At 45.7% G+C, this 288,358-nt stretch overlaps 2 protein-coding genes across 4 annotated transcripts; one reads left to right on the forward strand and one right to left on the reverse strand.

Annotated features, from left to right (window-relative positions):
• Positions 1-11,560: 11,560 nt before the first annotated feature.
• Positions 11,561-55,374, forward strand: eif2s2 (eukaryotic translation initiation factor 2, subunit 2 beta). Its single transcript, XM_043710876.2, has 9 exons — positions 11,561-11,727; positions 26,155-26,338; positions 28,411-28,505; positions 30,816-30,942; positions 33,834-33,934; positions 38,760-38,908; positions 46,375-46,431; positions 53,245-53,330; positions 54,422-55,374. The coding sequence occupies exons 1-9, from the start codon at positions 11,713-11,715 to the stop codon at positions 54,595-54,597; spliced, it is 990 nt and encodes a 329-aa protein (XP_043566811.1). The 5' UTR covers positions 11,561-11,712; the 3' UTR covers positions 54,598-55,374.
• A 5,695-nt stretch (positions 55,375-61,069) lies between these two features.
• Positions 61,070-189,563, reverse strand: raly (RALY heterogeneous nuclear ribonucleoprotein). Of its 3 annotated transcripts, XM_043710875.2 has the most exons (10): positions 189,417-189,516; positions 170,804-170,921; positions 112,735-112,999; positions 104,512-104,584; positions 102,904-102,954; positions 95,229-95,389; positions 93,577-93,690; positions 91,310-91,473; positions 63,979-64,023; positions 61,070-62,581 (listed from the first exon to the last, which is right to left on the reverse strand). In XM_043710875.2, exons 3-9 carry the CDS (start codon positions 112,988-112,990, stop codon positions 63,982-63,984), a joined length of 861 nt encoding a protein of 286 aa, XP_043566810.1. In that variant the 5' UTR covers positions 112,991-112,999; positions 170,804-170,921; positions 189,417-189,516; the 3' UTR covers positions 61,070-62,581; positions 63,979-63,981. The 3 variants fall into 3 exon arrangements, with proteins under 3 accessions (XP_043566810.1, XP_087850841.1, XP_043566809.1); XM_043710874.2 differs by lacking the exon at positions 170,804-170,921 and having other exon boundaries at positions 61,072-62,581; positions 189,417-189,563; XM_087994715.1 differs by lacking the exons at positions 63,979-64,023; positions 170,804-170,921 and having other exon boundaries at positions 61,071-62,581; positions 189,417-189,563.
• Positions 189,564-288,358: the final 98,795 nt, after the last annotated feature.

The following is a 288,358-nucleotide window of genomic DNA, read 5'->3' on the forward strand; positions in this document are numbered from 1 at the left end:
GGAGTGGATGCTTATGGATGTGGTGTCAATCAAACAAGCTGCTTTGTGCTTGATGATAGCAAATTTCTTGAGAATTGTAGCTGCTCCCATGCAGGCAAATGGGGAGTATACCATCATACTTGTGCCTTTTAGATGGTAGACAGGCTTTCTGGAATCAAGAGGTGAATTATTTACTACAGAATTCCTAGCTTCTGACCTGTTCTTGCAACCCCGTATTTATGTGGTAAGTACAGTTCAGTTTCTGATCAATGGTAACCCCCAGGATGTTAACAGTGGGGATTCAGTAATGGAAACACCATTGAATGTCAAGGAGTGGTGGTTGGATTATCTCTTATTGGTCACTGCCTAACAGTTAGGCGAAAGTGAGGGCTGCAGATGCTGGAGATCAGAGTCAAGGTTAGAGTGATGCTGGAAAAGCACAGCAGGTCAGGCAGCATCTGAGGAGCAGGAAAATTGACAATTCGGACAAAAGCCCTTCAGCAGGAATGAAGCGCTTTTGCCCAAAACGTCGATTCTCCTGCTCCTAGGCCTTGCCTAACCTGCTGTGCTTTTCCAACACCACTCTAATCTCGACTGCCTGACAGTTGTATCGTGAGAAAGTTACCTGCCATTTGTAAGGTCAAGACTAGATATTGTTACATTTGGATATGGACTGCTTCAGTATCTGAGGAGTCATGAATGGTGCTGAACATTGTGGATTCATTGGCGAACATCCCCACTTCTGACCTGATGTTGGAGGAAAGGTCATTAATGATATACAGGGTGTTCCTTATCCTCACCCTTTTGATGATATAATTTTGACATGTGAAATCCAGAGTATCTAACATGGAAAATCACTTTTCTAATCTTCCTATTTACTTTGTAGGGATTACTGAATCTCACTTTCAAAGGTTCACTTCATATTCAACATTTGTCTCCTGTTTGAAATGTTCTAATTATAGTACGTTTCTTTGCCTATTTTTTCATTTTGCTTGTGGTGTTTTTGAATCGTCCTGCACTTTATTTTGGTTATCATATGGGATATGGGCATCACTGGCACAGGCACTATTTTTTGCCTTTGTCTCATTGTCTTTGAACTGAGTGGTTAGAACTTAGAATTCCTACAGTGTGGAAACAGGTTCTTCAGCCCAGCAAGTCCACAGTGATCCTCCGAAGAGTAACCCACCCAGACCCATTCCCTTATTTCTCTACATTTCCCCTGACTAATGCACCTAACACTATGAGCAATTTAGCAAGGCTAGTCCACCTAATCTGCACATCTTTGGACTGTGGGAGGAAACCGGAGCACCCAGAGGAAACCCACGCAGACACGGGGAAACTGTGCAAATTCCACACAGACGGTTGCCTGAGGCTGGAGTCGAACATGGGTCCCTGGTGCCGTGAGGCAGCAGTGCTAACTACTGAATCACCGTGCCACCCGATCTCTGGGCAATTTCCAAAGGCACCTAAGAGTCAAATCTATTATCATGGGTCTGGAGTTATGAGTACCCCAGACCAGGTAAGTCTGTACATTTCCTTTGCTAAAGGACATTCATGAACCAGGTAGGATTTTACAACAATTGACAGCGGTTATAAGCAACTGACTCAGTGCCAACACATTTGCTTCCAGTTTCTAACGTCCAGCCATTGCTATGCATTAATCTCAGAGATCTCTACAGTGGTTGGAGTAAGGCAACGTAAGTTTCAAAGTCACCACCAGATTCGTTTTGAATTCCAGACTTTTAGTGAATTTAGTTTTCACTATCTGCCAGGGTAGGATTCAAACTCATGTGCCCAGAGCATTAATCTGTGTCAGTTTCAGTTTGAGTTCTGAGAAAGGGTCATCTGACCAGAAATGCTAACTTTGATTTCTCTTACAGAAGCTGCTAGATCTGCTGAACCTTTTCCAATAGCTTCTGTTTTGGTTTCTGATTTACAGCATCTGTGTTCTTTCGGTTTTTATTAAATTGTGTCACTGGTAATCCAGTGACATCTCTGCCTCTCCAATGCTCCTGAGAGTCTCTCTCTCTCTCTCGCTCTCTCTCTCTCTCTCTCTCGAGAGAGAGATAGACATGCACACATAATGCAACATTGACGATTTGTCTTTTTGACTTCAAAGCTTTCCTTAATTAATTTCAATAGATCTCTTTTACTTACCCTTAGATCAGGTCGATTTATTCAGGAAACCTCAGGTCGCAAATCACAATCAACAATCAACAACAGTTTCATGGTCATCTTTAGACTCAAGTCCAGAGTTTTCTTGAATTCAAAATCCACCATCTTCCACAGCGGGATTTGAACCCTGTCCCAGAATATTACCTGGATCTCTGGGTTAATAATCCAGCGGTGATACCACTGGGTGATCAAATCCCCTCCTATTCTATCTCAAGCTGCCTCAAACCTTTTTCATGAGATACTTTAATTCTTCTTCATGGTCAAGATATTTGACTCTAATTGAATCCTTCCTAATTTAAGAGACACACCAACCTGTGTATCTGAAGATGAGTTCATATAGAACTCAAAATATCAAGTCTGCTTTTCTCCTTACAGGTGCTGCTGAGTTTATCCAATACTTCTTGTGTTTGCTTCAGATTTGCAGCATCCACAATATTTTGCTTTCACGCTGCATATCAGTTCACTCTTGTATTTCTACCAGTCCCAGATACTTTGACAGTACTTCAATTACCTCTTACTTCTTATTTCTGACAGGGAGTTCAACCCCTGATTAATTTTTCAATCCTATCAGCATGGTTTTTGTTAATTCTTGTAAATCCATCAGGGATGCCTGTTCCAACTGCAGGATCGTTTTAGCTGCTTCTACTACCATCTTATTTTAGTACAATGTCAAAGGAAGCACTCTACAGCGAAAAATTAGATTTTGGGTTTGTTATCTTGACATTTTGGATTCTATATCCATCACAGTTGTAAAGAAACACTAATATTGCTATTTTTAATCAACTTATTCAGAAATGTTTTGATTAGGTAGACACCACCACTTCACTACAGGATGCCTGACATTCATGTATACTGACCACAATCTGCTACCTTTTGTAGAGAACATTCTCTTTTGCAGAGAAATATAAGACTTGTATAGTAAGATTACTCCAATTGAGCATATTGAGTGAACAAGTTAATGTGACAATTGTTCACATTGCTGGAAAAGATAATGTATTAGCAAAGCTTTATCAAGAATGTGATTGTGCTGGAATACTTTAAGAATTAAGGGGGACAAATGATGGGAAATTATTTAAAAACTGAATGAGGAATAAATGAATGAATGTAATTTTCTTGTGCTGTATTGTATATATTTTATGATGCTTTGTGGTGAAACGCATTTAAACCAGTTATTAATCTCTTTAAGCTTGGAAGTACGTAAGGAACCACATATTTTCCTTTTTGGACTATAAACTAATATGGAAGCTAGACTGCTATGTAGCTGAAATAGCCAGAGTAAGTAAATCAAATGTGCAAGTATCTTGCTCTGCAAGACAACATTGCTTTCAATGATCTTTGGACATGCACAGCAAACTTCCTCTGGTCCTCTGTACTTCCAAGGATCCCACCACTCAATGTGTACTCTCTTGCCTTGTTGGTCTTCCCAAAATGCACCACCTCACACCTTTCAGGGTTAAATCCCATTTGTCATTGTTCTGCCAGGTGATCAGCCTGTCTATATTGTCCTGTAGTATAAAGTTTTCCTTCTCACTATTTACCACAGCAATGCTGTGGTTTGTTCGCCGAGCTGGAAGTTTTTGTTGCAAACGTTTCGTCCCCTGGCTAGGCGACATCATCAGTGCTTGGGAGCCTCCTGCGAAGTGCTTTTTGATGTTTCCTCCGGTGTTTATAGTGGTCTGTCCCTGCCGCTTCCGGTTGTCAGTTTCAGCTGTCCGCTGTAGTGGTTGGTATATTGGGTCCAGGTCGATGTGTTTGTTGATGGAGTTTGTGGATGAATGCCATGCCTCTAGGAATTCCCTGGCTGTTCTCTGTCTGGCTTGCCCTATGATAGTAGTGTTGTCCCAGTCGAATTCATGTTGCTTGTTGTCTGCGTGTGTGGCTACTAAGGATAGCTGGTCGTGTCGTTTCGTGGCTAGTTGATGTTCATGTATGCGGATTGTTAGCTGTCTTCCTGTTTGTCCTATATAGTGTTTTGCGCAGTCCTTGCATGGTATTTTGTACACTACATTAGTATTGCTCACGTTGGGTATCGGGTCCTTCGTTCTGGTGAGTTGTTGTCTGAGCGTGGCTGTTGGTTTGTGTGCCATTATGAGTCCTAGGGGTCGCAGTAGTCTGGCTGTCAGTTCCGAGATGCTCCTGATGTATGGTAGTGTGGCTAGTCCTTTTGGTTGTGGTATGTCCTCGTTCCGTGGTCTTTCTCTTAGGCATCTGTTGATGAAGTTGCGCGGGTATCCGTTTTTGGCGAATACCTTGTATAGGTGTTCCTCTTCTTCTTTTTGCAGTTCTGGTGTACTGCAGTGTGTTGTGGCCCTTTTGAATAGTGTCCTGATGCAGCTTCGTTTGTGTGTGTTGGGGTGGTTACTTTCATAGTTTAGGACTAGGTCTGTGTGTGTGGCTTTCCTGTATACCCTTGTAGTGAATTCTCCGTTCGGTGTTCTCTGTACCATCACGTCTAGGAATGGGAGTTGGCTATCCTTTTCTTCTTCTCTCGTGAATCGGATTCCTGTGAGTGTGGCGTTGATGATCCGGTGTGTTTTTTCTATTTCCGTGTTTTTAATGATTACAAACGTGTCATCGACGTATCTGACCCAGAGTTTGGATTGAATTTGTGGTAGGACTGTTTGTTCTAACCTTTGCATAACTGCCTCTGCTATGAGTCCCGAGATTGGTGATCCCATGGGTGTTCCGTTGATTTGTTCGTATATCTGGTTGTTGAATGTGAAGTGTGTTGTGAGGCACAAGTCCAGTAGTTTAAGTATGCCGTCTTTGTTGATAGGTTCAGCGTCCTGTTTTCTGTTATGTATGTCCAGTAGGTTGGCTATTGTTTCTCTGGCTAGGGTTTTGTCAATCAAAGTGAACAGTGCCGTCACGTCGAATGATATCATGGTTTCTTCTTTGTCTATGTGTATATTTCTGATGATGTCCAAGAATTCCTGTGTTGATTGTATAGAGTGTTTGGATCCGCTGACCAGGTGTTTCAGTTTCTGTTGTAGTTCTTTGGCCAGTTTGTATGATGGTGTCCCTGGTAGTGATACTATGGGTCTGAGTGGGATGTCTGGTTTGTGTACTTTAGGTAATCCATAGAATCTGGGGGTGTTGTTGCTTTCCGGTTTCATTCTTTGTAGGTCAGCTCTGGTTATCTGTCCGTTTTTTTGTAAATTCCTTAGTGTGTTATTTATCCTGTTGGTGAGTTGTGGTGTGGGGTCAAATTCCTTCATTTGGTAGGTGTTGATATGTGCAAGTAGTTGTTGTGCTTTTTGGATGTAATCAGATTTATCTAGGATGACCGTCATTCTGCCTTTATCTGCTGGTAGTATGATTATGTTCTTATCGTTTCTTAGTGATTTCAGTGCTTCCCTCTCCTTGGTGTTGAGGTTATGTGTTTGTCTTTTCCTTATTATCATAGGTACGACAGTTTGTCTCACTGTTTATTGTGTCTCTTCTGTCAGTCCATTGTTCCTGAGTGTGCATTCTAGTGCTGCTAGGAAGTCTGCTGTCTTGGCGTCCCTGTGGTTGTAGTTGAGTCCCTTGGCCAGTATTGTTCTTTCCGTGTCTGTGAGCTGTCTGTGGGAGAGGTTTTTAACCCAGGTGTGTGTTGTAGTGTCCTCTTTGTTGTGTGTTAGTTTGGCCATTATTTCTTTTAGTGCCGTTTTTTTGCGGTGTGTTGTCCTGTTCTGTCCTATGGTGACAGCCTCTTCTATGGTCCTGGTCCATTCCTGATTCGTGGTTTTTGAAATTAACGACTTTTGGCGCGCAATTTCTTGTTTGTACTTGTGGAGTCGGTTGTGCGCGTCTGTGATCATTACCTGGATCATCCTGAATCCGTTCTGCTTGGCTGTTTCCCTGGCTTGTGGGTTGTTGACTGGTGGTCTGTATCTGACACATTGTGGAACAGATTGCCGAAGAGAAAGACCACGGAACGAGGACATACCACAACCAAAAGGACTAGCCACACTACCATACATCAGGAGCATCTCAGAACTGACAGCCAGACTACTGCGACCCCTAGGACTTATAACAGCACACAAACCAACAGCCACGCTCAGACAACAACTCACCAGAACGAAGGACCCGATACCCAACATGAGCAATACTAATGTAGTGTACAAAATCCCTTGCAAGGACTGCACAAAACACTATATAGGACAAACAGGAAGACAGCTAACAATCCGCATACATGAACATCAACTAGCCACGAAACGACACGACCAGCTATCCTTAGTAGCCACACACGCAGACAACAAGCAACATGAATTCGACTGGGACAACACTACTATCATAGGGCAAGCCAGACAGAGAACAGCCAGGGAATTCCTAGAGGCTTGGCATTCATCCACAAACTCTATCAACAAACACATTGACCTGGACCCAATATACCAACCACTACAGCGGACAGCTGAAACTGACAACCGGAAGCGGCAGGGACAGACCACTATAAACACCGGAGGAAACATCAAAGAAGCGCTTCGCAGGAGGTTCCCAAGCACTGATGATGTCGCCTAGCCAGGGGACGAAACGTTTGCAACAAAAACTTCCAGCTCGGCGAACAGAACCACAGCAACGAGCACCCGAGCTACAAATCTTCGCACAAACGTTTACCACAGCAATATTTGTGTTATCTGTGAAATTACTGACCATACCTCTTACCTTCATGTCTAGATCATAGATATACACAACAAACAGCAAAGTGACCGAGTACTAAACCCTGTGGTATGCAGCTGGACACAGACTTCCAGTAAATACACCCTTCAACCGTCACCCTCGGCTTATTGCCACAAAGTCAATTTTTGGATCACATTTGACAAATTGTACTGGATTCCATGGACGCTTTGCTTCTTAAGCAGTCTGCAGTGTGAGACCTTATTGCAGTCCATGTCAACAACATCCCTCACCCACACACACAATCAACACATTGAAAAATTCAAATTTATCCAATTGCAACATTTAAGAGGCATTTGGGTGGGTATATGAATAGGAAGGGTTTGGAGGGATATGGGCAGGGTGCTGGCAGGTGGGACTAGATTGGGTTGGGATATCTGGTCGGCTTGGACAGGTTGGACTGAAGGGTCTGTTTCCATGCTGTACATCTCTCTGACTGTATGACATGGTCCCCTCTAACAAAACCGTACTGTCTATCATTGATTAATCCTTGCCTCTCAATGTAAAGATTTATTCTGTCCTTAGAATTTTTTCCAATAGGTTCCCTAGCACAGATGTTAGCTTCACTGGCTTGTAGTTTTCTAGTTAATTCCTACCATCCCTCTAAAATAATAGTACCACATTGGCAGTCCTCCAATCCTCTGGCAAATCCTAAGATTTGATCATTGATGTAAGAGACCTTGCACACACATGCTTTCTCATCTCCTGCAGCAGCCTGGGATACAGCTCATCTGGGCCTAGGGGTTTATCCACTTTCAAGCCTGCTAAGACTACTAATACTTCCTGTTTCTCAATGCCAGTTTGTTCAAGTACAGCACAGCCCCGCTCCCTAATTTCTAGACCTGATTTTGTTCAGTATTGTTAATTCTGAGGAAATGTACTCATTTAAAACCTCAGCTATTTCTTATGGTCCCGCACAGATTGCCATTTTAGGCCCTAATCTTTACCTGGTTATTCGCTTGCTCCTAATATACTGATAAAATGTGTTTGGATTTTTCATACTGTGACCCACTCATGTTTTCTCATGTCCCCTTTTCGCTATCCCAATTTATTTTTAAAGCACCCCACCTCCGCATTTCCTATACTTTTCTCAGACAAGCGCTTTTTAAATGTCTACCACAAGCTTCCTTTTTGTTCTTATTCAATTCTGTACATCCCTTGACAATAGAGGGTTCTCTGGATTGTTGGTCCCACCCTTCACCTTTACATGGACACGTTGGTCCTGCACTCGCACTATTACCCTTTTGAATACATCTCACTGCTCTGACGTGGATTTTCCTGCAAGTAGCTACTCCCAGTTCACTTTGGCTAGATCCTGTTTAAAACTGATCTTCCCCCAATTCAGAACCTTTACTTTCATCCATATTTGTCCGTATCTATAATTACCATAAATATTACTAAATCACGGTCACTATCACTGAAAGACTCCCCCACTGCCATTTCGATCACTTTTCTGACTTTGTTCTCCAAAAAAAGGTCCTGATCTTTTTAAAGACTTCCTTTGTGCTGGCTCAAAATAGCTTACTTGGAAACCTTTCTTAAATGGAGAAAGTGAGGACTGCAGATACTGGAGATCAGAGTCAAGATTAAAGTGGTACCGGAAAAGCATAGCAGGTCAGGCAGCATCTGAGGAGCAGGAAAATCGACGTGCCTGATGAAGAGCTTTTCCAGCACCACTCTAATCCCAATTTTTCTAAGATGTCTGTCCTCTAAGCCTTACCTGCTTTGTCTATTCCATTTATTATTGGGGAAGTTTAAATTCCTAACTACTATTACCATATTATTTCTGACATGTCTGTCGAAAAATGTCGATCCATTGAACTCTTAGATTTACGGATGCACTACTGTCCTCCAGCTAACAATCAAGCTTCAAAACCCAGCACTAAAACTGATCAACCACGGTAATTCCAGTAACTGTGGTCATCCAGACTGCCAGGTCTATATATAATTTCCCTCATTGAGTACTGAAGACTGAGAGCCCTCAGGGAGAAAATCCTTTCCTCATCTCTGTGTCCTATTTCCTGGGTGTATTTTGGTGTCAAATACAATTCTGACATTGGAATGGGAATTAGATCATTATCTGCAAAGCGAAAAAGAAGCAAACAAAACCAGAAATTGCTAAAAAAGAAAACACACAGCGGGCCTGGCAGCATCTGTGAAGAAGAAACAGAATCAATGTGAGTCCAGTGTCCCTTCTTGAGACCTTTCTGCAGCATACACCTTTAAAATGCCACAAACAGGCACAAGAAAATAATCAAGAAGGCTAATGAAATTCTGACCTTTATATCTAGAGCATTGGAGTATAAGGATGCAGTTATACAAAGTCCTGGTTAGACCCCACTTGGAGCATCAGCGCATCACACCTTTGGAATGATACATGAGCCTTGGAGGGAGTACAATGTAGTTTAAAAGAATGATACGTGGACTTCAGGGGTTAGGTAATGGAGGGACATTGTACAAATTAGGTCTGTTTCCCACAGAATTTAGACGGCTAAGGAGTGATTTAATCAAAGTCTTCAAGATATTAGCAGGAAAAGACAGGATAAATAAACTACTTCTAGTGGTTTGAGATTCTAGATCTTGGGCCATAGTCTAAAACTTAGGACCAGACAATTCAGGAGAGATGTTAGGAAGCACTTCTACAACCAGTCCCTGAGTTGTGAATGTGTTCCATTCTTGAGGCCATTCACAAGTTGGAAAACAATGCAGGACAATGGGAAGTATCTGTTCATAAGAATAGGAAATGTCCATAAAATCACAACCACGTATGGGATAAGTACAAGTGTTTATAAGTTAGATGTTTGTAAATTGGTGACCCCCATCTCCTTACACACAAAGGACAGTAGAGGTTTGAAACTTCTTCCATAAATGGTAGGGAACGCATGATCAGTTGTTAATTTTAATTATCAGTTACATTTTTGTTAAGTCAAGGTATTAAGGGACAAAATCAGAAATTGCTGGAAAAACTCAACAAATTTGAAGGCATTTGTGGAGAGAAAGCAGAATTAATGATTTGGGTCCACTTCTTCAGAACTGATTGTAGCTGGGAAAATCTTTGTATAAATGCTAGAGAAGGGATGGAGGAAGGGTAAAGGATAAACTATAGCTGGAGATGGACCTGGAAAGAGAGAATAGTTGGGTAGACAAAGGAATGCATGAAGGAGAAAGTGAGATCTGCAGAAGGAATGCATGAAGGTCAGCCTGGGATAATGATTAGCTAGGAGAAAGTGAGGAGTTGCTGGAGATCAGAGCTGAAAATGTATTGCTGGAAAAGCGCAGCAGGTCAGGCAGCATCAAGGGAGCAGAAGAATCGACGTTTGATTAGCTAGCAAGTTTTGACAAGATTTGTAGCTCACGGGCGGCACGGTGGCACAGTGGTTAGTACTGCTGCCTCACAGCGCCAGAGACCCGGGTTCAATTCCCGACTCAGGCGACTGACTGTGTGGAGTTTGCACGTTTTCCCCGTGTCTGCGTGGGTTTCCTCCGGGTGCTCCGGTTTCCTCCCACAGTCACAAAGATGTGCAGGTCAAGTGAATTGGCCATGCTAAATTGCCCGTAGTGTTAGGTAAGGGGTAAATGTAGGGGTATGGGTGGGTTGCGCTTCGGCGGGGCGGTGTGGACTTGTTGGGCCAAAGGGCCTGTTTCCACACTGTAAGTAATCTAATCTAATCTAATTTGAGGTTCTGAATGTAAATTAGCTCACTAAGGTTCCATCTCAACAAGCAAAATTACATCCATAATGATTAGCTGCTAACGGGCAGTGTTTGGTCATAATGTGGAGGTGTCGGTGTTGAACTGGGATGGACAAAGTTAAAAATCACACAACACCAGGTTATAATCGAACAGATTTATTTGAAATCACAAGCTTTTAGAGTGCTGCTCCTTCAATAGGTAAACCTGTTGGACTATAACCTGCTGTTTTGTGACTTTTAACATTGTTTGTGGTAGCAGCCCATTTGTGGATTAGGGGAATGAAATGGGAGAAGGTGCTTGGGCCCTAAAATTATTGAACTCCATATTTTGTCCAGAAGGTGTCAGGATTTCCGAGTGGACAATGAGGTGTTGTCCTTCTAGCTTTGATTTGGAGATGCCGGTGTTGGACTGGGGTGTACAAAGTTAAAAATCACACAACACCAGGTTATAGGAGAAAGTGAGGACTGCAGATGTTGGAGATCAGAGCTGAAAATGTGTTGCTGGAAAAGCACAGCAGGTCAGGCAGCATCAAAGGAGCAGGAAAATCGACGTTTCGGGCATGAGCCCTTCTTCAGGAATGTTTCGATTTCGAAACGTCGATTCTCCTGCTCCTTGGATGCTGCCTGACCTGCTGCGCTTTTCCAGCAACACATTTTCAACACCAGGTTATAGTCCAACAAATTTAATTGGAAGCACTAACTTCCGAAGGGCCGCACATTCATCAGGTGGTGGTGGAGTAGCTTGTGCTGGTATTAAGGGATATGAGCTATAGGCATGTATATGGAGTTGTGCCAGAGATCAACCATGATCATATTGAATGGTGGAACAGGGCCAATGGGCTGAATGGCCTATGGGCCAAGCCAGAACCGGCGTGTGCACGAGGACCGCGCGTGCGCACTGGCGGTTAGCTGATGCAATTCTGACCCCCGAGATGGGCGGGGTTAATGACGCATATATTGACAGACAGTGAGTGTGACTAATCAGAGTGAAGGGGTCTGTGCAGGACTGGCCAATAGTAACGGTTAGGGGGCGGGGTGTGTCCTGTTGGCGGTGACAGGGAGTCGGCGAGTGAGCAGCGCGGTGCGGCAGCTTCTTTATTTATACCGAGGGAGAGGGGGGAGAAAAATAACAAAAATTAATAATAGCTAACACAAATCCTCGGCTCGATATCGTACATTTGGAGTTTACACAGCCCAGAAAGTCGCCATGTCTGGAGATGAGGTAAGTTTGAAGTTTCACGCTGATGGAGGGAATGCGCCTCGGGCTCGAGTTCGAGCGGCGCCCGTCCTGTGTGAGGCAGCAGCCGGCGTCTGCCGGGCGGAGGGTCGGGGAGGAGCCTGAGGCCTACTGGGCCCCGCCATGCACTCGCACTGAATGGCTTTGAATTTAACTGTTTTACCACATTTAATGGGTGAAGTGAGAGGTAATAACGTCTGGGGCGGAAGTTTACTATCTTTTACGTTGTTCTCTTTTGTTTCTGAGGTTTTGGAATCACAGATTCCCTGCCCCACGTTTCGTCTAAATGCCACAGGCTGTCCCGCTGCAGTGTGCTTCATATTAGACCTGGTCCTTGTCCTAATGTTCTGTAATGTCAAATCCCGATGTATAAGTTCTTGATTTAAATTCAGCAACTGTTGCAGTTAGAGTTACAAACTCTAAATGTTAAATTCTTTTAAATGTTTTAAAGTGAAAGGAACTTTGAGTAGCTTTCAGTTTTCTCAGTTTCCAGAGCTGTAGTCTTATTTTGCAAGAATTTGATTGATTAGGTTAGCTTCCCTACTGTATGGAAACAGGCCCTTCGGACTAACAAGTCCAAACTGATCCCCTGAAGAGTAAAAACAATGACTGCAGATGCTGGAAACCAGATTCTGGATCAGTGGTGCTGGAAGAGCACAGCAATTCAGGCAGCATCCGAGGACAGGCAAAATCGACGTTTCGGGCAAAAGCCCTTCATCAGGGCCTGATGAAGGGCTTTTGCCCGAAACGTCGATTTTGCCTGTCCTCGGATGCTGCCTGAATTGCTGTGCTCTTCCAGCACCACTGATCCAGCCCCTGAAGAGTAACCCACCCAGACCAATTCCCCTACCCTATATTTACCCCAAACTAATGTACCTAACACTAGGGGCAATTTAACATGGCCAGTTCACCTGACTTGCACATCTTTGGACTGTGGGAGGAAACCGGGGCACCCGGAAGAAACCCACGCAGATATGGGGAGAATGTGCAAACTTCACACAGACAGTCGCCTGAGTCAGGAATCAAACCCAGGTCCCTGACGCTGTGAGGCAGGGGTGCTAACCCCTGTGCCGTCTGTAGAAATTCTGACTCATCCGGGATCTGAACCCAGAATCTCTCTCAAGTCTGCAAAGTTGAAGACCCAAAGCAAGAATCATACCTCTAGACCAACAAGCCACACTGCATCACTTGAGTGATGCATAGAGTCGTACAACATGGAAACAGACCCTTTGGCCCAACCTGTTCATGCCAACCAGGTTTCCTAAACTGAACTAGTCTTATTTGGCTGATATCCCTCCAAACATTTCATTCATGCTCAACTGTCTTTTAAATGTTGTACTTGTATTCGCCTCTACCATTTCCTTTAGAAGCTTGTCCCATATATGCACTACTCTGTGTGATAAAGCTCCCCCTCAGGTTCCTTTCAAATCTTTTTGTTTTCCCAGCAGATTTTTAACATTTCGGGTGTAGTAGCAAATTGAGGGGAGGAACCTAGAACAAAAGGTATTGCTAGAGAATTAATACCAGGAAACCAGTGAGATTGTAAGGGCTAAAATGTTTCATGGAATGTAGATGGTCTGCATCTTCAGGTCTTTGTATCTGTGAAAGAAATATTAGTTATAATCTTCCAAATTTTCCTAGAATTTGAAAAGGTCCTAGTAGAATGATACTGCTACCCAAGAAAGGAGGGAGGTGGAACAAAAAGTAACTCCGTTCCATTTTTCTAGCCTTTCCCCAATGTCCTGCAACTTTTATTTTTCCACATTTCAAATCCAGTTCCCCTTTGAAAGCCAGGATTGTTGCTGCCTCTGTCATTTTCTCTGGTAATGCATTCAGATGCAATCACTTTGTGTGAAAGTAATTTTCCTCAAGTTGGCATTCACTAGAAATCAGTGATCTTTGATTGTTGACTGTTCTGAAAATGTGTTGCTGGAAAAGCGCAGCAGATCAGGCAGCATCCAAGGAACAGGAGAATCGACGTTTTGGGCATAAACCCTGGGTTTATGCCCGAAACGTCGATTCTCCTGTTTCTTGGATGCTGCCTGACCTGCTGCGCTTTTCCAGCAACACATTTTCAGCTCTGATCTCCAGCATCTGCAGTCCTCATTTTCTCCTTGTTGACTGTTCTGCCAATGGCAACATTTGACATCTAGTACTTGATACTCAAATTTCCTCCCAACTGAACATTAATAAGAGTGATTCTGGATTAGTGGTGCTGGAAGAGCACAGCAGTACGGGCAGCATCCAAGGAGCAGTAAAATCGATGTTTCGGGCAAAAGCCCTTCATCAGGAATAAAGGCAGAGAGCCTAAGGTGTGGAGAGATAAGGTAGAGGAGGGTGGGGGTGGAGAGAAAGTAGCATAGAGTACAATAGGTGAGTGGGGGAGGGGATGAAGGTGATAGGTCGGGGTGGGGGGAGGGAGTGGATAGATGGAAAAAAAGATAGGCAGGTAGGACAAGTCATGGGGACAGTGCTGAGCTGGAGGTTTGGAACTAGGGTGAGGTGGGGGAAGGGGAAATGAGGAAACTGTTGAAGTCCACATTGATGCCCTGGGGTTGAACTGTTCCGAGGCGGAAGATGAGGCATTCTTCCTCCAGGCGTCTGGTGGTGAGGGAGCGGCGGTGAAGGAGGCCCAGGACCTCCATGTCCTCGGCAGAGTGGGAGGGGAATTTGAAACGTTGGGCCATAGGGCGGTGTGGTTGATTGCTGCGGGTTTCCAGGAGATGTTCCCTAAAGCGCTCTGCTAGGAAGCGTCCAGTCTCCCCAATATACAGGAAACCGCATCGGGAGCAACGGATACAATAAATGATATTAGTGGATGTGCAGGTAAAACTTTGGATGTGGAAGGCTCCTTTAGGGCCTTGGATGGAGGTGAGGGAGGAGGTGTGGGCGCAGGTTTTGCAGTTTCTGTGGTGCCAGGATGGGAGGGTGGGTTGTAGGGGGGCGTGGACCTGACCAGGTAGTCACGGAGGGAACGGTCTTTGCGGAAGGCGGAAAGGGGTGGGGAGGGAAATATATCCCTGGTGGTGGGGTCTGTTTGGAGGTGGCGGAAATGTCGGCGGATGATTTGGTTTATGCGAAGGGTGGAAGGTGAGCACCAGGGGCGTTCAGTCCTTGTTATGGTTGGACGGATGGGGTCTGAGGGTGGAGGTGCAGGATGTGGACGCGATGCGTTGGAGGGCATCTTTAACCACGTGGGAAGGGAAATTGCGGTCTCTAAAGAAGGAGGCCATCTGGTGTTTTCTGTTGTGGAACTGGTCCTCCTGGAAGCAGATACGGCGGAGGTGGACGAATTGGGAATACGGGATGGCATTTTTGCAAGAGATAGGGTGGGAAGAGGTGTAATCCAGGTAGCTGTGGGAGTGGGTGCGTTTGTAAAAAATGTCAGTGTCAAGTCGGTCATCATTAATGTTGTAAGTTTGCTTGCTGAGCTGGTGGATTTAGTTTTCAGACGTCTTTGTCACCATGCTAGGTAACATCATGAGTGAGCCTTCGGTGAAAAACAGCAGCGCTTCACCAGAGGCTCACTGATGTTACCGAACATGATGGTGAAACGTCTGAGAACAGATCTACCAGCTCTGAGCAAACTTACAACCTGAACATAAAGAAATTTATTTATAATTGGAAGTGCAGTGGACAGCAAAGAAGGTTACCTCAGATTACAACGGGATCTTGATCAGATGGAGTTTAATTTAGATAAATATGAGGTGCTGCAGTTTGGGAAAGCAAATCTTAGCAGGACTTATATACCTTTTAATGGTAAGGTCCTAGGGAGTGTTGCTGAACAAAGAGACCTTGGAGTGCAGGTTCATAGCTCCTTAAAATTGGAGTTGCAGCTAGATAGAATAGTGAAGGCGGCATTTGGTATGCTTTCCTTTATTGGTCAGAGTATTGAGTACAGGAGTTGGGAGGTCATGTTGCGGCTGTACAGGACATTGGTTCGACCACTGTTGGAATATTGCATGTAATTCTGGTCTCCTTCCTATCGGAAAGATGTTGTGAAACATGAAAGGATTCAGAAAAGATTTACAAGGATGTTACCAGGGTTGGAGGATTTGAGCTATAGGGAGAGGCTGAACAGACTGGGGATGTTTCCTATGGAGCGTCAGAGGCTGAGAAATGACCATATACAGTAGAGGTTTATAAATTGTGAGGGACATGGATAGGATAAATTGACAAAGTCTTTTTCCCTCGGGTGGGAGAGTCCAGAACTAGAGGGCATAGGTTTAAGGTGAGAGGGGAAAGATATGAAAGAGACCTAAGGGACAACCTTTTCACACAGAGGGTGGTACGTGTATGGAATGAGCTGCCAGAGGAAGTGTTGGAGGCTGGTACAATTGCAACATTTAAAGGCATTTGGATGTGTATATGAATAGGAAAGATTTTGGAGGGATATGGGCCGGGTACTGGCAGGTGGGACTGGATTGGGTTGGGATATCTGGTCGGCATGGACACGTTGGATCAAAGGGTCTGTTTCCGTGCTGTGAATTTCAATGACTCTATGCTAAATAAATACAAGTTGATCTGCCTTCTCTTCAAAGTGCAGACATGATCAAACATTGGAGAAGAAATTGAGAAGCTGTTTTTTCACCTAGGTTTTCCTAAACGTCTATAGGTAGATGGTCAGTCCTTCCCATCGATTGGCTGATCAGAATAAACAACTTCAGCTGTTTGAGAGTACAGGTGACATTCAGTCAACCCATGCTTGCAAGCCCCATACCAGAATGTCTACTGTTACATATGATCAATCCTGAATGCTCTAATAGCTACATCAACGGCAGTTGTTCAAGGGATCAGTCGAGTTTGTAACACATTGCTTCAAACAGAAAGTGTAAATGAACCATAGATATATGTAGGGATCGGGATGCTGCAAATAAATGGAATATGTTTAAGCCTTGAGCATCTCTAGAATTGCCCAATGTTTGACGAACCTAATGTGTGAGCCTGAGATTGGCAGAGGCACTACTACAATCAATTTGCCAACTGATGAATGCCCTTTCCTATTACACGAATTATGATTGTTTGAAATTTAGCATTCTTGCATTTGTCCTGATGAGAGTAAGGTGAACAGCTACAGCAACGTCTCTCTTCACCAATAATTCAAGTTCTGTGATACCAGCTGGTGCAGAACATAGAACGTCAGAAACAGTGAAAGCTTTTCATTTCCACCCAATGTCTCTAAATCTGGCTGTATATCTGAAATTATAAGCACTTCTGCGGGGGGTTGTGTAAAAATGGAAGGAAAAGTTTGGACTTCTGGATCTGTAGTTGCCTGTCAGTTTCAGAGAATCATATAATCCCTACAGTGTGGAAACAGGCCATTTGGCCCAACAAATCCACACCTACCCTCTGAAGCATATTCCACCCCTACACTACGTTTGATCCTGACTAATGCATCTAACCGACATATTCCTGAACACTACGGGCAACTTAGCATAGCCCATTCACCTGACCTGCACATCTTTGGATCGTGGGAAGAAACTGGAGCACCCAGAGGCAACCCACGCAGACACGTGGAGAATATGCGAACTCCACACACAGTCGCCTGAGGCTGTAATCGAACCCAGGTCCCTGGCTCCGAGGTGCAGCAGTGCTAACCACTGAGCCAACGTGTTGCCCCACAACTGTGAATTCACTTCCCTCAGGATCAGAAGTGGAGGGCTGTACACCAGACCATTCCAATCTGATTGAAGGTTGCCACATGGGTAAAGTAGTCTCAGCCATCTAGAGGAATGCACAGCACTGTAGGAAGAATATTATGTCTTTTATCGACATCTCCACCAGGGTAAGGTTGACAATCTTCTCTCTGATACCTCACCCACTTTCCACTAAGGCTCATGATCTACTACACTCACTATTGCCTGCAACGTCTTCCCCATTTGCCCTTGCCCATTCCAACTCTCAACACCTCTAACCTTGTATGCTCTCTGCACTGTCTGCTCACTCGCCTGGAAAACTTTGTCACCTGCATCTACAGTAACAGGTGTGTCACCCAGTTTTACTCCTGTAATAACTGCTCTCATTCCAGGAGGGAAAACCCATAATATGGCAAAGAAAAGTCAAGATGGATGATATGCTTCCTATCACTCTGCTCCTCACCTGTTTTGATAGGATACTGAACTGATTGAGTTTTTTGAAGAAGTAACAAAAAGGATTGAGGGCAGAGTGATCGATGTGATCTATATGGATTTCAGTAAGGCGTTTGACAAGGTTCCCCATTGGAGACTAGTTAACAAGGTTATATCTCATGGGATACAGGGAGAACTAACCATTTGGATACAGAAATGGCTCAAAGGTAGAAGACAGAGGGTGGTGGAGGAGGGTTGTTTTTCAGACTGGAAGCCTGTGACCAGTGGAGTGCCACATGGATCGGTGCTGGGTCCTCTACTTTTTGTCACTTGCATAAATGATTTGGATGCAAGCATAAGAGGTACAGTTAGTAAGTTTGTAGATGACATCAAAATTGGAGGTGTAGTGGACAGCGAAGAAGGTTACCTCTGATTACAACAGGATCTGGACCAGATGGGCCAATGGGCTGAGAAGTGGCAGATGGAGTTTAATTCAGATAAATGCGAGGTGCTGCATTTTTGGAAAGCAAATCTTAGTAGGACTAAATGGTAAGGTCCTAGGGAGTGTTGCTGAACAAAGAGATCTTGGAGTGCAGTTTCATTGTTCCTTGAAAGTGGAGTCACGGGTAGATAGGATAGTGAAGAAGGTGTTTGGTATGCTTTCCTTTATTGGTCAGAGTATTGAGTACAAGTGTTGGGAGATCATATTGCGGCTGTACAGGACATTAGTTCGACCACTGTTGGAATATTGCATGTAATTCTGGTTTCCTTCCTTTCAGAAAGACGTTGTGAAACTTGAAAGGGTTCAGAAAAGATCTACAAGGATGTTGCCAGGGTTGGAGGATTTTGAACTATGGGGAGAGGTTGAATAAGCTGAGGCTGTTTTCCCTGGAGCATCAGAGGCTGAGGGGTGACCTTCTTGAGGCTTACAAAATTATGATGGGCATGGATAGGATAAATAGACAAAGTCTTTTCCCTGGGGTGGGGGAGTGCAGAACTAGTGAGATGGGAAAGATATAAAAGAGACCTAAGGTGATATAGGCTAGCACAGTTGCAACATTTGAAAAGGCATTTGGATGGGTATATGACTAGGAAGGGTTTGGAGGGATTTGGGCCAAGTGATGGCTGGTGGGACTAGATTGGGTTGGAATATCTGGCCGGCATGGATGGATTGGACTGAAGGGTCTGTTTCTGTGCTGTATATTTCTATGACTCTATAGCAGACATAGTCATGCAACACGGAAACTGACTCTTTGCTTGCATGGATTAGTTGGACCAATGTTCCCAAACTACACTCGTCCTACCTGCCTGTGCTTGGCCATATCTGTCTAAACCCTTTCTATTCATGAATTTATCCAAATGTCTTTTAAATGTTGTACCTATATCCACCACTTCCTCTGGCTGCTCATTTCACACATGAACCTCTTGTGTTTTGAAAAAAAAAGTTGCCTCCATGTCCCCTTTTAAATCTTTTTCCTCTCACCTTAAAAATATGCCCCCTAATTTTGAACCCCCCTCCAAAACCCCTAAGGGAAAAGACCTTTAGTAGTCACCTTTTTTATGCCCCTCATGATTTTATAAACCTCTATATGACCACCCCACAACCTCCTTGGCTCCAGTGAAAAAAGTCTACCATGCAGAATCTTGTCAAAGACTTTAGTAAAGTCCAAGTAAGCAACATCTGCCATCGTTAGTCTTTTTGGTTACTTACTCAACCAGCTCAAATCCAGTTTGTGAGACTCGATTTCCCCAGCACAAAAGCATATATCAATGTAACTGTTTCCCTAATCGTTCCTTGCCTCTTCAAATGCACATAAATCCTATTTTTCAGAAACCCCTCCAACAACCTACCCACTGATGTCAGACTCTCTGGTCTATAGTTTATAGGGTTTTCCTTAAATATTCCAGAAGCATGTTTTTATTTAACTAAATTATTAATATATCCATCGGCATCTAAATTCCAAATGGAAAATTCTGAACTCCTGCAACAAAAGTTAAGCTGAAGAAGTTTTTTTTTATTTGCACTTGATTTATGTTTAACATTCAGTGGACTTTTCCCTCCTATGTCTTCTAGATCTAAAACCTCATGCTTTGTTCTTCAGGCTCAGGACTGTTTAAGCCAAAGCATTGATTCTCCTGACCTTTTTCTCAGTCCGTCCCGATTTTTCTCCCCTCCCAGTTTTCATCCTAAAGTGCATTGTGAGATTATATGCAATTTGAACCAATTCCAAGTTGGTTTGGACATTGCGGTTGTAGGAGGGGATTAGGGCTTCTGACAAAGTGGAAATGTCACTCGCTAATCAAAACAGAGTACCAGCCTAGTGGTGTGGGAGTGAGGGCTCAAACGCCACCACATGAATAGGTGAAATTTAAATTCATTAAATAAATAGAGTTTGTATCTATTGCTGATTTTGTTGTAAATACTAGATAATGTCTTTAGGGAAGGAAATCTACTTAGTTTGGCCAGCCTGTTTGCTTCAGGTGTAGATAACTGTTGTTAAACAGTATTAATCCGCACTCTGGCAAAGCTACATGGTGGACTGCTGAATATTGGTAGCTTTGAGGTGGGAGGGTGTGCATCTGTTGATTCTGAGCATCGAGGACTGAGGGATGACCTTGCAGAGATTTATAGAATCATGAGGGGCATAAATAGGGTAAATAGACAACGTCTTTCCCGGGTGAGGGAGTCCAAAACTAGAGGGCATAGTTTCAGGGTGAGAGGGGAAAATTTTAAAAGGTACCTAAAAGGGTAACGTTTTCACAGAGGGTAGTGCTTTTATATGGACTGAACTGCCAGAGAAAGTGGCAGAGGTTGGTACAATTACATTTAAAAGGCATCTGGATGGGTATATGACTAGGAAGGGTTGAGAGGGATATGGGCCAAGTGCTGGCAAATGGGACTAGATTAAGTTAAGATATTTGGTCAGCATGGATGAGTTGGACTGAAGGGTGTGGTTCTGTCCTGTACATCTGACTTTATGAAATGACAGTACGGATATAGTCTTCTGAGTCTTGGTGAGCACTTAAAGCTCTGCATTTGCTTTAAATTTATGTGGAGAAAGTGAGGGCTGCAGATGCTGGAGATCAAAGTTGAAACTTTATTGCTGGAACAGCACAGCAGGTCAGGCAGCATCCAGGGAACAGGAGATTCGACGTTTCGGGCACAGGCCCTTCTTCAGGAATGAGCAGAGAGTGTTCAGCAGGAGAAGATAAAAGGTAGGGAGGAGGGACTTGGAGGAGGGGCGTTGGAAATGTGATAGGTGGAAAGAGGTCAAGGTGAGGATGATAGGTCGGAGTAGGATGGAGGCGGAGAGGTCAAGAAGAAGACTGCAGGTCAGGAAGGCGGTGCCGAGCTGGAGGGATCCGGCTGAGACAAGGTGGGGGGAGGGGGGATGAAGAAACTGGTGAAGTCCAAGTTCATCCCCTGCGGTTGGAGGGTTCCCAGTCGGAAGATAAGACGCTCCTCCTCCGACCGTCTGGTTGTTGTGGTTTGGCGGTGGATGAGTCCAATGACCTGCATATCCTCGGTGGAGTGGGAGGGGGAGTTGAAATGCTGTGCTACAGGTTGGTTGGGTTGGTTCGTCCGGGTGGCCCAGAGAAGTGAGCTGGTCCTCACCTACCACCCCACCAATCTCCATGTACAGCGCATCATCCGCCGTCACTTCCGCCACCTCCAAACAGACCCCAGCACCAAGGATATATTTCCCTCCCCTCCCCTATCAGCTTTCCGTAGAGACCACTCCCTCCGCGACTCCCTTGTCAGATCCACACCCCCCACCGACCCAACCTCCACTCCCGGCACCTTCCCTTGCAACCGCAGGAGGTGCAACACTTGCGCCCACACCTCCCCCCTCACTTCTCTCCAAGGCTCCAAAGGAAACTTCCATATCCGCCACAGATTCACCTGCACCTCCACCCACATCATCTACTGCATCCGCTGCAGCCGGTGTGGCCTCCTCTATATTGGGGAGACAGGCCGCCTACTTGCGGAGCGATTCAGAGAGCACCTCTAGGCCACCCGGACGAACCAACCCAACCAACCTGTAGCACAGCATTTCAACTCCCCCTCCCACTCCACCGAGGATATGCAGGTCATTGGACTCATCCACCGCCAAACCACAACAACCTGACGGTCGGAGGAGGAGCGTCATATCTTCTGACTGGGAACCCTCCAACCGCAGGGGATGAACTTGGACTTCACCAGTTTTTCATCCCCCCTCCCCCCACCTTGTCTCAGCCGGATCCCTCCAGCCCGGCACCGCCTTCCTGACCTGCAGTCGTCTTCTTGACCTCTCCGCCTCCATCCTACTCCGACCTATCACCCTCACCTTGACCTCTTTCCACCTATCACATTTCCAACGCCCCTCCTCCAAGTCCCTCCTCCCTACCTTTTATCTTCTCCTGCTGAACACTCTCTGCTCATTCCTGAAGAAGGGCCTGTGCCCGAAACGTCGAATCTCCTGTTCCCTGGATGCTGCCTGACCTGCTGTGCTGTTCCAGCAATAAAGTTTCGACTTTAAATTTATGTGCTGATTTGAATTGATGGTCTTAAGGAGGCTTTTGTAGAATGGTGGCAGTGTCCATTCCACTGGGCAAAGTGGGCTAGGTTCAAGTCCCACCTACTTCAGAGGTGTCAACACAACCTGACAGGTCAGTTTTTATTTAAAACGTGTTGCTTTGATGGCCTTTGACATAGCCTTTTTATTCACTCTTGGATGGCACTGACTGGGCCAACATCGGATGGAGACTCTTGGTTTTATTTCTCTTCAGTTTAATGTTACTTCAAATATTTCATTTAAATTGCAATATTGAAGTATCTTTCTAATATCTCATTCCTTTTTCTGTTTTATTTTGCTAAAAATGACAAATAGTCTGAGCTGAGCACACCCTTTGGTCCAATTCATCCGTGTTGACAAGATAGTCCCATTTGCAAGCACTTGGCCCATATCCGTCCAAACCCTTCCTGTTCATTATACCCATCCAGATGCCTTTTAAATGTTGTAATTGTACCAGCCTCCACCACTTCCCCAGGCAGCTCATTTCACCCTCTACATGAAAAAGTTGCCCCTTAGGCACTTCAATTCAAACAGCAAAGGCAGTAACTGTGCAGATTCACTGCTGTGTCAGACAGCAGTGTAGGTTTCTTTCTCTCTCTGACCATGTGGTCTCTACCTTTTTTTTGTCTTTTTTTTAAAGTGCTGTTGTTTTTGATCTTTTCTTTCCCCATATGTTCCGAAACATGCAACAGCTTATAATATAAAGTTAAAAATCACGCAACACCAGGTTATAGTCCAACAGATTTAATTGGAAGCACACTAGCTTTTGGAGCGACGCTCCTTCATCAGGTGATTGTGGAGGGCTCGATCGTAACACAGAATTTATAGCCTATAAATTCTGTGCTACGATCGAGCCCTCCACAATCACCTGATGAAGGAGCGTCGCTCCGAAAGCTAGTGTGCTTCCAGTTAAACCTGTTGGACTATAACCTGGTGTTGTGTGATTTCTAACTTTGTACACCCCAGTCCAACACCGGCATCTCCGAATCATGGCTTATAATATAGTAATTGCTACTCCTGGAATTCGCGAAAATCACCTCCCAACACCTAAACTACCTCAAAAAAAAACCGCTTTTACAACCACAAGTTTCCCCCCCCCTCCATCTTGGGTAACCTAGAATTCAGTCTCCAAACCCTTTTCAAATTTTGATCTAGTTCTAATCCTTCCATGATATAATTATTTATTTGTCTTTCTTCCAGATCATTCATTGGTATTAACTTAATTGATTCCTTAAATACCCAGTTGTATCAACTGATCTGCAGTTCTCCCAATTTGCCAAGAGTCACTTATCAGCAGTCAGGATGACTTGGTAAAAATGTGATCATGACTTCAACCCATAACAAATCCAGGAAGTCAATTTTTTTTTGTTTTTGTTTCATTTCTGAGCTGTGTGTATACTACTGACAAGACTGACGCATTTTGCCCATGTCTACTTGGCCCTGTGAAGGTGATCATGGGCCTTCTGCATGGTCTGTTGCAGCTTGTGTTCTGATGGTATTTCCACATAATAGAAGGTAGAGTCTGATGGATTTTCACCATAATGAAATAATACCAATGCATATCTAAGTTGGGTTCGTGTGTGCCCTGAAGGGGATTTCCATGTGGTTCTGTTCTTGAGCGCTTCTGAACTTCAGCTCTACTGAAAAAAATCTTGGTGAGTTGGTGTCTTGCATCTTATTAGGTAGGTCACTCCATCATTGGCAATCATTGGAGTTGTATCATAGAATCTCTCCAGTGGGGAAACGGGCCATTCCGCTCAACAAGTCCACACCTACCCTCCAAAGAACATCCCTTCTAGGCCCATTCCCCAACATTTTCTCCTAACTAATGCGCCTCTGATCTCCATATGAACACTATGGGCAGTTTAGCAGAGCCAGTTCACCAACCTTGCACATCTTTGGACTGTGGGAGGAAGCCCATGCAAACATTGGGAGAATGAGCAAACTGCACAAAGACAGTCGCCCAAGGCTGGAATCCAATCCGAGTCCCTGGCACTGTGAGGCAGCAGTGCTAACCACTGAGCCACTGTGCTGCCACTGGCGTGGGTGTGTGGCTGTTTAAGCAATAGATTAACAATGTAGCAAGCGGCTTTGCCCTCCTAGATATTTCACTCTCTTCTAGCAGTTACATGATTTCCCCCTCATTCATTTCCTGTGTGTGACTGTCATATTTTGGCTTACAGCATAGTTGTTGACATTCTGAGGGCTCAAACCTAGCATGCTGCTGCCTAGTTCATGTGTTGCATTTTCAGAAGTCAAAGGGATTTGTGAAGCAGGACATTTTCTTGTAGTCAGTGCAGGCTGTTTTGTTATTAATAGTTTAAATTATTTGACAAATTACAAAATGAATGCTGTGCTACTTCAAAATCAAGCTTTTCAAATATTATGGTGACTTAACCCAGGAGTTCTGATTCTGGAGAGTGTATTTGAATGTCAGTCATGATCTTTGTGGATCGAAATGATATCCATGATGTGGAGGTGCTAGTGTTGGAGTACGATGGACAATGTCAGAAGTCACATGACACCAGATTATAGTCCACCAGATTGTAGTCCAACAGATTTATTTGAAATCACACAAGTCTTTGCAGCACAACCCCTTTCTCAGCTGCAGAGAGATAGCAGGGCACGTGGTCACGGTTTATGGGCGAAAAGGTCAAAAGATCATGCAACTGGTGTGAATGGAGTGTCTGATAATAAAACTCTACATGTGACCAAAAGTGTTAGACCGTGTATAAAGTGTTTGTGCAATATGACAATCGGGCAGAACAATAGGGATATACAAAAGATGACATTTCTGGTCAGACAGTGAATTGTAGGTGTGAAGGTTTGTTCAGAATGTGGCTCCATTTTAACCTAGAATCGGGTTGGTTTTATTTAGAAAGCTGGAATTTATAAGATGCCATATTGACTGTGACTACAAATTGTTTTTTGAACAAAATAGAATGTATCTGCAAATAAGTGTCTTGGATGAAGTGATTTATAGATTTAATATAGATTTATATGTATGTGTATAGGAGTGTGTAATAATTCAAACTGTACAAACTAAGGTAGAGAGATGTGTGTGAGGGAGAAAGAGTGTGTGTGATTTGTGCTTGAGAGAGGACCTGTGTTTGTGAGGGTGTGTGGTATCGCAAAACATAATTTATGCTTTCTTTTCAGTTTGGCTCAAAATATTAGAAGAGAGCAGGGTTTCTAAAGATATTTTTAGTAATGTCCCTAATACTCCCTTATTTTGTGGTCAAAGCATTAAAAACACAGTCCTCTAATATGACTTAAGTTTTTTATGTTAACTGATCACAGCTAACAGAAAACAAAAACATTTTGTGCCAGTCTCCCTGGCATTGCTCACTTCTATATTTTTGCAGCTGCTACATTTGTCCACAAAATTTGAGCAGTTGACTAAAGGTCACTATTTTGGGAATAGTGCTCATTTTGGGTCAAAAACCATGGTTGGAATACTTTTTTTTTTGAGACTCGGCATCATGAAGATCACTTTAATATTTGCACTGGAGTCGAAACAGTGCTTGAGTTTGAAGCTGTCATTTGCTATTCTGATGATCTAGTTGTGAATGAACAGATTGTACTTAAATAGCAATTGAAACTTACAGTCCATTCAAGAAAATAATTCTGGGCTTGTGTGCAAAACTGCAAGTATTTAGTTTTGTTTCTCAGGAGCATATTTTGAGCTAAATTCTATTTCTTGAAGTGAGCAATGGAGAATTGAGAATGTAACTTTTAAATTGTGCTAACCACTATCTGATCCAATGTTTGCTGTTTCCCATGAAAAGATGATTTTCGATCCCACAATGACCAAGAAGAAGAAAAAGAAGAAGAAGCCCTTCATGCTGGAAGAAGATGGGATTGAACAACCGACCGAGGAGACACCAGCGACTGAATCCAAGGAAACTGTCATATCAGAGAACGTGGAGGAGAAGGTTACAGAGGCAGATGAAGAGGACAATAAGAAGAAAGGTACCTTGGTTCTTAACTATATTCAATTTGTTTTGACTGGAATTCCGAGTCATTTTGGGAATTCAGTTTGGGAATTGTGACTTGTATTGATTTAGGAGATGCACAAAGATGACTTGAATCTTGTCTTTTAAGGTTATTTCATTATTGTTCCAAAGTTGTAGTGAGAGGTTTGAGATTTTTCAAGGCATTACACATTCTAAAGAGTCCTTGTTGAGTCCTTTTGGCTTCTTGGACAACTCTAAACACAGTCACCGACCATTTAAACATTGTGGAGGTATTGACCTGCTAAATTTCCTTCCAAATATTTTATCTTTAACGGTTTGGGATAGAACTTCATGTGCTGAATTCCCTTGTGGCTGGAATGATTTGACATGCAGCCAATCAATGTAAAGAAAACACTACTCAGTTGGAGTTTGTACTACAGCTACTGGGCTAAAAAAGCTAAAAGGAGCACATGTGGAAAGCATCACAAGTTAGATTCATATAAAATGCTTTAAAGGGATTTTGAGTCTGCACACTTTGAAGGATGGAAGTGATGAGATCAGGCAATCTCTGGCAATGCACTGTATGATTTCTGTTCTCCCACCCAGGGAGAGAAACTCAGCACTTCTACTGTTTTCCCCTTGTTGTGCAGATGATCATGTTGTGAACAGATACTGAAAAGCACACTGATACACAGATCTCATTTGTTTCGAGTGACGGGTGGTTTCAGCAGAAGACACTTATCCAAACAAAGATCAAGTTTTCTTGAGTCATAATGTCAGGCGGATATTATGATCAGTTGTTTTCTATTCAGATCAGTCAGGCTTTAACTGCTTATCAGCGTTACAATATGTCTTTAATTCTTTCAGCCTCTAATGGCTCGCAATTTTAATGAAAAATAGCTGTTCAGTGCAATTTCCTTGCGGTATAGTCTGCTACTCATTAGTTATCAGGTTAAAATCCTCCTTTCATCTCAATAGAGCTTTTGTTCTGAGATGGTGAATCATGAGCAAAGCTAGTTTTGGGGTTTGTTGTATTTCACGAATATTCCCAAGTCCTTTTGTAGCTGAGCTGACAATCCAGGCAGTTTAAAGATCATTTAAAAGACCAGTACATTCAGGGGATTTGTGATGAAAATCAAATAGTCATAACCAATCTTATTTTCTGCATTCACATTTTGTGCTGTTATGTTTACATACAATATGAAATTATGCAGTGGAGTAATAAATATTTGTAACCTTTATTTAACCCTATTCACCTGGCACACATTCAGCAGCCCAACTCATTGTAAATCTACAGGGGTGGAACAAAACTTGTGTAATAATTGCCTCAGTTTCAACCAAGGAGACCTGCGACATTGCTGCATTTAATATCAGAAAAAAATAAGACCTGAGCTTGGTGATTTTTGTGTGGTATGTGATGGCTTTGTAATAACAACCATACTTGAGCAAATTGACATTGAAAATAAACGGATTCTATGTTGTCCTGGATTGCAAGAAAAAGTGAATATTGTTGTCTGGAATTTGTCCAGTAAGATGAAATTGATGCTATGAATTTACTCTTTGATGCAGCAGGTTACAGTTACAATCACAGATCACAGTATTAGCACCGATTGCAAAGATCGCTCTCTCTCGCATGCGTTCTCTCGTGCAATCTCCTTGGTTTAGTTTTGATGTAATGAGCACATGATACTTGTATCATTTCTGGGAATGGCACAAGTAAATGCACAAATGTTTTTCCATGTGGCTTAGCTCCTGTGATTGGGTTAAATCTTAATTTAACATAATGATAAAAAGATCATTTTAAGAAACATTATTCATAATTTCACATTGAAAAGGCTACTCTGTAAAATCACATAGCACCAGACATTTAAGAAACCACAATGCAACCAGCATAATAATTCCAAAAAAAATTCCTTGTAAATTGCTTATAAAAGTTGTTCTGTTATAACCCATCCAGTTTGTTTTTGTGCTAAGGGTTGTCATCTTGTGACATATGGGAACCTTGGAAGATCTCCTTTATACATAGTCCCTTACAAAGATTGTTCACTATTTCTTTTACCCATATGCATGAATTTGTCTCCTATTTAGATACAGCAGATGATTTAGATGACTTGGACTTCTTCAATCAAAAGAAAAAAAAGAAAAAACCCAAGAAACCTATTGGGATTGACAATGGTGTAAAGGTTAGTGTTGAAAGTAAGCAGGGACTCTGAGAACCTTTGGAATTTGCAAGAACTTTGCCAAGCTTATTCTCTCAAGTCCAAAATTGCAGACTATTGATAACAGTTGAAAAATTATATCTCAAAGGTGCAAATTGTCATAGCAGGAGGAGGCCAATCCTACTCTGCCATTTAATATGATCATGGCAAACGTGCTGACGCCAAACATTGAATTTTTTAGGTTAGATTACAGTGTGGAAACAGGCCCTTCGGCTCAACAAGTCCACACCGACCCGCTGAAGCGCAACTCTCCCATACCCCTACATTTACCCCTTACCTAACACTATGGGCAATTTAGTATGGCCAATTCACCTGACCTGCACATCTTTGAACTGTGGGAGGAAACCAGAGCACCCGGAGGAAACCCACGCAGACTCTGGGAGAACGTGCAAACTCCACACAGTCAGTCGCCTGAGGCAGGAATTGAACCCGGGTCTCTGGCGCTGTGAGGCAGCATTGCTAGCCACTGGGCCACCGTGCCGCCCACGAATGTCAAAAGACTCTCCTGTTAGAAATCTTTCTTGTCTATCTCTTCTAAGCAACCAAAAGCTGCACATTATCCAATTGAAAAATGTTTTTGCATTAATTTTTATTACTTCAAAGAGTTGTATGAATGTGTGAGATAAAACATTTGTCTATCAAATATTGGGTTTCACTTCAATATGACAACTCCAATGAAAATAATATCATAATACAATGGTAAATTCTGCAGATGCTGCCAATCTGAAATAACAAAATGCTGAAAGCACTCAGGATCAGGCAGCACTTGGTCAATCTTCTGTTGATAGGTCATTTACATGCAATGTTAACACTGTTTTTGTTAACACTGTTTTTCTTAACACGGTTACAGTCAGACCTGCTGAATACTTACAGCATTTTCTGTTCCTTAGGATTATAATGTGCCCTCCTTTCTCCAGTGAATTCAACTTAAAATTGATTTGGTATAAACTCCCATTAAAATGTTTTTCAAGAACTGAATTGTTCTGTTTTACTATCAATTGTACATGTACCTAATCCCCTGAAGAGGGTGTTCAAAGGAAGAAAGGGCTGAAAACTTGTGTGAGTTTTACTTACACAATCCATTCATTTAAACAGTGAAACTTAGCAGGCTCCTAACAGAGGAAAAAAAAAGTATCTATTAGTAGTGGATTTGCTATCAAAATGATTTAAAGCTGGGCCTTTCGGATAGGGGAAATAAGTTGCTTGGAGGGGACTTATGTGAGGGATGAACAATAAATCCAGAACATTTCTTCAAATTTAATTTATAACAGTGCACATTAAGATTGACATTTAAGAGTTGATGTATGCAGTTCCTCAAAATATGATCAACAGCTGGATTGGATGCCTGGCTGGTGCAGTTAAGTCAAAACACAAATCATTTCAAAAACAGTTAAATGCAGTATTTCCTCTTAAGATCTCGAGCCAAGCAGCAATCTGGAATATACTCTATTAAAACATATAAGTCACACTCAAACTTCTGAAAGTGGTGGCTTTTAAAATGTATAGGGATTTTGTTTTGTTAACTGGCAGTACTTGTGTGTTAGTAGACATTCAATACAAAGGTTTAGAAGATACATTGCTTTGAAGACTTTTTAATTCTGTTGGATGTGAAATAGACTGAAAACAAATGTGCTGCCTTCAACTACATCAAAATGGCCTTTTCACATGTGAGATGGGTACAAGGGGAATGTACCTCTACAATGCAACTTTCCTATCTTGCAAAAGTGTGCTAGTGAGAAAAGAACGTTTCCCAAATTAGCATTCTTATTGAAATTTAGGTTTGGGATAAAGTAGTGAACATCATTCTGTGTCCATCTTATTATGCTGTACCTGACTTGATTTTTACTTTTCTCTCTTGTCCATAGTACAATTTTCCTTCTCTGCATTCCTTTTCCAAATCTAGAGAATGGGCAACAAGATTGTTAATGGCTGTTCAAGTGTGTCAACTAATAGGGTCTCTAGAGAGTCTACAGTGATCTGTTCAGTGTCTGCCCTCTCCTCTTATGTAACAGCTGGCTACTTGTAGAACCCAGCAGTTTGTGAGCATAGCATCCTGTTCTGCTCACAATCAAGATGCTGTGTCTTTTGAGTGTAATGTTCTGGTTGCGTGCAGAGCCACTATATAGCAGGCACATATTGCTTACAGGTGTTTCCTGACTTTACCCTGGTATGTTTTCTTAAAACCAAAGTCTGGTTTAAAGAAAAGCATTTTAGCCTATTTGGTTTTCCATGCTATTGTGAAACATTTCACTAACAAGAACTCTGGTGTTACAGATTGAGACTGATGTCACTGAGCAGGGAGAGGTTGATGATGATGCCTTTGACATCAGCATGATGAAGAAAAAAAAGCCAAAACCTGTGACCTTTGTGGTTGAGGAGTTAAATGAAAGGACAGATGACAGTAAGTATTTCATATTTGGAAGCCATCTTTGGTTTGCCCCACACTGAGAAGTTATTGGATGAAGTGTATGTGCTGCATCAGTGGCAAGGGAGTTTAATGGATGAATATGGCTGAGATTTATTGGAGTGGGACAGTTCTTTTTGGGGAGTCGAGGGGGTTGGGGGGCACGTACTTTGAATGGGAATGAAGTAATCTTAACATCGAACAGCAACTGAGATTGCTGATTACCTAATTGCAGATTATATGGAATATGGTCTGATCATCTCTATGTACCTTTTTAAAAAATAATGCTGCAAAAATGTCTCTACTTTGTTTTTATTTTTAACAGCATCGTGAAATTATTAAATTATTGCTAAAGCATAATGTTGCTAGCATGTGTACTAGTGGTGTCTGTATTCCTGTACTTGTGGAAACAGATTTTAGAGATAAAAGTCAACCAGTGCAACTGTCATCTGTCTCCCTTTTTCAAAGGATAAAAGTCCTAAATGATATCTAAAGACTTCTATGAAGTACACTGGCTTGATCATAGTTTTGGAGTGTTGAAAGAAGAGAAATAAAACACCCAAAATTATTTTGGGAGATAGATTAATAAATTTAAACTAGTTGATGGCATTTTTGTTTTGGATTTCCATACAAACTTTTCATGTAACTTCAGTAAGTTTTGTTTGTACCTGCAGCTGCACATAGTTTTGAATTATGTAACTGCCCTGATATGCCAAGCCAAAAGCATATTTACTATTTTAAATATTGAGTATCTAGCAAACTAAACATGAATGTAGGAGATACGGCAGTAAATTTAAAGATGATTGTCAAAATTGGTGCATGGTGAAGACCATGGCCTTAGACTATGCGACAATATAAATGGTAAAGCAAATGGCATTTAATCCTCAAAGGTGCGAGGAGATGTGTTTTGGGAGGGCTAGCAAGGCAAGTGAGTACACAATGAATCCTAGGACCTTTGGCAGTACAGAGGATCAGGCGGACTGTGGTGTGCATGTTCCATAGATCCTTCAATGCAGTAGGGCAGGTAGGTAAGGTGTTTCAGGCAGCAAATGGGATACTTTTAGTTAAGACATTGAATCCAAGAACAAGGAGGTTGCGATGGAGCTAGATATAATGTTCGGCCAAATTGAAGTACTATGCAGTTCTGGTTGAAACACTATAGGTAGGATATTCTTCCTGACCTCTCTGCCCCCACCCCCAATCCGGCCTATCACTGTCACCTTATCACCCTCACCTTAACCTCCTTCCACCTATTGCATTTCCAAGTCCCACTTCCCTACCTTTTATCTTAGCCTGCTTGGCACACTTTCTTCATTCCTGAAGAAGGGCTCATGCCGGAAACATCGATTCTCCTGCTCCTTGGATGCTGCCTAACCTGCGCTTTTCCAGCAACCTATTTTCAGCTCTGATCTCCAGCATCTGCAGTCCTCACTTTCTCCTAGGATGTTATGATGTCAGGAGTGTTGCAGAGGAGATTCACCAGGATGTTATCTGGGCTGGAGTAATTCAGCTATGAAGAGAGCCTAGATAGGCTGGGTTGTTTTCCTCTGAGCAGAGAAGGCTGAGTGGCGATCTGATTGAGGTGTATGTAGTTGTAAAAGGCATAGACAGGGAGAAACATTTCCCCATTGGGGAGTCAATATCCAGGCGGCAAGGTTTTATGGTATTGAGTAGAGGTTGAGAGGAATTAAGGAAATTATCTTTTCCCCCAGAGGATGGTGGGTATCTGGACCCACTTCCTGAAAGGTAGTAAGGACAGGAGCCCTCAAGGCATTTAAAAACTATTTAGTTGAGCACTTGAAATGTCATAGTATTCCAAGCTATGGGTCAAGTGTTGGAAAAGGGAATCAGAATAGATGGATGTTTGATGACTGGCAGGCATGCTGGACTGAGAGCCCTCTTTCCATGCTATAAAATCTCTGTGATGCTCAAACTGTTCCTTGGATTTGGTTTTGTCCCAACTCAGGAGAAATGGGAGAACTTTGGTTATGCACACACTGTCTGAGCTTCTGTGACTGTTCTTTTGTTCAATACTGGCCATTAGCTGATTACAGGAACTGATTAAGAAATCGCAGACAGATTTAACTGCATTCCTGCTCAATATTCACCTGCATCTATAAATTAACTAGATTGTGAGAATAAATAAACAAGTCAGTTAGCCCATTCAGACGATGTCAGTATTTGTGTTCAATGAAATTCTACCTTCCCTGCTTCATTTAAATTATCTTATCATTTAGCAGTCAAAAACAGAGTATGGCTCTGTTTTTCCTGACCTCAAGCTCAGGAGTGCTAAGGCTAAAAATCATTGCACTGCTATTCTCAGTGCTGAACTTAGCATAGCGGGGAATTGAAACTGGTTAAAATTTACCTTTGGTAACTTTTAGCATGGCAACTATTGGAGTTAAAGCAATATCCTGGGTTTCGTGACAAATTGTAAATGGAAAAACAATTTTGAGCAAAATTCACTGATTTAATAGGGTTATAAATATGATGCGTTCATTCAAAATCAGCAGCCTTGGAACTGAGGCCCTGCTGAGTTTGGATTTTCCTGGATTTCAGTTCAGGTCAGTCTGGTCAAAGAGTTGCTTGTCAAGAGTGAGAATGAACCGCTGCTTGAGCAGTGTACCAGATAACAAGTCCAGCACCATGCAGTGCTGAGCGAAATGTAGAAATGCAAATGTTAGCCAATTTTAAAAAAAATCTATGCACAGCATTTTATAAAAATGTCTGTGTTTCAGACCTATCATTCTACTTCCTGATGTTTTTACCCACATGATGGGGAAAGTGCAGACACTTGCACTGTGTTGTATGAACTTTTGAGGAGGATGTGTATTTTGTATATCGATATAATTGGATCTCTTCCTCTCTGATGCTATTTACTTCTGCAGAACTTGATGATGATGAAAGTAAAAGGGATGATGGCATCACTTTTTCCACTCAGAGTGGTCCAGCCTGGGCGGGATCAGAACGAGATTATACTTACGATGAGGTAAAAATACAAATTGCATTGTGTGTGCATTGATGTGTGCCCATTCGCTCTTTGTTGTTTTTTCCCTTTTTGTGTTTTCAACTTAATACATGTAATTAATGGAATGAAGAGAAGAAATGAATATTTCCTCAGCAAATGTTTGTTGCAGACATTGAGTAGATATGGTTTTTAAACCGTTCGGTTTGATTTTTTTGCTACAGAAGGCCAGGGTCGTACATATTTTGCGCGCCATCTGCCATTCGAGTCCTAAACTATGCTGTGCAGTTGTTTGTTAAAATATTCAGTAATCTGAGTATCAAGTGAAGATATGTCCAGGGGAACCTCGATTATCGGAATGAGATGGGCGGGCACTATTTCATTTTGGGCGATCAGTTATTCGGTTAATTGGTTAAATGCCTTTCCTTTGGGGCACGGAGTTTTTAAAGTCTGCTCTCCGTTCAAGAGACTGCAGCAGCACGCAAGATCCTGGCCCCAGTCCAACGCCGCCCTCTGCCCCCCTCCAACACTGCGCGCCCCCCCCCCCCCCAAAACGTCTCTGTCCCCTCCCCCAACACCACCCCTGCGGGGCAGCTGGACTGGACGCCAACAACAAGACTGCTGCTCCTGCTGCCTTTGTGGGGTAAGTCTCCAAATTGTTCTCGCACACGCAATCCCTGTAGAACTCCAGGGAAAGTGGAGAGAGAGCACGGGGGTGGGAGGTCAGTCATTTGGAGACGGTGCCTGTTGAATCACTGTAAACAAAAGGCGCGATCACTGTTGGAAACACATCTTTGATGTAATGTTTCTATCAGGACCTCGAGATCTCCTTTGGATAATCCGATTTTTGGATAATTGACGTTCAGGTAATCAAGGTTCCTCTGTATTTCATCAAAGTAATGGCAAAAAAACTATGTCCCTTTACCCTCTCTTTATTGTCTCCATGGCAGAAACCCCACCATTCAAAGTCACTAGTGATGGCTTTTATGGCTGACCCCTTTGTCCAACCCAGTACTGACTGACTGTCTGTCTACCAAGATGCTGTTTCTCTCCCTCCTTTTTTTTTCTTTTTTTTATTGTACCGAAACATCTCAGTGCATCGCACCCATTTAATTTTTCTCCTTGATTTGATGTCCCCTCAAGACCATTGAGTATAGGAGTTGGGATGTCATGTTGAGGTAGTACAGGACATTGGTGAGGCCACCTTTGGAGTACTATGTGCAGTTTTGGTTGCCCTGTTATAGGATGGATATTTTTAAATTGGAAAGTGTTCAAGAAAGACTTACCAGGATGTTCCCAGCAATGGAGAGTTTGAGTTATAAAAATAGGCTGAACAGGCTGAGACATTTTCACTGGAGCATAGGAGATTAAGAGGTGACCTTGTCGAGGTTTATAAAATCATGAGCATAAATTAGGTGAAGAACAGAGGTCTTTTCCCTGCAGTGGTTGAGTTCAAAACTAGGGTGTATATTTTAAAGATGAAAGGAGAAGGATTTAAAAAGGACCTGAAGGGAAACTTTTTCACAGGGTGGTTTGTATGTGGAATGAATTGCCAGAGGAAGAAGTAGATGCAGGTACAGTTAGAACATTTAAAAGACATTTGGGTAGGTACATCATTAGGAAAGGTTTAGAGGGATATGGGCCAAATGCAGGCAAGTGGGCAGAGTTTAGTTTGGGAAACTTGGTCAGTGTGGATAAGTTAGACCAAAGGGTCTGTTTCTGTGCTGTCTGACTCTAAATCTATAGCAGAATTAGGTTGTTGACATTCACTGCCAGTTTGGCAGGTGCAGATGTAGTTGTCTTAATCAATCATTTTTTCTGCCCCTTTCAAATAAGACTTCCTAACATGAGGCTTTTTTTTCCCCAGTATGTATTGTTGCCGATGTGTATTTTGCTATTACTTTCTAATGAACATATCAGCTAGAGCGTTAGCAATATGGTGACATTTCTCATTCTCATTATTATCAGTTTGGGCAATTACTCTATGCTGTGCTCATGACTGTGTTGCAAGATCCAGAGCACTTCTACACTCCTGACTGCTTTTTTTTTATAGAAGACAATTATTCATAAAATAATGATTACAGCAGTTTTCTCCCACATCCAAAGATGTACAGGTCAGGTGAATTGGCCATACTAAATTGCCCAGTGTTAGGTGTATTGGTCCAGTGTAGGGGTGGGTTATTCTTCAAAGGGCTGGTTTGAACTTGTTGGACCAAATGGCCTGTTTCCCCACTGGGGGAATCTAATCTGAAAAAAAGCACTTTATTTAAATGTTGATTCAATTCTGTAGTAAATTAGCAGTAATTATTGCTATGTCATGCTCATTTGTTTCTGTTTTCATGATGTATAAATATTAATGAATTTGTACTGAGAAACTTAACACTACTGCCACTGTATCCCTCTATGCAAGCAGTGAGCCAGTCCACCTGTTTATCATTTCTTGTTGCAGCAGATAGGAGTATCTTGATGTTACTTCTTTACTCCTCAGACTTTTTAAAAATGTTTCAGTTCTGTCCAACATTTTGTTTCTGTATTTGTCTGCATGTTAATTACATGTTAACAGCACAATGCCCTGTGACATTTGATTCAAAGTTTTACACTTGTGTTACGTGGTTTTCTGTCTGACTGGCACGGAAATGTATTTTCCAAGGCAGCAACAAATCTCTTGTTCTCACCATTGGCTCTCTATTGTTGAGTGTGGCACCGGAAGAGCACAGCAGGTCAGGCAGCATCCGAGGAGTAGGAGAATCGACATTTCGGGCAAGAGCCCTGCTTCTCTGATACTGCCTGACTTTCTGTGCTTTTCCAACACTGCACACTTGACTCTGGTCTCGGGCACCTACAGTCCTAGCTTTCTCCCCATTGGTTCTCCATTGAGTAGATGTATCTATCTATATGTGTATTTTGAAAAGTGATTTCTGATGTTAATACCAAGTTCTTTTTTTTCCATGTTCGGTTGACTGCTGTATAAACAGTATTAACGATACATCTCACCACTCAGCATAAAAGCTTAGTGAAAAGTGTGATGTGTTATTTTGGGAATTAGCAATGTTAGGTGTGTCTAACCAACAATTCTGTCATTCTACCCTATGTACATAATATAACAAAAAACAGCTTGACTGTTTTATTGAATTTTTTTGCATGTATGTCTTCACAGCAGGAGTGCAGAGTTTACAGTGCGTGACTGAATTGATTAAAATATTTCTTGTGTACGGTTTTTCACAGCACTTCAGTTGGCAGCATCTCAATTTATCTTAATCTGATACAATTTTTATATAGGCATACAATTCATTATCCAAAATGCTTGGGACCAGCTAGCTTTCGGAATTCAGAATTTTTTGAATTTCAGAATAATTGACAGTTTGATGGTGAAATTGTTTTAAAATCTTATCACTAGCAGATGTACTGTGAGTAAAATGGGCCCTGAAGCAGAATTGCGGCCTGCCAGTGCTGGGCCATGCCCCCACACGTCGCATCTGTGTGACACTCTGAGTGGGTGTGGAGTTGGGTTAAGTCTTTGCACGCCATCAACCTTGTGAATGAAAAGAAGCTTCACGAAAACGCAATCGGACTTCGGACCTTTTTGAAATTTCGAATAAAGGGTTGTGTACCTGTTATGTGAAAAATAATCTGTTTTAAACACTTCTGCCACCTTATTTCCCTCCTGGTACTCATTTCCACATTTGTAATATAAACTCCTTTTATACAATATATCCAGTGCTTCTGATGAGTACTGCCTTGATATTAAAATGTGCATCCTTGTTTTCAAATCATGCCATGGCTTTGCCCCTCCAATCTCTAATGTGACAATAAATAGCTAAACATTTTAAAAAATCATTAAATTCTTCTGTCCTACACCTTTCGTGTCTTTGCATTGTTTCAGCTCTGGCCTGTTGAGCATCCCAGTTTTAATCTTTTTTTAGTTTTGCAACACACTTAATTGGTACTTAATACGTAGTGATACACGTCTGCAAGGTGCTTATGACTCAGGCTATAGAGTCGTAGGGATGTATAGCATGGAAACACACACTTCACTCCAACTTATCCATGCTGACCAGGTATCCTAAATTAATCTAGTTGCATTTGGCCCATAACCCTTCCTAATCATATACCCATCCAAATACCTTTTAAATGTCATAAATGTACTAGCCACTTCCACCTCCTCTGGCAACTCATTCCATACATGCATCACCCTCTGCACGTAAAGGTAACCCCCTTGGGACCCTTTTGAATTTTTCTCCTCTCACCTTAAACTAATGTCCTCTAACTTTGGATTCCCCTACCCTGGAGAAAAAGAACCTGAATTGTTTGTATACTTTGGTTCGGTTTGTCCAACCATGTGTTGCCGATTGTCCAGGATTAGTCTTGGAGTCTCCAAGGTTTAAAGATGAATCTCCGGTTTCTTTAAATCCCTTTTTTTTGGGGGTGGGCGCACATTGATTTGTTGTAATAGTGGAGGAATGTGAGTGGTAGCTGCCTGATGATTGGAGGTGGAAACCTTTCAAGTTTGTATTCAGAGTTGAGAATTGCATTTTTGTTGAAGATAACACTACCTCTTGACTACCTATACTACGTTTTCACAAATGTCCCTACATAAATTTTTTTTAAAAAGGATTCTCTAAGAAATGAACATTTACAGCTATATTTATTCCTTGAATGAAAGATACTTCCAGTTATACGATTGGACCTCAGTGGATCCCAGAAATATTTTATTCCTTAAGAGTTTAGTGAGCACTTCGTTATCTCCTGTACACTTTGATTTCAAGCTAATTATTACCTGTTCTTCATGTGTCTGCAAGTCAGGCTGTACTAATTATGTTAATGTGCATTCTCATCTCCTGTAATCCAGTTGCTGACTCGTGTATTCAACATCATGCGAGAAAAGAATCCTGATATGGTGGCTGGAGAAAAGCGAAAGTTTGTAATGAAACCACCTCAGGTGGTCAGAGTAGGAACCAAGAAGACATCGTTTGTGAATTTCACAGATATCTGTAAACTGTAAGTTTTCAGTACTAATCACTACCTCTGTGCTGTGTTAGTGGAGGTTTCCAGAGATTAGTAACAATATTAATCCAAAGAAGTAAACTCCAGATCATTAAACAAGATTTTATTTAGAGTCATAGAGATGTACAGCACAGAAACAGACCCATATTTCGATCCACAGAACATCAAGATCTACATTCTTATCCCTTATTTCTTGCTCCAAGATGGTCTTTGCCTTCATTTAGTTTTTAGATGCCTTGTGCTGCTGGTGTTTTGTCTTCTGTGGAAATAGACAGTCTTCACTTAACACATTTGGCATTTCCTTGCCCTTTAAAAATCATATTCTGTCTGGCATTCACCTTTATTACTTTATTTTTGAAAAAGTTTTGTCCACCCTTACAGTTCTATTCCCTTTGTTTCTTGTTGCTTTTTATAACTGTCCCACTACTAGTTTCTCTTTATACCACAAATTTTAGTTCAGTTTTGCCTATGGTTTGTTGGTCATGCTTGTTTAATGTGATAATGAAGTCTGTGCTTTTTTAGGCTTTGCACCAAATGCTGTTTTTAATGCTTCCCGCATTTTGAAAAACTGGTATTTTTAGAGCATACAATATGGTAACACTTCAAATATACTGAAGTATTTAAAAATATGTTCTGAAAGTTTTTGGGTTGCAATGTAATGATTAAAGTGATATCATTACTACCCAGTAAATTATGGTTAATTCCATAAAAGAATATTCCGTCTACAAAGTTTTATTGTAATGCAAGCCCAGTTTTTGTGTAAAACCTTTTTTTTTCTACACTTAGTTTTATCCCAGAATGGGACAATGCAGTGATTTTTTTTTTTAGGTTGCTGTATGATCTAGTGCATCTTAGCAGGAACATTATAAAACTAAGACTCAGGCAGCTTTCTTCAAAATGAAAAGATGCAAAGTATTTCCCTGCAATACTGGAAGCAACAAAGGTATTTGTTTATTTAGTGGGAGGTGGCACACAGGTTATTTGTGAATGTTAATTCTTCTATAGAGTCATAGAGATGTACAGCATGAAAACATGCAAAGATAGAATGATTTAGCTCTGAGGAATGAGATTTTCTTTGAACAGAAATTGCCGGTTTGAATCAAACATATACAAGTAAAGTCTTAATGCTTGTGAGTTGATAATTAGATAGAAATTTACTGTTACTTTAATTTGTGGAAATACAGTAAAATGTGTACAAGTTGCACCAAAAGCAGTGCCATTTAATTATACAATTTGTAAGGCAAAGTTAAGATTTTTTTGTTCATTCCACAGCCTCAGCCATTGGGTCACCATACTACAACTTATTAATAGCATGTGTTTTGCATGAGGGCCAAGAAGATATCACATCACTGTCAAAACCATCTTGAAATGATAGTTGGCCTTTTTAAAGTTTGGGATATGGAGGCTGCTGCTGCTGATGCAGTTGGCAGGGAGGCGGTGCAGGGCGGTTTTTTAAACTGCTGAATTTAAGTAAAGTGTATTTGGTTTTCTACTGGGTTTTTCAAGACCGGAATCAGGCCTGAGAATGGACTAGTCAGACCATGTCTGCTAAAACAAACCAAAAACCTAAAGGAGTCACAGAGTAATTAGCTCTGTGCCAGAACTCCTTGGCAGACTTGTTGCCCCAGAGCTCTTGACTTCAAAACTTCAGCTTTGTGACCCCATTTTGATGTAGTAGCTGGCTGATCTCGTCTTTCTGCGTTCCACTCTGTATTTTGCTGTTTGGTTTGTGCCATTTGTTGTGTTCGGAACCTTGCCTCCCCTTTCTTGCATGATAGTCCTTTCTCCATGTTCCTTTTTGTGCTTTGATCCTGTAATAGCTCTTGTGTCTGCAGATGAAGACACCTTTCTTTTGATTTTGTAACTAATAAAAGATGATGGAAGGGCAGAGTTACAAAATACGTAGTGGCTTTAGAATGTTCTGTATGCTAGCTATACAATAAGTGAACCCTTGTGGCAATTTGTATGGTTGTAATTAAACAGTCTCTCTTAAATGTCTGTAATACAGCTGGAACTTTTTTTTTTAACCTGAGCAGAGCCTCAGCATTGAAATGCTGAATCATGCTTACTGCAAGTTGTTGTAATACAGGACGTGGACATTTTATTTCCCTTAAACTGTACGCCTACTCTTTGCTTGTTCTACACTCGTTCCTAAAATTCCAGTTCAAGTTAAATTTCAGGGGGTGTCATCAGATTTTGGATGTAGATTTGCTCGCTGAGCTGGGATGTTCATTTTCAGAAGTTTCGTCACCATACTAGGTAACATCTTCAGTGAGTTTCCGGACAAAGCACTGCTGATGATTCCGGCTTTCTATTTATATGCTTGGGTTACTTTGGGTTAGCGATGTCCATTTCCTGTTGTTTTTTTCTCAGGGGGTGGTAAATCGGGTCCAAGTCAATGTGTTGATAGAGTTCTGGTTGGAGTGCCATGCTTCTAAGAATTCTCATGCATGTCTCTGTTTGGCTTGTCCTAGGATGGATGTGTTGTCCCAGTTGAAGTGGTGTCCTTCCTCATCCGTATGTAAGGCTCATGTCTTCTTGTGGCTAGTTGGTGTTCATGTATCCTGGTGGCTAGTTTTCTGCCTGTTTGTCCAATATAGTGTTTGTCACAGTTTAGATTAGATTACTTACAGTGTGGAAACAGGCCCTTTGGCCCAACAAGTCCACACCGACGCGCAACCCACCCATACCCCTATATTTACCCCTTCACCTAACACTACGGGCAATTTAGCATGGCCAATTCACCTGACCTGCACATCTTTGGACTGTGGGAGGAAACCGGAGCACCCGGAGGAAACCCACGCAGACACGGGGAGAATGTGCAAACTCCCCGTGTCTGCAGGTAGCCGTGAGGCAGGAATTGAACCCGGGTCTCTGGCGCTGTGAGGCAGCAGTGCTAACCACTGTGCCACCGTGCCGCCCTAAGTTCTTGCACAGTATTTTGTAAATGACATTAGTTGTGCTTGTTTTCTGTATAGGATCTTTCGAGTTCATTTAGCTGTTTTAGTGTGTTCAAGACCATCAATAATACGCTTACTAGCAGAAAATTCACTAAAGAGGAGGAAAACAACAAACTGCCATTCCTAGATGTCACAGTACAGTGAGCAACCAGTGGGGAACTTCAAACCAGCGTCTCCAGGAAAACAACACATCTGGATCAAATATTGAACTACAGAAGCAATTGCCTCAACATCCACAAAGCTGCATCAGAACATTATTTCAACAAGCCAACACGCTGCATCACAGAGGAACTACACAGAACAGTGTATTGAAAAAGAACGGGTATCCAATGAACGCAGTCCGCAGATTTCTCAGCAACATTCCCAAACAAGCTGACAAAACCCATCCAGAAACCCTAGCCACTCTCCCCTACATCAAAAACATCTCAGAAATGACTGCCAGACTACTTGGACCCCTTGGCATCATGGTAGCACACAAACCCACCAACACATTAAAACAGCTTGAAAGACCCTATTACAGACAACAAGCAGAACTAATGTCATTTACAAAATACCGTGCAAGGACAGTAACAAGCATTACATTGGACAACAAGGCAGAAAACTAGCCACCAGGATACATGAACATCAACTAGCCCCCTCTCACTAGTATCCTTACATACAGATGGGATGGGACAACACATCCATCCTAGGACAAGCCAAACAACGACACGCATGAGAATTCCTAGAAGCATGGCATTCCAACTGAGACTCGATCAACAAACACATTTGACTTGGAGCCCATTTACCACCCCTTGAGAAAAATAACAGGAAATGATATTACCACAGGAAATGACATCGCCAACCCAAACAAAAATAGAGAGCAAGAATCATCAGTGCTTCAATCAGAGGCTCACAGAAGATGTTGCCTAGTATGGTGACGAAACATCTGAAAATGAACCTTCCAGCTCAGCGAGCAAACCTACATTGAGAACCTCAACCTGAGCTACAAATCTTCTCAAAACCTGCTAAAACCAGATTTTATTGGTTCAGGGACAGCAAACTTATATTTCTTTTAAATTTTGCAACAAAGCAGTTGTATTTATATTTAAGCAGTACCTCTCACAGGCTCAGACTCTCCAGAGAAAGTTCAGCAGCCAATAAAGCACTTTAATGTTTAGTCAGTGTTGCCTTCGGTGCGCATGTCAGTCACTTTACAAGCTGAAGGTATTTTCTAATCGACTTGTTCAGAGATATAATCACACTTTTTTTTGGAGCAGATCAGACTTGAACCTGGCTCAGGTAGGGCCACTGCCACAGCTTCCCAAGACCCCTTCTAATTAACCTACAGTATAAATCCAAAGTCTGGTTAAAACACCTGGGATTGACAATGAATAATTGGGTCGCTTGAAGCATTTGTGGCTGTTGTGGGCCATACTGTCTACTTGTTTGGATAAGTGCAGCTGCAACACTCGGGTTTGTTTTTTATCGGGATGTGGGTGTCGCTGATCAGGCATTGCCCTTTCCTAATCACCTTGAACTGAGAGAATTGCTGGTTAGAGGATTTTGCTGTGGGCCTGGAGTCACATGTAGGCCAGACCAAGTAAGGATGGCAGATTTCTTTCCATAAAGGGCATTTATTACCCATCTGGATTTTTAGGACAATTGACATGGTCGCCATTAGACTAGCTTTTTAATTCCAACTTTTTAGTGAATTCACATTTCACTGTGTCCCCAAAATGTTACCCTGGGAGCCCAGACTGCTAGTCATGCAACATTACCACTGCACCAGTTTCCCCTGTGGCACTACTTTCACAAGCCTTCAGTCATTCCACCACCAATACTGAGTAGCAGCAGTGCATGGCATCTACAAAATGCAGTATAGAAATTCTCCAAAGCTCTTTAGACCGATCCTTCCAGACTTATGCCCACTATGGTCTCAAAGGACATGAGCAGCAGGTTCATGGGAACACCAGCACTTGTAAGTTGCCCTCTAAGCCATTCAGCATAGGATCATAAGAAATTGGAACAGGAGTAAGCTGGTCGGCCCCTCAACGCTGCTTCAGTAGGTTAGTGGCTGATCTGATTCTCCTCAATACCACCTTCCTGCCTTTCCCTATAACCTTTAGATGCTTGATCAGCAACAGAATAAATCTTGGCCAAAATATGCGCCAGGACTATGCCTTCAAAGTGGTCTGTGGCAAGAAGTTCCAAAGGTACTCAACCAGTTTATCTTAGTCTTAAATTAGTGCCCCTTTATTCTGAAACTCTGCCCTCTGGTACTAGACGCTCCCATGAGTGGAAACATCCTCTCAGCACTTAGACTGACATTCCCCTTCAGAATATGTTTTGATGAGATCCCCTCTCGTTCTTCTCATCTCCAGTGAGTAGAGTCCCAACCTGTTTAGACTTTGCTCAAAGACAATCCTTCCATAGCTGGGATCATAGCTGGTGAACTTTTCTGAACTGCCTCCAATAAATGATATCTGTCCTCAAATAAGGGAACCAAACTGCTCACATTGCACCTGTCTCCCCAGCACCTTGTACAGTTCCCCTAACAATTCAGTTGCAGTAAGACTTTCTGACTCTTGTACTTCATTTAAATAAGAGCCAGCATTCTGTTAGCCTGCCTTATTACCTGCTTCACCCATGGACTGGCTTTGTGTTTCATGCACAAAAACCCCAAGTCTCTTTTTATGTTGCAGCTTTCTCCAGTTTTTCTTCATTAATAATTTTTTTTCTCCCTTTGAAAATGAACATATACGCCATTTGCCGTTTTAATCTATCGATATTTCTCTCTGACTGTGTTTGTATTCCCTTCACAATCTGCATTTCCACCGATTATATTGCCATTCCTTCAGTGTTCAAAATCCTGGAATTTCCTCCCTAATGGCATTGTGGTCTATCTACAGCATATGGACTAGGCCAGACCACTCAATTTGTTTCTGTAAGTGCACAGTGAAAATTACCCGGATTAAGCTCGCTAGGTTGACGACTAGGTTTTAAAGCAGACAAATTTATTCACACAATTACATAATGAAACACAAAGAACAGAATAAAGAATCCCCGCAGAACTCAATCTATCCAAACTAGACTTAATTATGCTGTTTCCAGTATACGCAACAGTCCCAATAAGCAAGCCCCCTTAAAAAAAGTTTTTAAAAATGAAACAGTTGCTTGCAGGTTGAAGTTAGAAGGGCAGAAGGAGAGAGGGAGCCTGTTTCCGCACAGCTGAACGCCTAACTAGTTCTGGACTGAACCGTTCAGCACAGAGCTGACCACCCCCCTTTCTTTATACAGTTTCCTTCTAAAACATGACCACTTTGGCCTGAAGTCTCATCTGTTTACATACAAACAAAAAGGCCTCTCAATGCCCCTTTTTGGGCTCTGTACCAAACCAGTCTAATCGGAACCAGGAGCTGTTCATGACCCCTCTGAAAAGACCAAGGGCACCGTATCCCTGAGAAAAGGAACTGCTTGTAGAAAAAAGGGACCAGCTTTGTGACCGACTATAGCAATTAAAGAATGCAGCTCACCACCTTCTTAAGGACAATGATGCCCATATCCTTTTGGAAAATGGATTAGAACAGAGAACAGATGTTCTGTCAGTTTATTTTAAAATTATTTTGCTAAAACAAATTTACCTGCTGGTGTTATTGGAGGCCAGTCTGGGGATTTTGAAGATGGTTTGTTATTAAAGGTAGTTATACATCCCTGGATTATTAATTCCGATTCTGTTTGCTTAAACCTCCATGATATCATCTACTCCTCTTGTTTAAACCAATGTTCTCAAACAATTTCTATGAAAGGAGAGTATATTAAAAGTTAAACTATCTTTTTATATAGAACCCAACAATATGGGAAATATTCAGATTTGATGATGTCAGTGGTGGGAACAAAGTATTTTAGATTCCAATGCCCTTTCATCAAAACAAATGAATCTAACAAGCTTCTGATAAATGGTTATTGAACTGGTGTTTTGCGAACCTATTTTATTGATGTTGGAATGAAGAATTTCTGAAAAATACCAGTATCTATAAAGCTGACCCCCCCCCCCCCCCCCCCAGCTTCAGTTTTTTTTTAAAAAGCCTTTAATCTGCTGTTCATTTTTGACGCTTGTCAAGATAATCACTTGTCTCTCTGGGTATTTCAGAAATTCTGTGTCTAATGAAAACAATCGTTCGATGCTCGTGTTGTATATCATTTTCTGTAATATCCTGTTGTAATATCCATTTTAAACCTGTTTGGTATATGGGGGCCCTATTCTTAGGAATTATATTTTTGGCATTGACTACTGATGTAAGGAACCTTTTTTTAAAAAAAAAACTTTGTCTCATTCTGATTGAGATGTATAGTAATTATCTTTGCAACTCATTTGGGAAGGTATTGAAAAGTTCATTGACTCCTTTTAACAATGCATTATTACCTCAATTCAAAAGCAAACCTGAGTGTAGAACTGTAACTTGCAAGTTTGTATTTGACACCGATGCAATTCTGAATTTTTTAAAAAATTTCTGCCCTCAGGCTACATCGTCAACCAAAGCATCTTCTGGCGTTTCTATTGGCTGAGTTGGGTACAAGGTAAGAGGGGTTTTTTTTTCCAAGAATTATATAACTAAAACTAAAATGTATATAGTATAGAAACACCTCAGTTCTTTATGAAGGTTGGAAGGGTGTGTGGGGGAGTTCAGGCGAAGGAGGAGGAAGGATAGGAATCTAAAAGGTCCCTCTGCTTTGATGTGACTGTGAAAATGTCTAGTGGGCTGTTAAGTTCTGAAGTGCTTCAGTGCAGTTGGTTATTGAAAGAAGAAAGGGCAGCATGCTGGCTCAGTGCCAGGTTCGATTCTGGCCTTGGACAACTGTGTGTGGATTTTGCACATTCTCCCCATGTCTGCATGGGTTTCCTCCCACAGTCCAAAGATGTGCAGGTTGGGTGAATTGGTTATGGGGAATTGCCCATAGTGTTCAGGGATGTGCAGGTTAGGTGTATTAGTAAAGGGAAATGTAGAGCAATAGTGTAGGGGAATGGGTCTGGGTGGGTTACATTTGGGATGATTGGAGTGGACTAGTTGGGCCAAATAGCTTGTTTCCACACTGTAGGGATTCTTTGATTTTTATGAAGAGAAGCTACAGTGAAACAAACTTGCGTTATTTCTAGTCAATGGCATGTAGTGTATGGAGCGCTCCCCTTGTGATGTCCTAATCCTTCAGTATACATCTTCCAATGTGAGAGAGAAATCTGTTGAAACTAAGTTGAAATGTTAACAGCTGACAGAAGGCCTGTACAAAGTTACTACCAATTTACTTGCAAGGATCAAAATTTCTCTACTTTTTAAACTTTTTTTTTCTCCAGTTTTAATTTTCATTCATCAAGCTTGCAACAGGAGTATCCTCTCTTGAAAGAAAGTGAGTTTGAGGGTTGAATGCCAGTATTTTTCCACGTGTGTTGCCTGGTATGCTGTTTATGTACAAGGAGGACTCCCTGTTTTGCCTAACTGGCACAGAGGTGGGGAGTTGGACTGCTGAAGCAAGCAGATTCTGTCTCAATTTATTTCATTATGACTTTTACCATGTGGCAGCTGATGAATCAGCCTATCTGCTTGTAGCTGTGGTATCATTCTTACTGCTGCCCGGAAAATCACAGTTGAGTTCAGATACTGTGGAAACCGACAACCTTTTCACACAGAGGGTGGTACATGTATGGAATAAGCTGCCAGAGGAAGTGGTGGAGGCTGGTACAATTGCAACATTTAAGAGGCATTTGGATGGGTATATGAATAGGAAAGGTTTGGAGGGATATGGGCTGGGTACTGGCGGGTGGGACTAGATTGGGTTGGGATATCTGATCGGCATGGACTGGTTGGACTGAAGGGTCTGTTTCCATACTGTATATTTCTATGACTCTATTCCCCAATATTCTACAGTGATGATGCACATTAGTAATTTCATTTCATTTTTGGACTGTTCCAGAGCATTCGATCAAATTATATTTCCTTATCCTGTCTTTCCATTTGCACTTTACTGGGATTAGTCTCCCAGTTATCTTAAATTTAAAACCATTGTTCTGTTCCCCTTGTCTGAGTGCATTGTAGTTTTCTCCTATTTTATCTTGCAGCCACCACTTCCAGTCTTTTTGAGAAATGATTCCACTGCCTCCTGTGCAGCCTCAACGCTTGGTAGTAGACTGATTTAACTCTGTGGCGTGGAATACAGAGGCACCTCCATTATCTGAAGGACACTGGTGGGGTCAATTTTCTTCGGTTAATTGAACGCCAGATAACATTGTTTAGCCGAGCATTTGAACATGATAATCTTGCGGGATGATAATCTGATATCTGGAAAACCAAATGCCGGATAATCGAGGTTCCTCCGTAGTCTGCTGAAACTACTCTCTGCTCTCCTTCCCCTCCTCTTCCTCCTTTGTTCTCGCACACAGCAATTGAGTTGAAGCTACCAATCCATCCCTTGTGCTTATTCAATCTCCTGCCTGACTTGGCAATCCCTCTAGAAAAATGTTGAAACCACACACCCTCCTGCCTCATGATCAAGCAGTCTTAAGCATGAAGAGCTAATATAAAGAGATACCATGCTTTGAAAAAATGTAGACCCTTCCAAAGCAGCTAATATATGATGACAATTGAAGCATGTGGAGTGATCGAATGATTTTTATCACAATCGACAGTATTCACTCTAGAAAACGGCAATGTTGAGGAGAATACTGAGATACAGGCTACTAGGCTGGGGGTGGGATTGAGGTTCACAAGGAAGGGGTATTAAAAATCCTGCAGAGTGTGAAAATAGATAAGTCCCCTGGGCCGGATGGGATCCTCTGTGCAGCCAGGGAGGAGATTGCCGAGTCTTTGGCATTGATCTTTAAATCGTCATTGTCTACAGGAATAGTACCAGAAGACTGGAGGATAGCAAATGTGGTTCCCCTGTTCAAGAAGGGGAGTAGAGACAACCCAGGTAATTATAGACCAGTGAGCCTTACTTCAGTTGTTGGTAAAGTGTTGGAAAAGGTTATAAGAGATAGGATTTATAATCATCTAGAAAAGAATAATTTGATTAGGGATAGTCAGCACAGTTTTGTGAAGGGTAGGTCGTGCCTCACAAACCTTATTGAGTTTTTTGAGAAGGTGACCAAACAGGTAGATGAGAGTAAACCGGTTGATGTGGTGTATATGGATTTCAGTAAAGCGTTCGATAAGGTTCCCCACAGTAGGCTATTGCATAAAATGCAGAGGCTTGTGGGAGATCAAGGAGTTTGGATCAGTAATTGGCTTGTTGAAAGAAGACAGAGGGTGGTGGTTGATGGGAAATGTTCATCCTGGAGTCCAGTTGAGTGGTGTACTGCAAGGGTCGGTATTGGGTCCACTGCTGTTCGTCATTTTTATAAACGACCTGGATGAGGGCGTAGAAGGGTGGGTTAGTAAATTTGCAGACGACACTAAGTTCGGTGGAGTTGTGGATAGTGACGAAGGATGTTGTAAGTTACAGCGAGACATAGATAAGCTGCAGAGCTGGGCTGAGAGGTGGCAAATGGAGTTTAATGTGGACAAGTGTGAGGTGATTCACTTTGGTTGGAGTAACCGGAATGCAAAGTACTGGGCTAATGGTAAGATTCTTGGTAGTGTAGATGAGCAGAGAGATTTGTGTCCAGGTACACAGATCCTTGAAAGTTGCCACCCAGGTTGACAGGGTTGTTAAGAAGGCATACAGTGTTTTAGCTTTTATTAATAGAGGGATTGAGTTCAGGAACCATGAGGTTATGCTACAGCTGTACAAAACTCTGGTGCGGCCGCACTTGACGTATTGTGTACAGTTCTGGTCACCACATTATAAGAAGGATGTGGAAGCTTTGGAAAGGGTGCAGAGGAGATTGACTAGGATGTTGCCTGGTATGGAGGGAAGGTCTTACAAGGAAAGGCTGAGGGACTTGTTTTCGTTAGAAGAAGATTGAGAGGTAACTTAATAGAGACATATAAGATAATCAGAGGGTTAGATAGGGTAGACAGGGAGAGCCTTTTTCCAGGTATGGTGACGGCGAGCACGAGGAGACATAGCTTTAAATTTGAGGGGTGATATAGGAAAGATGTCAGGTAGTTTCTTTACTCAGCGTAGTAAGGTTATGGAATGCTTGGCCTGCAACGGTGGTAGATTCACCAACTTTTAAGTACATTTAAGTCATCATTGGGCAAGGATATTGATGTACGTGGAATAGTGTAGGTTAGGTGGGCTTCAAATTGTTGAGCTGACCAGTCATACCATTGAGGGCCGTAGGGCCTGTACTGTGCTGTAATGTTCTATGGAGGCCATTCAGCAATGTACCAGGTCTTTGGTGGTATCTGTTTTAACCCTTTCCTTTTGTAGTTTGTCCTTCATGGTGTGAGCAAATTTCTACTTAGAATTTCAGTTTCCCTTTGGAAACCTGCCATGAAATTCACTTCTACTACCCTTATAGAAATTGTCCAGGACCAATAATTGCCTGCATAAGAGGAGAGGAGAAAGTGAGGTCTGCAGATGCTGGAGATCAGAGCTGAAAATGTGTTGCTGGAAAAGTGCAGCAGGTCAGGCAGCATCCAGGGAACAGGAGAATCGACGTTTTGGGCATAAGCCCTTCTTCAGGAATGAGGAAAGTTTGTCCAGCAGGCTAAGATAAAAGGTAGGGAGGAGGGACTTGGGGGAGGGGCGTCGGAAATGTGATAGGTGGAAAGAGGTCAAGGTGAGGGTGATAGGTCAGACTGGGGTGGGGGCGGAGAGGTCAGGAAGAAGATTGCAGGTTAGGAAGGCGGTGATGAATTCGATGGATTTGACTGAGACAAGGTGGGGGGAGGGGGAATGAGGAAACTGGTGAAATCCGAGTTCATCCCTTGTGGTTGGAGGGTTCCTAGGCGGAAGATGAGGCGTTCTTCCTCCAGCTGTCGTTTTGTTGTGGTCTGGCGATGGAGGAGTCCAAAGACCTGCATATCCTTGGTGGAGTGGGAGGGGGAGTTAAAGTGTTGAGCCACAGGGTGGTTGGGTTGGTTGGTCCGGGTGCATAAGAGGAGAGCAAAATCACCTTGTTTTGCCTCCGGACCTTTTGTAATCACTTTAAATCTGTGTCCTCTGGTTACCCATTCTTCTGGCACTGCAAGCTGTGATGGAGCAAGGTGAAACAAACTGGGAGGATGTAGGCATTTGGATCATGAATGCTGTCATGGGTCATTGGGGCAATTGGCCTGTTTATGCTGTAACTTCTTGGCAATTCTTTAACCAGTTGTATGCCATGTTAGGTCTACTCCAATGACCATTTTTAGTGGTTGCAAAGTTGACATGGTGGTATTGAAACTGAAAATAGTGTGCTGTTTTCATTAAAATTGGTTAGGAATACCTGTTTTCCATTGACTCTCAATTCACTTGGGCATGGGCTCTCAAAGTTTTGTTGTGCCTGAGCTCTTACCAATCTGTCTGGTTGCATTGTAGGAATTGATGCCTGAATTGGACTCAACAGCAGATGCTACCAGAAATTATGTGCACTCATGCTTATTTTTTGTGACAGAATCATTTTAAGAATAACAAAAAAGACTTCCCGATAATGCTAGGAAGTGTTTTATAAATTTAATCAGGGTGATCAAAGAATTGGGATTGAATTCCTCTAAACGAACCTTGGAGCATTTGAAAAGAATTAATTTGATGAGGTAATCAACTGTTTAGATATTTATACACCCTGCAAGGGCTGTGATTTTTAATATAATTTCTGTAAAATGTGAGCAGTTGACTGCATTGAATGTGAAAAAGGGAAAAATATTTGAACAATGCTGTGATTGCAAGCTTTTGAGTAAAAGTGGGAGAATAGGGCTAATTTCAAATCATTCAACACATGCAGGAAGGACAGTGTGGTCTTGTCCCATCTTTTATGCTCAGCTATCAGAACAGGAATATGTCTCTTTAATATCTTAAGAGATGATCTTCTAGCAGTATTCACATTCTCTTAGTGTCTATTTACCCTTTTTTATAATATTTTTGAGGTAGGTCCAAATATGACTTAGCCCAATCATTTGAGGAAGTAACATGGAAGATTTGATGGCATGCAGTTGATGTAGTCTGGTAAGGATTTTGCCAAACTCCACATGGCAGATTCATTTTTTTTCAATGAAATGGGAAATCTAGCAACCAGGTGATGAAATTGGCTCATTATTAGAAAGGTCGACTGGTGCTTTTGCAGTTGGAGAACTATTTCCTTCTGAGGTTTGCCATTAAGACGCTTTGTTGATGTATACGTTCATGATTTAGATGTAGATGTTAAGGCATGATCAGCATATAGATCAGACAAACTGGCTGTCTGGTTGGTACTGAAGATGGAAAGGTTATATTGCAGCAAGATTCAGTGGGTTGATCAGATGGTTAGAGTAGAAAGTGAGGTCTGCAGATGCTGGAGATCAAAGTTGAAACTTTATTGCTGGAACAGCACAGCAGGTCAGGCAGCATCCAGGGAACAGGAGATTCGACGTTTCGGGCACAGGCCCTTCTTCAGGAACATTCCTGAAGAAGGGCCTGTGCCCGAAACGTCGAATCTCCTGTTCCCTGGATGCTGCCTGACCTGCTGTGCTGTTCCAGCAATAAAGTTTCAACAGATGGTTAGAGTGACAAATGAACCTCCACTCACAAGTAAGATCTAAGGCACTTAGGGAGATCAAACAAGGCAAAGTAATGGCATGGTGTTGAACTGGGGTGGATAATTATAAAAAATTAAAAATAAGGTGGTGCTAGGAACAAACCAAGTTAGTGGAATCACATGATGGGTGTAAGAGTTGTATGCTGAGAGTCTAGCCAAAGTAACAAGTAATCCAAAATTGCACACATTAATTAAGGTGGATTCTCTCTGCCTCAATTAATCAGATTCCAGGTCATCCATTCACTTGCTAGTCAGTTGTTGACACTTTACTCACACTGTATGATAATCTTGATCATCTGCTGAGGCTGTTTATTCAGCCTGTCGACTCTCCATTCAATCATCTTATGTTATTTTGATCGCTCTGCTCATACATTCTGTGCCTGTGGACTTCTCTTCATTCCACCTAATGAGGGAGCAGTGCTCCAACCGCATGTGATTTCAAATAAACCTGTTGCATTATAATCTGGTATCGTGAGACTTCTGATCATGGTAAAGTAATTCATCATTAATGGGTGAACAGAGGTGTTAAGGAAATGAGGACATTGAAGATAGCAGGACAGGTTGATAAGGTTACCCAAAAGGCATGTCAAGTCCTTTTAACTGAGGTATGGAATACCAGAGCGCTCTTCTTGCAATGACTGCTGTATTTGAGACTGTGTAGTCAGTGCGCATCTGAAGCATTTGTGATAAATTTAAATGCTAACATTTTACTTGACAGAGCTTTTTTATCTTTTTAATAGTGGATCCATTGATGGTAACAACCAGCTTGTAATTAAAGGGAGGTTCCAGCAAAAACAAATTGAAAACGTATTAAGGAGATACATCAGTGAGTATAATGGATTGTTTATCATGTGGAGGCACAGAAACTACTAGGAAAATAAGTGATGTAAGGATAAATTATTGACCAGGATAAATAAGGCTCTGAGGGAACTTCATTGAACTCTGTAAAATAAAAACCAATTGAAAAAAAATGATTTAATGATTCCCTCCTAATTCCTTCATGTTCATCTCTTAACCTGTTAGTTTACTGGTCTGGGCTCACGTCTCCCTCTGTACTGAAGTAGTGTTGCAATATCGAAGGTGGGGTTAGAAATCTGTAACAGATATAACATTTGACTCTTTTTGAACAGCTATGAAGTTTATTTTGAAGTTGATCATAAAATATCCTGGCTTCTTTGTGTCCCACAATAGATTGGGCAACTAAATAGCTTTTGTTTCTTCGGCTTGCTCTCCTACTGTGCAAGCGCAATCAAATATTAAAGCAAACAACTGCGGATGTTGGAAATCTGAAACAAACGCAGAAATCGCTGGAGGAGCTCAGCAGGTCTGGCAGCATCTGTAGACAGAGAAGCAGAGTTGATGTTTTTAATCCAATCATGGGCCTTGACAAGTTAGCGCTGCTTCTCTGTCGACAGATGTTGGCAGACCTGCTGAGTTCTTCCAGCACTTTCATTTGTACTACAGTCAGATATTTGTTGATCATCTTTATTTTGCTCCATGCCTCTTTGGCATCTTTGACACTTGCAACAAAAGCAGAAAATGTTTATAAACGAAGCAGGTCTGGCAGCATCTCTGGAGTGAAAACAGAGTTAACTTTTTGGGTTCAGTTATCCTTCTGTGGAACCATTTTGAGAAAGGTCACTGGACCTGAAACTTTAATTCTGCTTTCTCTCCACAGATGCTGACAGACTTGCTGTGTATTTCCAGAAATTTGTTTTTGTTTCTGATTTCCAGTGCTCACTATTCTTTTGATTTTTGTTTTAAAAAGTCTTTGACATTTATGTTCTTTTAGATGAAAAATGAACCTAATAGAATTATTCTGGATTTTCTGTGCAATATTTTCTAACGTGCATTTGTATTTTTAATCCTGTTCTCTCCCCCCTCTTTCTCCACCCCCACCCCCCCACCCCATTACAGAGGAGTATGTAACCTGCCATACTTGTCGGTCGCCAGACACCATCTTGCAAAAGGACACAAGGCTGTATTTCTTGCAGTGTGAGACCTGTCACTCTCGCTGCTCTGTGGCCAGCATCAAAACCGGCTTCCAGGCTGTTACCAGCAAGCGTGCACAGCTCCGTGCCAAAGCACATTAACCTAAACCTTAACCACTGGAGAGAACAGGAACTGGGAATTTAATGTAATTAGGACTGTTTTACCAAACAAGGGGTGGGTTTTAAGCAGGTTAAAATACAACAATAAAATGCTGCTGACTCGGGAGGGTGGGGAGGAGGAAAATAAACTAATGGTGAGCATTGTTCTACAAAGTCCTCCTGAACCTCAGTGTATTGTAACAGTACTGTTGCACTGCTCTCTGTTCATATCCTGTCCAGTCAGCAGTATAAATGCAGGAAGAAAATTGCCTTTTATACCTTTAAGGCTGCTGGAGGTACAGCTCAATTTCCTGGAGCTTGGAAATGATCCACTGAATGTTGTTAAAGTGTGCATAATTTCTTTTTTGATTATACCTCACCCTGGCTGGTTATTTGCTGTCTGGCTGCTGTATTATTTTTTTTAAACAGAGGGTGGGGAGGAGGGGAGTTGACCAAATTACGCTAAATAAGTTTAGAAATTTATTAAACAAATTCCCTGAAAATATTTAAAATTGTGGACTTTTTAAATTGATTCCATCTTTAAGTCGAAATCTTTCCAATGCCAGGGTGAGGTCGGAGTTGCAAAGCATAATCTATGCTGATTTTTTGCAGTGGTGTTGAAGGTGTATCCTTATTCAGCCGTGGATTGGTTTGGAGAGGGTTTTTAAAAAACGTGACGCCTTGTTGAACTGATTACAGGCTCTGGATTGTACACCATCCGGTGACGAGAATGCAAGAAAAAAAAAGTAATAAAATAGTAAAACTAGTGGTTACCAGCCATTCTCCTCTGCTTCTGCTAATGTTTGACCCAAGCCTGACTTTTGTCAAGCTGGTTGTGACCATCAGCCACTTCTAGCATGTTCAAAGTGTAGGTACCAACTTGAAGGCTAGCAGCAAAAGGTAAGGTCTCTCTCTTGCAGCCATCTAGTCTCCAAACTGCTAAAGCACAAGGAGCCACTTGCCTTTACACAACGTAGGCAGTGTGTTTCATGTTGGTGAGGAGTGGTGGGAGTGTCTTTGTGTTGATGCTGTTCAGAAACCTGTGCAAAACAGTCCTTTTGCTGGCTGTAACCATGAATTAGCTGGAATGTTGGCTGAATTTTATCTGGGACACTGCCCTCTATTGAGGCTAAACAGCTCCCCATTTCAAGGATGTTGCAAAACCCTTTGACAAGTTCAAAGCAAATGTTTAATTGTGGATTTGGTTTCATGGCATGATTTGGAAACTTGAAAGAAATTACTCCATAAGACTTGGGCCTCAATCAGAATTATTTGATCCTTGGTGCCTGGATTGTTTAATGAGTTGCCTGCTATGTCTGTTCTCATTACACTTCTCTTGTAAAAATACCCCATTCACACATCACTCCAATTGAACGTGGTTTGTTTAGTAGGGTTTGCCTTCAGGAAGGGTAATTAGAAAACGGCTGTTATCGAGATCTGCTCCCCCAGGGTACATGACTGACAAGGCAGAATATTTGACGTGATTTCAAGGACAAATCCCATCCTCCAACCTTTGATTAAAATGGCACCTGACTGGAATATGACTTGTTTTTCAATTGGATACATGGTCAAGTCCCACCAGTTTTCAGATCTGAAGAGGATGTTGAATGAAACATATGTGAACCTGCTCTAAATTTGTTGTTGGATCCTAATATCAAATTCCTCCACCCAGTCAGCAGACACTTGGATTTGAGGGCTTGAAATATGTTCCTGTAATATGTATTCCTGCAACAGTACATTGGATTTGATGTAAGCTAAGTCAGGTTCACCTTTCTTGATTACACCAGCAATATTTTGTTTCTGTAAAAACTGGTGAAAACATTCATGTCTTTTAACACTTTGAGTTAGTAAAATCTAGCAAAGATTGGGCTGTTTTTCTGGTTGGAAAAGAGTGAAGAATGTAAGTCAAAGTCTGGGATGTCAGTGGTAGTCTTTGCTACATTAGCAAAGTTGACCATTTTACAGTGAGTTTGCATGAGCAGACTAAACATGTTTACAGTAGAATCAGTTTAATTTGCTCTAAAATAGAGATTGTATGGATTGGTTTTGAATTGACTTACTGATTGTTAGTGACATGAATCCTCTGAAGATCTAAAAGCACTAATGTACTTGTGACTGTTGAGGTGAACCACATGCACATACATTCCCTGCTCAGTATTTTGAGATCTTTTTGACATTTGAGGCTGTTGAGACCTGAGAATGGTTTTCCCTCCATCCATTTTCAAGCGAGTACATGAGGATGCTTTACTAACTTTGTTTTTGCTTTTTCTTCCTAAAACTGACACTAAAATGTTATAGGTGCGGAATAAAGTGGTTTTTGTAACTTCAGTGCAGCACACCTGAGTTCAGTTATTTTGAAGCAAGCTGCTACATTCTTCCCAGATCATGTTGTACATAGTCAAAATAATCCACTTGACATAGTGTTTAAAAAATAAATGAAAAGACCTTTTGTTGACTGGTCTGTTACAATTCAAAATAATTCTAGCTACATCAGAGTCTTCAGCTTGAAGTTGAATTGTATTGGATGTGAGTGGAGTTGGATGGAATGTAAAGAGCACTCGTGTGATTTTTGTTTTTTTTGGCTGTGAATTAGTGAATCAACATCATTTTATGTTGTGTACGTCGTTGAGAATAATACATCTGGAACACATCGCAGAGCAGAACAACAGGAGTAGCAGGGTTGAATTCACTTGACTACAAATACTGAATTGCAATGACTACAGCACAGAAGGTAACTGTTCTGGGCCTCTGAAGGAGCCATTTGACTAATGCTGCTCTCTGAGTTTCTCCATCTCGCCGTGAACGTTTGTGCTTTGCAAAATTTCCAAAGTCATAAGTGAGCCAGTTTAGTAATGGCCATGTAGGAGTATTTGGGTAAAAGTGTTGTTCTAGTAACCAGGAGATTGAGAGTTCAAATCTTAACAGTGCCTCAATCTACGTCTCTCAATTAAAGGCTTTTAAAACTTTGGTGCGAGGTGCGCATCTGTGATGTTGGTGAAATTTTGTCACAATTCTGTAGTAAAGAGGCTATCACGTTCTCCTTGCGTGTGAAAGATTCCTGAGCAAAAGCATTATCAAATTGTATGAACATTTGCAGAAAATTAGCATGCTTCTTGTGGTTATGTTAGTGCAGACTGAAGGGCCTTTTCTGTGCTATGAGTGTAACTCCTGTACCAGCTTTACCACCATCACTTTTCAGGGAGTCCCTCACCAGCATTCGGGCATCTCTGAAGCAATGATGAGCACCAGCTTTGTCATTGTTAGTCCTTCATACAGCTTGGACGAACATTATTTTGCACTTCGAGCTGCATTAATTCTGGACCCTATCAATAGCCAGTGCCATCGTTAATGTCTCACCAGGGTCCTGCATAAAAAGGCACGTGGTATTGTCAAGTAAAGGATTGGGAATGTTTACTGGCTGTGGGCTTGTTAGGTCTATTTGGACACAGTAATTTAAAGCCCTCTTGCTGAGGCAAGAGAACTTCCAGGTCTACCTATTGCAATTCAATCCTGTGTAAAGGTGTAGGTAGTTATGGATTTTTAAAAATCTCATTAAGCAGCTATTTCCTAATTTAGAAACTAATAAATCCCTAGACTGCTTATTTTAAGTGTATGCTACTGACTACAGACCTGAAGGTGTCTCCCCTGAATGCACTGAATTTTCTAGTCATGTGATTCAAGGATATAAACCCGTTATAGAGGACTCTTGTGGTGCAATGGTAATGTCCTTACATCTGAGTCAGGATGCCCAGGGTAAAATTCCACTTGTTTCAGGTGTATCTCATTATGTCTGAACAGGTTGATTAGAAAGTATCTGTAAACTGGCCACAGGTACTTAAGGAAGTTAAGGATCAGTGAAGTGCCACAAGGATTGGTGCTGGGTCCTCTACTTTTTGTCATTTACATAAATGATTTGGATGCAAGCATAAGAGGTACAGTTAGTAAGTTTGCAGATTACACCAAAATTAGAGGTGTAGTAGACAGTGAAGAGAGTTACCTCCGATTATAACAGGATCTGGACCAGATGGGCCAATGGGCTGAGAAGTGGCAGATGGAGTTTAATTCAGAGAAATGAGGTGCTGCACTTTGGGAAAGCAAGTCTTAGTAGGACTTATACACAATGGTAAGGTCCTAGGGAGTGTTGCTGAACAAAGAGACCTTGGAGTGCAGGTTCATAGCTCCTTGAAAGTGGAGTCGCAGGTAGATAGGATAGTGAAGAAGGCGTTTGGTATACTTTCCTTTTATTAGTCAGAATATTGTGTACAGGAGTTGGGAGGTCATGTTGCGGCTGTACAGGACATTGGTTGGGCCACTGTTGGAATATTGCGTGCAATTGTGGTTTCCTTCCTATCGGAAAGATGTTGTGAAACTTGAAAGGATTCTGAAAAGATTTACAAGGATGTTGCCAGGTTTGGAGGATATGAGCTACAGGGAGAGGCTGAACAGGCTGGAGCTGTTTTCGCTGGAGCGTCGGAGGCTGAGGGGTGACCTTAGAGATTTACAAAATTATGTGGGCATGGATTGGATAAATAGACAAAGTCTTTTCCCTGGGATCAGGGAGTTCAGAACTAGAAGGCATAGGTTTAGGGTGAGAGGGGAAAGATATAAAAGAGACCTAAGGGGGAGCTTTTTCAAGCAGAGGATGGTACGTGTATGGAATGAGCTGCCAGAGGGAATTGGTGGAGGTGGGTACAATTGCAATATTAAAGACGCATTTGGATGGGTATATGTATAGGAAGGGTTTGGAGGGATATGGGCCTGGTGCTGGCAGGTGGGACTAATTGGGATGGGATATCTGGTCGGCGTGGACAGGTTGGACCAAAGGGCCTGTTTCCATGCTGTACATCTCTATGATAGCGTCAAATTGAATGAAGAAAAAATACATCCTGGCAAGGATTTGTGGTGAACAGGAACTTTTTGTATTTGGTTGTCTTTTAAAAGGGTAGAAAATTGTAGGCAAAGTAGCAAGTAACATGAAAAGAGTTATGGGGTTAAGACAAGAAAATGGAGTTGACAATCATCGGATGGTCCGAATGGCCTTGGTCAGTGCCTACTGCACTAAGCTGAAGTCATTAATTCAGGGGCAGTTAGGAATGGGTAATAAATGCTGATCCATCCAGCAATATCAACATCCCATTTTTTTTTAAAACACATGTTCAGAATCCAAGAATACTGTGCAGAACAATGCTTCACTATCATGATGGAAAATGTTCACAGTTATAGATGTTTCTGGAACCAAATTCTGTTTATGTATAGATAGGGAAATTTGTGTTCAAAACCAAACAGTAACTTCCATTAATATAGCTCACTTTAAAATAATAAAACAGCTCAAGGTGCTTTCCAGGTATGTTAGCAAAGAAAATTTTGGACTCTAACATGAGATGTTTGCTGTGTTTGGTAGGTTGGATGACCTCCAGTTTGTGGAGGTGGAAGATGGGAGGCACTCTGAGGAAGTATTTCAATAGTGAAATCTTGCAGAAATAAATATCAAGTTGATGTAATTGGTTACAAATGCATTTTCTGGTGTGGCCCTTCCCTTTGGCTGCACGATTCTATGGATGTACAAATAGTTTGGATGCTTGCCAATTTAAGACTTCAATAAACTCCTGATCATTCTTTTTGGGGATAAGTGTGCAGGAATCTCTGATTTCGAATGGTCCCTGTTAGTTGAAGTGGGCAGATGAGGCAGTTTGTCAGAAAAGCTGGATATCAATTGTAAAAAAGCAAGACAAGGATGCTAAATCAGCCCCTTATCACCTAGACTGATAAACCAGTGGTTACTTTGAGTCTCTGATGTTTAATTACGATTTGGAGGTGCCAGTGTTGCACTGGAGTGTACAAAGTTTTAAAAAAAATCACAACGCCAGATTATAGTCAGGTTTATTTGGAAGCAATAACTTTCGGAGTACTGCTTCATCAGGTGGTTGTGACAGCCAAAAGCTAGTGCTTCCAACTAAACCTGTTGGACTATAACCTGGTGTTGTGATTTTTAACTATGTTCAATTACAGTTGCCAAGTTTCTACTTCACATTGACCCTAGCACAACCCTTGCCATTGGGGAATAGTTTTTTTAAAGTATAATCATAGAACCCCACACATACTGATCCACAGCTATTGTCTCCTTTTTAATTCCCAGCTCAAAACAATTTTTCTGGGGACATGGCTTTGGAAAATTTGGATTTAATAATGATCATAACTAGTTACTGAATTATTGCTACCAATTAAATTTACAGTGCAGACACTTCAGGTTTTGCTAAATCTATCATTTGTCGGACATAAGCAGTGCCAGCAAACCCAGCATTTATTGTTGTTCCTTAATTACCCTGGAGAAGGCAGTAGTGCGTCACTTTCTTGAATGCTGTATTTTGTGGTACACTCCGGAAGGAAGTCCCAAGATTTTGACTCAGCAGTAGTAAAGGAAATGATGACATACTTCAAAGTGAAAACTGATCTTGTTCCTCTGTAACTTCAGGAAGCTGCTGATTTGTCTGAAGTGTATCCTGTGCTGTCAATCAATGCAATTCTCTGGTTGTTGCCATAGCAATCAGTTTAATTTTCTGTCCATTTTTTTAAACACTGAAGAATATTTTAAAGAAAATTAATACTGCCAACTTTAAAAAATAAAGATACAATTCACAAATCACAATAGATTAATGATAAACTTATTCAGAACAATGGCAAGAATTGAAAGGTTTGAAGAGTTGATCGAGGCAGGGACAGAAGCAGTTCAGTAAAACAGGTCTGCAGAGTATAATGCAGTTTGCAATGTGCCAATTGTTTGTTTTAATGTCACGGGATGAAATTTCATTTTTAATTCTCTGAAAGCCTACCCCTGCTCCTACTTCATGTATGCTCATACAACTTACCATGGAGGGTCTTTGCAGATAGGTAATATCAGACAAGTAGGGCGTCCAGTTTTACTCTGGCTCACAGGGAGAAAGTTGGTTATCAACTCTCCACCATTACTCTGGAGTCTTCAGGAGCTACATCTCAGACAGAAAATAATGCAAACATATTTGTCGTTTTCTTTTGGTCACTTCTGTTTATTGGTTGCAGAAGGATTTGGGGTAGGAAGATACAGGCAGAGTCTTTGTTACCAGATTGGATTCCTTCCATGTTTTTTTGCTTTCCATTTGGCCATTGGGACGGTGGGGTACTGCAAGAGTGGAGGTATTGAACAGCCAATGACCAAAGTGAGGGGCCGGGCATGTTTGAAGGTAGTTATGTGATGAAACTTCCAGGAATATATCTGACAGAATTAGCAACCCAGTGAGATTGTGGATGGGCAGTTGTCTGGCGTTAGATTTATACACCTATCCCACTACAATTCCTGGGAGTCAGGATTGTGGGGTGGGGGTGTGTGATAAGTGGAATGATTCTGGCTTAATTTAAACTAGTAATAATGGTCTCGATGTCATTGAGCATTTAGGTGGTGAGTTCAGTTCTTGAACAGTCCTGGCAGTGAACATTTGAGTCAAGATAAGGTAAAGCTCTTAGATGGCTCAGATACTAATTCATGGGTAAAATGGTTGATGAGTGTCTTGGAAATGTTTAGGGGAGAAGGGCAAAATAAAATTTGGAGAAGGGAATTCGTTTCACAAAATATGTGACAGGGATTCTCGTGCGATGAAAGTCAACAGCAACATTTGTACTTATCAAGAAAGTGGGAGCAATAAATTTTCAATCTGAAACTTGTCACAAATCCTAGAGAGTTTGCTGTGATAATGAGCCCACAGTCTTGCCTGTGGTGTGTGATGTTTCTTGCAGCAACTTCTATGGCACACCAGCAGGTTTTTAACCTTTCTTCAGTGACGCAGGTTCAGATGCTTAAATGTTTTACAGATGTCCCCTCGTCCTCTTGGTGTAATTGAGCTGAAGGTAGCAGTAGTCTGTATTTTTTTTCTCTCTAAATTGTGTTGAGCTCCTCAGTTGGTTGCATGTGGTTTCCCCATTACTCAAAGCCTGCTGGGAACCACTAGTTTGCAATCTGTAAAATAAAAGACAAATGACAGACACTAACACATGAGGCAATATGTCTAATCTGGCAAAGGTTCATACTGTAGTTGAGATTCACTGGGAATAGCATCAAACACGTTCTCTCTCAGAAACCCTGATTTGACAATTTCAGGATTGACTCAACTTTTAGATCTGGTTTTTCTTGTTTTAATTTTGCAATTTAATAAAATCTGGAATATTAATTTTTCTTTTCAATCCCCTAACTCTGCACCTCAATAAGATCACCTCTCGTTCCTCCTTTCAGTGTAGAATAACCCAAATCTCTCCATTCTCCTTTAAAACAGTCTGATTACAGAGATTAATCACACGATGCTTTCCTAAATTGCCCTAACACCCAAATATCTCAGTCGTCTTTTGATAGGATACTACAGATGGAGTTTAAACTCTGCTCCTCTCGCTTCTAATTCTGTGGTTTTGATTGTGGGTATTAAACTGGATGAGTTTGCTGATTGGCACTGTCTTTTCTCCAAAACATTGCCAGTAAGTGGACATTGGTTACAAAATAATGAGCCATAAATTCAGTCTCAAGCACTTACAGTAGTAATTAATACTATTATCCTATTGTTTCCAAACCATCTGGGTATAGTGATGTCAAGATATGCTGCTACAATGTTGTGCAGATGAGTCATTAAGTACAATATAGTCAAATGTGGAACACAACGCAAAGCAAAGATATTGGGACCACATAGTTCAAGAAAGGCCTTCCAAAGAAGGTAGATAAAAAGGGTAATGGGTCTACCAGGCTTATACGTCTATGCTCTCATTACAGAGAGATGACCGGTGGTGGTTTAACCTGAGGTTCACCATGCCTCTGGTAAGGGGAGAGGTTGAGAAGGTGAGTCCTTCATGTTAATAATGAGGGTCAATAAATCTGACAAGTCTGCTAATTGCCTAGACCTCAGACATTCAGTAATTCAATCTTGCAGTAAATATATTAGTCCAAAATAGACTCTACTTATTGATTGTTGTAAAAGAGACCATTGGTTTTTATTCACTCCCCCACTGTAACATCTCTAACTCATTACTGACATCGTGAAATCACCATGTACTCCGTAATTTAGTTTATGAAAATCTACAGGGGACAGAAGTGTCAGGCAGTTGGAGGTAGGTTCAGCTGTGTGGTTGAGGATGTGTGAGAGTTTAGGTTAAGCTTGTGTATGGTGGGGTGTGGGTGGGGCTATGTGGGTGTGTCGGTGAGAGTGTGGATGTGAGGGTATCTGTCACTAAGGATGAGCAATGTTGGCAGTGCATTATCTCAAATTGCTAGTTCCTGACAAGTTGTTTGATGAGGACAACTGTGAAGTACAAGATGCATTCAAGGTCACAACAAGCCAAAATAAATTACAGAAAAGAAAGCAAAATCAATACCTTCTATTCTAATGTTGTCTCTGTTTCTGCTCTGTGATGGGTTTCCTGCAAGCAGAAAAGGGAAATGTATTGATCCTCATAATTCCAGTGCTTCTATGATGTAGAAATATAGAAGGAAGGGGCATAAATAGGCCATTCAGCCCCTTGAAACTGTTCTGCTATTTATTGTTGATCCTGTATCTGAATGCCATACTATGCTCTTGCCCCATGTCCCTCAACACTTTTAACCTCTGGAAATCTAATTCTTAAATATATTCACTGACTTAGTCTATATAGCTTTCTGTGGTAGAGAATTCCATAGATTCATCACCTTCTGAGGCAATAAATTTCTCATAAATCCTAAATGGCTTTACCCATCCTTTCCCCCAACTTTAGTCAGTTTCCCCCATGTCTGGGACTCCCAGCAGGGAGCCATCACCCTTGCACCTGACTCACAGCCCTGACAGATTGTTATGTCTCAATCCATCCAAATACAGATTCAGTCAGTCCAGCCTCATACAAGAAACCTGCAATCCGCAGGTCTCCGTCCCATGAGCATTTGGTGCACTCCCTTGATGTCATGTTTATCTTTCTTTCGCTAAGAAGTGGTTTCAATTCTTTTATGTTCTCTAGTGTTTCAACTTACAATTATAAAGCACTTTTAGTCGCAATAAAGCAATCCAAGGTGCTTCATATTACATAGTGTTATAAGGCGATCACATTTTCAGTGATCTGAAGAGCAACAGAGAGTTGGAGAAGCAGAGAGAGAATGCTAGAGATGAGGGCCTAGGTAGCTGAATGTACCGCAGTCAGTGCATGAAGTTAGGATATATAAGAATGCAGGAAATGGAAATTTCTGAAACAAATACAGAAAATGCTGGAAAAACTCAGCAGGTCTGGCAACATCTGTGGAGAGAGAAAAACAGTTAACGTTTCCAGTCTGGTATGACTCATCTTGGATGGTCATTGCATATTTCAAAGATGGAGGTAACTGGATTCTTGTTGGATAAAGGAATTAAGGGTTATCATAGGTTATTGGAAAGTGTAATTCAAAACACAATCTGACTTGATCTCATTGAACAGCAAAGCAGGCTTGATGAGCTGAATGGCCTATTGTGTTCCAAGTTCTTATGTTCTGCTGACAAGTGCCCATCATACCAAACATAGATAAAATGATAGCATCACACAAAAATACAGCACGGGGAGGCCACTCAACCCTTCAAATCTGTGCCTAATGTTTGGTACAGCATCCTTTCTGATCTACCTCCCCAAGGGACTTTAGACTAACATTTACAGGATAAACTTTAGGCCATGTTCTTGAAGATTCCCCTGGCCTCTGGACGCCATTAGCCATGCGGCTGTTGCAGCTGCCACCCCCATGCTGATTGATGATGTTGCTTCCGCCCCTGTCATGGCCACTCCCACAACCACTTCCGTTCCTCATACATCACACGTGACATCACCTCCGCCCCTCACATTATCACTGATGTCACACGCTCAGTGATTTCCACCACCCCTACTGCTGTGTCTGCCACCACTTCCACCCCCACTAGCGCCACACCTGTATTCTGCTGACACGCCCCCCCCCCCCCCCCCACAGACCCCACTGTCACCATTCCCGCCCCCAGAACCCTGAGGGGAACACCACCCCCGTTCATGACTCCGCCCCCCCATTCCCCTACCATCACACCCACTCTGGTTACTGGCTCTGCCCCCACTCCCAGCTCAACACCCACACCAGATCCCAGCTCCCAGCCCTGCCGAGTTTTCATCATTCCCTCTGACCTCCCCCTCACTGAGGACGAATGATCAGTCCTCAGCAAAGGACTCACCTTCATCCCCCTCCGTCCACGCATCAATGAATGTAATACACGCCGTGACGTCGAACACTTCTTCCGCTGCCTCTGCCTCCGAGCTTACTTTCACAATCAGGATCCCCGCCTACCTTCCGAGGACCCCTTCGCCCACCTCCAACACACTGCATCCATCTAGACACCCCATGCCAGCCTATTACCTGCCCTCAACCTCTTCATTTCCAATTGCCGCCATTAACTGCCTCAGCCTGTCTACCCCCCTCCCCTACTCCAACCTCTCACCCTCACAATGCGCTGCCCTCCACTCCCTCTGCTCTAATCCCAACCTCACCATCAAGCCAGCAGATAAAGGGGGCGCAGTGGTAGTCTGGCGCACTGACCTCTACACCGCTGAAGCCAAACGCCAACTCGAGGATACCTCTTCCTACCGCCCCCTTGACCATGACCCCACACCCCATCACCAAACCATTATCTCCCAGACCATACAAAACCTCATCACCTCAGGAGATCTCCCACCCACAGCTTCCAACCTCATAGTCCGGGAACCTTGCACTGCCCGGTTCTACCTCCTTCCCAAGATCCACAAGCCTGACCACCCTGGCCGACCCATTGTCTCAGCATGCTCCTGCCCCACCGAACTCCTCTCTACCTACCTCGACACTGTCCTATTCCCCCTAGTCCAGGAACTCCCCACATACATTTGAGACACCACCCACACCCTCCACCTCCTCCAAGACTTCAGTTTCCCCGGCCCCAAACGCCTCATCTTCACCATGGATATCCAATCTCTCTACAACTCCATCCACCATGACCAGGGCCTCCAAGCCCTCCGTTTTTTCCTCTCCCGACATCCTCAACAGTACCCTTCCACCGACACTCTCATTCGTTTGGCCGAACTGGTCCTCACCCTTAACAATATCTCCTTCGAATCCTTCCACTTCTTCCAGACCAAAGGGGTAGCCATGGGCACACGTATGGGCCCCAGCTATGCCTGTCTCTTTGTTGGCTACGTAGAATAGTCTATCTTCCATAATTAGACCGGCACCACTCCCCACCTCTTCCTCCGCTACATTGATGACAGCATTGGCGCCACCTTGTGCTCCCGTGAGGAGGTTGAGCAATTCATCAACTTCACCAACACATTCCACCCTGACCACTTCCGCCCCCATCATGGCCACTCCCACAGCCACTTCCGGCCCTCACATCATCGCCGATGTCACATGCTCAGTGACTTCCGCCACCCCTACTGCCGTGTCTGCCACCACTTCCGCCCCACCAGCGCCACTCACCTGCATTCTGCTGACACGCCCCCCACAGACCCCACTGTCACTATCCCCACCCCCCAGAACCCCGAGGGGAGCACTACCCCTGCTCATGCCTCCACCCCCATTCCCCCCACCATCACACCCACTCCAGGTACTGGCTCCGACCCCACTCCCAGCTCCACACCCACACCAGATCCCAGCTCCCAGCCCTGCCGAGTTTTCACCATCCCCCTGGACCTCCCACTCACTGAAGACGAACGATCAGTCCTCAGCAAAGGACTCACCTTCATCTCCCTCCGTTCATGCATCAATGAATTTAATACACGCCGTGATATCGAACACTTCTTCCGTCGCCTCCGCCTCCGAGCTTACTTTCACAATTAGGACTCCCGCCCACCTTCCGAGGACCCCTTCGCCCACCTCCAACAGACTGCATCCACCTGGACACTCCGCGCTGGCCTATTACCTGCCCTCGACCTCATCAACTTCACCAACACATTCCACCCTGACCTTAAATTTACCTGGACCATCTCTGACACCTCCCTCCCCTTCCTGGACCTCTCCATCTCCATTAGTGACGACCGACTTGACACTGACATTTTTTACAAACTCACCGACTCCCACAGCTACCTGGATTACACCTCTTCCCACCCTATCTCTTGCAAAAATGCCATCCCGTATTCCCAATTCCTCCGCCTCCGCCGTATCTGCTCCCAGGAGGACCAGTTCCACCACAGAACACACCAGATGGCCTCCTTCTTTAGAGACCGCAATTTCCCTTCCCACGTGGTTAAAGATGCCCTCCAATGCATCTTGTCCACATCCCGCACCTCCACCCTCAGACCCCACCCTTCCAACCGTAACAAGGACAGAACGCCCCTGGTGCTCACCTTCCACCCTACCAACCTTCGCATAAACCAAATCATCCGCCGACATTTCCACCACCTCCAAAAAGACCCCACCACCAGGGATATATTTCCCTCCCCACCCCTTTCCACCTTCCGCAAAGACCGTTCCCTCCGTGACTACCTGGTCAGGTCCACGCCCCCCTACGACCCACCCTCCCATCCTGGCACTTTCCCCTGCCACCGCAGGAACTGTAAAACCTGTGCCCACACCTCCTCCCTCACCTCTATCCAAGGCCCTAAAGGAGCCTTCCATATCCGTCAAAATTTTACCTGCACATCCACTAATATCATTTATTGTATCCGTTGCTCCCGATGCGGTCTCCTCTACATTGGGGAGACTGGGCGCCTCCTAGCAGAACGCTTTAGGGAACATCTCCGGGACACCCGCACCAATCAACCACACCGCCCCGTGGCCCAACATTTCAACTCCCCCTCCCACTCTGCCGAGGACGTGGAGGTCCTGGGCCTCCTTCACCGCCGCTCCCTCACCACCAGACGCCTGGAGGAAGAACGCCTCATCTTCCCCGTCGGAACACTTCAACCCCAGGGCATCAATATGGACTTCAACAGCTTCCTCATTTCCCCATCCCCCACCTCATCCTAGTTTCAAACTTCCAGTCCCCTTGACTTGTCCGGACTTGTCCGACCTGCCGAGCTCCTTTTCCACCTATCCACTCCACCCTCTCCTCCCTGACCTATCACCTTCATCTCCTCCCCCACTCACCTACTGTACTCTATGCTACTCTCTCCCCACCCCCACCCTCCTCTAGCTTATCTCTCCACGCTTCAGGCTCTCTGCCTTTATTCCTGATGAAGGACTTTTGCCCGAAACGTCGATTTTGCTGAAGCTCCTCGGATGCTGCCTGAACTGCTGTGCTCTTCCAGCACCACTGATCCAGAATCTGGTTTCCAGCATCTGCAGTCATTGTTTTTACCTCTTAAATTTACCTGGACCATCTCTGACACCTCCCTCCCCTTCCTGGACCTCTCCATCTCCATTAGTGACGACCGACTTGACACTGACATTTTTTACAAACCCACCGACTCCCACAGCTACCTGAATTACACCTCTTCCCACCCTACCTCCTGCAAAAATGCCATCCCAGGAGGACCAGTTCTATCACAGAACACACCAGATGGCCTCCTCCTTTAGAGACTGCAATTTCCCATCCCACGTGGTTAAAGATCCCTAACGCATCTCGTCCACATCCCACACCTCCGCCCTCAGACCCCACCCCTCCAACCGTAACAAGGACTGAATGCCCCTCGTGCTCACCTCCACCCTACAAACCTTCGCATAAACCAAATCATCCGCCGACATTTCCGCCACCTCCAAACGGACCCCACCACCAGGGATATATTTCCCTCCCCACCCCTTTCCGACTTCCGCAAAGACCGTTCACTCCGTGACTACCTGGTCAGGTCCACGCCCCCCCATAACCCACCCTCTCGTCCTGGTACCTTCCCCTACCACCGCAGGAACTGTAAAACCTGTGCCCACACCTCCTCCCTCACCTCCATCCAAGGCCTTAAAGGAGCCTTCCACATCCATCAAAATTTTACCTGCACATCCACTAATATCATTTATTGTATCCGTTGCTCCCGATGCGGTCTCCTCTACATTGGGGAGACTGGGCGCCTCCTAGCAGAGGGCTTTAGGGAACATCTCCGAGACACCTGCACCAATCAACCACACTGCCCCGTGACCCAACATTTCAACTCCCCCTCCTACTCTGCCGAGGACATGGAGGTCCTGGACCTCCTTCACCACCGCTCCCTCACCATCAGACGCCTGCAGGAAGAACACCTCATCTTCCGCCTCGGAACACTTCAACCCCAGGGCATCAATGTGGACTTCAACAGTTTCCTCATTTCCCCTTCCCCCACCTCACCCCAGTTCCAAGCTTCCAGCTCAGCACTGTCCCCATAACTTGTCCTACCTGCCTATCTTCTTTTCCACCTATCCACTCCACCCTCCCCCCGCCCCTGACCTATCACCTTTATCCCCTCCCCCACTCCTGATGAAGGGCTTTTGCCTGAAACGTCGATTTCGCTGCTCGTTGGATGCTGCCTGAACTGCTGTGCTCTTCCAGCACCACTGATCCAGATATTGTACTCTATGCTACTTTCTCCCCACCCCCACCCTCCTCTAGCTTATCTCTCCACGCTTTAGGCTCTCTGCCTTTATTCCTGATGAAGGGCTTTTGCCCGAAACGTCGATTTTACTGCTCCTTGGATGCTGCCTGAACCGCTGTGCTCTTCCAGCACCACTAATCCAGAATCTGGTTTCCAGCATCTGCAGTCATTGTTTTTACCTATGTTCTTGAAAAGCTCTGAGTTTTTTTTATTCGAGCTTCAAGCCTTGTATTGACACTGGGGACTTCAAGGGTAACATGACACCTCTTGTTATTGGAACACGACAAAGCTCCTTATAGTGAGTAGGGAGTGAGGATGTATCTAGCCATCTGTGTCTTGATAGCAGTTTTCACCTCCTGCTAAAGTGAAGTCATCTTTCATCAGGCCACTCAACTCAACACAAATGAAAAATATTATAAATTCAGGCAATCAGAAATAAAATCAGAAAAATGCTGAGCAGGCGTGGAGAGAGTGAAACACAGTTTCAGATGGATGTCTATTCATCAGACGGGCACAGATCTGCAGCGAGATTCCAATGTTTTATGGTGGTTTTTATTCAATTGAATACATTCTTCAAGGTGTTCTGCGGAGGTCAGGGATTAGTTAGGTCCTTTTGGTTTTCATCCGGATATTGTGCAAAGATACCTGGAATCATTGCTGCCTTACAGCACCAGGGACTCTTGGGCAACTGTGTGGAGTTTGCACATTCTCCCTCGTGTCTGCATGGGTTTCCTCTGGATGCTCCAGTTACCTCCACAGTCTAAAGGTGCTAAATTACCCACAGTGTTCAGGGATGTGCATCCTAGATGGGTTAGCCATGGAAATTGCAGGGTTATAGGGTAAGGAGTTGGGTCTGGATGGAGTGCTCTTTGAAAGGTCAGTGTGGACTTGAGGCGCTGAGTGGCCTGCTTCCACACTGTCGGCATTCTATATTATCACGAGGTCAGCTCGTGTGTTTTGGTTTGGGGGATTTTGCTGTGTGTATGTTGATGGTTAGATTTACTAAATGATGACATCTCACTTTTGGAGCCTAAGAACATAAACTCGGGGCAGGAATAATCGACCTGAAAAAAAACCCAGAAATTGCTTGAGAAGCTGTGGTGACGTCCAAGAGAAAACAGAGTAAATGTTTCGAATCCTTTACCCACCGTCAGGCCCTGTTGCCAGATGAGCTGCTTTCAGCTCACCCACTTACGATCCCCTTTATCAGCTTTTCATTGTGCGCGGGATACTACCATTCACCCCTTTATCTCCCTGTCTTTCTCTCTCTCTCGGCTCAATCTTCACTTACTCCTTCCCCACTCACCCCCGGGCCCACCTTTTCCTAGCTGCTATTAGTTCTGAAGAAGGGTCACTGCAGACGAAACATTAATTCTGCTTTCTCTCCACAGATGCTGCCAGACCTGCTGAGTTTCTCCAGCAATTTCTATTTTACTTCCAGTTTTCCAGCATCCCCTGAGCCTATTCCAGCATTGCATACCTTACCTAGTTCCTCATGGCCACTTTCCTACTCGCTTGACGTATCCTTTTGATTTCCTAAGAGCCTGAATATGTTCAAAGGTTGAGCATATACACCCCTCTGAGACCGAGAAGAAAATTTCTACTCCTCTCAGTTCGGAATAGTCAGCTGCTTAACCTTGAGACCGTAGCCCCACGTCCGGAGCAAACAATCTCTGTCTGCTCAGTCACAATCCCTTCAGAATCTTCAATGTTTCAAGGAGATGACCACTCATTATTCTAACCTCCAGAGAATATAGACCCTGTTTACTCAGTACGCGAAAGTGAGGACTGCAAATGCTGGACATTAGAGTCCAGATTAGAGTGGTATTGGAAAAGCACAGCATCCGAGGAGCAGGAAAATCAATGTTTCAGGCATAGGCCCTTCATCAGGAATTGTTTACTCAGTGTCTCATCCCAACACAGACTTCTCTTCCCAGAGGCTGCTCTAATCACCCTTCATTGATCCGCTTCCAAGACAGGGATATTCCTCCCTAAATATGGACCAAACACCACGATATTGCAATGTGATCCCAGTAAAGCCCTATATCTCCCTGTTCTTATCCAAACAATAAATGTTCATTGCCTTTGTACAGTTTTGCTGCTGCTACATGCTCGCTTCCTGTGCCCCTTTAAACAGACACGAAACACTAGGTATTAACACTGAAATGAAAACAGTTTTACATCCTTAAAACAATCTTCCTTATTTTTCATTGTTATTACCAAAGTGAATAACCTCACAGTTCCAACCTGCCAACTTGTTGCCCACTCCCTTCACTGCCATATCTTTTGCATGAAAGCAAAACACTGCAGATGCTGGATATCTGAAAGAACCAGAGAAAGTGCTGGAGAAACTCAGCAGGTCTGGAAGCACCTGTGCGGAGAAAAGCAGAGTTAATGTTTTGAATAAGATGGGACTGTTCTTCAGATTGTGAAGCAATCTAGAACAAGCGGACACAACTTTAGACTTAAAACAGAGATGATGTGGAATTAATTTTCTCAAAGAGTCCTGAATCTGTGGAATTCACACTCCCAGAGTGCGGAGTAAATTTGAGGAGGAGATTGATTTTAATTAGTAATGGACTGAAGGATTATGGGAAGAAGGCAGGAAAGTGGATTTGAGGCTGGGATGAGATCAGCCATGATTTTATCAAAGGTGCTGCAGGCTGGTGGGGCTGAATGGCCTCCTCTCAGTTGTTTACGGAAGGCACGGGGTGACTGCTTCGTGTTTAGAAAGGTCTCTGATTTATTAATTAAAAGTCACAGCCTGTAGCAACTGGTAAGGGGAAATAAATTGGTTTTCTTCAGGCTTGAGAAACATTTTATTGCAGAGGAAGAATAGCTCCTTCTCTGAGGTCAGATAGCTTCCCCCACACAGCTTCACACCCCCAGGCTGTTCAGCTACATGGTAGCCAATCACACTGCTGTTGTCAGGCAGAATCCTTTTGTCATTGATAACGGATCACAAATCCACAGACCAATCAACTGCTCGTTGCTGCCTGTATCCCCATTTGTACACAGCCATTGACTCCAGCTCATCTGCAAATATTCACGACTGTTTGAAGCACTAACTGCATAAACAGCACTGACAGAGTATGTCAGGTTACCTGCTATGAAACAGTGCACCCATCCTCAGTTTTTAAAACAGTTACTTTCCCATTTCAGTCCACAATCAAAAATACAGAAAAGTAAAAGACTTATAGCCCAAAAATTCTAATTAATTTATCAAAAACTATTCCCCATTTGTAAAAATGAATTTACTTTGTGTGGGCGTCCTTTGATTTTCTAAGTGCAGCGTGAATATTTTCTTAATAAGATTCCAACATTTTTCCAATGACTGAGATCAGGTTGTTTCTCTCTGCCTTCTTCCTTAACACCACCAAAGGGTGTGAAAGGTAGCTTTCACAAGTTCGGTATTATCCCTTTTCAGTTTTTAATGTAACCTCACATGTCTCCTGACACGAGCACATTTTTCAGAGCTGAAACAACTGGGGCTGAACTAAACAACAAAGAACTGCAGATGCTGGAGAACATCAACAAAAACAGAAATTGCTGGGAAAACTCAGCAGGTCTGGTAGCATCTGTGGAGAGAAAGCAGAATTTACATTTCAAAATGGTTTCAGAGTTTGGGGCAGTTTAGATTGGGTGTTTGGGGGGGGGGGGGAGACTGTGGGTGGTGGGGAGATGGATTACTGAATTCAGGACAGGGAACAATTCACTGCATCTTTAAACTGAATCAGGTGGAAAACAGTCATGCTGAGTTCACATAATAATGACATGGTTACAATAAATTAAAAACAGATCCTGTGTTCACCTCATTACAACCCAGCACAGATAAGTGGTTTCATGTCTTAATGAGATTTGTATGTGCCAACAAACTGCATTCAATTAAATACAAAACACCAGGCTCATGGGTCAACCAATTTGACCAAGATAGTGGTCTTCTAATGAACACGGGTATAATGAACAATTAGGACCTGGGAGCTGGGTTCAGCAAGAAAATGAGTTGAAGTATTCGATACACTTTTTACTTCCAGTATCAATGTAGAGTATCAATTCTGAACACAGTGCTCTTGTGTCTGACTCAGCTAACCGTCTCTTGATTCTCGGTGGTCACAGTGGTGTCCGACTGAGAGAATGTCACATTTTTGCTAGTTTAGAGACAAAAAACTTGCAGATGCTGGAATCCAAAGTAGACAGGCAGGAGGCTGGGAGTACACAACAAGCCAGGGAGCATCAGGAGGTGGAGAAGTCAATGTTTCGGGTGTAACCCTTTTTCAGGACTGGGGGTGGGTGTTGGGGGAGCTGCAGATAAAGGGGGTGGCAAGGTGGGGTTAGAGCACCCCCCCCCCCCCCCAACAAACGTAACGAAGACAGATTCCCCTTGTCCTCACCTACCACCAGTCTCTGCATCCAATTCATCATCCTTAAACATTTCCACCAACTCCAGTTAGACCCCACCACCAATTACATCTTACCCTCCCCACCACTCCCGGCCTTCCACAAGGACCAATCCCTTCAACAGTCTTTGGTTTGTGCCACTCTCCCCAGCCTCCCCACCCCCCCGATCACCCCTGAACCCCTGGTACCTTCCCCTGCAACCAGAAAAGATGTAAAACCTGCTGGTACACCCCCCCCCCACCCCCCCCCACCCCCCTCCATCCATGGCCCCAAACAATCCTTCCAGATGAGACAGAGGTTCACCTGCCTCTCCTCCAACCTGGTTTACTGCATCAGGTGCTCCCGATGTGGGGAGACTGAACATAAAGTTAGGGAACGGTTCACCAAGCATTGCAGCCGGGCCCACAGGGGATGACCGGACTTCCCAGTTACCGCTCATTTTAATTCTCCTTCCCCATTCCTTTTCTGACATGACCATCCTTGGCCTCCTCCAATGCCACCGTGAATCAGACCACAAATTGGAGGACCAACAACTCATCTTCCGCCTGGACAGCCTACAGCCCGGAGGACTCAACATTGAGTTCTCCAACTTCAAAGACCCTCCCTTCCCAGCCCCTCTCCCTCCCTTCTACTGCTCCCGGTCACCAACCAGACTCATTCCTCCCATTGACCAACCAGGTCGTACCTTCTACCTGTCTTCACCTATCCCCATCTCACCACACTGCCCTGCCTCCCCCTTTATCTGTAGATCCCCCTACACCCACCCCCAGTCCTGAAGAAGGGTGATACCCAAAACATTGACTTCTCCACCTCTGATGCTGCCTGGCTTGCTGCGTTCTTCCAGCCTCCTGCCTGTCTACATTGTTGCTTGTGCCATTGTTGGCTGATTTCTTGCTGAGTTAGAAACTTGTGGTTACAATTCCCATGACAGAAAGCTTGAGCTGACTATTAACTGAGTGAGTGCCGTTGTGTCAGAGGTGCTGTTTTTTGGTGAGAGTTTAAACTGAGCCACCGTTTGCTCTGTCAGGTGGATGTGGAAAGATCCTGTTCATGTGGAGGAGGGCAGCAGAGTGACCTGGTCAATGTCCATGCCTAATCCAAGCATTATCACACGACAGCTCGTGGGAGCTTGCTGTGCACTAGCTCATTTCCAACATTGGGAAGAAATGCTTGCACTGAATGGCTCAGTGGTAAGCACTGCTGCCTCACAGCGTCAGGGACCCGCATTCGATTTCAGACTCGGCAACTGTCTCCAAAAGAGAAAATGCTGGAAAATCTCAGCAGGTCTGGCAGCATCTGGAAGGAGAGAGAAGAGCTGACATTTTGAGTCTAACTGACCCTTTGTCAAAGCTGCTTTGACAAAGGGTCAGTTAGACTCGAAACGTCAGCTCTTTTCTCTCCTTACAGATGCTGCCAGACCTGCTGAGATTTTCCAGCATTTTCTCTTTTGGTTTCAGATTCCAGCATCCGCAGTAATTTGCTTTTATCAGGCAACTGTCTGTTTGGAGTTTACACATTCTCCCCGTGTCTGCATGGGTTTCCTCTGGATACTCCGGTTTCCTCCCACAGTCCAAAGATACAATTGCAACATTTAAAAGGCATCTGGATGGGTATATGAATAGGAGTGTTTTGGAGAAACTATTGGGGCTGAAAGGTGATAAGTACCTGATGTTCTACATCTAAGAGTGATAAGGAGGTGATTGTAAGAGGCAGTCAATGGATTAATAAGCACCTTCCAAGCAACCAGGGCAAGTTGCCAGGCTTTGTGTCTGCACTAAGCAACAGGGCAAGTCAAAAGTACTGAGAGTCTTATACTGTGGCTGAGGAACGTAGCACCAACAGGCAAGTCAGGGATACAGTGAATGTCCGGCCGAGTAAGTCAGGAAGCACTGTCATAGCAAACAAGCTACCCCAGACTGCGGCTTTGCTCAGTCCCTGAGTTGCTGCATGGCCTGTGCACAAAGGGTCCTTGTAGCAGTATTTATTTTTTAAAATTCCCTAAAGTATAGAAACAGGCCCTTCGGCCCAACAAGTCCACACTGACCCTCCGAAGAGCAACCCACCATACCCACTCCCCACATTTACCCCTGACTAATGCACCCAACACTATGGGTAATTTAGCATGGCCAATTCACCTGACCTGCACAATTTTGGACTGTGGGAGGCAACTGGAGCACCCGGAGGAAACCCACACAGACACGGGGAGAATGTTCAAACTCCACACAGTCAGTTGCCCGAGGTGAGGCAGCAGTGCTAACCACTGAGCCACCATGTCACCCCCAATTCCATCCCCGAGTGCCCCAAGACAATGAGGAAGTGGGTCAGAGATATGCCATGATGGTGCAGAGAGGCTGGAATGAGCCCTGAGACATTGGAGCACTTAGATTCTCCCAGAGAGGGTAACAGTGGGGGTAATGATGAGCACTGAACCCCGTGAGTACACCTCTCGCTGCTCAATAGCGAGAATCCTGTCTCAACACCTGGAGCTTGGTTGAAAAATGCAACTTGTTGCTCCCTACTTTGAGAAAGGTCTCACTCGGCTTCTCATGAGATTCTCGGCGTAGCCTGCATTGTTCAGGAAGCTGGAAAGATTCTAACTGTGGAGGCCAGCACATTGTATTCCCTGTCACCCTTCAGCAAGACTGTAGACAAGATGGCCACGGGGTTTGCTGCTGTGTTGGTAATGACTCTATTTTTCAATAGCAGAAAGATGTCAAAAAGAGGCACACTACCTGAATGCATGCAGGGGAGTGATTCAACAGCCCAGTGACAGTTCACCCAAAGGAACCAATCTGCCTCAGAGCCTCAAAGCAGGGTATGGCCAGCCTATTCAGCTGTGAGTGGCAACATGACAGAGCTCCGTTCCTTTTCATGAACAGTTGCCTGTGGCTCAGTGGATGAAGTTTCTTGCCTCTGAGACACACATTTGTGGGAACAGGTTCCATTCCAGAAGCTTCATCACAAAGCCCAGGCTGACCCTTGCATACATTTTGCTGCGGAGGTGCTGTACTGACAGAGGTGCCCTTTTGGATCTGTGTTTGGATGAGAGGTTCAACCAAGGTCCCCTCACCAGCTCAAGGATTTAAAGCTCCACTGGATACATCCGGAGCCAAAATTTATTCCTTAGCCACCGTCACTATAAAGAGGGTCAGTAAATCTGACATTTGTTGTTGGTGGGATCATGCTATGTACAAGTCATTGTAACAGTGACTCCACCTGAAAAGTATTGAATTGTGTGCAGAGGCAGTTCTTAAAGCTGTGAAAGGTATCAGTCATAGAATCCCTACAGTGTGCAAGCAGGCCATTCAGCCCATCAGGTCCACACCAATCCTGTAAGGAGCATCCCACCCAGGCCCGGTCCCCATCTCTATCCCTGTAACCCTGCATTTCCACCTGACCTGCACATACAGTCGTAGAGTCATAGAGATGTACAGCACAGAAACAGACCCTTCGGTCCAACTCGTCCATGCTGACCAGATATCCCAACCCAATCTAGTCCCACCTGCCAGCACCTGGCCCATATCCCTCCAAACCCTTCCTATTCATATACCCATCCAAATGCCTCTTAAATGTTGTCAGTGTACCAGCCTCCACCACATCCTCTGGCAGCTCATTCCATACACCCACCACCCTCTGCGTGAAAAGGTTGCCCCTTGGGTCTCTTTTATAACTTTCCCCTCTCACCCTAAACCTATGTCCTCTAGTTCTGGACTCCCCCACCCCAGGGAAGACTTTGTCTATTTATCCTATCCATGCCAGGGGCAGCACAGTGACTCAGTGGTTAGCACTGCTGCCTCACTGCACCAGGGTCCCAGGTTCAATTCCAGCCTTGGTTGTGTGGAGGTCGCACATTCTCCTCGTGTCTTCATGGGTTTCTTCTGGGTGCTCCAGTTTCCTTGTGCAGGCCAGGTGAATTGGCCATGCTAAATTGCCCAAAGTGTTAGGTGCATTAGTCAGAGGGAAATGGATCTGGGTGGGTTACTCTTCGGCAGGTCGGTGTGGACTTGTTGGGCTGAAGGGCCTGTTTCCACACTAATAAAAAAAAATCTAATGCCCCTTATGATTTTATAAACCTCTATATCCGACAATCCAGGGAAAACAGCCCGAGCCTATTCAATCTCTCCCTGTAGCTCAAATCCTCCAACCCTGGCAACATCCTTGTAAATCTTTTCTGAACCCTTTCAAGTTTCACAACATCTACCCGATGGGAAGGAGACCAGAATTGCACGCAATATTCCAATGTCTTGTACAGCCGCAACATGATCTCCCAACACCTATACTTAATACTTTGACCAGTAAAGGATAGCTTACCAAACGCCTTCTTCATTATCCTATTTACCTATGACTCCACTTTCAAGGAGCTATGAACCTGCAAGGTCTTTTTGTTCAGCAATACTCCCGAGGACCTTACCATTAAGTGTATAAGTCCTGCTAAGATTTGCTTTCCCAAAATGCAGCACCTCACATTTATCTAAATTAAACTCCATCTGCCACTTCTCAGCCCATTGGCCCATCTGGTCCAGATCCTGTTGTAATCTGAGGTAATCTTCTTTGCTGTCCACTACACCTCCAATTTTGGTGTCATCAGCGAACTGACTAAATACACCTTATGCTCGCATCCAAATCATTTATATAAATAATGAAAAGTAGAGGGCCCAGCACCGATCCTTGTGGCACTCCACTGGTCACAGGCCTCCAGTCTGAAAAACAACCCTCCACCACCACCCTCTGTCTTCTACGTTTGAGCCAGTTCTGTATCCAAATGGTGAGTTCTCCCTGTATTCCATGAGATCTAACCTTGCTAACCAGTCTCCTATAGGGAAGCTTGTCAAATGCCTTACTGAAGTCCATATAGATCACATCTATTGCTCTGCCCTCATCAATTTTCTTTGTTACTTCTTCAAAAAACTCAATCAAGTTTGTGAGACATGATTTTCCACGCACAAAGCCATGTTGACTATCTCGAATCAGTCCATGACTTTCCAAATACATGTACATCCTTTCCCTCAGGATTCCTTCCAACAACTTGCCCACCACTGAGGTCAGGCTCACTGGTCTGTAGTTCCCTGGTTTGTCTTTACCTCCCTTCTTAAACACTGGCACCACTTTTGCCAACCTCCAGTCTTCCGGCACCTCACCTGTGACTACCGATGATACAAATATCTCAGCAAGAGGCCCAGCAATCACTTCTCTAGCTTCCCACAGAGTTCTAGGCTACAACTGATCAGCTCCTGGGGATTTATCCACCTTTACCCGTTTCAAGACATCCAGCACTTCCTCCTCTGTAATATGGACATTTTGCAAGATGTCACCATTTATTTCCCTACATTCTATATCTTCCATATCCTTTTCCACAGTAAATAATGATGCAAAATACTTGTTTAATATCTGCCCCATCTCCTGTGGCTCCACACAAAGGCCGCTTTGCTGATCTTTGAGGGGCCCTGTTCTCTCCCTAGTTACCCTTTTGTCCTTAATATATTTGTAAAAACCCTTTGGATTCTCCTTAATTCTATTTGCCAAAGCTATCTCATGTCCCCTTTTTGCCCTCCTGATTTCCCTCTTAAGTATACTCCTACTTCCTTAATACTCTTCTAAGGAATCACTCGATCTATCCTGTCTATACCTGACACATGCTTCCTACTTTTTCTTAACCAAACCCTCAATTTCTTTAGTCATCCAGCATTCCCTATACCTACCAGCCTTCCCTTTCACCCTGACAGGAATATACTTTCTCTGGATTCTTGTTATCTCATTTCTGAAGGTTTCCCATTTTCCAGCCGTCCCTTTACCTGCAAACATCTGCCTCCAATCAGCTTTCGAAAGTTCTTGCCTAATACCGTCAAAATTGGCCTTTCTCCAACTTTTCTTCAACTTTTAGATCTGGTCTATCCTTTTCCATCACTATTTTAAATCTAATAGAATTATGGTCGCTGGCCCCAAAGTCCTCCCCCACTGACACCTCAGTCACCTGCCCTGCCTTATTTCTCAAGAATAGGTCAAGTTTTGCACCTTCTCTAGTAGGTACATCCACATACTGAATCAGAAAATTGTCTTGTACGCACTTAACAAATTCCTCTCCATCTAAACCTTTAACACTATGATAGTCCCAGTCTATGTTTGGAAAGTTAAAATCCCCTACTATTACCACCCTATTATTCTTACAAATAACTGATATCTCCTTACAAAATTGTTTCTCAATTTCCCTCTGACTGTTAGGGGGTGTATAATACAATCCCAATAAGGTGATCATCCCTTTCTTATTTCTCAGTTCCAACCAAATAACTTCCCTGGATGTACTTCCGGGAATATCCTCCCTCAGTACAGCTGTAATGCTATCCCTTATCAAAAATGCCACTCCCCCGCCTCTCTTGTCTCCCTTTCTGTCCTTCCTGTAGCATTTGTATCCTGGAACATTAAGCTGCCAGTCCTGTCCATCCCTGAGCCATGTTTCTGGAATTGCTATGATATCCCAGTCCCATGTTCCTCACCATGCCCTGAGTTCATCTGCCTCCCCTGTTAGGCCTCTTGCATTGAAATAAACACAGTTTCATTTATCACTCCTACCTTGTTCTCTGCTTTCTCCCTGCCTGCCCTGACTGTTTGATTTGCCTTTGTTCTCAACTGTACCAGTCTCAGATTGATCTCTTTCCTCACTATCTCCCTTGGTCCCTCCCCCCCCCACCCTCACCTTACTAGTTTAAATCCTCCCGAGCAGCTCTAGCAAATCTCCTTCCCAGTATATTAGTCCCCTTCCAATTTAGATGCAATCCGTCCTTCTTGTACAGGTCACTTCTACCCCAAAACAGCTTCCAATGATCCAAAGATGTGAATCCTTCTCCCATACACCAGCTCCTCAGCCATGTATTCATCTGCTCTATCCTCCTATTCCTGCCCTCACTAGCTCGTAGCACTGAGAGTAATCCAGATATTACTACTCTCGAGGATCTCCTTTTTCAATTTCTGCCTAACTCTCTGTAATCTCCCTTTAGAATGTCAACCTTTTCCCTTCCAATGTTGTTGGTTCCAATGTGGACAATGACCTCCTGCTGGCACCTCTCCCCCCGTGAGAACATTCTGCACCCTCTCGGAGACATCCTTGATCCTGGCACCAGGGAAGCAACACACCATTCTGCTTTTTCTCTGCTGGCCACAGAAACTTCTGTCTGTACCTCAAACTAGAGAATCCCCTAACACAATTGATCTCTTGGAAGCCAATGTACCCCTCCTTACATTAGAACCAGTCTCAATACCAGAAACTTGGCTGTTCTTACTACATGTCCCTGAGTGTCCATCACCCCCTATATTTCCAAAACAGCATACTTGTTTGAAATGGGGATAGCCACAGAAGACTCCTGCACTACCTACCTACCTCTCTTACCTTTCCTGGAGTTAACCCATCTATGTGACTGTATCTGAAACTTCCCCCCATTCCTATATCTGCCATTCATCCACATCCCTTGCTCTTGTAAATTCCTCATTCCCTCTAACTGTCTCTCCAACCAATCCGTTCGATCTGATAGGATTCGCAACCAACAGTATTTATTGCAGATATAATCCTCAGTAACACGTAAACTCTCCCTAAACTCCCACATCCAACAAGAAGAGCATATCACTCGACTAAAGGCCATTTTTGCTTCTTGCAATCTACAGACCCAGAAAATAGCCCCATCTTATTCCTCAATAAAACACTGCTCCAGGTTAAATTAATACTTATGGCTTATATTTTAAGTTTAGTCTAGAGACATAGCTCAATAAAACATATAATCAAGAAAGAACCCACTCTACTCACTACTGCAGATGTATTTTAAGGCCGCGCTTTCTGTGCTGTGACCTTTCCCAAACAGGTTCCTCCAAGATCAGTTGTGAGTTTCACTGTTCTTTAATTTTCCCAGATGCACTCCCATGTCCAGCGATACATGAATTCAAACAGCAAAGGCAGTAACTGCTAACTCTGTCAGTTAGCAGGGTGGGTTTCTTTTTCTCTCTCACTCCTGCACTGCCCTCACCATGTCTTTCCTTTGTCTGTACTTCTCTCTTTTAAAATTGCTGTCGTTTTGACTTTTTTTTCTCCAAAGTTCCAAAACAATGCAACAGCGTATAAAACAGTAATTGCTGCTCCTGGAATTCAAGGAAATCACCTCCAATACCTCAAAAAAGGAGCAGCTGTTACTGCCAGAAATGTTTTCCATCCTCCATCTTGGATTACCCAGAATCCTTTGTTTAGTGAATTAACTCCCTTGGTAGTTTATTTAGGCATTGAACTTAGTCACGTGCTTCCTTGAAAACAATGTTTGAACACACTACTCAAGATTGTATTTCTGGCCCACTTTCTATTTATGTGTTTAGGTTTCCTTGGGTTGGTGATGTCATTTCCTGTGGTGATGTAATTTCCTGTTCATTTTCTCAGGGGGTGATAAATGGGATCCAAGTCAATGTGTTTGTTGATCGAGTTCCAGTTTGAATGCCATGTTTCTAGGAATTTTCGTGCATGTCTCTGTTTGGCTTGTCCTGGGATAGAGTTCCGATTGGAATGTCATGCTTCTAGGAATTCTCATGCGTGGCTCTGTAACAAACACTACATTGGACAAACAGGCAGAAAACTAACCACCAATATACATGAACATCAACTAGCCACAAAAAGACATGACCCTCTCTCACTAGTATGCTCACATACGGATAAGGAAGGACACCACTTCGACTGGGACAACACATCCAACCTAGGACAAGCCAAACAGAGCCACGCATGAGAATTCCTAGAAGCATGACATTCCAATCGGAACTCTATCAACAAACATATTGACTTGGATCCCATTTACCATTCCCTGAGAAAAAGGTCAAGAAATGACATAATTGCAGGAAATAACACCACCACCGGGAATGACATCACCGACCCAAGGAAACCGAAACACATAAATAGAAAGTGGGCCATGCCAACAGTGCTCCATCCAGAGGCTCACTGATGATGTTACCAAGTATGGTGAAGAAACATCTGAAAACAAACCTTCCAGCTCAGCGAGCAAACCTACAGCCAGAACCTCAACCTGAGCTACCTTCTCAAAGCTCAGGAGCAGAGATGCCTACATGGGTCAACGAGGCTGATAAATCCATATCAGCTGTGCGGAGGTTAATGGTTGAACTGTTCCTTTTCTCTGCTTCTGAGTGCTTGTCCAGAAAACATGGTTGATACATTCTGTAGAATATACACCCCCCCATCTGAGCTTGGTTTGTATGTTTCATATTAACACACAGAGTACACTGGGCTCTGTCCTCATTTAATCACATTCCTACTTCACATGCCTGCTCAGTGCAGTTTGAACATAAGATGCCTGGTTAAAATATTTTCACATCCAACAAAACCTTTTCTGATGTTAAGGTATGATAAATTACTGCAACTTATCAGGAAACACAAGGTCAAACAAATATTAGAGAAAGCAAAACTCTCTGATTTCACTCAGGCTGTTTGAGGCAATATTAAGATAAAGTCACCATTGTTCCTGAGGACCATGGCATCACTCTCCTGTTAGAGACAGATTTGTTGGGGTTTAACCTGGGGTCACCACACCTCAGGTCGGGGGAGAGATTGAGAAGGAGAGTCCTTCATGGTGACCTCAGCCAGTGCAGAAGTTGAACCCACTCTGTTGGCTTCACTCTGCATCGCTAACTAACAGCCAAACACACCAGCCTGTTCCAGGGCAAATCCACCCACTGTCTGGCTGTAGATTGAAACAATTTGGATAAATCTCAGGAAATACAGGCTGATGGTGTCCCATCGGTCTGTTGGGTCTGTTAACTGCATTCCCAATTTAGATCTGCTGCTGGAAACTGAGTAGGTTCCCTTAGGCTGTTGCTTTCCAGCTACCTCACCCCACCCTCCTACTTATTTTTCAGCCCCGCTCCCCCCCCCCCCCGCCACACAGTCCTGGTGAAGGGTTTGTGCCTGAAATATTGATTCTCCTGCTCTTCGGATGCTGCCTGACCTGCTGTGCTTTTCCAGCGCCACACTCTCGACTCTGACTATCCAGCATTTGCGGTCCTCACTTTCTCCTTCAAGGCCGAGCACATGGTCGATTACTGAGAACTGGGCAATTTCCAGCAATCTCTGTTTGTGTTTCTGATTTACAGTATCCGTGGATCTTTAGGATTTTACAGAGAATTGTGCCTTGTTTCTGAAATCACTTTGGGAGCTCAGTTTACACTGGCTTGGCCATTCCTTGCCACACCAGCGCAAAAGATTGAAGAACTGCGAATGTCAGCAGGCAACCTGAATCACTTTTGTTTGGGTTTTCTGTGCGTCTTTACCCCAGCTGATGAATGAACTCACCAGAATCTGATCCCACTCCCAAAACTGGCCACCTCCCCATGTACTCATTGCCCATTCACACAGCCACACAGGTAGGGGCAGGACTTTCTCCATCTCAGTGAAATATTTGATTTGTGAAGACAAGTGAACAGCAATGAAACAAACAGCTCAGTATAGGTTTTAGAAATATTTTTCAACAATTTGCTTTACTCAGGTGGAGGATTAGACACCCTCATGAAATGTCCATTTTAGTGGAATTTTGTTCCACTGTTAGGTTAAAGTTTGCTCCTGGACCCGGATTTAGACACAGCTCAGACTAATTTTGAAAGGAAATAAAATAAATGGTTATGGTTTATTATATTTCCCAGCTGCACTGGTCATCCGTGTTGTCACAGGATATGTTTATGAATTTTAGAGGAAATTTAAGCTGGAATTTAACCCAGTGCAATTTAAAACACACTTTGATCATAATCTCCCAAATGCGCTCAAAGAGGTAACTCTAACTTCTTCATTGTTACTAGGGAACGCTGGTACCTTCTGTTTTACAAATTTTTCAGAATCCTGCTTATCCTGTGAACATTGTGTGATTGCTGTGATTTAATTAAAATGAAAACGGAAAGTGCAGCAGCAACTCAGCATCTGTGGAGAGAGAAATGATTGGATTATCTCTGTCTTTGCTTGCTGTACCTTCAAGAGATGGTATGAGGCTTTACCTGAAGGTCAGGAGTCACAAGACCCCAGGTTATAGTCCAATAGGTTTATTTGAAATCATAAGCTTTCGGAGTGTAGGCCCCACGTACAGTGTACAGCATTGCTGCAAAAATTAGTGATTTCAAATAAATCTGTTGGACTCTAACCTGGGGTCATGTGACTTCTGACCTTGCTCACCCCAGTCCATCACCGGCACCTCCACATCATGGTTTCATGACGGTGGCATTCCTTTTTTTTAGAATTATAAAAGTACAGCACAGAACAGGCCCACGATGCTGGGCCGAGGCTTAATCCTAATGTAAAATATAATAACCTAACCTACACACCCCTCAACTCACTGCTATCCATGTGCATGTCCAGCAGTCACTTAAATGTCCCCAATGACTCTGCTTCCATCACCACAGCTGGCAACGTATTCCATGCACTCAACTCTCTGCGTAAAGAACCTACCTCTGACGTCCACTTATACCTTCCTCCTAATATCTTAAAACGATGACCCCTCGAACTGGTCAATCCTGCCCAGGGGAAAGGTCTCTGGCTATTGACTCTATCTATTCCTCTCATTATCTTGTACACCTCAATCAGGTCACCTCTCTTCCTCCTTCTCTCCAGAGAGAAAAGTCTGAGCTTATTCAACCTTTCTTTGTAAGGCAAGCCCTCCAGTCCAGGCAGCATCCTGGTAAGCCTTCTTTGCACCCTCTCCAAAGCCTCTGTATCTTTCATTTAGTAGGGTGACCAGAACTGGGCACAATATTCCAAGTGTGATCTCACCAGGGACTTGTAGAGCTGTAGCAAAACTTTGCAGCTCTTAAACTCAATCCCCCTGTTAATGAAATCCAAAACACCATATGCTTTCTTAACAACCATATCTACTTGGGTGGCAACTTTGAGGGATCTATGTACTTGCATGCCCAGATCCCTTTGTTCCTCCACACTGCCAAGAATCCTGTCTTTAATCCTATATTCAGCATTTGGGTTCAACCTTCCAAAATGCATCACTTCGCATTTATCCAGGTTGAACTCCATCTGCCATTTCTCAGCCCAGCTCTGCATCCTGTCTATGTTGTGCTGCAGCCTGCAGTAGCCCTCGATATTATCAATGGCACCTCCAACCTTTGTGTCCTCGGCAAATTTACTAACCCACCCCTCAACCTCCTCATCCAAGTCAATTATAAAAACTACAAAGAGCAGAGGCCCAAGATCAGAGCCCTGCGGGACCCCACTCAACACTGTGCTCCAGGCAGAATACTTACTATCTACAACCACTCTCTGCCTTCTGTCAGCCAGCCAGTTCTGAATCCAGATAGCCAAATCTCCCTGTATCCCATCCTTCCTGACTTTATAAATGAGCCGACCATGGGGAACCCTATCAAATGCCTTGCTGAAGTCCATATACACCACATCCACTGCTTGACCGTCGTTGACCTGTCTTGACACCTCCTCAAAGGACTCAAGATTTGTGAGGCATGACCTGCCCCTCACAAAGCCACGCTGACTGCCTTTAATCACACTGTGCTTTGCCAAATAGTCATAAATGCTATCCCTCAGAATTCTTTCCAAAACTTTGCTGACCACAGACGTAGGACTGACTGGTCTGTAATTGACAGGGATTTCCCTATTACCTTCTTGAAAAGAGGAACAACATTCACCTCCTTCCAATCCTCCAGTACGACTCCCGTGGAGAGTGCGGAGGCAAATATCCTCGCCAGCGGCTTAGTAACCTCCTTTCTCGCTTCCCGGAGCAGCCTGGGATAAATCTGGTCTGGCCCTGGGGACCTATCAATCTTAATGTCTTCCAAACATTCCAGCATATCAACTTCTTCAACCTTGACCTGTTCAAGCCTGTTTCTCAGCTCCCCAAAGTTCTCATTCATAACAAAGTCTCTTTCCTTGGTGAAAACCGAAGCAAAAAACTCATTTAGGGCTTCCCCTATCTGCTCAGACTCCATACACAAGTTCCCTCCACAATCCCTGATCGGCCCTACCTTCTCCCTGATCACTCTCTTATTCCTCACGTATGAGTAAAATGCCTTTGCGTTCTCCCTAATCCTTCCTGCGAAGCCTTTTTCGTGCTCCTTCCTGGCTCTCCTCAATCCATTTCTGAGCTCCTTTCTAGCAAGCCTGTAATCCTCTAAGGCTGTGCTAGATCTTTGCTTCCTCCACCTTACGTAAGCTGCCGCCTTCCTTTTGATGAGAAGTTCCTCTGTTCTTGCCATCCAATGTTCCTTAATCTTACCCCTTCTTACCTGTCTCAGAGGAACAAATTTGTACATCACTCGCAACAACTGCTCCTTAAACAGTCTCCACTTGTCTGCTGTGCCCTTTCTGTGGAACAATTGCTCCCAGTCTGTACTTCCCAACTCCTGTCTGATAGCATCATAATTTCCTTTTCCCCAATTAAATATCTTCCCTTGGTAACTGCTCCTTTCCCTCTCCAAGGCTATGGTAAATGTGAGGCAGTTGTGGTCACTGTCACCAAAGTGCTCTCCCACCGTGAGATCTGACACCTGTCCTGGCTCATTGCCGAGCACCAAATCCAAAATGGCCTCTCGGTCACTTGTCGGTCTGTCTACATACTGAGTAAGGAAACCCTCCTGAACATACCTGACAAAAACGGCTCCTTCCAAACCATCTGCACTAAGAAGGTTCCAGTCAATATTGGGAAAGTTGAAATCACCCATAACAATAACCCTGCTACATCCGCATTTTTCCAGAATCAGCCAGCCTCTGAGTTCTTCAATCTCCCTCCTGCTATTAGGGGGTCTGTAGAAACCCCCCAATGAGGTGGCTGTTCCCTTGCTGTTTCTAACTCCCACCCGTACTGACTCAGTAGACAAACCTTCCTCAACAACCTTCGTTTCTGTAGCTGTATGCACTCTCTGATTAGCACTGCTACACCCCCTCCTCTTTTTCCACCTCCCTGTTCTTTTTAAACATTCTAAACCCTGGAACATCTCACAACCATTCCTGCCCCTTTGAAACCCATGTCTCCGTTATGGCCACAACATCCTAGTCCCAAATACTGATCCATGCTCTAAGTTCATCACTCTTATTTCGGACACTCCTTGTGTTAAAGCAGACACAATTTAACCGATCCCGTTGTTTTATCTCGTGAGAAACCTTCCTGATAGATTCACTACATTCTGTCACTGTCCTGTCTGCAATTGCCCCCCTCTCAGACATGTGGCTCTGATTCCCACCCCCCTGCCAAACTAGTTTAAATCCTCCCGAATCACACAAGCAAATTGCCCACCCAGGACATTTGTGTCCCTCCAGTTCAGGTGCAACCCGTCCTTCATGTACGGGTCCCACCTCCCCCAAAAGGCATCCCAGTGGTCTAGGTATCGGAAGTCCTCCCTCCTGCACCAGCCTTGCTACCACGTGTTAAGCTGTATTCGCTGCCTGTTGCTCACCTCACTATCTCATGGCACCGGTAGCAAACCTGAGATCACTACTCTACTTGTCCTGCTCTCTGTAGTCACTTTTCAGATCCTCAATCCCTTTCCTGGCTATATCACTAGTACCAATATGTACCACGATTTCTGGCTGCTCACCCCCCCCCCCCCCACACCTTCAGAATCCTGAAAATCCGATCACCAACATCCCGGATCCTGGCACCAGGGAGGTAACACACCTTCCAGGAGTCCCGTTCCAGACCACAAAATCTCCTGTCAATCCGTCTAACTATTGAGACAACTAGTGCTCTTCTATTCTCTCCACTTCCCAGGGAACTTTTCACTTTCTGCTTTTGTCTGAGGAACAGGATAGTGGAACAAACCAAAAACTGAAAACAGCCAAGCCTTTTTAATGTTGAAGATTGCTTTTATTCCCAGAGCATTTCTCTCCCTCTTGTTCTAATTCCTCCCATGATTTTTGTTTATTTAAGCTAGGAGCTGTCCTCTTAGCACCAATTAACTGTTTCTTTTAAAATCTGGAACTGAATGAGTCGGTTGTAAATTGATTTGGGGTCTGGTTGTAGAACTTTAGTTTTTGTTGTAGTTGTAACTTCAACTCTGAACTCAGGTTGGTGGTTGATGGTTAGGAAAAGATCTTTCACAACTGCTCCACTGCTATCACATTTTCAGCACTCACTCATGGCCAATTAATGAGTTGGCACACCGAGGATTTTGTGCTCAATTGCTGTCATCATGATGCAGTTTGTGGTTTTCTGTATTAGCCCATGTAATGTATATCACAAAGAGTCGGCGTGTTGTGAGACAGATGTTTCAAAGTTTACTTACAATGCTAACTATTTGCATGACTACAATACGACAGCAATATGCACATAATCATGGCTCTCTCCTCGTTGATGTCACTGTACAATACAGACACTAAGTTGACTGACTGACGAAACTCCAATTACTCCTTGACACAGAGAGAGCAGAGATGCGTTTATATTAGGATGTCACATGTTATGATGTGAGACAGCTCTGTTGATGCTACAGGCTGGTTTGATTGCAAATCTATGACAATACACAGGGTTAGTGCTGATCGAGTGGGCACTGTTCAAGGGTCAGTGCTGAGGGAGTGCCTCACTGTCAGAGGGGTCAGTGCTGAGGGAGTGGGCACAGTCGGAAGGTCAGAGCTGAGGGAGTGCTACACTGTCAGAGGGTCAGTGCTAAGGGAGTGCCGCACTGTCAGAAGGTCACTGCTGAGGGAGTGCCGCACTGTCGGGGGCTAAGAGCTGAAGGAATGCTGCACTGTCAGGGGGTGTGTGCTGAGGGAGTGCCGCACTGTCAGGGGGGTCAGTGCTGAGGGAGTGCTGCACTGTCAGAGGGTCAGTGCTGAGGGAGTGCCGCACTGTCAGAGGGTCAGTGCTGAGGGAGTGCCGCACTGTCAGAGGGTCAGTGCTGAGGGAGTGCCGCACTGTCAGATGGTCAGTGCTGAGGGTGTGCCACACTGTCAGAGGGTCAGTGCTGAGGGAGTGCCACACTGTCAGAGGGTCAGTGCTGAGGGAGTGCTGCACTGTCAGAGGGGTCAGTGCTGAGGGAGTGCCGCACTGTCAGAGGGTCACTGCTGAGGGAGTGCCGCACTGTCAAGAGGGTCACTGCTGAGGGAGTGCCGCACTGTCAAGAGGGTCACTGCTGAGGGAGTGCCGCACTGTCAAGAGGGTCACTGCTGAGGGAGTGTCGCACTGTCGGAGGGTCAGTGCTGAGGGAGTGCCGCACTGTCAGAGGGTCACTGCTGAGGTAGTGCCGCACTGTCAGAGGGTCAATCCTGAGGGAGTGCCGCCCTTTCAGATGGTCAGTGCTGAGGGAGTGCCACACTGTCCGATGGTCAGTGCTTAGGGAGTGCCGCCCTTACAGATGGTCAGTGCTGAGGGAGTGCCGCACTGTCAGATGGTCAGTGCTGAGGGAGTGCCACACTGTCAGAGGGTCAGTGCTGAGGGAGGCCGCACTGTCAGATGGTCAGTGCTGAGGGAGTGCCGCACTGTCAGAGGGTCAGTGCTGAGGGAGTGCCGCACTGTCAGAGGGTCAGTGCTGAGGGAGTGCCGCACTGTCAGAGGGTCAGTGCTGAGAGAGTGCCGCACTTGCAGAGGGTCAGTGCTGAGGGAGTGCCGCACTGTCGGAGGGTCAGTGCTGAGAGAGTGCCGCACTTGCAGAGGGTCAGTGCTGAGGGAGTGCCGCACTGTCGGAGTTGCTACATATGAAGTCACAGCTGACATCAATGCTAGTGTGTTTGGAGCATCAGATGGGCCTATCTGGAGTTTACGGTTTCTGATGACATGACAGTAATCATTATAATTCAAACTAACTCCAGCCAATTTCAAATCCCCTTGTTGTGGATGATTAATGTTCCTAAAGTTTCCAGTCTCACCATTTCATCCTCACACTCATTGTCTTCAGTTGCTTCACCCTGTTCGAGTTCCTCACATTCCCCATCGTCACCCAGAGGTTCCTCTGTCAGCGTCTCTGCGGTTTCTGAAGCAGAGTCTGCGTGAGAGAGCTCAGGCCTCACCTCATCGGCCTTCTTCCTGGACTCTGTGGGAACAGCCGGGAACAGGATCTTTTAATCTCAGAAACAGGACAGAACTAAATTGAACAAGTTCCATTCATATCCCCAGGATCCCCCATGAGTGTTTCGGAGGTGATGGAATCCTTGCTGCTTTCCAGAGAAACAACAGCAACTCATTCGTACAGAGGAAAATCTCACAAGCTGGGTGACCAGTAACAGATCACTCCCTGACACTATAAGGCGTAGACAGAATCAGACCATTCGGCCCATCAAATCTGCACTTCCTCTCAGTGAAATCAGAGCTGGTCCAATAATCTTCAACTCCACTATCCTGCGTTTGCCTACAACCCTGGAATTCCCTCAGAAATCTGACTATCTCAGACTGGAATATCCTTAATGACGCAGCCCTCTGTGGTAGAGAATGACACAGAGTCTCAGGTTCTTGAGGAGTAAGGGGATAAGGGCTAACAGGGAGAAGACAGGAGAACGAGGTTGAGAAACGTATCAGCCATGATCCAAAGGTGGAGCAGACACAAAGGGCTGAATGGCCTAATTTTGCTCCTATAGTTATGGTCTTGTGGTTGCTCTGGTTGTGATCTGTTTCCCAGTTTCCTGTCTGTCTGCTGTCCACCCACTGACAACTCCATATTGTAAGGATATTACCACAATTTTATCCTACTTTTAAGAACTGAAGAAACAGGAGGCCATTCAGCCCCTTTGAGTTCTCCCCACCCCTTGATAAGACTAGGACCGATCTGGCCCAGGTCTCAATTCATCTTTAGTACCAGCTCAACATTACCCTCAACTCCCCAATGTTTCAGACATCTATCCACCACCGCCTCTTCAAACACTTTCAGTGAACTAACCTCCACAACTCTCTGGGCTAGATAATCCTGGACAACTTCAGATTGTCTCCAACAAAGTGCAGAAGTGTAGAAAGTTTTAACTGGTTTAAACAGACGTTTCAAAAAGCCCATTTAAAGAATTTGAGAACGGATCTCGCCGAGAGGGGAAATCGTTCAGCTTAAAGCGGATTAAGATTGAAACACACAGCCTGTTAAAATACTTGCTTTTCCTTCCATTTCTTAGAGATTTGCTGCTTTACTGAAAGTTATTTCCAACAAAGCGAGGGTTGGGGAAAGAATTTTTGCTTTATTTAACCTATCTTCTCACAAACTTCCCGTCGCCCCTCTCCTGCCCCGGGACTCCCTTTAGGGAATCAGGAGGCGGTGATGAAAAGGTTCCCAGGCTGATTAACAGCCCAGTCCCCTGCACCTTGAACTTTACCTCCATCACCATCCAGAGCTTATACCAGAAGTTAAACTGGGAATTTCCAGTTTGGAGGTGAGGGAAGTGCTGACTGTGTCAGGTGCCCTCAGTGACAGAGCAATAATAATGAAAAAGAGCACGACACGAAATGATACAGGGGCCTCTCATCTCTGACCGGCAAGCATTCGAAACAGCTGGGAGTATCACCGAATAACGGGTGATGTTACACCAGGCAGAGTGCTAGAAAGAGAACAGGCTTGAGAAGTGATGTGAGTTTTATTTGCTTTAGACATAATCCTCTTGTTGCCTTTGACAGCTACCACTGAAGCCACCTTCACAATTCTTTGTGAAAATTCATAAACTTCACCTTCAGACATGGTCTTTCAGTTTTTAAGATGAATTGGGACATTTTCAGACAGATTCCGACTTTGCGGAGCCGATTAAAGCTAACGAAGCAGAGCCCTAACACTTCCACATTGTCTTGAAATGAGAGAGCAGGTTATAGATCAAGACCCAGAGGTGGGGCATGAACTTCAGCTGTACCAAAACCTGCCTTAACAAACACCCTGTTTCTCACAGCAACAGTCGTTATCCACATCAATCCTGGGCTGGGTTCACTGCCAGGTCATGAAGGTGCAAGCTCAGAGACAATAGGTCAGGATTGCATTTGCTCTAAAATAAAACAAAGAACTGTGGATTTTGGAAATCTGAATCAAACACAGAAATAGCTGGAGAAACTCTGCAGGTCTGTAGAGAGAGAAACTGTCTGAATGTTTCGGGTCCAGTCTGATTTGTCTTCAGAACAGCGCTGAGTGTGCGCGGGAATTCCTGTTGGTTGTTTCAGTATCTGCTGTACCCACCTGTGTGACCCACTTTCTCCCTGGATATCTCCTCCAGCCTTCCCAGCAGCGAGTCGATGTTGGATTTAATCTGGGTGAGTTCTAGTTTAATCCGCTGGAGTTCGTTGGATTTTACTGTAAAGACAGAGAGGGGCAAAGTGACCCAGAATTCCTGTGGAGACACCTACCAAAAGGAGTCTTTAAACTCCCAGCTGAAGAATATGTTTTTCTGACTGTGTTTTCAAAAGTATTGATAAAATCTCTCTTTGCCCCCACCCTCTGTATGTAGTGAAGGGAAAGGCGGGATGTTTGGAGGGGATTTGGGGAAAAGCCTTGTCACCCAGGGGGCTGGTCTGGGAGAGGGAGTTGAGGCAGGAGACCTCACAACCTTTAAAAACGACTTGGATGAGCACTTGAAGTGTCATAACATGGAAGGCCACGGACCCATTGTGCGAAAGGGAAACTGTGCAGGCAGTATATTTTTGGTGGTACAGACATGATGGGCCAAAGGGCCTATTGGTACCGGATGATACGATGATCCAATTGTTTCTCCTGCAATTTTAGAGGCATCTTTTTGACTGGGCTTTATTAAATTCTTCACCCTAACCTCTGTCCCCACCCCTTTATATTCTCCCTGGCCTATACTCGCTGGCCCCATTCCACCCCGAGCCACATTCCCCCATCAATAAATGGTGAGATATCTCAGAAGGATCTCCTCACCCTAGTTCAAGGCTCTGCAGGTGGATACAGGTTTGACAGGATCTCTCCTCTGCTACTCCCAAGCCAATAAGAAAAGAGAATTGACCTTCATCGCCTGATTGAAAAATGGCTGATCAGTTACACTGTCTTTTCACAATATCTATTTAACCAAACATGACCAGAAAAATCTAGTTGATTTTATTTATGAGGAATATCCTTGCACTTTTCCTTGAATAAGACTGTCACATTTGCCACTGTCTAAATTTCTGACACATTTAAAGAAGATTGGAAGGTGATAGCAGAGCCTTAGATTGCCTTTAGCAACCTGAAACCTAGGCCTGTCTTTCCAGTATGTTCTTCCTATTCATTGGTATCTCATCCCTTGCCTCTACTCTCCCCACTTCAGTCAATAGGTTGTCAGCAATACCTTCCTTAGTGAAAGGTAACATCACCATAGTCCCAGAGAACCATGGGCCACTCTTTCATGAGGGAGGGACAATTGGGGGTGGTTTAACCTGAGGGTCACCACAGGGGAAGAAAGGAGAGTCCCTCATCGTAACTTCAGCTGGTGAGGGAATTGAACCCATGCTGTTGGTGTCACGCCAACAAACCAGCTGTCCAGCCAACTGAGCTAAAGAACTCCAAGCATTCCAGCATCTCTGAAGCTTATATTGTCCATTTCCCCTCTAATACGCTCCAGCTCGCCTCTTACTCTCTGCTTACTATCCACAGGCACCTATAAGATTGTTGAGGTGCCCCGCATCATTCCCTCACTTTCACCTCATTTCCCTCCTCACTCCCCCCCCCCCCCTTCCCCACTTCTGGGTGAGAATATGTCTCGTGGAGTGTTCGAGGCAGTCCCTTTAAGACCAGGTTGGGGAGAGGTGAGATAATGAGGGCGGGGGGGACTCCAGTGGAGCACAAACACTAGCATTAGCTTGTCGGACCGAACGGCCTCATCTGGCAGAACTCACGTTTTAACTTTGTGGCGTTTTTTGTGGTGGCTGTGGAACGTGCCATTAGCTTCAGGGGGATCCCAGACTTCCCTCTGCGTAGCACGGGGACAATCACCCGGGGTCGCTTAACTGGTATTGCCCGGGGGATCAGCGCTGGCCGGCTGGAGTATTCATGCATTCTAGAGGGAAGAGAGCAACTGGAGAGTTAGAGGGATCAGAAAACAGCACGCAGCGTCTGACACACTACCCACGATGTGTACCTAGAAATTTGTCAAATATACAACAAATAGTAAAGGAAGGGAACAGGATGACATGGTCATGGAGGACATGAACAATTATTGGGGTGGGGAATAGAGAGTTGAAGTTAAAATCAGATCAAACATGATCTTCTGGAGTAGCAGAGCAGGGCTTGGAGGGGCCAAATGGGCTGATCTTGTTTCTTGTTTGTATGGACTGGCTGGAATTTCACCCAGGGAAGTGTGAAAGACTTTTCTCAATAGAAAAGATAATCGAGATGAGATGGTGCAATCTTAAAGGGTTACAGGAACACAGAGCGAGAGAGAGGGTCAGACACAGGGTGTATACACAAAGCACGACTGGACACGTTGATAAAACACAGGATCCTGTCGTAAACACTACACCAAATCTTTATGCAGTGGTCGAGCCCCGGTTGCAGTGTTGTGTCCAGTGCTGGGTTTGACACGCTGAAGGTCATGGAGAGTGTGTCAGGCTGATTTACCAGGTGGAACCAGAGCTGTGGGTCTGTCATGAAATGGAGAAATGGGGACTGTCCTCCTCCCAGCCTCAGACTGTATTGGGGCGTTCACATTTACGAAGAGGTTTGAAAAATCGGATGAGGAGAAACAGTGTCTACTGGCAGGCAGGTCAGTTAGGGACACAGATTTGCGGGGGGGGGGGGGGGGGGGATTGGGGGCGTCGTATGTCAGTACAGCCAATTGGCAGCTTCAGTGAACCTGCCCAAACCCAATGCAGCGCTCCAATGAAAACCATCCTTTTTGTCTGTTTCCTTTCACATAAACTGCGAGGCCATTGAGATCACTTTAGCCCAGACATCAGGTTCATTCTCCCACCTTTGCTCTGCAACATTTAGCTATCAAAAAGAAATGAGTTTGTGTCTGTATCTGTATGTCTGTGGTTATGTGAGTGTGCAAGTGCATGTTAGAATGTGAATGTGTCTATATTTGTGAGGGTGTGCATATGTGTGCGAGTGAGTGTGTGTGTGCGAGTGAGGACATCTGTTTGTGTGTGTTTGAGTGGGGGCGTGTGTTTGAGTGGGGGGGCGTTTGAGTAGAGGTGGGTTTTTGAGTGGGGACGTGTGTTTGAGTGGGGGTGTGTGTTCGAGTGGGGGTGTGTGTTTGAGTGGAAGTGCGATTGAGTGGCAGCGTGTGTTTGAGTGGGGGCGTGTGATTGAGTGGGGACGTGTGATTGAGTGGGAGTGTGTGTTTGAGTGGGGGAGTGTGTTTGAGTGGGGGAGTGTGTTTGAGTGGGGGAGTGTGTGATTGAGTGGGAGTGTGTGTTTGAGTGGGGGAGTGTGTTTGAGTGGGAGTGTGTGATTGAGTGGGAGTGTGTGTTTGAGTGGGGGAGTGTGTTTGAGTGGGGGAGTGTGTTTGAGTGGGGGAGTGTGTTTGAGTGGGGGAGTGTGTTTGAGTGGGGGAGTGTGTTTGAGTGGGTGTGTGTGTTTGAGTGAGTGTGCGTGTTTGAGTGGGGGGGTGTTTGAGTGGGGGTGTGTGTTTGAGTGGGGGTGTGTGTTTGAGTGGGAGTGTGTGTTTGAGTGGGGGGGTGTGTTTGAGTGGGGGTGTGTGTTTGAGTGGGGGGGTGTGTTTGAGTGGGTGGGTGTGTTTGAGTGGGTGGGTGTGTTTGAGTGGGTGTGTGTGTTTGAGTGGAAGTGTGTGTGTTTGAGTGGGAGTGTGTGTTTGAGTGGGAGTGTGTGTTTGAGTGAGTGTGTGTGTTTGAGTGGGACTGTGTATTTGAGTGAGTGTGTGTGTTTGAGTGGGAGTGTGTGTTTGAGGGGGGGGGTGTTTGAGTGGGAGTGTGTGTTCGAGTGGGAGTGTGTGTTTGTATGGTGGGAGGTGTGTTTGAGTGGGGGGGGTGTGTTTGAGTGGGTGTGTGATTTTGAGTGGGGGTGTGTGTTTGAGTGGGAGTGTGTGTTTGAGTGGGTGGGTGTGTTTGAGTGGGGGTGTGTGTATGAGTGGGAGTGTGTGTTTGAGTAAGTGTGTGTGTTTGCGTGGATGTGTGTATTTGAGTGGGAGTGTGAGTGAGTGGGAGTGTGTGTTTGAGTGGGAGTGTGTGTTTGAGTGGGGGCGTGTGTTTGAGTGGGGGCGTGTGTTTGAGTGGGGGCGTGTGTTTGAGTGGGGGCGTGTGTTTGAGTGGGGGCGTGTGTTTGAGTGGGGGCGTGTGTTTGAGTGGGGGCGTGTGTTTGAGTGGGGGCGTGTGTTTGAGTGGGGGCGTGTGTTTGAGTAAGTGTGTGTGTTTGCGTGGATGTGTGTATTTGAGTGGGAGTGTGTTTGAGTGGGAGTGTGTGTTTGAGTGGGAGTGTGTGTTTGAGTGGGGGCGTGTGTTTGAGTGGGAGAGTGTGTTTGAGTGGGAGAGTGTGTTTGAGTGGGAGAGTGTGTTTGAGTGGGAGAGTGTGTTTGAGTGGGAGAGTGTGTTTGAGTGAATGTCGTGTGTTTGAGTGGGGGTGTGTGTTTGAGTGGGGGTGTGTGTTTGAGTGGGGGGGTGTGTTTGAGTGGGGTTGTGTGTTTGAGTGGGGGTGTGTGTTTGCATGGGAGTGTGTGTGTTTGCGTGGGAGTGTGTGTGTTTGCATGGGAGTGTGTACGTTTGACCAGGATGGTGATTAAGTGTATGCAAGCGTGTACACTGGGTGACTGTAATAGGTCAGGATTTTGACATTCCCATTCCCCAATCTTCAGGATTTCATTTTGGAATGACTCAGGATCTCTGTTCTGGCCCTTCTCCCAAACCCCCTTCCAGAATAAATAGCTTCCCTCAAACTGAACGTATCCTTCAAACATCCACTTGAGTCCGTTCTCGCTTTGTATCAGAAAAGCTACAGTGGATGGAGGGAGGGAGAGGTAATCAGCTCAGCTGGTGGGTGTACAGCTAACCCAGAACAGGCTACACTGTCCTCAAAAATCAGCGTCTTCACCCATCAGGCAATTTACTGTTCATGGAACTATAAGACTGATGTAGAAAAGGTGAAGTAAATTGAGCAGCATTAAAGAAAAACTGCCAACAGGGATTTTCCTCAGATGCATTTAGAAAGATCTGGAGTTTATTACATGCAATACCTCATTCACTAAATGGAAACAGATACAAATACAAACATCCTAAGATGACCTTTTCATATTGTGTTTGATGATTTCATATTCACTTTTGCAAAATGCTGAAAATAATTATCTTGATGTTATCCTGGAAGCTTACGCCAAATGAGGTCAACGTGTTTGACATTCAGCTAGCTATTTCTCAACATGATGGATTTCAATAACCTTCCAGAACATTCCATTGAAAGGAAATGGAGGGAAATACAGGAGAATAAATTGCCTTGGAAATGAACAACACAACCAGTTCCCAACCTGGAATTCCTGTAATCCCACATGAGTCAACACCACATGGAATAACAAGGGTGAATGTCTGACTTTTAACTCTAAATAGAGGCTGAAAGCAGTTTCATGGACAGTATGGAGGCTGAGTCCTGACCTAGAGATCCAACATCATTCAAGAAGCTCAACACCATCCAGGAGAAAGCAGCCCATTCGATGGCATCATATCCACGAGCATCTACTCCCTCCACCACCGATGCTCAGGAGCAACAATGTGCACAAGCACAGTGGCTCAGTGGTTAGCACTGCTGCCTCACAGCGCCAGGGACTTGGGTTCGATTCCAGCCGTGGGCGACTATCTGTGTGGAGTTTGCACATTCTCCCCGTGTCTGCGCGGGTTTCCTCCGGGTGCTCCGGTCTCCTTCCACAAAGATGGTGCTGTCCCATGCATTTGCTGCCCTTGTCCTTCTACATGGAAGTGGTTGTGAGTTTGGAAGGTGCTGTCTAACAAGCCTTGGTGAATTTCTGCAGTGCACCTTGTAGGTTAGGTTAGATTCCCTACAGTATGGAAACAGGCCCTTCAGCCCAACAAGTTCACAGTGAACCCTCCGAAAAGCAACCCACCCAGATCCATTTCCCTACCCTATATTTCCCTCTGACTAATGCACCTAACACAATGGGCAATCTAGCATGGCCAATTCACCTGACCTGCACATCTTTGTGAGACCACACACTTATCTATATTAAACTCCATTTGCCATTTCTCGGCCCACTTCCCCTGCTGCAATTTCTGAAAACCTTCCTCACTGTCCACAATACCACCTATTTTAGTGTCCTCTGCAAACTTACTAATCATGCTCTGTACATTCTCTTCCAAATCATTCATACTGCTGACAAACAGCAATGGGCCCAGCACTGAATCCTGAGACACTCCATTAGTCACAGGCCTCCAGTACAACAAGCATCCTTCCACTATTACCCTCCGCTTCCTACTATCAGGCCAATTCTGTATCCAATTTTCCAGCTTGTCCTGTGATCTAGCCTTCCAGAGCAGCCCACCATGTGGAACCTTATCAAAGGCCTTACTGAAATCCATATAGACTACATCTACTGCCCTGCCCTCATCAACCTTCCTGGTCACTTCATCAAAGAACTTTAACAAATTTGTGAGGCATGATCTCCCACGCACAAAGCCAAGCTGACTATTCCTAATTAAACCCTGTCTTTCCGAATGCATGTATATCTTATCTCAGGATCTTCTCAAATAACTTATCTACCTCAGATGTTAAACGTACTGGTCTATTTTTGTGATAGATTCCCTACAGTGTGGAAACAGGCCATTTGGCCCAACAAGTCCGTACTGATCCTCCGAAGAGTCACCCACCCAGACACATTTCCCTCTGACTAATGCACCTAACACTATGGGCAATATAGAACAGCTAATCCACCCTGACCTGCACATCTTTGGACTGTGGGAGAAAATTGGAGCACCTGGAGGAAACCCATGCAGACACAGGGAGAACGTGCAAACTCCATGCAGATAGTTGTCTGAGGCTAGAATCGAACCTGGGTCCCTGGCACTGTGAGGTAGCAGTGCTAACCATTGAGCCACTGTGCTGCCCTTGTAGAAGACCATCATAGACTCTAAGATAGAAGAGGATGAAATAATGGTCTCCTTTGATGTAACAGCCCTGTTTACATTAATCAACATTAACCCGGCCAAAGAAACACTGACTACACTATTAGAAGACCCAAAGACACATACACCAAACACTGCTAACCTCATCAACAAGGACAGTATCATCAAGCTAGTGGACCTATGCCTTACCATACACTTCACCTTCAACAACAAAACCAATGGAACACCCATGGGATCTCTGATATCAGGGTTCTTAGCAAAGGCAGTAATGTAGATACTTGAACAAACAGCTCTGCCAACCCAAACTCTGGGTCCACTACGTGGATGACATCTTTGTCATCACTAAACAAATTAGAGGAAATTTCAAGACCATCAATAATACTCTTACTGGCATAAAATTCACTAAAGAGGAGGAAAATATCAACAAACTGCCATTCCTAGATGTCACAGTAGAGCGAACAGCCAGTGGGGAACTTCAAACCAGCGTCTATAGAAAAACAACACATACAGACCAAATATTGAACAACAGAAGCAATCATCCCAACATCCACAAACTATGCTGCATTAGAACATTGTTTCAATGAGCCACCACACATTGCAGCACAGAGGAACTACACAGAGCAGAGGAAAATCACCTATACCGTGTATTCAGAAAGAATGGGTACCCAATGAACACAGTCCGCCGATTTCTCAGCAAAAAACCCAAACAAGCAGACAAAACACGTCCAGAAACCTTAGCCACTCTCCTCTACATCAACGACATCTCGGAAATGACTGCCAGACTGCTCAGACCCCTTGGCGTCATGGTAGCCCACAAACCCACCAACACACTAAAACAAGAGCTAATGAACTTAAAAGACCCTATACAGACAACTAGCAGAACTAACGTCATTTACAAAATACCATGCAAGGACTGTAACAAACACTACATCGGACAAACAGGCAGAAAACTAGCCACCAGGATACACGAACATCAACTAGCCACAAAAAGACAAGACCCTCTCTCACTCGTATCCTTGCATACGGATGAGGAAGGACACCACTTCGACTGGGACAATACATCCATCCTAGGACAAGCCAAACAAGACACCCATGGGAATTCCTAGAAGCATAGCATTCCAACCAGAACTTTATCAACAAACACATCAAGTTAGACCCCATCTACCACCCCCTGAGAGAAAGAACAGGAAATGACATCATTGCAGGAAATGACATCACCAACCCAAAGAAACCCAAACATATAAATAGAAAGCCAGAATAATCAGCAGTGCTTCACCTGGAGGCCCCCTGAAGATTTTACCTGGTAGTGTGACAAAACATTGGAAATGAACCTTCCAGCTCAGTGAGCAAGCCTATATCCTGTATCCCCTATGTACCTGCAGAGATTCCCTTGACCCCAGCTACCTGTACCTGAGCCATGCTTCCTTCTTTTTTTCTGACCAAAACTTTGATATCTCTTGTCATCCAGGGTTCCCTATTCCTGCCAACCTTGCCTTTTACCCTCACATGAACATATAGACCTTGAACTCGAGTTGTCTCACTTTTAAAGGCCTCCCACTTGCCAAAGGTCCCTTTGCCAGAAAACAAAGTACTCCAATCAACCCCTGCAAGCTCCTATCTAATTCCACCAAAGTAGGTCTTGCCCCAATTTAGAACTTGAACCCGTGGACTAGTTTGGTCCCTCTCCATAAATACTGACTCAGCCAGTGATGCACAGGTCCCTTGAGCTGGGGTTGCAGGTTGCAAGCAGGAATGGGCACTGTGATTCCAGTGGTTTTGGGGGGCGGTGGGGGGAGCCTTGTCACTGCAGACAGTAGACCAGTATGGAACAGGAGAGGTACTGATCTTTGGGAAGCGAGTGACAAAGCTGAGTAACCCTGGGCACGGTATTGTGAGCTATGTCCTCGAACTGATTCCTAATGGCTTGGTACAACTGAGTGACTAGTTGCCCTCTGAGATGCTGCAGTGAAGAGTCAACACCACTAGAATGGAGTCACGTACGAGATAGAGACAGCAGGTTTCCTTTATTTGAACCTCACTGTCATCTAACTGGATTGGAATCATCCTGACAGTGACTATTCCTGGGGTGACTGGCTTGGAGTTGATATTGGCAGTCTCCATTTTAAATATGGACCTGAGACCTTTTACAAGTTATCAGGCAATTGTTGACGTTTTTTTTAATCCCGTGGTGATTGAACCCGGCGGAGGATCAAGAGGGAATTGAGTGACTATTTGGATAGAAATCACAAGCAGAGAAAATGATGTTGGTCTGAAGAGGCAGGGCAGGCACAGAACTCCCTCAACACCAGAACCAATCTGTGACTGAGGGATGAACGTCTCCTCTGTTGACCATATTCAGATTGCACTCAGTTGCCTTTCAACAGGAACCAAACTGCAACTCGCTCATGAAACACAAGGAAGGGCAGAGACATTTCCCGGCCCGACAGCAGCTCCAAACCAGAGAAGAGGAGAATTAAAACAAACCAGACATTACCTCTCATAAAAGTCGTCTCTGAAGTAATCATAATCAAAATCGTAACTTGAGCTTTGGAATTAGAGGAAAGAAAAGAAATTAACAATATTTACTGGAAAATGAGGATACAAACGACTTTGCCAAATCTATGCCTTAGCAAAGGTTAAAAAGGAAACTTTTCCATCATATCAGATAGATTCTTATCGCAAATCTATCAGCCTTGGGAACATAGCTGAGTGAATCCCAAAATCTCAAATAAAGCCCCTCCAGCAGCTCTCCTGCTTTGATATTTCCTCTCATTCCATCCCTCCATTTTGTGATACTCCATCCTTTCCCCAGCCAACAGTTCCCACATGGAATGGCTGTCAGAATTTGGGATGAATGGGAGAGCCAAGGTGTGGGGTAAGGGGGCAGCAGGTTTCATCTACTGTCTCCGGTGAGTTTGGAAAAAGGGCCACAGGACCTGATGGGCTGAAGGGCCTGTTTCTATGCAAGGAAAACTAGGGGGTGGGTTTCCCCTCCCCTGGAGCTGGTGGGAGGGAGAACAAATGGGGTAAGAGTGCCCCTGGAGAGAAACTCCCCTCCTTAGTCATCGTGTCCTGGCCAAAAGGTCCAGGAGGTGGTTTTACCAGTAATTAAACGGAGAATTAATGATCAGTGAAAGACCTCACCTCCCCACCTCCCCCTGCCACCCACCAGAAGAAACACATAACTACATTCCCAACTGGGATACCATGGCAACCTGCCTACCGGGGGGAGGGGGGAAGTGGTGGCTGGAGGAATAGGACTGGTGGCAAGTTGTTGGTGACATTAAGGGGGAATGAGGAGGGGGGCTGTAGACAAGAGGGCGTGGGCTGGCTGAAGCTCTGATTACCACTATCAGACCAAAGCTCAGCTGTGGGGCAGGGGGGAGAGGGGTTGAAGAGGGTGGTGTCTGCAAGCCACACCTGACACCCCCCTCCCCAAGCCCCCACACCTCTCTCCACAATACCCACCCTGTGAAAAGGGGAATAATCCAGTTGACCCCTCAGTGTTGGAAGGCGCCTGAAGTGTCAGCCTCAACTGGCAGATGTTAGGGTGAGAGTTTTTGGATAAGGGGCGACTAAGAAGAAATTACTTCTCTCAAAGGGTCCTGAATCTGCAGAATTCACCCCCCTGAGTGGCACTGAGTAAATTTACCGAGGAGTTCAATCAATTTTTAATGAGTAACAGGTTGAAGGATTATAGAGAGGGGGCAGGAGCTGAGGCCAAGCTGAGATCAGCCATGATCGTACTGAATGCCAGAGCAGGCTCGAGGGGCTGAATGGCCGCCTCCTGTTCCGAGCTCTTCTGCTTGGAAGTGGCCGGACTCTGATTGGGCAGCAGCCTCAGGTAACCTGGGTCACCAGTGTCGAGGACTGTGATAGGCTGAGAAGCTGCTCCTCACTCACCAGTCAATCCACAAGGAGCTAATTGGTGGGCGATACAAAGGATCGCGCATGTTTGAGGTGACCATTATAAACACACAATCATCGTAAAATCACAACCTGCACAACCCAAGGAGTGACTAATGACTGCAGTCTGTAATAGTTAGAAAATTAGCCAATGGCGAATGTTGGTTTTGAACCCTTTGTGATTGGTGCACTGTACCTGTACACAGCAGAACTTGGTCTCTTCAATCCTTTGGGTCTATTGGGTTTCGGTTCTCCAGCCATGTTAATATCTGTGACAGGTTCAAATGAAACAAACATCATCAGTGTAAATCTTCATCAACTCCTTCAAAACTAAAACCAAGAGCTGTGGATGCCGGAGATCTGAAAAAAACCAGGCAGGAAATTGCTGCTTGTTTCACTTCTGAAGTCAAATCATGCCGACTCCAAAACGTTGACTCTGTTTCTCTCTCTGCAGGTGCTGTTGGACCTGCTGAGTTTCTCTAGCAGTTTCTATGTTTTGTTTCTTCCATCAACCTGTTCCCTGGGTCACCTTCAGTCAGTCAGTCACTTAGTCAGTCTCCCCATTCCTTCAACTTCCCCCATTTTTTTCTCCTCATATACCTCTTCTCCTTGTGGAAATGGGTGAAGGTGGTTCCTGGTTGATGGACCCTCCTGGAGGGGGAAGTTCCTGACTTCAGTTCTCACTGACAAGTCCCTATCAGCCTTGACCTCGTAACCGTAGAGAGATCGCAGGGTCAAAGGTGACTTATTCGCTGTCAATATTCAGTTACTGCTCAGGATGTGAATGGCACTAAAATAATGCAAGTTCTTCCCTTTAAAAATGGGAGCAAGCAGTGAATAAACTTAAGCCTTCCTTTACTTTTCCCAATTGACAGATCGCAGAGTTATTGATAACCTTCCCAAAATGATCACCTTCAGTAACAATGCATGAAGCGGGCTGGATTTACTACTCTCTGTCACAATCTGGGGACGGACACCAGCATCAGTGAGTTTTTTAACTCTCTGATAGGATGTGGGTGTTGCTGGCTGGGCCAACTCTCTGATAGGAACATAGGATCAGAAGGAGGCCATTCAGCCCTTCGAGCTTGTTCTGCCATTCAATGAGTTCATGGCTGAATTGTGGCCTCACTGTGTATTGGATTCTGGGTAATCCAAGATGGAGGATGGGAAAAATTTCTGGCTGTAACAGCTGCTCCTGTTTTGAGGTACTTTAGGTGCTGGAGGTGATTTCCTCGAATTCCAGGAGCAGCAATTACTGTTTTATATGCTGTTGCATTGTTTTGGAACTTTGGGAAAAAAAAAGTCAAAACGACAGCAGTTTTAAAAGGGAGAAGAGCAGACAAAGGAAGCACATGGTGAGGACAGTGCAGGAGGGAGAGAGAACCTGCACAGTCACTGCCTTTGCTGTTTGAATTCATGGATCGCTGGACATCGGAGTGCATCTGGAAAATTAACAAACAGTGAATTTTACGACTGATCTTGGAGGAACCTGTTTGGGCAAAGTCACAGCACAGAAACAGGTAAGTTAATCATTGTTTTAAGTGTGTCCAACAGAAAGGCTGCAGTAGTGAGTAGAGTGGGTTCTTTCTTGATTATATAATTTTGGAGAAATGTCTTTTGATTAAACTTAAAATATAAGGCATAACTATTGATTTAACCTGGGGCAGTGTTTGTAGAGGAATAAGATGGTGTCGGTACGTTGTGAAGGAGCAAAAATGGCCTTTGCAGTGATATGTACTTCTTGCCAGATGTGGGAGTTTAAAGAGAGTTTAAGGGTTACTGAGGATTATATCTGCCATAAATGCTGTTGGATGAGAATCTTATTAGATTGAGTGGATCGGTTGGAGAGACAGATAGAAGCGATGAGGAATTTGCAACAGCAACAGTATGTGATGGATGGCAGTTATAGGAAGGCGGGAAAGTCTCAGATAAAGTCACATAGATGGTTTAACTCCAGGAAGGGTAAGAGAGATAGGCAGCTATTGCAGGAGTCTTTTGTGGATATACCCATTTCAAACAGGTATGCTGTTTTGGAAAATGGAGGGGGTGATGGATTCTCAGGGGAATGTAGCACGAACAGCCAAGTTTCTGATATTGAGACTGGCTCTAATGCAACGAGGGGTACGTCGGCTTCCAAGAGATCAATTGTGTTAGGAGATTCTGTAGTCCGAGGTACAGACAGACATTTCTGTAGCCAGCAGCGAAAAAGCAGAATGGTGTGTTGTTTCCCTGGTGCCAGGATCAAGGATGTCTCAGAGAGGGTGCAGAATGTTCTCACGGGGGAGAGGGGCCAGCAGAAGGTCATTGTCCACATTGGAACTAACAACATTGGAAGTGAAAAGGTTGAGATTCTGAAGGGACGATACAGAGAGTTAGGCAGAAATTTAAAAAGGAGGTCCTTGAGTGTGGTAATATCTGGATTACTCCCAGTGCTACGAGCTAGTGAGGGCAGGAATAGGAGGATAGAGCAGATGAATACATGACTGAGGAGCTGGTGTAAGGGAGAAGGATTCACATCTTTGGATCATTGGAATCTCTTCTGGGGTAGAAGTGACCTGTACAAAAAGGACGGATTGCATCTAAATTGGAAGGGGACTAATATACTGGGAAGGAGATTTGCTAGAGCTGCTCGGGAGGATTTAAACTAGTAAGGTGAGGGTGGGGGGGGGGGGGAGGGACCAAGGGAGATAGTGAGGAAAGAGATCAATCTGAGACTGGTACAGTTGAGAACAAAGGCAAATCAAACAGTCAGGGCAGGCAGGGAGAAAGCAGAGAACAAGGTAGGAGTGATAAATGAAACTGTGTTTATTTCAATGCAAGAGGCCTAACAGGGAAGGCAGATGAACTCAGGGCATGGTTAGGAACATGGGACTGGGATATCATAGCAATTACAGAAACATGGCTCAGGGATGGGCAGGACTGGCAGCTTAATGTTGCTTGGGAACAGAAATAACTCCACAGAGTATCCCATCACCAGCCCCTACCTATAGTACCGTCTCACTCAGAGTCAACACTGGACAATCAGTACCTCTGACACTCCCCTATTTACGCCTGTCAGTCAGGGCTCCCTGACTGGGGCTTTGACCTGGTCAATCAGGGAACTTGTTTTCACTGATGCCCAGCTGACTGATCTTGTTACAATCACAACATCAGCTTCCCCAATGCTTGAGAAAACAGGCCTAATTTGTATAATCTCTCCCCATGATGTACCTCCTGAAATCCAGATATCATTATTGGTCAGCCTACACTGTACTCCCTCTGAGGCCAACGTATCCTTCCTCAGGCCACAGTCTCCACATGGGGTCTAACCCCCCCTCCCCCCCCCCCCCCCCCCAGGGTTTTGTTAAACTGCAGCACAACCTCTGCATCCTTGTACCCCAATCCTCTCGATATAAAGACCAGCGTTCCATTAGACACCTTGGTTATTTTCTGACCCTGTCACTGCAGGTGTGCCTAGCTCTTCAGGCTTGCAGCTACCATCCTCTGAGCGTTGTGGAAGGTCAGTGCCCAGTTCACCTTCATCCAGACACAGCTCAGAGTGGGGGTCATGCCGCGGAATATCAGGAAGTCAGTGTGCGCTTCTACTTTTAGAAAGGAAATGCAGCGAATGCTGTTTTCTGGGCGAGTGTGACCCAGGCTTCCATTTCTGGAAAATTCCCTCCGTCGTGCTTCTCCTCTCAAAATTGGAGCCTTATGTTCTTCAAAGTTGCAGCTCTCTCTTTCGCACAATCTAATAGCCACTGCACATGTCCGGCAGTTATTATCGAGCTGATTAATAGTCTGCAGCTGTACTGCCTTATCACAGCTAACAGGTTACAGCTGGGCCCTGGGGAGGTCACAATAAACCAGTCGCCAACAGTCTTGTTTTCCTAATTCGTTACCGTACAGGAGTAACACTCAGTTAAATAATTACAAAGGCATAAATCTTCCTTTCCTAATGCATCCTCCAGTCTGAACTGCAAGCTCCTCAGATGTGCAGCAAGGAATTAAAAGCTTGAACAACTGAAGGCTGTTGGGAAACAGCAACATTCAAAACAAATACAGTGTTAACATTCATTCAGTGACAAAAGGCTATTCCTAGGAGATCGCTAAAAAAGAACTCTATTGGCAATTAGCAAAATGAGAGTTTCTAAGGAATTGGGCAGAATAACAAAAGGGAATGGGAGAGGTGCTTGCAGTACAGTGGTAGTGTCCCTACCTCTGAGCCAGGAAGCCTGGGTTCAAGTCCCATCTGCTCCACAGATGTGTCATAACACCTCAAAGCAGGTGGATTAGACAATATCTGAAAGGGGATTGGGATTGAGTATCTGCCAGGGCTCTTGTTGGTGGGCAGCAGATGGCAGTAACATCAACAGCATTAGATTCACAGTGAACCGCATAACTTCCAACACACTATGATAACATTATTACAATTGCACTGCCTTTCCTCAAGATTCTTCCCTGCAGGTTTGAAGCATTGAAACTGTAAAACTGTGTAAAATCTGTTTGTTAACAATTTCCATCTCACAAAAAAAAAACTTCAGGCCAATCAGCATCAAGCAACCTGCTCAGAAAGCTCAGCTCCCATTTTGATAACTCTAAAAAATTTCACCAGAGTAGCGACACAGTCCACAACATTCTGAGTCAAGCAACAGTAAATGTATCCTTTCTAAATTGTTGAAGGAACCATGAACTATTGCAAGTTCCATTTCTATACAAAAAAGCTAATCTATTTTACCTTGGTCCACGTTTTAATGAAATGCATCCATTAGTTTTAATACCATCAGACATAAAGAACAGAAATTAGGCCATTTCCCCAGTCAGTCTGCTCCGCCTTTCAATCATGGCTGATTGTTCTTTCAACCCCATTTCCTGCTTTGTCCTTGTAACCTTTGATCTCCTTGGCAATCAAGAACTTACCTACCTCGGTTTCTCAGTGGCAATAGACAATAGGCAATAGGTGCAGGAGTAGGCCATTCTGCCCTTCGAGCCAGCACCACCATTCATTATGATCATGGCTGATCATCCTCAATCAGTATCATGTTCCTGCCTTATCCCCATAACTCTTGATTCCACAATCCTTGAGAGCTCTATCTAACTCTTTCTTGAAAGTATCCAGAGACTGGGCCTCCACAGCCTTCTGGGGCAGAGCGTTCCGCACAGCCACCACTCTCTGGGTGAAGAAGTTTCTCCTCAACTCTGTTGTAAATGGCCTACCCCTTATTTTTAAACTGTGTCCTCTGGTTTGGGACTCACCCATCAGCGGAAATATGTTTCCTGCCTCCAGAGTGTCCAATCCTTTAATAATCTTATACATCTCAATCAGATCCCCTCTCAGTCTTCTAAACTCAAGTGTATGCAAGCCCTGTCGCTCCAATCGTTCAGCGTGAGATAGTCCCGCCATTCCGGGAATTGACCTCGTGAACCTACGCTGCACTCCCTCAATAGCCAGAATGTCTTTCCTCAAATTTGGAGACCAGAACTGCACACAATATTCCAGGTGTGGTCTCACCAGGGCCCTGTACAGCTGCAGAAGAACCTCTTTGCTTCTATACTCAATCCCTCTTGTTATGAAGGCCAGCATACTATTAGCTTTCTTCACTACCTGCTGTACCTGCATGCTTACCTTCATTCACTGGTGTACAAGAACACCCAGATCTCTCTGTACTGCCCCTTTACCTAACTTGACACCATTTAGGTAGTAATCTGCCTTCCTGTTCTTGCCACCAAAATGGATAACCACACATTTATCCACATTAAACTGCATCTGCCATGCATCCGTCCACTCACCTAACCTGTCCAGGTCACCCTGTAATCTCCTAACATCCTCCTCACATTTCACCCTGCCACCCAGCTTTGTGTCATCAGCAAATATGCTAATATTACTTTTAATACCGTCATCTATATCACTAATGTACATTGTAAAAAGCTGAGGTCTCAGCACTGATCCCTATGGTATCCCACTGCCATTCCAAAAGGGAGCCGTTTGTCACTACTCTTTGTTTCCTGTCAGCCAACCAATTTTCAATCCAAGTCAGTATTTTGCCCTAACCCCATGTGCCCTAACTTTGCTCACTAACCTCCTATGTGGGACTTTATCAAAAGCTTTCTGAAAGTCCAGGTACACTACATCTACTGCATCTCCCTTGTCCATCTTCAGAATTACATCCTCAAAAAATTCCAGAAGATTAGTCAAGCATGATTTCCCCTTCATAAATCCATGCTGACTCTGACCTAACCTGTTACTGCTATCCAGATGTGTCGTAATTTTGTCTTTTATAATTGACTCCAGCATTTTTCCCACCACTCAGGTCAGACTAACTGGTCTATAATTCTCTGTTTTCTGTCTCCCTCCTTTCTTAAAAAGTGAGGACAACATTAGCCACCCTCCAATCTGCAGGAACTGATCCTGAATCTATAGAACATTGGAAAATGATCACCAACGCATCCACGATTTCTCGAGCCACCTCCTTCAGTACCCTGGGACGTAGACCATCAGGCCCCGGGGACTTATCAACCTTCAGACCTAACAGTCTCTCCAACACCAATTCCTGGCAAATATAAATTCCCTTCAGTTCATCCATTACCTGGGTCCTTCAGTCGCTATTACATCTGGGAGACTGCTCGTGTCTTCCCCAGTGAAGACAGATCTAAAGTACCAATTCAACTCTTCTGCCATTTCTTTGTTCCCCATAATAAATTCATCCGTTTCTGTTTTCAAGGGCCCAATTTTAGTCTTAATCATTTTTTTTCTTTTCACATACCTAAAAAGGCCTTTACTATCCTGCTTTATATTTTTGGCCAGTTTGCCTTTGTACTTTATTTTTTCTTTGCGTATTCCCTTTTTAGTAATCCTGTGTTGTTCTTTAAAAGCTTCCCAGTCCTCAGATTTCCCACTCATCTTTGCTATGTTATACTTTTTCCCTTTTGTCCTGGCCTCCAAAAAGACTTGTGTGACGATTGCTTGGAAGCTTCCAACGCGAATTAGGGCCACTATTTCTGACTCAAATCAGAGATTGTCCACAAACCATCCTCAGGAATGTTCTGGCCATGCTCCCAGTGCAGGACCCATCTCAACAGAAGGAGTCCAGCAAACTGCAGTGGCAGCATGGGAACATACCACCACTGCAGACACCTCTCTCCTTCTTACACCAGTGTTCCAGAAAGGAAGATGTTCAATCGATCTCAAACCCGCTTTGACAGTGACAGAGGGCTATAGTGATAGCTGAGTGGGTGAGGGGCTGGGGTGACTAATGCACAGAATGTCAGGTGGGCGAACGGGTGGGCTGTAAGTGGGTGTAGTGCTGACCAGTAAGGGGGTGACAGGGAGGATGGATCAGGGGTCAATGAGAGGTCAACTGTCCAAGAGCAGATGGCGAGGTGATTATAGTCAGGGTGAACGTTGGGGATTAGGGGGTACCATTAGCCAGAAGTACAAACTAATCTTGAACCCTCTGACACTCTCTGACAAATGATTAGTCCGAGTGACTCTGAGTCCCTCTGGAGCTTTTCTGAGCGTTCCACACACCCAGGAATTGCCCGGGTTAGAAGTTTCAGTTTCCCTCTGCAGGGTCACGAGACCAATCCATCCCAGAAGGTCCGGGACAACGTTTACAGACAAAGAGACAAAAACCATGAGGAAGGAGCAAATTAGATCAAACTGAAAGTCCCAATCTCAGGATTGACTTCAGTCAGAAACTTCTGGGATCATTTATTGGGATGTAAGGAGAGAGTGGAGCAGAGTGACTAACGTTAACTGTCCTTTATCATCCCATTCCATTCCATTCTCAACGGCAACATTATGGAGAGGGGTTAAAAGGGTTTCCGTAGGAGAATCTAGGAGCAGATAGTTTAAAAACAAGGGCTTACCCACTTAAAACCAGAAATAAGAAATACCTTGTGCACTTGGGGGCTGTGAGTCTTTAGAATTCCCTTCACAAAAGGCAGTGGATACAGAATCTTCCTGTATCTTTAAGGCCGAGGTAGATTCTTGCTGGCCAAGGCCATGACATACTCTCAGGGGATTGCAGAGTTGAGGTTAAAATCAGATCAGCCACAATCTTATTGATGTTGAGGCGCCGGTGTTGGACTGGGGTGGACAAAGTCAGAAGTCCCATGACACCAGGTTATAGTCCAACAGGTTTATTTGAAAGCACAAGGCCCCTTCATCAGGTGAAGTGGAGGGAAACTCAGTCGACTGTAACCTGGTGTTGTGTAACTTCTGACTGTGATCTTATGGAAGGGGGGGGGGGAGCAGTTTGAAGGCTGAGTGGCCCTACTCTCGCTTCTCGCTGCTATGTTCATTGGGACATGGAGGAACAAAGCCAGTTCTGAGGAACTCGGGGTAACCGCTGACTCACTGGCCTGTTCTCCCTGAGATTGACCCACTGCGTCGGTCAAACCCCTCCTTCACATTCCACGCTGTGCTGGATGGTCTTACCGAGTGTCTGCCCAGCGAGCACCCGGCGATTCTCTCCGGCCACGGCTACACGTGCCGTTCTCTCGTTGGTGTACTGGACAAAGGCGTAGCCCTTGTGCACAGAGCAGCCCACCACCTTGCCGTACTGCCCGAAGATTGTCTCCACATCAGACTTCTTCACCACCGCCGTGTTGAGGTTTCCGATAAAGACGCGGGAATTAATCGAGCGAGGGTCATTCTTGTTGGTGATGTTACTGGTCTGGAGTTTGGTCGACATATTCACGTCCTGGAATTAGGAGAAAGATTAAAACATCATCGACCCTGGACAAGTATTCACCTCTCGCTGCTACACAACTGTGACAGAGACGCTGGCAAAACATCTTTATTTCATACACGGGATGTGGGTGTTACTGGCCAGGCTAGCATGTATTGCCCATCCCTAATTACCTCATTGCAGTGGGTCTGGAGTCACATGTAACCCAGATCAGATTTCCCTCCAAATGAACATTAGTGACCCAGATGGGTTTTTAACAATGAATGACAGTGGTCACCATTTACCCAACATTTCACTGAATTCAAATTTCACCATCTCTCCTGGTGGGAGATGAACCCACGTACCCGGAACATATACCTGAAATTCTGGAATGTTAGTCTAGAGATATCACCATTACACACTGCCTCCACACATCAGGATGGCTGAGAGTGTGCTGGTCCATTTAGACCAATGGGAAAGTGGTTACAATTGAGTTGAGAAGGGGATAGACCTGCCCTGGTTCAGGGGGAAGTGTTTGAAATGGGGAGAAAGTAGGAACAGGTTGGATGATCAGTCATGATCCTATTGAATGGAGGAGCTGTCTCAAAGAGCTAAATGGCCTATATTCTATCTGTTTAGGAAGGAGACATTGTGAGACTTACACAATCAACTGGGCCAGCACGTTTTGGGCCTTCTATAGGTTTTTTGACTCATTCACAGGATGTAGGCACTATTGTTTGGGCCAGCAATTATAGACAATCTCCAAATGTCCTGGAGGAGGTGCTAGTGAGTGATGTTCTTGACCTGGGTTGGTGTACAGACACCCACAGTGTTGTTTGGTAGGTGGTTCTGGGACCTGAGTCAAGAGCACGGTGCTGGAAAAGCACAGCAGGTCAGGCAGCGTCCGAGGAGCAGGAGAGTCGACGTTTCGGGCATAAGCCCTTTATCAAATTCCTGATGAAGGGCTTTTGCACGAAACATCGATTCTCCTGCTCCTCGAATGCTGCCTGACCTGCTGCGCTTTTCCAGCAACACATTCTCGACTCTGACCTCCAGCATCTGCAGTCTTCACTTTCGCCTAGTTCTGGGACCTGGACTCAGCGACAGTGGATGTAAGGATGGTGAGTGGCTTGGAGGGGAACTTGCAAGAGGGTGGGGTTCCCATGTATCTTCTGCCCTTGTTCTAGATTGAACTTGTCGTGGGTTTGAAAGGTGCTGTCTGAGGGTTTTCGGAGAATATCTGCAGTGCAACTTGTAGGTAGCTCACACTCCTGCTACTGAGCATCAGTGATGGAGAGAGTGGGTGTTTATGAATATGGTGCCAATCAAGTGGGCTGCTTTGTCCTGGAATGTGTCAAGCTTCTTGAGTGTTGTTGGGGCTGACCCCATCCAGGCAAGTGGGGAGTATTCCATCACACAAAAGCATACCAAAAGAGAAAATGCTGGAAAATCTCAGCAGGTCTGGCAGGATCTGGAAGGAGAGAAAAGAGCTGACGTTTCGAGTCTAACTGACCCTTTGTCAAAGCTTTGACAAAGGGTCAGTTGGACTCGAAACGTCAGCTCTTTTCTCTCCTTACAGATGCTGCCAGACCTGCTGAGATTTTCCAGCATTTTCTCTTTTGGTTACAGATTCCAGCATCCGCAGTAATTTGCTTTTTTACACAAAAGCATACACTGTGGATGTTGGGGCTCTGAAGCATGAACCAAAATTGCTCAGAATACTCATTGAAGCTGAAAGCATCCGAGAACAGAAAAGGAACTGAAGCTTCATGTGGATGACCTTTCATCGGAACTGAAAAGGAAACTGAAAGGTCAAAGAGATTTTACCTGTTTTAAAGTGTGTTTGCAATCCTGCAATACCAGGCTGTTACCACCAGATGGTGGTGTCAGTCTGTCCCACACTGAAGCCCAGTTCCCTGGCAGTCTGCAGGGCCTTGAACTCTCAGGTCTCTCCATCACTGAGACAATCACTGCTCCATTTCAGAACAACTTCAAATCCATTCCAGTATTATTCAGTGACAGTTCGATTGAAGATGTGACACATTCACCCAGTGAGTCATTTTCTGCAAGACATTTTTAGATTTTCCCACGGAAATTGAAGCTCACAGGGACAATGGGAGGGCTCCCAGCGGTAGGACAATGTGTTGGTGTTCAGGGGCAGTGGAGGAAAGGAGATGCAGCAAGAACAGTAACCAATTGATTCCCAGCAAGGCTAATCCTCCCCCCCCGGTCACATTGTTTCAGGGATAAATATTCCTGCTTCCTGCTCTTCAAAATACAGCAATTCACCTGAGAGGGCACTGCAGCACTCCCTCAGCACTGACCCTCTGACAGTGCCGCACTCCCTCAGCACTCACCCTCCGACAGTGCACATACCTTCAGCACTGAACCTCCGACAGTGCAGCATTCCCTCAGCACTGACCCTCCGACAGTGCAGCATTCCCTCAGCACTGACCCTCCGACAGTGCAGCATTCCCTCAGCACTGACCCTCCGACAGTGCAGCATTCCCTCACCACTGACCCTCCGACAGTGCGGCACTCCCTCAGCACTCACCCTCCGACAGTGCAGCATTCCCTCAGCACTGACCCTCCGACAGTGCAGCATTCCCTCAGCACTGACCCTCTGACAGTGCCGCACTCCCTCAGCACTCACCCTCCGACAGTGCAGCATTCCCTCAGCACTGACCCTCCGACAGTGCAGCATTCCCTCAGCACTGACCCTCCGACAGTGCGGCACTCCCTCAGCACTGACCCTCCGACAGTGCGGCACTCCCTCAGCACTGACCCTCCGACAGTGCAGCATTCCCTTAGCACTGACCCTCCGACAGTGCGGCACTCCCTCAGCACTGACCCTCCGACAGTGCAGCACTCCCTCAGCACTGACCCTCCGACAGTGCCCATTCCCTCAGCACTGACCTTCCGACAATGCCCTTTCCCTCAGCACTGACCCTCTGACAGTGCAGCACTCTCTCAGCACTGACCCTCCGACAGTGCCCATTCCCTCAGCACTGACCCTCCGACAGTGCCCTTTCCCTCAGCACTGACCCTCCGACAGTGCAGCACTCCCTCAGCACTGACCCTCCGACAGTGCAGCACTCCCTCAGCACTGAACCTTTGACAGTGTGGCACTCCCTCAGCATTGACCCTCCGACAGTGCGGCACTCCCTCAGCACTGACCCTCCGACAGTGCAGCACTCCCTCAGCACTGACCCTCCGACGGTGCCCATTCCCTCAGCACTGACCCTCCGACAATGTGGCAATCCCTCAGCACTGACCCTCCGACAGTGCGGCACTCACTCAGTACTGACCGTCTGACAGTGCCCTTTCCCTCAGCACTGACCCTCCAACAGTGCAGCACTCCCTCAGCAGTTGGACAGTGGGGGCTATAGGGGTGAATTCTGGTGCCTGATTTGATTCCTTTTGTCATTGGCTCTCCCTATTTCTGGTTGGATGCCTCACTGGAGATTTCATCACATGACCTTCAGTCAATCAGAAATGGAGCCCGATCTCAGCTCTCTGATTGGATGGTTTTGTCTTCCAGCCTTATCCTCTCCATTTCCAAATATCTCACAACTGATGAACAGAAGTATTTACAGGAAATGCAAAATAAATCACATCTTTTTTCAGTGCTGTGTGAGATATTTTTTCTCCTTAATGATGTTAATGGCAGTTACCTTGAGATTTGCCTTTTATTGGGGGAGTGCTGAGGTTATTCCAGGAGGGTTACTAACGCCTGGGCCTTGTAGAGACGCTGGCACCTCTCATCAATGGTGAGAGTGCAGCGAGGGTTATAAAGGAGGGAGATACATTGCTCATTAATCTCTGCTCCCTTGCTTTGGGTCTCAGCACTGACCCAGTGCTCATTCTGATCAATAGCCGACTGTTTGCTGAGCAGACAGAGTTAATGCTGCTTCAGAGTTTAAGCTTTTTTTTTAATACTAATTCACAGGATGTGGATGTTGCTGGCTAGGTCAGCATTTATTGCCAGTCCCTAATTACCCAGAGGGCAGTTAAGGGTCACCACGTTGCTGTGGGTCTGGAGTCACATGTAGGCCAGACCAGGTAAGGATGACAGTTTCCTTCCCTAAAGGACATTAGTGATTCAGGTGTATTTTTCCAACAATTGACAACAGATTCATGGTCACCGTTAGATGCTTAATCCTGGATTTTATGGAATTCAAATTCCACCTTCTGCCACGGTGAGATTTGAACCGGGGTCTCTGGGACGTTACCTGGGTCTGTGGATGAATAGTCCAGTGATAATACCATTAGGCCATCCTCTCCTCCCCGGGTGGCATTGCTTTAAAGAGAGGTGGTGGTGAACTGGGGCGCTGCATGGGCTCTGCCCGTGATGTGTCCCACTTGGAAGTTTGCCTCATGCCTCACAGCTCCCTGACCGTACACAAACCGTCTGACCGTCCTCGGCTCATCATGGGATTCCACTCCATCCCCTGGACAATGTATGGATGACTCACACATGTCCTCCAGGAGCAGAGGCAAGCCATTCGGCCCAACGGATCTGTGCTGCTGTTCACACTCCACATGACCCTCTCCTTCCTCCATTCTGGTTATCCTCTGCTTCTGCCTTTACATATCTCTCTGCCATTCTCTATAATCCCAGTCTGACCCACCCCTAACTCGCTGTGTAAAGAGATTTCTTCTGAATTCACAACTGCATTTGATAGCGCCTGTTCCTTCTCCATGCCATTGCATGTCCCCTCTCCACACGTGAAAGCATCACCAAGCCTGTGCTGTCAAACAGGTTTAGAACATTAAAATAAAACCATCTGTGTCTGCACCGGTGTCTAGTCTGACAGCACGGACTGAATTAGAGCCAAATCTGCTGACGATACAAAGCTAGGTAGGAACACAAGCTGTGAGGAGAATTTTCTGCAAAGGGATATAGATAGATGTGCTGAGTGGGCACAAATTTGGCAGATGGAGTACAATGTGGGAAAGCATGAGGTAGGCCACTTTGGCAGGAAGAGCAGATTACTGGATAAGGGGAGGAAAACACCCGAATGATGAGATACAGAGCATTCAAACACAAATCAAGTCGACGTGTAGTTATACCAGTAATTAGGAAGGCAAATGGAAGGTTGGGTTTTCCTGCAGGGCATGCTGGGAAAGGCAAGGCTCAATTTGAACAGGGCTGAAAATGTGTTGCTGGAAAAGCGCAGCAGGTCAGGCAGCATCCAGGGAACAGGAGAATCGACGTTTCGGGCATTAGCCCTTCTTCAGGATTCCTGAAGAAGGGCTAATGCCCCAAACGTCGATTCTCCTGTTCCCTGGATGCTGCCTGACCTGCTGCGCTTTTCCAGCAACACATTTTCAGCTCTGATCTCCAGCATCTGCAGTCCTCACTTTCTCCTCAATTTGAACAGGGCATTGCTGAGATTGCAGTCAAAGTATTGGATCCAGTGTGGGCTCCTTACTTAAAGGACCATCAGTGGCAGACTCACCCCACTGATCTCCACAATGAGGCATCTGTCCCACAAGGGAAGGTTCAGACAATACTGACCGGAGTTTAGGGGAACGAGAGGAGATCTTATTGAAACGCACACGATTCTGAGATTTATTTTGGCAGGATAAATACAGAGGGATGATCCATCGGGAGGGGCAATCCCAGATGAGGCGGGTGCTTGCTGATTAATGCAGAGATGAAGAGGATTTCCTCATCTAAGAGGGTCAGTAATTTTGAATCCTCTTCCCCAGTCAGAAATAGAGGCTTAGTTACTGAACACCTGTGACACTGCACAGAAACGATCCTACAGGTGTTGGATTGACAAGGGAGTAAAGGGATAAGGCAGTCACTCAGGACATCATCAAAGACCCATCCCACCCTGGGTAATGATCTCCTACAACCACCTCCATCAGGCAGTAGATAGAGAAGCTTCAACACACACACACACCAGTAGGTTCAGAAACAGCTTCTTCCCAGCTGTTATTAATCTGATGAATGGATTCTCTAACTTCAAATAATGTTCTGATTTGGAGATGCCAGTGTTGGACTGGGGTTAAAAATCACACAACACCAGGTTATAGTCCAACACCAGGTTTAATTGGAAGCACTAGCTTTCGGAGCGCTGCCCCTGTTGATCTTGTTAATGTTGATCGTGTCCCATGCACCTCCTGTGCAGTGTAACCTGTGGACCTCACTCCGTGATCTGTATGACCTTGTTTGCTGTGATCTGCCTGTCCTACATGCAAAACAAAGCTTTTCACTGTACTCAGGTACATGTGACAATAAATCAACCAATCATCAGTCAAGATTAGATTTCCTACAGTGTGGAAACAGGCCCTTCAGCCCAACACGTCCACACTGACCCTCTGAAGAGCAACCCTCTCAGTCTCATTTTCCTCTGACTAATGGACAATTTTAGCACGGCCAATCCACCTGACCTGCACATCTTTGGACTGTGGGAGGAAACCCAGACAGACACGGGGAGAATGTGCAAACTCCACACAGACAGTCACCCGAGGCCGGAATTGAACCTGGGGCCCTGGTGCTGTGAGGCAGCAGTGCTAACCACTGAGCCACCGTGCTGCCCTAGTTAAGATCGCAATCAGATCGGACTGAATGAAGAAGGAGGAATACGGGGCTGAATGGCCTGCTTTTGCCCCATTTCAAGCAAGCCCATGAACGTGCCCCATATATCACACCCCATTTCTCCCATTCCCTGGAATAATGAACACATATCCTCCCACAGATCTGACATTCTCCTCCCAGCCCCTTACAAAAGGACCCTGAACCAACAATTAAAGATCACAGCTTGCAACAACAGTTACAAGAAAGATTAGCTGTCCTTCTTGTGCTGCATCAGTACTGTCTCTATACCTGCACCAAAACTAAATTCTTTAATGGGGAATAGGAAGGAGGGAGTGAGAGGGGCTTCTTGTTGTGCAGTGATAGATTAGATTAGATTCCCTACAGTGTGGAAACAGGCCCTTTGGCCCAACAACTCCACACCAAGCCTCCGAAGAGTAACGCACCCAAACCCATTTGCCTCTGACTAATGCACCTAACACTATGGGCAATTTAGCATGGCCAATTCACCATCTTTGGACTGTGTGAGGAAACCGGAGCACCCGGAGAAAACCCACACAGACACAGGGAGAACGTGCAAACTCCACACAGACAGTCACCCGAGGCTGGAATTGAACCTGGGTCCCTGGTGCTGTGAGGCAACAGTGCTAACCACTGAGCCACCGTGCCACCCATTGGCCCTACCCCGGACTGAGAGGTCTAGACTGAAGTTCCATCTGCTCCAGAGGTGTGTAATAACATCTCTCAGAAAAAAGATAAACTGGGTTTCTCCAGCTTGACTGAGTTTTGACTGTAGAGAACAGAGAGACTGTTCCTGAGCTGGTGAAGAACTCAACAATTGTCTCTCTCTCTCTCTCTGTCTAATTACCAGAGAACTGTTCACACAGTTGTTGGCAGGCATGGATAACTGGCCGCTAGTCCATAGACCAAGCAACAAATCCTGCATCTGTACATACTCAAGGATTGAAATCATCTTTAACTCATACTTCACACATGGCATATTCAAATAGTTGTTTACACAATGGCAGCAATGGGTGTCAGGTTTCAAAATATACAGCCACTCTGTCACTGCTTCCACTCCTGCTCTGAGTTCAGTGTGACAATATTAGGTTGGAGAACAGGAGATTGTTATTTTTGGAGCTAAGGAGATAGAGAGGAGACCTGACGGGGTGGGGACGGTACAAGACTCAGACAGATTTAAGGAAGATAGTTAAGTAAAAACCATTCCCATTGGCCGTAGTATGAGGATTAGCGAGACACAGAATTAAAGTTTTGGGCAGGTGATGCAAGGAGGGATGCAGGGAAGTGAGAGGAACTTTAGTCTGCAGTGCCCTAGAGCTCACTGTCTATGTGGGGGGTTGAAATAAAAGGGATCAAAGATTTCAAAAGGAAAATCAGACAGCCATGCGGGAAACCTTGCAAAAGCTGATGGGACAGGGTGGGTCACTGAGATGCACTGGGTTGGTCCACAGTGGAGCACTCGATGGGCTGAATGGCCTCATGCTGTGCCATAAGCATCTCCATACAAAGAACAAAGAGAACAAAGACAATTTACAGCCCAGGAACAGGCCCTTCAGCCCTCTAAGCCTGAGCCGATCCAAATGTACTGTCTAAACCTGTCAGTCAATTCCTAAGCGTCTGTATCCCTCTGCTCCCCACCTACTCATGCATCTGTCCAGACGCATGTTAAATGAATCTACCGTGCCTGCCTCTACCACCTCTGCTGGCAACGCATTCCAAACGCCCACCACCCTCTGTGTGAAATACTTGCCGCGTGTATCCCCCTTAAACTTTCCACCTCTCACCTTGAAAGCATGAGCTCTCATTATTGAATCCTTCACCCTGGGAAAAAGCTTGTCTCTATCCACCCTGTCTATACCCTTCATGATTTTGTAAACCCCAATCAGGTCCCCCCTCAATCTCCTTTTTTCTAGTGAAAATAAACCTAACCTACTCAACCTCTCTTCATAGCTAGCACCTTCCACACCAGGCAACATCCTCGTAAACCTTCTCTGCACCCTCTCCAAAGCGTCCACATCCTTTTGGTAATGTGGCGACCAGAACCATACACAATATTCTAAATGCAGCCAAACCAATGTCTTGTACAATTTTAATATGACTTGCCAGTTCTTACACTCAATACCCCATCCAATGAAGGTAAGCATACTCTATGCCTTCTTGACCACTCTATCCACCTGTGCAGCAACCTTCAGGGTACAATGGACCTGCACTCCTAGATCTCTCTGCCCATCAACTTTTCCCAAGGCTCTTCCGTTCATTGTATAATTCGCTGGCTTGACCAAACAGGCTAACTAAGACACTAGGCAGCAAACAGGATTGTTCTCCTATCAGTTCCATTCTTTTCTTGATCAATCTGTAATTCACACCATTGTACTGTATCCCTATAAAAACTGCCCACACTCATCGCTCAGGGGTCAAGTTCTCTTCCAGTGATATCGCTTGTGATAAACAGCTTGTCAATTTCACCTTATCAGTGCTTGTGTGGTCTCTGTCCAATTGGGTAATTTCTCTGAAACCCACCCTTTTGACATTTTGCGAACACCTTTGACCACCCTCAACCCTGCTCAGTTTTTCCTACTTGTCCCAGGCGGAGGCTTTTGAAGCCCAGTTTGGTGACACCAACTTGCTCATCCTCTCTCCTCTCCAGAATGTGGTCCTCAGGTGAAGAGAAAGTCAACTCCTCCGAATCTCAGGCAGACAGCACACCTTTCAGTAAAACGGGAAGACCACAGTGTGCAAAACGACCTAGCCTTTCTCCACCCACACTCACTATCTGAGAGTCCCAGGCAGAAAGTGATTTACAATCTAAAGGTCTGGCCATAAATCTTGTGGGTCATGCCTGCAACAAGGCCAGGCTCAGGAATTTCAGGAAAAGGGCTCTAAGACTGGAGATTTATTTTGTATGAATGCAGAGCTAGGAATAGGTAATGACTTTGCTGATCCTGCTCTCACTCATATAGGCTTTGGCTCTCCGTTGGATCCACACGAGACCCACTTCCGCTCCCTCACATATTCAGAAAAATCCAAACTTAGACTCAAACCTCTGGACATCAGCTCGATGCTCAGCTGCTTTGGTTTCCCTGTGAAGGTAAACTCGCCATAATGTCATCAGACCATTACAGAGAGATGACTGCTGGGAGTTTAACCTGATGGTCACCATGATTCAGGATGGAGGTCTTTCATGGTAACCTCAGCCAATACAGGAATTGAACCCACACTGTTGGCATCACTTTAGCAGCACGAACCAGCCATGCAGCCAACTGCGCTAACTCAAACCTCATGTCTGGAGTATTCCTGTATCCCTTGGGGTCTCTAATATCTAGAAACCTATCGGTTTGTGTCTCGAACATGTTCAAAGATGGAGCCTCCACAGGCCCAGGGGTAGATATTCTGAATATTTGCCAGCCAGAAGCTTTTTCTGCACAGTAAGATCCCGCAAGCAGCAAGGTGATGGTGGTAATGTGGATTAAGGAGGGGGCACAGCAAATTCCCCACCTTGTTAACCCCATGATGACCTGAGCCAGGTGGCTCTACAATTCGAGTTTGCATGGTGTGCCCAACATGATAACGTATGCATATAGGTTTGCTCGCTGAGCTGGAAGGTTAATTTCCAGACACTTCTTTACCATACTAGGTAACATCTTCAGTGGGCCTCAGGTGAAGCAATGCTGAAAATTCCTACTTTCTATTTATATGTTTGGGCTTCTTTGGGTTGGTGATGTCACTTCCTGTGGTGAAGTCACTTCCTGTTCCTTTTCTCAGGGGGTAGATGGGGTCTAACTCAATATGTTTGTTGATAGAGTTCCGGTTGGAATGCCATGTTTCGAGGAATTCTCATGCGTGTCTTTGTTTGGCTTGTCCTCGGATGGATGTGTTGACTCAGTCAAAGTGGTGTCCTTCCTCATCTATATGTAAGGATACTCGTGAAAGAGAGTCAAAGATGAAGAAAAGTTCTTGACAAATGAGGACATTTATCAGAGAGGCTTACCTCATCTAGACATTGCCCAGGCCACGGCCTAGCGTCAGTCCTGAAAGCTCAGGCCCCATGGGACACAGTGATACCCGCTACACCAAGTCAAACATCAGCAGCATTTAAAATAATAATAATTACAATATGGTTAAAAAAACAAGCCTGTCAAATCCTGATAAATGTCCTCATTTGTCAAGAACTTTTCTTCATGTTTGAGTCAGGATTAAAGCTGAAACAGACACTTTCAGCCTGTGAGATAAAGGAGCTAATTTGCAAGTCCCAGCACAGCAGACCAATCAATCATCCATTTAGCAACACATTTAAACACAACAAAACAAAATCCTGAAGTAATCACTCATCAAAACAGATACTTTACACAAATCGATACATTTTTCCAAGGGCCCAGAGAGCAATGACTTGTGTAATGCATAACTCTGAGCAATGAGGGTTCCCCCAAAACAAGGGTCCCCCCAACATGAGTGTTCCCTCAACTTGAGGGTCTCTCAAAGCAAGGGTCCCCTGAACACAAGGGTCCCTCAATCTGAGGGTCCCTGAATCTGAGGGTCCCTTCAACTCGAGGGTCACTAAAACCGAGGGTCACTCAAACCGAGGGTCAGCTCAATTTGAGAGTCCTCCAAAAAGGTCACTGCCTTGAGAGGACTTCTCCAACACAAAATGGTGGCTGATGAGTGCTGACACTCACAGTGCTGTCTGTTCTGGGCTAGCTTAATGGGGGAGGTGGGTTCTTACCCACTGGCTGGAGAGCTCAGTGTCACCTCTTTTAGGGAAGGTCAATCACTCAGGCACTTCCCTGGACAGTGGTGGTCCTGCCCATGAGGTCATGGGTGGAATCAGCCACCCTCATGTTACTGACCTCCCCTCCACGGAGACAACTCAAAGGTCTTCTTCGAAGGTAAGGGAATCGGAGTGATGGGCCAAGTGACGCCAAATGGGACTAGGTCAGATTGGGATGTCTGATTGATGCAGATTAGATGGACCGAAGGGTCTGTTTCTGTGCTGTATGACGCTCTGAGTGTCTGTGTCTATCCATCCAGCCCTTGCCCACTCTCTGACACCTTACTCCACAAATCAATGAAAGAATCACAAACACTGCCCCTTGCCGTCCAAACTGCACTGCACCTGGGAACAGGGAGGAGAGAATCAAAGTACCAAACCATAATACCCAAGGAGGTAACTTTTCACAGCTCATATAAAAAAAAACGTGGAAATGCTCCCAACTGATCTAAACGAGACCAGCGTATTCCCAAGGGGCTGGGTGTGAGTGAGTGATCATTGTGATGAAGTGCTGACTGATCACATTCCTTTGTCTGTCCTTCAACTGCTAATCTCTGACTCCATCAGCCCACACGTGCCTGTGGCTGCATTCTGAGCTGACAGGGACAGCTGACGCCAGGGAAAGGATTCCAGACACACTCTTGTTTAGCAGGCAGCCCTCCCCTCCCTCTGAAACACTCTGAAGATCCCCACTCAGAAACAGGATCGACTCTCTCATGGGGCCAGGGAATGGGGGGGGGGGTGGGATTTCAGAGCAGTGTGCAGTTGTACGGCAATGAAAGGCAACAGCTCGGCACAAAACCAAACACAAAGGAGCTGGCGCTCTGACCCACGATGCAACATGTTCCAAAGTGCAGGCGCTACTGCAATTTAGGAAACATGAGAGCCAATGTGTGCATTGCAAGATCCCACAAGGAGCCCTGTGAGAAAATACCTGGTAATTCAGTGATGTGTGAATGATAAATATCAACCGGACATCATTCCATCTTCCTCGAACTTTACTAATGTCCACCCAGAGGGTAAAATGAGTCCTATTTAAAATCTCATCCTAAAGACAGGACAAGGAGGAAGTGGCTCATGAAGGGGAGTGGAACAAATCATAGGGAATGATGTTGACAAAGCAAAAAGAACTATACAAACACCAAGCTTTCTCTCTGTTTATCCTCCCCCTCCCTCCCTTCCTCTCTGTCTCTGTAAGGAGCAAACTTTACTAACTCCAGCCTCCTTTGTGTTTGACTTTGGATTACCGATATTAGATTGTTGGAAACTCTTATGCTGTGAGGGAGAAGGAAAACTAGAAGGGCGTATATATCAGGTGAGGTCAGGGTAGCTCAGAAATACAGCTTAACTTCATTCTCTACCTAAAAGTGATTCGGGTCCAATATTAAGTCAACTGATCTGGAATATTCCAATAGTATGGAGTCACTCAATAAACCGTGATATAGAGCTTCCTCTGACCGTCAGTGAGTCAGGGTCCTAGCCTAATCTCAGCAGGAGACCCCCTGTAATGATGAACTCAATGGGTGGAATGGAATCTTTCACTGTAATTCACACCATCAGAGATTCCGAAACAGGAACGGCAGGAGGCCATTCAGCCCCTTGAGCCTATTCCACCATTCCATTGGATCATGGCTGATCAGATATTCCTCACGTCCACTTTCCTGCCTTTCCCCTTAACCCTGGATTCCCTGACTGATCAAGATCTCTCTATCTCAGCCTTAAATATACACAAGGACTCTGTCCCCACAGCTCTCTGTGGCTAGGAGTTCCAACGATACTCAAACTTCTGAGAGAAGAAATTCCTCCTCATCTCAGCCTTAAATTGGTGACTGCTTATTCTGAGACTCCGCCCTCTGATCCTGGACTCTCCCATGAGGGGAACCATTCTCTCAGCATTGACCCCAACAAGGGTATATAGCCCCAACAATAGGAGGGCAGTGGTGGGGATAATGAGTGGAGCTGGAGCCCAGATGGAGAGAGACAACAGTTGGACACACAAAGAATTGGGTAAAGATCAGCCTGGGAGAATGACTAGTGGCTGACAGTGGGTTGTGTGTGGAAGCAGTCCATGTCATGACAAAGCCTGGTGTGTGGGAGGTTGGGATAAGGACATGGGAGAGCTCAAGCCCGAAAATTGTTGAACTCAATACTGAGTCCTGAAGGCTACAGAGTGAAAATGAGGTGCTGTTCTTGCAGCTTGTGCTGAGCTTCTCTGGAGCACTGCAGCAAGCCCAAGACAGAGATGGTGGCCAAGGAACAGGGAGGGGTTGTTGAATTGGCAGGAAACTCAGGATCTTCTTTGTGAGGAGAACATAGATGTTCTGTGAAGTGGTCTCCCAGTCTACACTTCACCTGCCCATTGTCATAGCTAATGCTGTCATAGATGGGTCAGAAGCCAGTTCGATGGACAGAGCGGCCAGTTCAATTGGCTGCATGTCAGGCTTCATGCGGGGAATCACACATCTCAGGAAGGAGGCTAGGAGCAGGGCCCCATGATGAACTCGATGGGCCGAGTGGTGGCTCATTCCCATTCTGTGCTGCAGAATCCCGGTGAGCTATTCCACTTGCCCTCTTCCCCGATGTGACATTACAGACAGTCAGATTAAACCCCATACACATACATATCATTACTGGAAAAATAGGTGAGGCAGCAACAAGTGTGTTACTCCCCACTGGGTACTCACAGTAGTGGAGTCGGCTCTGATAAGTCATTGATAAGACAGATTAGATTCTGTGCCAGAGGAAATACTTACTTTTTTTTTTAATTGATACCTTTTCACCAAGTGTGGCCAGTTGCCAACTCGTTTAAACAGCTGAACGAGCGAATGAGTTACAATGGGGAGATGAACCACCAAATGTGTAAAGCTATTCTCGAGGCTCCTGGGACAGCTCTGAAATGACCGACAGCCAATAATAAATTAAACCCAAGGCCGATACATCTTCTCTAACTGTGGAGTCTTCAACCATGTGTTAGTTTAGAATTTAATGGGAGTAATAGATCACCCAGTGCGGACTCTGCTGAGTAACGTGGAAACTGAGAGTCCCCAGACAGCTCTTTGATCCAAGCCCCAGGCAGTTGTAGCACAGAACTACTCATTAAGACCAGTATCTTTTTCTCCCTCTCTCTCTCTGCAGGCCATATAATTTATAATTTAAAATGATCAGGGATAAAATCTTAATTACAAACCCAATTAAGCTGTGTTGCATAGCATTCCTTTTTTTAAAAAAAATCACTTTGATGGAAGGGACATTTTTAACACTTCAAGTATTTCCTTATAAATGGTCGTTCTTTTTCAAAACGTAAAATCAGATGTTTCCTTTTGCATTTTAATAATTTGTACAGTCATTATTATAATCCAGGAAACACAGCAAGCAATTTGCAAGCAGTAAACTCTTGCAAATAGCAATAAGCAGATCATCTGTTTTTCCAAATGGTATTTATTGAAGGATAAATATTCACTGAGATACTGGGGAGGACGTCCCATTCCCCAGCCCCCAAATGTGGTTATTTGTTAAGTATCGGCCATGGGACATGGACACCCAGCTGTGTTCAACGCTTCATGTGAATGAGGGGCCCTCAGACAGTACAGCACTCCTGCAGTACCACGCTATGTTCTGGAAAGGTACTAGGATCCACCATCCTTTCCATGAACCTGCCCTAACACTTCCTGATGTTAGCATGCACCACGGGGAGCTGGTTGGACCTTATAGGGTCAGGAGCAGGCCATTGAACTTGCCCTGCTGTTCATTACCATCCAAGCTGATCGAACACTTCAATGCCCAGCCCATTCCCATAATCCTATTTCAGGTGTAACTTGAAACATTGCCTTCTGCACTTCCTGATGCTGCCTGGCTTGCTGTGTTCTTCCAGCCTCCTGCCTGTCTACTTTGGATTCCAGCATCTGCAGTTTGCTTTGTCTCTTTAAAAAGGTCCCGAAGCAGTATCAGAAGGAGAAGTGGAGGGTAAGGGGGGGGGGGGGCAGTTATTCCTGGCAAATATTTACCTTTCCATTAAAAAAAAATCACAAACGAAAATCTACCTGGCCATACCTCATGATTGTTTGTGGGATCTTAGATTACATTACAGTGTGGAAACAGGCCCTTCGGCCCAACAAGTCCACACCGACCTGCCGAAGCGAAACCCACCCATACCCCTACATTTACCCCTTACCTAACACTACGGGCAATTTAGCATGGCCAATTCACCTGACCCTGCACATCTTTTTGGACTGTGGGAGGAAACCGGAGCACCCGGAGGAAACCCACGGGGAGAACGTGCAAACTCCACACAGTCAGTCGCCTGAGGCGGGAATTGAACCCGGGTCTCAGGCGCTGTGAGGCAGCAGTGCTAACCACTGTGCCACCGTGCCGCCCAGTTATCTATAAGATCTCAGTTATCTATAAGAATAATAGGGTGGTTATGGTAGGGGATTTTAACTTTCCAAACATAGACTGGGACTGCCATAGTGTTAAGGGTTTAGATGGAGAGGAATTTGTTAAGTGTGTACAAGAAAATTTTCTGAATCAGTATGTGGATGTACCTACTGGAGAAGGTGCAAAATTTGACTTACTTTTGGGAAATAAAGCAGGGCAGGTGACTGAGGTGTCAGTGGGGGAGCATTTGAGGCCAGTGACCATAATTCTATTAGTTTTAAAATAACGATGAAAAAGGATAGACCAGATCTAAAAGTTGAAGTTCTAAATTGGAGAAAGGCCAATTTTGACAGTATGAGGCAAGAACTTTCAAAAGCTGATTGGAGGCAGATGTTCGCAGGTAAAGGGATGGCTGGAAAATGGGAAGCCTTCAGAAATGAGATAACGAGAATCCAGAGAAAGTATATTCCTGTCAGGGTGAAAGGGAAGGCTGGCAGGTATAGGGAATGTTGGATGATTAAAGAAATTGAGGATTTGGTTAAGAAAAAGAAGGAAGCATATGTAAGGTATAGACAGGATAGATCGAGTGAATCCTTAGAAGAGTATTAAGGAAGTAGGAGTGCACAGATTGGCTGCTGCCCTATCTTGTAACACACTGCATAAGGAATACCTTTAGGTGGAAAGCACATGGTCTGAGCTCATGACAGGTGCCGTACAAATGCAAGTCTGCCTTTAGCTCTTGCTGAAGCTGAACTTGTAAATTGAGTGAAACGAGGGTGGGCTGAATGGGTGGGAAGGAATTGCTCGGCTGACACAAGTGATCCAGAAACACAGTGTTATAGAAGGACAACATAGACAGCTGAGAGTTTGCAATTATCCGGAATAACTGAGCAAGCCAGAGCCCTTTACTTCAGGAAAGGGGGATCTGAGGGGTGATTGAGATTAGTCACTATGTTCATGGAAGGAGTTCTGTCAGGAAGCTGCGAGGAGGTGTCACACATGAGGGAGAGATCAGGTGCACAGGCCGACGAGATCAGATGGAGACACAGATTTCTGGAGCTCTACCCTACAGCCGGAGAACTATTACCGTGAGGAGGTGTGACTAGTGAAGAGCTCAAACACAAAGGGGAAACAAAGAGAGAGACCAGTGGGTAAACACAGAGGCAGAGAGTTCACAGAAAGTGTCAGAGGTCAGAGCTTAAGGAAGAAGTAGGAGGTTTCCTCGAGATAAGGGAGCACATGCCTTAGAGATCAGGCAGCAAGTGCAGAACACTGGGAGAGTTAGAAACAGTGAGAAACTGAGAGAGCTGAGAGGGAGTGAATTGTGAGATAGGGAGAGAGGCAAAGGGTTAAATGATTAGGAGATAAGAAGCTGCTTCGTGGGTAATTGATGGAATTCAACGCGATGAAGTAGGTGATGACCAGGGTGGGGGCTGGAAGGGGAAATACCTGTAGGAATAAACAGTGTAAGGATAGTGAGGACCATAAGATCAGAGGGATGTTGGCGTGCAAGTCTGCAGCTCATAAATCCACAAGACAAAGGAGTAAAGGTAGGCCATTCAGCCCATCCACTCTACTCTCCCATTCAATGAGGTCATGGCTGATCTGATCATTCCTCAACTCCACTTTCTTTCCATTACCCCATTAACTCTCAATTCCCTTCCTGATTAAAAATCTGCCTCACACCCCGAGGACGAGGGTGTAGGTGGATAAGAGAGTAAAGCTGGCGTGTGGCATGTTTTCCTTTATTCACTGAGGAACAGGCTACAGGCAGAACCCTGATGCTGGAAGTGTGGAAAGCAATTCTCTGATCATAGTTAGGGTAATGTGAGCAGCATTGATCACTCCATTACAGGAGAGACATGACTGAGTTAGAGAGAGGGGACAGAGGAGATTGATGAGGGCATCAACAGGCTGGGAAGACTTTATTGATAGGCAAAGACTGAATGGCCTGTGGCTGTTTTCATTGCAGGAGGTTAAGGAACAATTGAATTAAAGTGTAAAAACTGACAAGGAACCCTGGATAAAGCAGGCAGTCCCTTAGTAACGAATTAAATAATTAGAGGGGCTAAGATGTAAAATTATTGGCAGAAGAATTCGAGGACAGTTGAGGGAATGATTTCCCCCCCAGAGAGTAGAGGAGGAGGAAACTCTCTGGTCATTTACACACATGCACCAAAGGTGCTGTACCTCAGGGTTACAGAGCCAGAGCTGGACTGTGGCATTAGGCAGACCACTCTTTTATTACTGCATAGACACAATGGGCCGAAAGGTCTCCAAACGTGCTCTAAAGTTTGATGATTCCGTGGTTGAGAGAAATAGTTCAGAGGCATTTTAAGGGAATCTTTAAGCACATGTGGGAGAGAGAAGTAAAACGATCAGGGGAGATGAATAGAACAAGAGGGGACTTGTCTGCAGCATAATCACCAGCACAGACACAATGGGCTGTTTCAGTGCTGTGTATTCCCACTAACTCATCCAGGCTCTTCAGACAACACCTACCAAACCCACAACCTCTACCATCTAGAAGGACAAGGGCAACAGATACATGGCAACACCACCCCCTTGCAAGTTTCCCTCCAAGCCACTCACCATCCTGACTTGGAAATAGATTGCTGTTCCTTCAGTGTCACTGGGTCAAAATCCTGGAATCCCCTCCCGAAGCGCATTGTGGATGTTCGTCACAGGGTCTCCAGCAGTTCAAGAGGCAGCTCACCCCCAACTTCCTCCCCATATTCACCCCCACCTCCACTTTCTCAAGGGGCAACCAGCCCAGCCAGTGATGCCCACACCTCAAGGAAGAATGAAACAATTCAGAGTGATTGCACATACCACTGAGAGGTGCCAGGACCAGTGAGAGTGGGCTATGGGCAATCTGGTGACATTGGTGACCAGTGTGTGCCCCCTGGCATAGCTTGGTGCTAAAAGAATGCAATCTCAGTAACAGGTTCCATCGAAATCTGACAAGGAATTGTGTTGTGTTGTGTCGCTATCGTCTTACCAGACCAGAGGGGCTGCTCTCTCAGTAAAGAGAAGTGACTGGTGGTGATTTAACCTGAGGGCCACCAGAGCTCAGGCAAGGGAAGAGGTGGAGAAGGAGAGTTCTTCGTGGTAACCTCAAACTGGTGATGGGAATTGGACCCATGCTTTAAGTATCACACCGCTGGATAAGTAATTAAACAGTCTCACTGTCTTGCTCGCTCCCTGCCAATGGCATGAGAAGCACAAAGGTACTAGCCATGACACGGTGGGGAACCCTCTTCCCTCTCAATCAGAGGATGTTTCTCATTCCAGAGACCATATTCCAGGCTAACACTCCCAGTAGAAGACTGAGATAATTTTGAATGATTTCCTTCCCCAAAGGACATTAGTGAACCAGATGGTTTCTCTGACAGTTGACAATGCATTCACGGTCAACATTAGACTCTTTAAATGCAGATTTTTACTAAATTCAAATTCCACCATCTGCCATGGCAGGATTCAAATCCAGATTCCTGGAACATTACTTCAGCCTCTGGATTAACAGTCCAGCGATAACACCACTAGGTCATCACCTCCCCTTCTGTTCTGAAAAAGACCTATTGGACTCAAACGCTAACTCTGTTTCTGTCTACACAGATTAGATTAGATTCCCTACAGTGGGGAAACAGGCCCTTCGGCCCAACAAGTCCACACTGACCCACCAAAGAATAACCCACCCAGACCCATTTCCCTCTGACTATTGCACCTAACATTATGGGCAATTTAGCATGGCTGATTCACCTGACCTGCACATCTTTGGACTGTGGGAGGAAACCGGAGCACCCGGAGGAAACCCACGCAGACACGGGGAGACTGTGCAAACTCCACACAGTTGCTTGAGGCCAGAATATAACCCGGGTCCCTGTGTGGCAGCAGTGCTAACCACTGAGCCACTGTGCCACCCTTGCTGCCAGATCTGCTGAGTTTCTCCAGCAATTCCTGTTTGCAATTTCGAGCATCCGCAGTTCCTAGTTTTATTGCAGTAAACAGTTTATTCCGCTTTCCCCCACCACCAGGTAAAGGAAAGGAAAAGTCAAACATTGTCTTTTCCTCATCAGAAAGATAACAAGGGGTTAAATTATGAGACAGGCTCCATAATTAGAATTGGTTTCCTTTATCCATAACAGATTAATGGCTGATCTTATTTAGACGATTAAAGCATTGGATAGGCTGGATAGAGAGAACCCTCCACTAGGGAGTGTCCAGAATAAAGTGAAAGTCAGGGTCATTTGGGAGGCAGGGGGTTGCAGACCAAACCCAAAGGTGTGTGGAAATCTGGAACTCCCCCTTCCACTCCAAACAAAAAAATCTTGGGGGTAAAATGACTATTTTGAAAATGAAACTGAGTTCATTTTGTTAGCCAAGGGCATTCTGAAACAAGATGGGTCACTGGAGTTAAGATATAGATTAGTCACAGTCTAATTGAATGACACCACATGTTCAGCAAGCTACACAGCTTAATCCTGCTCCTCTGCTCCAGTAGTTACCTCCCACTGGTTATAGTCAGCTGCCAAATCTGACACACTATTTCAAGGTGCCACCTGAGATTGCAAGGAGACAAATATTCATCTCTGCAAAAGAAAGTGGCATCACTAACAAAAAGGTTGGGTCTCCATCACCTTATCTTATTTATTCATGGGACCTGGTCATCACTGGCCAGGCTAGTGTTTATTAACCCTCCGTAATTTGCCCAGAGGGCAGTTGAGAGTCAACCACCTTACTGTGGGTCTGGAGTCACATGTAGGCCAGACCAGGTAAGGATGGCAGTTTCTTTCCCTAAAGGACATTGGTGAACCTGATGGCTTTTCAGGAGTTTTCCTGACAATCAACAATGGTTTCATGGTCATCATTAGACTCTTAATCCCTGATTTTTATTGAATTGAAATTCCACGATCTGCCATAGTGTGATTCAAATCCGGGACCCCTGAACATTACCTGGAATAATTGTGGAGTGATAATACCAGCAGGCCAACACCTCCCCAGTCAGGAACTTCCCTCACTTTTCAAAATGTTGGAAGTGGAAGTGAAGGCTGTTTTTTTGATAGGAATCCGAGAGCAGATGAAATCTCCAGGAGCATGCCACCCAGGGATGATAGACCCAATCCCAGACTGAGGAAGAGGGGGCTTCTGTGCATTTCATGGGTATAATTCAAATCCTCTCCCTCCAATTTCTTTGCCTCATTTCTCGACAGCTCTAAAGAAGGGCAGGAGACTTCTTGTTGGTTTTATGACCACTATTCATCCCTCAATCAATACTATTCATAAATTAACAGGCCATTATCCCATTGCAGTGTATGGGAGCTGGCTGTGCAGGAATCAGCTGCTGCATTTCCTACAATTACAACAGGAACTCCATTCCAAAAGTACTTCATTGACTGCAAAGCACTTTGGGAAATCATGGGACATGAAAGGAGCTATATAAAGACACAACCTTCTTTATCCTTGATATCGTTTGCTCAATCCATCAAACTGAATCATTATCTTGCATTAGTTCTAAATCATCCCCTGTTTCAAACATTTAATCATTCTTCACTTACAGATCCTATGATCTCTATCTCAAGTGGGGCAAAGAATATCACATGCTATGAATTTGACCTTGACTTGTTTTCCTTATGTCTTGTCAAAAGCACTCAACCAGGTCTCTCTCAATTCATCCCATTAAAACACTTAATAATTTGAAAAAGCTCCCTCTCAATCTTTTCCTTATAACAACAGATTGTCGCAATTAAAGTCTGACGGTTAAAGCTCAACTTTCCCAGTGGATAGTGTGTCCTTGTTGATAATGGTCACTGAAAATGTAAACATGTCACACTGTAATTACATCAGTCTACCTGTGGTGGTGCTCTACAGAGTGTAATGACAATGTGACAAATGTACTCGGCTGATTTTCACTCTAATTTTGAACATAGTACAGGGCAAAGAGGAAATAATGACAGGCTGCACCACTTCAAAGTGAGGGTTGGATGAAGTCTGTTCATCTCTTTTTCCGCTATCTCCTGTCCGCCCTAATCCTGACTCACCTGAAACCCGGCCTCAGTTCCCTGTAGACTCCATCATGGAATGCGGGTCATTAAAAACAAGAACCCCAGTGGAGGGCTCTCTACGCAGGAGTCCTCCCCCTTTCTCTCGGGGATCTGGGGTGGAGGGTGCTGCACGCAGCAGTCCCCTGCAACCGCAGATTACGGTGGTTCACGGACTCCCAGCCCAACTGCTTGTTCTGTGGTGCTGTGGAGTCCGTGGACCACGTGTATATTGGGTGTGGGCGTTTGCACCCCCTTTTTGATTTTCTTAAAAACCTTCTCTGCTTTTGGCTGCACTTCAGTCCCACGCTCCTGATCTTTGGGCACCCGGTACGGAGGAAGGAGGGCAGGTCTGAAGACCTCCTCGTGGTACTGCTCCTGGGCCTGGCCAAACTGGCCATTAACAGGTCCAGGCAGCGGGCCGTGGGGGGGGTCGTTAGGGCCGACTGCCTGCCCCTCTTCCGTGGTTACGTTAGAGCCCGGGTGTCCTTGGAGAAGGAGCACGTGGTGTCGACCAATACCCTGGAGTCGTTCAGGGAGAGGTGGGCGCCGCAGGGAGTGGAGTGCATCATTTCTCCCTCCAACTCTATTTTGATTTAGTCCCTACCCTCCCCTTCACTGTTTTGATCACTCAGCATTGCCCTTTGAGGTGATGGGCAGTGTTTGTCACTGGCCACCCGGGTGTTTTCCTATCTTCCTGGTGGTGGAAATTGAATAAAGATTCGTGCACTTTGTGTCTCTCACTGTGTCTCACACCTAAGAGAAAAAAAAAATAAAAACAAGAACCAAGCTCGAACTGCCAATGTGGGTTACAATGCATTTACAGCACAGTAGTAGGCCATTCTGCCCAACCAGTCTGTGCTATTGGGGCCAGTTAGCTTGGATGGCTGGTTTGTGATGTAGAATGATGCCAACAGTGTGGGGTCCATTTCCTGTGTTGGCTGAGGTTACCATGAGGGTCTCTCGTTCTCAACCTCTGCCTTTGCCCGAGGACTCTCAGATCAAACTATCACCAATCCCCCCCTCGCTCTAATGAGCCCTTTATCTGGTAAGAGTATTGGAGTTATCCAGCATGGAAACAGACCCTTTGGGTTCAACCAGGCTTGATGACTTTATCTTTAGTGTATGTGTTCCATGTAAGTCTCGTCCTTGTGTTACCCCATTTCTCATCCTATTTCTGTCTCGCTGAACTGTGTATCCAGCATCTGCTTCAGTTACGTCGAACTGAGAGAGTAAAATCTGTTTTCTGTCAATGATTCCAGTTGGCAAGCAATGCGATAACAAGCAGAGAAGCTAGTTTGTTGAAGTTGATTGAGAGATGGATATTGTTCAGGAACACCCTCAGAAATCATCCCGCTGTTCTATAGCAGCATGGGATTATTTAACAGCCATTGGAAAGACTATACCTGCAGCAGTGTGGAGGTCCCTCTGCAATGCATCGTAATCCCAGCCTTGGCTTTGTACACATTCAGGCCTCAGGTTAGACACAGACCTTGGATCAGAGATAAGAGGGGAGCTTCCCAAACCCTTCCCCACTGTGTTCCCAGTTTGAATATCGATAGTTGTTGAATCCCCATCAGTCAAAAATTGGGGGAGGGGACTGAGATCAGGGTTCTGTTTAGAATTGGGGGGGAACAGCTGAGAGATGGGGGTTTGTTTGTGGGAGAAGCGGAGAGATGGGGGTTGGTCTGGGGGAGGAGCGGAGAGATGGGGGTTGGTTTGGGGAGGAGCGGAGAGATGGGGGTTGGTTTGGGGGAGGAGTGGAGAGATGGGGGTTGGTTTGGGGGAGGAGCGGAGAGATGGGGGTTGGTTTGGGGGAGGAGCGGAGAGATGGGGGTTGGTTTGGGGGAGGAGCGGAGAGATGGGGGTTGGTTTGGGGGAGGAGCGGAGAGATGGGGGTTGGTTTGGGGGAGGAGCGGAGAGATGGGGGTTGGTTTGGGGGAGGAGCGGAGAGATGGGGGTTGGTTTGGGGGAGGAGCGGAGAGATGGGGGTTGGTTTGGGGGAGGAGCGGAGAGATGGGGGTTTGTTTGGGGGAACAGCTGAGAGATGGGGGCTTGTTTGGGGGAGGAGCGGAGAGATGGGGGTTTGTTTGGGGGGGGAGCAGAGAGATGGGGGTTGGTTTGGGGGAGGAGCGGAGAGATGGGGGTTTGTTTGGGGGAACAGCTGAGAGATGGGGGTTTGTTTGGGGGAGGAGCGGAGAGATGGGGGTTTGTTTGGGGGAGGAGTGGAGAGATGGGGGTTTGTTTGGGGGAACAGCTGAGAGATGGCGATTTGTTTGAGGGAGAAGCAGAGAGATGGGGGGTTGTTTGGGGAAACAGCTGAGAGATAGGGGTTGGTTTGGGGAAGGAGCGGAGAGATGGGGTGTGTGTGTTTAGGATGGGGGAGCTGAGAGATGGGGGGGTTGGATTAGAGGGTAAGGGTGAGAGACCGGTGCTTTGATTGGGATGGGGAGGTGAAGCTGATGGATGGAGGGTTTGTTTGGTAAGGGGGAGCTGAGAGATGGAGGGGTTTGTTTTGGGGGGAGCTGAGAGATGGAGGGGTTTGTTGGGGGGTTGAAGCGAGAGATGGAGGGGTTTGGGGGGGTGAAGCTGAGAGATGGGTGTTTGTATGGGGGGGAGCTGATAGATGGAGAGGTTTGTTTGGGGTGGGGGGGGTGAAGCTGAGAGATGATGGGGTTTGTATGGGGCGGTGGTTGAAGCTGAGAGATGGGAGTTTGTATGGGGGGAGCTGAGAGATGGAGAGGTTTGTTTGGGGTGGGGGGTGAAGCTGCGAGACAGAAGGGTTTGTTTTAGGGGGGTGAAGCTGAGAGATGGAGGGGTTTGTTTGGGGGGGGTGAAGCTGAAAGATGGAGAGGTTTGTTTGGGGGGGGGTGAAGCTGAGAGATGGAGGGGTTTGTTGGGGGGGTGAAGCTGAGAGATGGAGAGGTTGTTTGGGGGGGGTGAAGCTGAGAGATGGAGGGGTTTGTTTTAGGGGGGGTGAAGCTGAGAGATGGAGGGGTTTGTTTGGGGGGGTGAAGCTGAGAGATGGAGGGGTTTGTTTAGGGGGGTGAAGCTGAGAGATGGAGGGGTTTGTTTTAGGGGGGGTGAAGCTGAGAGATGGAGGGGTTTGTTTGGGGGGGTGAAGCTGAGAGATGGAGGGGTTTGTTTTAGGGGGAGTGAAGCTGAGAGATGGAGGGGTTTGTTTGGGGGGGTGAAGCTGAGAGATGGAGGGGTTTGTTTGGGGGGGTGAAGCTGAGAGATGGAGAGGTTTGTTGGGGGGGTGAAGCTGAGAGATGGAGAGGTTGTTTGGGGGGGGTGAAGCTGAGAGATGGAGGGGTTTGTTTGGGCGGGTGAAGCTGAGAGATGGAGAGGTTTGTTTGGGGGGGTGAAGCTGAGAGATGGAGGGGTTTGTTTGGGCGGGTGAAGCTGAGAGATGGAGAGGTTTGTTTGGGGGGGTGAAGCTGAGAGATGGAGGAGTTTGTTTGGGGGGCGTGAAGCTGAGAGATGGATGGGTTTGTTTGGGGTGGGGGGTGAAGCTGCGAGACAGAAGGGTTTGTTTTAGGGGGGTGAAGCTGAGAGATGGAGGGGTTTGTTTGGGGGGGGTGAAGCTGAAAGATGGAGAGGTTTGTTTGGGGGGGGGTGAAGCTGAGAGATGGAGGGGTTTGTTGGGGGGGTGAAGCTGAGAGATGGAGAGGTTGTTTGGGGGGGGTGAAGCTGAGAGATGGAGGGGTTTGTTTTAGGGGGGGTGAAGCTGAGAGATGGAGGGGTTTGTTTGGGGGGGTGAAGCTGAGAGATGGAGGGGTTTGTTTAGGGGGGTGAAGCTGAGAGATGGAGGGGTTTGTTTTAGGGGGGGTGAAGCTGAGAGATGGAGGGGTTTGTTTGGGGGGGTGAAGCTGAGAGATGGAGGGGTTTGTTTTAGGGGGAGTGAAGCTGAGAGATGGAGGGGTTTGTTTGGGGGGGTGAAGCTGAGAGATGGAGGGGTTTGTTTGGGGGGGTGAAGCTGAGAGATGGAGAGGTTTGTTTGGGGGGGTGAAGCTGAGAGATGGAGGGGTTTGTTTGGGCGGGTGAAGCTGAGAGATGGAGAGGTTTGTTTGGGGGGGTGAAGCTGAGAGATGGAGGAGTTTGTTTGGGGGGCGTGAAGCTGAGAGATGGATGGGTTTGTTTGTGGGGGGGGTGAAGCTGAGAGATGGAGGGGTTTGTTTGTGGGGGCGGTGAAGCTGAGAGATGGAGGGGTTTGTTTGGGGGCGTGAAGCTGAGAGATGGAGAGGTTTGTTGGGGGGCGTGAAGCTGAGAGATGGAGAGGTTTGTTGGGGGGTGAAGCTGAGAGATGGAGAGGTTTGTTGGGGGGTGAAGCTGAGAGATGGAGGGGTTTGTTTGGGGGGGTGAAGCTGAGAGATGGATGGGTTTGTTTGTGGGGGGGGTGAAGCTGAGAGATGGAGGGGTTTGTTTGTGGGGGGGGTGAAGCTGAGAGATGGAGAGGTTTGTTTGTGGGGGGGGTGAAGCTGAGAGATGGAGGGGTTTGTTTGTGGGGGGGGTGAAGCTGAGAGATGGAGGGGTTTGTTTGTGGGGGGGGTGAAGCTGAGAGATGGAGGGGTTTGTTTGGGGGGGTGAAGCTGAGAGATGGAGGGGTTTGTTTGTGGGGGGCGTGAAGCTGAGAGATGGAGGGGTTTGTTTGGGGGGGTGAAGCTGAGAGATGGAGGGGTTTGTTTGTGGGGGGGGGGTGAAGCTGAGAGATGGAGGGGTTTGTTTTTGGGGGGGGGGGTGAAGCTGAGAGATGGAGGGGTTTGTTTGAGGCGGCTGCGGCCGTTGGAATGAGGACACAGTCATTCTCTCAGTAGAGGCCATTTCTGACCTTGCAACGGCAATCTGCACTTTGGGAAGCTCTGGGTGAAAGGACTACAGCTGACCCCACCTTGCTATCCACATTGATCTTTTGAAATTTGTCGTCGTGATGTGGACTTAGCCAACATTTATTGCCCATCCCAGGGGCCATATAAGAGTGAACTACATCACTGTGTGACTGGAGTCACATGTCGGCCAGACCAGATAAGGATGGCACACCTCATTCCGTGAGGGGACACGAGTGAATGAGGTGAGTTTTTACAGCAAATGGCAGTGGCTATGTGGCTGGTGTTAAGTTAGGTTCCTAATTCCAGATCTTTATTGAGTTCAAATTTCACTATCTGTTGACAGTGAGGTTGAAACCACGTCCTGAGAATATTTACCAGGATTTCTGGTTTACCGGCACTGTGACATTAACACAATGCCATTGCCTCCTTCACAGTAGCTGGGAAAACTGGGTTCTCCTGATTTTCCAATTGGTTCACGAATATCAATTGGCTCTGGACTTCATTCCCAAGTGGCAAGTTTCTCCACATCAGCCCTGAAAAAACTCTTCCATCATTTTAGAATCCTCCATCAGGCCCCCTCTCCACCTTTCCTGTTCCAGGGCAAACAGCCTCATCAATTCTTTTCTAAAAGTTATAATCCTACAGTTCTCATAAATTGATTTTCGCTCCTTCTCTATACCCTTTGTTGACTCTGTGGTATAAAAATGTATCCAGGCTGCTGGTTGCAATCTAACCAAACTTCTGAGCACATTTGCCATCACAGCTGTGCTGCTGAATTCTACTCATTAACTGTGCTGCATGAGTCAGTCCTTCATGACAAACACTAGGAGGTACACAGGCCTACAGAAAAATAACAGCGCTCTCACAATCAGCACACCACAATCATTCCACCATGTCTCTATCTCTCTCGTTCTCGAAACATAGGGCCACCTTCATCTTCAGTGAACAAAATTTAGAATTACTTTAACATATCAGAACAATTCTAAACCAACCAGTGTCACTGGGTTTCTTGGCAGTGATGTCACTTCCCAATGAGAGGACATTTACTTCCACACAGGAGGGCAGCAGATACATTGGAAAATCACTCCCAGCAAAGTCCCCTCCAAGCCACTCACTGTCCTGACTTGGAAATGTATCTCCGTTCCTTCACTGTCGCTGGTCAGAATCCTCCCCAAGGGCACTGTGGGTCAACCTACAGCACGTGGACTGCAGTGGCTCAAGAAGGCAGCTCACCCCCACCCTCTCAAGCACAACTAGGGACGGGACAATAAATGTGAGCCCAGCCAGTGACACCCACATCCTGTGAATGAATTTTAAAAAGCCCTGGGTCTTGGGTAAACTACCAAGGCTGAAATCTCTAACACAGAGGGCATTGTTGGAGGTCACAGTCACAGGTCATTTCTGCCAATGGAGGTCAGTATTAACCCCATTAGCACCATGTTGTGAATCTTCCAGGTTTTCTTGGACAATATATTTCCCTATTCATTAGCAACTTGAATGTAATCAAGATATAACTATCAAGCAAAATTTGACATTAAGCCACACGAAAGGAATGCTCCTGCTGGAAATGGCCAAGGGCAGTAGGTTTAGTTAGCATACCAAGTGTTCTAGAATATTCTTGTATGCAAGTTCTTGCCTTGCATTTACCAGTAGAAAACAGACTGAAAATTGACAGCACAATGAGAACACAAGGAATAGGAGCAGGAGTAGGCCATCTGCTCCACCCCCCCCCCCCCCCCCCCCCCCCAACCAACCAATGGGGTAGAGGAGGAATTTGCTCAGCCTCAAAGCCTGTGATCGAAACTACAACAAATATGGTTCCCAAATCAAGTCGCATTGTTTCTTCAGAAATTTGCAATAAATTGTGGAGAATTACATCATAGAAACTTTGCACAACATCTCTCCCAGTTGTCTCCAGATGTAGTTAGTGGCATTAATCCAAGCAGCGAATATCAAAAAGACTTTCTGATGGTTTCAGCCAATGCTGATTCTATAAGGAAAGTTTAAGTGACAAATCACGAGGAGTTGTTTACTCTCAGGGGTCAGGGTAATCTTTTTTTAAATTACTCCTGGGACACAGGACTTGGCTGGGCTCACACTTATTGCCCGTCCCTAGTTGCCCCTTGAGAAGGTGGGGGTGAGCTGCCTTCTTGAACCGCTGCGGTCTATATGCTGTGGGTAGACCCACAATGCCCTTAGGGAGGGAATTCCAAGATTTTGACCCAGTGACAGTGAAGGAACGGCGATATATTTCCAAGCCAGGATGGTGAGTGGTTTGGAGAGGACTCAAAGGCACGATATTCTTGGAAATTCCCTCCTGCTTTATTGTTGTCATTTCTGCTGCCCATTTGAGAACGGTGAGAGGGTCCTGGGGGTTACACACTCTGACAGAGGCTCAGGAGCTTCGGAAGGCTAATCGGCCCCTCTGGGAGAGCAGGGCACATCTCGGGTAGAAAGGAGACTGCAAGGGAGCTTCAACAAGGACTAGGCCCAGGTGGCATAGATCAACTTGGTTCTCATCAGAGAGAAGAAGCCTAAGAGGGGATTTAATAGAGGTATAAAAGATGAACAGAGGATTAGATAGGGTGGACAGTGAGAGACTTTCTCCTCAGATGACGATGTTGGCTTGTTTAAGGGCGCATAGCTGCAAATTGAGGGGTGATAAGTGTAAGACAGATGTCAGAGGCAGGTTCTTTACTCAGAGTGGTAAGGGTGTGAAATGCCCTGCCTGCCAGTGTAGTTAACTCAGTCACATTAGGGGTATTTAAACAGTCCTTGGATAAGCATAGGGATGATGATGAAATAGTGTGGGGGGGGTAGGCTTAGATTAGTTCATAGGTCGGCGCAACATCGAGGGCCGAAGGGCCTGTTCTGTGCTGTATTGTTCTATGTTCTCATGTTCTAACTCTCAGAAGTAAAGAGGGATTAAGCTTTTAGGCCCCTCAGAGTGGACGGTCAATCCCTCAGATGGATCCTTCATTGGGACATGGAGATCCAGCAGGAGGACACTCCAACACTGGAACTCCAGCAGAACCCTGCAGAGGTCCCAGATCCCTCTTTATGTCTTTTGACACTCATTATTGGCTCGTGGTTCCTGGTGGTCATAGAGACATAGAGTCATACAACATGGAAACAGACCCTTCAGCCCAACCAGTCCATGCCAAACATATTCTCAACTTAACTAGTCCCACCTGCCTACATTTAGCCCACATGCTCCAAACTTTTCCTATTCATGTACTTATCTAAATGTCTTGTAAACTGTGTAACTATACCCGCACCCACCACTTCCTTCATTCCACACACAAACCACATTCTGTGTAAAAAGATTCCTCCTCAGGTCCCTTTTGAAACTTTCTCACTTCACCTTAAAAATATCATTTTCAACCGGACTACTGCAGGTTGTTCTGGAAAGATGTGAATGCAATGGAGAGACAGGGTGCAGAAGTGTTTTACAGGAATGGTTTCAGGGATGAATACCTTCAGTGAGGAGGATAGATTGCAGAAGTTGGAACTTACTGAGAGAGGGTTGAGAAGAGATCTGACAGAGGTTTCCAAAATCATGACCAAAGTGCACAGTGTAGGTAGGGAGAAGCTGTTCCTGCTCGTCAAATAAATCAGGGATACACCAACACAGCAAGAGGCTGATGTGGGAACAAACCTTTTCAGCCAGTGAGGAGTTAGGCTGTGGAATACGCTGCCTGGAAATGTGGAGGCAGCAGGGTCAACTGTGGCACTGAAATGGTATTGATTGGAAATGATGAGCGGGGCTGTGGGGAAAAGGTAGACTGGTTATAGATACAGCATTGGAATAACAGGCCGAATGGCCTCCTTCTGCGCTGTAACAATCCTGTGATCCTGTCACAACAGAACTGGGATTAAAAGAAATCTCAATTCTGCTCTGACAGGAGATTCTATGCTGTGGGAAACCTGATCTTTCTGTTACCTTGGTTACTGACAGCAGACCCACAGTGAAAGGGTTGAATGTGTTTCCCTTTTAATCTTGACAACAATGTGGGCCCACTTTAAACCAAGGGCAAAGGTGAAGGGGTCAGTTAGCTCCATTGGTTGGATGGCTGGTTTGTGATATAGAGTGATGCCAACAGAGTGGGTTCAATTCCTGCAGCAGCTGAGGCTCCCCTGAAGGACTCTCCTTCTCAATCTCTCCCCTTCCCTGAGGTGTAGTGACCCTCAGGTTACACCAGCACCTCTCTCTCTCTAATGAGACAGCAACCCTATGATCTGGTGAGGCGATGTTGACTTTCCCTTTAAACTGAGGAGAAAGTACTTTGGAATGAACTGGAAAAGCATTTGTGTGTCAGAAATGAGGTTAGGAGATGTCAAGTTTTGAGATGGATTTAGTTTCTGGAGTGGGTGAGAGGACCGATGGAGGGTTGAAGGTTTGAAAAGTGATCTCCAGAGAACAGCAGGAGCAGCAGCTTGCTGTCTTCAATAATAAAGGACCAGGGCACTTGTCTGTTAAACACTGCATAAATCAGCTACAACAAATACAAATTAATCTGGACTTTAATCACTTGTTCGAGTCACTTAACAGCTGTTTCGTGTCCCTGTCCTGTCGAGATTATGATGACACAGCAGTTGCTCTCTGCTGATTGACCGGAGGGTAAGTGTGTGTGCTGTTCCCACCAACAAAACATGGGGATCTTTAACTAAAGCTCCACTTGGTGGAAAGGGATGTTTTTATTCAAACATGCCAGGAAAGATGTTACACTGAAGAACCTGCTTCCAGTCCAATGTGTAAGATCCCAAATGAAAACATCTTGCTCAGTTTGTCAGTGTGAGCTCTCCAGGAGTGCAGCAGCAATTAACTTGCCCTTTCTGTGGCATCACGTGGCAACACGTGCCCAGGTTATTGTGGGAGTAGGGTACTGAACCACAAGGAGGGGCAGTTTTTGGATAAATCGTAAACCCAAGGTTTGTCCTGAGGAAAACTGGGAAGGGGAGAATTGAAAAGTTTAATTGAGGGGAAAATGTTCACTTCCCTTCTGCACGGACATGGACTGAATACGATGCTCACTCCAACATCGAGAACATGTGGGCGGCACGGTGGCACAGCGGTTAGCACTGCTGCCTCACAGCGCCAGAGACCCGGGTTCAATTCCCGCCTCAGGCGACTGACTGTGTGGAGTTTGAACGTTCTCCCCGTGTCTGCGTGGGTTTCCTCCGGGTGCTCCGGTTTCCTCCCACATCACAAAGATGTGCAGGTCAGGTGAATTGGCCATGCTAAATTGCCCGTAGTGTTAGGTAAGGGGTACATGTAGGGGTATGGGTGGGTTTCGCTTCGGCGGGTCGGTGTGGACTTGTTGGGCCGAAGGGCCTGTTTCTACACTGTAATCTAATCTAAACATGCAGGAGACTGGTGAGAAAAAAAAACCTTGCATTCAGAGATGGTTACATCTAACACGTCCGAACCCAGTGAAAGTAAATTCCCATAAACTGCACGTCTCAGCTCATCTCCTGGAGACTGCATTGTTTGACCAAATGTGGATTTTATATTTGTTCTTGGAAGGTGGGCATTGGGAGCGAGGTGTTACCCCAGACGAGTTGCCCTTGGGAGGGTAACAGTGAGGTGCCTACTTCAACTGCTGCAGCGTGAGCAGCCTCTTGTTACTTAACACTGTCCTGGGTTCGCTGCACTTGGACATTATGTGCTTCAGTCTCTGAGGAATCACACATGGTGCTGAACATTGGGCAATCATCGGCGAATATCTTCACCTCTGACCTTATGATGGAGAAAAGGTCATTGACAAAGCAGCTGAAGACGTTTGTACCCAGAACACTATCCTGAGGAGATGTCCTGGAGCTTGCGATGACTCACCTCCAACACCCACAACCACCTTTGAATGTATCAGCTAAGAATCCTGATGCCAACGGACTTCAGGTGTTGCCACAATGTCAAGGGCTGTCCCTCTCCCCTCACCCTCTGGAATCCAGCTGTTTTCTCCATGTTTGACCCAAGGCTGTAATGAGGTCACGAGCTGAGTGGCCCTGGTGGAACCCAAACTGGGCGTCACTGAGCAGGTTATTACTGAATGGGTGTTGCTTGATTGCACTTTACCGATGATCGCGAGTAGACTGGTGGGGCAGTAATCAGCTGGGTTGAACTTGTCCTGCTTTTTTCTGTACAGGTCATACCTGGGCAATTTTCCACATTGTCAGGTAGATGCCAGTGTTGTAACAGTACTGGAATGGCTTGGCTAGGGGAGCAGTGAATCCACCATTTATCCAAAATGTTTTCCAGGTTTATGGCTGTGCAGTATTCATTGCCTTCAGTTGTTTCTTTATATCACAAGGAGCGAATTACATTGAAATTCTGGAGGAGGCTGAGATGGATCGTTAGGCTGAAGATTGGTGCACTGGGCTTGTCAACATTGAGGACAGGGATATTTCATAGAATCCAACAGTGTGGAAACAGGCCATTTGGCCCAACAAATCCACACCGATCTTCCAAAGAGTATCCCACCCAGACCCATTCCCCTACCCTATTACTCTACAACTCCCTTGATTAATGCACCTAAACTATACATCCCAGAACACTATGGGCAAATTAGCATGGCCAATTCACCCAACCCGCACATATTTGGATCGTGGGAGGAAACCAGAGCACCCGGAGGAAATCCCCGTAGATGAGGGGAGAATGTGCAAACTCCACACAGACAGTCGCCCGAGACAGGAATCAAACCCAGGTCACTGGTGCTATGAAGCAGCAGTGCCAACCACTGAGTCACCATGCCACCCTATTTATGGACCTTCCTTCTCGAGTGAGTAGTTTAATATCCCACTGCGAGGCCAGCAGGGAGGGATTGATACCTGTGGTCACGGATTTGAAGTCCTGGGGTGAAAGCCAAGCTTCTGGCCAGTGTTTGAGGAGCAGCCGTGCTGCTAGGAGACCAATATCTTGTACATGACAAAGGCCCACATATGGTTCAGGAAGATGAGGCACAACTGTTCCAGTTTTCCAATTGGGAGGTAACCCAGAGGGTATCGCACCATAAACTCCCCACTATGGAATTCTCACTGAGCTTTCGGAATCTATGCTCGGATTCCTGCCAGACTGACAACACCACGTACTACTTTAATATGTAAATAAGGGCTTGTGGCATTGGGAGTAATTGAGTATTTTGAGGATTGGTTAATGGACAAGAAGCCGAGAATTGGTTATATGAGGCATTTTCAGTTTGGCAGACTGTAAATAATTAAACACCACAGAGATCAGTGCTGGAACCTCAGGAATTTCCAATTTATATTAATGAGTTAGATAGAGAGACAGAGGACAAAGTATCCAATTTTGTTTTCCTAAGATGGCAGCAGAGTAACAGGGCAGCGTGAGGACTCTTGCCCAGGGTTCATCCACTCCCATCTGCTTCTGCTCTTTTTCTCTCTGTTTTTATTTCGTTTTTATTTCTTTTCTGTAGCGGGAGCAGTGTGATGGTGAGAGCAGACCATGTGTGAAGTAATCGAGGCCTGTGGCAGCAGCAGCAAAGCCCCTCCAGCAATCAGGGATGGTAGCAGCGGACTCTTCAAGATGGCGGTACCAGCAAGGCCAAAGCAGGACGCTTGGCCCGGCCACGGCCTGGCCTGACAGTACAGCCAGGGATTCCTAGCTGCAGTAGCCCACAGCAGGGACTCTTGGTGCTTGTGAAGCCATAGCAGCAGTGCGTAATGCCCAAGAGTGTAACTGAGGAGGCAGCAGAGCCAGGGACTCCCGATTATCAGTCACGGTAGGCCTCAAGTAGGCATTCCTGGTTGTGGTCATGGTAGGCCCACAGCCTGAACTCCTGGTTATCGGTCACAGTAGGCCCAGAGCCTGGACTCCTGGTTATCGGTCACAGTAGGCCCAGAGCCTGGACTCCTGGTTATCGGTCATCATTGGCCTGGAGCAGGGACTTCTGGTTGTGGTCATGGTAGGCCCTGAGCCTGGACTCCTGGTTATCGGTCATCATTGGCCTGGAGCAGGGACTCCTGGTTGCGGTCACGGTAGGCCCTGAGCCTGGACTCCTGATTATCGGTCACAGTAGGCTCAGAGCCTGGACTCCTGGTTATCGGTCACAGTAGGCTCAGAGCCTGGACTCCTGGTTATCGGTCACAGTAGGCCCAGAGCCTGGACTCTTGGTTATCTATCACAGTTTTCCTGGAGAGGGGACTCCTGGTTGCGGTCACGGTAGGCCCGGAGTGGGGACTCCTGGTTATCGGTCACTGTTGGCATGGAGCGGGGTCTCCTGGTAGCAGGGCAAGTGTGGGTTCAGGGATGTCAGCCAGATGGGCCCAGCGGTGAAGGGATAGTGCCTAAAGCGGGGTGAGTCATACATTGGTGGTGAGTCCGGTACAGGTAGCGGTCAGTGAGTGGAAGTCTACCTTTCAGTTACTGGAAGCCAGGTGCTAGCGTGGACTAAGTTGGAAAGACTGCTATTCTGAAATTTTTATTTCTTTACTTTTCTCATGCTTTTTCCTAAGAATCTGTACCACCTAAATTGGCACTGTAATTGGGCGACTTGTAAACTATTCACTGTACTCATGCGTGTATATGACAATAAAGCTAATTCTATTCAAGTCAATTACCCCACCACCTGACCCCCACAGTCCCCATCTCGCCTCTCCCTTGCCCCAGCTCACCTGCATCAGCCCTATTCTCCCCCAACTCCCACATCACGCCACCAAAATCTGTGGACATGATTCAAAGGTGTCAATAAATATAGGTTTAGGATAGACAACTTTGACTACCTGGTCAGGTCCATGCCCCCCAACCCACCCTCCCCTCCTGGCACCTTCCCCTGCCACCACAGGAATTGCAAAACCTGCGCTCACACCTCCTCCCTCACCTCCATCCAAGGCCCTAAAGGAGCCTTCCACATCCACCAAAGTTTTACCTGCACATCCACCAATATCATTTATTGTATCCGTTGCTCCTGGTGTGGTCTCCTCTACATTGGGGAGACTGGGCGCCTCCTAGCAGAGCACTTTAGGTATCATTTCTGGGACACCCGCACCAATCAACCCCACTGCCCCGTGGCCCAACATTTCAACTCCCCCTGGGCCTCCTTCACCGCCGCTCCCTCACCACCCGACGCCTGGAGGAAGAACGACTCAGCTTCCGCCTCGGAACACTTCAACCCCAGGGCATCAATGTGGACTTCACCAGTTTCCTCATTTCCTCTCCCCCACCTTACCCCAATTCCAACCTTCCAGCTCAGCACTGCCCTCTTGACCTGTCCTACCTGCCAATCTCCCTTCCCACCTATCCGCTCCACCCTCCTCTCTGACCTATCACCTTCATCCCCTCCCCCATCCACCCATTGTACTCTTTGCTACCTTCTGCCCAGCCCCACCTCTCCATTTATCTCTGCAGCCTGGAGGCTTCCTGCCTCTATTCCTGATGAAGGGCTTTTGCCCAAAACGTCGACTTCCCTGCTCCTCGGATGCTGCCTGACCTGCTGTGCTTTTCCAGCACCACTCTTGATCTAGACTCTGGTTTCCAGTATCTGCAGTCCTCACCTTTGCCAACTTTGAAGAGTACACAGACATTACAGAGAGATGGGAGAATTCCTGGGTAACTAGGTGGCAGCTAAGTACAATGTTGGGAAATGTGAAGTTACTCACTTTGGTGAAAAGAATAGAAAATAGGAGATATTTTAAAAGCTGAGAAACTTTTAGACTCGAGTAAACTCACACACAAAACACGAGAAGGCATGGGGGAGGGGAGCTTTGTGCAGGCAATTGGGAAACCAAAAGGTCTTTCCAAAAGGGTTTGGAGTACAGGGAGAAGGAAATCTTGCTTCAGTTGTATAAGACTTTAGTGCGATGAAATTATTATTGTTTATCCCTCTTATTGGAATCAATTCCGAGAGACAGCCTAAGCCATCACTTAGGATTATTCAAGGATAATTTGCACAGGGAATGATTCGGAGATGCTGATGTTGGACTGGGGTGTACAAAGTTAAAAATCACACAACACCAGGTTATAGTCCAACAGGTTTAATTGGAAGCACACGAGCTTTCGGAGAGATGCTCCTTCATCAGACAATCACCTGATGAAGGAGCGTCGCTCCGAAAGCTAGTGCTTCCAATTAAAGCTGTTGGACTATAACCTGGTGTGTGATTTTTAACTTTGCACAGGGAAGATTGTCTTACTAACTTGGTTGATATTTGAGAGAAAGTAACAAGGGGATTTGAGTGAATCGTAGTTGATGGTTGTTGTAAACGGGCTTTTGCAAAGCTTTTGACAAAGTCCCACATAGACTTGTTAAAGAAAGTAAAAATTCATGGGATCCAGGAAATGTAGCGAGCAGAATATAAAATTAACTCAGCAACAGGAGCAAAGAGTAATTTGTGACTTGTGTCTTTGTGACTATGGGGCTTTTTGTTTTGAGTACATATTAACAATTCAGAAGTAAATTGGTGGGCATGAGCACAACATTTGCATATAGCGTCAGAATTGGTCATGTAGTTGATAGCAACGAGGGTATACGTCACTTGGAAATTCCTGTCCAAACCGCATATCATCCTGACTTGGAAATATCTCATCATTCCTCTACTGTTGCTGCATCAAAATCCCAGAACCCTCTTGCTCAAAGCACTTTGGGTGACCCTAGATGCCAAGGAATGCAATGATTCAAGTAGAAAGCTCCCCACCTCTTCCAGGGCAACTAGTGATGGGTCATTAATGCTGGACTAGCCATTGACACACATCCCATGAGCTTTTGAAAGCCTTACTCTGAGGCAACTTATTTTTAACAATTCTACATATCTCCTCCCTTTCTCAGGACCAATTGCTTTACACATCTAGCTTTACAAAGCCTGAACATTCACGAAGAATGACCTTCACTTTAGGAAATAGTGAGGACTGTGGATGCTGGAGCAGTCAGAGTCGATAAACTGGGGCACTAGAAAAAAGGTTAAGCCCGAAACAGCGACTCTCTTGCTCCTCAGATGCTGCACGACCTTCATTTTACCAAGTAATGGGGGTTTCCCTTAATCTAAAAAAAAATATCAATCCCTGACCTTCTAACTGGAGCTTAATGCACAGCTTTTACTTTGTTTACTTGGAAAATACTACCAACGAAAACATGAATACTCTCCAGGAAGTCTTTCTCTGTGTTTTAAAATAAGTCTCCATGATGATAGAAATACTTACAACTTCATTAAACTCCTTGAGATGCACGCAAAACCCATTTGTCACTAGTTCAGAATCCAAAAATCCAAACTCAAAAACTAAATGATATTACAATATATATAAATCACCCACCTTGCATCAAATTTGGAACAAAACAAATGAGGGGAGATTGGATTAAAATATACAAAATAGTGAGGGTTTGGATGGAGTTAATGGGAAGGACCTAGCTACTGTGGCAGAGAGCTCAGTATCCCAGGAATATACATTTAAAGTGATTGGTAAAATGATTAGAGGAAAGTTTTTTTTGCAAGAGGGTGGTTGGGGCAGATTTTGTTCCCTGTAAACCTACTTCAATTAGTGCTAGAGTGGATCAAACTACTGGAGGGTTCTGAACATTCTTTTTTAAAGGGAGAGGTCTTATTCCTGTACTCAAGGAAGTAAACTAATAATGGTATTGTAAGGAGTGGGAGCAAGTCAGTCAGTGATGCTGAGAGTTTAGAAGCATTTGAGGTGAGTTGATTGAAACATTGGAGATCCTGAACTTAAGTTATAAGAAGGTTATCTAAGATTACAAAAGGATCATGATTACTTGGGCCAGTGGGCTGAGGAGAGGCAGATGGAGTTCAATTCGGATAAATGCGAGGTATTGCATTTTAAAACAAACAAGGGTAGGACTTATACAGTTAATGGGAGGGCCCTGGGTAGTGCAGGATGTCACTGGGACTAGAGGGTTTGAGTTATAAGGAGAGGGTTTGAGTTATAAGGAGAGGGTTTGAGTTATAAGGAGAGGGTTTGAGTTACAAGGAGAGGGTTTGAGTTATAAGGAGAGGGTTTGAGTTATAAGGACTCTTTTCCCTAGATTGTAGAAGGCTGAGCGATGATGTTGGAGAGGTTTATAAAATCATGAGGAGCATAGATAAGGTGACTAGCAAAGGTCTTTTCCCTCAGGTGGGGAGTTCCTAACTAGAGGGCATAGGTTTAGGATGAGAAGAAAGATTTAAAAAGAGCCTGAGGGACATCCTTATCACACAGAGGGTGGTTTGTACGTGGAATGAACTGCCACAGAAAGTAGTGCATGTAGGTACAGTTCCAGAATTTAAACAATATTTGGACAGGTACATGAATAGGAAAGGTTTAGAGGGATATGGGCCAAATGCAGGCAAATGGGACTCCCTTAGTTTGGGATACTTGGTCTGCATGGACGAGTTGGACCACAGGGTCTGTTTCCATTCTGTATGACTCTGTGACCACATGTGGCAGGACTGAGTTACGGAGGAATCTGCAGGTCTCAGAACTGAGAGAACTCAAAACTGTGGGCCAGAGATCAGACAGATATGGGACAGATTTCAGACAGATGTGAGCCAGAGATCAGACGAATATGGGTCAGATTTCAGACAAATAGGGGACAGAGATCAAACATATATGGGACAGAGTTCAGCCAGATGTGGGCCAGAGAACAGGCAGATGTGGGACAAATTTCAGACAGATGTGAGCCAGAGCCAGATTGAGGAGGGAGAGAGCATTAGACAGAAATCTCCTTCACCAGGTTGATACTGAGCTTTTTGAATAAACACAAAGGTAACCTGTTTGCTTGAGTCGTTCATCGTGCTCTTTGTAAAGGAAATAATAACATCAGCAGAAAAGGGTGGCAAACTGTCAAAGTGATTCTTAATCTCACTCCTTACTGGACTGGCTCTAGTTTATGGTTTACATCTGTTAGTCCCACATCCCCCCAACCATCGGAGGTATTGTCATCTCCCCTTTCTAGCCTCTCGGCTCCCTTTAGAATCATTGAATCCCTACAGTGTGGAAGCAGGCTTTTTGGCCCATCGAGTCCATACTGCCCTCCAATGAGCATCCCATCCAGACCCCAACCTTTCCCCTTAACCATGCTTTTCCCAAGGCTAACCTGCACATCCCTGGACACTATGGATAATTTAAGCACAGCCAATCCATCCTAACCTGCTCATCTTTGGAATGTGGGAGGGAACCAGAGCACCCAGAGGAAACCCACGCAGACACAGGGAGAACGTATTGTGAAAACCCCTATCCCTGTTACCTATCCTGGATTCTGATGTCCTCAGCGTTCAGAAGGTCAGAGGTCAGCTTTAAAGGAGATTTGCACATGTTTTGGGAGGAAACTCTGGAGCACGGGCTCTGGTTCAGGGCTGAACTGAAAGAAAGTGGAGTCACCCAACTCTACCCAAGATTGTGGGATCTTGCTGTTCTCAAACTAGCTGTTCCGTTTGCTCGCAAATCTACAGTAACTACACTTCAAATGCATTTGCTTGGCAGGCAATCATGTTGGGAAGTTCTGAAAGGTGATATAGGAAGGAAACTTCTTTCTTACATATGGGCCAACATTCCTTCCAATCTCAGGACTGGGTTGAATATCAGTTTTGTAGTTTGGATGTGTAAGTCACAGTGGAGAATTAGTCACACTTCCATTTGCAAAGTGTTGGAGTGTACAGTGAAAATCCCCAACATCTGTCTTGACTCGAATATGGCTTTTATAATGTTCACTAATTGTAGCAAGTAATCTACATCAAATTCTCCTTAAATTCACAGATAACAAACGGCAATTTCAAAACTCAAAGATTGATGTTGACTTCAGTACCATCAGCCAAAATAAATCACTGAATAAGCTTCAAGTCACAACAGCAGTGACATTTGAAAGGTACTGCATTGGCCACACAGTGCTTTGAGGCATCCTGAGGTTGCTATATAAGTCACTACATAATTGCAAGCTTTCTTGTCAAAAGCCAAATCAGAGAAATTTAGGCATTAACTTACCCAGAATGAATTGTGATTTGTTAACAGTGCTCATGGGCAGGATGGTCTTGCATGGAGTCAGGTGACAGAAGGGAAACAACTCAGTAGAGAGTCACGAGGCTAGTCATTCAGAGACCCAGGCTAATGCTCTTTGGGCATGGGTTCGAATCTCACCAAGGCCAACTGGAGGAGTTTAAATGAAATGGGTAATATAAAGCTAGTCTCAATAATGGTGACCGTGAAACTATCGTCAATTGTTCTATAAAGAAAAACCCATCTTGTTCACTAGTGTCCTTCAGAAAATGGAAGCCTCAACAAGTCTTGCCTACAAAGACTGATAGGCTATTAGCAATAGGCAATAAATGGAGGCCAGTGATACCAATGGGACTGTCACTTCATCAAAAACAATGATCAAATAATGCACAAACACTGGGATGTGAGAAATAAATAATTTGCATTTCTTCATAATCTTGCACAAACTCAGGATGTTCGATTGGTTGCTCCACATCCAATGGAGTCTTTGTTGTAAGGAAACTGTCATGGCTGCCAATGGAGAAATGAAGGAAAGCACCAGGAGGCATTATTGGAGAAGTGCTGACAACTCAGAGGATTAGAAAGTTGGAGGAGATGATGGAAATAGGGAGGGATGAGGCTACCTGAAGGGATTTGGAAGCAAGGCTGAGAATTTCAAAATGAAGACGTTGCTTGACCAGGTGCCAGTGTAGGTTAGTGAGCAGCAGGAGAGATAGAAGAGAGACAGGAATTGGTGCAAGTTGGGAGGTGGGCTGCAGAGCTTTGGGTGAGTTGATGTTTATAGAGACTGGGCCAATAGGAGATTAACCAGGACATCATTGGCTGATTCAGTCTGAAGGTCATAAAGATGGATGAGGGTTTCAGCAGCACCAGTTCCTGTCCTATTGACGTTGTTGATGAACAGTTACAAGTGGAATTAATTATCCTTTCCTGGTCTAGAATGTGCAGGATTCCTCATCATCGAGGTTTCCTGAAACTGTGGGTGGAATCTGGGAATGGCCGGTGCTGTAATGTTGGGAGAAATCCACTCCAACCCTTTCACAAACTATTCAAAATCTGTGGGCGTGGAGTTCTGAAACATTTCATTGTAGAGATTGTCAAGAAGGATATCCATTTGCTGCTAATTCTCCCCTAGCCACAGTAGAGGAGCAGTAACTGCCTCTTACCCGAAAGCTCTGGGCCTTCTTCACAGCTGATAGCCCTCGGCCTGTTCTATTGGACCACACTCCACTCCACCAACCCCCTCCCGCCCCTCCAGAGCCTACTGCTCCCAAAAATGTCAACTTTGGCCACTTTGAGGAACGTCCTCACTTTGATGAGAACAATGGCAAGATTCAGACTCTAAGTGAACAGTTTACACCTGTTTCAGTGGAATTTACCAAAGTATCTGTGCAATTAAACAAAATCAAAACAGTTCCCCCCCCCCCCATAAAGGGGGCACTGGGAAACATAAGGATCATCTTTGAGCGTACCTCGTCTCCTCCTCATCCATGGTGAAAGTGAGGACTGCAGATGCTGGAGATTAGATTCAAGATTAGAGTGGTGCTGGAAAAGCACAACAGGTCAGGCAGCATCCGAGGAGCAGGAAAATCGACGTTTCGGGCAGAAGCCCTTCATCAGGATTCCTGAAACGTTGATTTTCCTGTTCCTCAATGCTGCCAGCACCACTCTAATCTCTCCTCCTCATCCATTCCTCCCCAACTCCCTCCTGTACCCTTCTCCCCCCCGTCTCCCTCCTGTAGTGTTCTCCCTCCCAATTCTCCCTCCTGTACCCTTCTCCTCCCCATCTCGCCCCCGTCTCCCTCCTGTAGCATTCTCCCCCCCCCAATCTCCCTCCTGTACCATTCTCCCCCCCGTCTCCCTCCTGTACCCTTCTCCCCCCATCTCCCTCCTGTACCCTTCTCCCCCACCCCGTCTCCCTCCTGTACCCTTCTCCCCCTTCGTCTCCCTCCTGTACCCTTCTCCCCCCCCCAATCTCCCTCCTGTACCCTTCTCTCCCACCCCGTCTCCCTCCTGTACCCTTCTCCCCCTTCGTCTCCCTCCTGTACCCTTCTCCCCCCCAATCTCACTCCTGTCCCTTCTCCCCCCCGTACCCTTCTCCCACCCCCCCACGTCTCCCTCCTGTACCCTTCTCCCCTCCCCCATCTCCCTCCTGTACCCTTCTCCCTTCCCCCATCTCCCTCCTGTACCCTTCTCCCCTCCCCCATCTCCCTCCTGTATCCTTCTCCCCCTCCGTCTCCCTCCTGTACCCTTCTCCCCTCCCCCATCTCCCTCCTGTACCCTTCTCCCCTCCCCCATCTCCCCCCCGTACCCTTCTCCCCTCCCCCGTCTCCCTCCTGTACCCTTCTCCCCTCCCCCATCTCCCTCCTGTACCCTTCTCCCTTCCCCCATCTCCCTCCTGTACCCTTCTCCCCTCCCCCATCTCCCTCCTGTATCCTTCTCCCCCTCCGTCTCCATCCTGTACCCTTCTCCCCCTCCGTCTCCCTCCTGTACCCTTCTCCCCCCCCACTCCCTGTCTCCCTCCTGTACCCTTCTCCCCCCCCCCCCAATCTCCCTCCTGTACCATTCTCTGCCCCGTCTCCCTCCTGTACCCTTCTCTCCCCCCATCTCCCTCCTGTACCCTTCTCTCCCCCCATCTCCCTCCTGTACCCTTCTCCCCCCCATCTCCCTCCTGTACCCTTCTCCCCCACCCCGTCTCCCTCCTGTACCCTTCTCCCCCACCCCGTCTCCCTCCTGTACCCTTCTCCCCCTTCGTCTCCCTCCTGTATCCTTCTCCCCCCCCAATCTCCCTCCTGTACCCTTCTCCCCCACCCCGTCTCCCTCCTGTACCCTTCTCCCCCTTCGTCTCCCTCCTGTACCCTTCTCCCCCCCATCCTCCCTCCTATACCCTTCTCCCCCCCCATCTCCCCCCCATCTCCCTCCAGTACCCTTCTCCGCTCCCCCATCTCCCTTCTCCCCCTAACTCCATGCCTCAATGCACCTCCCTATAGTTTGTATCGATACAACTCCTCTCTCCCTCTCAATCTCCATTCCTCTGTAACTCCTCCCTCACCGTTTTCCTCATCCTCCCCTTACTTTCCCCTTCCTCTTTCTCTCTACCTCCTCTGTCCACCTGGCTTGCTCTCTCCAGCTCCCTCCCAGGCTGTGTCAGCTGATGAATGCCTGAGGTTGGGGTTGTGGGCTGGGCTGATTTGAGATGGGCTTCAGGCACCATGTCAATCAAACTCCCTCCCTCTTCTGGTTAATCTTCAGTGAAACCAGCACCCCATGTTCCTCGGTGTACAGACATTGTTGTCAAAATCTGAAGAAAGCATTTATTGACAGGGTTGTTTTGACATTTTACACCACCTTTAAATTCAATATTCTCATTCCGAGTAAAACATTTCACCGTTCTCGATCGTCACACTGTGCTTTACCCTCCAAGTCTTATTTTCATCATTGCAACAGAACCTACACTTCAAAACTACTCAATAAGCCTTCAAAGTCATACAGAACATCCTCAGGTCAAAAAAACACACTAAGTCTGTCTTTGAAAATCTACCTCCTTGACCAAGCATCTTGTTACCTCTCACAAAATTCCCCCCTGTCTCAAAACCTTGCAAATATTAGCTGGTCACCATGTCTGTCCCCATTCTCAGTGTGAGCTGCTTCACTCATATATGCAAATATTTAAATTGATGGATTAATCATTTATAACCACCATTACTGCAAATGGATCAAGTATTCATTTGCAGCTCATCGCCACGTTCTAGATCAAATACATATTTGAATCTCACAGTCAGTGTTTTGCAAGCACATAGCGTGCACTTCCCTGTGAAATTGTGTGTTAATGGCGTTATGAATTTTAAGGACAATTCTACATTTACAACATGCCCATTAAGTAGACAGAGTTATACAAAATATCTCCATAAAAACTGAAAGAACTGCGAATGTTGAAGCCAGAGACAAAAATAGAAATTGTTGGAAAAGCTCAGCAGCTCTGACCACATATTTGGAGAGAAATCAGAGTTAACGTTTCGGGTCGAGTGATTCTTCCTCAGAACTCAAGCAAGTTCTATTAGTGTGTCCCATCGATACTTAAAAAGTGCACAGGGCTTGTTGTGACTCCTTCCCCAACCAGTCATTTGGTGGCTTGTTGTGTTATGTAGCCCCAGAGTGAGCCACGTTAAAGTGAACCGCATCAATGCTAAAGGGTTAGACCCTTCTCCGATCCTGTAGAGCCAATGTTAGTCACCTCCAGCATTCCCAGATGGCGTACAACACTGACTGGCACATTGGAAAGGCCCCTTATATCATCACAACAACATACCTGCACGTTTCCAAGGGATATTCCCGCCACAATAACTCGACAGGCTTTAAATTTGATCTCAAGGTGTAGCTGGAGCTGGTATGGAACCAGCACTTACTGCCCATCCTTCATCACCCTCAGAAGTGCAGAGGTCAGATTGAGTAGCCTCCTCAGCCACTTCAGAGGCAGCTTAAGAGTCAACCGCTTTTGTGTGGGAGCTGGAGACACAAGTAGGTCAAGAACAGGTAAGAGTGGCAGGCTGTCCTTCACTCAAGGACACTAGTGAACCAAGGGTGGCACGGTGGCTCAGCGGTTAGCACTGCTGCCTCACAGCACCAGGGTCCCAGGTTCGATCCCAGCCTCAGGTGTCTGTCTGAGTGGAGTTTGCACATTCTCCCCGTGTCTGCGTGAGTTTCCTCTGGGTGCTCTGGTTTCCTCCCACAGTCCAAAGATGTGCAGGTTCAATGGATTAGCCATTGGAAATTGCCCTGTAGTATCCAAAGGTGTGTAGGTTAGATGGATTGGCCATGGGAAATTGCCCTGTAGTATCCAGAGATGTGTAGGGTAGGTGGATTAGCCATGGGAAATGGGTAATTAGCCATGGGTGTGTGAAAAGAAGGTTAAGACTGAAATTGGGCCCTTGAAGACAGAAACGGCTGAATTTATTATGAGGAACAGGAAACGGCAGATGAGTTGAATAGGTAGTTTGGATCTGTCTTCACTGGGGAAGACACAAGCAATCTCCCAGATGTAATAGTGGCTGAAGAACCCAGGGTAAAGGATGAACTGAAGCGAATTTATTTTAGGCAGGAAATGGTGTTGGATAGACTGTTAGGTCTGAAGGCAAAAGTGAGGACTGCAGATGCTGGAGATCAGAGTCTAGATTAGAGTGGTGCTGGAAAAGCACAACAGGTCAGGCAGCATCCGAGAAGCAGGAAAATCAACATTTCAGATAAAAGCTCTTAAGGTACTTAAGGAGGTGGCCCTAGAAATCGTGGACACATTGGTAATCATTTTCCAATGTTCTATAGATTCAGGACCAGTTCCTGCAGATTGGAGGGTGGCTAATGTTGTCCCACTTTTCAAAAGGGAGGGAGAGAGAAAACAGGGAATTATAGACTGGTTAGCCTGACATCACTGGTGGGAAAAATGCTGGAGTCAATTATAAAAGATGAAATTACAACTCATTTGGATAGCAGTAACAGGATAGGTCAGAGTCAGCATGGATTTATGAAGGGGAAATCATGCTTGACTAATCTTCTGGAATTTTTTGAGTCTGTAACTATGAAGATGGACAAGGGAGAGCCAGTGGATGTAGTGTACCTGGACTTTCAGAAAACCTTTGATACAGTCCCACATAGGAGGTTAGTGAGCAAAATTAGGGCGCATGGTATTGGGGACAAAATACTGACTTGGATTGAAAATTGGTTGGCTGACAGAAAGCAAAGAGAAGTGATAAATGGGTCTCTTTCGGAATGGCAGGCGGTGACCAGTAGGGTACTACAAGGTTCGGTGCTGGGAACGCAGCTGTTTACAATATACATTAATGATATAGATGAAGGCATTAAAAGTAATATTAGCAAATTTACTGATGACACAAAGCTGGGTGGCAGGGTGAAAATGAGGAAGATGTTATGAGAATGCAGAGTGACCTGGAGGCTGGGTGAGTGGACGGATGCATGTCAGATGCAGTTTACTGTGGATAAATGTGTGGTATCCACTTCGGTGGCAAGAACAGGAAGGCAGATTATGATCTAAATGGAGTCACATTAGGTAAAGGGGAAGGACAATGAGATCTAGGTGTTCTTGTACACCAGTCAATGACAGCAAGCATGCAGGTACAGCAGGTAGTGAAGAAAGCTAATGGCATGCTGGCCTTCATAACAAGAGGAATTGAGTATAGGAGCAAAGAGGTCCTTCTGCAGCTGTACAGGGCCCTGGTGAGACCACACCTGGGAATATTGTGTGCAGTTTTGGTCTCCAAATATGAGGAAGGACATTCTGGTTATTGAGGGAGTGCAGAATAGGTTCACGAGCTCAATTCCCGGAATGGCAGGACTATTATATGTTGAAAGATTGGAGCGATTGGGCTTGTATACACTTGAGTTTAGAAGGATGAGAGGGGATCTGATTGAGACGTATAAGATTATTAAAGGATTGGACACTCTGGAGGCAGGAAACATGTTTCCTCTGATGGGTGAGTCCCGAACCAGAGGACACAGCTTAAAAATAAAGGGTAGGCCACTTAGAACAGAGTTGAGGAGAAACTTCTTCACCCAGAGAGTAGTGGGTGTATGGAATGCTCTGCCCCAGAAGGCAGTGGAGGCCAAGTCTCTGGATACATTCAAGAAAGAGATGGATAGAGCTCTTAAAGATAGTGGAATCAAGGGTTATGGGGATAAGGCAGGAACAGGATACTGATTGTGGATGATCAGCCATGATCATAATGGTGGTGCTGGCTCGAAGGGCCGAATGGTCTACTCCTGCACCTATTGTCTATTGAAATGCATAGTTACAGGGATAGGGTGGGTGTGGGTCTGAGTCTGAGTGGGATGCTCTTTGGACCCAGTGGCCCAAATGGTCTCTTTCTGCACTCTTGTTAATTGTCTTTAAATTTAAAAAATGCATTGGTTGCACAAGTTACTCCATCAGACAGCTTTAAAACAAATCACCAGGGCTACAGTAATACCTACAAATTATTCATTAACTCATCAGAAACACAGGAAAAACAATATTCACTGTTTCAAAATTCTAACTCACAATAAATGATATTTTATATAATACACAGATATAATCATCCAGTCTACATCACAAAGCCAGCTCAATTAGGGATTGGCTGTCTGCTGATGTCTTTACTGAATATTCCATTCAGCATCTATTCCATCAACAAATAAAATTCTATGTTACAAATCAAGTGGGAGATAATTCTGGAAAAACAGTACTATAAAGTTTGCTTGCCACTGAATGAGGGGCTTCACAGAATGAAAACATTTGGTCTCTCCATGGATGATCAGAAAGATCCAGGAAAAGATCTTTAAAGTTCTCAAAGATCAATTTGAGGGAAGAATTTGAGATTAACAGACTCCAACCCATTATACGGGCAACAATCCCTAGCATTTACTGACCAGTTTTAGGGCATGTGTGTGACTTTCCTGGAGAGGAATTATCCAAGAGGCTTGGTGAGTTAATTATCCCCTTCACACCCACAAAAGCTTTCTGGGTGACATAAAGGGCCACACATCTGATGCATTACTTGAGGACTGACGTACACATGGATCCATACTTTCAAGCCAACAACTACTACATTCATTAGGTGCCATCTGGTGGTATTGTCACAGTCAGCAGAGTGCACCAAAGCAACAACATCTGTAACAGGGCCACCTCTCACACTGACACCAGAGCTGGCTTGGGTTTGGTTAATATCTCCAGAGCACAGAGCACCAAATGACATTGCACCCAAGTAGCCGGCACATGGCCAAAGGCCAAATCTGATCCCAGAAGAAAACACAGGTGACCAACAAGATGATACAATCAGGCAGCAAGGAAAGGGTTAACAATATTCACACAGACACAGTGTGTTTCAGAATCAACAGAGTGAAAGATGATTCTCAGACTATATCCAGTTTTTTGCAGATTGTTGAGTTTATGCACTGTGTCACTGCCAGAAGGTGATCAGTAGCTGATACGACCATTAACGCCACAAATCCTGACAAAGGTCAGACTGACACACACCGAAAGCTGAAATTGCCACAGGAGCCTGAGTCAATAAGTTACCACCACACAGTTTATACCTCAGCGAGTACTGCTCCACCATACTGTCTACAAGAGACTGTCTCACAATGTAGAATGAATTACATTTCAGAGCCAACGAGCAAGTTCAGCTTGGCTTCCAGAAATCCTCTGCCCTGTGGACGCCAATAGTTCAGGTGGCAGGATTACCAGTACACACAGATCTCAGTGCAGCCACAAATCAGGACATTCAAACGACACCCACCATGTGACTGAATACAACACGCGACTCAATGGACTCAGGGAACAATCTCGAAGGATAAGGCTTGGAAGTGAGATATAAGCCGGATACCAGGATGATTAACAACACCGACAGAAATTGCTGGAAAAGCTCAGCAGGTCTGGCAGCATCTGTGTAGAGAAAGCAGAGTTAACGTTTCAGGTCCAGTGACCCTTCCTCAGCACTCGGTTTCTGATTTACAGCATCCACAGTTCGTTCGATTTTTACCAGGATGATTACGTCAGACACACTGAGCAGATTACCCAACACACAAAGACTGAGATATTCCTGTTGGCAAACATTGTGATGCTCTTGACTCTGAAGGTGAAACATTGTTAGGGTGGATCTGTTACACTCTGTTCAGAGTCAGTGTGAACAATTACAATTGGCCGTGACAAGCAGCGACAAGAGCTGAAGAAGACTGTTAGCCAGGGATGATCTGACAGTTTTAAACAAGAGGACATCTTCAGGTTGGCCACAAGCTGACTAATGAGGGATATCACACCTGGATCGTTTCAAGGACAAACAAGTCCTAAGACCGAAAGCTTTACACCAGGATATCATGACCATGTTACACCAGGGACACGTGAGTATTCAACACATGATACATTTAGCATGGGAGTGGCCAGAGATCAGTAAGGTTATTCAATGACTTGTGAATGCATGTGAATGGGCCACACCTACCAACCAACAGAGCAGGGAGCCCCTACATCCCACAACAAGTTCCATCTACTCCTTGAATCAAAGTCACAACTGACCTACTCAGTGTGTAGGGAAGGCTGCAGTCTCGTGTTACGTCCCTATATTTCCCACTGTTCAACAACTCTGCCATACAATGGACACGACTGGTGTTGACATAGGGAAACAGACCCTTCGGTCCAACCAGTCCATGCTGACCATAATCCCAAACTAAACTAGTCCCACCTGCCTGTTCCTGGCCCGTGGCCCTCCAAACCTTATCCAGAGCACTATTCTCAATCCTGGGTCAGACAGTATCTGACAGTAGACCACAACATACCTTTGAACCATCACATGGGGAGCAGTATTTTCTCGTCATCTTACTATCCACTCTTAAACAGAGCATCTCACACTTAACATCAATGATCATTGTGCATCAAGCAACAAAGTAAAACATTTGCATAACACTCCTGTATTTTTGTGCATCACTGACAGGGAAGGGATTACCAATACGAGTGTGAATAACCTTGCCCAGAAACTAATTGACTAACCACTCCGCGACCCAGCATGCTCTTCTTCAGAGACAGAGGATGGAAGTGATACACGGTGACTGAACACAGAGACAGCAAACAAAACTGCACTCTGGGCAGAGTGCACAAACTGGAAATATAAATACCTGGGTACCAGTAAAGGGGTTTAGAATATGCAATCTGCCCAAATCATGCAGAGTTGTTTCTGATCACAGGACCACATTGTGAAAGAACAGAGACCAGTTCAGATCAATGTATGACACATTAATCACACATGAGGAAGCTAGGACAACTCTGACAGTGAAGATGATTCATTGATATTCAGTGACAGCAGGAGAACCAACCTGCCAAACAGGTCCAACTTGGAACAAAGTTAAAAATCACACAACACCAGGCTATAGTTCAACAGGTTTAATTGGAAGCACTAGCTTTTGGAGCGTTGCTCCATCATCAGGTAGCTAGTGCTTCCAAATAAACCTGCTGGACTATAACCTGGTGTTGTGTGATTTTTAACTTTGTCCACCCCAGTCCAAGACCGTCACCTCCAAACTTGGAACAACGCAGACCTCTCCACATGACTATATGATCACCTGATGAAGACAAATTGTCAAATCTACAAAGCATCATATTGAACTTTGAAATGTTAGCCCTGTACATTCTGTTGTACCTGTTGTATAATTATTAAACTGACACCACTTGCCTATGTATAACTTTGTATATCTGTTTGGAATAAGTTTTATTATTGGTGTATCATAGTACAAGACCTGAGGGTGTAAGGTCTCATACTCCATCTGCCCTCAGGACCACTTGGTGCATTGCATGCTGTACTTTGTTTGAGTTTAGAGTGTGATGTTATGTGCCTATGAATGGGACACTTGAACACAATCACCAGCTGTAATCAACGTCAGTCAGGTTCTTCCACACTACCGTACCCTGTTTCCTGTGACAGGAGATAACATAAGCATCAGGTAAGTGAAGCTGCAGCAGGTAAGCTCAGCCCATAAGAGATAAGGGAAGCCAGCCAATATTCCCTACATTTAAATGAATAAATGAATGGGGAAAGGAGAGTAAACCATGGTACCAGTGTGTGACTGCTCTCAGCCTGTCTCTGCCATGACTGAGGTAGCGAGGCCCATCCAGTAAAGAGCTTGCATTTCTTTCCTGCCTTTCACCACCACACTACATCCTGAAATGCATCAGAGCCAGGAACATACAGGGTACACAGACTGTTGTAATGGAAGGAACATGACAGTTAATACATTGAGCATGTTGAATGGAGGATTGGGAGAGACATTGTGACATCTCACCAGCAAGGTCAGCATTTCTGAGCAGCTTTGGCTTAGGCCCCTAATGGTCAGAGACAATGCTGGAAATTCCACGTAATCCTGTGTAATCAATGCACTAACTCAGAGAACCTGTGGGCTTTTGTCTTCACAAGCCTGGCTTGCAGCGTGGATGGCCCAGTCACAGAGGCTGCTCGCTCAAGCTGGTCCCCTATCCTGTCAGAAACATAGCTGAAGATGTCAGAGAGCTGGAGTCTCACTGGTCCCTGCAGTCAGTATACAGAGAGGTGAAGGGTTAAACAGCCACTCTGACTTTGAGTCATGAGCAGTCACTTGAAAATACTGCTCGATCTGGCACTACCGTTTTCCAGTAGCTTCACTGAGCAATCACCTCTGGCTACAGAAAGAGCATGGTTACATTCCTTCTCATTTCAGAGATGTTAAACTCACATCCCCATAAAACCACAGTCCAGTTATTAACCTAGAGTCACGAGGAGTCACTAAGAAGTTAATCTCCTGCTCCATGTGCTAAACTATCTGCCTGCAATTGTTTTCAGCTCTCCATACCATGGTGTTGTTCAGTTGTCTTGGATTCAGAAGGCTGTGCCTCCAGTCTTGGCCCAGGGACTGGAACACAAATAATTCCCACAACATCTCTCGCGCTGCCTGGACAGAACTCTGCTCTTGCTCAGGTGTCACCTTTAGGATGAGATATTAAATGGAGGGTCTACCTGATGTAAGATCCCACCGTGCTTTCTGAAGACTGCTCACAGTTTCCAGCTGAGGTTTAGCCAGGGGTTTGTATATGTGAACCACCACATCAACCCCCTTCTATTCCAGTCCCCTCCGTGAACCTTCGTTGGACAGCATCCAATTCTCGATGGAATTTCACAAAGTGCCCACCGTTAGGATTTGAGCTCTCCAGCCAGATTGTTAGCTACAGGCAATCAGTCACTCTTGATGCCTGCTTCCATACCATAGATATCTGCAAAGTTGTTATTGATGAGAGCTCTGAACTCCAGACTGAACAAGTCAGCACGCTCAGCATCAGGAGACGGCATAAATAGACAGAAATTCAATGCTCAATACAAATATGGCAACGCTCCCAGATCTGTTCGATGATGATACTCCTGAAAGCCAGATTAGTAATCAGAAAAGGGCTGCTACTCTTACAGACATCTCTAATCTCACCTCTCGCCTCCCATCTCTCTCCCTGTCACAATCTCCTTTGTCTGACCTCCATTTCATCAGTAAAATAGAATGGTTTACTCATTAAACCCACTCTCGTTGCTCCTTCATAATGTCTGATGTTGCCTGCTCTCACCTCAGAGGCTAAAGATTGTGGATTGGAGTCCCCGCTCCAGAGACTTGAGTACAAACATCTTCACTGATCAATCATTGCCATGGTAGTTTTGAGGGAGAGCTGTCACCGATATTATGGGCAGGACAGTGGCTCAGTGGTTAGCACTGCTGCCTCACAGCACCAGGGTCCCAGGATCGATTCCAGCCTCAGGCGACTGTCTGTGTGGAGTTTGCACATTCTCCCAGTGTCTGCGTGGGTTTCCTCCCGCAGTCCAAAGATGTGGTCAGGTGAATTGATCATGTTAAATTGCTCATAGCGTTAGGTGCATTAGTCAGAGGGAAATGCCTCTGGGTGGGTTACTCTTCGTTGTGGACTTGTTGGGCCGAAGGGCCTGTTTCCACACTGTAGGGAATCTCATCTAATCTAATACTGCCTTGTAGACTTAAAACCAAAGGTATGGGCAGTTCCAGGAGGTGGGTATGAAAAGTACATCACAGACACCACTTTTGGTGAGGAGTGGGGGGGATGAAAAGGCTGGTGTGGACAGGATGGGGCACTTAGAGGCCGGAGGTCATGCAATGGAGGGAGGTCACGTAATGGAATCTATCAGAAAATGCCCAACCAAAGTTGGCAACCCTGTACAAAAATTCACACGAGAGAAATTCAGAAGGGAGTCTCATTTATCGAAATGTCTGAAGGTTATTTTGGCAGATTGCTGGCAGTGGAGCTGCTATCTCAGCAATTCTGCAGCTAACAAGCTTGTCGTAGCTACACTGATGGCCCTAAACGCAGACTGGGGGGGGGGAAAAATCTCTGCGTTCAACTTTTTGCTTCCTTAAAGGGGCAACAAACCTTGGATGTGGGGAGATAAATCACCCTCAAACCATCCTAATTCCAGGGAACTGATTGATGTAATCTCTTCTTGTAACCTAACCCTTCCCAACCAGGTGTAGCTCTGATCAATCTATACTGTACGCCTTCGGAGGTCAATATACCCTTCACATAGTTTGGCATCCAGAGTAGTTCCCAGGTTCCGGATGTGGTTTAGCTGGGAGTTTGTGGAACTGAATCACCACACCAACTCCTTTGTATTCCAGTTGCCTCCTTTAAAGGCTACACCTACTTCTTTGTACCACTCTGATGATCTTTTCACCCCTTTGACCTCCAATCTCTTCCCACTTCAACAGTTTCCCGTGTCCTGTTTGAACTGTTTCAGGCCTAAAGTGGATGACCTCACATCGAGATCCGTTCAGCCGTTCGTTCGATTACATCCCATCATAATTTTGCTTTTCCTTCAACACTGCACTTAATGCTGTTTACCTTTGGGTCATCAGCAAATCTGAATATTCTCTCCAACAATGGAGTTGTTAATAAATATGGTGAATATTTATGGCCCAAATCCTCATGGACTAGCATATCTCTGATGTTGCTAATGAGAGAACTGCAGAGGAGAAAGTGAGGGCTGCAGATGCTGAAGATCAGAACTGAAAATGTGTTGCTGGAAAAGCGCAGCAGGTCAGGCAGCATCCAGGGAACAGGGAGAATCGACATTCCTGAAGAAAGGCTTATGCCCGAAACATCGATTCTCCTGTTCCTTGGATGCTGCCTGACTTGCTGCGCTTTTCCAGCAACACATTTTTCAGCCATTATCACTGCACCCGGTCTCCCGCTGTTCAACAAACTTCCAGCAGTTTGCCTTGCATTTCACTTTTAGCTAACCATCTCCTTTGAGGGACTTTGTTGCGTTGCCTTCAGGGAGTCCAGAAAAATAAGATCCATAGACATTCCACTATTAGACAAGTTCAGTCAGGAATGTCGGACATAAGCTACTTCACAAGTCCATCCTTACCCTCTCATTTCAGTTGCAAATTACTTGGTATTCCAACAGCTCAACCCTTCGAATAATTTCTCTGCAATGTGACAATAGGTCAACTGGTCTGTAGTTCTCTGGTTTCCCCTTGTCACCTTTCATAAATAGAGAGAGTTATGCCTGGAATGATCCAACTAAAGGAATGGTTCCTGAATTAGGAGAATTTTTGAAGGTTATTCTGCGAATCTTCTCACTTAATCCCACTGAACCTGGGGAAGGGAAGCATCCGCTCTTAGGGACTGGACACCCTACAGTGCCTCCATGTCATGGTTTGCATCACGTCAAGGGAGTGCGACACTGTCAGAGATGCTGTCTTTCAAATACAGCATTAAACAGAGGCCCTGGAGGGCAGGTGTCAAATATCACATGGAATTATTTTGAAAAAGAGCAAGCCACACATTTATATTTTGACTAGCACCAAAAACACATCCAGTGGTGACTCGGGGCTGTTTGTGGGACCTTGCCATTGTTGTACATCAGTGACTGCACTTTGAAAGTAGCTGTAATACACTTCAGCACATTCTGGAAGATGGGTAAATACAAGGAAGAAACATGGGAATAATTTGAACTGGGTCTAAAAGAGATAAAAGACCATGGAAACCAGGAGAACAAAGACAGATTCATTGCAGTTCACGAAGGGAGAGGAAGAACTGTTTGGAGGAGCCTGAACCTTAGCAGAATCAATAAAATGTAGAAGGAAAATAAGATTTAGCCTGGAGAACTGAAGCAAATGAGAGCAAATGGGATCTAGAGGTAACAGAGAAATTGCCCGTCAGACAATAAACAATTTCTTATACATGTTGGTGGCTACATTTCTATTGTGAGGTCAGCAATGGACAGACTGAATCCCACTTTCCCAGCAACAATAAACTCGCAGTTTCAAACCAGAGTCAGGTCAAAGATAACAATCGCGAGAAGGAGTGTGACCATCTCAGTGGATGGGAGTCACAAAGTACTTGTATTCATCAGATATGAACATATCAATTAGGATCAGGAATAGGCTATTCAGCCCCGTGAGCCTGCTTTGCCATTCAATAAATCCAACCCATTTATGTTTCGAATTCCACATGAACAGGCAGCCTCTGTATTCTTTGGTTCTCTGACAAGATTCTACCTCCACTGTAGTTTATATTCTGTTCAATCACGTAACCTTCCCAGACATTATACACAATTACATGCTATATCATTAAGCTTGATGCTTCCCTTAGCTCTTAAGTTAATCATGAATGATAGGGGATTCCCCACAGGATTTTTTTAATAATACAAATAAATGTATTTATTTTGAGTATTCAAAAATAAACCCTTAAATATCTGCTATTGCTTCACAATTGATCAATCCCTCAGCCTAGTAGCCAGTTCACTCTCACTAACTGACCTTTCACACCTAGGTAGTAGGCCTTAATTAAGTTTAAAATATTAGTCTTAGACTCACTTTTCCCCCTTTTAAAATGGATGTAAAATTCCATTGTATTTTGGTCACTGCTAAAAGAAGTGCCTTTACCCAGGTTATTAATAAATCTGTCACATTAAACAATACCAAATCTAGCATCATCTGCTCTCTTCTTGGTTACAAAACGTGTGCAGCGAGAGAAACAGAATTAACTCATGAACAGTCTGTCTGGACACAAAACTTTAACTCTGTTTTCTCTCCATGGATGCTGTCAGACCTGCTGAGTTTCTCCAGCACTTTCTCTTTTTATTTCAAACTTCCAGCATTTACAATATTTTGTTTTTATTTGCTTGTGTGTGTGGCTCTAAGGAACTATTTTGAAAGAATTCTACAAACTCCTCTTTGAAATTGCCTTTGCTAATCTGATTTTTCCAATTTACACGAAGGTCAAAATCTTGCTCCATTATTGCTATCCCTTTGTGGTAGGCACCCAATATTCCTACTTGTATACAATGTCACAAAGTATGACTCCAGCCCAGAAACCATTTGCTCAGGCTCAGAATAAAACAAACACAGCACCCAAGATTGGGGGACAGCTGGAATGGTCACACATTAACGAGGCAGGCCAAGAGACTGGAGGTTTCAGGAAGGAAACCTTGAGGTTTTGGATCTGGACGGTGGAAAGCACAGCCTCCAAGCTTGAGATGAATGAATCGAGTATTGTCAAAGCCTCAGAGAATGCAAGGAGAATGGAGTTTGCAGGACTAGAGAAGGTTCCAGATCCTAACATCAGGGAGAGGGATTCTAGGGACTAGAGAAGGTTACTGCTTCTAACACCAGGGAGAGGCATTCTCAGCACGGGTTCAACTACGTTGACAAAGCATCCTCTTGCAAGGGAAATGGACAATGCAGACTGAGTTTTGACGGTCTGGAACAGTTAGTGTAACCTGCAACATGTGGCTAGAGGTGAAGTGGACCTGCAGGTGATGGGAACCAGCTATACCCAAAGTGTGCCACAAAAAGGCACCTCCTGTTAGCAGTGACCAAACCACAATGGAATTTTACATCCAATTTAAAAGGGGAAAGAGTGGGTCTAAGACTAGTATTTTAAATTTAAATAAGGCCTACTACCTAGTTGTGAAAGCTGAGTTAGTGAGAGTGAATTGGATACTAGGCTGAGGGATTGATCAATTATGAAGCAATAGCAGATACTTAAGGGTTTATTTCTGAATACTCAAACTAAATGTATTCACTTCTATTATAAAAAGAAAGTTTTGAGGATTCCTTTCTTTTAAATTTTAATTCATGGAATGAGGGTATCACTGGCTGGGCCAGCATTTATTTCCTGGAGAGCAGTTGAGAGTCAACCATGTTGCTGTGGGTCTGGAGTCACATGTAGGCCAGACCAGGTAAGGCTGGCAGTTCTCCTCCCTAAAGGACATTAGTGAACCAGATGGGTTTTTCTGAGAATTGACAATGGATTCACGATCATCATTAGACTCTTAATTTCAGAGTTTTTAAAAATTGAATTCAAATTTTTATCTGCTGTGTCAGGATTCAAACCCAGGTCCCCAGAACATTACCGGGGTCTCTGGATTAACAGTCCAATGATAATACCACTAGGCCTTAGTGCTCTTTTAACATTTCTTGAAGTCTGAACAACTCTCATTAATAATCCTGTCTCCTACATCCCCAAACTTCAAGTTTAACAGTTAATCTCAGAGTGCTGTTGGGAGAGAAATTACAGGGATCTTAAAAATATATATTTTATAAATTTTCTTTGAATTTTACAATGGCAATTAAAAATTATTAAATATTCGGAAGGAAAAGAAAAAAGATCATTTGACTCACAGTTAAGAATCATCCCCTCGGGTAATAAAAGAGATATTATTATTCCCCAGGTCAGGCAGAGGGGGAAGAGGATGGTGATTAAAACCAAAATAAAACAAAAAGAAGGAAATTGTTCTTCAACTCACCCTGTGCGAAAGGAGATGTGCTGAGATGTGAGAGGAAGCGGGGCTGGTTTGGGTGCAGAGAGTGGTCACGGTGTTTGTTGTTCAATGAAATTGTTCCGAAAGGGTTCAGAGGTAAATTCTATAAAGGCAATACAGGCAGGAACTCTCAGAACATGAAAGATGTTTGTGGATGGGCACTTGCATTGCCAAGGCAATGGGCCAGCTGCTGAAAAACGGGATAGTTTTATTTGACCAACACTGATATGATAGGCTGAAGAGTCTTTCTGTGCTGTACACCTCCAAGAGGTTAATACTTGATTGGCTCTACTCATTCTACTGATAGTTGGTAGGTGGGGTTTGACTGTAGATTTCAGAGGGAGCAGATGGATCTGTATCAACCCCATAAAGGTCCTAGTAATGATGGGCAAAAGTGAGGACTGCAGATGCTGGAGATCAGAGTCTAGATCAGAGTGGTGCTGGAAAAGTACAGCAGGTCAGGCAGAATCCAAGGAGCAGGAAATTCCTCATTCCTGATGAAGGGCTTTTGCCCGAAACGTCGATTTTCCTGCTCCTCGGATGCTGTCTGACCTGCTGTGCTTTTCCAGCACCACTCTAATCTAGGTCCTAGTAATGATGCCTGGCCAAATGCGGTTAACCTGATGCAATAAACCTTCTCAGTTTCTCAGATCCTTCCTGGTGCTGTACCTTTTACCCACTAATTAGTTTCAGACCCAAGACAAAGGAGGAGCAAGCCACTCAGTTTCATCAAATAGAAATTTAACAAAGAAATGAAACTTGACAGACCACCTGGCATCGACCTCGGCACTGGAAAAGCCAATAGCAGAAACAGCCCTGTTGCCCCTGCCAAATCTTCCTCACTAACATCTCACGGGCTGTTGCCAACATTGGGAAAGCTGTCTCACAGGCTAGTCAAGCAACAACCTGATAGAGTGTCGAGAGTGTGTTGCTGGAAAAGCACAGCAGGTCAGGCAGCATCCGAGGAGCAGGAGAGTCAACTTTTCAGGCAAAAGCCCTTCATCAGGAATGAGGCTGGGAACCTTGGGGATGGAGAGATAAATAGGAGGGGGGTGGGGCTGGGGAAAGGTAGCTGAGAGTGCAATAGGAAGGCAGAGGTGGGGATAATGGTGATAGGTCAGAGGGGAGGGTGGAGTAAGATAGGTGGGAAGGAAGATGGACAGGTAGGACAGGTCGTGAGGGCAGTGCCGAGTTGGAGGGTTAGATTTGGGATAAGGTGGGGGGAGGTGAAATGAGGAAACTGGTGAAATGTACATTGATGCCATGGGGTTGGAGGGTCCCAAGGTGGAGGATGAGGCGTTCTTCCTCCAGGAGTCCGGTGGTGAGGGAGTGGTGATGGAGGAGGCCCAAGACCTGCATGTCCTCGACAGAGTGGGAGGGGGAGTTGAAGCCACAGGCAGGGGGGTTGACTGGTGCGAGTGTCCCAGAGATGTTCTCTGAAATGCTCTGCAAGTAAGTGATATAGTCAACAACCTGATATAGTCATACTTACGGAACTATACCTTACAAACAATGACTCAGATGCCACCATCACTGTGCCTGGATATGTCCTATCCCACCGACAGATACATCCAATTGAGGTGGCGGCACACTGGGATACAGTCAAGAGGGAGTTGCCCTGGGAGTCCTCAACATTGACTCCAGACCCCATGAAGTCTCATGGCTTCAGGTTATGATTTGGAGATGCCGGTGTTGGACTGGGGTGTACAAAGTTAAAAATCACACAACACCAGGTTATAATCCAATAGGTTTAATTGGAAGCACACTAGCTTTCGGAGCGTCGCTTCCACCTGATGAAGGAGCAGCACTCCGAAAGCTAGTGCTTCCAATTAAAAAGGTTGGACTATAACCTGGCTTCAGGTTAAACATGGACAAGGAAACCTCTTGCTCATTACCATGTACTGTCCTCCCTCAGCTGATGAATCGGTACTCCTCCATAGAACATAGAACATAGAACAATACAGCACAGAACAGGCCCTTCGGCCCACTATGTTTTGCCGAACATTTGTCCTAGCTTAAGCACCTATCCATGTACCTATCCAATTGCCGCTTAAAGGTCACCAAAGATTCTGACTCTACCACTCCCACAGGCAGCGCATTCCATGCCCCCACCACTCTCTGGGTAAAGAACCTACCCCTGACATCCCCCCCTATACCTTCCACCCTTCACCTTAAATTTATGTCCCCTTGTAACACTCTGTTGTACCCAGGGAAAAAGTCTCTGACTGTCTACTCTATCTATTCCTCTGATCATCTTATAAACCTCTATCAAGTCACCCCTCATCCTTCGCCGTTCCAACGAGAAAAGGCCTAGCACTCTCAACCTATCCTCGTACGACCTATTCTCCATTCCAGGCAACATCCTGGTAAATCTTCTCTGCACCCTCTCCAAAGCTTCCACGTCTTTCCTAAAGTGAGGCGACCAGAACTGCACACAGTACTCCAAATGTGGCCGAACCAAAGTCCTGTACAGCTGTAACATCACTTCACGACTCTTGAATTCAATCCCTCTGCTAATGAACGCTAATACACCATAGGCCTTCTTACAAGCTCTATCCACCTGAGTGGCAACTTTCAAAGATCTATGAACATAGACCCCAAGATCCCTCTGTTCCTCCACCTCACTAAGAACCCTACCGTTAACCCTGTATTCCGCATTCTTATTTGTCTTTCCAAAATGGACAACCTCACACTTGGCAGGGTTGAACTCCATCAGCCACTCCTCAGCCCAGCTCTGCATCATATCTAAGTCCCTTTGCAGCCGACAACAGCCCTCCTCACTATCCACAACTCCACCAATCTTCGTATCATCTGCAAATTTACTGACCCACCCTTCGACTCCCTCATCCAAGTCATTAATAAAAATTACGAACAGCAGAGGACCCAGAACTGATCCCTGCGGAACTCCACTTGTAACTGGGCTCCAGGCTGAATATTTACCATCTACCACCACTCTCTGACTTCGACCGGTTAGCCAGTTTTCTATCCAATTGGCCAAATTTCCCTCTATCCCATGCCTCCTGACTTTCCGCATAAGCCTATCATGGGGAACCTTATCAAATGCCTTACTAAAATCCATGTATACTACATCCACTGCTCTACCCTCATCCACATGCTTGGTCACCTCCTCAAAGAATTCAATCAGACTTTTAAGGCAAGACCTACTCTTCACAAATCCGTGCTGGCTGTCCCTAATCAAGCAGTGCCTTTCCAGATACTCATAAATCCTATCCCTCAGTACCCTTTCCATTACTTTATCTACCACCGAAGTAAGACTAACTGGCCTGTAATTCCCGAGGTTATCCCTATTCCCTTTTTTGAACAGGGGCACAACGTTCACCACTCTCCAGTCCCCTGGTACCACCCCCGTTGACAGTGAAGATGAAAAGATCATTGCCAACGGTACTGCAATTTCCTCTCTTGCTTCCCACATAATTCCATGTTGAACAAAACTTAGAGGCAGCACTGAGGGTGGCATGGACTCAATGTTTACTCTGGGTGGGGGATCTCAATGTCCACCACCAAGAGCAGGTGAGCAGCAGCATTACCAATCGAGCTGGTCGGGTCCTAAAGGACATCACTGCTGGGCTGGGTCTACAGTAGGTGGTGAGAGAACCAATAAGAGGGAAAAACATACCTGACCTCATCCTTACCAATCTGCAGGCTGCAGATGCATCTGTCCATGACAGTATCGGTAAGAGCGAACACTGCATAGTCCTTGTGGAGACAAAGTCCCGCCTTCACATTGAGAATACCCTCCATCGTGTTGTGTGGCCTATCACTGTGCTAAATGGAACAGACTTCAAACAGATTTAGCAACTCAAGACTGGGCATCCATGAGGCACTGTGGACCATCAACAGCGGCAGAGCTGTGCTCCAGCACAATCTGTAACCTCATGACCCGACATACCCCCACTCAACCATTACCATCAAGCCAGGGGATCAACCCTGGTTCAACGGAGACTGCAGGTGGGCAAGCCAGGAGCAGCACCAGGCAGACCTGAAGACAAGGCATCAACCTGATTGAGCTATGAAACAGGACTACCTACATGCCAAACAGCATAAGCAGCAAGTAATAGCTAGAGCTAAGCGATCCCACTGCTAATGGATCAGATCTAAGATGTGCAGTCCTACCACAGCCAGTCGTGAATGGTGCTGGACTATTAAACAACTCACTGGAGGAGGAGGAGGCTTCACAAATATCCCCCATCCTCAGCGATGGAAGAGCCCAGCACACCTGTACAAATGATAAGGCTGAAACTTTCGCATTGATGATCCATCTCAGCCTCTTCTAGTGGTCCCCACCCTCACAGATACCAGCTTTCAGCCAATTTGATTCACTCCGTGTAATATCAGGAAAGGGTTGGAGCCTCAGGATACTGCAAAGGCACAAGTTCCTCAGGGTAGTGTCCTCGGCTCAATCATCTTCAACTGTTTCAATGACCTTCAAGGCCAAGTGCCTTTTGAGCGCTGCTTGTGGGCCAGAGGCAGGGGGAGAATTTCAAACCCCTCCATCCTATCCTAGCATTTATCCACTCTCTTACTGACAACAGCTCTGTGTCTGTGACCTGGCTAAGTCTAACATGCAGTCTCTCGATCAGACTGCCTGAGACTGTTTGATCCATCTGAGAATCTGGGGAACAAGTCAAAAGTGTAACTTCTGGAGTTACTGCCTTGATCGAAACACAACAAGTGGCTCATTAATCCAGCTACATGGAAATGGCTGCAAGTGGAATAAACATCATCTTTAAGCAATCAATGGCCTTGCATCCAATACAAATGTCCAGCATTTATATAGCACCTTTAACACAGTAAACATCTCACGCTGTGTATCAAACAAGTCTGACATTGAATCAGGTATCAAGAGTGTGGTGCTGGAAAAGCACAGCAGGTCAGGCAGCATCTGAGGAGCAGGAGAATTGACGTTTCGGGCATAAGCCCTTCATCAGAAACGATTGAATGAGGTGTGCAGATATTTGGTCTGTGAAGAGAAAGGATCACTGGACCTGAAACGTTAACTCTGCTTTCTCTCTCCACAGATTCTGCCAGACCCATTGAGTTTCTCCAGCACTTTCTGTTTTCGTTTCGGATTCCCAGCATCCGACAGTTCCTTTGATTTTTTTTTGCGCAGATATTGCGCAGGATGAGCACGTTTGTCACAGAGCTCACTTTAATCGCCATCTTAAAGGAGGGTGGGAGAAGTTTGAGGACAGAGATTCAGAGTGTATTTCATTTATGACAAGTGCCTATTGATAAGTACCTTTGGACGTAATGAGCTAACGATACAGTTTGTAATTGCAACATCTGAATCAGTCTAATCAATGCAATTGGGAGAAAGCGTTTAATTATAACTGATTTTAACTCTCTACCTCTCAATCCACAAACTGAGGTAGTCAGAAAGCCCCAGCAGCAACTATAACTTACATTTATATGACACCTTTACTGTAGATAAAATGTCCCAAGAAGATATTAGCTCAGGTAACCAACAACTTGATCAAAGCGATCAGGTTTAAATAGTGAAAGAGGGCTGGAAAGGTGTGAATATGTGGGAATGTCAGAGTGTGGAGTCCCACTGACTGAAGGTGCAGCAATCAGTGGCAGACTGACCCACGTTCAAAGAAGAGGTGAATGACAGGAGTGCAGATACCACAGGGGGTGTGGGGCTGGAGGAGCTTACAGACACAGGGAAAGGTTAACTCAGGCAAAGATTTGGAAACATGGATAAGAATTTTAACACGGGAGTGGTGGCTAAATTGAGAATCAATGACAGTTCCTAAGACCATGAGACATAGGAACAGAATTAGTCCATTTGGCCCATCAATGCTGCTCTACCACTGAATCTTGGCTGATATGTTTCACAATCCCGTTCCCCTGATTTTTCTAGTAATCTTTGATTCCTTTCCTAACCAAGAATCTATCTATCTATCGCTGTCTTAAATACAGTCAATGACTTGGCCTCCACAGCATAGGAGTTCCATAGATTTCCACCCTCTGGCTGAAGAAATTCCTCCACATCTCAGTTCTAAAGGGTCATCCTTTCACTCTGAGGCTGTGCCCTCAGGCTCTGGTGTCGCCTGCTTGTGGAAATATCTTTTCCATGTCCACCCTATTCAGGCCTCTCAGTATTCTGTAAGTTTCAGTCAGATCACCCCTCATCCTTCTAAACTCCATTGAGTACAGACTTAGAATCCTCAACTGCTCCTCATATGACAGGCCCTTCGTCCCTGGGATCATTCTTGTAAATATCCTCTGGACCCCTCCAAGGCCAGCACATCCTTGCTTACAGGGCCTGAAACTGCTCACAATATTCCAAATGTGGTCTGCAGAACCTTATACAGCCTCAGCAGTACATCTCTGCTCTTGTATTCTAGCTCTCTTGAAATGAATGGTAACTTTGCTCTAACCCTCCTAACTATCAACTGAACCTGCATGTTAGCCTGAAGGGAATCCTGAACTGGACTCCCAAGTCCCTTTGTGCTTGAGATTTCTGAAGCCTTTCTCCATGTAGAAAACAGTCTACACCTCCATTCTTCTATTAAAGAGCATAACCCCACAATTTCCCACCTTGTATTCCATCTGCTAATTCTTTGCCCGCTCTCCCAGCCAGTCCAAATCCTTCCGCAGCCTCCCCCCTTCCTCAGCACTACATGTCCCTCCACCTATCTTTGTGTGTCATCTGAAAACTTAGCAACAATGTCTCCTGTCTGGTCATCCCGATCGTTACTGTATTATGCGAATAGCTGTGGAAGTCCACTAGTCACAGCCTGCCAGCAAAGATTGCAGTGAATCTGAATTGGAAATTATCACCCCGTGTATGACACACTGAACTCTAAAGCGCTCACTCACCCCTGACACAGGCAGAGGGATGGGAGGTTGAAGGACTTCCTGATGGATCTGGTCAAAGTGGCTATCAACAGGTCCAGGCAGTGGGCCATTGAGGGGGGTCACAGTCTCTGACTGACTGCTCCTCTCCCACGTACCTGGGTGCCCTTGAAGAAGGAGCATGCGGTTTCCACTGACACGTTCGAGGAATTGAGAGAGAGAGAGGTGGGGACCCTGGGGGCTGGAGGGTATTATTTCCCCTTCCAACTCGTGCTGAGTCTAGTCCCCTCCCCCTCTTCCTACCTTCTCCTGTTTTTTCTTGTTGTGGGCAGTTGATTGTATAATTGGCGACACGGGAGAGTTAGCAATGGTTTAAATTAAACGCCAGAAAGATAGAAGCCTGCTCACCATCCTCAAACCCCGGTCAGATCCTGGACTGTTAAATATTGCTGGGTGAATGTGGTTCAGTTGCTTCCCTGATCAGAACTGGCTGTGTCCAAGTAATGGGAAATATTTTGAAGCTGCATCACCGTCTAGTTCCCCAGCAGCTGGTGTGAGACCATAAAACAGAATAAAGTAGGCCATTCAGCCCATCGAATCCACTTCAACAGTCAGTGAATTCATGGTTGACTTAATAATCCGTAACTCCACTTCATTCCCTTTTCCCCTCAATCCCCTTACTGATTAAAAATCTGTCTGTGTCAGCTTTGAACATACTTAATGACCCAGCCTCGACAGCCCAGCCCTGTGAAAGGCGTCTTGTCCATTGAACTGAGGTAAAGAACTCCCCTCTGAGAGACAAAACTCCTCCTCATCTCGGTCTTACATATGTGACCCTTTACTCTGAGATTATGCCCATTTAGTCCCAGACTCTCTCACAAGTGGAAACATCATTTCTGCACCAACCCTGGGGATCCTGTACATTTCAATACAGTCGCCTCTTATTCTTCTGTGAAATGGTCAGATGTGAAGGAGTTGGATGAAATTGAGCTGCCTCCCAGTAACGCTGCACCAGAGATCCATCTGGAGTTGCTGAGCCCCTGGGAAGGGGTTTGTGGTCATCTGGAAGTCAGCACCGCTCCGAAAGCTAGTGCTTCGAAATCAACCAGTTGGGACTATAACCTGGGAGTTCTAACTCAAATCACCACAACAGGGAGCAAGGTCACAGGGGCACCCTAAAGAAACATGTCTCCCCCTCTCTCCAATTCCTTCAAACACTTCCCTTTATCAATGGGAAATAAATTAGAGACGGAGAATAAAGGCTGTCAGCTGAGACTCTGAAAGCAAAAGAGGGGAGCCCTGGGTAGAAAAAAGGAAAAGAGGAATGGGGGACGATAGAAAGCAAGAGAGAGGAGGATTTGGGTGGAGAGAGAGAGAGAGAGAGAGATGGACGAGAGAACGAGTGGGGGGGGGGCATGGAGAGAGAGTCGGGTAGAAAGAGTGGAAGACACAGACGTAAAGAGTTAAAGACAGAGGGGACAGTGAGCAAGAGCAGGACAGTCAAAGCCCTGAGTGGAGCTGGGATGATATTCCACCAAGTCTGTTAAAGATGTCTTGTCCATTGAACTGAGTAATCAATTGGCACTTTGTGACGGACTGATGATCTATCCAGAGGTGAGAAGGTGTTGGAAGTCCGAGTCTCTGTGAGCACCGTTAATTCATTAATGCCTCCTCCGGCCTGAAAGCTGGAGTCAATCTCCAAGTTTACATCCTGCCATTTCATTACATTCAGAACCAGGGAAAGGTCACACCATTTTAGGAGCAGCTACCTGTTCCCAAACAGCTGTCCTCCCAGCCCTGTCCTCCTGGCCCTGAGCTCCAAGCCCACTTTGCTCTTGATCTTGGGACAAGGGGGTAACGAACAGACAGTTTTTTTTACCCCACTCTCTACTTTGTGACCCCCACTCTCCTGCTCATGACCCAGTACCTCCCTCCCGCTTTGGTTCCCTGGTGAGTGACCTGAATCTGTAGGAGTGGAGATTTCTGTTCCACAGCTGCTTCCCTCAATGTGGGCATGGAGATGAAGATGCCCTCCCCAGACTGGACACATATCTCTGGGTCCTCACTGAGTCATAGACTTTGGGCTTGCCCAAAATGGCCTTTCCTCATTGGTCACCTTCGACCCTGACGAGGAGCGTCACAATTAAAGCATTTTGTCTGAAACTCACCTTTCTCTAATCACAGAACAGTTATCCAATGGAGGAGCTGTTCAGCCTATCTTTATGTGCTAGCTCTCTCAGAGACAAACTCAGTTGGTCCCAATCCACAGTCCCTTCCTGCTCACCCACCCAGAAGATCTTTTCTCGATACACAATTATCCAACTTGGCTTTCGAAAACCGCAAGTGAATGTGCCACTGCCACTGTCTGAGACAGTGCATTCCAGATTCTGACCACTCCTTGGTTCTCCTCACGTCACTGTTGTCTCTTTTGCCAACTACCTGCTTCCCCAACATCCTCTCATTCTTGACCTCTCTCCCTCTCTGCTCTGTTCAGGTCCATCAGGGTTTTGAACACCTCAATCAAATCTCCTTCTCTGTTCAGAGCAAACATCTCCAGCTTTGCTACACTACCCTCAGCCCTGGGACTTCTGTAACGCTTTCACAGATTGACACTCCATGCTGAGGTTAAGTGTGGCCCCAATGCTGCTGCTTCAGCCACAAGTTATTCAGCAACAGGAGGAGGCCATTCAGCCCCTTGAGCTGTTCAAGTTGGCAGCTCACCACCATCTTCTCAATGCAAATTAGGAATGGGCAATAATTGTTGCCCACATCCCACAGTAGAGAAGAAAAACAGAACCCTTAGTCTCCTTGCTTCAGAGTCCTCAGTTTTTATATTTATCTGTTGGCCAGAACGTCAGGGATAACTCTCACCCTCATCTTCAAAGCCATGGCATGGGATCTTGTACATTCACCTGAAGGCTGTGGTTTAATGCCTCTGTGAAAAGGTGGCACTCCCCCAGTCTGTTCCAGGATTGTCAGCTTAGGTTGTCTGTGTGGGTGGGTGGGTGGCGTGTGCACATACGTGCACCTGTGTATGCATGGGTGTGTGGTGAAACATGGATAAAGTTGCTTTAGGAGGTTATTTGGCCCATCAGAGCTGTACTGGCCTATAAAGGAGCCATTCAGCCCACTTTCCAGCTGTTGGTCCATTGCCCTGTGGGATGACAGCACATTAACGAACAGCCAAGTTTCTGGTATCGAGACTGGCTCTAATGCAATGAGAGGTACGTCGGGCTCCAAGAGATCAATTGTGTTAGGGGATTCTGTAGTCCAAGGTACAGACAGATGTTTTTGTGGCCAGCAGTGGAAAATCAGAATGGTGTGTTGTTTCCCTGGTGCCAGGATCAGAGATGGTGCAGAATGTTCTCAAGGGGGAGAGGGGCCAGCAATAGGTCTTTGTACACATTGGAACTAACGACATAGGAAGGGAAAAGGTTGAGATTCTGAAGGGACAATACAGAGTTAGGCAGGAATTTAAAAAGGAAGTCCTTGAGAGTAGTAATATCTGGATTACACCCAGTGCCATGAGCTAGTGAGGGCAGGAATAGGACGATAGAGCAGATGAATGCATGGCTGAGGAGCTGGTTTATGGGAGAAGGATTCACATTTTTGGAACATTGGGATCTCTTCTGTGGTAGAAGTGACCTGTAAAGGAAGGACGGATTGCACCAGAATTGGAAGGGGATGAATATACTGGCAGGGAAGGATTTAAACTAGTAAGGTGGGGGGGTGGGATCCAGGGTGATAGTGAGGAAAGAGATCGATCTGAGACTGGTACAGTAGAGAACAAAGGCGAGTTAAACAGTCAGGGCAGGTAGGGAGAAAGCAGAGAACAAGGTAGGAGTGATAAATTAAACTGCATTTATTTCAATGCAAGAGGCCTAACAGGGAAGGCAGATAAACTCAGGGCATGGTTAGCAACACGGGACTGGGATATCATAGCAATTCCAGAAACATGGCTCAGGGATGGGTAGGACTAGCAGCTTAATGTTCCAGGATACAAATGGTACAGGAAGGATAGAAAGGGAGGCAAGAGGGGAGGGGAAGTGGCATTTTTGATAAGGGATAGCATTACAGCTGTGCTGAGGGAGAATATTCTCAGAAAAACATCCAGGGAAGTTATTTGGGTGGAACTGAGAAATAAGAAAGGGATGATCACCTTATTGGGATTGTATTATAGACTCCCTAATAGAGAGAAATTGAGAAACAAACTTGTAAGGAGATCTCAGTTATTTGTAAGAATAATACAGTGGTTATGGTAGGAGATTTTAACTTTTCAAACATAGACTGGGACTGTCATAGTAAGGGTTTAGATGGAGAGGAATTTATTAAGCGCGCACAAGAAAATTTTCTGATTCAGTATGTGGATGTACCTACTAGAGAAGGTGCAAAACTTGACCTATTCTTGGAAATAAGGCAGGGCAGGTAACTGAGGTGTCAGTGGGGGAGCACTTTGTGGCCAGCGACCATAATTCTATTAGATTTAAAACAGTGATGGAAAAAGATTGACCAGATCAAAAAGTTGAAGTTCTAAATTGGAGAAAGATCAATTTTAAGGGTATTAGGCAAGAACTTTCGAAAGCTGATTTGGGGCAGATGTTCGTAGGTAAAGGGATGGCTGGAAAATGGGAAGCCTTCAGAATGAGATAATGAGAATCCAGAAAAAGTATATTCCTGTCAGGGTGAAAGGAAAGGCTGGTAGGTATAGGGAATGCTGGATGACTAAAGAAATTGAGGGTTTGGTTAAGAAAAAGAAGGAAGCACACTCAGGTATAGACAGGATAGATCAAGTGAATCCTTAGAAGAGTATAAAGGCAGTAAGAGTATACTTAAGAGGGAAATCAGGAGGGCGAAAGGGACATGAGATAGCTTTGGCAAGTAGCATTAAGGAGAATCCAAAAGGTCTTTACAAATACATTAATGACAAAAGGGTAACTAGGGAGAGAATAGGACCCCTCAAAGATCAGCAAGGCGGTCTTTGTGTGGAGCCACAGAAAATAAGGGAGATACTAAATGAATATTTTGCATCAGTATTTACTGTGGAAAAGGATATGGAAGATATAGAATGTAGGGAAATAGATGGTGACATCTTGAAAAAATGTCCATATTACAGAGGAGGAAGTGCTGGATGTCTTGAAATGCATAAAAGTGGATAAATTCCCAGGACATGATCAGGTGTACCCGAGAACTCTGTGGGAAGCTAGGGGAGTGATTGCTGGGCCTCTTGCTGAGATATTTGTATCATCGATAGTCACAGGTGAGGTGCTGGAAGACTAGAGGTTGGCTAACGTGGTGCCACTGTTTATGAAGGGAGGTAAGGACAAGCCAGGAAACTATAGACCGGTGAGCCTGACGTCGGTGGTGGGCAAGTTGTTGGAGGGAATTCTGAGGGACAAGATGTACATGTATTTGGAAAGTCATGGACTGATTCGGGATAGTCAACATGACTTTGTGCGTGGGAAATCATGTCTCACAAACTTGATTGAGTTTTTTGAAGTAACAAAGAGGATTGATGAGGGCAGAGGAGTAGACGTTATCTATATGGACTTCAATAAGGCATTTGACAAGGTTCCACATGGGAGACTGGTTAGCAAGGTTAGATCTCATGGAATACAGGAAGAACTAGCCATTTGGATACAGAACTGGCTCAAAGGTAGAAGATAGAGGGTGGTGGTGGAGGGTTGTTTTCAGACTGGAGGCCTGTGACCAGTGGAGTGCTACAAGGATCGGTGCTGGGTCCACTACTTTTCATCATTTATATAAATGATTTGGATGCGAGCATAAGAGGTATCGTTTGTAAGGTATAAGAAAATTGGAGGTGTAGTGACAGCGAAGAAGGTTACCTCAGATTACAACAGGATCTTGATCAGATGGGCCAATGGGCGAGGAGTGGCAATTGGAGTTTAATTTAGATAAATGCGAGATGTTGTATTTTGGGAAAGCAAATCTTAGCAGGACTTACACACTTAATGGTAAGGTCCTAGGTGTGGTGCTGAACAAAGAGACCTTGGAGTGCAGGTTCATAGCTACTTGAAAGTGGAGTTGCAGGTAGGTAGGATAGTGAAGAAGGCGTTTGGTATGCTTTCCTTTATTGGTCAGAGTATTGAGTACAGAAGTTGGGAGGTAATGTTGCAGCTGTACAGGACTTTGGTTAGGCCGCTATTGGAATATTGCGTGCAATTCTGGTCTCCTTCCTATCGGAAAGATGTTGTGGAACTTGAAAGGGTTCAGAAAAGATTTACAAGGATGTTGCCAGGGTCGGAGGATTTGAGCTATAGGGAGAGGTTGAATCGATTAGATTAGATTAGATTCGATTCTTTACAGTGTGGAAACAGGCCCTTCAGCCCAACCGACCCTCTGAAGAGTAACCCACCCAGACCCACTTCCCTCGAACTAATGCACCTAACACTACGGGCAATTTAGCATGGCCAATTCACCTGACCTGCACATCTTTGGATTGTGGGAGGAAACCAGAGCACCCGGAGGAAACCCACACAGACACAGGGAGAATATGCAAACTCCACACAGACAGTCACCCAAAGCTGGAATCGAACCTGGGAGCCTGGTGCTGTGAGGCTGCAGTACTAACCACTGAGCCACCGTGCCACCCCAAACAGCTGAGGCTGTTTTCCCTGGAATGTCAGAGGCTGAGGGGTGACCTTACAGAGGTTTATAAATTCATGAGGGGCATGGATTGGGTAAATAGACAAAGTCTTTTCCCTGGGGTGGGATACTCCAGAGCTAGAGGGCATAGGTTTAGTGTGAGAGGGGAAAGATATAAAAGAGACCTACGGGGCAAAATTTTCACACATAAGGTGGTGCGTGTGTGGAATGAGCTGCCAGAGGACGTGGTGGAGGCTGGTACAACTACAACATTTAAGAGGCATTTGGATGGGTATATGAATAGGAATAGTTTGGAGGGATATGGGCCGGGTGCTGGCAGGTGGGACTAGATTGGGTTGGGATATCTGGTCAGCATGGACGAGTTGTGCCGAAGGGTCTGTTTCCGTGCTGTCCATCTCTCTGACTGTGTGACTCTAAATAACCTTCCGTACTGCGAAGGTCAAATGGAGCCCAGGAAGCTCCGAAATGAAGAAGAGTTAACTACATCTGAGCCAAGGCTGGAGCTTTTAATCTCTCTGATCTTCCTTTTCCCCACCCTCACACTTTGTGACAAAGATTACGATCGATCAGACTGAATTTGTCTCTAATTCCATTGTTTCTGAAGACATTCCAAACTGTGGAACTACTTATTTCCCACCATCTCACTTCCTCAAACACCCAACCTTGATCTTCCCTTCCTTGGAGCCTTCCATTCTCCTCATTGTCTTGCCTGCTCCTTTCAAAACTTCATAGGAACATGAGTAGGCTATTTGGCCCCTCGAGCCTGTTCCATGCCTCCTTCATGAGAATCATGGCTGACTGTGGCCTAACTCCATAAACCAGTCTTTGGATTTAATACCATTGCAGATTTAATACTAATGACTGACCCAGCAGCCACTGCCATTTGTGGAAGGAAGGTCCGTGTGTGTGTGCGTGTGTGTGCGCGTGTGTAGAAGTGCTTCCTAATGTCTCTCCTGAATGGTCTGGCCCTAATTCTCAGACTCTGCCCCTGGTTCTCCAATCCCCAACCAGTGGGAACAGTTTTTCTTTATCTACCCTGTCGTTTCCTAGTAACCATAATGTGGAGCTGCCAGTGTTGGACTGGGGTGGATAAGGTCAGAAGAAGTCCCACATCACCAGGTTATAGTCCAACAGGTTTATTTGCTTGTGATTTCAATCAGGCTGATAAAGGGGCGACACTCCAAAACCTTGTGATGTCAAATAAACCTGTTGGACTATAACCCGGTGTCGTGGGACTTCTCACCTTTCCCTGGTAATACCTTGAAGACTTTGATCAGGCCACTAGCCTTAACTCCATGGTGCCTTAACTCTACGAGACTTAGAACATAGAAAAATACAGCGCAGTACAGGCCCTTTGGCCCTCGATGTTGCACCGATCCAAGCCCACCTAACCTACACTAGCCCACTATCCTCCATATGCCTATCCAATGCCCGTTTAAATGCCCATGAAGAGGGAGAGTCCACCACTGCTACTGGCAGGGCATTCCACTTGGGGTGCAGTTAGCTTCAGTAAATTAAATAACTTTTAAGCTGAAGCCTTCCTTAACCAATTTGGTAACTCCAGCACTCTCTGATGTTCTTCTGTCAGGCTAACAGGTTACAATCCAGATCCTGGTTTTTGGCCCAACCAATCCATGTTGGCCTTTACACCCTGAGTCTCTGATCACATCTGTCCAATGACTAACCTTTATGAAATAAGGGAATACTTTGACAAACAGATCAGGAGGCAGAGAGAGAGGAACGGGGTTTGGGGAGTGATTGGGAATTGCGCTTGTGAACAATTAAGTTGCATGGAAATTGTTGGTGAGATCCATGGGGGAGGGGGTGGGATTTGCTGCACAGGAAAGGGATGGTGGAGGCAGTATTCTGGAGACTAAGAGCAATGCTGTAGTTGAGGATGGTTTATTGCAACCAATACTTTATAATGTGCCTGGTGAAGGTTTCCTAAAGGTAACCCAAGGAAACCTAAACACATAAATAAAAAGTGGGCCATAAAACCAGCACTTCACCGGAGGCTCACTGATGATGTTAACTAGCATGGTGACGAAACGTCTGAAAACAAACCTTCCAGCTCAGCGAACAAACTTACATCCAGTACCTGGTGAAGTTGCCTCTTTACTGACCAACTTACGGACTAGCAATCACACTCCATCTCTAAGCTGTGCCCCACTAGGTCAGTCTGATATGGGTCAAAGAGTCAAAATAAGGAATAGTCCCTTAAAATATGGGTCAGTCAGTCACCCTGCCATCGCCTTGCTCTTCTTACAGTATAACCCATTTCCTTTCTTCTTTTTAAAAATGTATTTAGACAGGTGTGTGAATAGGAAGCATTTAGAGGGATATGGGTCAAATGCAGGAAAATGAAATTACTTCAGATTAGGATACCATGGACGGGTTGGACCGAAAGGTCTGGTTCCGGGCTGTATCACTCTATCCACTTCCTGAAGCTGACCTTGAATAATTTCTGCTTTAGCTGCAATCAGTGTTGCCAACTCAGGCTGAGTAAGTTCCCACAGGCTCCATCACATGACTTCCTGTCTTCAACAGTTCCACCACCACACTTCCATCACTGCTATCCTGACACATGCGTCTTTGACGTACGCCAACCTCCGTTATGACCGATCAACTAATAAACTACCCCCATTTCTCCTGCTAGTTGTTCACAACTGTGCTCCAGGAGACTTTTCTTTCAAGTCTGAAGAGTTGGCAATCCTACCCAGGGAACAGCTATGAGCCATCTCCGGGTCACAGTAACCACAGAAATACATCCACTCCACAATGCTGGGGCAGACACTAAATGGAATTTGTTTCAAGTTAACACTGAAAATGTTGTCTAAATCAGGGTATCATGATCCAGATTCCAAATATTCCAGGGTGTGAATCACAAAAAGCCAGCATCCAAACTCAGCAGATAATAGGGAAGGTACACAGAATGTAGGCCTTTATTTCTAAACAAAATAGAATATAAAAGCAAGGAGGTTTTATTCAAACTAAACAAGGCACAAGTCAGGTGACAGCTGGAATAGTGTGAGGAGCCTTGGGTCACTAATTTGCAGAAAGATGTACAGGTACTGGAAATAGTCCAGAGATGGTTCACTCAGCAGATCCCAGGGATAGAGGGACTGTCATATGACAAGGACCTGTACTCACCGGAGTTTAGATGAGTGAGAGGTGACTTTATTGAAACACATAAAAGGTTCTTAGGGACCTGACAGAATAAACACAAAGGGGATTTTCCCTTGTAGGAGAGTCTAGGATCAGAGGGCACCATCTCAGAATGAGGGGCCACCCATTTAAGACAGAGAGGGGGATGAATTTCTTCTCTCAGAATAAAGTGAATCTGTGGAGGGCTGTCGAGGCTGGGTCATCTGGTACATCCGAGGATGAGACAGAGAGATTTTCAATCAGTAAGGGAATCAAGAGTTATGGGGATAAGCCTGCAAAATGGAGTAAAGGATGATCTTATCAGACATGATCTCATTGAATGGTGAAGTAGACTCGATGGGCTGAATGGCCCAATTCTCCTCCCACATCTAATGGCCTCATGGTCTTTTGCTGAGCTACTTGGAGAGTTCTAGTGTTGGGTTAGAACCCCCATGGTGGCTTTGACACGGGGTGGGTGGGGGAGGGAAAGCAGTAACTCAAATTCAAATTTGCACCTCAATCAGAGCGTCCACTCAAACTGCTTCATCCTGGAGCTGCCTGTACAGTGTGAACAGAGCCCTAAATATGGTTGCCTGTAGCAACAGCAGCCTAGCATGCCCAGCCATGGCAACCAGTGTAGCAACAAACAGCAACCAGCCCCATCACTCATCGGTTCATAACTGGAAACCAGGACACCAACTGGAAACCAGTACACCTTCAGAAACTAAGGTTAGGGAACAGTTTTCTGATATTCCAACCCGGAAGGGAGTTTCCACTCTGTTGGGAAATGCTCTCCTGGAAGTTTGCCCTGTTACTGTCAAACCTGTTATCTTTCTTTGAGTGAGAGAAAGAGAGAAAGAGAGAGAGAGAGAGAGAGAGAGAGAGAGAGACAGAGAGGGAGAGAGATTATCCATGCCACATTGATATTTGTACCAAGTGACATGCTCCAATACCATTTACAATGCCTGTCAAGTGTTTGTGAAAAAAAACATTTTTAAAAAAACTGCCACATATTTTTCCTGCAGAGTGGTTTGCCCATTTGAAAGTTCCTTTCATATTTTTGAAATAGATTTCTTGTCCTCAAGACAGTCATCATCCTCACATTTTTTGGAAGCGATGTTAGGAAGCTCTGTGGAAAAATGCAATCTTATTGTCCAGTCATTTGAACACTGCCTGAAATATTCTGTTTTCCCCTATAGATTTAATCAGCTTTACACTTCAGGGTTTTCTTGTGCAATAATTAGCTAAGTATCAGTCAGGAATTTGTTTTTGGACAATTTTATTTGCTGTATGTTGAAAATATAAAGCAGTAGATCAAGCCAGACAGCTACAAAAGAAAAACCTCTCTCTCTCTCTCCCCATACAATCACCTTCTCAAGACCCCACTCTCCTTTATAGAGTAACAGCAACCATTTAGACGAGAGAGAGAATTCATCTGTCAAAATACAGCCAACCCAGAAAAAAGTCAGAAACTTTTTCTTGGGGGGGGGGGGGGGGGAGGGGGGGCTTTAAAAACACCAAATGCCACAAGATCCTAAACAATAAAATTGTATTTTTTTTAAAAACCCAACACATTACAAACTGACAGCTTATTTAGCACAGGAGATGGGGGTGTAATTAAACCTTCTAAATGCGAGGGGGTGGGGTGGCTTTGGTAATATACAACTGATGAAAAATACATTCGAGAAAGAGAAAAGGGGAAAAAAATCCAAAATATGATCCTGAGACATCAGTTCAGATGAATAGAAAGTGAGATGTGTGACAGAGGAATTTCTCTTAACATTGCAGTTAATGAGCCTAAATTTATTTTCACAACACGCATATATATTTACATTGATGTCTGACAAGAGCAAAACAGAAACTACTCTTATAAACACACATTCACTGTTTCTCGCCTCCCCGTCTCTACACATCATCTTCTTTAACAGGTAATGAAAAAAAAATCAAGAAGAAAATTTTTCTTTGTTTTCAAAAAAATCAAAACGTCACAGACAGCAAAATTACTCACCAGAGAGACAAGAAAATTCAGGAGTTAAAAAACGGCAAAGAGAGAGGGAGAGTGAGAGATGAGATAAAGGAGAGGAACAGACTGACTGGGGGTGGGGACAGAGGGAGAGAGAGAAATAACAGGCAGAGAGAGCGAGAGAGAGAGAGAGAGAGATTCACCAACAGCCGGCACTCTCTACTCCAGCTCAGGGGAGACCTGAACTACACAGCGGCTTGGAAATGCAGCTCAGACAAAACACTCAGTTCCCCCCCCCGACCCACCCGGTGAACGTGGACGATCCGCATTAGCGGCACTGCCCTCAGGGCTGGCTGGCTATGCGACTGGGGAAGACCTCACTGCCCTCAGATCAGACTCTCCTCCCTCTGCGCTGAATGGTCTGCTCGCCTTAGAGCCATCACCCACTTCTTATTCTGAAGCTCAGAGCAGTAATTATAAAATTAAATAGCTCTAGTTTCGATCATCGATTAAAATATTGTGTACAATACAATGTCACATTTTAACCTGGAGTCCAACAAGCTGACCCCATTCCTATTTAATTCTAAAGGTCCTGCAGAACTAGCGAATTAAATAGCTCATGTTTGTCTGCCTTTTTTTTGTCATTATAAATTCATCTGTTCACATTTATCATTGAAACTGCCACTGTCAACCTAACAGTTTATAATCCAGCTCACTGTGGGTGAAGGTCCTGCAGTGCCTTTACAGTTGGGAGGGTGTAATTGCAGCGTGACTGGTTTACATAGCCACTTTCCATTGGAAAGGATTCCAAATGTACTGGGAGTTCAGAAGCAAATCCTGACTCAATTACCTACTCACTGCTTGCTCCGCACACCCAGGTTCCGGGCTCACTATGACTTCTCCAGAGTGGACAGGACTTGAACTCAGTACTTTTGAGCCAAAGGTAGGGGCACCACCATCGCAATACAACACTCTATGGTTGTAATTACAGCATGGACACAGACTCTTTGGTCCAACTAGTCCATGCAGACCATGTTCCGAAAATGAACTAGATGCATTTGCCTGTGGTTGACCCATGCCCCTCCAAACCTTCCACTTGAGTGAAAGGGTTCAGAAAAAATTTACAAGGATGTTGCCAGGGTTGGAGGATTTGAGCTATAGGGAGAGGCTGAATAGGCTGGGGCTGTTTTCCCTGGAGCGTCGGAGGCTGAGGGGTGACCTTATAGAGGTTTACAAAATCATGAGGGGCATGGATAAGATAAATAGATAAGGCCTTTTCCCTGGGGTGGGGGAGTCCAGAACTAGAGGGCATAGGTTTATGGTGAGAGGGGAAAAAATTAAAAGGTACCTAAGGGACAACATTTTCATGCAGAGGGTGGTACGTGTATGGAATGAGCTGCCAGAGGAAGTGGTGGAGGCTGGTACAGTTGCAACATTTAAAAGGCATCTGGATGAGTATGTGAATACGAAGGGTTGAGAGGGATATGGGCCAAGTGCTGGCAGGTGGGACTAGATTGAGTTGGGATATCTGGTTGGCATGGACGGGTTGGACCGAAGGGTCTGTTTCCATGCTGTACATCTTTATGACTCCACTCAGGTACTTATCCAGATGTCTTTTAGATGTTGTAACTGCACCCCGCATCCACCACTTCCTCTGGCAATTCACACAATAAAATGTCACAGGAGAAATTTCAGGCTAAAACCTGACTTGTTATCTGAGATGCTTCAGGTAATATTCAGACAGATGACCAAAACCTTATTTGTCAAGAATGTTTTGTTTTGCTCATTCACAGGATGTGGTTGCAACTGGCTGGGCCAACATTTATTGTCCATTAATTGCCCAGAGGACAGTTCAGGGACAACCACATTGCTCTGGGTCCAAAGTCACATGTAGGCCAGACCGAGTAAGGATCGCAGATTTCCTTCCCTAAAGGACCAGGTGAGTCATTCCCCTAATAATCAGCAACAATTTCAAAGTCATCATTAGATACTTAATTCCAGATTTTTATTGAATTTGAACACTACCATCTGCCATTCGGAGCGTTTATGGACCTGGGTCCTGAGAATATCACGGACTGTCTGGATTACCATGAGGTCATCTCCTCACCCACAAATGCATTCGAGGGAGAGATAGAGAAGTTGAGAGGTTCAGGGAGGAATCATATGTCTAAGGGCCTAGGCAACTGACTACCAATAACAAATGGAGGACACTTCAGAAAACGTAGTGTTGGAGGAAAGCAGCACTCCCAGAGTGTTGCAGCTGCAGGATGTTACAAGGACAGAGAGGAGCAAGGATTATAAACATAGATGTAAGACTTCCTAACAGAGACAGGTTGGCCAGCTGCAAGATGACAAACTGCTGCAACTCTCCAGGCTGACTTCCACAGTACCACCCTCCCTATGACCTCTGACCCTACCCTGAGGGACAAAATCATCAATGTTCATAGAACTACAGAGCAGAAGGAGACTATTTGGCCCAACATTTCTGTGCCAGCTCTCCAAATTAGCAAGTCAATTCGTGCCATGCTCATACCTTCTACCTTTAATCCCTGAGATTGTTCCTTCTCTCATAAAAATCCAAATTACTTTTGAGTGCTTTGATTGCACCTGTCCCACTGCACTGTCAGGCAGTGAATTCCAGACCCCAGCCACACATTATGTGAAAAAGCTTTGCCTCTCATCACTTCTACAAATCACTTCAAATTTATGTCCTGCTCTCTTGTTCTCAGTCGCTTCATGAGTGGGAATATTTTGTGCAAACATTTTTGTGTTCCTCCTGATTTGGACAGAATACATCGAATGTTCTTATATTGTCACTGGGTCAAAATTCTGAGACTCTGTCTCTAACACCAGAGACACGTCAAGCATAGAGACTGCAGGGATTCCAATTCAAACCTTACCTGACCCTGTTCTTGAGGGCAATAGGTCTGGAAAGCACATGTCAGCCCTAGCACCATTCATCTGTAACCTGAGAATGAATGATAAACGAATTGTTTTTGCAGTAGTTTTTGTTTCATGGGTAGGGTCAGAAGGGTGTTGATTAGCTCAGTTAGTTTGCAGTGCAGTATGATTTTAACGGTGCAGGTTTAGTTCTTGTACTGACTGAGGTTACCATGGAAGTGCCACCTTTTGACTTGCCCCCTGCGTGTGGCATGGCGATCCACAGGTTCAACACCCCACCCCCCCATCTCATCCTGTCATCTCTGTCCTAATGAGAGAGTGGGACTGTGGTGAATTCAACTATTTCTCTCGTAAATTAAAAGAAAGGCTAGCCTCTATTATATCAAAATGATATAATTTATACATTTTTTGGTACCAATTATTCACATCACTTTATCCCATCCACCAGAGATCTTCACTTGGTTTCCATTCGCCAAAGAGAATGTTGTGATCAACAACTACAAATAACAGATTCCTGCTTGGGTTTAACATTAACTGGGTAATGAACCCGGCCAGGTGTTAGATTTGGAGGTAGGTGAGCTCTCTGGTGACAGTGACCACAATTAGTTATGGAAAGGGATAGGTATAAACCACAGCGCAAGTGTTACAGCTCGGGAAAGGTAATTACAATGCGATTAGGCAAGATTTAGGATGCATAGGATGGGGAAGGAAACTGCAGGGAGTGGGCACAATTGAAATGTGGAGCTTATTCAAGAACAGCTACTGCAGATCCTTGATAAATATGTACCGGTCAGGCAGGGAGGATGTTGTCGAGCGCGAGAGCCGTGGTTTACTAAGGAAGTTGAATCTCTTGTCAAGAGGAAGAAGAAGACTTATGTTAGGATGAGGTGTGAAGGCTAAGTTAGGGCGCTTGCGAGTTACAAATTAGCCAGGAAAGACCTAAAGAGAGAGCTAAGAAGAGCCAGGAGGGGACATGAGAAGTCGTTGGCGGATTGGATCAAGGAAAACCCTAAGGTATATCGGGAATAAAAGAATGACTAGAGTAAGGTTAGGACCAGTCAAGGAAAGTGGTGGAAGTGAGAAGTTGTGCATGGAGTCAAAGGAGATAGCGAAAGTGCTAAATGTTTACTTTTCATCAGTATTCATACTAGAAAAAGACAGTGTTGTCGAGGAGAATACTGAGAAACAGCCTACTAGACTCGATGGGATTAAGGTTCACAAGGAGGGGGTGTTAGCAATTCTGGAAAGTGGGATGGGATTTATCCTAGGATTCTCTAGGATGCCAGGGAGGAGATTGCCAAGCCTTTGACTTTGATCTTTATGTCATCATTGTCTACAGGAATACTGCCAGAAGACTGGAGGATAGCAAATGCTGTTCCCTTGTTCAAAAAGGGGAGTAGAGACAACCCTGGTAGATTAGATTAGATTACTTACAGTGTGGAAACAGGCCCTTCGGCCCAACAAGTCCACACCGATCCGCCGAAGCGCAACCCACCCATACCCTTACACTTACCCCTTACCTAACACTACAGGCAATTTAGCATGGCCAATTCACCTAACCTGCACATCTTTGGACTGTGGGAGGAAACCGGAGCACCCGGAGGAAACCCACGCAGACACGGGGAGAATGTGCAAACTCCACACAGTCAGTCGCCTGAGGCGGGAATTGATCCCGGGTCTCTGACACTGTGAGGCAGCAGTGCTAACCACTGTGCCACCGTGCCGCCCACTGGTAATTACAGACCAGTGAACCTTACTTCAGTTGTGGGTAAAGTGTTGGAAAGGGTTATAAGAGATAGGATTTATAATCACCTAGAAAGGAATAATTTGATTAGGTATAGTCAACACGGTTTTGTGAAGGGTAGGTTGTGCCTCACAAACCTTATTGAGTTCTTTGAAAAAGTGACCAAACAGGTAGATGAGGGTAAAGCGGTTGATGTGGTGTATATATAAAGTTAAAAGAGAAGAAGTATAACATAGCAAAGATAAGTGGGAAAATTGAGGACTGGGAAGCTTTTAAAGAACAACAGAGGATTACTAAGAAGGAAATACGCAGAGAAAAAAATGAGGTACGAAGGTAAACTGGCCAAAAATATAAAGGAGGATAGTAAAAGCTTTTTTAGGTATGTACAAGGCAAAAAAATGGTTAAGACTAAAATTGGGCCCTTGAAGACAGAAACAGGGGAATATATTACAGGGAACAAAAAAATGGCAGAAGAATTAAATGGGTACTTCAGATCTGTGTTCACTGGGGAAGACACAAGTAATCTCCCTGAGGTAACAGTGGCTGAAGGACCTGAACTTAAGGGAATTTATATTTGCCAGGATTTGGTGTTGGAGAGACTGTTAGGTCTGAAGGTTGATAAGTCTCCGGGGCCTGATGGTCTACATCCCAGGATACTGAAGGAGGTGGCTCGAGAAATCGTGGATGTGTTGATGATTATTTTCCAGAGTTCAATAGATTCGGGGTCGGTTCCTGAGGATTGGAGGGTGGCTAATGTTATACCACTTTTTAAGAAAGGTGGGAGAGAGAAAGTAGGAAATTATAGACCAGTTAGTCTGACCTCAGTGGTGGGAAAGATGCTGGAGTCTATTATAAAGGATGAAATTACGGCACATCTGGATAGTAGTAACAGGATAGGACAGAGTCAGCATAGATTTATGAAGGGGAAATCATGCTTGACTAATCTTCTTGAATTTTTTTGAGGATGTAACTCTGAAGATGGATGAGGGAGATTCCAGTAGATGTAGTGTACCTGGACTTTCAGAAAGCTTTTGATAAAGTCCCACATAGGAGGTTAGTGAGCAAAATTAGGGTGCATGGTATTGGGGGCAAAGTACTAGATTGGATTGAAAATTGGTTGGCTGATAGGAAACAAAGGGTAGTGATAAACGGCTCCATTTCAGAATGGCAGGCAGTGACCAGTGGGGTACCGCAGGGATCCGTGCTGGGACCGCAGCTTTTTACAATATATGTTAATGATATAGAAGATGGTATTAGCAATAACATTAGCAAATTTGCTGATGATACAAAGCTGGGTGGCAGGGTGAAAAGTGATGAGGATGTTAGGAGATTACAGGGTGACCTGGACAAGTTAGGTGAGTGGGCAGATGCATGGCAGATGCAGTTTAATGTGGATAAATGTATGGTTATCCACTTTGGTGGCAAGAACAGGAAGGCAGATTACTACTTCAATGAAATCAGTTTAGGTAAAGGGGCAGTACAGAGAGATCTGGGTGTTCCTGTACACCAGTCAATGAAGGCAAGCATGCAGGTACAGCAGGTAGTGAAGAAGGCTAATAGCATGCTGGCCTTCATAACAAGAGGAATTGAGTATAGAAGCAAAGAGGTGCTTCTGCAGCTGTACAGGGCCCTGGTGAGACCACACCTGGAGTACTGTGTGCAGTTCTGGTCTCCAAATTTGAGGAAAGAAATTCTGGCTATTGAGGGAGTGCAGCGTAGGTTCATGAGGTCAATTCCTGGAATGGCGGGATTATCTTACACGGAAAGACTGAAGTGACTGGGCTTGTATACCCTTGAGTTTAGAAGACTGAGAGGGGATCTGATTGAGACATATAAGATTATGAAAGGATTGGACACTGGCAGCAGGAAACATGTTTCCGCTGATGGGTGAGTGCTGAACCAGAGGACACAGCTTAAAAATACGGGGTTGAAACTTTATTGCTGGAACAGCACAGCAGGTCAGGCAGCATCCAGGGAACAGGAGATTCGACGTTTCGGGCACAGGCCCTTCCTGAAGAAGGGCCTGTGCCCGAAACGTCAAATCTCCTGTTCCCTGGATGCTGCCTCACCTGCTGTGCTGTTCCAGCAATAAAGTTTCAACTTTGATCTCCAGCATCTGCAGACCTCACTTTCTCCTTAAAAATACGGGGTAGACCATTTAGCACAGAGATGAGGAGAAACTTCTTCACCCAGAGAGTGGTGGCTGTATGGAATGCTCTGCCCCAGAGGGCAGTGGAGGCCCAGTCTCTGGATTCATTTAAGAAAGAGTTGGATAGAGCTCTCAAAGATAGTGGAATCAAGGGTTATGGAGATAAGGCAGGAAGAGGATACTGATTAGGGATGATCAACCATGATCATATTGAATGGCGGTGCAGGCTCGAAGGGCAGAGTGGCCTACTCCTGCACCTATTGTCTATTGTCTATATGGATTTCAGTAAGGTGTTTGATAAGGTTCCCCACAGTACGCTATTGCATAAAATACTGCAACATGGGATTAAGGGTGATTTAGCTGTTTGGATGAGAAATTGGCTAGCTGAAAGAAGACAGAGGGTGGTGGTTAATGGGAAATATTCATTCTGGATTTCAATTACTAGTGGGGTACTGCAAGGATCTATTTTGGGGCCACTGCTGTTTGTCATTTTCATAAACGACCTGGATGAGGGTGTAGAAGGATGGGTTAGTAAATTTGCAGCTGATACTAAGTTCAGTAGAGTTGTGGATAATGCTGAAGGATGTCGTAGGTTACAGAGGGACATCGATAAGCTGCAGAGCTGGGCTGAGAGGTGGCAAATGGAATTTAATGTGGAAAAGCATGAGGTGATTCACTTTGGAAGGAGTAACAAGGCTAATGGTAAGATTCTTGGTAGTGTAGATGAGCAGAGAGATCTCAGTGTCATGTACATAGATCCCTGAAAGTTGTCTCCCAGGTTTATAGAGTTGTTAAGAAGGCATATGTTATGTTAGCTTTTACTGGTAGAGCGACTGAGTTTCGGAACCATGAGGTCATGCTGCAGCTGTATAAAGCTCTGGTGCAGCCGCACTTGGAATATTGCATACATTTTTGGTCACTGCATTATAGGAAGGATGTGGAAGCGTTGGAAAGGGTTCAGAGGAGATTTACTAGAATGTTGCCTGGTATGGAGGGAAGATCTTATGAGGAAAGGCTGAGGGACTTGAGGCTGTTTTTGTTTGAGAGAAGAAAGTTGAGAGGTGATTTAATTGAGACACATAAGATAATCAGAGGGTTAGAAAGGGTGGACAGTGAGAGCCTTTTTCCTTGGATGGTGATGGCTAGCATGAGGGGACATAGCTTTAAATTGTGGGATGATAAATATAGGACAGATGTCAGAGGTAGTTTCTTTACTCAGAGAGTAGTGGGGGCGTGGAACACACTGCCTGCAACAGTAGTAGACTCGCCAAGTTTAAGGGCACTTAAATAGTCATTGGATAGGCATATGGATGAGACTGGAATAGCGTAGGTTAGATGGGTTTCAGGTTGGTTTTACAGGTCAGCGCAACATTGAGGGCCGAAGGGCCTGTACTGCGCTGTAATGTTCTATGTTCTATTGTCAGATATTCCTCTGAGCAGTCTGTTGATCCCCTTCTTAATGAAGGTCCCATTTGTCAGACACATTGAGGGCACCCAGGAGTGTAGCTGTAAACGTATCCTGGCAGTGGGAGGTCATTGTTGGAAATCTGAAATAACAGCAGGGAATACTTGGCAGGTCTGACAGCAGCTGTGGAGAGAGAAACAGTTAATGTTTTGAGTCAGTGACCCTTCATCAGAACTGGGAAAAGTTAGGAATGTAATGGGTTTTCAGCAAGAGGTGGGGGGGGGGGGGGGGGGGGGGGGGCGGGGTTGCAGGGTTGGGGGTGAAAGAGAGGTCTGTGATCATGTGAATACAGGAGAAATTCCAGAACAAAAGAGTTAGAGGTGTAGAGCCAAAGGGTATGAAATTGGGACAGATAACAAATTAAAATGAGTTGTCCTGAAAAGGTGTGAATAGCAGGCTGGTGAACAGCAACCAGGTGGGCACGGTGGCTCAGTGGTTAGCACTGCTGCCTCATAGCACCAGGATCCCAGGTTCGATTCCAGCCTTGGGCAACTGTCTGTGTGGAGTTTGTACATTCTCCCCATGTCTGCATGGGTTTCCTCCGGGTGCTCTGGTTTCCTCCTACAGTCCAAAGATGTGCAGGTCAGGTGAATTGGCCACGCTAAATTCCCAATTTCTATTTTAATGTGTGCCTTTTGCCAGTAAGGTAGATTCTCATTTGAAGGACAGTTTGTATGGAAAGGAATAAAAGGAAAAGGAGCCGGGATACGTCATTGAACCTTGACCCTGCTCTGCCTCAACAGGATCTTGGCAAATGTCAATTCACCGATGTTTCAGTTGGTCAGGCGTGACCACATCTGTCTCATAAAGGGCATTGGGTGGAGGAAGGATTCATGTTGAAGGTGTAGGGATGACCTTATTCTGATCAGAGCTTGTAACACCAACTCTTTGACACGCTGAACTCTGCTAAGTCTGGTTCTACATATGTGATTATTGATATTAATAGTTACTACGTCCTTAATACTAAACAAAGCCTGTACTTGCCTTTGAATCTTATTAATGTGTGGGATAAAATCATGGAGCATTTCAGAGAACATCTCTGAGACACACGCATCCATTTACCCCACCGCCCTGTGGCCAATCACTTCAACTCCCCCTCCCACTCCACTAAGGACATGCATGTGCTGGTCCTCCTCCACCGCCCAATCAAAGCCACCTGCCAACTGGAGGAAGAATACCTCACCTTCCACCTTGGGACCCTTCACCCACACGGCATCATCATCAACTTCACTCGGTTCTAAATCCCCCCTCCCCCCACCTCATCACAGATCTAACCCTTCAACTCGGCACCGCCCTCTTGACCTGTCCTACCTGTCCACCTTCCTTCCCATCTATCTCCTCCATCCTCCCCACTGACCTATCACAATTAACCCCACCTGCATTTACCTATCACCTTCCCACCTACCTTCCCCCTCAGCCCCACCCTCAACTCCCACTTATCCCTCATCCCACTTCTCCCCACACCCCCAAATACCCGATGAAGGGCTTATGCCCAAAACGTTAAATCTCCTGCTCCTCAGATGCTGCCTGACCTGCTGTGCTTTTCCAGCACGACCCTTTTCGACTGATTCTCCAGCATCTGCAGTCCTCACTTTCTCCTAGTTGTGAGATGAATTGCAAACTTTATCACAACAGTAATTTGCTGATAATTTCAAATGGGCAAAAAATGGATATGCTGGACAGCACTATGAAAAGAATGAGACTGTTACTCTATTACATCTCAGTTGCAGTCTCAATCCTCCATCCCCAGTCCATCTCAATCCCCATCCTGTGTTCCTCTCAATCCTCCATCCCCAGTCCCTCTCAATCCCCATCCTGTGTTCCTCTCAATTCCCATCCCATATCCATCTCAATCCCTTTGTCCTTCTCAATCCCTCAACCTTTGTCATTGTCTCATTCCTTCTCTTTCCTGTCAATACCTCTCCTGTCCCTTCTCACTATTCTGAATCCCCAAAATTCCTTTTGCTTCTCCGTTGCCTCATCCCACTTCACTCCATGCCTGCTGCTCCTCCCCTCCCCCTGGTCTTTTCAATCTGCTCTCTCACCATCGAGTCTCATCTGGGCCTACCCTCCATTCCTGATGCCTTCCCTCTTCTTCCCCCTGGCAGCCAGTTTCTGAACCCACTGCTCCGACTGGCCTGATCTAAGATCTGGTGTCCCCAATTCGACAGGTTGCTTTTATGGAGTGCAGTGGGAAGCAGAAAGCTTCACTTTGCATCTTCCTGTCCCTCCTGCTCCTCTGGCCTGCTCTCTTTTCTCCCTACCCCCTGTGCGTCCCAGTAGGCAGTGAATGTCTCTGATGTGGCAATGCTACCAGCCTGGAAATCTGGAAACCAACTGGCGCCTGCCAACTTGGCGTTACTGTGCCTGGCTAACCTCACATTGATACTGCCCCTTACCTTCAGTAGAATGCAGGAAGCAGGACGGAAGGCATGTAACATGGGAAATCTGACAACGCAGGAAACAAATGTTCGATTACAGGAAATGATGAGATGTAAGAGGAAATTAAAAGTGTCCTACTTGCTTGCCCACACTACAACCCAGTGCCTGAACATGATGTGGTTAGGGCAGTCAGAGACCTGGATGTGACAGGAGATATACACAATAAAGAACTGCCTTCACTCAGCTCCATCCCACTGCGTTTCACCCTGTGCAACAAGAACTACTTGCATTTATCTTGCATTTAGTGTTGCAGACGTCCCATGGCAGGGTGTATGTGATGACAGATCTTCCAAAACATAGTCCCACTGTGACCCCATTCAGGACAGACAGCTAGCATGGATTCTTGGTGTAAACTGAGAGGTATTGAGGAGAAAGGGGATGGGGTTGGAATAGGGTGAAGGGGGAAGGTCTGAGCGACAGAGGTTGAGGGAGAGGCTGCTGCCACAACCCCAAAAAACTCCATTCTTGACCCTAACTTTGAGAATCCTTGTCTTCCATCTCTCAGGTGACCAACAGAGAACTGGAACCAAAATTAAAATCATTACCTGTCAAATTCAAGTCAAGAGGTAATAACTGCTCACCCCTTTATTGTAGAATGTGCATTTCTCATAGCTCCTTTCACAACTTCAATATACTGCAGCCTGAAGTTAGCGAGTGACACCTCAAGTGTAATCACTGCCATAACGTTAAAAAAGTGGCAGCCAAATCATACACAGCAAGATCCCACAAACTGCATCGTGATAAATGATCGGAAATCTTGTTTTATTGAAAGCGGCTAAGGCACAGGCAATGGGCAAGCCTCTGACTCTATTCTTTGTTCAGTATTGCAATCAGGTCTTTAACATCCTAATCACCCACGTCAGCCACTGGTCGAGTCTTTCCTCCAAGTTAATAGTGTTGAGGTAATGGCTTCAGAAAATTGTACGCGTACACCTCACATCTCTCAGCACCTGGACAGGGAGTCGGACTCTCCACTTGTCACATTCCAGGTGATGACTAGGCATTTGGAAAATTTCCCATGTTCCCATTTGCTGAAGAATCTCAAGTGAGGGTCTGGGTGGATCTGTGAGGAGAAAGTGAGGTCTGCAGATGCTGGAGATCAGAGCTGGAAATGTGTTGCTGGAAAAGCGCAGCAGGTCAGGCAGCATCCAGGGAACAGGAGAATCGACGTTTCGGGCATAAGCCCTTCTTCAGGAATGGCCATTCCTGAAGAAGGGCTTATGCCCGAAACGTCGATTCTCCTGTTCCCTGGATGCTGCCTGACCTGCTGCGCTTTTCCAGCAACACATTTCCAGCTCTGGGTAGATCTGACTGGTCTCTCAAATGGAGAGAGCCTGACTGAACCAGCTGAACAATTTCATTGAGGAGCCCAGCTTCAGGTGAGGAATTTCCTTTCAGATTTTCACAAGAATTTATCTGGAAGACTCTGTCCTGATTTCTTCCATTGCTTCCCTTCAATTGCCTCAATTGACAGCTGTGGGATAATGATTTGGGTATAAACCACCCAGCACCCTCTGATCAACCAATCTCAGCAATACTTCAATGATCTTTATGCACAATCTCAGGCAGACTGTTTGACTGTGTGGTGTATCACAGTGGAGCCACATATGTTCCTAAATTGATAGTTATGATCCCGGGTGATGGTGCTACTAAAGAGACCAGGTCCCAGAATTAAATCTGCCTTGCTAGATAATTTTTATTTTGTTTTAGTGAATTTTGTGCTCAGTCACTGACACATGGTCACACGAGGCTGCAGAATTTCTTTAACAACAGAAGGTTATTTCACAAGAAGTGAGAAAAATAAAATAAGCCAGTCAGATCTTAATGTCAAACACCATTTGAAAGATCTTAAACATATAGCAAAACAAAGTTTTTTTCTCATTTCCTAACACTATCAATTACAGAATCTCAAATCTGGAGTAATTATCCCTCTGCATCACATCTTTACATTCAGTTCAACTGATTCTCTCCTGTTATTTCCAATGAACTGTGAAGACTTTTTCCATGAATCTGCATAAAGCTGAAACCTTAGACTTTCTCAGCTTTTAATAACTTGCAAATGTCCAACCAAACACTCCTGTTTTGGAAGTTTCACAAACTATAATTTTACACTAAAGTTACATTAATGTTGTTCCTCTGTTCAAGGAGGGAAATATGGGTAATCCAGGGAACTAGAGACTAGTGAAATATACTTTGGTGGTTGGAAGGCGATTGGAGAGAATTCTTAGGGATTGGATTTCTGCGCATTTTGAAAAACATGGCCTAATTATGAATAGTGTGCATAGATTTGTGCAGGGCAAGTCATGTCTTACTAACTTGATTGAATTTTTCGAGGAGATGATGAAGCTGTTCAGTGAGGGCAAAGCAGTGTTATCTACATGGATTTTAGTAAGGCTTTTAACAATGTCCTCGTAGTGGGCTCATCCAGAAGATTAAGATGCATGGGATCCACGGTGACTTGGCTGCTTAGATCTAGAATTGACTTGCCCAGAGAAGGCAGAGGGTAGTGGTGGAAGGGTGGTTTTTACGCTGGGGGCTGGTGACGGGTGGTGTTCTGCAGGGACCCGTAGTGGGACCTCTGCTGTTTGTGATATATTTAAATGGCTTGGATGAAAATGTTGATGGATGGGTTAGTAAGTTTGGAGATGATATAAGAATGGTGGAGTTATGGATAGTATAGAAGGTTGACAAAGGATTATGGATAGTATAGAAGGTTGACAAAGGATACAGTTGGGATATGGATCAGTTGCAGACATGGGCGGAGAAATGGCAGATTGAGTTTAACCTGGGTAAGTGTGAGGTGCTGTGCTTTGGGAGATCAAATGTTAAGGTAAAGCACACAGTTAATGGCTGGGGTCCTGAACAGTATTGATGTACAGAGCGATCTTGGAGTTCAAGTCCATAGCTCCCTGACAGTGGCCCCGCAAGCAGATAGGGTGGTAAAGAAGATGCATGGCATTCTTGCCTTTATTGATCGGGGAACTGAGGACAAGAGTTAGGATGTCATGGTGCAGCATTATAAGGCTTTGGTTAGGTCACACAGAGTATTGTGTTCAGTTCTGGTCACTACATTACAAGAAGGATGTGGAAGCTTTGGAAAGGGTGCAGAAGAGGTTTCCCAGGATGCTGCCTGGATTCAAGGGAATGAGCTACAAGGAGAGACTAGAAAAACATGGATTGTTTTCTCTGGAGTGGGTTGAGGCTGAGGGGAGACTTGATCGAAGTCTATCAATTTATGAGATGCATAGATAGGCTTGGCAGTCAGGATCTTTATCCCAGAGTTGAAATGTTTAAAACTAGGGGCATGTGTTTAAGGTGAGGGGGGAGCGTTTAAAGGAGATGTGAGGGGCAAGATTTTAACACAGAAAAGGATAGGAGTCTAGAACACACTGCCAGCGGTGGTGGTGGAGGCAGATATGATAGGGGCATTTAAGGGACTTTTAGATAAGCACATCTGGTCGGCATGGACGGGTTGGACCGAATGGTCTGTTTCCATGCTGTACATCTCTATGACTCTATGACATGGGTATGCAAGGGATGGAGGGATACGGACCAAGGGCAGGCTGAAGGGATTAGTTTCATTTTGCGTCATGTTCAGCACATCTGATGGGCCCGTTCCTGTGCTGTATTGTTCTATGCTCTATGATCTGAACCCTGCTTTCCCCAAACTGTCCCAAATGCCGATATTGTATTGGTGACTGACCCCAGACAGTTCTCCTTTAGGTTTTCAGTCTCTGTGTTTTCTCAGGTAAAATCAATCCTCGATGATCCTGAGACAAAAACAAGCTAATTGTCTTTAATATTTACCCCCACCAGTCATAAACCACCACCGTTAAAAACTGCTTTTAATTAGCCTGTAAGCTAGCAGAAACATACTGGATTAGCTCCCTGTTCCAGAAAGACTGCCTGACCAAATTGTTTTTTTAAAATAAATACTTCAAAACAGTAACTCCATTTGTCACTATTTTGAAATCCAAACTCTGAAAATGAGATGAGTATTTATAACTCAGACACCTCTTGTTACATTGTGCACACACTAGACCATGTTCAGGGAGGTTTGATTTAATATTCTCCACCCTTGGACCTAGGACACTAAGACTAATTATGTTGTCCATATTGTTGCAAATTTTTTATCTTGATTTATACAGAGATGGCACTGGTTTCTAAATATGTAGGAAATTTGCAAAGTTTTATACAAAGCTGGAAGAGTGGTGTCACCATTTTAAAGCAAAGTTACTAATGGTGTCTAACCACTTCCTCTGTGTCCAAACATGGCTGAAGCAATCAACAACAGTGAGCATAGATCAGTTATCATACTCGCAAAAAACAACCACAGAATAACTGAGCCACTGATCCCTATTCTGATTGAGATCAGATCAGTCCTGGGACCTTGCTACTTTATAGGGTTCCGTCCCCATGGCTCACTCAATCCCCACTCGAGAGATTAACGTTGGTTGACACTCTCACAGAATGCTTTTTAATTTGTTCAAGAGAGCTAGGTATTACTGGCTAAGCCACCATTGTATGCCCGTCCCTATTTGACCTAGTCAAGGTCATGGTGAGCTGTCTTGCAGTGTAGCAGCATGCACAGTGCTGTTAGGAAGGTGAAAGGGTTGGTATCCCATCACCAAGTCACCCTTTATTTACTTGTGTACAGTACTCCGGCTGTGGCCAGTCAGCCCAGAGTCGGTCCCTGAACTGAGGAGATTGTAAATCCTTTTTTTATATTTTATTAAACAATACAGTTTACAAAACAGTTAACATTAACAGCTGTAAATGCAGAAACAGCAATTTTATAAGGGAGAGGAGCAGCAAAGCCAGACCCCAAATCCTACTATCCAGCCAGTTTTCAGGGAAGTGAGAACATACCTCAAATCCCTTTCCTGTTTATATTTTTAATATTTTATTAAACAAGGGTATCTAGGGAGAGAATAGGGCTCCTCAAAGATGAACAAGATGGCCTTTGTGTGGAGCCGCAGAAAATGGGGGAGATACTAAATGAATATTTTGCATCAGTATTTACTGTGGAAAAGGATATGGAAGATTTAGACTGTAGGGAAATAGATGGTGACATCTTGCAAAATGTTCAGATCACAAAGGAGGAAGTGTTGGATGACTTGAAACGGGTAAAGGTGGATAAATCCCCAGGACCTGATCAGCTGTACCCGAGAACCCTGTGGGAAGCTAGAGAAGTGATTGCTGGGTCTCTTGCTGAGATATTTGTATCATCAATAGTCACAGGTGAGGTGCCGGAAGACTGGAGGTTGGCAAATGGTTAAGAAGGGCGGTAAGGACAAGTCAGGGAACTATAGACCGGTGAGCCTGACCTCAGTGGTGGGCAAGTTGTTGGAGGGAATCCTGAGGGACAGGATGGACATGTATTTGGAAAGGCAAGGACTGATTCGGGATAGTCAACATGGCTTTGTGCATGGGAAATCATGACTCACAAACTTGATTGAGTTTTTTGAAGAAGTAACAAAGAGGATTTATGAGAGCAGAGCAGTAGATGTGATCTATATGGACTTCAGTAAGGCGTTCGACAAGGTTCCCCATGGGAGACTGATTAGCAAGGTTAGATCTCATGGAATACAGGGAGAACTAGCCATTTGGATACAGAACTGGCTCAAAGGTAGAAGACAGAGGGTAGTGGTGGAGGGTTGTTTTTCAGACTGGAGGCCTGTGACCAGTGGAATGTCACAAGGATCGGTGCTGGGACCTCTACTTTTTGTCATTTACATAAATGATTTGGATGCGAGCATAAGAGGTACAGTTAGTAAGTTTGCATTTGACACCAAAATTGGAGGTGTAGTGGACAGCGAAAAGGGTTACCTCAGATTACAACAGGATCTGGAACAGATGGGCCAATGGGCTGAGAAGTGGCAGATGGAGTTTAATTCAGATAAATGCGAGGTGCTGCATTTTGGGAAAGCAAATCTTAGCAGGACTTATACACTTAAAGGTAAGGTCCTAGGGAGTGTTGCTGAACAAAGAGACCTTGGAGTGCAGGTTCATAACTCCTTGAAAGTGGAGTCGCAGGTCGATAGGATAGTGAAGAAGGCGTTTGGTATGCTTTCCTTTATTGGTCAGAGTACTGAGTACAGGAGTTGGGATGTCATGTTGTGGCTGTACAGGCCATTGGTTAGGCGACTGTTGAAATATTGCATGAAATTCTGGTCTCCTTCCTATCGGAAAGATGTTGTGCAACTTGAAAGGGTTCAGAAAAAATTTACAAGGATGTTGCCAGGGTTGGAGGATTTGAGCTATAGGCAGAGGCTGAAAAGGCTGGGGCTGTTTTCCCTGGAGCGTCGGAGGCTGAGGGGTGACCTTATAGAGGTTTACAAAATTATGAGGGGCATGGATAGGGTAAATAGGCAAAGTCTTTTCCCTGGGGTGGGGGAGTCCATAACTAGAGAGCATAGGTTTAGGGTGAGAGGGGAATGATATAAAAGAGACCTAAGGGGCAACGTTTTCACACAGAGGGTGGTACGTGTATGGAATGAGCTGCCAGAGGATGTGGTGGAGGCTGGTACAATTGCAACATATAAAAGGCATTTGGATGGGTATATGAATAGGAAGAGTTTGGAGGGATATGGGCCAGGTGCTGGCAGGTGGGACTAGGTTGGGTTGGGATATCTGGTCGGCATGGATGGGTTGGACTGAAGGGTTTGTTTCCATGCTCTACATCTCTATGACTCTATGAATTCACAGTTTACAAAACAATTAACACTTACAGCTGTATACAGAGAAATAGCTATTTTACACAGGAGAGGAGCAGCAAAGCCAAGCCCCAAACCCTGACTTTCAACTAGTTTTCAGGGAAATGAGAACATACCTCAAATCCCTTTCCTGTATTTTTTATTTTTTTCTTTCTTTTTTTTCTTAATTACCCCTCACTACCGCCTAACTGCGGGAGTGTTTAGGTTTTCCTTTCCTGTTTTTTCTTTTATGGAGATTCATTCACACATTAATCCAGCTGCGCTTCTGTTTATTTTTTTAAGAGTGGAACCTCTGTCATTTCTGTTTATTTTTGTTTTTACTGTTTTTTTTTCTTTTTTTCCAACTTTCAGAGTGAGCAGAATCCTGACACACATGTTTTTTTTTCTTTTTAACCCCCACACTACCGCCTAACTGCGGTAGTGTTTATGTTTTCCTTTCCTGTTTATATATCTGTCAGCCAGGGCTCCCTGATTGGCCTAGGTTAACAACCCCAATCAAGGATTTCACAGTCAATCAGATCCACCTGGTTCCAATCACTACAGGAGGAAATTGCAGGACTTTGACCAGAACCGCGATATATTTCCAAGTCAGAATTGTGCGTGGTTTGGAGGGGAACCTGGAGGGGTTGGGGGTGGTGTTCCCATGCAACTGCTGCCCTTGACCTTCAAAATGGTGGAGATTGTGTGTTTATAAGGTTGATTCACTGTCAGAGGTGGCGAAGGAATTAAATGGAGTCTCTGCATTCTCTCTCAGGTGAACAAAACAATCCCATCCTTTGAATAAGAGTAGGGACTCTGTCCTTGATGTCCTGACTGATACTGACCTCTCAACCAACATCACAAAAACAGATGACCTAATCACTATCACATCACTGTTTATAGTGTGTTTAATTGGCAGCTCCTGCATTACAACAGTGAGTACTCATTGAAAATGCTTCACCCTCTGCAACACACTTTAAGATGTCCCAAGATCATGGAAGGCACTATATCAATGCAAGACCCTGTGATAGTCTTCCTCAGAATCTAATGGAGGTTTGGGTGGAATCTGTAGGAGGATGTGGTGTGATGAAGAAACAGTCTGCAGATAGGACAAGTTACCCTTCTGCTTTATAAACTGCAGGGATTAATTACACAGAACCAAGAGGACAGCGTCTGATTTGGTTCCTTAGATTTCTTGCAGCTGAACAGAATTGCTCAGTTCTCAGTTATTACTGTAACTGGTGCATACGGAGTATATAAATACACAGACATAAATCCCATCACGTTCTCTCCCTCTGTATATAAATATCGATAGAAGTTGTTTAATGTTTAGATATTAAATGACGCTCACCACATGAAGGAAGGAGGTTGAATAACAAGTTGGAACATTATTCCTGAATGAGAAAAGTTTTCTTCCAGAAACTGATAACTAGACTGAGAGAAAGCACAAGAGGCTGTGAAAATTGGGCCGCGTCTGACGTTAGAAATCATGTGCATTTATATAGCACCTCCCGTGTGTCCTCAGGATGTCCCGGATCATTTCTCAGTGAATCCAGGGCTTTGTGGAGTGTGTTGCCTGGTGTAATGTTGGGATTGGAGCTGCCAATGTGTTCCCAGTAAACCCCCCCACGATACAGCAATGTGACAGTGGGCTGATGTTTGTATGAATGATGCTGCCTGAGGAAGCACTTGTGGAGATTAGATTAGATTATCTACAGTGTGAAAACAGACCCTTCGGCCCAACAAGCCCACATCGACCCTCCAAAGAGTAACCCACCCAAGCCCATTCCCCTCTGACTAATGCACCTAACACTAGGGGCAATTTAGCATGGGCGGTCCGAGGAGCAGCTCCTCGGATGCAGCCTGAACTGCTGTGCTCTTCCAGCACCATTAATCCAGAATCTGCAGTCATTGTTTTTACCTAAATTAGCATGGCCGATCCACCTGACCTGCACATCTTTGGACTGTGGGAGCAAACCGGAGCACCCGGAGGAAACCCACGCAGACACTGGGAGAATGTGCAAACTCCACACAGTCAGTTGCCTGAGACTGGAATCGAACCTGGGTCCCTGGCGCTGTGAGGCAGCAGTGCTAACCTACTGAGCCACCGTGCTGACTATGAAGCCGAATTTCTCAATGAGATCAAAAGAAAAGTTTTAAATGACGGGATACTTGTGGAACAGAATGTTCTGGAAGCTCCCAGGAGGTCCATCAGAATCCAATCCAATCTTCCATTTCCTTTATTTAAGTTCCGACTGAGTCGGTGCACATTTCCAGAATGGTCTGTTCTAATTGAAGGCGAGCTTGCAGGCAGGTCCTGACAGAGAAAATAAAACCCGCTTTCTTGTTCAAATCATCGTTCTGACATTCTTCACTGGTTGTGTTTTCAGTCTGAGCTGCTCCTGTGGGGAGCTCTCTTTAACAAAGTCAGGAACATGCCTGAATGTCAAAGCACATTAGAGTTAGTGGCGTTGTGCTTCTGCGACTGGAATGATCCCATCAGAACAGAACATTGTCATTTACTGTGAGGGGAATTAAATCCATTAATGGGGAAGTTGTACTGAGGTTAGAGTGAGGCTGCACCTAGAATGCTGCCCACTGTATTGGTCTCTCCTTCTTTAAGGAAGCAGATCAGAGACTAACACCAGGGGTGGTAGACAGAGCATGAGGAAAGGTTGAACAGGCTCAGCTTTTGTCCACTGAGAACAAGCTGGAGGGTGGGAGGAGGGAGGTTCAGAGCTGAGATGAGGAGAAACTCCTTCACTCGGAGAATTGTGAATCTGTGGAACTCGGTGCCCCAGAGTTCAGGGGAGTTAGAATTGATCAACAGATTCAAGAAATAAATCAATATGTTGCTGATGAAAAGCAGGATAAAGGGCTACGGGAAGCAGGCAGGAAAGTGCAGTTGAGACCACAATAAGATCATGTTAAAGAGCGGAGCCAGTTCAAAGTGCTGAATTGCCTCCTCCTGCTCCTAATTCCAATGTTCCCAGCCCCACTGGCATATAGACGAGTAGGAGGTGACTTGATTGACCCGTAGAGGGTGGGATGTTTCCTCTTGTGGGAGAATCTAGAAGCAGGGGGCTCACAGTTTAAAAATAAGGGGTTGGGCCTTCAAGACAAAAAGATGGAGAAATGTTTCCCAAAGCACATAACCAATCTGTGGAACTCCTTTCGCAAACAAATGGTCAAAGCAGAGTCTGTGAAAATACTGAAGGCAGAGGTAGTTAGAGTATCCTGAAGCAAGGGGCTGAAAGGATAACGGTCAATGGGGCGGGGGGCGGGGGGGGGGAGTTGATGGTGAGATGGGAATGTGGAGTAATCAGAGCTGCCACCATCTTCTGGAATGGTACAGCAGGATTGAGGGACTGAGTGGCCTGGTGTTCCTAGCACACATGTATCTGTGTACGCATGTATCATGCTTAAATCCCCACAGGGCAGTTTGAGAATCCCAGTGCAGTTTTCGAAGGTGAGTGTAGGTCCATTTCCATTTTCAGCACTTCACCAACATGGTGAACTCGTTCAGGAAGGGTTCTGTCTGTTTAGGACCCAGTGTGAGAATTGGAAAATGACTTTGTGAAAAATAGTATAAAATCCATCACTTTTCTGACTTTGATTTTCAACACTCTTTTCCTTCAATTGAACAATGTTCCATTCTGAACAGCAGGCCACAGCATGGATACACAGCCTCCTGCAAGAGTGACCACTGCACTTTTTATTTCCTCATGGATTGTGGGTGTGACTGGCTGGGCCAACATTCAGATACATGGGATCATCCCCACCCTGCAACATTCACTGCCTGTCCCTGGTAGAGAAGGTGGGGGTGAGCCGCTGTAATCCATGTGCTGTGGGTAGACCCACAATGCCCTGAGGGAGGGAGTTCCAGGATTTTGACCCAAAAATGTTGAAGGAACAGCGATATATTTCAAAGTCAGGATGGTGAATGGCTTGGAGGGGAACTTGCAGGATGGGGATGTTCCCATGTATCTGAAAAAGGTGTAGAGTCATAGAGATGTACAGCATGGAAACAGACCATTCGGTCCAACTTGTCTATGCCGACCAGATATCCTAACCTAATCTAGTCCCATTTGCTAGCATTTGGCCCATATCCCTCTAAACCCTTCCTATTCACATATCCATCCAGCTGCCTATTAAATGCTGTAATTGTACCACCCTCCAGCACTTCCTCTGGCAGCTCATTCCATACACACACCACCCTTTACATGTAAGGGTGCCCCTTAGGTCACTTTTATATCTGAATTCGTTAACCCCAGGGAAAAGACCTTGTCTATTTACCCTATCTATGTCCGTCATGATTTTATAAACCTCTATAAGGTCACCCCCTCAACCTCTGACGCTCCAGGGAAAACAGCCCCAGCCTGTTCAGCCTCTCCCTATAGCTCAAATCCTTCAACCTTGTAAACATCCTTGTAAATCTTTTATAAACCCTTTTAAGTTTCAAAATATCCTTCTGATAGGAAGGAGACCAGAGCTGCACACAATATTCCAAAAATGGCCTAACCATTGTCCTGTACAGCTGCAACATGACCTCCCAACTCCTGTACTCAATGCTCTGACCAATAAAGGAAAGCCTACCAAACGCCTTCCTCACTATCCTCTATAATAAAAGGTAAGAGCTAGGAGTGGGGGGAGACCATTCAGCCTCTCAAGCTTGATCTGCCATTTAATATGATCGTGGCTGATCTCATCTTGGCCTCAGCTCCACTTTCCTGCCTGCTGTCCTCAACATTTCAACCCGTTGACTCATTAAAAATCTGTCCGACCCCTCGTTAAATTTCCCCATGTCCCAGCATCCACCATTCTCTGGATAGTGATTTCCTTTGAGAGAGGTCATTCTTCCTCATTCTCTGTTTTAAATCTGCCATCCCTTATGAAAAACCTCAGACTTCTTCCTCAGGAATTATGAAAATGAAGTGATTAAATGGAGTTAAGCTACAGCCTGACAAAACAGCTCCAGAGGTCAAAATGCCCCACCACCAATCTCCAGTTCCCTTCGACCTACCTACAAAAATGTATTGTACAGAAAACATATTGGTATAAGTTCCAGTTAAAACTTTAAAAGTATTTTTATTTATAAGTAACTGAACAATGGATCTATTCTACGTCTTTCAGCTTTCTAAAACCACTGTCCATGTGAAGCAGTAAATTATTGAAAACCACAATCCTAAGGGACACTCCTCAAACGCTGACTTTCCAATCTTTGAAGATATTTAAATATAGCACATAGTTACTGGAATTATAATCAATCTTTAAAGGAGTCTAATGGACTCTGCCTTTCCACAAACAGTAGTGTAAATTGAAAATGAGTTTTATTCAGAAAGCAGGGCACGAGAGAGTAAAGACTTTCACCACTCTCCATTTCATCTCCAGAAAGTGGCTGCTGGGGGAGTTACTCAAGTTGGCACCAATTACTGAATCCAAGACATTGGGTCATAAATTGAAAATAGAATCATCATTGGATCCCTATAGTGGTAAAGTAGGCTATTCCACCCATCAAGTCCATACTGGCCCTCCGAAGAACATCCCAGCCATACCCTATTCCTGTACCCCTGCATTTCCCATGGCTAACCCACCTACCCTGCACATCCCTGAACACTATGGGCAACTTAACATGGCCAATCCATCTAACCTGCACATCTTTGGACTGTGGGAGGAAACCGGAGCACCTGGAGGAAACCCACACAGACACGGGGAGAATGTACAAACTCCACACAGACAGTCACCCGAGGGTGGAATTGAACCCAGGTCCCTGGTATTGTGAGGCAGCAGTGCTATACCCTGAACCATCATGCTACCCCAATAGTGACCAATCAACTTCGGGAGGATTGAGGAGATACCTTTCTCCCAGACAATGGTGAGAGTGTGATGTTTGTACCAGAGGGGAAGGTAGGTATAAAGAGATTAGATGCATTTAAGGGGAAACTGACTTCCAAAGGATTACATAGAACAGGGCTTCCCATACCGGGGTCAGACCCCCAGGATAGGTGGTGGGGGGAGTGGGTTGATGGCTGGTGATTGGGGAGGGGAGTGATTGGGGAGGCAGGAGGCAGGAGGAGGAAATGTTGAAATGCTGAGCTCGATATTGCAATGACTGACCCTCTCCCCCAGTTGTAGCATGTCTTCTCTTCCCCCTCCCATTGCTGACTAAGACGTTGTGAGGATTCAGGCTCCAAACAGGAGTAACGTTTCAGAACTGACATAGCATAAAGCACATGGAAACAGACCATTCAGCCCAGTCAGACCATGCTGTCCCCGCCCAAGACTCATCCCATCTTTTCTCATCTGAATCTACCATCTACTCCTGTCTCCCTCGAATGTTTGTCTAGATTCCCCACTCTGTAGCATTTGTCTTTGCTCCAACTTCTCTTTGGGCAGTGAGTCGCACAATCTCCCCACTCTCAAGATGAAGACCTTTCTCCTGAATTCCTGATTGGATTTCTTGGTAAAAGTTTTGTATTCATTTAGTAATGCTGTTCCTCTGCAAGTGGGCGCATTGAACAGATTATACTGTGCCCTCACTGAGTGTGTGTTTCCAGGTGGGGCATGTAAAATAGATCAGGTGGCAAGTCCGCCACCTTGCCACCCATCCCTGAGCCAATACCCACCATTTGCAAAGAGATAACTAACAGTCAATTGACCTTATTACAAGTTTAATTGAACTCAGTATTGCAATGCCCACACTGTAATCTGATTAGCATGAGCGGGTGAGCAGAAGTGGCAGCCCATTTTTATTAAGTTTTAAAACTGGACTGCGGCACTTTGAGAAAGCTGTTAATCACCTTCTCAAGAAAAGTTAGGGCTGTGCAATATATGGTGGTCTCGCACATCCCATGAATGAATGATGGAAGGGATGTACCATCTTTGGAGAGTGCTCTTTGCCCATCAGAGTTACCACCATCCACATCACTCCCCACAACTTAGTCACCCTCTTCCTTCTTATTACATTGTCTTGGAGTTCTGCACTGTCCACCTCACACTTTACAAGTCTTCAAAGTTTCATATTGTCTGCAAACTTTGAAACAGTCCCAAACACACCAAGATCCAGATCATTAATATATATTCTTTTTAATTCATTCACAGGATATGAGTGTCACTGGCTGGGCCAGTATCTATTGCCCATCCCTAATTGCCCAGAGGGCAGTTCAGAATGGACCACATTGCTGTGGGTCTGGAGTCACATGTAGGCCAGACCAGGTAAGGAAGGCAGTTTCCTTCCTTCATTACTAAACCAGATGGGTTTTTCCCCAATAAACAGCAATGTTTGTACATGGTCATTTATGGAGTGTTAATTCCAGATGTTTTTATTGAATTCAAATTCTACAATCTGTCATGGGAGGATTCGAACTCAGAACATTACCTGGGTCTCTGGATTAACGGGCCAGCAGTAATACCGTTAAGCCATAGCGTCCCCTGCAAATATGTATCAGGAGAAACAATGGTCCCAATACCGTTAAAAAACTCCACGACAAACCCTCCTGGAGCCTGAAACAAATCAAAGAGGGGGGTGGAGCGGGAACATTGGTGTAGGGCAGATCCCCATCTCCTCCAGTCGGAACAATGCAACACAGAAAATGGCCATTTGGCCTGCAACCCCTGTGCTGGCACTTTCACAACGTGACCCATTCTTGCGACTCTCTGGAATCTTCCTGTACCTCTCCCTGTCCCTCTGTGATGAACATTTAACACTCACTATTTGGGTGGGTAGGATGAGGAGGATTTAAGATGAAATAAATGGTACAACATTGAAGGGGGATGGTGCAGTCTGTACACAAATGTTTAAAGGTGGCAGGACAAGATGGGAAGACTATTAAAAGAACATACGGCTTCCTTAGCTTTATTAATAGCACGCAAAAGCAAGGACATGATGTTAAAGCTTTATAAAACAGCTGGAGTACTTGTGTTCAATTCTGGACAAAGCAATTCATGAGGAATGTCAAGGTCTTGGAAGTGATTGACTGGATTGGTGGGAGCGGAGGTAAGAGAGTGCACTGACATGAAAGAAACTGGGATTTTCACCTCACAATAAAGAAAGTTAAAAGGAGATCTGATCAAGGTGTTCAAAACCAAAACAGGGAGGAACAGTTTCTAAAGACAGCAAGGTCAGTAACCAGGGGACACAGACCTCAATCGAAAACCGTTAAAAAAACAAGTGTTGTGATGTGGAAAGCATTGCCTGACAGGAACTTTCAAAGGGAGTTAAATAAATATTCGAAAAGGAGAGTCTTTCAGTGCTACAGGGAAAAGGGCATCTCACTGGATTTTTCTGCCAAAGCTCACTCAAGGTGGCTTCTTGTGATGTTCAAGAGGAATATTAGCTCAGCCTGGTACATTACAAACACAACCCAGGCCCCACATCCTTACACCCCCACCCCCACCTCCACCCTCCTCCACACATACTCCCCCTAAACACTGCCCACACACACACACGTACACATATACACACCCCACACAGACACACACACTCACCCCACACATATACACACCCCGTATGCACAGACACACATGCACGCACGTTCCCCACACACACACATACCCGCACACACAACACAATCCCCATATACATCCCATATACACACCACCCCATACACCCCATGTACACACCACCCCCATACACACACCCACACCCACACACATGCCCACCACACACACACCCACAGGCACACCCCATACACCCATACATACTCCCAGATACAAATACAAACACATACACAGCCATACACACCCACAGATGCACCCCACCATCCCCCCACACTCAGCCACACCCTCACCCCATACACTACTCCACCCACTACCCCAAACATACCTAAGCCTGAGAATTTTCTCTCTAACTCCATAGTCCTCTCTCTGTCTCCAAGCTGCTCAGTAAAACCTATCCCTCTGACCCCTCTCCTGGTCATTTGCCCTGGGACTTCCTTTAGACAGCTCACTGCCAAATCTTGTACAATTATACTCATGTAGGGCACTTAGGGATCGTCTATCATGTGAAAGGTGCTACGTAAATGCAAATTGCTGCTGTTGTTGCAATTGATTACCTTGTGTGTGATTTATGTTAACAATACATTGTAGTGGCTATGACCCACCTGGACAGAGAGAGACTGTCAAGTGTAGAGATTTCATTCAAGTTAATTCAGGGATCATCAGGCAGGGCCTTATATCAGGGGCTCAATTTGGAGCCACTCGCAGGCTGGAATATTCTCCCAGAGGATTATAATGCTATTATTTATTTAAACAGCATACTTGTAGAAGGCTTTACTTAATCAGGAGCTGGGTGTGGCCTACGGCAACAGGCAAGCATTATAAACAGAGTTACTTTAATGCTGTAAGGTCCTCTATCGCGTTCATTATTGAAATAAGTCCACAGAGGCTAGTATTCCATCACCAAGTCACCATTTATTTACACGGGGAGAGTCCTTGACACTGTTCCAGCACCCTCTGAGCCAGCTCTCAGAGTGAACAGGACCTCCGACACTCCTGTTTACATCTGTCAGCCAGGACTCCCTGATTGGACCAGATTGACAGCCCCGATCAGGGAACTCGTACTCTATGAGATGCACTTGGCTGACCCAGTTACAGTCACTACAGCCCTCCCTCTGTGAGTCCAAGGACATAGGCTGGCTCTTTTTGTAGCTCCGCCTCCTGGGGGTGTTTTATCACTGGCTCAGGTTACTCCCACTCTGCCTCAGACAAGGGCGGTGTGTAACACACTGCAGTTCACCTCTTGCATCTGGAATGTCTCCAAAGAAATTAATTCTCCTCTTCCACCATGCCCATCTCAGAATCTGAGGTATCTTCAATGCTTGACAGAGAGGGAGAACCCATGGGTTCTGGATCAGTCGGAAAGGTGATTGAGGAGCCTGGCACGTTTTCCTCCCACACCCTTTGTGAGTTTTCAGCTTTCACATGGTCCATATACTTATTCAGGACCATCACGCTGACCCAAACTTTATACAACCCTGGACCTGACCTTGCATCGACCACGCTTCTTACCCATGCAGGGCCATTCCTGTGGTTCCTACTTCAAACTTCCTCCCATGAAGTAAACTGTCTCTCTCACTTAACTCAGTCTTGTATCTGGCATTGGTGTGCTGGTGCCATTTCATCCTCATTCCCCCAGGTCCAGGAAAATCAGGTTTAACCTGATGGGGAGTCTTCAACTCATTAGCAACTCTGCTGGATCTATCCCTGTGGTTGCATGAGGGGCAGTCCTATAATAAAAAAGGAACCGGGACAGTTTGTTATCGAGTAAAGCTGTAGGCTGTTTCTTTAAGTAGACAAGCAGGAGGCTGAGACAACACAGCAAGCCCAAAACTGACAGGCAGGAGGCTGGGAGAACACAGCAACTCAAAGCTGACAGGCAGGAGGCTGGAAAAACACAGCAATTCAAAACTGACAGGCAGGAGACTGGGAAAACACAGCAAGCCCAAAACAGACAGGCAGGAGGCTGGGAGAACACAGCAAGCCCAAAACAGACAGGCAGGAGGCTGGAAAAACACAGCAATTCAAAGCTGACAGGCAGGAGGCTGGGAGAACACAGCAAGCCCAAAACAGACAGGCAGGAGGCTGGGAGAACACAGCAATCCCAAAACTGACAGGCAGGAGGCTGGAAAAACACAGCAATCCCAAAACTGACAGGCAGGAGGCTGGAAAAACACAGCAATCCCAAAACAGACAGGCAGGAGGCTGGGAGAACACAGCAAGCCCAAAACAGACAGGCAGGAGGCTGGAAAAACACAGCAACTCAAAGCTGACAGGCAGGAGGCTGGAAAAACACAGCAATGACAAAACTGACAGGCAGGAGGCTGGAAAAACACAGCAATCCCAAAACTGACAGGCAGGAGGCTGGAAAAACACAGCAATCCCAAAACAGACAGGCAGGAGGCTGGGAGAACACAGCAATGACAAAACTGACAGGCAGGAGGCTGGAAAAACACAGCAATCCCAAAACTGACAGGCAGGAGGCTGGAAAAACACAGCAATCCCAAAACTGACAGGCAGGAGGCTGGGAGAACACAGCAATGACAAAACTGACAGGCAGGAGGCTGGAAAAACACAGCAATCCCAAAACTGACAGGCAGGAGGCTGGAAAAACACAGCAATCCCAAAACTGACAGGCAGGAGGCTGGGAGAACACAGCAATCCCAAAACTGACAGGCAGGAGGCTGGGAGAACACAGCAATCCCAAAACTGACAGGCAGGAGGCTGGGAGGCTGTGTTCTCCCATCCTCCTGCCTGTCTGTTTTGGATTCTGGCATTTGCAGTTTTTTTGTCTCTTTCCAAGGCTCTTTGTTGAAGCCTGCCTTCAAAGTTTGAACTGGTCTCTCTGCCAGGCCATTGGATGATGGATGCAATGGAGCGGTCCTTATATGGCAAACCCAATTCGACTTTAGAAAATACTAAAGTTCCCTGCTGGGAAACGGTGGCCTGTCATCTGGAACCAACACCTCTGGGAGTCTGTGTATTGTAAAAGATGTGCTCGGTTTCTCTGTCATGGTCCCCGTGTTTGACAAATCGAACTTTGACCAGGAGTCTACCGTGGGCGGCACGGTGGCACAGTGGTTAGCACTGCTGCCTCACAGCGCCAGAGACCCGGGTTCAATTCCCGCCTCAGGGAACTGACTGTGTGGAGTTTGCACGTTCTCCCCGTGTCTGCGTGGGTTTCCTCCGAGTGCTCCGGTTTCCTCCCACCATCCAAAAAATGTGCAGGTTAGGTGAATTGGCCAGGCTAAATTGCCCGTAGTGTTAGGTAAGAAGGGGTAAATGTAGGGGTATGGGTGGATTCCGCTTCGGCAGGGCGGTGTGGACTTGTTGGGCCGAAGGGCCTGTTTCCACACTGTAAGTAATCTAATCTAAAAAACTTTGAGCCCATGAAAGGGCTGGTATAATTGATGTGTAACTGAGTCTGGGGTCTACCCAGCCATTCCCATGACTATGGGGGAGCCACTTGTGGTAATGTTTGTCCTTGTTAGCACTCTGGGCACTGTCCCACCAGCGTGGCTATTGCTGCACACAATCCTGGCCACCAGACATAATGTCTCGCCAACAACATTTTGGAAACGCCTGACTGACCCTGGTGGAGTCCAGTCCGTATCCAGTGACTCAGGGCAATCATTTTCTCTCCCCCCTCTTCACTATGGTCTGGTCTGTCCAGGTCCAAAAAGGTTTCATTTCTGGTCATCGTGGCCCTTTGGTATCCCCCACCACCACCAGCTGGTTCGGTTTTGCCAGGACCAGATCTTCCTGCAAAAAAATGTGAGTGTGTCCAGGAAATTTAAACCCATTACAGTCTCTTCCAGTGACGGTACCCACCCCCACCCCCCACCACCCCACCTGGGGTGTATCTGCCAACGGGAGGTGGCTGAATGCAAATGTATTTGCTACTTGCCTCCCGAATGGTGTTCCAGTTTGTAATTATACACACTTCATAATAGAGCCCACTGCTAAATTGGGCTTGAAGCTACTGGTGGCAGTGCCTTGTCCTCTTTAAGTAGACCCAGCAGGGATTTATGGCTGACGTTACCTTTACTTACACTGTGTCAGCCATAGCTCAGTGTTGTCTCTGACTGTGCATCAGTTGCTGCTCATAGAGGGATCTTCTCTTCTGAAAGGTAGATATTAGAGGAATTCTCAAGACCAGAGGGAGCTCCTGGCCTAGTTTTGATCATTTCCAACAGAAATCAGACAGGAATTTGTTTGGACTGTCTTTTTCCCCTAAATTAAACTGTTTTCCTTTGTCTCTCCTACAGGAGGTGTGGCTATCGTTGAAGTGAAATAGTGACTCTTTTCCTGTCTGTCATTCTTTGCACTCAGAAAGGCGTGGGTTCAAGTCCCGCGCCAGAGAGCTGAATACACAGTGAGCACAGCCCCTCCGGCTGCTCCCTGGAATGGTTGGCCCAACTGCAGCCCATTCCCCACCCCCACCCCCAAAAGCTCCACCCCCAAGAATGAAGATTGTGTCTCTGCAGTCACTTCCTCCCAAGATGGTCACATGGGGAGCTACAAATGTCATGGCACCCGCTGTTTAGTTATGTCTCATTGTCAGTGCACCAGAGTATCGTTTAGAGAGGTCTGCTGAGGATATCATCTCTGTATTATAACACAGGACCTGAGGGTTAAAATGCCTCATGTTCTTCCTGCCCCCATGATACATTATAATGCTCTGTTGCAGCTAAAGCTCAATGATAGCATATATAGTTACATGTCTGAGGAAAATAATCTTTGTATGTAAGATTTAATAGATGTTGTGCCTTTTACTGCAATAGCACAACATCTACAGCCAATTCCTAATGTTATACAGGATAACATAAACATTGCCGCATCAGGGAAAATGCACCGCTGGGAGCAATACTCTGTGGTTAGTAGTGCCGGTGAACTGTAATAAAGGCTTCGGTATCTTTCTGTAGACATCTAGAAAACTAACTGAAGATCAACTGGATGACAGGTTTGGATAATAGGGAACTCTGATAAAGGGGCAGTTTCCCACCCTCTCACAACATTGGTATTGATGAGTGCAGAGCCAGACACACCTGTAGTCAGGCATTGACCAGCCAAGGATAGAGCTATTTTGTTTAGCTAATAATATATCGTCTTTCAAGGTGAAATAAATTTCTGAGTGCTTTAGTAAAAATAATAAAAGTCCGAAGTTACAATTACAATTAGAAGTAAAGATTAACTTGTACTGAAGCATTCTTTCTCTCTCTGAACAAACACATGCATTTAAAAAGAAAGCAATTCAAATGTCCTGAAAACACAGCTGTAAAGTTCCCTGGAAAAAAAGGGTAAAAATCATTACAAAACGTGGTTTTCTACATCAAGAAGGCTTACCTGTATCTAGACATTGATCAATTCTGCCATTTTATTTCTCTAAATATTACAAACTTGGAATTCTTCAACCACAACATTGAAAAATAATAAGGGAATGAAGTAAAACCAGTTAAAGAAATAAAGAAACACTGCACTACAGTTATATCTAAGTAAGACTTGCAAAAGCAAATGGAAAGCAAACGTAATTATGGACTGTTGTTGAAACTTTATTGCTGGAACAGCACAGCAGGTCAGGCAGCATCCAGGGAACAGGAGATTCGACGTTTCGGGCACAGGCCCTTCTTCAGGATTCCTGAAGAAGGGCCTGTGCCCGAAACGTCGAATCTCCTGTTCCCTGGATGCTGCCTGACCTGCTGTGCTGTTCCAGCAATAAAGTTTCAACTTTGATCTCCAGCATCTGCAGACCTCACTTTCTCCTCGTAATTATGGACTGGACATCCAATGATACCTTTACTGAATTACAACTGTTCAAGCATAGAGTTCTATTTTGCAGATCAAAATATAAATGATTGCAAGAAAAGAGCACGAAGATTCTTGCTTACATTGGCAAGGAGGGATTTCACAGAATTAACAAATCCAGTTTTTCCACGGATGTCAGAAAGATTCAATGGTTCAAAGGTTTAATGGCGAGAGCAGAGGGCAAGCCCGGAGTATCACCAGGCATGTTTAAAATGGAGGTGTAAACCTGATCAAACTACAAAGCAGGGCTACTTGGGTTACAAACAGCACAAGCAGCAAGTGATAGAACGGACTAAGTGACAACCAACAGGTAAAATCCATATTCTTTAGTTCTGCTAAATCCAGTCGAAAAATAATGGGGGATAATTGCATAACTCGCTGGAGGAGGAGGCTTCAAAAATCAGATTGAGGAGTAGATAAATCAACGCCTCATGCATGAACCAGCACTCATTACGAGCTTAGCTGATCTCATCTCGCCGTCAATTCTACTTTCCTGCCCACTCTTCATAACCCTTCAACCCGCTACTAATTAATGATCTGTCTGTCTCCTCCTTCAATATCCCCATCCTCAATGATGGGCGAGCCCAGAACATTAGTGCAAAAGATAAGGCTGAAGCATTTGCAATAACCTTCATTCAGAAGTGCTGAGTGGATGATCCATCTCAGCCTCCTCCAGTAGTCCCCAACCTCACATACACTGGTCTTCAACCAATATGATTCACTCCACGTGACATCAAGAAATGGTTGGAGGCGCTGGATATGCAAAGGCAATGGGCCCTGACAACATTCCGCAATAGTACTGAAGACTTGCTCCAGAACCTGCTGCTCCCCAAGCCAAGCTCTTCCTGAACAGTTACAAACTGGCATCTATTGGACAATGTGGAAAATTGTCCCGGTATATGCAAAAAGCAGGACAAATCCAACCCGACCAGTACCACCCTATCAGTCTAATCTTAATTGTCAGTAAAGTGATGGAAGGTGTCATGAACAGTGCTCTCAAGCAGCACCTGCTCAGCAATAACCTGCTCAGTAATAACCTGCTCAGTAATAACCTGCTCAGTAATAACCTGCTCAGCAATAACCTGCTCAGCAATAACCTGTTCAGTAATAACCTGCTCAGTAATAACCTGCTCAGCAATAACCTGTTCAGTAATAACCTGCTCAGCAATAACCTGTTCAGTAATAACGTGCTCAGTAATAACCTGCTCAGTAATAACCTGCTCAGCAATAACCTGCTCAGCAATAACCTGTTCAGTAATAACCTGCTCAGTAATAACCTGCTCAGCAATAACCTGTTCAGTAATAACGTGCTCAGTAATAACCTGCTCAGTAATAACCTGCTCAGTAATAACCTGTTCAGTAATAACCTGCTCAGCAATAACCTGTTCAGTAATAACCTGCTCAGTAATAACCTGCTCAGTAATAACCTGTTCAGCAATAACCTGTTCAGTAATAACCTGCTCAGCAATAACCTGTTCAGTAATAACCTGCTCAGTAATAACCTGCTCAGTAATAACCTGCTCAGCAATAACCTGTTCAGTAATAACCTGCTCAGCAATAACCTGCTCAGTAATAACCTGCTCAGCAATAACCTGTTCAGTAATAACCTGTTCAGTAATAACCTGCTCAGTAATAACCTGCTCAGTAATAACCTGCTCAGCAATAACCTGTTCAGTAATAACCTGCTCAGTAATAACCTGCTCAGCAATAACCTGCTCAGCAATAACCTGCTCAGTAATAACCTGCTCAGTAATAACCTGCTCAGCAATAACCTGTTCAGTAATAACCTGCTCAGTAATAACCTGCTCAGCAATAACCTGCTCAGCAATAACCTGCTCAGTAATAACCTGCTCAGTAATAACCTGCTCAGCAATAACCTGCTCAGTAATAACCTGCTCAGCAATAACCTGCTCAGTAATGCCCAGTTTGGGTTCCACCAGGGCCACCCAGCTCCTGGTTCAAACATGGACACAAGAGCTGACTTCCAGAGGGTGAGGTGTGAGAGACATCCCTTCAAGGCAGCATTCGACTGAGTGTGGCATCAAAGAGCCTGAGCAAAACTTGAATATATGGCTATCAGGAGGAAGCTCTCTGCTAGTTGGAGTCTTACCTGGTAAAAGGAAGATGGTTGTGGTTGTTGGAGGTCAGTCATCTCAGCTCCAGGGCATCTCTGCAGGGGTTCCTCAGGGTAGTGACCATGGCCCAACCACCTTCAGCTGCTTCATCAATGACCTTCCCTCCATCATAAGGTCAGAAGTGGGGATTTGACTGATGACTGCACAATATTCAGCACCATTCACGACTCCTCAGATACCGAAGCAGTCCTTGTCAAAATGCAACAAGGTCTGAACAATATCCAAGCTTGGACTGACAAGTTGAAAATAACACTTATATCTCACAAATGCCAGGCAATGACTATCTCCAATAAGGGACAATTAAACCATCACCCCCTGACATTCAGTGGTTTTACCATCACTGAATCCCCCACTATCAACATCCTGAGTTACATTGACCAGAAACTCAACCAGACTCACAACAACACAGTGGCTACAACAGCAGGTCAGAGCCTAGGAATACTGTGGTGAGTAACTCATCTCCTGCCTCCCAAAAGCCTGTCCACCATCTACAAGGCACAAGTCAGGGGTGTGATGGAATACTCCCCACTTGCCTGGATGAGTGCAGCTCCAACAACACTAAATGGACTGCAGTGGTTCAAGAACCAGCTCACCACCACCTTCTCAGGGGTAACTAGAGATGAACAATAACTGATAACTCAGCCAGTGATGCCATGTCCTTCAGAAGGATAAAAGAACATCAGGAAAGATCTGGAAGGTACTTGAAGATCAGCTCAAGGTCAGGTTTAACTTCAGGACTGACACACTCCAACTCATGACACACTGACAGCAGCCCCAAGTGTCTGTTGACCAGTTTGACTGAAGTTGCCCCAGCAAAGTGAGTGTGGCTTTGCTGAGGAGGAATTTTCTGAGGGATTCATTGAGCTATTTCCCCTCACCAATTCAAGGCTTTTGGGCAACAGAAAGGGACACCCCATTAATGCAGTATTTCAAGGTAGAGGTAAATATAAAGCTGCAGAGACAGGCCAATAAGAATTGCATGTTTTAGGTGCACTCAGCACCAACGCTACAGTCAGTAATGCACAAAATGGAGCATAAGACCAGAGCGGCACCATGGCTCAGTGGTTAGCACTGCTGCCTCACAGCACCAGGGACCTGGGTTTGATTTCAGCCTCAGGCGACTGTCTGTATGGAGTTTGCACATTCTCCCTGTGTCTGTGTGGGTGTGCTCTGGTTTCCTCCCACAGTCCAAAAGATGTGCAGGTTAGGTGAATTGGCCATGCTAAATTGCCCATAGAGTAAGGTGCATTAGTTTGGGGAACTGGGTGGGTTACTGTTTGGAGGGTCGGTGTGGACTTGTTGGGCCAAAGGGCCTGTTTCCAATGGGGAATCTAATCTAATCATAAAAATGCAGGAGTAGACCATTCAGCCCCTCGAGCCTGGTCCGCCATTTGATACAATGGTGGCTGATCTCATCTTGGCCTCAACTCCAATGTTCTCCTCATATCTGTTTTAAAGTTGCAACCCCTTATCCTAAAACTCTGAGCTCTTGTCGTAGATTGCTCCACATTGGGAAACAGCCTCTGTCCTTTTCAACCCTCCCAAACCTCCTCCCGCCCTCCCAAAAACTGTCCAGAGTTTCTCCTTATCTCTGAAGCACGTGGTACCCAGGCACATTGGACACGCGTGTGCAGGAAACCCACTTCCAAAGAACAAGCTCGACCCCCGACTAAAACACGGGTGACCATCGAGACAATAAAACACAACACTGGCAGCAAGGCAAGTGTTGACAAAGCGCATGAACATAAACCCCTTCATAAAGTTCAGAGTCAACCAAGTGAAAGGCAAGTATAAGATGATGAATAAGCTTTGCGTACTGTTAACCTCATGCACTATGTCAATGGCATCAGGCAGTCTGAAGCTCATGCTTTGTCCCAAAAGTGCAGGAAAGAAAACGTTGGAAAGATGAAATTACAACGCTGCCTTTAACCAAGCACGATGTTAGCCACAGTGAAAATCTTTAGATAAAATGTCGCGCCCTTTAATTAAATTAAAGGAATTTATCTGCAGCGAGAACGATTTCCACCTGCTCCTTGTTCCTTCACACTCCGATCCCCTGTTGATATACAAACCCTGCTGAAGCACATAATTTCATCACAGCCCCTTTAAAATACAACAAGAGAAACTCCACTTGCAGTTCTTGGAGCAGCTGAGAATTAAAATGAAGGGAAACTTGAACACACCATTCACAGACGTCATTTGGAAATGCCTTTGAGTTGGTGCGTGATAGTCAAGCTATTTCTGGCAACAATGACAGCTGAACTCTCATTAACACTGCTCCTTAGTAAGGCCCCAGTGATCCTACCTCAGGATCTGCGTTGTTATCGAGGATGATGAACAAGAGTAACTCTTTAAAAGGTCATTTTGAAAGCGTATGTTTCCATTTTAGTTCTGGTTTTTGGTGAGCAGTTTCATTTCCTTCATTCACCTCAGACTATTCTTTCCATTGAGAGCATTCCAGATATCCTCACGCCTGAACCTTATCCGCACCCTGCCTCACTCCTCACATCTTCCTCAATGTTTTGCAAATTAATTGGAGATGTCCTTCTATATGTGAATGAAAGTCATTGATAAACATAGAACCCAGGAGTATGGCAGCCCAGTGGTTAGCACCAGGGACCCAGGTTCGATCCAGCCTGGGGGGGACTGTCTTAAGTGGAGTTTGCATGTTATCCCTATGTCCATGTGGGTTTCCTCCCTCAGTCCAAAGAAATGCAGGCTGGGTGGATTAGCCATAGAAAATGCAAGGATAGGGAAGGGGGATAGGTCTGGGTAGGATGCTCTTCAGGAGGGTCAGGTTGGGCCAAATGGATGAAGGTCTTTTGCCCGAAACGTTGATTTTCCTGCTCCTCAGATGCTGCCTGACTTGCTGTGTTTTTCCAGCACCACACTCTTGACTCTAATCTCCAACATCTGCAGTCCTCACTTTCGCTGACTTGGCTCCTCAAGCCTGCAGTGCCATTCAGAAAAATCATGACTGGTTCTCCATCTCACTGCCATTATCCCACTTCGCACCATTTACCTCGACACATTTAATATCTAGAAATGTAGTGATCTCTTTCTTGAAGTGTGCCAATGCTGAAATTTATCACTCTCTATTTGTGAGGCCTGTGTTCAGGGCCTGAGGGCTTTTAGGAATAGCCACTGCAGGAGACAGGGAGGTCAATCTGGAAGCAGTGGGTCTGCTCAAGTTTGAGTTTTGAAAGGGATTTGATTGATTTGATTTGATTTATTAATGTGACATGTACAGTACTGCTTTGCGTGGTAACCAGACAAATCATACCTTACATAAGTTAGTCAGGGTAATAGAACAGAATGCAGAATATAGTGTTACAGTTACAGAGAAGGTGCAGAGAATGAACTCTAATATATGAGAGATCCATGCATAGGTCTGATAACAGCAGGGAAGAAGCTGTTCTTGAATCTGTTGGTACGTGTTTGCAAACTTTTGTATCATCTGCCTGATGGAAAAGGGTGAAGAAAGTATAACCGGGGTGGGAGGGTTTAGATCAGAGTGGTCCTGGAAAAGCACAGCAGGTCAGGCAGCATCCGAGAGCAGGAAAATCGATGTTTCGGGCAAACGCCCTTCATCGGAGTGGGAGGGGTCTGTGATGATGTTGGCTGCCTTCCTGAGACAGTGGGAAGTGGAGACAGAGTCAATGGGTGGAAGGCTGGTTTGTGTAATGGACTGGGCTGTGTTCATAACTCTGTAATTTCTTGTGGTCCTGGGCAGACCAGTTGCCAGACCAAGCTGTGATGTATCCGGATAGGATGCTTTTTATGGTGCATCTATAAAAATTGGTAAGTTCCTGGTGGACCGGGTGAATTTCCTTAGCCTCCTGAGGAAGTAGAGGTGTTGTTGTGCTTTCCTGACTGTAATGTCGATGTGGATGGATCAGGACAGATTGTTGGTGGTTTTTACTCGGCCCACTTCCTGAAGTCGCTGAGCAGCTCCTTCATTTGGCTGACATTGTGGGAGAGATTCTCATCTTTACACCATGCCAGTGAGCTCTCTATCCTTTTCCTGGACTCTGGCTCATCGTTGTGTGAGAACTGACCCATCACGGTGGTGTCATCAGCAAATTTGTAAATGGAGTTTGAGCTGAATTCGGTCACACAGTCAGGAGTGTATATGGATGAGAGTAAGGGGCTGAGTATGCAGCCTCGTGGGGTAATGGGGTGGAGGGTTATTGTGGAGGAGATGTTGTTGCCTTTCCTTACTGACTCCGGTCTATGGGTCAGGAAGTTGAGGATCCTGTTGCAGAGGGAGGAGCAGAGATCTCGGTCTCGGAGTTTGGAGATGAGCTTTGTTGGAATTATGGTGTTAAAGGCGGAGCTGTAGGTAATAAATTGCTGACAGCTGGCCTTCAGTTTTACTATTTGTTCTTTTTGCTATTGGGAGACAGAAGCTGAGACAAGATATATTGGACTCCTTCATCCCAACGTGTGCCATCAGGGAGTTTTGCTCTTGAGATTACCACATGAGAGTGGATTCCAGTTGCCATCATAGTGCTCCAATTCCTCTCAGTGGATTGGCTCATTACAGTGTCATAGGGATCTTATCGGTCCAGCTCCTTTAGTCATTAGCATTTGCAGAGGGGGTGCAGGGTCCATGTGTATATTTAAGGCTGAGATAGATTCTTGATCAATTGGGGAATCAAAGGCTACAGGGAAAGAGCAGGAATGAAGATATGAGGAATATTGGATCACCCATTATTCTATGGAATTGTAGAGTTAGCTCAAGGGTCCAAACGTCTATTTCCTGTGGTCTTATGGTCTTTTAGATTCATAGAGTCATAGAACTGTACAGCATGGAAACAGACCATTCGGTCCAACTTGTCCATGCCGACCAGATATCCTAAATCAATGTAGTGCCATTTGTCAGCACCTGGCCCATATCCCTCTAAACCCTTCCTCTTCATATACCCATCCAGATGTCTTTTAAATGTTGTAACTGTACCAGCTCCCACCACTTCCCCTGGCAGCTCATTCCATACACACACCACCCTCTGCCTTTTATATCTTCCCCCACACAGCTTAAACAAATGCCCTCTAGTTCTGGACTCCCCTACCCAAGGGAAAAGACCTTATCTATTTATTCGATCTATGCCCCTCACGGTTTCATTAACCTCTACACAGTCACTCCTCAGACTCTGACGCTCCAGGGAAAATAGCCCCAGCCTATTCAGCTTCTCCTGTTAGCTCAAACTCACCAACTTTAGCAACATCCCTGTAAATCTTTTCTGAACCCTTTCAAGTTTCACAACATCCTTCTTGCAATGAGTACAGTCAGTTCTGCTACAACGCATTAACTCCATTCTCGTGCAATCTTGTGTTATAAGAAAATTGCATAATTGCAACACCATTTACATTAATGGGGCTGGAATCACGTTATAACCAATATACACTTCAAAGGTTCGCAATTTAGAAACAGTATCCCCAATTTATCAATCGGGTTATAGTGAATTCACTTAAAAGGCATCTGGATGGGTATGGGTCAAGTGCTGGCAAATGGGACTAGATTTAGTTAGGATATCTGGTTGGCACGGATGATTGGACCAAACGGTCTTTTTCTGTGCTGTACAAGTCTATGACTTTATTTGATTAGATTTCTTACAGTATGGAAACAGGCCCTTCGGCCCAACAAGTCCACACCGACCCTCTGAAGAGTAACCTACCCAGACCCATTCCCCCTGACTAATGCACCTAACACTATGGGCAATTTAGCATGGCCAATTCATCTGATCTGCACATCTTTGGATTGTGGGAGGAAACTGGAGCACCCGGAGGAAACCCACGCAGACACGGGGAGAATGTGCAAACTCCACACAGACAGTATTCCGAGGCTGGAATCAAACCCAGGTCCCTGGTGTTGTGAGGCGGCAGTGCTAATCACTGAGCCACCATGCCGCCAAAATGGACAATATTTATGTGTGGGTCTGCATCTCTTTTTGGCACTGCCAGGTATTGTGGTTGACTCCTACCTTATTATTTATCAAGTGATATTTCCCTCCCTCACACAAACTGATCCACTTTCAGTCAGTATCCAACGAGAAGCAGAAGCACTGAGTTCTACTTTTCCTATTAACCTCACAACACTGAATAGTGCGCACAACATTGATTTCATTTTCTTCATTCACGGGACGTGGGTGTCACTGACTAGGCCAGAATTTATTGTCGCATCCCTAATTGCTCAGAGAGTAGTTAAGAGTCAACCACATTGCTTTGGGTCTGGAGTCCTGTGTAGGCCAAACCAGGTAAGAATGGCAGTTTCCTTCCTTAAAGGACATGAATGAACCAGATGAGATTTTCCTGACAATGTACTAGGTTTCATGGTCACCATTAGACTCTTAATTTTTGTTTCATTGAAATCAAATTCCACCATCTGGCCAAGATGATATTTGAGATCCAGAACCCCGTAGCATTACTGAGGTTTCTGGATAAATAATCCAGTGAAAATACCACTAGGCCATGGCCTTCTCATACAGATTAGGCTTTACCTTTCCACCTCAGCCAGTCATCAATAAAACTCTCCCGGGGTCGGGAGGTGGGCCCAAAGAGGCACAAGTAACTAAGAATTCTGTGAGTGCTGATGCCTCCCCACCTCTCCTCAAGCCCCACAAACCTCACCCCCATCAACCTACTCCCTAGTCTACTTCCCAATGGTCAAGATATCATAGCAATTACAGAAACATGGCTCAGGGATGGGCAGGACTGGCAGCTTAATGTTCCAGGATACAAATGCTACAGGAAGGATAGAAAGGGAGGCAAGAGAGGAGGGGGAGCGGCATTTTTGATAAGGGATAGCATTACAGCTGGGCTGAGGGAGGATATTCCTGGAAATACATCCAGGGAAGTTATTTGAGTCAAACTGAGAAATAAGAAAGGGATGATCACCTTATTGGGATTGTATTATAGACCCCCCTAATAGTCAGAGGGAAATTGAGAAAGACATTTGTAAGGAGATCTCAGCTATCTGTAAGAATAATAGGGTAGTTATGGTAGGGGATTTTAACTTCCCAAACATAGACTGGGACTGCCATAGTGTTAAAGGTTTAGATGGAGAGGAATTTCTTAAGTTCGTACAAGACAATTTTCTGATTCAGTATGTGGATGTACCTACGAGAGAAGGTGCAAAACTTGACCTACTCTTGGGAAATAAGGCAGGGCAGGTGACTGAGGTGTCAGTGAGGGAGCACTTTGGGGCCAGCGACCATAATTCTATTTGTTTTAAAATAGTGATGGAAAAGGATAGACCAGATCTAAAAGTTGAAGTTCTAAATTGGAGAAAGGCCAATTTTGACGGTATTAGGCAAGAACTTTTGAAAGCTGATTGGAGGCAGATGTTCGCAGGTAAAGGGACTGCTGGAAAATGGGAAGTCTTCAGAAATGAGATAACAAGGATCCAGAGAAAGTATATTCCTGTCAGGGTGAAAGGGAAGGTTGGTAGGTATAGGGAATGCTGGATGACTAAAGAACTTGAGGGTTTGGTTAAGAAAAAGAAGGAAGCATATGTCAGGTATAGACAGGATAGATCGAGTGAATCCTTAGAAGAATATAAAGGAAGTAGGAGTATTTTTAAGAGGGAAATCAGGAGGGCAAAAAGGGGACATGAGATAGCTTTGGCAAATAGAATTAAGGAGAATTCAAAGGGTTTTTACAAATACATTAAGGAAGAAGGGTAACTAGTGAGAGAACAGGGCCCCTCAAAGATCAGCAAGGCGGCCTTTGTGTGGAGCCACAGAAAATGGGGGAGATACTAAATGAATATTTTGCATCAGTATTTACTATGGAAAAGGATATGGAAGATGTAGACTGTAGGGAAATAGATGGTGACATCTTGTAAAATGTCCAGATTACAGAGGAGGAAGTGCTGGATGTCTTGAAATAGTTAAAAGTGGATAAATCCCCAGGAGCTGATCAGGTGTACCCTAGAACTCTGTGGGAAGCTAGAGAAGTGATTGCTGGGCCTCTTGCTGAGATATTTGTATCATCGATAGTCACAGCTAAGGTGCCGGAAGACTGGAGGTTGGCAAATGTGGTGCCACTGTTTAAGAAGCCAGGTAAAGACAAGCCAGGGAACTATAGACCAGTGAGCCTGACCTCGGTGGTGGGCAAGTTGTTGGAGGGAATCCTGAGGGACAGGATGTACATGTATTTGGAAAGGCAAGGACTGATTCGGGATAGTCAACATGGCTTTGTGCTTGGGAAATCATGTCTCACAAACTTGATTGAGTTTTTTGAAGAAATAACAAAGAAGATTGATGAGGGCAGAGCAGTAGATGTGATCTATATGGACTTCAGTAAGGCGTTCGACAAGGTTCCCCATGGGAGACTGATAGCAAGGTTAGATCTCATGGAATACAGGGAGAACTAGCCATTTGGATACAAAACTGGCTCAAAGGTAGAAGACAGAGGGTGGTGGTGGAGGGTTGTTTTTCAGACTGGAGGCCTGTGACCAGTGGAGTGCCATCGGTGCTGGTTCCTCTACTTTTTGTCATTTACATAAATGATTTGGATGCGAGCATAGTTAGTAAGTTTGCAGATGACACCAAAATTGGAGGTGTAGTGGACAGCGAAGAGGGTTATCTCAGATTACAACAGGATCTGGACCAGATGGGCCAATGGGCTGAGAAGTGGCAGATGGAGTTTAATTCAGATAAATGGGGGGTGCTGCATTTTGGGAAAGCAAATCTTAGCAGGACTTATACACTTAATGGTAAGGTCCTAGGGAGTGTTGTTGAACAAAGAGACCTTGGAGTACAGGTTCATAGCTCCTTGAAAGTGCAGTCGCAGGTAGATAGGATAGTGAAGAAGGTGTTTGGTATGCTTTCCTTTATTGGTCAGAGTATTGAGTACAGGAGTTGGGATGTCATGTTGTGGCTATACAGGATATTGGTTAGGCCACTGTTGGAATATTGCGTGCAATTCTGGTCTCCTTCCTATCAGAAAGATGTTGTGAAACTTGAAAGGATTCAGAAAAGATTTACAAGGGTGTTGCCAGGGTTGGAGGATTTGAGCTACAGGGAGAGACTGAACAGGCTGGGGCTGTTTTCCCTGGAGCGTCGGAGGCTGAGGGGTGACCTTATGGAGGTTTACAAAATTATGAGGGGTATGGATAGGGTAAATAGACAAAGTCTTTTCCCTGGGGTCGGAGAATCCAGAACTAGAGGGCATAGTTTTAGGGAGAGAGGGGAAAGATATAAAAGAGACCTAAGGGGCAACCCTTTCACGCAGAGGGTTGTGCGTATATGGAATGAGCTGCCAGAGGATGTGGTGGAGGCTGGTACAATTGCAACATTGAAAAGGCATTTGGATGGGTATATGTATAGGAAGGGTTTGAGGGGATATGGGCCGGGTGCTGGCAGGTGGGACTAGATTGTGTTGGGATATCTGGTCGGCACGGACGGGTTGGACCAAAGGGTCTGTTTCCATGCTGTACATCTCTATGACTCTATGACTCTATAAGTGGACCCCCAGACCGCCTGGCATTGGACATTCAGCAAAGCAAGAACGCCTCAGTGGGAATGCTGCCTGTTGCCATGGTGACAGCCTGAAGCTTCAGGAAGGAGAGGGGTTGATCCGACTGCTCCTCTTATTAAGTGCAGATTGTGAAAATCTAAACCTTTAATAGTGCCTGGTGGGCATCTCTCTACCTCTACCTCCTCCTTTAAGACAATCTTTAAAACCAGTCTACCCTAATATCTCCATGTGTGACCCCCTTCTGTGTCCAGATTATTTTCATAATCATTCCTGTGATGTTCCCTGGGGACTAACTCAAAATTGCCACTAAAATGCAAGTTGTTGTTACTTCTGGACCATCAACCCGTATGTTCCGAGAGTTGGGAATTCTAACCCGCCTCCCACCTTGTCATGACAGTCCCATCTCAGAAACAGAAAATAAAACTATCATTCCTAAATCTTTTTCTTCCTTTCCCACCACACCACAGGAGTCAGGGCCAGCAGCTTCAAGTTGTGTTTTCTGGAAGATTCCACACCACTGCACAGTTTCTTTGCTGCTCATTTTTCAGGGCTTGTTATTGCAAGTGTTTGAATCGTTTTACTGCTCCATACATCTCAAAGAATCACACAGTACTTCTTGGGAAGGTACACTCCTTCCTGTATCTGGCTCATTGAAGCATAGGCCATCAAGCCTGTGTCAGATTACTCAGCGACATGACTAATCTTAGCAATATATCTAAGTCAATCAGATTCATCCCAGTGTGGAGTGTAAACGTGTAAGATTGGGAGATGTTTATAAAATGGATAAATATTATCTGACACAAAATAAGCAGCACTACTATCCCTGACAGCTCCTGTTCCAATAGAGAAACCTGAGTGATGGCCTTTAGGTGAATATATTTTTATAAGTCTTTCGCTAAGGCTCCATGTCAAATTCTTTGTGGCTATGAATTCAATCAACTAAAATACAAGAGAAACATCTACCTCTGGTTGCCTGGCATCTGGAATTCGATCTGTAAATCTCTCAGACTTTCACCCTCTCCTCATGCATTCCTGATGATCAATCCGAGTGCTCGGGTCACCTGCCACGGAAATAACGAATCTAGGAGCAAGTAGGCCATTCCGCCCTTCAGGAATCCCCTACCACTCATGACCAACTCTCTATCTCAGTGCTATACTTGCACTTTCTCCTTGATTACTTTAAAATCTAAAGAATATATCTTTGTTCTAATGGTTCCCGATGTAACTGAGTGCTAGGCCATGAGAAGCTGGATGGATTTTAATGGAGGCAATGTGTCCCTTGGACATTGGCTCTCCACCCTGATACTGGGAAGGCCTCATGAATTGTGAGCTGATTGGGTATTTAGGGTGTGCCACAGGATGACTGAGGGACCATGTGATGGATGATGAGATAGGGGTTAACGCCAATGGCAGCTGTGGAGAACTCAGCACTCACTATTCCCTGATGATGGGGCTGCTTATCAGACTCTGAATCCTTGTGAACAGAGGACTCTTACAATTCTGGACTGATTCTGTAAAATGTTTTAAAGCCCAGGTCCAATGGGCCTTCAGTGTCCCCATCATTCCTGCATGATGGACAGGTAGCAACAAGTCTAAGGAGTGGGAGCAGTTTAGAATTCAAGGAGGTTAAGATGAGTGTAAGCCTACAAGGAACATAACAGCAGACTGTAAGAGCTTCTACAAGTATGTAAAAAGAAAAAGATGATTGAAGGTAGATGTAGGCCCCTGATAATCTGAAACAGGAGATCGACCACTAAGAACAGTGGTCAAGGGACAAGGAATGGAACAAGCGATTAAAGAATTACCTTTAGGTGGCCTTCACAGAAGAAGACCCAAAAACCTTCCTCCTTACCAAGTGTATTTTACAGGAAGAAAAATACAGTGAAAAGCCTTTTCACTGTCACTGCGATCTGGCGCCATTTTAAATAGTTTAAGAATAAGAAAAAGAAGAAAGTTAAAAATCACATGAGTTAAACAGTCAGGGCAGGCAGGAACAAAGCAGAGAACAAGGTAGGACTAATAAATTAAACTGTATTTATTTCAATGCAAGGGGCCTAACAGGGAAGGCAGATGAACTCAGGGCATGGTTAGGAACGTGGGACTGGGATATCATAGCAATTACAGAAACATGATTGCTGGGCCTCTTGCTGAGATATTTGTATCATTGATAGTCACAGGTGAGGTGCCAGAAGACTAGAGGTTGGTAAGGACAAGCCAGGGAACTATAGACCAGTGAGCCTGACGTCGGTGTGGGCAAATTGTTGGAGGGAATCCTGAGGGACAGGATGTATATGTATTTGGAAAGGCAAGGACTGATTCGGGATAGTCAACATGGCTTTGTGCGTGGGAAATCATGTCTCACAAATTTGATTGAGTTTTTTGAAGAAGTAACAAAGAGGATTGATGAAGGCAGAGTAGTAGATATGATCTATATGGACTTCAGTAAGGCGTTCGACAAGGTTCCCCATGGGAGACTGATTAGCAAGGTTAGATCAGATGGAATACAGGGAGATCTAGCCATTTGGATACAGAACTGGCTCAAAGGTAGAATACAGAGGGTGGTGGTGGAGGGTTGTTTTTCAGACTGGAGGCCTGTGACCAGTGGAGTGCCACAAGGATCAGTGCTGGGTCCTCTACTTTTCATCATTTATATAAATGATTTGGATGTGAACATAGGAGGTATAATTAGTAAGTTTGCAGATGACACCAAAATTGGAGGTGTAGTGGATGGTGAAGAAGGGATCATGATCAGATGGGCCAATGGGTGAGAAGTGGCAGATCGAGTTAATTTGGATAAATGGGAAGTGCTGCACTTTGGGAAAGCAAATCTTAGCAGGACTTATACACTTAATGGTAAGGTCCTAGGAGTGTTGCTGAACAAAGAGACCTTGGAGTGCAGATTCATAACTCCTTGAAAGTAGAATGGCATATAGATAGAATAGTGAAGAAGGCGTTTGGTAGGATTTCTTTTATTGGTCAGAGTATTGAGTACAGGAGTTGGGAGGTCATGTTGTGGCTGTACAGGACATTGGTTAGGCCACTGTTGGAATATTGCATGCAATTCTGGTCTCCTTCCTATCGGAAAGATGTTGTGAAATTTGAAAGGGTTCAGAAAAGATTTACAAGGATGTTGTCAGGTTGGACGGTTTGAGCTATAAGGAGAGACTGAATAGGCTGTATCAGAGGCTGAGGGGTGATCTTATAGAGATTTATAAAATCATGAGGGGCATGGATAGGGTAAACAGACAAAGTCTTTTCCCTGGGATGAAGGAATCCAGAACTAGAGGGCATAGGTTTCGGGTGAGAGGGGAAAGATATAAAAGGGACCAAAGGGGCAACATTTTCATGCAGAGGGTGGTGGGTGTATGGAGCGAGCTGCCAGAGGAAGTGGTAGAGGCTGGTACAATTGCAACATTTAAAAGGCATCCTGATGGGTATATAAATAGGAAAGGTTTAGAGGGATATGGGCCGGGTGCTGGCAGGTGGGACTAGATTGGGTTGGGATATCTGGTCGGCATGGACAGGTTGGACCGAAGGGTCTGTTTCCATGCTGTACATCTCTATGACTCTATGACTCTATGACCAGGTTATAGTCCAGTAGGTTTATTTGGAAGCACTAGCTTTCGGAGCGCTGCTCCTTCATCCAGTAGCTGTGGAACAGGATCAGAAGTCACAGAATTTATAGCAAAAGATTACAGTGTGATGCAATATAAATGATATATTGAACACACCTAGATTGTTGTTCAGTCTTCCATATTTTGGAATACACAGCAAAGCAGACTGGGCAAGCAGAGGCTGATAGCCAAGTTTGTAACCCATGGGAAAGGCCTCAACTGGGACCTTGGGTTTATGTCACACTACAGGTGACCCCACTGCACTACACTACACACTCTCTCACACACTCTTATATACTCACACAATCACGCAGAGCCTCTCTCATACACACGCTCCCTCTCACACACAAACACATGTGCATGCAATCCCCATACTCACACCCACACACACACCCTCTCACAGGCTTATACTCCATCACACTCACACACACACACACGTTACCAAGCATGCACACACGCAAACACAAACTCTCACATGCACTCATACTCACACTCACACTGTCATGCATGCCGACACACATATCGGTCTATGGGGTGAATTTGCATTTGCAGAATTATATTTGCAGATACATTCTATTTTGCTCAAAAAGCACAAAATCTGCAGGAAGTCAATGCAGGCAGTCAATCCATGTAATATTTTATACATTCCTACTTTGGAAATAGAATCAGTCTGACTCAAGATTGGAATTCAGACAGACTCTAACCTCACACCTTTAAAGTATTGCCTGAGCTGACATGTCACCTTGTCTTTTGTAAAACCTTAAGTTATCTCGAGAATAAGGGATATGGGCCGGGTGCTGGCAGGTGGGACTAGATTGGGTTGGGATATCTGGTCAGCATGGACGGGTTGGACCATGCTGTTTCCATGCTGTACATCTCTATGACTCTATGTGACCTAAAGGATGTTCTGGGATTCACACACTAATGAACCAAAACTGCAAACCATTCTAAACATGAAAGACTTAACAGCAATCTAGGCTTGTTCAATATATTGTTTCACTTAGAACATAAAACATAGAAATAAAACATAAAACATTACAGTGCTGTACAGGCCCTTCTACCCTTAATATTAGGCTGACCTGTGGAACCAAACTGAAGCCTATCTATCCTACATTATTCCATTTTCATCCATATGTTTATCCAATGACCATTTAAATGCCCTTAAAGTTGGCGAGTCTACAACTGTTGCAGGCAGTGCATTCCACACCCCTACTACTCTCACAGCATTACACTGTAATCGTTTGCTATAAATTCTGTCTTATGATCCTGCTCCACAACCACCTGATGAAGAAACAGCATTCCGAACACTAGTGCTTCCAAATAAACCTGTTGGACTATAACCTGGTGTTGTGTGATTTTTAACTTTGTCCACCCCAGTCCAACACCGGCTTCTCCACATCAAAAAAAAGAAAGATATAGTTGAAAGAGAGTCCATCCATCCAGAGCCAGTTCGTTATCAGTTTCGCCTGGACCGCCATTCCTCCCCCACCACCTCGCTACCATCTACACTGAACGCAACCAACGGTCAAGTTGCCAATCCTCACTCACTGGGCTCCATTGAACCTGTGCATGGGTCCCCCAAGTCTGCACTGGTCATCCCCGAGTCTGCACTGGTCATCCCCAAGTCTGCACTGGTCATCCCCGAGTCTGCACTGGGGTCGCCCCCGATTCTGCACTGGTCATTCCCGAGTCTGCACTGGGGTCGCCCCCAATTCTGCACTGGGGTCATCCCCGAGTCTGCACTGGTCATCCCCGAGTCTGCACTGGGGTCACCCCCGATTCTGCACTGATCATCCCCAAGTCTGCACTGGGGTCGCCCCCGAGTCTGCACTGGTCATCCCCGAGTCTGCACTGGTCATCCCCGAGTCTGCACTGGGGTCGCCCCCGAGTCTGCACTGGTCATCCCCAAGTCTGCACTGGGGTCGCCCCCGATTCTGCACTGGTCATTCCCGAGTCTGCACTGGTCATCCCCGATTCTGCACTGGTCATCCCCGAGTCTGCACTGGTCATCCCCGATTCTGCACTGGTCATCCCCGAGTCTGCACTGGGGTCATCCCCGATTCTGCACTGGTCATCCCCGAGTCTGCACTGGTCATCCCCGAGTCTGCACTGGGGTCGCCCCCGAGTCTGCACTGGTCATCCCCAAGTCTGCACTGGTCATCCCCGAGTCTGCACTGGGGTCGCCCCCGATTCTGCACTGGTCATCCCCGAGTCTGCACTGGGGTCGCCCCCGATTCTGCACTGGTCATCCCCGAGTCTGCACTGGTCATCCCCGAGTCTGCACTGGACATCCCCAAGTCTGCACTGGTCATCCCCGAGTCTGCACTGGTCATCCCCGAGTCTGCACTGGGGTCGCCCCCGATTCTGCACTGGTCATCCCCGAGTCTGCACTGGTCATCCCCGAGTCTGCACTGGGGTCGCCCCCGATTCTGCACTGGTCATCCCCAAGTCTGCACTGGGGTCGCCCCCGATTCTGCACTGGTCATCCCCGAGTCTGCACTGGTCATCCCCGAGTCTGCACTGGTCATTCCCGAGTCTGCACTGGGGTCGCCCCCGATTCTGCACTGGTCATCCCCGAGTCTGCACTGGTCATCCCCGAGTCTGCACTGGTCATTCCCGAGTCTGCACTGGGGTCGCCCCCGATTCTGCACTGGTCATTCCCGAGTCTGCACTGGTCATCCCCGAGTCTGCACTGGGGTCGCCACCGAGTCTGCACTGGACATCCCCAAGTCTGCACTGGTCATCCCCGAGTCTGCACTGGACATCCCCAAGTCTGCACTGGACATCCCCAAGTCTGCACTGGTCATCCCCGAGTCTGCACTGGGGTCGCCCCCGATTCTGCACTGGTCATTCCCGAGTCTGCACTGGTCATCCCCGAGTCTGCACTGGGGTCGCCACCGAGTCTGCACTGGTCATCCCCAAGTCTGCACTGGTCATCCCCGAGTCTGCACTGGACATCCCCAAGTCTGCACTGGTCATCCCCGAGTCTGCACTGGACATCCCCGAGTCTGCACTGGACATCCCCAAGTCTGCACTGGGGTCGCCCCCGAGTCTGCACTGGTCATCCCCGAGTCTGTACTGGACATCCCCAAGTCTGGGCTGGGGTCCCCCTGAGTCTGCTCTGGGGTCCCCCTGAGTCTGGGCTGGGATCCCCCTGAGTCTGGGATCAGGTCCCCCCCTGAGTCTGGGCTGGGGTCGGTCCCCCTGAGTCTGGGCTGAGGTACCCTTGAGTCTGGGCTGGGGTCCCCCCTGAGTCTGCACTGGGGTCCCCTTAGTCTGGGCTGGGGTCCCCACTGAGTCTGCACTGGGGTCCCCTGAGTCTGGGCCGGGGTCCCCCTGAGTCTGAGCTGGGGCCTCCCTGAGTCTGGGCTGGGGTCCCCCTGAGTCTGGGCTGGGGTCCCCCTGAGTCTGGGCTGGCGTCTCCCCCGAGTCTGCACTGGAGACCCCCTGAATCTGGGATGGGGTCCCCCTGAATCTGCACTGGGACCCCACTGAGTCTGGGCTGGGGTCCCCCTGAGTCTGGGCAGGGGTCCCCCCCGAGTCTGCACTGGGGTCCCCCTGAGTCTGGGCTGGGGTTCCTCCTGAGTGTGGGCTGGGGTCCCCCTGAGTCTGCACTGGGACTCCCCTGAGTCTGGGCTGGGGTCCCCCCGAGTCTGCACTGGGGCCCCCCTGAGCCTGGGCTGGGGTCCCCCCTGAGTCTGCACTGGGGTCCCCCGGAGTCTGGGCTGGGGTCACCCCCCGAGTCTGCACTGGGGTCCCCCTGAGTCTGGGCTGGGGTCCCCCCCCGAATCTGCACAGGGGTCCCCCTGAGTCTGGGCTGGGGTCCCCCCTGGGTCTGCACTGGGGTCCCCCCTGAGTCTGGGCTGGGATCCCCCCTGAGTCTGGGCTGGGGTCCCCCGAATCTGCACTGGGACCCCCCTGAGTCTGGGCTGGGGTTCCCCCTGAGTCTGCACTGGGGTCCCCCTGAGTCTGGGCTGGGGTCCCCCCCCGAATCTGCACTGGGGTCCCCCTGAGTCTGGGCTGGGGTCGGTCCCCCTGAGTCTGGGCTGAGGTACCCTTGAGTCTGGGCTGGGGTCCCCCCTGAGTCTGCACTGGGGTCCCCTTAGTCTGGGCTGGGGTCCCCACTGAGTCTGCACTGGGGTCCCCTGAGTCTGGGCCGGGGTCCCCCTGAGTCTGAGCTGGGGCCTCCCTGAGTCTGGGCTGGGGTCCCCCTGAGTCTGGGCTGGGGTCCCCCTGAGTCTGGGCTGGCGTCTCCCCCGAGTCTGCACTGGAGACCCCCTGAATCTGGGATGGGGTCCCCCTGAATCTGCACTGGGACCCCACTGAGTCTGGGCTGGGGTCCCCCTGAGTCTGGGCAGGGGTCCCCCCCGAGTCTGCACTGGGGTCCCCCTGAGTCTGGGCTGGGGTTCCTCCTGAGTGTGGGCTGGGGTCCCCCTGAGTCTGCACTGGGACTCCCCTGAGTCTGGGCTGGGGTCCCCCCGAGTCTGCACTGGGGCCCCCCTGAGCCTGGGCTGGGGTCCCCCCTGAGTCTGCACTGGGGTCCCCCGGAGTCTGGGCTGGGGTCACCCCCCGAGTCTGCACTGGGGTCCCCCTGAGTCTGGGCTGGGGTCCCCCCCCGAATCTGCACAGGGGTCCCCCTGAGTCTGGGCTGGGGTCCCCCCTGGGTCTGCACTGGGGTCCCCCCTGAGTCTGGGCTGGGATCCCCCCTGAGTCTGGGCTGGGGTCCCCCGAATCTGCACTGGGACCCCCCTGAGTCTGGGCTGGGGTTCCCCCTGAGTCTGCACTGGGGTCCCCCTGAGTCTGGGCTGGGGTCCCCCCCCGAATCTGCACTGGGGTCCCCCTGAGTCTGGGCTGGGGTCCCCCCTGGGTCTGCACTGGGGTCCCCCCTGAGTCTGGGCTGGGATCCCCCCTGAGTCTGGGCTGGGGTCCCCCGAATCTGCACTGGGACCCCCCTGAGTCTGGGCTGGGGTTCCCCCTGAGTCTGCACTGGGGTCCCCCTGAGTCTGGGCTGGGGTCCCCCTGAGTCTGAGCTGGGGTCCCCCTGAATCTGCACTGGGGTCCCCCTGAGTCTGAGCTGGGGGTCCCCCTGAGTCTGGGCTGGGGTCCTCCTGAGTCTGAGCTGGGGGTCCCCCTGAGTCTGAGCTGGGGTGCCCCTGAGTCTGGGCTGAGGTCCTCCTGAGTCTGAGCTGGGGTCCCCCTGAGTCTGGGCTGGGGTCCCCCTGAGTCTGAGCTAGGGTCCCCCTGAGTCTGCACTGGGGTCCCCCTGAGTCTGAGTGGGGTCCCCACTGAGTCTGGGCTGGGGTTCCCCCGAGTCTGCACTGGGGTACCCCTGAGTCTGCACTGAGGTCCCCCCTGAGTCTGCACTGGGGTACCTCTGAGTCAGCACTGGGGTCCCCCTGAGTCTGGGCTGGGGTCCCCCTGAGTCTGCACTGGAGACCCCCTGAATCTGGGATGGGGTCCCCCTGAATCTGCACTGAGACCCCCCTGAGTCTGGGCTGGGGTCCCCCTAAGTCTGGGCAGGGGTCCCCCCCGAGTCTGCACTGGGGTCCCCCTGAGTCTGGGCTGGGGTTCCTCCTGAGTGTGGGCTGGGGTCCCCCGAGTCTGCACTGGGACTCCCCTGAGTCTGGGCTGGGGTCCCCCCCGAGTCTGCACTGGGGCCCCCCTGAGCCTGGGCTGGGGTCCCCCCCGAGTCTGCACTGGGGTCCCCCTGAGTCTGGGCTGGGGTCCCCCCCCGAATCTGCACTGGGGTCCCCCTGAGTCTGGGCTGGGGTCCCCCCTGGGTCTGCACTGGGGTCCCCCCTGAGTCTGGGCTGGGATCCCCCTGAGTCTGGGCTGGGGTCCCCCGAATCTGCACTGGGACCCCCCTGAATCTGGGCTGGGGTTCCCCCTGAGTCTGCACTAGGTCCCCCTGAGTCTGGGCTGGGGTCCCCCTGAGTCTGAGCTGGGGTCCCCCTGAGTCTGAGCTGGGGTCCCCCTGAGTCTGGGCTGAGGTCCTCCTGAGTCTGAGCTGGGGTCCCCCTGAGTCTGGGCTGGGGTCCTCCTGAGTCTGAGCTGGGGGTCCCCCTGAGTCTGAGCTGGGGTCCCCCTGAGTCTGGGCTGAGGTCCTCCTGAGTCTGAGCTGGGGTCCCCCTGAGTCTGGGCTGGGGTCCCCCTGAGTCTGAGCTAGGGTCCCCCTGAGTCTGCACTGGGGTCCCCCTGAGTCTGAGTGGGGTCTCCCCAAGTCTGGGCTGGGGTCCCCCCGAGTCTGCGCTGGGGTACCCCTGAGTCTGCACTGGGGTCCCCCCTGAGTCTGCACTGGGGTACCTCTGAGTCTGCACTGGGGTCCCCCTGAGTCTGGGCTGGGGTCCACCCTGGGTCTGCACTGGGGTCCCCCCTGAGTCTTCACTTTGGTCCCCTGAGTCTGGGCTGGGGTCCCCCCTGAGTCTGAACTGGGGCCCCCCTGAGTCTGGGCTGGGTCCCCCCCCCCCCCCCAAGTCTGCACTGGGTGTCCCCCGAATCTGCACTGGGGTCCCTCTGAGTCTGGGCTGGGGTTCCCCCCCCCCCCCCGAGTCTGCACTGGGGTCCCCCTGAGTCTGGGCTGGGGTCCCCCGAATCTGGGCTGGGGTCCCCCTGAGTCTGAGCTGGGGTCCCCCTGAATCTGCACTGGGGTCCCCCTGAGTCTGAGCTGGGGGTCCCCCTGAGTCTGAGCTGGGGTCCCCCTGAGTCTGGGCTGGGGTCCTCCTGAGTCTGAGCTGGGGGTCCCCCTGAGTCTGAGCTGGGGTCCCCCTGGGTCTGGGCTGAGGTCCTCCTGAGTCTGAGCTGTTGTCCCCCTGAGTCTGGGCTGGGGTCCCCCTGAGTCTGAGCTAGGGTCCCCCTGAGTCTGCACTGGGGTCCCCCTGAGTCTGAGTGGGGTCTCCCCAAGTCTGGGCTGGGGTTCCCCCGAGTCTGCACTGGGGTACCCCTGAGTCTGCACTGGGGTCCCCCTGAGTCTGCACTGGGGTACCTCTGAGTCTGCACTGGGGTCCCCCTGAGTCTGGGCTGGGGTCCCCCCTGGGTCTGCACTGGGGTCCCCCCTGAGTCTGCACTGGGGTCCCCCTGAGTCTGGGCTGGGGTCCCCCCTGAGTCTGAACTGGGGCCCCCCTCAGTCTGGGCTGGGGTCCCCCCCCCCCGAGTCTGCACTGGGTGTCCCCCGAATCTGCACTGGGGTCCCTCTGAGTCTGGGCTGGGGTCCCCCCCCGAGTCTGCACTGGGGTCCCCCTGAGTCTGGGCTGGGGTCCCCCTGAATCTGGGCTGGGGTCCCCCTGAGTCTGCACTGGGGTCCCCCTGAGTCTGAGCTGGGGGTCCCCCTGAGTCTGAGCTGGGGTCCCCCTGAGTCTGGGCTGGGGTCCTCCTGAGTCTGAGCTGGGGGTCCCCCTGAGTCTGAGCTGGGGTCCCCCTGAGTCTGGGCTGAGGTCCTCCTGAGTCTGAGCTAGGGTCCCCCTGAGTCTGCACTGGGGTCCCCCTGAGTCTGAGTGGGGTCCCCCTGAGTCTGCACTGGGGTACATCTGAGTCTGCACTGGGGTCCCCCTGAGTCTGAGCTGGGGTCCCCCTGAGTCTGAGCTGGGGTCCCCCCAAGTCTGGGCTGGGGTTCCCCCGAGTCTGCACTGGGGTCCCCCTGAGTCTGCACTGGGGTCCCCCTGAGTCTGCACTGGGGTACATCTGAGTCTGCACTGGGGTCCCCCTGAGTCTGAGCTGGGGTCCCCCCAAGTCTGGGCTGGGGTTCCCCCGAGTCTGCACTGGGGTCCCCCTGAGTCTGCACTGGGGTACATCTGAGTCTGCACTGGGGTCCCCCCTGAGTCTGCACTGGGGTACATCTGAGTCTGCACTGGGGTCCCCCCTGAGTCTGCACTGGGGTACATCTGAGTCTGCACTGGGGTACATCTGAGTCTGCACTGGGGTCCCCCCTGAGTCTGCACTGGGGTCCCCCCTGAGTCTGCACTGGGGTACATCTGAGTCTGCACTGGGGTCCCCCCTGAGTCTGCACTGGGGTCCCCCTGAGTCTGCACTGGGGTACATCTGAGTCTGCACTGGGGTCCCCCTGAGTCTGCACTGGGGTCCCCCTGAGTCTGCACTGGGGTACATCTGAGTCTGCACTGGGGTCCCCCTGAGTCTGCACTGGGGTCCCCCGAGTCTGCACTGGGGTCCCCCTGAGTCTGAGCTGGGGTCCCCCCAAGTCTGGGCTGGGGTTCCCCCGAGTCTGCACTGGGGTCCCCCTGAGTCTGCACTGGGGTCCCCCTGAGTCTGAGCTGGGGTCCCCCTGAGTCTGAGCTGGGGTCCCCCCAAGTCTGGGCTGGGGTTCCCCCGAGTCTGCACTGGGCTTCCTCACCACCACTGATGATGTCTGAGCTCAGGACAAGAGGTAAAATGAAGGAAAGGAAAGGTCAGAGCAGACAGGCTCTGGATCAGGAAGGCCAGTCTATCACCATCTTCCTGGAAATACGGAGCACGCAAGGGTTTAGTGGGAAGGAGGAATTGAAGGAAATTAGTATAACTAAGAAAACACAGTGATGGTGAAAATAATGGGAATAAACTCTAATAAATCCACAACCTCATCATTTACATCCTCGGGTACCAAACAGGATGGTTGAACAAAGGGCAGCTTTGGTGATCCTCTCTCAAAATGCTATCACTTCTGGAATATTCCCAGCTGATTGGAAGATGGCAAATGTAATCCCACTCTTTAAAATGGAGAAAGCAGGGAATTCCAGCCTGGTTAGCTGATCGGAGTGCTGGAGTCTATGATAAAGGATGTGATTGCAGGACTCTTAATAAACACCTCCAGTGCTGCAAGTTAATGAGGATTTATGAAAGGAAATCCATGTTTGATAAACCTACCAGAGATTTTCAAAGCTGTAACTTGTACAGTCAGTAGATATGATATTTCTGTAAGCCTTTGATAAAGTCCCGCCGAAGACATTAGTTTGCAAAATCAAAGCTTATGGGATTGGAGAAAATAATCAGGCTTAGACTGAGAGATGGTTAGAAGACAGGAAAGAGAGGATAGGAATCAATGATTTGTTTTCAGACTGGAAGATCCCGACTAGTGGGAGAAACATAAGGTCAGTGCTTGATCCTCTGCTATTGATAATTGTTGTCAGTGACTTGGATGTCGATGAGAGAATCAGGTGTAATATTTCCAACTTTGCTGATAACAAGATGAGATTATAGGTGGTGAGGACGACTTAAAGAGACTACAGGGAGACCTTAACACAGTTGAGTGAGTGGGCAAATACATGGCAGGTACAATACAACATAGATAAGTTTGCAGTTGTCCACTTTCATAGGACTATAGGAATGACATTGCATTATTTAGATGGAGAGAGACTGGGAAGTATCAAGATACAAATAGACCTGGATGCCACTGCATGCCAGTTATTCAAAGCAAGTACATGCAGGTGCAACAAGCAGATAAAGAGGCAAATGTTATGTTGGTTTTCATTGTAAGAGGGTTTGAGTACAGGAACAAGGTCATCTTATTGCAGCTGTACCGACCCTGAGTGAGACCACACCTGGAGTATTGTGTGCAGCTTCAGTCTCATTACCGAAGTGAAGATACAGGTACCACAGAGAGGGAGCAGCAAGACTGATTGCTGGGATGGAAGACTTGTTGTATGAGGAGAGGCTGGGCCTGTACTCACTGAAGTGTAGAAGAATGGGGTGGGGGGTGGTGGGGAGTCTCATTGAAATGTATACAATTCTAACGGGGCTCAACAGACTGGATGCAGGGATGATGTTTCCCCCTGGCTGGGGAGGGTCCAGAGCAAGAGGTTGCAGCCTCAGGATATGGGGTAGGCCATTTCGGACTGAGTTAATATCACACACCACCAGGCTATAGTCCAACAGGTTTATTTGGAAGCACGAGGTTTTGGAGCGTTGCTCTTTCATCAGGTAACTCGTCGGGCAGGATAATAAGACGCAGAACTTATAGCAAAAGACCACAGTGTCATGCAACTGAAATGATGTTTGATTAGATTAGATTACTTACAGTGTGGAAACAGGCCCTTCAGCCCATCAAGTCCACACCGACCATCCAAAGAGCAACCCACTCAGACCCATTCCTCTACATTTACCCCTTCACCTAACACTATGGACAATTTAGCCTGGCCAATCCACCTGACCTGCACATTTTTGGACTGTGGGAGGAACCCGGAGCACCCGGAGGAAACCCACGCAGACACAGGGAGAACGTGCAAACTCCACACAGACAGTTACTTGAGGTGGGAATTGAACCCCGGTCTCTGGCGCTGTGAGGCAGCAGTACTGAACAAACTTAGATTGCTGTTCACTCTTTCATCTTTTAGAATGGGTTGAAGGTTTTGGTTCATTCATACATAAATCCCAGAAAACCTTTCAAGTCACATTCTCGAGATAACTTAAGGTTTTACAAAAAAAGGTGACATCTCAACTCAGGCAATGCATTAAAGGTGTGAGGTTAGAGTCTGTCTGAATTCCATTCTTGAGTTAGACTGGTTCTATTTCCAAAGTAGGAATTTATAAAATGTTACATGGATTGACTCCCTGCAGATTGTGTGCTTTTTGAGCAAAATAGAATGTATCTGTAAATACAATTCTGCAAAAAGCGCATAATCTGCAGGCAGTCAATCTATGTAACATTTTATAAATTCCTACTTTGGAAATAGAACCAGTCTGACTCAGGACAGGGATATAGACAGACTCTAACCTCACACCTTCAATGCATTGTCTGAGCTGAGATGTCACCTGTTTTATAAAACCTTAAATTATCGTGAGACTGTAATTTGAAAGAAGTTCTGGGATTACATATTAATGAACTGAAACCTGCAACCCATTCTAAAAGATGAAAGACTTAACAGCAATCTTGGTTTGTTCAATATATCGTATTAATTGCATGACACTGTGATCTTTGGCTATAAATTCAGTGACTTACGATCCTTTTCCGCAGCTACATGATGAAAGAGCAGCGCTCCGAAAGCTAGTGCTTCCAAATAAACGTGTTGGATTATAACCTGGTGTAATGTGATTTTTAACGTTGTCCATCCCAGTCCAACACCAGCATTTACATAGTATTTCAGACTGAGAAGAGGAGAAATGTATTCCCACAGAAAGTGATGATTCTGTGGAATTTTATACCACAGAAAGCTGTTGAGGACAAGTCAGTGAATATATTTAAGAAAGAAAATGATTGATTTCTGGAATCCAAGAGGGAATGGAGAGAAACTGGGCAGGTGGTGTTGAGTTGGAGAATCAGCCATAATGGTGTTCGATGATGGAGCAGCCTCGATGGACCGAATGGCCTATTCTTGCTCCTTTGCTTCTGTGTTAAAGTACTCAAATGGCTGGTCTCCATGACAATGGATAGATACTAACCTTGGTTGTTAGAAAGAATATATTTAAAAAAAGAGTGAAGATTAAAGTGGATGGTATCACACTGGAACAAGATGATAAGCCTATCTATTAAGGACAAATGGTAAGAGAAGATGACAGATGGGAGACAGGATTAGAAGAAGGATAGAGATAGCTAGAAGTAATTTAGCAAAAGGTGAAGGATATTAACAAGAGGAAAGTTCAGGCTTGTAAAACAGAAAAAAAACTCATAAGATGCTGCATTCTGTTCAATTTCCTGCCTGCCTCAGAAATCTGGATGATCAGCAAAGATCTGTGTACGAAAGTAGAGGTCTTTGAGATGTGGTGTAAACTGAAACAAAAATCACAAAGAGACTAAGACACAAGAAAAGGTGCTTGAACAAAAGTAACTTAAATGAAGAGTAATCCCCCAAAAAGTCAATACTTCAGCCGTTTTGCCCTGACACTGAAAACTGCACAAATCTCTTCCAGACGATAACGTGGAGAGCAGCAGAAAGAGGAGTTTTTCCTAAGTGTGGTTGGATGACGGATGTCACAGAGCAGTTGCAGACAGGCTATAGATGATGCGTAAGGAAGGCATGAGACAGACAAGCTCAGCACACCGTGACACGCATCTCCTGGCAGGAGGAGCTTTAACAATCAGCAACACAACAAAATAAAAGCAGGTCTACTTGGAAGTGAAGGGTTTAGAGCTCCTTTTGAAGTATACAAGACAAGGCAGACCACTATATGTCAATTGCAAGTGTTCGAGCCATTTTTTTTAGATATAGGAACAGAATTAGGCCATTCAGCCCATCGAGTCTGTTCTGCCAGTTTCTCAGCCCCATTCTCCTGCATTCTCCCTGTAACCCTTGACCCCCCCGTACCAATCAGGAACCAAACAGGAACCAATCCGTCGCTGTCTTAAACACACTCAATGACTTGACCTCCACAGCTCCCTGATATTATTGATAGTTCCTTGTTATACCTTCAGCTTTCTTTCACAAGATGTGTATGTTCAACAAAATACACTTCCTTTCAATGAGCCATCAGTCTGATAACAAAGATGGAAAGGTTAATTTCATTAACAGTCAGTCAGAGCCATGAGTAAGCAGTACAAAGTCCAGCTCAATGGGGTATTGCAAGACAGAACCTACCTAACTCAGGCATTGAGGGAAGAGATATTGCTTTAGTCTTTTACAGAACGAGTGGTGGTCAGAGAGGAGGAGTGAGAGACAGTGAGGTCTGAGAGTGGAAGCCGAAAACCATCAATTAGGGAAACCGCTAAATAGTTGACCGGAGAGTTTTAAGATTGTTTCTTCTCTATATCGGGGCAGTAATGGGGAGGTATACACACTGCATTGTATTCATAGCTTTACAAATTAAAATACCTGATGGGACAAAAATACTCATGACATTATACTTCTGAACTTGAGATGATTTTAAAATACAAAAGAAATGGCATGGGAGACGATATGTTACAGCTGTAGCATGCAGCAAGACCTGGACAACATCCAAGCTGGGCTGCTAAGTGGTAAAGTAACATTTGCAACACACATATGCCAAGCAAAGACCATCTCCAACAAGAGAGGATCGAACTGTCAGTCCTTGATACTCAATGGTGTTTCTATCATTGGGATTTCCCTCGATCGACATCTTGGGGTTTCTGATTGGCCAGAAGCTGAACAGGACTCACTGTGGAAGTACTGAGGCTCCGAGAGCAAGTCAGGAGTGAGGTGGAATACTCCCCACATGCCTGGATGGGTGCAGCTCGACTTGAAAAACTTGGTACCATCCAGGACAAAGCAGCCCACTTGATCAGCACCACATCCACCATCTTCCACATTAATTCCCTGCACCACCAATCCTTAGTAGCAGCAGTGTGTACCATCTACAAGATGCACTGCAGAAATTCATCAATGTTCCCCCAACAACACCCCCACGCATCTCCTCCCCCAACCCACCCACCCACGCCTCCTCAAAGCAATGTGTCCTCCACTTGGAAAGACAAGGTCAGCAGACATATGGTAACACCACCAAGTTCCCCTCCAAGCTATTCGTTGTCCTGACTGGAAATATATCACCATTCCTGCACTGTCACTAGGGTCACAGTCCTGGATCTCCCTCCCTAACAGCTGTGTGGGTGTGTCCTGAAACACCCAGGACTGCAGTGGATCAAGAAGGCAGCTCACCACCAATTTATCCAAGGTAATTAGGGATCAGCAACAAATGCTGATTCAACCAATAAAATCCATACCCCTGTGAATGAATAAAAAGCATGTGGGAGATGGTGGATCCCAATGTGATCATCAGCAAACACATCAGCAGTAATTGTTCACTGTTTGAGGAAGCCAGACTTTGAGTTGATGACCTGGGAATCTGAATTGCAGATATTGCAATGCCTCAGGGGAGAGGGTAAGGTACCTGAGCGCTTCCCCTTACACTAGATACATGATTCATGGTCAAGGACAGGAGGCTGTGTCTCCAAGTGCTGCAGATAAGGATATCCAGCAATGGAAGAGCCTCAGTCCTTGAATGGTTTGAGGTTCCTGCAGTCTGTGTGGTCAAGAACAGAAACTGTAGGGAGCCTACTGACCATAGGACAGTGATAACGGGTGTGGAGCGTGGGAAGGTGAGGGGAAAATTCAAGTGAGGTATGGGGAGAGAACAGTAAAACTGGAACAGAGGACAGTATCATTGGAGGGATAGATATTGTCCTCTGTACAGGGCATCAGTTCCAATAGCTGTGTTGCCTGCCCAGTGCCAGCCTTAAGAACATTTCCTTGAGACAGCAATGGGAATATTTTGAAGGCAGCCCTTAAATCCTATCTCTTTCAGATGCACCTTAGAACCTACTTCTTTGAACAAGCTGCTGGTTGCCTGTCCGAATAGCTCTTTTTGTGACTTGGCATCAAATTTTGTTTGGAAACACTTTTGGGACATTGAAGATGCTACATAAATGCAAGCTATTGTTGCTACTTGAAGTTTTAAGATGAATTGTGGTTGTTGATCAAGAGGCAGGCAGTTAAAATCAGCAATTACCGAGTGTGTTCTCCCGATTAGACAGACTGAACTGCTGCAGACTGATTGCATTTATAAACTGGACGGTCAGAGCGTCACCTCGAGAGGTGGAGCTGTTCATAGATAGTCGATATAAATTCAACGCACGCTTGTGAACACCCTATCGATAGAAACTCAAAGAAAATTGAAAACATCCTCAGCACATGTCAAAAAGTAAAAATGTTAAGGAACAATTCAGTGTAGGCAATGTGAAATAGTCAGAAGATACATTAATTACAAATCATTTTTGATGAGTTCAGGCATCCTGTTTTTTGCTGAATTTAGTGCTTATTAAAATAAGGGAATCTCCCACTAAGGATAAAATCCGCTATAATTTTAATCACTTAAAGTGACAAAGGCACAGTATAAATCAGACTTAACTTCAGTAGCAGCAAGTTCAATAAACACTCAGGTCAGTGTGTTAATGATATGGCAACTTTTACTTCACCCTGTCTGGGCCTGGTCTTAACTCACTTCAAAAACATTCACACACACAGTTGCAAACTCTCACTGCATTCTGAGAGAGGGGGCCTTGGAACATAACCATTGAAATGTCCTGACTCTGATCAGCCATCCCCTCCAACACTCAGGTAACAATCTGCATCATAATACAGACCATGTCCTAGTTCATTAATATCTGTGATATACTGTAGTTCCAGAAAGCAGAAAGGTTTGCATTTGTATAGCATCTCCCATGACCTTAAGGTATCCCAGAAAACAGGAAGGCAGTGCTTACCTTTGATTATTTGAATTTGGGATTTCAGTATATTTCTTAAACATGTGCACATGCCCAATCATTTATCTCGCTCTCTAATTTTAATCAAAGGAGTGAAAAAGTAATAATTTTTACTTGAATCACTACAGTTCCTGTTGTGAAGATCTTCCTATGGGTTTTCTTTTGGGGTGAGGCAGTTCAAGGACGTATGGATTTAGAGTGATGAAGGAATTGTGGAGGTACGGCCAAACTCAGATGGAACGAAGCATTTGGGGTATAGTGGGGACTCACTCAGAGTCATTCAGCACGGAAACAGACCCTTTGGTCCAACTAGCCCATTCTGACCATGTTCCCAAGCTAAACTAGTCCCAGCTGCCTGTGCTTAACTTCAATCACTTCAAACCTTTCCTATTCATGAACCTATCCAAAGGTCTTTTAAACACCTGCATCCATCACTTCCTCTGGCAGTTCATTTCACACATGAACCACTCTCTGTGTAAAAAGGTCACCCTTCATGTCTTTTTTAAATCTTTCTCCTCTCACCTGTCCCCGAGTTTTGAATTCCCCCACCCAAGGGAAAAGACCCTTGACATTCACCTTATCTAAGCCTTTCTCGGTCCAATGACACTCCTTCAGAACTAAAGCTGCCAAGAGTCATTGGACTCGAAACATTGACTCTGTTTCTCCCTCCACAGATGCTGCCAGACCTGCTGGATAGACCATCTGAACAGTTTTTATCCCTGTCTTTATGGGAGAAGTGGTTCCATTGTAAATTATCCTTTCCCCTTGCTAAATAAATCAGAATTAGAGATAACAAACAGGGTGAGTATCTGTTGTACCAACAAAGAGATTGTTCTCCACTGGGATTCTGCAAAGACAGAATATTTCCATTGAATTATTGCAACAGGTTTCTTTACTCTAGGAAGCAGGAGACTGACCGGCTGCCTTGAGAGGGATCTTTCAAATTCAAGTCACCATAGTCCTACAGGACTGTAGAGTCAAAAAGTGTGGCATTGGAAAAGCACAGCAGGTCAGACAGCATCCGAGGAGCAGGAGAATCCTGCTCTCTCACCAGAGAGAGAGAGACAAATGATAGTGGTTTCACCTGAGGAGCACCAAGCCTCAGACGAGGGAGAAGTTGAGAAGGAGAGTCCTTCATGGTGACCTCTCTTAGTGTCATTGCATCACAAACCAGCTGCCGAGTCCCCAAACCCTCATTGATCTGTAAAATTATGGAAGTGTTCAGTGTGGGGACTTCAATATTTGTCTCTGCTTCAGTGCCTGAGGAGTTGTGAATGGTGCTGGCAATCATCAGCGAACATCCCCACTTCTGACTGTACGATGGAGGGAAGGTCATTGATGAAGCAGCTGAAGATGGCTGGGCCTGGGACATTACCCTGAGGAACTCCTGCAGGGATGTACTGGAATGGAGGTGAATGGTCTCCAACATTCACGGTCTTTGTACAGGGTATAATTCCAAACAGCAGAGAGTTATCCATTGAAGGCCAATGACATTAATTTCACTGGAGTTGCTTGGTTAAAATATTAGAGGTAAAAACAATGACTGCAGATGCTGGAAACCAGATTCTGGGTTAGTGGTGCTGGAAGAGCACAGCGGTTCAGGCAGTATCCAAGGAGCATTTTAACAAATTCAGGGAGCATGGAGGTTTCACAATTCTTCCAGAATGAACTTGGAGGATTGGTAGATCTTTAGCTTGAGGGATGTCAAGTTTGATTCTGATAATTTGTAATTCATTTCTCCACGGAAGGATCTTTTATATCCTGGCTGTCTTTAATGGAGAATGTTGTTCCTGAAAAACCCAGGAATTGGTCCATTTCCTTATCTGGAGGACCATTAAACTCTGAAATTTCCTGTTAGCATAGGGAGTTAGCGAGGGCAGGGGTCCTCAATTTCATGAATATCCATCTTTGATGATGACTGCTTTGTAGAAACAATTACAAGTCAGGAATCAGTCATTCAAGAACTTTGGGATATTTTTAGTTTTTGGGTCGACTATAGTCCATTCAGGACTCTTTGAGCCCTTTGGACAAACCTTTTCTCAACCTGAACAGACATGAACAGACTCGAATGGCTCGAGTGGGTATTACTGAGCCATAGAGTCAGAGAGATGTAGAGCACAGAAACAGACCCTTCGCTCCAATTCATCCATGCCAACCAGATATCCCAACCCAATCTAGTCCCACCTGCCAACACCCGGCCTATATCCCTCCAAACCCTTCCTATTCATATACCCATCCAAATGCCTTTTAAATGTTGCAATTGTACCAGCCTCCACCACTTCCTCTGGCAGCTCATCCCATACACGTATCACCCTCTGCATTAAAAAGTTGCCCCTTAGGTCTCTTTTATATCTTTCCCCTCTCACCCTAAACCTATGCCCTTTGTCTATTTATCCAATCCATGCCCCTCGTGATTTTGTAAACCTCTATAAGGTGACCACTCAGCCTCCGATGCTCCAGGGAAAACAGCCCCAGCCTGTTCAGCCTCTCCCTATAGCTCAGATCCTCCAACCCTGGCAACACCTTTGTCAATCTTTTCTGAACCCTTTCAAGTTTCACAACATCTTTCCGATAGGAAGGAGACCAGAATTGCACGCAATATTCCTACAGTGGCCTAACCAATGTCCTGTACAGCCGCAACATGACCTCCCAACTCCTGGACTCAATACTCTGACCAATAAAGGAAAGCATACCAAACGCCTTCTTCACTATCCTATCTACCTGCGACTCCACTTTCAAGGAGCTATGAACCAGCACACCAAGGTCTCCATAATCAGCACTGTTTTTAAATTTTCTCAGACGCACTCCGATGTCTTGCGATACATGAATTCAACAGCAAAGGTAGTAGTTGCGCAGGTTCACTGCTGTGTCATTTAGCAGTGTGGGTTTCTTTCTCTCTCCCTCCTGCACTGACCTGATCATGTGCTTCCTTTGTCTGCTCTTCTCCCTTTTAAAACTGCTGTCGTTTTGACTTTTTATTCCCAAAGTTCCAAAACAATGCAACAGCATATAAAACAGTAACTGCTGCTCCTGGAATTCGAGGAAATCACCTCCAACACCTAAAACACCTCAAAAAAGGAGCAGCTCTTACAGTCAGAAATTTTTCCCATCCTCCATCTTGAATTACCCGGAACAATGCCCTCAGTTCATTCGTCCAGGTGAGTAATGTAGATGTGAATCGTAATGAATCTGAGTTTTGAAGAAATTCTGTATCTTAGGAATTATTATCTTGTAGCAGGTTCAATTCTGTATTCAGTTTGACCCATTTCTAACACTGAATCTTTAAAGCAATATTACATCTCCCACCATTTTAATGTGATTATTTATTCTTATTACTTTAAACCTGATTTAAATCAATAGCGTCCACTTTTGATCCATTTTCCACCAAAATGTAATGAGTCTGCATTAGATAAATGCTGATGGCTTGAAAACTTGTAACCTTGTATCTAATCAATGTGTTTTTAATTGTCTTGTCTTAAAGTTTCTCAAAAACTTTGAATAATAGCAATGTGGCTAAATTTTCTTTGCAATTTTTTTGAACTTGTTTAGAGTGAAGCTGCAATATTTATTATAAAGTCAGTGTTACAATAATGATGTAATTTTACTTCCTTAAATCTTTAGATTCTGTAAAGTGACACTATTTTAGTTTGCCTGGAGCCTCTTTGACCAGCTGAGTTCCCACCTTATTCATATTTTCTGGCCTTTTGTGACCAGCTGGAGGGCTTTCACTTTATCACAGCCCAACACACAATACATGCTGCACTGCCCATTCTTTTATAAATAACCTCAGTGTCTACAGCCTGCATAAATCTTCCCACCAAAACTCTGACTTGAATCATGAAGGTCTCAGTCTTATTTCAATCTTTAAATGCATCTATCTTTTTCCTTTCAACTTGTGTTCAAAATTCTTTTGAGTTATTCTTCAGTTAACTTATATCTGCTCTGTTGTTTTTTTCAGCACGAGAAGTGAAGGGTTTCGCCCTTGATCTGTTTGTGAAGTCTACCTGCAATGGTAGCAACATTCATTCTGAAGGGCAAATATTCTTTCTCATTAAGATCCGTCCGGACAGATGCATGAGTAGGTGGGGAGCAGAGGGATACAGATGCTTGGGAATTGGGTGACAGGTTTAGGCAGTGGATTTGGATCAGCTCAGGCCAGGAGGGCCGAAGGGCCTGTTCCTTGGCTGTAAGTTTCCGTTGTTCTTTGTTCACCTTCTATCCTTTCCATCACCGTTTTAAAGTTTCTCCCCAGCACCCATGGTGATTCCCAACTTTACTCATGGTATTCTGAACTGCTTCCAAACATCCGTCCGCCATGAAATATTTGAATGTTTCCAGTGTACACATCCTCCCCACCCCACCCCCCCCACAAGTTCTTCCTGTTCCTGTTGCCAGCTCGGAGGTGCAGTTTTCCTTCGGGAATGCTCTTCCTGCTCTGCTGTTGAATCCACACGTGCTGCCTGTCTGCTTCCAGCTACTGACTGTTCTTCAAGTGGTAAACGCACTGCACTGTGAGCACCGTTTTGGTCAAATAGGCTTTTTACATCATTGTCAACTTGAGATATTTTTGCAATGATTCCCACCCACTGATCACCATGTTGTATGTTGTAGTACCAACCACTGTCAGTTTATGGTGGGTGTAAAATGCTGTCAACAATCCTCATTCCTTTGGTTAGTCTAAGAACCTACTAATGAGCAGTTGTGGAGGATAATCCAGCATCGAGGCTTCACAGGAAAAGCCACTTGTCTTAGCACATACCATATAATTTTAGAGTCATAGAGCACAGAAACAGGCCCTTCAGCCCAACTCATCCATGCTGACCAGGTTTCCTAAAATGAATTAGTCCCACCTGCCTGTGTTTGAGCCATATCCCTCCAAACCTTTCCTATCCATGTACCTGTCCAAATGTCTTTTAAATGTTATAAATGTACTTGCCTCTTCTGAAAGATCTCCCCAGAGGCCGGTATCCTGTCACCAAATCACCATTTACTTACACACGGAGTGACCTTGACACTGATCCAGCTCCCTCAGAGCCAGCTCTAAGAGTGAACAATATGACACTCCTGTTTACCCCAGGGCATCAATGTGGACTTCAACAGTTTCCTCATTTTCCCTTCCCCCACCTCACCCTAGTTCCAAACTTCCAGCTCAGCACTGTCCCCATGACTTGTCCTACCTGCCTATCTCCTTTTCCACCTATCCACTCCACCCTCTCCTCCCTGACCTACCACCTTTATCCCTTCCCCCACTCACCTAATGTACTCTATACTACTTTCTCCCCACCCCCACCCTCCTCTAGCTTATCTATCCACACTTCAGGCTCACTGCCTTTATTCCTGATGAAGGGCTTTTGCCCAGAACATCGATTTCGAAGCTCCTTGGATGCTGCCTGTACTGCTGTGCTTTTCCAGCACCACTAATCCAGAACCTTTATATCTGTCAGCCAGGGCTCCCTAATTTGACTAGGTTAACAGCCGCAATCAGGGAACACATATTCTATGAGGTCCCCCTGGCTGATCTCGTTACAATCACGACATCTACCACTTCCTCTGGCAGCTCGTTCCATACACCTTCTGAGCGAAAATATTGCCCCTCAGGTCTGTTTGAAATCTTTCCCCTCTCAACTTCAACCGATGCCCCCCAGTGTGATAGCAGCAGGGAAAAGTTACACTGACTAGTTTGTCATTGTGACCTCGCGTTAAACTGCTCCTCTCCACCCAATGACAGTGACATCAGCAGATAGAGTGGATGTTAAGGCAGCTTCAACATTAACTCTTTCAGAACCATGTACATAGAAAACATCGGGCACAGTTTCAAAACAGGAAATAGAAGGACAATGTCTGGAAGTTGTTTTGTATATACAGGGTGAAGGAAAGCTATTCGTCTTGCCTATTTTATATCTCAGACCTATGGAGCTGGTTTCATTGTGTGTAGCAGGTTGTACATCCTGTGCTATATAAAGTCTATCTATTCTCTATGTTTCAGACCTGGCTTTTAGCTCTTTTCTTACAATTTTGTTTAGTTTACTCTGAGTCCACACCCAGACCTAACCAATTGTGTACAGTGAGCATCAATTGCAAACAGACTCAGCGAGTAAAGGGAAGGCTGATGGATTGTTGGCCCTTGTTTTAAAGGGAATTGGGTGTAAAAGTAGGATGGTGTTGTTAAAACTATTCAAAGCACTAGTCAGACCTCAGCTGGAATACAGTGAACCCTTATTGAAGGAAAGATCTTGTGCTATTGGTAGGAGTCCAGAGAAGGTTCACTCGGCTGTTACTGGAGATGGAGGGACTGTTTTATGAGGAGAGGTTGAGTAGGTTGGACTTGCCCTCATAAAAGAATGAGAAGTGACCATATTTAAAAGTACAAGATCCTTAGAGGAGTTAGGATCGATGCAGAGTTTGTTTCCCCATGTAGGAGAGTTTAGCACCACAGGACATTTCTCAGAATACAGGCTTGTGAGGAGGAATTTCTGCTCTCAGAGGAGAGTTAAACTGTGGAATTCTGTATCACAGAGAGCTGTGAGGCTGGGGCATTCAGTATATTAAAGGCTGAGATAGACAGGTTTTTAATCAGTAAGGGAATCGAGGGATATGTGAGAAAGGCAGGAGGGTGGAGTTGAGGATTATCAGTTCAGCCAAGATCTCATTGAATGGGAGAGCAGGCTTTTGGGCTGAATGACCTGTTTCTACTGCAATGTCTTATGGTGTTATACAGAAGCAAACCAAAGAACTGAGCACTGCAGGAACGGACTCACCGAAAATTCAAATATGGAACAGTTTCATGAGACTATGGTAAAATGGTAGGGTTTGTATTTGGCAATGATCACTCCTAACAGGCTGAAGATTACATTTATACTTGAATGAAGTTCTGATTGTGGGTAGAATTCTGCAAGTTGCTCTTTTCCCAGAGATTAGTGGGGCAGGACTTGCTGAATTGCTAGAAGCCTTTGATAAAGTTCTATATAGGAGATTAGTGAGCAAAGTTAAGGCACATGGTATTGGGGACGAAATACTGACTTGGATTGAAAATTGGCTGGCTGACAGGAAGCAAAGAGAAGTGATAAACTGGTCTCTTTCGGAATGGCAGGCGGTGACCAGTAGGGTACTACAAGGTTCGGTGCTGGGAACGCAGCTGTTTACAATATACATTAATGATATAGATGAAGGCATTAAAAGTAATATTAGCAAATTTACTGATGACACAAAGCTGGGTGGCAGGATGTGAGGAAGATGTTATGAGAATGCAGAGTGACTTGGACAGGCTGGGTGAGTGGACGGATGCATGTCAGATGCAGTTTACTGTGGATAAATGTGTGGTTATCCATTTTAGTGGCAAGAACAGGAAGGCAGATTACTGTCTAAATGGAGTCCCGTTAGGTAAAGGGGAAGGACAACGAGATCTAGGTGCTCTTGTACACCAGTCAATGACAGCAAGCATGCAGGTACAGCAGGCAGTGAAGAAAGCTAATGGCATGCTGGCCTTCATAACAAGAGGAATTGAATATAGGAGCAAAGAGGTGCTTCTGCAGCTGTACAGGGCCCTGGTGAGACCGCACCTGGAATATTGTGTGCAGTTCTGGTCTCCAAATTTGAGGAAAGGCATTCTGGCTATTGAGGGAGTGCAGCGTAGGTTCATGAGGTCAATTCCCAGAATGGCAGGACTATCATATGTTGAAAGATTGGAGCGACTGGGCTTGTATACACTTGAGTTTAGAAGGACGAGAGGGGATCTGATAGAGACGTATCCGATTATTAAAGGATTGGACACTCTGGAGGCAGGAAACATGTTTCCGCTGATGGGTGAGTCCTGAACCAGAGGACACAGCTTAAAAATAAGGGGTAGGTCATGAGAAGAAACTTCTTCACCCAGAGAGTGGTGGATATATGGAACCCTCTGCCCCTCAAGCAGTGGAGGCCAGATCTCTGGATACTTTCAAGAAAGAGATGGATATACCTCTTAAAGATATTGGAATCAAGGGTTATGGGGATAAGGCAGGAACAGGACACTGATTGTGGACGATCAGCCATGATCACAATGAATGGTGGTGTTGGCTCGAAGGGCTGAATGGCCTACTCATGCACCTATTGTCTATTGAGAGTTGGAGCCGTTTCTGGTATCCCCTCACACACGGGGTAGGTATGGTACAATGAGATTCAGTGGAGATCCTGGAATAAAGCTCGTCTCCTGAAGGAGTACTGGCCTATCTTTCCCTCCAAAACTGGCCTTGATTTTAAAGAAAAAAATCCAGATTTTCTCTCCTCTGATCTCAGGCTGGAACTTTGGGTTGAGCTCAGATCATTCCCAGCTTTTGGAAGAAAGCAAGTCCGGAGTCCAACAGAGCTGCCCAACTTGAGAAGGCCCAGAGCTCATTCAGATACTGCCTTCAGAGAGTGATGGAGCCTGCCTGGGATTTTCCTGTTACTAGTTTTCCGGTTTCCTGATTGACAAGGACAGGACAATTGTCTGGAGCTGATTGACCAGACTCAGCAGGGTCCCAGCATTCAGCAGGCCACAGGTCTTCCCCTCCTGCCTGGCTGTGGTTGCAGCCCAAGGCTGACCAGTAAAGGGATCCCATTCACATCCGACCTGCACACCAGCACCATGGCTGCTTATCCCTGGTTTTGAAGAGTTCGAGAGTGTCCACCTTTCAGGTTGAAGTGCCCTCCCAGCTCCCTACTCTTTACAGCAGCCATCCACTCCTCTTGAGCTGGAGGTCCCCAGTTTGGCCTGGGAGCTACAAGATGAAAGTGAGTACTTCAGATGCTGGAGATTAGAGCCAAGAGTGTGGTGCTGGAAAAGCACAGCAGGTCAGGCAGCATCTGAACAGCAGGAAAACCAACATTTCAGGCAAAATCCCTTCATCAGGAATGAGGCAGGGAGCCTCAGGGTGGAGAGAGAAATCAGAGCGGGATGGGGCAGGGGGAAGGTAGCTAAGAGTGCAGTAGGTGGATGGAGGTGGGGTAAAGGTGATAGGTCAGAGAGGAGGGTGGAGCGGATAGGTGGGAAGGGAGATTGGCAGGTAGGGCAGGTCATGGGGATAGTGCTGAGCTGGAAGGTTGGAACTGGGGTGAGGTGGGGGGGAGGGGAAATGAGGAAACTGGTGAAGCCCACATTGATTCCATGGAGGTTAGAGGGTCCCGAGGCGAAAGATGAAACGTTCTTCCTCCAGGCATCGGGTGGTGAGGGAGTGGTGATGGAGGAGGACCTGCATGTCCTCAGCAGAGTGGGAGGGGAAGTTAAAGTGTTCGGCCATGGGGCTGTGGGGTTGATTGATGCGGGTGTCTCGGAGATGTTCTCTGAAGTGCTCTGTGAATAGGCGTCCTGTCTCCCCAATCCAGAGGAGGCCTCATCGGGAGCGACGGATACAGTAGATGACATGTGTGGGAGTGCAGGTGTAATCCAGGTAGCTGTGGGAGTCAGTGGGAGCTACAAGAGGTCACCTGCTACCCTTAACAAACGGGGAACCCACCTCCATGACAACTAAGGCTCACATCTCTAGAGGTTGGCGATGGGTTACCATCCAGGGTCAGGCTCAGGGCTTGGAACCTGTCCCTCATTCACAGTTTACCAACTCCACAATTCAGCCAATTGAGCCTTTAGTGTGGGAGGGGAGTGTGAAGGAAAATGGTGGATCAGTCTTTAGAATGAACAGGTTTCCTTATCAATGTGGCCCCCTGGAGTTTCAAAGAGTCAGAGGTGACCTAATTGAAACGTACAAGATCCTGAAGGGACTTGACTGGGTAGATGTTGAGAAGGTGTTTTCTGTTCTGGGAGAATCCAGAACTATGGTTAACTATTTATAGTTAAGAGACTGGCTGTTTAAGACAGAGATGGGGAAACTATTTTTTTTCACTTGGGGGCTGTGAGTCTTTGGAATTCCCTTCACAAAAGGCAATGGATGCAGAACCTTTAAATATTTTAAGGCAGAGGTAAATCGGTTTTTTGACGACCAAGGGGGTGAAATATTATCGGGGCAAGTTGGAGTGAGGTGACAATCGGATCAGCCATGGTCTTATCGAATGGCAGGACAGGTTGTGGTGGGCCGAGTGGCAAACTCTTGTGACCTGTTTGGATAAGACCATAACGTATAGGAGTGGAAGTAAGGCCATTCGGCCCATCGAGTCCACTCCACCATTTAATCATGGCTGATGGGTATTTCAATTCCACTTACCCACACTCTCTCTGTAGACCTTAATTCCTTGCAAGATCAAGAATTTATCAATCTCTGCCTCAAAGACATTTAACGTCCTGGCCTCCACTGCGCTCCGTGGCAATGAATTCCACAGCCCACCACTCTCTGGATGTCTCCTCATTCCCATTATAAATTGACCCTCCTCTAATTCTAAGGCTGTGCCCACAGATCCTAGTCTCCCCGCCTAATGGAAACAACTTCCCAGCGTCCACCCTTTCTAAGCCATGTATTATCTTATAAGTTTCTATTAAATCTCCCCTCAACCTTCTAAACTCCAATGAATACAATCCCAGGCCGTTATCGTATGCTACCATTCCAGGGATCATCTCTGGATGCCAGTATGTCCTTCCTGAGGTGTGGGGCCCAAAATTGGACACAGTATTTTAAATAGGCCCTAACTAGAGCTTTATAAAGTCTCAGAAGCACATCGCTGCTTTTATATTGCAACCCTCTTGAGATAAATGACAACATTCAATTCGCTTTCTTAATCACAGACTCCACCTGCAAGTCAATCTTTAGAGAATCCTGAACAAGCACTCCCAGATCCCTTTGTACTTTGGCTTTAGGAATTTTCTCACCGTTTTGAAAATAGTCCATGCCTGTGTTCTTTTTTCCAAAGTGCAAGACCTCGCATTTGCTCACGTTGAATTTCATCAGCCGTTTCCTGGACCACTCTCCTAAACTGTCCAAATCTTTCTGCAGATTCTGCAGTATGTTCCTACATCTAGGTCAAAGGTTAGATGGGCAGTTAGGTCTTGTGCTGTCCATTATTGTATGTTTGTAAGATCGCATTGAAAAGGACAATGGCGTTGAGGGGCTGAATGGTCTGTTCCTGTATTGATGTCTTTCTCTGGACCAGTCCCAATCCCAACAGTGCAACAGCAAGTCCAACCTCAGCTGTGATGGCCCACATTGCTGAACAGTGCGCAGGCTAGCCTCACATACAAAAGGAAACCACTTTAGGTGCCATTGACCCAGACTGCTTTTCTAATCAGACTCATTAAGGTTGAGAAAAGAGGTGGTGAGTGTTTGATTCAGTGTGTGTGGGGAAGCTGAGGGGTGCAAGACATTTCAAGCAATTAAAGCTGTTCTTTTTATAGCCAATCAAAAAGTGGGCCATCCATAAGTCTCCTAAGAAGAGGATAAAAGTCTCAGATGTCTATTTTGCAGTCCTCCTTAAAATAGAAAATAGCACAGCCACATTGTCCCACAAGATTGATAAAAATTCCTTCCATTGCGCAATAATTCTCTCGGGATCTATACTGACCCTGACAATGTTTAAGTGGAGCTGCTAGTAATTTCATAACAGGCTAAGCAGTTAATGTAGTGTGGCAGTTTCACATTGCACTTCCTGACTGGTGCTTATCCCCATCTTCACACGAGATTCAGTATCAACTCGGAGGGTTAGAGATTGCTCCAAATTAGGGCTGTGTGTAATGTGAGCACATCTCTGAACAATTTCATTCTCACCAAAGGCCCCACACCCCTCACCATAACTCTCTGTTATATCCCATACCCCTCATTGTAACACTCTGATATATCCAAATCCCCTCGCTGTAACACTCTGATATATCCCACACCCCTCCCTATTACACTCTGATATATCCAAACCCTCTCTCTGTAACATTCTTATATACCCCACACCCCTCACTGTAACACTATGACATGCCTCACACCCCTCACTGTAACACTCTGATATATCCCAAACCTTTTACTCTAACACTCTGATATATCCGACTCCCCTCACTGTAACACTCTGATATACCCCACACCCCTCACTGTAACACTATGACATGCCTCACACCCCTCACTGTAACACTCTGATATATCTGACTCCCCTCATTGTAACACTCTGATATATCCCACACCCCTCACTGTAACACTCTGATATACCCCACACCCCTCACTGTAACATTATGACATGCCTCACACCCCTCACTGTAACACTCTGATATATCCCAAATCTTTTAGTCTAACACTCTGATATATCTGACACCCCTCACTGTAACATTATGACATGCCTCACACCCCTCTCTGTATCACCCTGATATATCCCATACCCCTCAGTGTATCATTGATATATTCCACACCCCTCACTATATCACACTAATACATCCCACACCCCTCACTATAACACTCTGATGTACTACACACCTCTCATTGTAACACTTTGATATATCTCAAACTCCCCATTGTAACATTTTCATATGCCTCACACCCCCTCACTGTAACACTCTGATACAGCCCTCACTGTAACACTCTGATACAGCCCTCACTGTAACACTCTGATACAGCCCTCAGTGTAACACTCTGATACAGTCCTCAGTGTAACACTCTGATACAGCCCTCACTGTAACACTCTGATACAGCCCTCAGTGTAACACTCTGATACAGTCCTCAGTGTAACACTCTGATACAGCCCTCAGTGTAACACTCTGATACAGTCCTCAGTGTAACACTCTGATACAGCCCTCAGTGTAACACTCTGATACAGCCCTCACTGTAACACTCTGATACAGCCCTCACTGTAACACTCTGATACAGCCCTCAGTGTAACACTCTGATACAGCCCTCAGTGTAACACTCTGATACAGCCCTCAGTGTAACACTCTGATACAGCCCTCAGTGTAACACTCTGATACAGCCCTCACTGTAACACTCTGATACAGCCCTCAGTGTAACACTCTGATACAGCCTTCAGTGTAACACTCTGATACAGCCCTCACTGTAACACTCTGATACAGCCCTCAGTGTAACACTCTGATACAGCCCTCAGTGTAACACTCTGATACAGCCCTCACTGTAACACTCTGATACAGCCCTCAGTGTAACACTCTGATACAGCCTTCAGTGTAACACTCTGATACAGCCCTCAGTGTAACACTCTGATACAGCCCTCACTGTAACACTCTGATACAGCCCTCAGTGTAACACTCTGATACAGCCCTCACTGTAACACTCTGATACAGCCCTCACTGTAACACTCTGATACAGCCTTCAGTGTAACACTCTGATACAGCCCTCACTGTAACACTCTGATACAGCCCTCAGTGTAACACTCTGATACAGCCCTCACTGTAACACTCTGATACAGCCCTCACTGTAACACTCTGATACAGCCCTCAGTGTAACACTCTGATACAGCCCTCAGTGTAACACTCTGATACAGCCCTCACTGTAACACTCTGATACAGCCCTCAGTGTAACACTCTGATACAGCCTTCAGTGTAACACTCTGATACAGCCCTCAGTGTAACACTCTGATACAGCCCTCACTGTAACACTCTGATACAGCCCTCAGTGTAACACTCTGATACAGCCCTCACTGTAACACTCTGATACAGCCCTCACTGTAACACTCTGATACAGCCTTCAGTGTAACACTCTGATACAGCCCTCACTGTAACACTCTGATACAGCCCTCAGTGTAACACTCTGATACAGCCCTCACTGTAACACTCTGATACAGCCCTCACTGTAACACTCTGATACAGCCCTCAGTGTAACACTCTGATACAGCCCTCACTGTAACACTCTGATACAGCCCTCAGTGTAACACTCTGATACAGTCCTCAGTGTAACACTCTGATACAGTCCTCAGTGTAACACTCTGATACAGCCCTCAGTGTAACACTCTGATACAGCCCTCAGTGTAACACTCTGATACAGCCCTCAGTGTAACACTCTGATACAGTCCTCAGTGTAACACTCTGATACAGCCCTCAGTGTAACACTCTGATACAGCCCTCAGTGTAACACTCTGATACAGTCCTCAGTGTAACACTCTGATACAGCCCTCAGTGTAACACTCTGATACAGCCCTCACTGTAACACTCTGATACAGCCCTCACTGTAACACTCTGATACAGCCCTCACTGTAACACTCTGATACAGCCCTCACTGTAACACTCTGATACAGCCCTCACTGTAACACTCTGATACAGCCCTCACTGTAACACTCTGATACAGCCCTCACTGTAACACTCTGATACAGCCCTCAGTGTAACACTCTGATACAGCCTTCAGTGTAACACTCTGATACAGCCCTCAGTGTAACACTCTGATACAGCCCTCACTGTAACACTCTGATACAGCCCTCAGTGTAACACTCTGATACAGCCCTCACTGTAACACTCTGATACAGCCCTCACTGTAACACTCTGATACAGCCCTCACTGTAACACTCTGATACAGCCCTCACTGTAACACTCTGATACAGCCCTCACTGTAACACTCTGATACAGCCCTCACTGTAACACTCTGATACAGCCCTCAGTGTAACACTCTGATACAGCCCTCAGTGTAACACTCTGATACAGCCCTCAGTGTAACACTCTGATACAGCCCTCACTGTAACACTCTGATACAGCCCTCACTGTAACACTCTGATACAGCCCTCAGTGTAACACTCTGATACAGCCCTCAGTGTAACACTCTGATACAGCCCTCAGTGTAACACTCTGATAAACTCTGGACTTGATTGGTTTGGAAATTGGCAACTTCTGTGGATACCAAGCTGAGCTTTTCCATGATGCAATACCTTAACTGTGGTTGGATTTGATCTGTTTTCCTTCCCTCTGAAGGCATAGTGTTCTAGAAGGTGTTCAATATTGTTCCTTAGCCAGTCGATAATGGTCAGACTAGTGCCTGCTGTCCAGGTTTTCTCTCTGTCTCTCTCTCTCTCTCTGCTTTATCCTGTGTCCAATATGATCAATCATATATTTTATCTACATTGGTTTTGGAATTTGAAAAAGAAATTTCAACCAGGTTTCTTTTATAAATATCAAAATAATTAATCCATTATGAAAATAGGATCAATATAAAAAAAGCTGATTAACAAGCCAATTGAAATAGGAAAGTGTAAATATTTATTCTTCTGTATAACTCAAGCATACCAATTAAATGAAAACACCCTTTCTCTGCAGGGATTAATTTTGGATGATAAAGAGACACTTTGGCCAATATCTGTTAGTTCTTGAAGGGAATAAAAATATATGAAATGCTCAAGACTGCTTTCAGCCATCATCTTGTCACATATAGATGGGTGTCACTGAACACAGACAGCTATTACTTGGATCTCTGCTGATACTGTTCCGTCTGGAATCATTAAATACATCATAGGGGGCAGCACAGTGGCTCAGTGGTTAGCATTGCTGCCTCACAGCACCAGGGTCCCAGGTTCGATTCCAGTCTCGGGTGACTGTCTGTGTGGAGTTTGCACATTCTCCCTGTGTCTGCGTGGGGGTGCTCCGGTTTCCTCCCACAGTCCAAAGATGTGCAGGTCAGGTGAATTGGTCATGCTAAATTGCCCATAGTCAGAGGGAAATGGGTCTGGGTGGGTTACTCTTCGGAGGGTCGGTGTGGACTTGTTGGGCCGAAGGGCCTGTTTCCACACTGTAGGGAATCTAATCTAATCTAGACTTTCAAAAGAGAACAGCTGAGATAGTTTCTGAGGTCTCACATTGGACTCTCCAAAAGGCTTTTCCCAGAGAGATACAGCTGCGTAGCATCTAGCTATCAGCAGGCTGTACTTCAGTTGACCCTCAAACAATATCCAGAAAAAAGTTCTAAACTGAGTTATGTGATTTCCAGTGAACAAGTCTGAGAGATTATCTAATATCATGTGACTTCATGCAACAATACCCACATGTCAGTGTGTGTGGATGTACGTGTTTGTGCAGACACCCATGTAATGTGTATGATGTGTGTGTGTGTATGTGGATGTATTATTGTATAATGGCGTTTTTCTCTGGAGCAGTGTGATTACCAACTCTTTAGGTATTGAAGACTCACCTCCAGGACTTCACCACAAGCAATATTTTTTCTTTTATTTTCTTCACAGAATTTTACTTATTTGTGATTTTATAAACTTCATGGTACAGGTGTAAAATGAAAGTCAAGGATTATCACGTTGGGATTGGAGGAGTGGGTACTGTGGATTGTGAAAAGGTCAGTAAGACTTGGCAATAACACAGTTCGACAGCCTCCTTCAGCCTGACCCCAGCCAGACTGAAGGTCAGAGAGAGCCAAAGACAGCTGGAGAAACTGGATGGGTCCACATATTTGGCAGGAGTCAGCACCTTTGAGGAGTTGGAACCAAAGTGAACTGCGAAACAGGTAAATCCCTGGTGAACATAACTGCACAGTCATCAGTTTGCTTGCAACAGCAATGGTGATGAGATGCCTTTGATTTAATTACATCCCTGGTACCTCACTCATTAGAGCTTGCAAATTGGGAACTGTGAATCCGATATATATATAATCCGGATCGATTAATGTCATTTCCCACAAATACAACCATTTTCAGTGCTTGGGCACTCCCAGGAGATTACTAACTCTTGAATTATAGATTGGAAGAGTTACCTTGTTTTTCATTGTTATTTGGAGGAACGCAGAATGCAAGGGTAAGCATCAAATATCCAGAACAAACAGAAACAATAAGGAACATATTCCATCAACCTAAGCAGCGTTGAAAGTGAGGAACAAAAAACACTTAAATTTAGATAGCACTTTTCACTAACTCAGAAATACAGCTAATGGAGTCATGTTTGAAATGTCGTTCTTGGTTGTAACGAAGAAAATGCAGCAGCCAATTTGTGCACAGCAAGCTCCTACAAATAGCAATGTTTTTTGAATGTTGTCAGAGGGAAAGGTGTGGTCCAGGATAGGGAGGACAACATTCTCCCCTTCTTCACAATACCGCCATGAACACAGGAGCATCTCAACGTGGAGCTTGTGTAAGCCATTCAGCCCCTCAAACTTGCCCCGAGGCTATGATCGATAAATTAGCCATTGATCTGCCCGAGGACCCAGCTCTTACAATCTCTCATGGATCCACTGGAGAGAGTGGACAGACTGCCTCAGCTGAATGCCAGAACCTTCAACATGTTGATGCCTGCTCAGGGGCATTCAGCCTGGATTTACTGCCCAGTGGTGGAAGCGATGATGAGGGGAATGGGCACGACCTTTCTCATTGCTCAACTCAGCAAGAGAAGGAGGTTAACCCAGTCAGGTCTCCATGAGAGAGCGGGGGAGGGGGATTGACCCTGCCAGGTCTCTATGGGAGAGAGAGAGCAAGGGAGGGGGATTGACCCTGTCAGGTCTCCATGGGAGAGAGAGCAGGGGAGGGGGATTGACCCTGTCAGGTCTCTATGGGAGAGCAGGGGAGGGGGATTGTCCCTGTCAGGTCTCTATGGGAGAGAGAGCAGGGGAGGGGGATTGTCCCTGTCAGGTCTCCATGAGAGAGCAGGGGAGGGGGATTGTCCCTGTCAGGTCTCTATGGGAGAGCAGGGGAGGGGGATTGTCCCTGTCAGGTCTCTATGGGAGAGAGAGCAGGGGAGGGGGATTGTCCCTGTCAGGTCTCCATGAGAGAGCAGGGGAGAGGGATTGTCCCTGTCAGGTCTCTATGGGAGAGCAGGGGAGGGGGATTGTCCCTGTCAGGTCTCTATGGGAGAGAGAGAGCAAGGGCGGGGGATTGACCCTGTCAGGTCTCTATGAGAGAGAGCAGGGGAGGGGGATTGACCCTGTCAGGTCTCTATGGGAGAGAGAGCAGGGGAGGGGGATTGTCCCTGTCAGGTCTCCATGAGAGAGCAGGGGAGGGGGATTGTCCCTGTCAGGTCTCTATGGGAGAGCAGGGGAGGGGGATTGTCCCTGTCAGGTCTCTATGGGAGAGAGAGCAGGGGAGGGGGATTGTCCCTGTCAGGTCTCCATGAGAGAGCAGGGGAGAGGGATTGTCCCTGTCAGGTCTCTATGGGAGAGCAGGGGAGGGGGATTGTCCCTGTCAGGTCTCTATGGGAGAGAGAGCAGGGGAGGGGGATTGTCCCTGTCAGGTCTCCATGAGAGAGCAGGGGAGGGGGATTGTCCCTGTCAGGTCTCTATGGGAGAGAGAGAGCAAGGGCGGGGGATTGACCCTGTCAGGTCTCTATGAGAGAGAGCAGGGGAGGGGGATTGACCCTGTCAGGTCTCTAAGGGAGAGCATGGGAGGGGGATTGACCCTGTCAGGTCTCTATGGGAGAGAGAGAGCAAGGGAGGGGGATTGACCCTGTCAGGTCTCTATGGGAGAGAGAGCAGGGGAGGGGGATTGACCCTGTCAGGTCTCTAAGGGAGAGCATGGGAGGGGGATTGACCCTGTCAGGTCTCTATGGGAGAGAGAGAGCAAGGGAGGGAGATTGACCATGTCAGGTCTCTATGAGAGAGAGCAGGGATGGGGATTGCTCCTGTAAGGTCTCTATGAGAGAGAGCAGGGAGGAGGATTGACCCAGTCAGGTCTCTATGAGAGAAAGAGAGAGCAGGGGATGGGGATTGACCCTGTGAGGTCTCTATGAGAGAGAGCAGGGGATGTGGATTGACCGTGTGAGGTCTCTATGAGAGAGAGCAGGGGATGTGGATTGACCCTGTGAGGTCTCTATGAGAGAGAGCAGGGAGGAGGATTGACCCTGTGAGGTCTCTATGAGAGAGAGCAGGGGATGTGGATTGACCCTGTCAGGTCTCTATGGGAGAGAGAGAGCAGGGGAGGGGGATTGACCCAGTCAGGTCTCTATCAGAGAGAGCAGGGGAGGGGAATTGACCCTGTCAGGTCTCTATGGGAGAGAGAGAGCAAGGGAGGGAGATTGACCATGTCAGGTCTCTATGAGAGAGAGCAGGGATGGGGATTGCTCCTGTGAGGTCTCTATGAGAGAGAGCAGGGGATGTGGATTGACCGTGTGAGGTCTCTATGAGAGAGAGCAGGGGAGGAGGATTGACCCTGTCAGGTCTCTATGAGAGAGAGAGAGAGAGAGCAGGGGATGGGGATTGACCCTGTGAGGTCTCTATGAGAGAGAGCAGGGGATGTGGATTGACCGTGTGAGGTCTCTATGAGAGAGAGCAGGGGAGGGGGATTGACCCTGTCAGGTCTCTATGAGAGAGAGCAGGGGATGTGGATTGACCCTGTGAGGTCTCTATGAGAGAGAGCAGGGGAGGGGGATTGACCCTGTCAGGTCTCTATGAGAGAGAGCAGGGGATGTGGATTGACCCTGTGAGGTCTCTATGAGAGAGAGCAGGGAGGAGGATTGACCCTGTCAGGTCTCTATGAGAGAGAGCAGGGGATGTGGATTGATCGTGTGAGGTCTCTATGAGAGAGAGCAGGGAGGAGGATTGACCCTGTCAGGTCTCTATGGGAGAGGGACAGCAGGGGAGGGGATTGACCCAGTCAGGTCTCTATGAGAGAGAGCAGGGGAGGGGATTGACTGTCAAGTCTATGGGGTTCTGTTTTCAGGGGATGCATAGCTCCCTTCCAGATTTTCTTTCCTTGGGAGATTGAGATCAAAATCTACACACACCCTTAACCCCAGTGCTGTCTGACCTTCACAGGCACCTGTTTAAACACCAGCAAGTTTTTACTGCTTCTCTTTGTTGTTAACCTTCTCCACAGTTCTGTGTCTCCTTCAGCGCCTCACAATTCCTCCGTTCTGGCATTTTGAACACTCGATTGTAATTGCTCCGCATTGACAGTCATACTTTTAGCTGATTAGCCCCTAACTTCTGGAGCCCCTTCCCCAAAGTCTGACTTGAAACATGAACTCTGTTCCAATCTCCTAATTTTCTCCCTGTGTTTGGCTTGGATTTCCAGCATCTGCAGTATTTTGCTTTTCTGTCGTTCCCAAAACCTACCCGTCTGGCAATGACTTTGGTATCTGCCCTAAAAACTCATTCTGGGGGTTAGGTGCCATATTTTGGGAGATAAAGCTCCCATGAAATGTTCTGGGACACATTACTAACACTAGGCATTATATGAATGCTGGTTGGTGTTGTTTTGCCATTTGGTTCCTCACAATGAATTTCGCCAGCTGCAGTCACGCTGAATTGGAAATTCTCTGCCTTTTCAGAGTTGACTACAGCTTGTGGATTACGTGGCTCTCTAACTGAATGGGATTCTGGCAATGCTGTGTCACATATCAGTGTGAATCGCACTGAGATTCAGAAAAATAAGCATCAACTGGAGGCTAAAAACCATGAAATCAATGTTTTTGTTGGCAGTGGTACTGAATTTTCCAGGTCATGTGGCACTATCCCACTGTCTGCAGAGATATTGCATAGACCTATAAGGAATATACAGCACAGAATCAGGCCACTCAGCCCCACTAGTCTGGGTGACTGTTTACAGTCCATATACATTCCACCTTGGGATGACTGTCTGTGTGGAGTTTGCATATTCTCCCTGCGGCCATGTAGGATTCCTCCTGGTGCTCCGGTTTCCTCCCATAGTCCAAAGGTTAGGTGCATTAACCGTGGTCAATGTGGGATTAGAGGAATAGGGTGGGTAGCTCTTCGGATGGTCTATTTGGACTCAATGGGTCAAATGGCCTGATTCGATACTGTAGGGAATCTATGATTCTATATAAATCCCTCATTCCCATTGCCTCATCTGCTCTTCCAATAGATCTTTCTATTCGCTTTTCTGTCAAGTACCTGTCCAATATCCTTTTGAAAAGATCTAATCCATTCATCCAAGCTGCTCCTCTCGCCAGACAGTAAACAAACACAGGAAAAAAAATGTTTTACAAAAATGCCTTACCTGAGTCCAGACATTGGTGGATTCCACCATGTTCCTGTCCGAAAGCCATTTCATCATTATTTTCACAAGTCTACCACTTTTAAGGCTGCAATAATAAAAAAGGAGAAACTAACAAAAGAACTGAAAAGACACTACACTGCAATACAGATTTTGTTCCTTAAATAGCCTAAAGCTAAAAAATGACGATAAAAACAAATATCTCATCATGGACTAGCAATTCATTGACATTCTATCATAACTTCATTAATTAAAAGAAAAAATCAATCTTTGCTTTATGGATCAGTAGATAACTGACAGACAATGAGAGGCTGTCAATCTTCTTGCTTTGGACACTGAAGGGTTAAACCTTCCTTTGTGTCTGATGATGACTTCAAGGGTCCAGTCAAAATTTTTCTGATTTTAGAAGATCAACTCTCAGTACATGACCTCAGGGTCATGTCATACCGCCAACACCAGGTAAAATGGGAATCAATTCATAATAGGTGTTGGTACAAAGATGCAGAATATGATTTCATGAAAGCTAAGTTAACTGAAAGGTTTCTCGAACTGGCTTGTTGCCTTTACAAATTCTACTGAAATGTATTTCTGGACAAGCTAAAAGATACGCTAAGAGAAAGCCAAAGCACAACACAGTACTCCACAACAGCATGGGGAGTGGAACCCGCCAAGGAACATTGTCTAAGAAACTTCCAGAAGCACAGAAGCACATCCACAAAGTCAAAGGTATTAACTGTGACTGCCACAGATTACAGAGCCCAGTCAGACAGTGCCTGCAGGAAACATGACCCATGAATACCTGAAGTTGTTATTTCCACCACCTTCTTGAGGGGCAACTAGAGACGGTCAATAAACACTGGTCAGCAAGTGATGCCCACGAGTGACTAAATAAATAAAAAATATACCAAAAGGAATGGGGAGTATGTACTATCTGCCAAATTTGCAAGTGCACTGATCTTCCCTTTATATATCTTATGTGGTACAATCTGCACACAATAAGGTAAAAATTTACAATGGGTCCAATATCCTATGTATTGACATTGTCCATCTTAAATAGCAATATGAGACCTTGGGATGGGCACCTGAAGCATTCTGCATCAGACAAAATCTCCATCGTTGGTTTACCAGCCCACACTAATCACCTTCCGCAAGGTGACAGCTCTGTCAGGTACAATACTAAAGACTCCAGGATTCACATCATGATTCGGAGATGCCGGTGTTGGACTGGGGTGTACAAAGTTAAAAATCACACAACACCAGGTTATAGTCCAACAGGTTTAATTGGAAGCACACTAGCTTTCGGAGTGACGCTCCTTCATCGGGTGACAGTGGAGGGCTCAATCGTAACACAGAATTTATAGCAAAAATTTGCAGTGTGATATAACTGAATTTACACATTGAAAAATTGATTGTCTGTTAAGCCTTTCATCTATTAGAATAGAGTGATAATTTCACTTCTTTCATGTGTAAATCACAAAACCCTTTTTTTTAAAGTTGCATTCTCGGGTTAGCTGTTAACAATGGTGATAGCTAGATGATATGATGAAGGTTCTGGATCAATGGTGCTGGAAGAGCACAGCAGTTCAGGCAGCATCCAAGGAGCAGCAAAATCGACGTTTCGGGCAAAAGCCCTTCATCAGGAATAAAGGCAGAGAGCCTGAACTGTGGAGAGATAAGCTAGAGGAGGGTGGGGGTGGGGAGAAAGTAGCATAGAGTACAATGGGTGAGTGGGGGAGGGGATGAAGGTGATAGGTCAGGGAGGAGAGGGTGGAGTCTTGGATGCTGCCTGAACTGCTGGGCTCTTCCAGCACCACTAATCCAGAATCTGGTTTCCAGCATCTGCAGTCATTGTTTTTACCTCTATATGTTGAAGGTGTTAGCCCCCTGTGTTCCCTGTCTATGACCTAATGTTTAGATTGATTCTAATCTAAAAAGTGATATTACAGAGTTTTACATAAATTCATGCAGTTTTTGAGCTCAGAGTTCTACATGAATGTATGCAGTTTTTGAGCAAAGTAACTCTGCAAGTACAAATTCACCCCACAAAATATATGTGTGCATATGGGTCTTTGTCTGTCTGTGTGCGTGTGTCTGTCTGTGGTGGGGGTTGTGTGTGTGTGTAGTGAGTGCAGAGTATCTTAAGTCTGTGAGGGGATGCATGTGTGAGTGTGGGAGTGCGTGTGTCTATAAGGGTGTGTGTGGGTGTCTGTGTGCACGTCTGTGTAAATGTGTGTCCGTGTGTATGTGAGGGTGTGTGTGTGTAGTGCAATGGTGATCACCTGTAATGTGACATGAACCCAAGGTCCCAGTTGAGGCCCTCCCTATGGGGACTGAACTTAGCTATCAGCCTCTGCTCGGCCACTTTCCTCTGCTGCCTGTCCCGAAGTCCACCTTGGAGGATGGTCACCCGAAGGTCCGAGGCTGAATGTCCTGGACCACTGAAGTGTTCCCCAACTGGGAGGGAACCCTCCTGTCTGTTGATTGTTGTGCGGTGCCCATTCATCCGTTGTCGTAGCCTTTGCTTGGTTTACATCAAACTTGTTCATTCTGATCCTGGCCAAGCTGAGCAAATTCAGAAGGTGATGTCAGGCAATGAGCAGCTGAAAAAGGTCATCATCACCTGGTGAACTGAGCTCATCCACCTGGTTCCCAAACTGTTGTTTTTGGTCATTCAGTGATGGAAGTGTGAACACACAGATCTTCTAGCCTCCTCAGCCATTCCATACAATCATGACTGGATCTTCAAATCCACACTCCCGCCACTCATGGTAAAAATTCAGCTCCTACTTAACAAGAATCAGTCCACTTCTGCCTTGACAATATTCAAAGTCAGAAGTCACATGACACCAGCTTATAGTCCAACAGATTTATTTGAAATTTCAAGCTTTTAGAGTGCAGCCCCTTGACTGTTGAACTGTAACCTGGTGTCGTGTGATTTCTGAGTTTGTCCACCCCAGTGGCACCTTCACTTCATGCTGAACAATGTTTCAGTCTGCGGCTCAGATGCAATGGGCTGAAAGGCCTGTTCAGTGTTGTATGACTTGATGACTCCGCTCCCACCAGCCTTTTCGGGAGATGGTTCCCAAAGACTCATGTCCGTTTAAGAGAAAAGCAATGTCTCCTCATGTCTGTTTGAAAGGGATGGCAGCTGATTGTTAGGCCAACTAATTCTGGATTCTCCTACAAGAGGAAACATCCTCTCCATGCCTGCTCTGTCAATATCCTCAGGATCTCATACATTACAATCCAATCACCTTTATTCTTCTGAACTCCTCAGGATACAAGCTGAAAGTGTCCAACCTTTCCTTATCAGATAAACCCATTCTAGACAAGTCTTTTTTTAGCAAGTTTTGAGAAGATTTGCAGCTCAGGTTGAGGTGCTGGATGTATGTTTGCTTGCTGAGCTGGAAGGTTCATTTTCAGACATTTCGTCACAATACTAGGTAACATCTTCAGTGAGCCTCTGGATGAAGCACTGCTGATGTTTCCTGCTTTCTATTTATATGTTTGGGTTTCCTTGATTTGGTGACGTCATTTCCTGTGGTGCTGTCATTTCCTATGACAATGTCATTTCCTGTTCTTTTTCTCAGGGAGTGGTAAATGAGGTCCAAGTCAATGTGCTTGTTGATAGAGTTCCGGTTGGAATGCCATGCTTCTAGGAATTCTAGTGCGTGTCTCTGTTTGGCTTGTCCTAGGATGGATGTGTTGTCCCAGTCAAAGTGGTGTCCTTCCTCATCCGTATGCAAGGATACTAGTGAGAGAGGGTCATGTCGTTTTGTGGGTAGTTGATGTTCATGTATCCTGGTGGCTAGTTTTCTGCCTGTTTTCCAATGTTGTGTTTGTTACAGTTCTTGCATGGTATTTTGTAAATTTAAAATCCACCATCTGCTGTGGATTCGAGCCCAGATCTCCAGAACACTATCGGGGTCTCTGGATAAACAGTCCACCTATAATACCATTAGGTCATCGCTTCCCCCTGTCTGGTAAACCCTCTCTGAACTGCCTACAATGCACTTACATCCTTCCTTATTGAAGGTGACCATTATTGGTGCTGAGTCCTCCAGATACAGTTTTACCCCTGTATAACTGAGGGAAAACCTCAATTCCCCTCACCAGAAATGATGACATTTTATAAGTTTACCCTGATTACTTGCTGTACCTGCATACTAACCGTTTGCAATTTGTACGTAACGACACCTGTATCCCTCTGTGTCTCAGAGCTGTACAGACCCTCACCACTTAGATAACAGGCTTCCCATTTTTTTAATTCTTCCTGCCAACATGGACAATTTCACCTTTACCCACGTCATACTCCATTTAGCACATCTTTATCCATGCCCCATCTAATACTGTCAACACCCACTCCATTCACAGCCAATGCACAATGGCATCAGTGTGTGCTATCTCTGCAACCAAATGGTAGAGTGTGGTGCTGGAAAAAGCACAGTAATCAGGCAGCATCTGAGGAGCAGGAGAGTAGATGTTCTGAGCAGGACCTTTCCTCAGGACAGAGTCCTGCCCGAAACGTCCACTCTCCTGCTCCTCGGATGCTGCCTGACCGGCTGTGCATTTTCCAGCACCAAACCCTACCTACTCTGACTCTCCAGCATCACCAGTCCTCACTATCTCCATCCCTGCAACAACTCCGCCAAGTTCCTTTGCTCACATCTTCCAAACCCACAACCTCTACCACTCAGAAACCGTGCACCACTCTGACTTGAAATGACACCACTGTCAGAAACACTGTTTCTGGGTCAAAATCCTGGAAGTCTCTTCCTAACAGCACTGTGGTTGTTCCTACACCCCATCAGATTGCAACGGTTCAATCACTACCGGCTTCACCAGGGCAACTGGGGATGGGATATAAATACTGACCTTGTCAGGGTAACTGTGATGGGGAATGGATGATCTTATATATTTAACGTGGAGGAATGGGTGTCATTGTGGTTTAGATCAGTTGACCAGGTAATTTCAGTCTGGTGCAAATAAAGAGGCACAGTGCCTCATGGCTCCAGGGACCTGGGTTTGATCCCACCCTCGGGCGACTGTCTGTCTGGAGTTTGCACATTCTCCCCGCGTCTGTGCAGGTGAGTTCTGGGTACTTTGGCTTCCTCCAAAGATGTGCAGGTTAGGTGGATTAGCCATGCAAAATGCAGGGTAATGGGGGATAGGCTGGGGTGGGGGGTAAATCTGGGTTGGTGGGTGCAGACTCAATGGGCTGAATGGGCTGCTTCCACACTGTAGGGATTCTATGAAAACAAAACAGTGTGAATTAATCTTCATGCCATCATGCCTCCTCACTGTGCCCACACGTATGATCTGGAGCCCTCAACCTCTATCGGCAATCCTCTCTCTCTCTCTCTATAATGAAGAGAGATGCCAATCGTCCCTTGTGGACTGCGGCTAATTATCTACCTATGTATTTGTGCTTGTGTGTGTAATATTCCTTTATAAACACTTAGTGCTGTCAGTACAATATATTTGCCATTTAATGAATTTTCCTCAGCATTTACTGCTTCACCTCAAACATTGAGAGTGCAATTAAAAATGTTCTGGCTCACCCTCTGGTCTGGGCAATCGATTTCCTATTTTGGGTTCCCCCTGTGCACCATGCTATTAGATGCAAATCGTTTCTGCTTGACGCTGACTTTATTGCAGATTCATCAGCTGATTCACATCACAAAGTGCTTCTTTGCACAGATACCTCTAATTGAACTGCCCACAAAGTCAGCCCTGATCCTTAATCAAGTCCCTGTATCCTTTGTCTATAATCTCTTCTGTCGAAAGACTGCAGGCATTGCTAAGTCACATCAGGCTCCAACTTAGTGATCAATACTACCTTCAAACCTCCCTCCCCCCACCCCACAGTCCCATCTCCCTCTCTCTCCTATTCCCCCTCCCGCCCCCTCCCATCCCCCAACTCCTTTGCCTGACAATGTAATCAATATGAAGGAAAGATGTTGACAGGTAAATGAGGAGAAGAGGCACAGTCTATTAATCCTGCTGTATGGATCAGCATCTGTCAGTGCAATCAGGAAGGGTGTTGGAAATAGACCCCTTGGGACCGGTCAATTACTTTATCGCTTGACAATTAGGATTCCCTATCTTTTCTTAGCTCCATTAACTCAAAAGGTTCAGAAACAACTCAGAGATGAGACCTGTAATGAGAAAACTTTGACCTTAACCGTCAAACACAGGGAAACTGTGAACCTTTGTGCTCTGAGCAGGCACACTTACTGAAGGGCTCTAGCTCAGTCAAAGCCCTCAGGGTTAAATGGTGATGAGTTCAAGCCCCTCAAGAGAAACCTAAGTTCCAAATCCAGGTTGACCCCTCTGACTGTCAGCACCGAGAGAGTGTTCCACTGTTGGAGGAGCTGACTTTCGGATGAAATATTAAACTCCAGCCTTCTCAGACTGAAAGGTTAAATCTGCCCCCTGATGTTTCAGAGCAGTTGAACCAACTCAGACAGAACAAGACTCACATGCAAACTGCTTGGACTTTGAAGCTGAGGAACGATTCAGTTGCTGAATGGTGGTTGACAATTAACCAGGATACACGGGTTCTCCAAATATCCCCATCCACAGCAACGAGAGATCCCAGGACATCAGTGTAAAACATAAGGCTGAAGTACTTGCAACAGTCTTTAGCAAGAAGTGTTGAGTGAATGATTCATCGCTGTCTCCTCCTGAGGTCCACAACATCACAGTCCAAAGATGTGCAGGTCAGGTGAATTGGCCATGCTAAATTGCCCATAGTGTTCGGTGCATTAGTCAGGGTGAATGGGTCTGGGTGGGTTACTCTTCCGAGGGTCGGTGTGGACTTGTTGGGCCAAAGGGCCTGTTTCCATGCTGTAGGGAATCTAATCTAATCAGGTGTCATCTTTAGTCATTTGATTCACTCCACAAGGTAGCAAGGAATGTGTGGAGGTCATTGCAGAGGCTGGGGTGCAGGGAAGATTCTGGAAGACCACTAAAGTCATGTCATCCAGAACTTGTCACTCCCCTAGCCAAGCTCGTCCATACAGTTATAACACTGGCATCTATCCAATAATGTGGGCAATTGCCCAGGTATGACCTGTACACAAAAAGCAGGACAAATCCAACCCAGCCAATTACCTCCTGTCAGTCTCCTCTCGATCATCACTTAAGTGACGGACGGTGTCAGTAACAGACCTATCAAGCTGCACCTACTCAGCAATAACCTGCTCAGTGACGCCCAGTTTGCGTTCCCCCAGGGCCACTCAGCTCCTCACCTCATTACAACATTGGGTCAAACATTGAGAAAACAACTGAATTCCAGAGGGTGAGGGGAGAGGGACAGCACTTGGAACCAAGGCTTATGAAATCATTCGGTATCGGGGGTGACTCCCCGCTGGTTGGAGTCATACCTGACACAAAAGAAGATTGGAGAAAGTGAGGACTGCAGATGTTGGAGTTCAGAGTCGAAAAGTGTGGTGCTGGAAAAACACAGCAGGTCAGGCAGTATCCAAGGAGCAGGAGAGTACATATTTCAGGTATAAAGATGAAGAGCTTATGCCCAAAATGTTGACTCTCCTGCTCCTAAGATGTTGCCTGATCTGCTGTGCTTTTCCAGCGCCACATTTTTCGACATAGGAAGATAATTGTGGGTGTTGGAGGTCAGTCATCTCAGCTCCAGGACATCTCTGCAGGAGTTCCTCATGGTAGTGTCCCAGGCTCAGCCCTCTTCAGCTGCTTCATCAATGACCTTCCTTCTATCATAAAGTCAGAAGTGGGGATGTTCACCAATGATTGCACAATGTTCAGCATCACTCCTGACTCCTCAGAGACTGAAACAGTTCATATTCAAATGCAAAAATCTGGATAATATTCAGGCTTGGGCTGACAAAGGGCAAATAACATTCAGGTCACACAAATGCCAGACAATGACCATCTCCAATAAGAGACAATCTAAACATCACCCCTTGACTTTCAATGACATTACCATTACCAATTCCCTCACCTTCAACATCCTGTGGGTTACCATTGATCGGAAACTCAACTGCACTCACCACATAAACACAGTGGCTACAAGAGTAGATCAGAGGCTAAGAACACTGCAATGAGTAACTAATCACCTGACTCCCCAAAGCCAGTCCACCATCTACAAGGCCCAAGTCAGGAGTGGGATGGAATACTCCCCACTTGCCTGGATGGGTGCAGCCCCAACAACACTCAAGAAGCTCGACACTATCCAGGACAAAGCAGCCCTCTTCATTGGCACCACATCCACAAACACCTACTCTCTTTACCACCAACACTCAGTGACAGCAGTGTGTACCATATACAAGATACGCTGCAGAAATTCACCATGGCTCATTGAATTGAATTGAATTGAATTGAATTTATTGTCACGTGTACCGAGGCACAGTGAAAAGCTTTGTCTTGTGAGCAATACAAGCAGATCACAGAGTTAAGTAGCATAGATCAGTAAGTAATAGGTAAACAGTGGCAAAAACAAAAACACAGGTACAGGTGAATGTTTGTGAGTCCATTCAGTATTCTAACAACAGTAGGGTTTCTAAACCGGCTGGTGCATGTGTTCAGGCTTCTGTACCTTCTCTGTAGAGGTTGTAGAAAAACATTGCCAGGGTGGGATAGATCTTTGAGAATGCTGGCAGCCTTTCCTTGACAGCGGGCCTGGTAGATGGATTCTATAGATGGGAGGTTGGCCTTTGTGATTGTCCGGGCCAAATTCACCACCCTCTGTAACTGTCTCTGATCTTGAATGGTACAGTTGCCATACCAGGTAGTGATATATCCAGACAGAATGCTCTCAATGGTGCACCTATAAAAGTTGGCAAGGGTATTCGCCGTCATGCCAAATTTCCTCAGCTGCCTGAGGAAGAAGAGATGTTGTTGGGTCTTTGTAACCAGTGCGTCCACATGAAGGTCCAAGAAAGCTTGTTATGGATGACCACTTCCAGGAGCTTGACACTCTCCACTCATTCCACCTCTGTGCTGTTAATGGGTAGGGGGCGTCTGAGTAACATGCCGCTGAAAGTCACTAATGAGTTCCTTGGTTTTGCTGGCATTGAGAGCTAGGTTGTTCTCAGTGCACCATTTTTCCAGGTCTTCCACCTCCCATCTGTAGTCTGTTTTGTCGTCATCTGAGATTTGACCAACTATGATGGTGTCATCAGCGAACTTGTAAATGGCATTAGTCTGGTATTTGGTGACGCAGTCATGGGTATACAGTGAGTACAGTAGGGGGCTGAGTACACACCGCTGGGGGATCCAGTGTGGAGTGTTAGTGAGGATGAAATATTGTCTCCAGTCTTCACTGATTGTGGCCTGTGGGTCAGGAAACTGAGGATCCATTTGCAGAGAGTGGGGCTTAGTCCGAGATCACTACATTTAGTAATCAGTCTCAAGGGGATAATAGTGTTGAAGGCTGAACTGTAATCAATGAGTAGGATTCTTATGTAGCTGTTCTTGGTGTCAAGATGTTCCAGGGAGGAGTGAAGGGTAAGTGATATGGCATCTGACGTGAATCTGTTGGTCCGATAGGCAAATTGCAGTGGGTCAAGAGTAGTGGGGAGGCTGGAGTTGGTTAATGCCAAGACCAACCTTTCAAAGCACTTCATAACCACCGAAGTTAGGGCCACTGGGCGGTAGTCATTGAGACATGCTGCATGAGCCGCCTTAGGCACAGGGATGATGTTGGCCCTCCTGAAACAGGCAGGGACAGTGGCCTGCTGCAGGGAGAGGTTGAAGATGACCGAGAAGACCTCTGCCAGTTGATCTGCACATGCTCCGAGTGCACGACCTGGTACTCCGTCTGGTCCCATCGCTCTCCTTGGATTCACACAAAGGAAAACTGACCCGACTCTGATGCAGTGACTGTTGGGATAGGTTCGTTAGGATTTGTCAGAATAGGTGTTACCTCTCCGCCAAAATACTCTCAAAGCGAGCATAGAAGGTGTTGGGACGATTTGGGAGGGATGTGTCATTGTCTGCTATCTTGCACTGTCGCTTTTTATAATCTGTGATGTCACTCAGTCCTTGCCACAGTCGCCGGGTGTCTGTCTGGGTCTCTAGTTTAGATCAGTATTGGTCCTTGGCTGTCTTAATGGCTCTGCGAAGGTCATACTTGGATTCCTTATATTTGAGTGGGTCTCCTAAGCTGAAGGCCTTATGCCTGGTTTTTAGCAGGTTCTGCATGTCCTGATTTATCCACGGTTTCCTGTTGGGGAACACCTGGATTGACCTCCTCGGTATGCAATCCTCCACACACTTACTGATAAAGTCTGTGACGGTGGTGGCTCCTTATCCAAGGTAGCAGCAAACTGTTTCCAGACAGCACAGTTGATCTTCTGCCTCCTCCGACCATCTTTCAGTCTCAAGATTACCACCATCTAGAAGGACAAGTGCACCAGCTCTTGTAAGTTCCCCTCCAAACCACTCACCATCCTGACTTGGAAATATATATCGCTGTTCCTTCACTGTCACTGGAATTCCCTCCCTAGGGGCATTGTGAGTCTATCTGCAGCACATGGACTGCAGTGGTTTAAGAAGGCAGCTCATCACCACCTACACAAGGGCAACTAGGGACAGGCAATGATCACTGACCCAGCCAGCGACACCATGTCCCAGGAATTAACTTTAAAAACTCCCATCCCCAACAAACCTGATGATAGATATTAAAAGAATTTAAAATTGAGTCATCATTTTGGTGAGTCATTTAAAAATCCATTATGAACATGTTCGAATTTACTCATTTTTAAAATGGAAGTTTGTGATTCTTAGACGGTGGATCGATAAATGAGTAGTCAGGTTTCTGCAAAGACAGACAGTGAGGAAGTAAATGGAAAACCAGGTGTGAAATACCTCATAGAATTTAGAGCTCTGCTCTCTCACTGTGAATCACAGAGTTTACCATATTCCCAACTGCTTCACTCTGCAAGGGCTTTGACAATGTGTTTTATACTGAGACAGTCAAGAAACATTTTACAATGTCCTTGGGTAAGAATCTAACCTTTGACTTTGTTCTCATTCATCATGGGTAGCACAGAAACTCAAACTCAAACCTAATCCTGAACCTGACAATATCACTTTAGAGACCAAACATTACTCTTCTATTGAAATGTTAAGAATAGGAGGTAGCTACACAGCTCCTCAAATCCAATCCACAGTTCAATTAGACCACAGCTGATCCTTACCTTGTCAGCTCACTCTACTTTCAAAGTGCTCTTGTGAAGTGGTAGTGTCCCTACCTCTAAGACAGGGGTTTAAGTCCCATCTGCTCCAGAATTTGTATCATAACATTCCTGGACAAGTTGCTTTAAAAATACTTCCGCTTGGTTCCCTAACCATTTTCCCAGCTACCGTTAGTTCTGAGGAAGGGTCGCTCAACCCGAAACAATTACTCTGATCTCTTTTGACAGATGAGTATAGGAGTTGGGAGATCATGTTGCAGCCATATAGGACATTGGTTAGAATCAAAAGGTGTGGTGCTGGAAAAGCACAGCCGGTCAGGCAGCATCCGAGGAGCAGGAGTATCGACGTTTCGGCATAAGCTCTTCATCAGGAATGTGGGGGGAGCCCAAGGGGGCTGAGAGATAAATGGGAGGGGGGTAGGGCTGGGGGGAAAGTAGCTGGGAATGTGATAGGTAGATGAAGATGGGGGGTGATGGTGATAGACCAGAGTGGAGGGTGGAGCGGATAGGTGGGACGGAAGATGGCCAGGTAGGACAGTTCAAGAGGGCGGGTGCCGAGTTGAAGGGTTGGATCTGGGATAAGGTGGAGGGAGGGGAGATCAGGAAACTGATGAAATTAACATTGACCCCGTGTGGTTGGACGGTCCGAGGGGTTCTTCCTCCAGGCGTCGGGTTAGGCCACTTTTAGAATATTGCGTGCAATTCTGGTCTTCCTCTATAGGAAGGATGTTGTGAAACTTGAAAGGGTTCAGAAAAGATTTACAAGGATGTTGCCAAAGTTGGAGGATTTGAGCTATAGGGAGAGGCTGAATAGGCTGGGGCTGTTTTCCCTGGAGCGTCAGAGGCTGAGGGGTGATGTTATAGAGGTTTACAAAATCATGAGGGGCATGGATCGGGTGAATAGACAAGGTCTATTCTGAGGAGTGGTTTAAGGTGGCATAGATTTAGGGTGAGAGGGGAAATATTTAAAAGTTGACCTAAGGGTCAACTTTTTCACTCAAAGGGTGGTGTGTGTGTGTGTATGGAATGAGCTGCCAGAGGAAGTGGTGGAGGCTGGTACAAATACAACATTTAAAAGCCATCTGGATGGGTATATGAATAAGAAAGATTTAGAGGGATATGGGCCAAATGCTGGCAAATGGGACTAGATTAATTTAGGATATCTGGTTGGCATGGATGAGTTGGACCGAAGGGTCTGTTTCCATGCAGTACAGTTCTATGACTCTATATAAACAATTGAGCATTATTAGAAAATTACTGTTTGGGCATCAATTTTAACTTTGCTTCTTGTCTTTCCGATCTATGCTTGTACAGTGTGTAGCTGTAGTGTAACTTTATTTTCTTCATTTTTCTATTCTGTAACTCAGGATTGTACCTGGGTACTCTGTACCTCAGAAGGCACTGTGAGTGGTGACTTATACACATTTCACTGTACTCATTTGAGTACATGTGACAATAAAGCTCATTCAATTCAATCCAATTCAATTTTTGTTCCCTTGAAAATCTTTTAAATAATCCTTTAGGTCATTTCCTTCTTTAATGTGAGTGTCCATTTGCTGATAGCTCAGATGGTAAACATTTTACTTCTCCCTCCTTAACTTCTATCTAAGGCTAAAATATCTCCACCCACTCCAGTGTCACTCAAGAAGCTCGCGCCATCCAGAACAAAGCAGCTCAATTGTTTAGCACCAGATTCATCAGTTTAAACCTTCACTCCCTACCCCATCAGCACAATGCCATCTCTAACAGCACCTTCCATCTCTGCGATTGGTATCATCTAGAAGGACAAGGGCAGCAAATACATGGGAACACCATTGCCTGCAAATTCCCCTCCAAGCCACTCACTATCCTGACTCGGAAATATACCACTGTTCTTTCTCTGTCGCTGGGAAGATCCTGGAAGTCCCCCCCAAGGGCATTCTGTAACTACAACACACGTTCAAGAAGGCAGCTCACCCTCACCTTCTCAAGGGGCAACGAGGGACGGGTAAAAAATGTTGGCAACACAGCATTTGGTGAACAGATAAAAAGGAATACTCTTCAGACCAGTTTTGAAATGTTTTCTCATGACATTGCCTCTTGTGCTGTTTTGTCAGTTTACAAGGTTTAGAGACCTCATTAAAGCCATAGAACTGACGTTGGTGTGTCTCTTGGCTGTCTCAGAATGCTAAAAATGTGATGGCCAGAGAACAGAAAATCAATCTTTCTTTTTGCCAGATGAAAATGCTCCACGATTTAAAATCAGGCAATTTATTTTGTGTGTGTGTGGGAGGTGGGGATATTTGTGTGCGCGTTTGTTTATGTGAATTTGCTCATGCTTATGTGTACATCTGTATATATATTCCTGAATGTGTACATCTGTGTACATCTGTATATATTCCTTATGTGTACATCTGTTTATATATTCCTGAATGTGTACATCTGTGTACATCTGTTATATTCCTTATGTGTACATCTGTTTATATATTCCTGAATGTGTACATCTGTGTACATCTGTATATATTCCTTATGTGTACATCTGTATATATATATTCCTGAATGCTCATGTGTGCTTGTGTCTGAGTGTGTGTGACAAAGATAGAAGTACCAGGAGAAAATCATTCCTATGCATTTAATTTGAAGGTGTCATTTCAGAGCCTTGAAAACCATTTTTTTAAAATTAGCCCAGCAGCTCAGCTAGTTAACTGTCTGTACAAAATGTCAGGAACCAGTCACACCTTTAGGTTCTGTGCCGGGAGAAGGACAGACTTACTTGCCAGAGGAGCCTTTACAACAAACACTCATTTTTTTCATCAGGTCCAGTGTCAAGACAGCTGTCACATGAGGAGGGACGGAATTGAGTTTAGATTAGGTCTCATTGAGAGGCCTAAACCATTAACAGCACTTGGCAAGGTGGAAGGTGCTCTCAAAGCACAGGGCCGCAATCTCAGGACAAGGGCTCCATTGTTTAACAGTGGGATCAAGAGGAATTTCTTCTTTTCAAAAAAAAATCAGGTGTCTTTGGAATTCTCCAGCCCACAGGATTGTAGATTGTCAGTCTTTGAGTATATTCAAGACAAGAGGTTGATAGATTTTCAGACAGAAAGGGAATCAAGGAAATGTAGGACAGGATAGAAAGTCAAGTTGATGTAGATGTTCATTGCCAATTGGATACGTAATTGCATTGTGTTGGGCAGAGCAGGCAGAAAGCCATTTTGAAATGTAGTATGTTATCATGAAAAGTGGTGATTATTGCCAGTGTTGAAGGGTCAAACTTCTTGCCTGCTGACTGGAGAAGCCAGTGAGAGAGCCATACCACCTTCTCTCGGATAGGCCAGTGAGCAACTGATCAGGCACAGAGGGGCCTTCTCCGAGAATCGAGACCCTGCCAGTGGGAGCTGCACCCAGAGAGAGATGACAATCTTTTCATCCGTGTCACTCCCACACACACTCACACACACCCACTCACACACATACTCTCTCACACACACACTCACTCATACAGTGTCTCTCTCTCTCACATACACTCCACACACTCACAAATGCACACTCACACACTCTCTCTCACATTCACGCACTCTCTCTATCTCACAAACACACTCACACCCACACTCTCTTTCCCTCACACACACTGTCACACACTCACACGCACACTCACACATGCACACTCACACATTTTCTCTCCCTCACACACACACACATACACACTATCATAAATTGCAGCAGGACCTTGATCAGCTGGGGAAGTGGGCCGAGAAATGGCAAATGTAGTTTAATACAGACAATTGTGAGGTCTTGCATTTTGGGACGTCCAATCAAGATAGGAGTTTCATGGTGAATGGTAGGGCCTTAAGGAGTGCAGTGGAACAGAGAGACCTTGGAGTTCAGGTACATGGCTCTCTGAAAGTAGAATCACAGGTAGACAGGGCAGTGAAGAAGACTTTTGGCACACTGGCCTCCATCGGTCAGGGCATTGAGTATAGAAGTTGGGAAGTTATGTCGCAATTGTACAGGATGTTGGTGAGGCCACACTTGGTGTATTGTGTTCAGTGTTTGTCACATTGCTATAGGAAGGATGTTATTAAACTGGAAAGAGTGCAGAAGAAATTTACAGGGATGTTGCCTGGACTCAATGATCTGAGTTATAGAGAGAGGTTGGACAAGCTAGAGCTTTTTTCTTCAGAATGTAGGATAATGAGGAGAGACTTTATAAAAGTTTATAAGATCATGAGAGGCATGGATAGGGTGAATGCAGTCGGTCTTTTTCCCAGAGTTGGGGAGTCGAGGATTAGAGGGCATCAGTTTAAGTTTAGAGGGGAAAGAATAAAAGGGAGCCTGAAGGGCAACTTTTTTACACAGAGGGTGGTATGCATATGGAATGAGTTGCCAGTGGAAGTGGTTGAGGCGGGTACATTAACAACATTTAAAAGGCATTTGGACAATTACATGGATAGGAAAGGATTAGAAGGATGTGGGCCAAGTGCAAGGAAATGGGGTTAGTGTGGATGGTCATTTTGGTCGGCATGGACCAGCTTGGGCCAAAGGGCCTATCTCCATGCTGTAGGGCTCTATGACACACTCCCACCCAGACCCATTCCCCTACTCTACATTTCCCCTGACTAATGCACCTAACATACACATCCATGAATACAATGGGCAACTTAGCATGGTCAATTCACCTAACCTGCACATCTTTGGATCTGAGAGGAAACCAGAGAACCTGGAAGTCACCCACGTAGACATTGGGAGAACGTGCAAACTCCACACAGTCACCTGAGGCAGGAATCGAACTCGGGTCCCTGGCGCTGTGAGGCAACAGTGCTAACCACTGAGCCACCGTGCCACCCCTAATCTTTTAACCTTATTTGCTTTCTGTGGTAAAGATTCCACAGGCTCCCCATTCCCTGCGTGAAAAAACATTCTCCTCATTTCAGTCTTGAATGGCCTATCCGTTGCAATGACTCCTGGCTCTGGATTCCCCTGTCATTGGGAACATCCTTCCTGTATCTATCCTGACTCAT

Source organism: Chiloscyllium plagiosum, unplaced genomic scaffold (genome assembly GCF_037043375.1).
Source record: "Chiloscyllium plagiosum isolate Xiang-an unplaced genomic scaffold, Cpla_swu_hap1 HiC_scaffold_15, whole genome shotgun sequence".
NCBI classification, from domain to species: domain Eukaryota; kingdom Metazoa; phylum Chordata; class Chondrichthyes; order Orectolobiformes; family Hemiscylliidae; genus Chiloscyllium; species Chiloscyllium plagiosum.

Bases quoted from the DNA above. Each gene is read 5' to 3' on its own strand.
- eif2s2 (XM_043710876.2), top strand. The intron at 26,339-28,410 runs GTACCTTGGTTC...TCTCCTATTTAG, and splicing joins AGAGGACAATAAGAAGAAAG to ATACAGCAGATGATTTAGAT. The intron at 53,331-54,421 runs GTGAGTATAATG...ACCCCATTACAG, and splicing joins CGTATTAAGGAGATACATCA to AGGAGTATGTAACCTGCCAT.
- raly (XM_043710875.2), bottom strand. From the start codon at position 112,990: ATGTCGACCAAACTCCAGACCAGTAACATCACCAACAAGAATGACCCT. The intron at 93,691-95,228 runs GTGAGTTCTGCC...CTGTCTTTACAG, and splicing joins AAACGCCACAAAGTTAAAAC to TAAAATCCAACGAACTCCAG. The intron at 64,024-91,309 runs GTGAGACTGGAA...TTCTGCTTGCAG, and splicing joins ATGAGTGTGAGGATGAAATG to GAAACCCATCACAGAGCAGA.